The sequence below is a fragment of the Silurus aristotelis genome (assembly GCF_946808225.1).
Source record: "Silurus aristotelis genome assembly, chromosome: 4".
Classification (NCBI taxonomy): domain Eukaryota; kingdom Metazoa; phylum Chordata; class Actinopteri; order Siluriformes; family Siluridae; genus Silurus; species Silurus aristotelis.
Genome location: NC_139577.1, coordinates 22,160,361 through 22,444,639, shown reverse-complemented (window position 1 = coordinate 22,444,639; position 284,279 = coordinate 22,160,361). Strand labels below are relative to the sequence as shown.

Below are 284,279 nucleotides of genomic sequence, written 5' to 3'. Positions count from 1 at the left end.
GCAGATATATAGTACACACTCACAGTGCATATGCATAAAGACAATTTTTGCAGTTTGAGATCAAAGATTTTTTTGTACACATTTACATTAGTACTATTAGGTGTTATTTATACTAAAATAACACCTCTATCTCATAAAGACTACTACATATCCTGTACATATGCACACGTGCAAACACGGAAATGAAGGATGGCTTATAAACTGAGCTTTGTTTACATTTACATTTACATTTGCGGCATTTAGCAGACACCCTTATCCAGAGCGAAGTACAAAAGTGCTTTAATACATACTTACATGACTCCTCACAAAACCTGTAAATGGGAGTGTGTCTTTGTATTTGTGTGCAATATATTTTAGTTTATATGAGAATACATTGAAATACATTGCTGCCAAATTATTTATTTGGGACCCACTGTCCCACTCTAATGGATATTCTACTAACTTGACTAGTATTTTTATTCTCAGCTTTACTCTCTTTACACATCTTTTACTCTCCAAACTATGAGCAACTGCATATCGAAACTCAAACACAAATTTTGTCAATTATTAACTTTCTTGCTTTTTTTCATCTGTTTGTACTCCATCATGTTCACATGATGACACCATACTGAATCACATTTCTATGGAAAGAACATTTAAATGACCTTCTTACTGTTATATACTTCAATATCCCAATACCAACAATTGAAAAATACATTTCTTTTTCTGTTTAGAAATTTTCAGAAAGAAGAATGGTACAATATTTGGTATAATTAACATCAATTCTACAAATATATGAGTCAAGATAATTCATCATTGCTTTTTCCCATTTTAAGAGTTGAGAATAAAGTGTAGATTTAAATAATACGATGCATTACTGCAAGTCAGAAAAAAAACGCTGTCTAAGCGCTGCTCGTTCATTTTTACCCACATATTTAGCACTAGGACTTCAGAAGTTGCTTATATTGCTATTAAAAACACCAGTCATTCATAATTCCCCCAGGTTTTAGTTAAGAGCTCTAGATTGTAGATATGGATATTAAAGTCTTGAATCTACCACTGACAAAAAGCAATACTTTGTATTACATCGGTTCTAACATTTGAAATCATGTTGACAGGGTTTTTAATTATTGTCCCAGAATGACAAATACCAACATGGAACTGAAGAACACTAAAGAATCTCACTTTATATATAGTTACTGCACTGCATTGCCACATGCTGGATGCCTGTGTTCCCCTCTGAAATTATCGAATGACAAAGCCAATTATTTGTTTTTGTTATGTACTGAATTAATTTGGGTTTGAAAAAAAAAGCTTAATAGGAGACAACTGATAATAATTTAGACTTGAATGAATAATTAATCACTTTTCTATACTAGCTTCATGTGTGTATCCCTCTTAATTAGCTGCAAACGTATGATGATTATATACTGTAATGCATAGTACATTTCTAGCTTCTCTGTATGTCAGAGCACTATGGATCAGTGTTTACTATTTGCGGCTCTGTGGAGTCTCATGCGTCTATCTGGTTGGCCTTACTGATAATTGCCATTGCTGATAACTCATGGAAGGTTTAAAAGCATGCAGATCTAAACAACAGCTGCATAAACATTGGTCTTATAGCAAACAATTTCTTCTGTCTAGAAAGCCGGTAGATGTGTTAAGTAACTGAATCCATTGTGTATATGTGTATTCATTGTGCATGTTGTGTTTTATCAATTTTTTCACTCTTTGCTGGTGCCTGACAGGTTTATAATGCTGCACAATACAGTGGAGGTCAGGCCAAACAAACACATGTGATGAGTGAGCTCAGTAAGCCCTGGGAGTAGCTGCAGGGTTTGGCAAACAAGTGTGATCTCTGGTTTTATTTGTCATGTCCCTCTAATCTAACCACATATACTAAAATGAGATTGCATGCTTCTGTCTTAGTTTTTGAATGTGTGCATGTACTCCATTTTGCTACTTTTCAAAACAGATATTTATACCTTCACAGGGTTGTGACCTGGAATTGTCTCATTTAGTTTGTTTATTTTCCATTAGTTCCTATTTCCACCCCTCCTCCAACCCTCTACCCATCCACCACTCTCTTCCCTCAGAGTGTAGCCTTAATCTTTTACCATCTGTCCTGCAAAGATCTCTGAGGACCCCAGTAAACCCAGTTGGGTGCAGTTGAGCTATGTTTAGTGATGTGTGCTTATGTATTTGGGTACAGTATATTTGACAATGTGGGAATTTGCACTCCAGGGTTTGTGTGAATTAAGTTTTCTGGTGCCTCATATCTCTGCTGTGGTTACCTCCCTATAAGATTGTAAAGGGAATAGCAATGTTTTTCTACTGTATTATGATGGTAACAATATGCTTAATCTGGCTCAGCAATGTAGTGCTATGAACTGAGAATAATTAATTTGTACCTGTAAAACTGAATATGTTATACAATATTAAAATTATTTTGAAAAGAGTTGAAGAGTTCCACTAATGTATTGTATAGTGTATACAAAATGCTTTTAGCTTGATCTACAAAATTCTATGCTCAGATAATTTTTTAGATTGGAATTTTAGTATAACTTTAAAAATGTATGTGCCATTTAATTTAATCAGTATTTATTGAATAATGGCCTTCATCCATTTACATGTTCTTCTCCTCATGGTGGAGGCTGTGACAGCTAGCCTCCATGAGCATCAACACTGCTCCATATGCCATTACCAACACACAAATGATCAGCTGTCCCCTGAGTCTGCTCATCAGACTCATTTGCTTTCCTTTGAAATGTGATACACAATTTTAGCAGGTCAGCTTTGAACAACTAAAGTAACTGGGAAGTAAGCTTCATGCTATCTTTCTAAGGCTTTTAGCTCTACACTGAAATAGAACTGCTCTCTGGGGTGTTTTCAAAGACGGAGGGATGGAGGGAGCTTACACCTGTGCATTTTCAGCAAGATCAGCAAGCACAGACTTCAGCAAAATTTTACAGATTAGCTTTTGTGTCCTATATTGATGTTTAAAAACAACATTTATGTGCCTTCTATGCAGTCTGGGTAAAGGCCCTGTTGGTCAAAGGACAGTTATCTGCTTATATTATCTAAGATAAATATAATATCACTAATAAGCATCAGTTGGTCACTATTATGACAATATGGCAAATACATATTTTTAATCATTTGCATTTAAAATATTTTTTTTTCACTACACAAAACTGAGATGGGATTTACACCACATTTCCTGACCAATTAAAACATATTTACACTTGCTTATTAATCCAAGCAACCAATCATATTGTCACAGTGCAATGCAAACAACTGTGTAAAGACTGGTCAAGAGCTTTATTTTAAATGGGCAATAGTGCAAAAGAATAATGTAGAAAAGCAAAAATCATCCAGCGAGTGGCAGTTCTGTGGGTGGAAACATCCTGTTTATAAAAGGAGCCAGTTTGGACTAACAGGAAGGCTATGATAACTTAACTCTTACAACTATAGTGTGTCATAGAGAATAACATCTCAGAACACACAATATATCAAACCTTGAGGGAATACTGGCTGCAACAACAGAAGGCCATATATATATATATATATATATATATATATATATATATATAAAACACACATCACTCGAGTGTGTATAAATGTGTCTCTTGTGATTGCCTGCACTAAGTATATACCATCAGCAACGTTTTTGGCGAACTCCCCGAGAATCCAAGCCAACACGACACAACCTACTATTTAAGCGTGAGGATGACCTAAAATCTCAAAACTTTACTTCTGCGTTTACACACCCGATGAAACAAAATCAACTGATCAAATCCTCGGCTTGTCCCTGCAGTCTGTCCGAGCCCACACTGCTCTCGCTCGGAAGGCGCCATGTCTCCCCAAAATCAGCGCCGCGTTGCTCCATTCGGGACGAATGGAATGACAAGCAGCCGTGGACTCTACCACAGTGCGCTATTTGGGGGAGGATGGGAGAGTGCTCACATGCCGCTGCTGGCTTTTAAAGTGCTTAACGAAAACAACAACAAAACAGTCTTACTATTTAAAGACTACACGTGGAAATATGGTCTAAGATTCCATCCCGGTATTTCAGTCTATATTTTGTCTCCCTTTCCCCGTGGACTTGGCACATTCCGCTGAGCAGCTCCACATGTATCGTAACTTGTTACCTCTTCTCAGCTCACTGTGCCCTTCCTCACCCCTGGTGTGTTACTCTTCTGCGTAAAGAAGAAACGGCGGAGCGTTTGATCTTACTTGGGATTATTGAGGATAAATCACTGTTACGGGATTGTTTAGCCCGATGTTACAGGAAAGAGGGGTGAGTTTGAACACTGCTGAATGTCCTTGTATGTTTTATACTATTTGCTTCCATACTGCAGTATGTGTAATGGGGAAGAAGAAGAAGAAGAAGGAGGAGCAGGGGGGCAGCCTGAGCGACGCTGGAACAGTTGTTTCCCCACATCTGAACATTCAACGTGGCAATGTTTAGACTCCACTGCGTGGATTTTTATTAAATAGACTATTATTTTTGGCAGTGATGAACTCTTTAGATAGGTGAGTCTGAGCATCTTCATGATGCAGTAATAAACCCAAGGCCAACTCTGCGTTAACTCCAGTTGGGTTCGGAGCAGTAAACCGACACTTTCCATGCAAATATGGCCTTTTCGGGTTGGAAGACTTGGGAGCTTGTCGTAAAAGCGAGTGCACTGGTTTTCAGCATGCACTTGAAAATTACATTGTTTCTGCCTGTTTCTGAAAACCAGTCTTTCTTCTCTTAGAAACGTGAGACGCGCTGTGTGCTCTCTGTTCTCTACACCTGCGCGGCTCTTCTTCATCCACATCAAACTCTTTAAGTTATTTATACACTTCTCTTATAACTGGTTCCGATATTGACCTTTACATTGTTGATTTATTATTAGGTTAATTTATTGTTCAATCACAGTTTCACACATCATTCAGCTGAAGAGCTTTACATTGTTTTGTTTGATTGTGTATTTGTCCTTTGAAGATCAGACTCTAAATGACTTAGTACTACTATAATACTGGCACAAACCTAATTTCCCAGTGTTGCCATTATTTCTCATTCTGGGCTTTAGATCTAATCTCTGGCTTGAGTCTCGTCCTGTGCAGCCAAATGGCTTCAGGAATGTTCACCATTTCCTCCTGAAATCCCAACACTTAACAAACAGAAAATCTCAACCCTGCTCTCTAAAGGCCCTCATTGATTTCATCTTAGGCCTTCAATGTTTAAACTGCAAACACATCACCATTTACATGTGGGTGAGTTTCTAATGCCGTAAACGTTTTTTAAGCTTCTTGGTTGCCAGGGGCCAGATCTTGCAGCTGAGTAATCATCATATGTATTAGAATTAACCGTGACATCCTCATCATGTCAACATCCTTGATCTCCTTCCAAGCTGAGATGGTCCTGTTTAATAAAATTGTTGTCCTCACATTAACTCAGGATATCCTGAATTTAACTTTACACCAGCCAATAATTTTCCTGTAATTGATTTTTTTTTTTTCTTGTTTGTGATCAAACTGTGATTGAGTTAATGTTGATTGGGATTAAACTAGTATATTATATACATTTTTGTTGGTTTTGTGTACTGAGGTAGTCTAAGAGCACTGTGATCTTAGCAAAAGCATGTGGAGGATCTCTTGGTTTCAGGAAGTTTTTGAGTGTGTTGTCGTTTGAGGAAACTGGAGTAAAGAGTGTGTAATTTTTTGATTGAATGTGTTGACTAAGGAAGCAGTGTTATGTCTGCCATCGGAAAAATAGCATGAACCTTTGCTCAGTGGTTTAACCTTGACTTTACATTGGTGTTGGAGTGTAGTGCTCCCTGACTTGTCTGGGTGAGAAAGAAGGGGGTCTGTATGGATGTTAGGTTACAAGTAAACAGAAGTATGGATTCAGTTTGGTACAGTACATAGCGTTGTATATCATATGTATGTTTGTGTTCTTAATTGAATGTGCTGTAATTCTTTTGTGTGTGTGCATGCACCATGATCGCCACCTGTGTAAGAAACTATGCAGGAAGTGGGTCACTCTTCATCCCTTCTCCTGGTTTCCTTTTTTTTTTTTTTTTCTAGTTTCCATTTTTTTTAGCCACAGGATGTTTTTCTTTGTTGCACAGGCCTCCTTTTGTGTTTGAAAATTCTTTGTGTATGTGCGAGTATGTATGTGAGTATGTGTGCACATGCACACATTATGTGTATTATATGTTTAGTCATCATGTTTTATCCAACAAGGAATCTTAAGCCCAGCAGTGTTTAAAAGAAAACGCATGCAGATTTGGACCAATCAGGTGGCTTGTATGGGGTGAAGGGATTTAAACCAACACAGGCTGTGTTTAGCTTAAATAGGGCGTAACAAACTGTTTTGTTGCTGGTGTTTCAGAATGTGGCACTGTGGTGTGGTTCAAGATAATTTCCTAGATGTTGGAGCTCATAGGTAGACACAAGCAGGTTTAAATGTTTTCTAGTATATCTATCAAATCATTGTATATGTCCTAATGATTATATACCATAATTATATAATTATTTTCATCCTTAGAATGAGTTTTATCCATGTCTAACTGTGTAACAGGATTATCCTGTTTAACTGAATGGCAATCAATAGGAGCATGTATAGCACTACTTTTACATATTTGGCATTAGCAGCCTCAGCAGTAAGCACATAAACATCTTCATACATTGAACTTTGTAGTTAAAACTCTCTGATATTTAAAGTTCACTGATATTGTTTTTCAGGATCCATTTAATAAAAGAATCTCTCCAGCGCAGTGGCCAAATTGTGCTGTTTAAAACATGCAAAAAGAAATGAGCTTTTTCGTGCCACTGCCTACCCCATTAGCACAGTTTAATACTATGCCTGGTATAGTTCGCCTCTGTTTTCCAGTCACACACAGTCACCTGTGTCTAATTAAATCCTACAGTAGACGCTGGCTGTGGCGAGTCAAGTTTCACTTTGTGATTGGTTAAGAGAGTTGGTTTGGTTGGTGGGTTTAAGACTGGTGTTTCAGTTGCCTCATTTGTTATTGCTAATTGCATGTGTAGCATGTCTAAACTGAAAGCCAAACAGGAAATCTTATGATCGCTCAACAAAAAAAGGAAGGCATTGCTGTTACTGCTATCCTGTTATTCTTCTTTATGACTGGAGAAACAACTTTAAAGCATGTATGTATGTATGTATGGGAACAATTTAGACAGCTGTATTCTTATTATCAGCAAACCACTTTGCTTATTTCTAGTATATTCGTGGCATACCGTTCCATAATTCATGACAGAAGTCTAGTGGACAGGGTAAGGTTTAGTAAAATTACTAGAATAGTTGCTGTTTAACAGTAACTTGGGATTGGCAATATTATGATGTGTAATTCATGTAACAATAAACTATTCCACAATAGAAACAATGCGGGGTTTTTTTTAGAATATTGTGGCTCTTGTGACATGACCTCAGAGTAATGAGTAAGAGTTTGGATATTAAAGTCTGTTTTTATATAATTCTTTAAATATTCACCATTCAAAAAAATTTAGTTTTTGTAAATGCATTTGTGTATTAGGGTGTGATTTACCATTAACAAAAAATGTGCAGCTTGAAGCATCTTTTCGATCACTGAGAATTTAGGGTTGTATCTTTTTCTTATTGATAAGCTAAGTGCTATAGTGGGAATGGCCAAAGCTGTGTGTATACATTTGTGGAATTTTCGGGGGGGAAAAACACCTTGGCTGCTTGGGAAGGGAACCACAGGGTGTCATTTATGGTGTGTTCGTTTAAAAAAAAAAGCATGTTGGGACGTGTTGTTTCAACTTGCAAGTTATTTCCATTTTTCCTCCCTCCCTCTATCCCTCACCCTCTTTCTCTTTGCCGTCTACTCCACATGGTTGCCAGATGTCTTTGTATTAAGTCACATGCTCATACTTAGCTCCTTTATTGTTAGCAGAAGAGCAGAGAGAGCTGCAAATAAAATGTCCCAAATAGACTGTCTCATCTGTGGTACTCATTTCCATCTGTGTTCACTGTGGTTTGTTCTGTTCTGTAACTTATTCTAGTCTTGCATTTAAATGAGGATGTAAAGTTCTTTAGTAAATAAGCAAAATGTTAATGGTAATGACTGCATATTCAGCAATGAGGGTTTACGCAGTATGGCAGAAAGTAAATGTGTTTAATTTGTGGATTTCTTAGATATGGTTTTCAAATACATTTTTTTTTTCTATAATGTTTTTAATCCATACTAATACAACCTATGCACATTTTTATTTTATGTGCTAAACAGTGCTGTTTCAAGGTTTCAAGGTAACCTAACCCATTTCAAGGTAATTGTGTTCACATTACATGTAAATGTATTCAGTTTGTCCACTGATTTGACATTGGATACAAGGATAGAAACAGATATTATACCTTTACACTTTGTATTGTGCATTATAGGAAATAGCTTGTATTATAGTACAGAAATCTGGTGCGGTGGTTACGTTCCAAAACAACCCGCGATAAACGAAAAACTGCAATAAACAGACGCCACCCCAAAAACTGCTTTTTTTTTTTTATTTCAATTGTTTAAGCCGTAAATCATCCTCCCACACACACAAAACATTTGCAAGAATACAGTAATTATATTTTTATTAATAAAGGCCATTATTTCAACATAAAACTCCATAAAAACTATTCCCTATAATTGTTTTGGTCTATCGTGCTATCTGTGAGACACCGGGAAAATAAGCAAAACTAATTAGTTATGTGGCAAATGCAATTCCTTGATAAACCGGGGGCGTGAGATTCGAACTACGGTAAAGAGGGTGATTTAATATATAAGCTAAATGATTAAATAATGTTTCACATCATTAACTCAATCAAGTTCAGTTATTACTTTATTCTTGTCAAGGACATAGTGTTTCCAAAGCCTGTGAGCACTGGGCATGAGGTGACTGACCATACAGACTCCGTGAGATGCCTGGCCAAATTTCTAGCCTAATTTTATAAGGGATTTAGATACAAGACACCATGCACATCAGAGATGAATAGATTGCTGTTTAGGGGAAGGTCAGCAGGCAATAGTCAGAGAACATACTATGATTGTGACTTAAACCTGAGAAATACACCCACACCAGCAGCAGAATGAATATTAACAAACAAATGCTTCCTGAGTTCTGAGTATTGGCTAATACCAGCCTTATGCTGACTTCTTTACAGACACAAAGCCCCAGTCAGCAAGCAAGTTTTTGAATCAGCAAGCAATGTATTTGAAACATCATGGATATTGTATCAGCATTTTTAATGAAAATTCAGTAGATTAATGTGTCTGTAAATATAAGCCCAGATACTGAACAGTGATTGGTGCTTTGCTCAGCAGTTCTTTAAAAAGGTACATATTTCTCCTGCTGTCAAATAACTTCCAGTGCAAAAGTGTTTACTTGGTTAAAAATGTGTTTATTCTAAAGCTGAGGATCCAGTGATGGAGAATGTAAGTGATGTTAATTCGTCCACAAAAGCAGCTTAAGACAACAATTTTAAAGATGAGAACAGTGTGAAATTTTGCATATTTTTGTTGGAAACATTGAAATATTATTTTTTTAAGGAAGGGGGAAAAAAAAAAACACAATCTGGAATCAATAGCCTACAGGTTACTGGCCATAAGGATGTTCAAGATATTTCACCATTGTATTCTATGCAGACCAGCGAGTTTTTGTTTGAAAAACAAAAAAAAATTTTTTGTTGGTGGTGATTTAGAGAATGTGGAAAGGGGTTGCCAAAAAAAAAAAAAAAAGTTTTATTAGTAGTTCCAGCAAAATGATTAATAAAAATTTACCTGTTATTTCTAAAATGGGGAGGGCAATATTGAGAAAGCATATTTGTGGATATAGTCTAGAGAGGTTATAAAGGTCAACAGAACATAGCTTTCTTTATTTAGATACATGATCAGAATTAAAAACACAAAGACATGTGGCTACAAGTCATTTTGTGCATAATTATTAAACCGTAGGTTTGTTCTGGTTGATCGATTAAGACTTTAAAATCAGGTTAACACTTGGCATGCCAAAAGTAATAAAAAAAAGTACTATTTTCTAAAATTGTGTTTATTTTATTGTTTAGCATTATAAAACTTCTAGTTCTTATGTAATTAGGCCAAAAACTGGTGTAAACCTAGAACAAATCTCAAAGCTTAGGGGTTCTTAAAACCATCATTGGCTTTTGGTCCACACCCCTGAAACGTGAGTCAGTGCTGGAACCACTTGGGTTAAAGAGCAAAAAAGAAAAACACAGGATTAATGAGGCCAGTAGGAGATTGTAGTGAACCACAGGTTTATATATTGGTTGCATATCCAAATTTTGTCAGCTCTAGGCCTCTTTCTACTGCTCAAAGGAATGAAACCATTTTTGTACCAAATTTTAGGGTCAGGTTATTTATTTTGGTGCCTTTACATAGTAGGTATGTTCTGATAATGTAATAGCACAGTTGTTGTCATGGAAACATGCTTTGTCAAATATGCATCTGAGAAAAGTACTCGGCAAAATATTACACATTAGGGAATTTTATGTAAATTAGGTGCATGTTCAGATCAAATAAACAAGTTAATTCTTTTGACTATCAGTTGTTGAACAGTGGAATCTGACTCATATTGTTAAAGAAAGTTCATTTAAAAAGAGGAAAAAAAGAATATTAATATTCTCTATTACTGATACTCTGGTGCTGCTAATCAGATTAAATAAATCCATGATTGTAAAGCATCCAGTGAAATTTATCTACAACTGTGTTGTTGGCACAGCATCTTGATTTCCATGCCAGTTCTAGTGACAATCTTCAACAATCTGTGTTCGAGCCTCATCTGTGTGTGACTGACTGCACTGCTGCGTGTTCTGACCTGTAGGGTATTGTTGAGGTTGATGGCTATCAGAATGAAGGTATGGTGTTTTCAGATTGTGCAGACACAACAAGAGCAATATTATTAACTGTTTAGCCTGTTTACTCGGTCAATGCAAATACATAGCTGACTTTAAAATTGATTAAACACTGTACAGTGTTACAATGCTAATGCTTTTGTGCAGATAGTAAAGAAAGTTGTTTATTGCCTTTATTGCGCAGGCACAACAGATCTGATTGGTTTGAAATAAAACTAGCAAAGGATTTGAGTTGAAAGAAACAACTTTTATGTGTAAGCTAAGCAGATTTCTCAATAACACATCCCATTGCTAGAACATAACTGGAAGTTGAATAACTGTGAATTACTAAAATGCCTATTGAAGGAATATCAATAAAAAACTACAGATGCTTTACTGATTTGTCCAGCAGCATAAAAATGTTGCTGCTCAGTTTCCTTTGACAGCAGTATTTCATTAAACATTTATTATATTTTTCTATTTATTATATGATAAATATCTTGTTTATATAAGATGAAGGAACTTCGCTATTTCTTGAGCTCTATAGTGCTCAGTAAAGGGTTGATGTTCTTGTGTTCGAACAATGATCTGCAACACAATCAAATTATGCACTGTACATGAAGCTGCTAGCATAGCTATAGCAGTATGTAGCATTGCCACCTAACAGCTTTAGGTTCCCTGGTTTGATTTTGATCTTAGATTACTGTCAGTGTGGGGTTTTGCATGCTCTGTTTGTGTCCATGTGGGTCTGTGTTTTCTAGTCTTTCAAAACCTGCCAGGACATGGTTTACTTTGAAAATGTGCATATTGTGTTCAGGCTACACTTTGAGCAACCTATGTCTCATCCAGGGAGTGTTCATGCTTCACCAGAGTAGGTTCTGAAACCACAGAGCAAGATAAATCAGTTATTAGTCATATATAATGAGTTATCATAGTTATATTTTAAATTTTGTACTAATTTGATGAGTGAACTAAGAATCTCCAGATGATGTATTATATTTGTAAACAAAGAAATGTACGTGCTATGTGTTAAACTGTGCTAAAAGCATTAAGAATATGAAGTGCTGGTATGTGGCATAAACATCCTGGCTGGGGATTTGCTAACAAAGCAGGACGTGCTACAAAAGCTACAGTTCGCAATTAGCCATGTATTGCATTCAATGAACAGTGTTACTATCTGTACAAGTTGGCTGTACAATACTGCCCAAATAAGGCATATGGAATTATTTTATGTTTTAATGTAAGCTAGCACAGTCTTGAGAATCTCCAGCATGTTCTGCACATACAAATTCATGCAAAGGCACACATTGTTGGAATGAGAAGCAGATGTCGGGTTGGAATTCTCCTGACTGCAGCAGTTCTCTCTTTCATTCACTCTCTCTTGCTTTCTCTCTCACAGCTTTCACCACAGTGACTCTCTTCTCTGACATTTTTCTCAATTTTTTGTATTTTTTGTATTTTTTTAAAACTGTTAAATGCATCATAACCTCAATATTATTTAAAACTGAAACATAAATATTTTTATTGCAGGTTATTCACACCTACTTAGTACATCCTAGCCATGGCATTACACAGATGTCATGAACTTGTTAGAATATGTGTGTAATTTTCCTACTGAACCTACATGGTAAAAATGAAATGACTGTCCGTGTGTGTTCTGCCACGTTGTCAGAATGGCTGAAACGTAGGAAGTGACTCAGGCTCAGTCCATTTTAACATTGCTGCCCCTCTTTTTCTCTGTCTCACTTTTACTTTTTTTTTTTATGCAGTGTGATGTCTTTCTAGAAAGTCATCTGCAATCAATTGAATAACAAAGAATGTTGTTTTTAATGTGTATATAAATATGAAACTGTTGCTTGTTGTGCATGTCAGTGAGGTTGGTGTCTGGAAGGCAGATGTTCAGATTGTCCGTCGCAAGCAAAACATTCTTAGCTGATGAGATCAGGGCAGCGGGACAAAATGTGTGTGCCTGTGATTATTTGTAACAACCGTTTTTTGAATGCATTAAATGAAAGTCTCTTGTTTCTTTCTTTCGTTTTTCTCTTTTTCTAGGGCGTGGATGTGTTGTGAATCAACTGAGTCTGTGTGTGAGAGACAGAAAGACTGTATATGTGTGAATTTACTAAACCCAGTACAGTGAGAGTGTAAGCGTGAGGGCGCTCTTGGGGGCGGAGCTCCACAAAGGGGCAGTGTTTCCAGGAGGAAGCCAGACAAACATGAGCAAATTGACGTTTCACAACAACAAGACCATGCAGGATCGCCGTTGTGTGTGTGTGTTTCTCCCAAACGATGAAACACTCAACGTCATTGTCAGTGTAAGTTAATCACAATTCCAAAGCACTCACTCATACACTCATTTGCCACTTCCTGGCGTTCTTTCGGCTGGAATATTCCAGTATTCCCCATTTTCAGCCTTTATGATTAGATTTAGATGTGCTGAGGTTTGCATATGGATTTGAACTGAACAAGAGTCAGTGCTGTATAAATAACATTTCTTAATCATTTACAGCATGATAAATGATGTGCTAGTGGGTGATGTATGTAACTTTTTTTGTCATTATGCCAGTATATTTGCCGTGACTGCTTTTAGCTACTGATCACCCCGAGAGGCAGAATTAGTGTTTAAATGGCAAAAGAATTAAACAAAATAGTATCATTGCTGAAAGTGCAGTACTGCCACAAGCTCATAACGTCCTCTGTTGAAACAGCTATGAGCAGAACCAATGTCAAGGCATCAACAGAGATTGCAGCAATGGCAATAGAGGTGCATATTATTAGGATGAAACACAGACGGGGCAGGTCTCGGCACAAAGGACGGGTTTAGGAATTCACACTCACACCTCAGAATAAAAGCTCAAAGCACTTTCTTTTTTTCTTTATGCTTCAAAGTTTTTCTTTGATGTATGCTGCCACTTTTTGTTTTTGGGCATCATCTATGTTGACATCTGTTAAAAACTTACAAGATATGGGAGTGATGTTTATAAGCTTTAAAACAAGTTGTCTCCGATTCCCATCCTTAGTGAAATCTAAATATATATACACTCACTAATTGGCTAAAAAGGTGTATGTTTATCTTCTGTCAATCAGGTGAAGACTTTGTGTCAGGAATTGCTGGAGCAAGTGTGTGATCTTCTCCGTCTTAAAGATTGTCACCTATTCGGCCTCAGCGTTGTTCAGAGTAAGACACGTTCAGAGTATTCACATGTTCAGACAATGCTTTTTTTTATTTTTTATAATTCAATATTTTATGTCTTTTTACATATGATGTCTTCTTTTTCTACAGATAATGAGCACATCTATATGGAACTGGGACAGAAGCTGTCCAAATACTGCCCTAGGGAGTGGAAACGAGAAGCCAGCAGGGTAAAACTCACCCAACATACTTGCAAAAACACTTGTAAAAGGCATATAAATCCATATTAACTGATGCTTATCTATGCAAAATCACTTTAGGGTACTTCCAAAAAGGATCTTTAATTCTCAATAATGAGTGAAAGCTAAATCAAGTTAATGTATGTTTAACACAGGGAATTGATCAGTTTGGGCCTCCAATGATTGTGCACTTCAGAGCTCAGTACTATGTGGAGAATGGCAGACTTATCAGGTATATTTTTTGCATATGTTTTTAACATAATATTAATGTGTTTTATAATGTCGTTTTGTTGGTTTTTACCAATATTCATATTATTTACCAACATTTGTAATCTGTCTCGCTCAGTGATCGTATGGCAAGGTATTATTATTACTGGCATTTGAGGAAACAAGTGATGCAGTCCCAATGTGTCCAGCGGGAGGAGGCCTATTTCTTGCTAGCTGCATTTGCTCTTCAGGCTGACCTGGGAAATTACAAGCGAAACAAACACTTTAGCTCCTACTTCCAGCCCGAGTCGTACTTTCCTTCATGGGTAAATTTTAAAGCCTTTTTGTAACTAAATGTTAGGTCTGTTAGTACTGCAAGATTAAAAGTAAAATGACTTTTTACTCTTTGTATTCATCCATTTATCTCTCTCCTCTCCAGGTCATCACTAAAAGGGGGAGAGACTACATTCTCCGGCATATTCCGAATATGCATAAGGAACAGTTTGCTCTCACCGCATCAGAAGCTCAGCTGAAATACATCAAACAAGCAGCACTTCTGGATGATGTCACTGTCCACTACTACCGCCTTTATAAGGTCAGGGAGAAAGTGTTAATTTGTGCATGTCTGTAAGTGAGCTTGGCTATAACATCAGGAGTGAATTATCTCGCAGCTAACCTGCTGTAAAATACTCTTTCAGGATAAAAAGGAAGTGGAAGCATCTTTAACCCTTGGGCTTACTCTGCGTGGTATCCAGATCTTTCAGGTGTGTTTGTCTGTCTTGTGTTTATTATCTCTTTCACTGCTAAAATGTTATTGATCTCATTACTAGCCCTTAATGTTGGAAGCAGGCATCACCAAGTTGTGTTAATTTTCATCAGTGTTTTACACTATTTACAATAAGATATTTAGGAAGCCTCATTTAAATGCAAATAATGCAAATATCAAATGTTCAAATTGTGTATCTTTATAATAAAAGTTGTATATTAAACTGCATTATTCTCATTATTCCGCAGAATGTGGGCAGTGTCCGGCAGCTTCTATATGATTTTCCCTGGACCAATGTGGGCAAACTTGTATTTGTGGTCAGTAGTATTATAACAGCAGAACAATTCAAAAAGTGTCTTAATTGGACATGGTGTTAAATAAATAGTTTATTTAATTTATTAAACTTTATTTAGTGAGTTAATACTTACACTTCACATACATTGCTACATGGTCTGTACCTTACATAATTATAGAAAATCACATTTAAAAAATGGCTTTAAATAGGGTTTGACATTAATCCTGCATGATGGCCTGTGTCTAAGATTCTATTGATGTTCTTTCTCTCACTCTCTTGCGCTCAGGGGAAGAGGTTTGAGATCTTGCCCGACGGCTTGCCCTCTGCCAGAAAGCTCACCTACTACACTGGCTGTCCGCTGCGTTCCCGCCATCTCCTACAGTTGCTTAGCAACAGTCACCGCCTATACATGAACCTTCAGCCTGTGCTGAAGCAAGTCCGACGCCTGGAGGAGAACGAAGGTACTTCTGAGTTTGTGTACATATTAATGATTTGACGCCAATGAAAGCTTGAATATAAAAATACAGAAAGGACTGTGTGATCACGCCCAATGCAATACAGTGGTAGGAAACTAAAGTGAACAGTTTGAGTAAATAATATAAGTAACAAAACTGCAGAATCTATAACCATCAAAAATCTTTGTTTAGCACCAATTTATTTTGAATAGATTTAGAATGTTACACATTTAACATCAATTTCACTTTATTTTGTGTCTTTAGACTGTGTCTACATGTAGATTTTCAGCTCCTTTTCCCATATGAGTCTGTTTAGTTTAACATTACCGTGAATTAGTTTTCTTTGCCATTCTCCCTCCACACTGGTGAAAATCCTAGCTTTGAAGAAAGTTTTAAAAGTCTTGACTTATTTCAAGATTATTTTTATATCACTATAAATGCTGCTTTGCTTTATTATAATGTAACTATTAGTTAAATACAACTAAATTGCTCATATTATTCATAACTCGTAACAATAAGTAACTTAATTTTGTCTATTAAATTTCATGATCTTGAGAATATGCATGTTTTGTAGAGAAGAAGCAGTATCGGGAGTCATATATAAGTGATGCACTGGAGTTGGACATGGAACAGCTGGAGCAGCGATCTCGTGCTAGTGGAAGCAGCATGGGTAGTGTTTCACGGCAAAAACGATTCTCGCGTCACTCTACAACCAGCCACAGCAGCTCTCACACTTCAGGCATCGAAACCGACAGCTTTCGTACCCCAGCACACACACCGCACCGGCCACTTCGCTCACACTCCTCCTCCAACACCAGCCATGCCAGTACACGCACCTCTGGCATTGAGAGCAGTGGCAAGGAGCGAGGTCTGGATGATGATGGTATGAAACACGTGCGCCCACACACACACTTCATAATCTCTAGATATTTATTAGGCTGTTGTTTGTGTAACACCGAATATGTAAAGATGCAGCTGTGTAATCTGCATGGTTGATTTAGTATATACTGTTTGTTTACCATTTGTGTTTCTGCAGAGATTGAGATGTTGGTTGATGACCCTAAAGACTATGAAGAACTCACTGATTTAGCATTGGAGCTTAGTCAAGACCTCTGCATTCACATCACCGAGGACATGTTAACATCTGCCCAAAGCAATGGCTACTCAGGTACAAATATACACATGAGCAAGTTTTTACGTGATCCTTGTTTGGATTTTCATGTTGTGGTGAAAAGGAATACTGTTCATGATCAATATGTTAAGACTTTGTCATTACCGTAATTTCCGGACTATTAAGCGCACCCAAATATAAGCTGCACACACTGAATTTTACAAAGATTTTTATTTTGAACATAAATAATCCGCACCTGTCTATAAGCCGCAGGTGTCTACACTGAAACTAATGAACTTTACACAGGCTTTAATAAAATACAGTGTCTGTTACACGGCTTGTATCTAAACAGTAGCCTACCAAGAAAGTCATGGTTCACTGTCTTCCTTTCACAACAATTTCTCTCGGGAGTTTATCTTTTGGCATCGTTGTGCGTTTAAAAATCACCATCGGTGAATTTTTTTTCCCGATGCCGTGCAGCTCAGAACACAGGTGAAGTGCGTTTTTTTCATGCCCGGTTGTTTTTAGCGTGATGGATGATTCACATTTCCTATTGCCAGTCCGAGTGAGCGGCAGGGCAAACGTCAGAGGAACATCATCCATATTTATGATGTGGTGCAGCTTGATTCAGTGGGAGCGCGATTTAATATAAAGAGTTTCATTGGTTCACCTGAACCTGTTCGGCAATTTCATTGGTCTAATGTTATGGGGCCCAGTTTTTTGGTTTGAAGTTTGTAAAACCGGGAAAACCCCAGGCAAAAAATCCACAAATTAGCCGCTTCATTGTTTAAGCCGCGGGGTTCAAAGCGTGGGGAAAAAAGTAGCGGCTTATAGTCCGGAAAATACGGTATATATTATCCAAATTTGCAATTGTGATTACTGAAAAACACATTAAAATGAACAATAATTGCTAGTGGTGGAAATATAAATACACAAGAGTTCAACAAATAATGCAATGAATAATAGTCTTTCTTTTGACTTGTATTAAATAATAACAATGCTGCCGATGTGCACCCAGGCTTAGTTGTAAAGGAAGTAAGCTCATCAACATCCAGTTCATCTGAGACCGTTGTGAAGATGAAAGGCCAAAGCATTGAATCACTTCCTCAGGTCACACCCACATTCACACTCTGGCATAATTTTATCCTCTAACAAATGCAGAACGTATTATTCTTTTAAACTAGATTCTTATTTTTATGTGTATTTATTTTTTAGATGGTGTCTGGCAGGAAGTCTCAAAACTCCACGGACCGGCATAGCCAATCACTGGATGATATCCGTCTATTCCAAAGGAATTCCTTGGAGTGGGTAGAGCCCTGTCAGGACTCTGCCCACAGTTACACATTTGGTTGTGTGGAGGAACTTAGCAATGGTTACCAGGGAGTTATGGAACAGCGGGCTGGTATCTGTGATGAGCAACACCCTTTTCCCATCAAAAGAACCAACAAGTACTTCTCCCTGGACCTGACCACAGAGGAGGTGCCTGAATTTGTGGTGTAAGCAGGAAGGATAATCAAAACTAAGAAAAAGCTTAAAGACACGACTGAGGACCTTTATTTGTATGTGTATGCGTATGCGTGTAGGTGTGTGCTTATGTTAGTGTGTGTTTAAGGTTCATAAAGAAGCTGCTGAATTTGGGACAAGAAAAGAAAGGGAAACTGCTTCAGTCTGGTTTAGCTGCTCAGCTGCTGCGTGTCTGTGTGTCTGTCTGTGTGTCTGTCTGTGTGTCTGTCTGTGTGTCTGTCTGTGTGTCTGTCTGTGTGTCTGTGTGTGAGAGAGAGAGTGAGTAAGAGAATATATGTGTTTTTAAACATACAGTATGAGCTATTGACCAAAGATTAGCAGTCTTCAGTGTTCAATAAGCAACTGAACATACAAGCCAAATCATAATACTCAATGGACAGGCTTGGTACTAGTATTTGCATTACCAGGAAAAGTTTGGACACCCTAGAAGTTTGTTTTTTCAAAGTTTTGAAGACATTGTGATTACTGCTATTGGTTATAACTGGTTACAAGACCCATGTAAAAAGTAAGGTTAATGCCTGGTAAATTGTAGTTATTATATATATATATATATATATATATATATATATATATATATATATATATATATATATATATATATATATATATATATATATATATATATTTTTTTTTTTTTTTTTTTTATACTTCCCCAAACAAATACTTTTTCTTTAGAACATTTGAGAAACAACAAATATGTGCTCAGCTTAGCTAGAGAATTCTTGGTGATTTTTTAAACAATAAACCTGGTGATAAAAATACAGAGTGTAAATGATCTGGATACTGTTGAGAATCTAAAATGTTTAGAGTTTTTTTTGCCACTGCATATTTTCATACATGACAGGGGTAATGACTTTCTATTGTACAAAGAAACATATGATGATAACCCTTCTGTTAGGTGTGTCCAAACTTTTGACTGGTATTGTGTGCACTTGTGTGTAATCTGTGCTTTGTGGTGCCGGGCTGCTCTAATTGAACCGCCTGTGCCTTTGTTACACTATGCAAATATGAGACCCTGTCACTGGGATTCTCCAAAGTCTCTCATCTGTGCACCAAGTACATTTTTACCATCTATGCCAATTAAACAAGCAGAGATGGTTACTGTCTGGTTGGTCACAAAGCTTGAGCAGTTTCTTATATCCAACCAAACCAAGTTATGGTGAGTTGCACAAATGCAATCATAATTTGTCTTTATCCCTCTGCAGAATAATCAAATCACAGGGTTCTTGTGTTTTAAGCCAGGGAGGACAGTATAATGATGTCATATATATGTAGAATACTGGACCTCCAAATGAAGTCCTCCAAATACAAACATGGAGCACAAAGGTTGTTTTTGCAATAAACATAGTTTGGTGTTTACACTTGACCAGCTGTCAGACAAAGTAAAAAAAAAAAAAAAAAAAAAAAAAAAAAGGGAAAATGGCTAAAGCTGGAGTTTTAGCCACAGGTGTTATAGTGGGAAGGATCATTAAAAAAAAGCCAAATTGGGGTTTTCCAAGCCATTGCTACCCATGTAGAAACCCACCAATGAGATCTTTCCTGCTAATCTGTATTTACCATAAAGTCTCATACGCTTTATGTTTGTCTTTTTTTGCTAAGTGTTGGTGATGTTTCTTTAATTATTTTTTTTATTAACTGGAACTTTATTTTATACGTATTTTGTTAAACTGTTGTTGTCATTAAAGTGGGAGCCATGTCTTTTTGTTACGTTTTTTTGTTTGCCACATCATCAGTATTACTCTTGAATGGAGGTCAGTATTAGAAATCCCTGTTCTCCCACTTTAAACATTGTGCTTGTGTGTTTGTTTATTCTCAGTATGATCTCAGTAATCTATAATCAATAACAAATCAATAACTAATGAAGATTTTTATATAATTCAAATGAACCTGTGAGATATGAAATGATGATGTTAAAGCTGCATTGTGCTTCCCTTTTGTGTTCTTTCAGAGTTTTTCTGTTTTGGGGTTGTAGGCAGCACTTTTAAACTCTCTCATGCATATGGGTAGCTATTCGGGTCCATGTGCAGCTTTTTGCATTATATTGAAACATGGTGATTTCCCTCATATTTGCAATCACAGTAATACTTCACATTACTAAAAAGTAATTATACATGTCTCCCTCTCATGTCTCCCTCTTTGTATTTCTGACAACTAACAGTTGTTAACACCGCAATCAATATTGTAAATGTTTTGATAATATATATTGTCATTATTTAGTAATTAAAACTGCAGTTTACAAGTTAATGGCATATAAATGAGATGAAACACAACATCTCAAACTCAGTAGTGATTTACAAGCAAACATCAATGGACTGAAACAGGCCTACCAATAATGTCCTTTATTCTAAACCTTTTTTTAATTTGTCAGTCTGCAGTTATTAAAGTCCTTTCTATGAAAGGAAATGCCCTAAAAATATTATTTTTCATTTTGTAAACATTGTTAACTGTTTTTTTTTCCCCATAATGAAGTGTGGTGCGTGTCTTGCAGGTACTGATGTCCTCTAATGTATGCAATAAAAGGTACCTTTGCAGGAATATCGGTGTTCTTTTTATGTTGTGGGACTTTTTTTTGGCATGTTTGTCGATGAATGAGTGATGAATAATTTTCCCCCTGACCTCATATGTCTTTTTACAGAAACTATTTGATCTTGAAATAATTTATAATCACTCCAAATGGTTATTGATGGTTGGTTTAAAAAAATGCAGATTCCTTGTCAAATATCCTTGTTCCTTCTTATAATAATCATGAAAAAAGTTCAATAAATTACATTCACTATTGCCAACTCTGTTCTGAGAAAGATTAGATACATAAAATTGCTATATGACATCATAGATCAATCTGCTTATTGATTTATCCATTGTGACCTCTGGCATAACAATCATAAAGGGTGAAATAATATTTAATAGTGAATATAAATATATAGATAATGTAATCTAGGAGCTAGTTTTGCAAGAGTGCTGATATTTACTCTAAGACACTGTTTCCTACATTAAAGTTCCACCTGTTTTTTTAGAAAACTTTTCACCGAGCCAAATTTTCATCATGTTGTCTTTGAAATGTCAGTACTAATTATTAAATGCTTGTTAGGAGCACTTTTGTTTGACAGCAATATCACAGGCATTTTGGCTGTTGTGGTGAATATCAGCAAGGCTACAACTGCCACCCGATATTCCCTACAACAGTAGTCTTGCTTGTTTAATATTGCTTAAATATCTTAATAACACAGGATGGACCCTGCTGTTTTTTAAGCAATAAAACATTTGTTTTTTATATTAAATAATAATAATAATAAAATTAATAAATTCATGCCTACTAAAGAATTACAAAAAAACATTTTATTAATTAAAGCATAACATTAATGACATCATCCTTTAGAGTTTAAATATTAAATGTTGGAAATTTCCATTGGATATAAATGAATTAAACATTTGATTAAATGGATGCATTATTTAATGCACATTGTAAAAACGCACATATGTTTGAAGAAAGCATTGTGCATGGTTTTACAAAGTAGTACAGTTTTGTACTTTGATTTTCTGCTGGAACCATGAATATAGCATTAGGTTGTTTAATGGCACCATCAGTTACAGGATATTAAATGCAGTGTCTATAGTGCTGATTATAAATTAACAATTCTACATTAAAACATTTTTTATGTGAAATATATCAGTGTTGCTTCATGCTGTGTTAACATTAGCATTTGAGGTATTGAAGCATGAAGATGACAGGATCACACAGCTTAAAGGGAATCTCTTTATTGATATGTAAAAGTTTCACAGCTTCCAGTAGGTGATATACAATTAAAATCTCTCCCATTTCTGGTAAGTGTTATAGCATAATTCTTATCATTTTGATTGTGTAATTGGTAGCTTACTTTGATCCTGGTGTCCAGAGTTCAACATAGAAACTCGATCACTATCACTATATTTCATTTACACTTTTGAACAGAAGCAGTGATGTAAGATGTGGATTTATCACTGTCATGCAACTTGTTTATGGTTTACAGAAATCTCAATGTTTTACAGTGACAGACATTTCCTTGTGTATTAGACACAATAAATGGAATGGACTGATATATATATATATATATATAGCACCCTGGGAACTTCATTCAACAGACTGCTCTCAATTTCTGCTAGACAGATACAACCTGAAACAAAGAATCGGTACTTCTTCACTTTCTTGTTTACACTGAAATACATTTTTATCCTAGCTTAAGCCTCGTTGGAAATGTTAAACATTAAATATTGATTTTATTTAGACTGAAAATACTAAAATCACAAGGAGAGACAGAGTAGTAAGGTTGAACTGAAATTGCTATAGAATTTAAAATCATTCTATTTATTTTTCTTTTAAAAGTAGCTGCAGTGATCATCCTGGTCATCATGAAGGTTTGGATTGTGTGTGTGCTGCTGTGTGCTACCTTTACACTGAGGACTGTTACAGGTAAGCAGCAAGAAATACAACAAGCAGTGTAATAATTTTATGAATCATTGTGACTTGTGAAATGTTTGTAATGTGATTTTCATGTTTCTGAAGCTGCAGCAATTGAGACTGGACCTGAGGAGGAAGAGGTAGTTCAAGGTTAGTGACCACCAGCAGTAGTCTGGAATTTAAAGAAACTCTCTAATGCATTCTTACATACTTGGCTTATTATTATTATTATTATTATTATTATTATTATTATTGTTGTTGTTGTTGTTGTTGTTAAAAATATTGCCAAAATAGATACATTCCATGCTAATTCAGTGAAGAATATATATATATATATATATATATATATATATATATATATATATATATATATATATATATATATCAAATGAAATATAATCATTTTTGGCTGTAGTTTGCTGGTAATTTGGATAACTCCTCCGTAGAAACAACTGAATTGGCTGTTGAGTTGACTAATAATTTGTCAGCATATTTGTATACTGTTGTTGTTTTTTGTCTGTACTTATATTGATGTTGGGTGTCAATAAACAATATTAAGTAATACATTATCACTTGTGATTTCAGTTGAGGATAAAGAGGAAGCTCCCAAAGTCAATACTGCTGAAGGTAATTTTATTATACAAGACAATAAAGGGACTGATCAATTTAAAAAGTTTTTACAATAAATTCTAATAATTCTAATAACACAGAAATGAACATAAATGGAGTAAGCATAGAACAGAGATGTGCATTATTTTTACAGTTAAATCAGGCATCTGTCCACATGGATGGGTTAAACATGGATCACGCTGCTTTCGACTCATGAGATCAAGTCTGTCCTGGATCGGTGCTGAGGTAAATATCAAAATTTTAAGGCAAAAGACAGCAGAATAAAGAAAGAAAAAACATAGTTAAAAAAGTTAAGAAACTGTTTTCTTATGACAATCTCTAATCATATCTTGGGATAATTATGTCTGTAGGGACAGTGTGCAGCTGAACAGGCAAGACTGGCATCTGTACAAAGTCTTGGGGATCATAAATTCCTGCAGAGTTTGCTTGATATGGCTGGTCTGTCACAGGCTTGGATTGGTGCTTACAACTTCCAGGTTAATTCCAAATTAAAATTAAAATATAAAATATATATAAATTATACAAAAATAAATACAAATAATATATGAATAAAATGTAAAGCCAGTTTTGTTCCTGTGTTACTGATAGATATAGTCATTAGTAAGGTATGTGGTTGTGTATTTTATAGGGAACATGGCTGTGGGTTGACACAGCTCGCTTCTACTACAGTAACTGGTACTCACTGAGCAGTGTGGGCAGCTACCAATGTGCTCTCATGAACAGTAATGGTAATGCTTTCTTTCACATATACTCATATGTTTGATTCAGATATACTGTCTAATTCTCGCAAATGAAATGTAAATTTTTTATTTTCTCATTTGTTTCAGTTGGCTGGTCCAATACTATCTGTGAACGTGGATACCCTTACTTCTGTTCTATTGAGCTAAATACATGTTAAAGGACAGATGAATAACTGTCTATAATTTTAAAGCTGATATGGCAAAATAAATCCGTTTTCGGAACACTTGACTAATAAACACTTGATATCAATAAAATTTTTTACAAACAAACAAATGGTTGTGTTAATAAAAATGAGCTGGTATGGATTTGCTGCAAGTTAGAGCAATAAAGGATGCAGATGGAAGTGTGTGGATGAGTGAGGAGGATGTGTTAAGAGGGTGAAGGGAGTATTTAATGCTGATGAATGAAGAAAAAAAAAGAGAGAAGGATGGATGATTTGGAGATGGCGAAGCAGGAAGTGGATAGGATTAGTAAGGAGGAAGTGAGAGCAGCTATTAAGAGGATGAAGAGTGCAAAGTGGGTTGGCCCACATGACATACTAGTAGAAGCGTGAAGATGTTTACCAGAGATGACTGGAGTTTTAACAAAATTGTTTAACAAGATTCTAAATGGTGAGAGAATGCCTGAGGAATGAAGTTATGTGCTGGTACCGATTTTTAAGAATAAGGGAGATGTGCAGACCTGCAGTAACTACAGGGGAATAAAGTTGTTTAGCCACACCATGAAGTTGAGTTAAAAAAAAAAATTTTATTGAGAGAAAAAGAAGTAACATTTGCTCACTTGCAGACAAATGTTAGATATAAATGAATGAGCTGTGGTTTACAAAAAATATTCTTAATCCTCTAATTTACTGCTTAATTAATGAACTAAAATTAAAACAAAGTGTCAACATTGTTTGTAAAAAAAAAAAAAAAAAAAAAAAGCGATGATATTTTAGTGGTTGAAATGGGAATTTTGGGTTCAAATCAATAAAATATGGTTGTAGCGTCTTCTAGTGGACAAAACCTGTTAAAAAGGATATCAAATACATAACTGCTACATACAAACAGCAATCACCACCAAGAATTTTGGATTTTCTAACCGATTTTCTATGGGTGAAAGATCTGGACTGCAGGTTGGCCATTTCAGTACCCGGATCCTTCTTCTACACAGCCATGATGTTGTAATTGATGCAGTATGTGGTCTGGCCTTGTCCTGTTGGAAAATACAAGGTCTTTCCTAAAAGAGACGACGTCTGAATAGGAGCATATGTTGTTCTAGAACTTGGATATACCTTTCAGCATTAATGGTGCCTTTCCAGATGTGTAAGCTGCCCATGCCACACGCACTCATGCAACCACATACCATCAGAGATGCAGGCTTCTGAACTGAGCAATAATAACAACTTGGGTTGTCCTTATCCTCTTTAGTACGGATGACATGGCGTCCTTCAAACTTTGATTCGTCTGACCACAGAACAGTTTTCCACTTTGCCACAGTAAATGAGCCTTGGCCCAGAGAAAACGCCTGCGCTTCTGGATCATGTTTAGATATGGCTTTTGAGAGTGGACCTGAGGAGGAACAGGTACTTCACGGTTAGTAACCACCAGCAGTCAGTAGTCTTAGATTTAAAGAAACTCTCTAATGCATTCTTACATACTTGGCTTATTATTATTATTATTGTTGTTAAAATATTTGCCAAGATAGATTAATTCCATGCTAATTCAGTGAAGAATAAAATAATTTGTTTTAAAAATATTATAAAATATAATCATTTTTAGCTTTGGTTTGCTGGTAATTTGGAAAATTTCTCAGGGGAAACTACTGAATTGGCTGTTCAGGAGTTGATGAATGAATCGTCAGCATATTTGTATACTGTTGTTGTTTTTTGTCTGTACTTATAATGATGTGGGAGTCAATAAACAATATTAAGTAATACGTTATCACTTGTGATTTCAGTTGATGATAAAGAATAAGCTCCCAAAGTCAATACTGCTGAAGGTAATTTTATTATACAAGTCAGTTAAAGGGGCTGATCAATTTAAAAGGTTTTTACAATAAATGTATGTTCCTGTGTTACTGATAGATATAGTCATTAGTAAGGCATGTGGTTGTGTATTTTACAGGGAACATGGCTGTGGGTTGACACAGCTCGCTTCTACTACAGTAACTGGAACTCACTGAGCAATGTGGGCAGCTACCCATGTGCTCTCATGAACAGTAATGGTAATGTTTTCTTTCACATATACTCATATGTTTTATTCAGATATACTACAGATAGTCTAGTTTTCGCGAATCGTTTCGTTTCAGTTGGCTGGTCCAATACTATCTGTGAATGTGGATACCCTTACATCTGTTCTATTGAGCTAAATACATGTTTCAAGGACATAGATGAATAACTGTCTATAATTTTGAAGCTGATATGCCAAAATAAATCTGTTTTCAGAACACTTGACTAATAAAAACTGTTGATATCAATAAAAAACTTTAACAAACAAATGGTTGTGTTAATAAAAATGAGCTGGGATGGATTTGCTGCAAGTTAGAGCAATAAAGGATGCAGATGGAAGTGTGTTGATGAGTGAGGAGGATGTGTTGAGAGGGTGAAGGGAGTATTTTATGCTGATGAATGAAGAAAATAAGAGAGAGAAGGATGGATGATTTGGAGATGGCGAAGCAGGAAGTGGATAGGATTAGTAAGGAGGAAGTGAGAGCAGCTATTAAGAGGATGAAGAGTGCAAAGTCGGTTGGACCAGATGACATACCAGTAGAAGCGTGAAGATGTTTACCAGAGATGACTGGATTTTTAACAAAATTGTTTAACAAGATTCTGAAAGGTGAGAAGATGCCTGAGGAATGAAGGAATGAGCTGGTAACGATTTTTAAGAATAAGGGAGATGTGCAGACCTGCAGTAACTACAGGGGAATAAAGTTGTTCAGCCACACCATGAAGTTATGAGGTTTTATTTAGTTTTTCTGTTGGGAGAATAAGAAGTAACATTTGCTCACTTGTGTACCAAATGTTAGATATAAATGAATGAGCTGTGGTTTAACAAGAAAATATTCCTAATCTTTTAATTTACTGCTTATTTAATGAACTAAAATTACAACAGTGTCACAACAGCGTTTGTATAAAAAATTAAAAATAAAAATAAAAAAATGATAAGAAATTTTAGTGGTTGAAATGGGAATTTTGGGTTGAAATCAATAAAAATTTAGTTATAGCGTCATCTAGCGGACAAAACACTTTAAAACATATCAAATACATAGCTGTTGCATACAAACAGCTTAAACTTAGATTTAAACTTAGTTGATGTGAGATTAATACAAGGAAATAGTAATACAACTATATTTGTATGCTTTTGTTTCTTTTTTACAGAATTAAAATAAAAAATTACATCTGTCGTGAATGAAATAAAAATAAATCTATAAACTAAATCTGGAGACTAAGATGTTCATTGAAAACATTGTCATAGAGGTGGTGGTGATTTTGAAACTTAATAGATGAAATTAAAACAATTCTAAAGTTCTTTGTTCTACTTTCGGAAAATTCAATATTCACGTGTTAGACAGCAACCAGCGCTACCATCAACACCACAATAAAAGTGATATCTTTTGGAAAAAAATATTAATCAGTCCTTTAGTACAGTTCTTCTCACTTGTAGAAGCAATGCCCAATCTGTTATGGAGGCTTATGGTGGTTTGTGTGCAGTCTTGTATTATTGTATTTCTTTAATGCACAGTCTACATCCAGAATTTATGCTAATGTAGTTTTGTTAATTTGCCATTAGTGAAGTACACAGTCTGCATTAAAAACATTCATGAATGACTACATGTATTCTGTGAGCATTGCAGTTTATTCACAAAGGAACTAAATCTCCAGCTGGGCCAGTAGTGACAGTTATCAGGTGGTGTTTGTGTCTAGAAGGTGACACAAATTGATATGATTTTGAGCTAATATGTCAATTGTTTTTTTATGTATTTCCTGGTTAATCAATATTCAATAACCTGTTTTAGTAACATATCAGCTGTGTTACATTTCTAACAGTTTCTAATTATAGGTTAATTTTCAGCTGTGCCTATTTCCATCCTAAGTGCATCAAGTGAAATGTCTGTAGATTTAGACTAAAAATGATTCCACTGCGGAAATACAAGAGTCAATAACATTAGTGTTGAAAGTATTAGTATTTAAATTTATACGATATATTCCAGTCCATTTAATCAATTGTGTATAATACACAAGGAAATGTCAGTAACTCTAAAACATGTTCTTGCAATTTGTTTATGGTTTACAGAAATCTCAGTGATAAATCCACATCTTACATCACTGCTTCTGTTCAAAAGTGTGAATAAAAAATAGTAATAGTGATCGAGTTTCTATGCTGAACTCTGGACACCAGGATTAAAGTAAGCTACTAATTACACAATCTAAATGATAAGAATTATTTTATGCTATTGATGTCCTGTAACACTTACCAGAAATGGGAGAAATTTTAATTATAAATATTAGTTTATTTGGAAAAAGCATTGGTCTGTTGATGTACTGGATGTTTTGCGATGTACAAATAACAGAACTTGTACTGGGACCATAATGATTAAGTGAAGCTAATTAATGACAATATCACACAGCTATATCACACATCTCTTTATTGTTATGTAAAGGTTTCACAACTTTCAGTATTTGATTTACAATTAAAATCTCTTCCATTACAGGTAAGTGTTACAGCACATCAATAGCATAAACCAAATCGTATAATTTAGATTGTGTAATTGGTAGCTTACTTTAATCCTGGTGTCCAGAGTTCAACATAGAAACTCAATCACTATCTTATTATCTTTTTCACTTACTATCTTTCATTCACACTTTTGAACAGAAGCAGTGATGTAAGATATGGATTTATCACTGAGATTACTGTAAACCATAAACAAGTTGCATGACCATGTTTTACAGTGACAGACATTTCCTTGTGTATTAGACACAATTATTGGAATGGACTGGTATATATAGCACCCTGGGAACTTCATTCAACAGACTGCTCTCAATTTCTGCTAGACAGATACAACCTGAAACATAAGAATCGGTACTTTCTTGTTAACACTGAAATGCATTTTCATACTAGCTTAAGCTTCATTGGAAATGTTAAACAATAAACAATGAAGGTTTTATTTAAACTGAGAATACTAAGATCATAAGGAGAGACAGAGAATAATAAGATGGAACTGAAATTGCTTGATTTCATTCAAATTTTAAAGCATTATATTTATTTTTCTTTTAAAAGTAGCTGCAGTGATCATCCTCATCATCATGAAGGTTTGGATTGTGTGTGGGCTGCTGTGTGCTACCTTTACACTGAGGACTGTTACAGGTAAGCAGCAAGAAATACTAAATGCAGTGTGAGGATTTTATGAATCATTGTGACTTGTGTAATGTTTGTAATTTTTCACATTGTTTCTGAAGCTGCAGCAATTGGGACTGGACCTGAGGAGGAACAGGTACTTCAAGGTTAGTGACCACCAGCAGTGGTCTGAAATTTTAAGAAACTCTGTAAAGCATTCTTACATATTTGTCTATTTATTATTATTTTTTTTATTATTATTAGTAGTAGGAGTAGTGGTAGTATGTTGTTGATGTTGCACAATAGATTCATCTCATGCTAATGCACTGAAGAATACAATTTATTTTTGGCTGTCGTAGTTTTTAATTTGGAAAATTCCTCAGGAAAAACTACTGAATTGGCGGTTGATGAGTTGATTAATGAAGGTCAGTATAATGGGATCCTTTTTTTTTTTTTTTTTTGTCTGTACTTATATTGATGTTGGGTGTCAATAAATAATATTAAGTAATACATTATCACTTGTGATTTCAGTTGAGGATAAAGAGGAAGCTCCCAAAGTCAATACTGCTGAAGGTAATTTTATTATACATCAATATCTGATAAATGTAAAAGATTTTTACAATAAATTCTGAAAAAAACAATAGAAATGAACATAAATGGAGTAAGCATAGAACAGAGATGTGCATTATTTTCACAGTTAAATCAGGCATCTGTCCACATGGATGGGTCAAATATGGATCACGCTGCTTTCGAGTCATGAGATCAAGTCTGTCCTGGATCAGTGCTGAGGTAAATATCAAAATCTTAAGACAAAAGATGGCAGAAGAAAGAATCCTGTTTCAAGATGCACTGGATGCTAAGCAAAGAAAAAAACTATGATTGTTAAGAAAGTTAAAGTAAAAATTAATAATGAACTGTTTTCTTATGACAATCTCTAATCATATCTTGGGCTAATTATGTCTGTAGGGACAGTGTGCAGCTGAACAGGCAAGACTGGCATCTGTACAAAGTCTTGGGGATCATAAATTCCTGCAGAGTTTGCTTGATATGGCTGGTCTGTCACAGGCTTGGATTGGTGCTTACAACTTCCAGGTAACTTAATAATATATTACAGTAGACTCTGAATGTCATTTGAAATTAACTACAAAGTGTACACATCTGAATCTGTCTGATGATCCTTAAAGAAAAATATATAAATTAAAACAATATATTAATAAAATGTAAAGCCAGTTATGTTCCTGTGTTACTGATAGAAATGGTCATTAGTAAGGCATGTGGTTGTGTATTTTACAGGGAACATGGCTGTGGGTTGACACAGCTCGCTTCTACTACAGTAACTGGTACTCACTGAGCAGTGTGGGCAGCTACCAATGTGCTCTCATGAACAGTAATGGTAATGTTTTCTTTCACATATATGCTTTATCCTTTTTTATGCTTAAATGTCATACAAAGCATTTCACTGCACGTCATACTCTGTATGTATGTGTATGTGACATATTGAACTTAGTCTGATTTGATTTCTTATACTCATATGTTTGATTCAGATATATTGTCTAGTTCTTGCAAATCAAACGTTTTTTTCTAACTGTTTTATTTTCTCCTTTGTTTCAGTTGGCTGGTCCAATACTGTCTGTGGAAGTCGATACCCTTACATCTGTTGTATTGACCTAAATAAATGTTAAAGGACATGGCTGAATAATTTTTCATAATTTTGAAGCTGATATGGAAAAATAAATTGTCTGTTTTCAGAACACTTGAGTAATAAACACTGTTGATATAAATAAAAAAGTAACAAACAAACAAATGGTTGTGTTATTTAAATGCTCATCTTTTTTTTACGAATACTGTTAATGATCCTTGTATTTCCAAAGTGGAATAATTTTTAACCTGAATTTACAAACAGTTCATTTAAAGCTCATAGGATGTAAATAGGCACAGCTGGAAATGTGGCTATTGAATATTGATTAACCAGGCAATAAATCAAAAACAAGTGATATATTAGTTCAAAATCATTTCAATTTGAGTCACATTCTAGACCACGGGTCACCAAACTTTTTGAAACTGAAAGCTGCTTCTTGGGTACTGATAAATGTGAAGGGCTACCAGTTTGATGCACTCTTCTGAAATAACAAATTAGCTCAATTTACCTCTAATTATATGTTATTATTAATAATTAATGATATTCATCTATGTGAAGACACTGATCATGTTAATAATTTCTCACAACGATTATCAACAATGATTTAAGGTAGGATGAGAAAAGTAGGCAGGAGTACAAGGAGATGCGGCAGCAGGTAAAAAGGGATGTGGCGAAAGCCAAGGAAAAGGCATATGAGGAGCTGTATAAGAGGTTGGACACTAAGGAAGGAGAAAAGGATTTATACCGATTGGCCAGGCAGAGGGACCGAGCTGGGAAGGATGTACTGCAAGTTAGAGCAATAAAGGATGGAGAGGGAAATGTGTTGACTAATGAGGAGAGTGTGTTGAGAAGATGAGGGAGTTTTTTGAGCAGCTGATGAATGAGGAAAATCAGAGAGAGAGAAGGTTGGAGGATGTGGAGTTGGTGAAGCAGGATGTAGATAGGATTAGTAAGGAGGAAGTGAGAGCAGCGATTAAGAGGATGAAGAATGGAAAGTCGGTTGGACCAGATGACATACCGGTAGAAGCGTGGAGATGTTTAGGAGAGATGGCAGTGGAGTTTTTAACCAGATTGTTTAACAGGATTCTGGAAGGGGAGAGGATGCCTGAGGAATGGAGAAGGAGTGTGCTGGTACCGATCTTTAAGCATAAGGGAGATGTGCAGACCTGCAGTAACTACAGGGGAATTAAGTTGATCAGTCACACCATGAAGTTATGGGAAAGAGTAGTGGAAGCCAGGCTGAAAGAAGAGGTGACCATCTGTGAGCAACAGTATGGTTTCATGCCGTGGAAGAGCACCACAGATGCCTTATTTGCTTTGAGGATGTTGATGGAGAAGTATAGAGAAGGACAGAAGGAGCTGCATTGTGTATTTGTGGATTAAGAGAAAGCGTACGACAGGGTGCCGAGCGAGGAGTTGTGGTATTGTATGAGGAAGTCAGGTGTGTCAGAGAAGTATGTGAGGGTGGTGCAGGACATGTATGAGGACAGTGTGACGGCAGTGAAGTGTGCAGTAGGTACGACAGACTGGTTCAGTGTGAAGGTTGGACTGCATCAAGGATCGGCCCTGAGCCCTTTCCTGTTTGCAGTGGTGATGGACAGGTTGACAGACGAGGTCAGACAGGAGTCTCCCTGGACTATGATGTTTGCAGACGATATTGTGATTTGTGGTGAGAGTAGAGAGCAGGTTGAGAAGAGCCTGGAGAGGTGGAGATATGCGCTTGAGAGAAGGGGAATGAAAGTCAGTAGGAGTAAGACAGAGTACATGTGTGTGAATGAGAAGGAGGGCAGTGGAGTGATGCGGTTGCAGGGAGAAGAGGTGGAGAAGGTGGAGGAGTTCAGGTACCTGGGGGTCAACAGTGCAAAGTAATGGAGAGTGTGTTAGAGAAGTAAAGAAAAGAGTGCAGGCAGGGTGGAGTGGGTGGAGAAGAGTGACAGGAGTGATTTGTGATAGTAGGGTATCTGCAAGAATGAAAGGGAAAGTTTATAGGACTGTGGTGAGACCTGTGATGTTGTATGGATTAGAGACAGTGGCATTGAGTAAAAGACAGGAGGTGGAGCTGGAGGTAGCAGAGCTGAAGATGTTAAGGTTTTCGTTGGGAGTGACGATGATGGACAAGATTAGAAATGAGTTTATTAGAGGGACAGCACATGTAGGATGTTTTGGTGACAAGGTGAGGGAGGCAAGATTGAGATGGTTTGGACATGTGCAGAGAAGGGACATGAATTATACTGGTAGAAAAATGCTGAAGATGGAGCCACCAGGTGGGAGGAAAAGAGGAAGGCCAAGGAGGAGGTTCATGGATGTGGTGAGGGAAGACATGCAGGTAGTTGGTGTGAAAGAGGCAGATGTAGAGGACAGGGTGGTATGGAGATGGATGATCCGCTGTGGCGACCCCTAATGGGAGCACCCGAAAGAAGAAGAAGAAGAAGAAGAGAAGAAGATTTAAGGTAGGAAAAAGATAAATATCAATATGCAAAACTTTATTTCTATAACTCTCTGCAAGTATTTACATTCTCAAATAATTAATTTTACGTTTTCACTAGTCACTAACAATTTCTAACAAATCATGCAAATAAATGCGTTGCATCATGTTTGTACAGATTATCAATTACGAAACATACAAAAATAAACTTGGAGACCAGCTAGCTCTTATCTAATATGAAACATTTTTTAAAGTTTTTTTTTAAATATTGTTATTTTCAAATTCACACCAATGCAAGTGTGATTTAAAAAAGAATAGCAACAAAAAAATTAGATGCATCTCACTGGTAAGTGGCGCTATGGTGAGTTATTTTTAGAAAAGGCCCGCGGGCAACTCGTGGTCTTTGCGAGCGAACTGGTGCCCGTGGGCACCATGTTGGTGACCCCTGTTCTCGTGGTAAACATAACCACCAACTGATATTTGCTATACTTGACCAGCTTGAATGTTAGTATGTTTGTGAATGAAAATGAACGCTCACAAAACACATAACTTAATTCATGATGGTAGTGCTGACTGCTTTCTAAAATATGACTATTGAATCTTCTGCATACACTCAATTGAATGAAGGAAAAAACAAATAAACTAATAAATAAAGTGCAGAATCAGAATTGCTTGAAAATAGAAAATTATGTTTCATAAATCAACCACACCTGAATGACCATCATTGTTTTACAATGGACATCTTAGTCTCCAGATTTATGTTATATTTTTGTTTTTATTTATTTCATGACAGGTGGAAATTTTCATTTAAGTTCTCGAGTATTTAGGCTATGGCTAGTGTATTTAGGCTATGGCTCTGACAAACCCAATTAGTTCTTTTTTAATGGAGAAAAAGAATAAACATTTTTAATCATAAATTTTATGCTTTTGGTGGTGATTGCTGTCTGTGTCTAATTGTAAATTTGGCTCCATTTGTTTTAAAGCTTTTCTTCCACTAGATGACACAAACACTAAAATGTATTTATTTCAAGCCAAAATTCCTCTTTTAACTACCAGTCGACTAATTATTATACATAGGCACATTTCTTATGACCTGCAACTGCCTCAGTGTTGCTTCATGCTGTGAAAATTGCTGATTTTATCCTCTGCTTATCTATACCATTAACACTACCATTTTACTTACTGTACATATATGTGGGATCCTGTGGAAATGAGATCAATTTTAGACATCGTTCTCCCATGTTAGAGATCAGAAGTAATTGAACAGGTCTGCGTGAGATCAGGGTGGATTTCTACACAATGGTGGAAAGACATTTGTACCAATTGTGCATATTTTTAACTTTCTTTCTTTCTTTTTTTTGTGACTGAATTGTCTTGGCTTACAGTATTTATAGATTTATTTATTTTTGGTCTGATTTTCTCAACTGATTTATTTAATATTTTACTGTAGTTTTTGTTTTGGTCTGATCACTGTTTACTGGTTATACATGTTAAATTACTTTCTGGTATATACATGTGTGCTGCCAGAGTGCTCACACAGAGAATTTTGATAGCTCAGTTGGTAGAAGGGAGGACTTTAGATGTTTATGGAGAGAACTACTTTAACTGACTATTAAATAACAATTTAGGGCACTTAAATATTTTATGTTGAATTAGATATATAGATATTTGTTTATTTGATAAAAGGTTCTGGTAAATTGCGGCATTGAACCCAAAAAGATAAAGTGAAGCTCATTATTGAACGTATCACACAGCTTACAGGAATCTCTTTATTGTTTTGTAAAAGTTTCACAGCTTTCAGTAGGTGATCTACAAGTAAAATCCAGCCCATTTCTGGTAAGTGTTACAGCACATCAATAGCATAAACTAATTCCTATCATTTTGATTGTGTAATTAGCACGTTAATCTTGGTGTCCAGAGTTCACCATAGAAGCTCAATCACTATCATCATTTTTCATTCACACTCTTGAACAGAAGCAGTGATGTAATATGTGGATTTATAACTGAGATTTCTGTAAACCATAAACAAGATGCCTGACCATGTGTTACAGTGACTGACGTTTCCTTGTGTATGTTGATTAAATGGACTGAAATATATGGCAAATGACTGGTATTCATTGAATATATTAAAATACTAATACTTTTTAACACTAATATTAATGACTTTGTATTCTCGCAGCAGAATCATTTATAGTCTAAATCTACAGACATTTCACTTGACGCACTTAGGATGGAAGTGAAAACAGCTGGAAATGAACCTATAATTAGACACTGTTAGGCAATACATTAAAAACAATTGACATATTAGCTCAAAATCATGTCAATTTGTGTCACCTTCTAGACATAACCACCACCTGATAACTGCTGCTACTGGCCCAGCTTGAACGTTAGTATGATTGTTAATTGTCAACAGCTTATAGAATACATAACTTCATTCCTGAATATTTTTATTGCAGACTGTGTACCGTGCTGATTGTAAATAAACAAAACTACATTAGGAGAAATACTGAAAGTTGACTGTACATTAAAAATGACAAAAATAATACAAGACTGCACACAAGTGAAAGGGAAAGTCTGTAAGTAAGGTGTTTAGTCACTATGAGCCTCCCTAACAGATTGGGCATTGCTTCTACAAGTGACTGGATCTGTACTGAAGGGTTGATTACCATTCTTTTCAAAACATATAACTTTTGTGGTGATGATGTCAGTGCTGGCTGCTTTCTAACATGAATATTAAATCTTCTTCATACACTCCATTGAATGAATTATTACATTAATTAATTAATTAATTAAGTGCATGTTCAGAATTGCTTGAATTTTTTTCTGGATTAATTAGGTTTACAAATCAACACCACCTTAATGATCCTTAATGTTTTACATTGGACATCTTAGTCTTCAGATTTATTTTATATTTTAGTTTTTATTTATTTCATGATAGGTGGAAATTTTCATTTCGGTTCTTGAATTGAGTATATTTTAGTCTATGTTTTTGACAATCCCCGATTCGTCATTTTAATCGAGAAAAATTTACAAATTTTAAGTCATAACCTTCATGCTTTAGGTGGTGATTGCTGTCTGTGTCTAGCTGTAAATTTGGCTCCATTTGTTTTAATGCTTTTCTTTTTCACTATTTGACACAAACTCTATAAATCATTTAATTCAAGCCAAAATTCCCCTTTTAATGCCAGTTAACTAATTATTATAAATAGGCACATTTTTTATGTCCTGCAACTGCCTCAGTGTTGCTTTATGCTGTGAAAATTGCTGTTTTTATCTTCTGCTTATCTATACCATTAACAATAGCATTTTTCTGTCAATTTCTAGGGAATCTAGTGGAAATGAGATCCCTTTAAGACATCAATCTCCCATGTTGGGGAACAAAAGTAATTTGACACGTCTGCCTAAGAGATCAGGGTGGATTTCCACACAATAGTAAAAAAAAAAAAAAAACAGTTGTACAAAGTATGCATATTTTTATCCTCAACTTTATTTATTTATTTATTTATTTTGTGACTGAATTGTCTTAGCTTACAGTATTTATAGATTTATTTATTTTTTGGTCTGATTACATTTCTTTCAGAATTCTTAATGTGTGCTGCCACAGTGCTCACACAGAGCATTTTGGTAGCTCAGTAGGTAGTAAGGAGGACTGTAGATGTTTACGGAGAGAACTTTTTTAACTGTCCATTAAATAACATTTTAGAGCACCTACATGTGTTACGTTGAATTGAATACATAGATATTTGTTTATTTGATGAAAGCATTGGTGTATTGAGGTATTGATTCATAAAGATAAAGTGAAGCTCATTAAAGACAATATCACACAGCTTACAGGAATCTCTTTATTGATTCACACTTTTAAACAGAAGCAGTGATGTAAGATATGGATTTATCACTGAGATTACTGTAAACCATAAACCAGTTGCATGACCATGTTTTACAGTGACAGACATTTCCTTGTGTATTAGACACAATTATTGGAATGGACTGATATATATAGCACCCTGGGAACTTCATTCAACAGACTGCTCTCAATTTCTGCTAGACAGATACAACCTGAAACATAAGAATCGGTACTTCCTCACTTTCTTGTTAACACTGAAATGCATTTTCATACTAGCTTAAGCTTCATTGGAAATGTTAAACATTAAACAATGAAGGTTTTATTTCAACTGAGAATACTAAGATCATACAGGAGATCATAAGGAGACAGATCATAAGGAGAGACAGAGAATAGTAAGATGGAACTGAAATTGCTTGATTTCATTCAAATTTTAAACATTATATTTATTTTTCTTTTAAAAGTAGCTGCAGTGATCATCCTCATCATCATGAAGGTTTGGATTGTGTGTGTGCTGCTGTGTGCTACCTTTACACTGAGGACTGTTACAGGTAAGCAGCAAGAAATACTAAATGCAGTGTGAGGATTTTATGAATCATTGTGACTTGTGTAATTTTTGTAATTTTTTTTACGTTGTTTCTGAAGCTGCAGCAATTGAGACTGGACCTGAGAAGGAACAGGTACTTCAAGGTTAGTGACCACCAGCAGTAGTCTGGAATTTAAAGAAACTCTCTAAAGCATTCTTACATATTTGTCTATTTATTATTATTTGTATTATTATTATGATTAGTCATAGTAGTAGTAGTAGTAGTAGTAGTAGTAATAATAGTAGTAGTAGTAGTAGTAGTAGTAGTAGTAGTAGTATGTTGTTGTTGTTGCCTCAATAGTTTAATCTCATGCTAATGCACGGAAGAATAAAATTTATTTTTTGCTGTTGTTAGTTTTTAATTCCTCAGGAAAAACTACTGAATTGGCGGTTGATGAGTTGATTAATGAAGGTCAGTATAATGGTATACTTTTTTTTTTTTTTGTCTGTACTTATATTGATGTTGGGTGTCAATAAACAATATCAAGTAATACATTATCACTTGTGATTTCAGTTGAGGATAAAGAGGAAGCTCCCAAAGTCAATACTGCTGAAGGTAATTTTACTATACAAGTCAATTAAAGGGGCTGATCAATTTAAAACATTTTTACAATAAATTCTGAAAAAACAATAGAAATTAACATAAATAGAGTAAGCATAGAACAGAGATGTGCATTATTTTCACAGTTAAATCAGGCATCTGTCCACATGGATGGGTCAAATATGGATCACGCTGCTTTCGAGTCATGAGATCAAGTCTGTCCTGGATCAGTGCTGAGGTAAATATCAAAATCTTAAGACAAAAGATGGCAGAAGAAAGAAACCTGTTTAAAGATGCACTGGATGCTAAGCAAAAAAAAAAACTAAGATAGTTAAGAAATTTAAAGTTAAAATTAATAATGAACTGTTTTCTTATGACAATCTCTAATCATATCTTGGGCTAATTATGTCTGTAGGGACAGTGTGCAGCTGAACAGGCAAGACTGGCATCTGTACAAAGTCTTGGGGATCATAAATTCCTGCAGAGTTTGCTTGATATGGCTGGTCTGTCACAGGCTTGGATTGGTGCTTACAACTTCCAGGTAACTTAATAATATATTACAGTAGACTCTAAATGTCATTTTAAATTAACTACAAAGTGTACACATCTGAATCTGTCTGATGATCATTAAATATATATTTATATGATCGAAAAATATATAAATTAAAACTATATCTTAATAAAATTAAAAGCCAGTTATGTTCCTGTGTTACTGATAGAAATGGTCATTAGTAAGGCATGTGGTTGTGTATTTTACAGGGAACATGGCTGTGGGTTGACACAGCTCGCTTCTACTACAGTAACTGGTACTCACTGAGCAGTGTGGGCAGCTACCCATGTGCTCTCATGAACAGTAATGGTAATGCTTTCTTTCACATATATGCTTTATCCTTTTTTATGCTTAAATGTCGTACAAAGTATTTCACTGCACGCCGTACTCTGTATGTATGTGTATGTGACAAATAAAATTTGATTTGATTTCATATACTCATATGTTTGATTCATATTTATTGTCTAGTTCTTGCAAATCAAACGGTTTTTTCTAACTGTTTTATTTTCTCCTTTGTTTCAGTTGGCTGGTCCAATACTGTCTGTGGAAGTCGATACCCTTACATCTGTTCTATTGACCTAAATAAATGTTAATGGACATGGCTGAATAATTTTCCATAATCTTGAAGCTGATATGGAAAAATAAATTGTTTGTTTTCAGAACACTTGAGTAATAAACACTGTTGATATCAATAAAAAATGTAACAAACAAACAAACAGTTGTGTTATTTAAATGCTCATCTTTTTTTACGAATACTGTTAATGATCCTTGTATTTCCGAATTGGAATCATTTTTAACCTGAATTCACAAACAGTTCACTTAAAGCTCATAGGATGTAAATAGGCACAGCTGGAAATGTGCCTATAATTAGACACTGTTAGGAATCTAACAGGGCTGAAATTTTATTAAAACAGGCTATTGAATATTGATTAACCAGGCAATAAATAAAACAAGTGATATATTAGTTCAAAATCATTTCAATTTGAGTCACATTCCAGACCAGGGGTCACCAAACTTTTTGAAACTAAGAGCTGCTTCTTGGGTACTGATAAATGTGAAGGGCTACCAGTTTGATGCACTCTTCTGAAATAACAAATTAGCTCAATTTACCTCTAATTATATGTTATTATTAATAATTAATGATATTCATCTATGTGAAGACACTGATCATGTTAATAATTTCTCACAACACTTATCAACAATGATTTAAGGTAGGAAAAAGATAAATATCAATATGCAAAACGTTATAACTCTCTGCAAGTATTTACATTCTCAAATAATTAATTTTACAACTTTTTCACTATCCACTAACAATTTCTAACAAAATACTCTGATATCTGAACTCTGAAATAGTTGAATAGCTGAAATAGCCGCGGCGTACGACAGTCGTAAAACACGATTTGGTCATAAGTAGAGTTGGCTATATTTACAGTACTGTGAAATTATGCCGGAAGCTGGCGCACTGCCGCGGCTAGCGATTATGGTCGTAAATCGCATAGGTTGCAAGTCGACGACTACCTGTATATCGGTCCCATAACGTTACGTAGAGGCACTCCGTATCAACACAAACGGGCAGTCTCACCAACAGTTGATAAGACGAAATCACACTCCGTTAACACATTTCCTAATGCACAAACAAACGAAAACACTTTTACAATAAAAACAAACCAGTATAACGCGTTTAGCGGTTATTTAAATGTTTTTCAGCACGAGCGTTTCTGCTTCCGAACTCTCTCGAACGCGACTCGTCTCGATCTTTCTCTCATTTGATTGACTCATTAACCACCAATCACATTACAGTCTCATATGCATGGGTGGGTATAAAATAATAAACATCCAATCACAGAAAAGATATTAAAACTAGATAGTAACCAGCACATGTCTTCCAGGTGCATTTAAACCAAACTTTAGTGCATACACGGGGTTTCTTAACTCTTTTGCCGCCATTGACGAGTTAAAGGGATACACACTCATTTTCAGATCACATTAAAAAAATCTCTTTTAACACGACACAGTTTAATGGATAGTGTACTTAAACCTTATTATAAAACAAACCTTTTCAGCCACAAATATCTGAATAGGGCAGTTATTTTAAATAAGCTTTTAAATAAGTATGACTGTAGCTTTTATATGCACATATTTTTTTAACATACTGTTAATGATCCTTGTATTTCCGAAGTGGAATAATTTTTAACCTGAATTTACAAACAGTTCACTTAAAGCACAGAATTGCTTGGAAATAGAAAATTATGTTTCATAAATCAACACCACCTGAATGACCATCATTGTTTTACAATGGACATCTTAGTCTCCAGATTTGTTATATTTTTGTTTTTATTTATTTCATGACAGGTGGAAATTTTCATTTAAGTTCTCGAGTTGAGTGTATTTAGGCTATGGCTCTGACAAACCCAATTAGTTATTTTTTAATGGAGGAAAAGAATAAAAAAAATTTTAATCATAAACTTCATGCTTTAGGTGGTGATTGCTGTCTGTGTCTAGTTGTAAATTTGGCTCCATTTGTTTTAAAGCATTTCTTCCATTAGATGTCACAAACACCAAAATGTATTTAATTTAAGCCAAAATTCCTCTTTTAACTACCAGTCGACTAATTATTATACATAGGCACATTTCTTATGACCTGCAACTGCCTTAGTGTTGCTTCATGCTGTGAAAATTGCTGTTTTTATCTTCTGCATATCTATACCATTAACACTACCATTTTACTTACTGTACATATATGTGGGATCCTGTGGAAATTAGATCAAGTTTAGACATCGTTCTCCCATGTTAGAGAACAAAAGTAATTGAACAGGTCTGCCTGAGATCAGGGTGGATTTCTACACAATGGTGTAAAGACATTTGTACCAATTGTGCATATTTTTAACTTTCTTTCTTTCTTTCTTTCTTTCTTTCTTTCTTTCTTTCTTTCTTTCTTTCTTTCTTTCTTTCTTTCTTGTGACTGAATTGTCTTGGCTTACAGTATTTATAGATTTATTTATTTTGGTCTGATTATCTCAATTGAATTTTTTTATATTTTACTGTAGTTTTTGTTTTGGTCTGATCGATGTTTACTGGTTATACATGTTAAATTACTTTCTGGTATATACATGTGTGCTGCCAGAGTGCTCACACAGAGACCATTAAATAACAATTTAGGGCACTTGAATATTTTATGTAGAATTAAATATATAGATATTTGTTTATTTAAAAAAAGCATTGGTGTATTAAGACATTGAACCATAAAGATAAAGTGAAGCTCATTAATGACAATATCACACATCTTACAGGAATCTCTTTATTGTTATGTAAAAGTTTCACAGCTTTCAGTAGGTGATCTACAAGTAAAATCCAGCCCATTTCAGGTAAGTGTTACAGCACATCAATAGCATAAACTAATTCCTATCATTTTGATTGTGTAATTGGTATCTTATGTTAATCCTTTTGAACACTTTTGAACAGAAGCAGTGATGTAAGATGTGAATTTATCACTGAGATTTCTGTAAACCATAAACAAGTTGCATGACCATGTTTTACAGTGACTGACATTTCCTTGTGTATTAGACACAATTAATTAAATGGACTGGAATATATGGCATGTGACTTGTATATATGGAATATATTAAAATACAAATGCTTTTTAACACTAATATTAATGACTCTTTATTTCGCAGTGGAATTATTTTTAGCCTAAATCTACAGACATTTCACTTGATGCACTTAGGATAGAAGTAAGCACAGCTGGAAATTTGCCTATAATTAGACACTGTTAGGATTCCAGCACAGCTGATATGTTACCAACACAGGCTATTGAATATTGAAAAACCAGGCAATGAATCAAAAACATTTGACATATAAAAATCATGTTAATTTGTGTCACCTTCTAGACATAACCACCACCTTATAACTGCTGCTACTGGCCCAGCTTGAACGTTAGTATGATTGTTAATTGTCAACAGCAACTCTTATAGAATACATAACTTCATTCCTGAATATTTTTATTGCAGACTGTGTACCGTGCTGATTGTAAATGAACAAAACTACATTAGGAGAAATACTGAATGTTGACTGTACATTAAAAATGACAACAATAATACAAGACTGCACACAAGTGAAAAGGAAAGTCTGTAAGTAAGGTGTTTAGTCACTATGAGCCTCCCTAACAGATTGGGCATTGCTTCTACAAGTGACTGGATCTGTACTGAAGGGTTGATTACCATTCTTTTCAAAACATTTAACTTTTAAGTGTGATGCTGATGGTAGTGCTGCCTGCTGTCTAGCATGAATATTGAATTTTAAATTGGATAAATAACTAACTAAATAAATAAATAAATAAATAAATAAATAAATAAATAAATAAATAAATAAATAAATAAATAAAATAAAAAAATAAAGATCCAGAATTTTTTTCTGAATTAATTTAGTTTCAAAATCACCACCACCTTTATGACCCTCAATGTTTTGCAATGGAAATCTTATTTGTTTATTCCTTCATTCAATTAAGTGTATGAACAAGATTCAATATTCATATTTTAGAAACCAGCCAGCACTACTGTCATGAATGAAGTTATGTATTCTGTGATCGTTTATTTTCACTCACAAACATACTAACGTTTAAGCTGATCCAGTAGTAGCAGTTATTAGGTGGTGGTTATGTCTAGTACGTGACTCAAACTGACATGATTTTGAACTAATATGTCACTTGTTTTTGATTTATTGCCTGGTTAATCAATATTCAACAGCCTGTTTTAGTTACATTTTAACCCTGTTAGATTCCTAACAGTGTCTTCTTATAGGCACATTTCCAGCTGTGCCTATTTCCATCCTAAGAGCTTTAAGTAAACTGTTTGTAGATTTATGTTAAAAATGATTCCACTTCGGAAATACAAAATTCATTAATACTACTGTTAAAAAATATAAAAATAGTAAAATAGTATAAATGTAAAAATAGTATTTTAATAACACAACCATTTGTTTGTTTTTGTATTTTTTTATTGATATCGACAGTGTTCTGAAAAAATTTATTTAGCAATTTCTGCTTCAAAATGATGGACAATTATTCAGTTATGGCCTTTAGCATTTATTTAGGTCAATAGAACAGATGTAAGGGTATCCAATTTCACAGAAAGTATTGGACCAGCCAACTAAAACAAAGGAGAAAATTTTTTTTTAAAAACGTTTGATTTGAAAAAAATTAAACAGTATATCTGAATCAAACATATGAGTATATGTGAAAGAAAACATTACCGTTACTGTTCATGAAAGCACATGGGTAGTTGCCCACATTGCTCAGTGAGTACCAGTTACTGTAGTAGAAGCGAGCTGTGTCAACCCACAGCCATGTTCCCTATAAAATACACAACCACATGCCTTACTAATGACTATATATATCAGTAACACAAGAACATAACTGGCTTTAAGTTTTATATATATATATATATATATATATATATATATATATATATATATATATATATATATATATATATATATATATATATATAATTTTTTTTTTTTTTCCCAAGATCATCAGACAGATTCAGATGTGTACACTTTGTAGTTCATTTCAAATGGAATTCAGAGTCTACTGTAATATATTATTAAGTTACCTGGAAATTGTAAGCACCAATCCAAGCCTTTGACAGACCAGCCATATCAAGCAAACTCTGCAGGAATTTATGATCCCCAAGACTTTGTACAGATGCCAGTCTTGCCTGTTCAGCTGCACACTGTTCCTACAGACATAATTAGCCCAAGATATGCTTAGAGATTGTCATAAGAAAACAGTTCATTGTGATAGAAGCGTATCTGCAAGAGTGAAAGGAAAAGTTTATAGGATTGTGTTAAGATGGTTTAGAGACAGTGGTGCTGACTAAAGACAGGAGGTGGAGCTGGAGGTAGCAGAGCTTAAGATGTTGAGATTTTCATTGGGAGTGACGAGGATAGACAGGATTAGAAACAAGTTTATTAGAGAGACAGCGTATGTAGGACGTTTTAGGGACAAAGTGAGAAAGACCAGATTGAGATGGTTTGGACATGTGCAGAGGAGGGACATGGGGTATATCGGTAGCAGAATGCTAAGCATGGAGGCACCAGGAAGGAGGACATGCAGGTAGTTGGGTTGAAAGAGGCAGATGTAGAGGACAGACTAGTATAGAGACGGATGATCTGCTGTGGCGCCCCCTACTGGGAGAAGTTGAAATAAGAAGAAGACAAGAAAACTTTTTTACTTTATTTTTTTTTTATTTTATTAATTTTTACTTTAACATTTTTTTTTTCTTAACTAAGTTTTTTTATTTACTTAGCTTTCAGTGCATCTTTAAATAGGTTTCATTATTCTGCAATCTTTTGTCTTATTAGTTTGATATTTACCTCAGCACCGATCCAGGACAGACTTGTTCTAATGAGTCGAAAGCAGTGTGATCCATATTTGACCCATCCATGTGGACAGATGCCTGATTTAACTGTGAAAATAATGCACATCTCTGTTCTATGCTTACTCCATTTATGTTAATTTATTTTTGTTTATTAGAATTTATTTCAAAAACCTTTGAAATCGATCAGTCCCTTTAATTGATTTGTTAATAAAAATTACCTTTAGAAGTATTGACTTTGGGAGCTTCCTCTTTATCCTCAACTGAAATCACAAGTGATAATGTATTACTTAATATTGTTTATTGACACCCAACATCATTATAAGTACAGACAAAAAAACCCCACAAAAACAAAAGTATACCAATATACTGACCTTCATTAATTAACTCTTCAACAGCCAATTCAGTAGTTTCTCCTGAGGAGTTTACCAACGAATTGCGAACTAGCCACAGGCAAAAATTATATTTTATAATATTTTTTTAAATATATATTTTTTTCTTTATTGTATTATCATGAGATTAAACTATCTTGCCAACAATAACAACATTATTATAATAATAATAATAATAATAATAATAATAATAATAATAATAATAATAATAATAATAATAATAATAATAAATAGCCAATTATGTAAGAATGAATTAGAGAGTTTCTTTAAATTCCAGACTACTGCTGGTGGTCACTAACCTTGAAGTACCTGTTCCTTCTCAGGTCCAGTCTCAACTGCTGCAGCTTCAGAAACAACATGAAAAATCACATTACAAACATTACACAAGTCACAATGATTCATAAAATCCTCACACTGCATTTAGTATTTCTTGCTGCTTACCTGTAACAGTGCTCAGTGTAAAGGTAGCACACAGCAGCGCACACACAATCCAAACCTTCATGATGATGAGGATGATGACTGCAGCTACTTTTAAAAGAAAAATAAATAAAATTATTCTATATTTGATTGAAATCAAGCAATTCCAGTTCAGAGTTCATATTCTCTGTCTTTCCTTGTGATATTAATATTTTCAGTCTAAATAGAACCTTCATTATTTAATGTTTTACATTTTTAATAAGGCTTAAGCTAGGATTAAAATACATTTCAGTGTAAACAAGAAAGTGAGGAAGTACCGATTCTTATGTTTCAGGTTGTATCTGTCTAGCAGAAATTGAGAGCAGTCTGTTGAATGAAGTTCCCAGGGTGCTATATATACCAGTCCATTCCATTTATTGTGTATAATACACAAGGAAATGTCTGTCACTGTAAAACATGGTCATGCAACTTGTTTATGGTTTACAGAAATCTCAGTAATAAATCCATATCTTACATCACTGCTTCTGTTCAAAAGTGTAAATAAAATATAGTGATAGTGATCAAGTTTCCATATTGAACTCTGAACACCAGGATTAACGTAAGATACCAATTACACAATCTAAATGATAAGAATTAGTTTATGCTATTGATGTGCTGTAACACTTACCAAAAATGGGAGCGATTATAATTGTAAGTCACCTACTGGAAGCTGTGAAATTTTTACAAATCAATAATGAGATTTCTGTAAGCTGTGTAATATTGTCATTAATAGGCTTCACTTTATGGTTCAATACCTCAATACCCCAATGCTTTTTTCAACAAATATCTATGTGTTTAATTCAATGTAACATATCTAGGTGCCCTAAATTGTTATTTAAGAGAGAGAGAGAGAGAGAGAGAGAGAGAGAGAGAGAGAGAGAGAGAGAGAGAGAGAGAGAGAGAGAGAGAGAGAGAGAGAGAGAAAAGATATACATTTATTCATCCCACAGTGGGGAATGCCCTCTGGTACAGCAACAAAAAAAACAAATGTGCAAATATGAAACATAATACAGTATATCGTATATTCACAACACAATGCATAAATACAAAAGAAGAAAATAAACAAACACACTAACAAATAAATAAATAAATAAATAAATAAATAAATAAATAAATAAATAAATAAATAAATAAATAAATAAATAAATAAACAGTTAAAGTAGTTCTCTCCATAAACCTCTATAGTCCTCCCTTCTACCAACTGAGCTATCAAAATGCTCTGTGTAAGAATTCTGAAAGAAATGTAATCAGACCAAAAATAAATAAATCTATAAATACTGTAAGCCAAGACAATTCAGTCACAAAAAAAATTAAATAAACAAAGTTGAGGATAAAAATATGCATACTTTGTACAACATTTTATTTCGACCATTGTGTAGAAATCCACTGTGATCTCTCAGGAAGTCCTGTCCAATTACTTTTGTTCCCTAACATGGGAGAACAATGTCTTAAAGAGATCTCATTTCCACAGGTTTCCCCAAATATAAACAAAAAAATGCTAGTGTTAATGATAAAGATAAGCAGAAGATAAAAACACAGCATGAAGCAACACTGAGGCAGTTGAAGGTCATCAATAATAAACTTCATGCTTTAGGTGGTGATTGCTGTCTGTGTCTAGCTGTAAATTTGGCTCCATTTGTTTAAAAGCATTATTTTTTCACCAGATGACACAAACATTATAATTTATTAATTTCCAGCCAAAATCCCATTTTGTTTGCCAGTTGACTAATTATTATACATAGGCCCATTTCTTATGATCTGCAACTGCCTCAGTGTTGCTTCATGCTGTGAAAATTGCTGTTTTTATCTTCTGCTTATCTATACCATTAACACTAGCATTGTTCTGTCCATATTTGGGAATCATGTGGAAATGAGATCACTTTAAGACATGTCCCATGTTATTGAACAAAAGTAATTGGACAGGTCTGCCTGAGAGATCAGGGTGGATTTCCACACAATGGTCTTACAAAAATTTTACCAAGCATGCATATTTTAATCCTCAACATTATTTTTTTTATTGTTTTATTTTTACAGTATTTTTTGAGGTCTGATCACTGTTTACTGGTTATACATGTTAAATTACTTTCTAGTATATACAGAGTGCACTCACAGAGCATTATGATAGCTATTGGTAGAAGGGAGGACTATAGAGGTTTATGGAGAGAACTACTTTAACTGACTATTAAATAACAATCGATGGCACCTAAATATGCTACATTAAATAAAATACATAGATATTTGTTTATTTGAAAAAAGCATTGGTGTATTGAGGCATTGAACCAAAAAGACAATGTGAAGCTCATTAAAGACAATATCACACAGCTTACAGGAATCTCTTTTTTGTTATGTAAGTGTTTCTCAGCTTCCAGTAGGTGATTTACAATTAAAATCTCTCATATTTCAGGTAAGTGTTACAGGACATCAATAGCATAAACCAATTCTTATCATTTTGATTGTGTAAATAGTATCTTACTTTAATCCTGGTGTCCAGAGTTCAACATAGAAACTTGATCACTATCACTATCTTTCATTCACACTTTTGAACAGAAGCAGTGATGTAAGATATGGATTTATCACTGAGATTTCTGTAAACCATAAACAAGTTGCATGACCATGTTTTACAGTGACAGACATTCCCTTGTGTATTAGACACAATTAATGGAATGGACTGGTATATATAGCACCCTGGAAACTTCATTCAACAGACTGCTCTCAATTTCTGCTAGACAGATACAACCTGAAACATAAGAATCGGTACTTCCTCACTTTCTTGTTTAGACTGAAATGCATTTTCATTCTAGCTTAAGCCTCATTGGAAATTATGAATAATTAAGGTTCTATTTGGACTGGAAAATACTTATATCACAAGGAGAGACAGAATAGTGAGGTTGAACTGAAATTGCATGATTTCAATCATTCTATTTATTTTTCTTTTAAAAGTAGCTGCAGTGATCATCCTCATCATCATGAAGGTTTGGATTGTGTGTGTGCTGCTGTGTGCTACCTTTACACTGAGCACTGTTACAGGTAAGCAGCAAGAAATACTAAATGCAGTGTGAGGATTTTATGAATCATTGTGACTTGTGTAATGTTTGTAATGTGATTTTTCATGTTGTTTCTGAAGCTGCAGCAATTGAGACTGGACCTGAGAAGGAACAGGTACTTCAAGGTTAGTGACCACCAGCAGTAGTCTGGAATTAAAAAAAACTCTCTAATTCATTCTTACATATTTGGCTATTTTGTTTCCAACAACAACAATATTATTATTATTATTATTATTATTATTATTATTATTATTATTATTATTATTATTATTATTATTATTATTATTATTAATAATATGTTATTGTTGTTGTTGTTGTTGTTGTTGATGTTGTTGCAAGATAGTTTAATCTCATGCTAATACAATGAAGACTAAAATTAATTGTTTTATAAAATATTGTAAAAGATAATAATTTTTGGCTGTGGTTTGTTGGTAATTTGGACAATTCCTCAGGAGAAACTACTGAATTGGCTGTTGAGAAGTTGATTATTGAAGGTCAGTATATTGGTATACTTATTTTTTGTCTGTACTTATATTGATGTTGGGTGTCAATAAACAATATTAAGTAATACATTATCACTTGTGATTTCAGTTGAGGATAAAGAGGAAGCTCCCAAAGTCAATACTGCTGAAGGTAATTGTATTATACAAGTCAATTAAAGGGGCTGATCAATTTAAAATGGTTTGTAAAAAATTTTTTACAAACCAATAGAAATAATCAGAAATGGAGTAAGCATAGAACAGAGAATTACATTATTTTCACAGTTAAATCAGGCATCTGTCCACATGGATGGGTCAAATATGGATCACACTGCTTTCGAGTCATGAGATCAAGTCTGTCCTGGATCAGTGCTGAGGTAAATATCAAAATTTTAAGGCAAAATAAATGGCAGATTAAAGAAAACTGTTTAAAGATGCACTGGAAGCTAACTGAAGATAAAAAAAAAAGAAAGTTAGGAAAGTTAAACTAAAAATCAATAATGAACTGCTTTCTTATGACAATCTCTAATCATATCTTGGGCTAATTATGTCTTTAGAAACAGTGTGCAGCTGAACAGGCAAGACTGGCATCTGTACAAAGTCTTGGGGATCATAAATTCCTGCAGAGTTTGCTTGATATGGCTGCTCTGTCACAGGCTTGGATTGGTGCTTACAACTTCCAGGTAACTTAATAATATATTACAGTAGACTCTGAGTGTCATTTGAAATTAACTACAAGGTGTACACATCTGAATCTGTCAGATGATCCTAGAAAAAAATAAAAGAACTTAAAACAATATATTATTACAATTTAAAGCCACCTATGTTCTTGTTATTGATAGATATAGTCATTAGTAAGGCATGTGGTTGTGTATTTTATAGGGAACATGGCTGTGGGTTGACACAGCTCGCTTCTACTACAGTAACTGGTACTCACTGAGCAGTGTGGGCAGCTACCAATGTGCTCTCATGAACAGTAATGGTAATGCTTTCACATATACTCATATGTTTGATTTTGATATATTGTTTAGTTCTCACAAATTAAATGGTTTATTCTACATTTTTTTTTAATTTTCTCATTTGTTTCAGTTGGCTGGTCCAATACTATCTGTGAACGTGGATACCCTTTTATCTGCTCTATTGACCTAAATGCATGTTTAAGGACATGAATAATTGTCCATCATTTTGAATCTGATATAGCAAAAAGTGTTCTGTTTTCAGAACACTTTTGTAATGAACACTGTTATGATATCAATAAAAAAATAAACAGAAAACAAGTGTTTGTGTTATTAAAATACTAATACTTTTTAAAACTAATGTTATTGACTCTTATATTTCCACAGTGAAATCATTTTTAGCCTAAATCTACAGACATTTGACTTTAACCACTTAGGATGGAAATAGGCACAGCTGGAAAGTCCCTATAATTAGACAATGGTAGGAATCTAACATAGCTGTCACCAGCACCGGCTATTGAATATTGATTAACTAGGCAATAAATTAAAAACAATTATTAGTTATTAGGTATCTGTTATACATTAGTTCAAAATCATGTCAATTTGTGTCACCTTCTAGACACAACCACCACCTGATAACTGCCACAATTAGCCCAGCTGGAGATTTAGTACATTTGTAAATAAACAGCAATGCTCACAGAATACATGTAGTCATTCTTGAATATTTTTTAATGCAGACTGTGTACTGTGCTGATTGTAAATGAACAAAACTACATTAGAAGAAATTCTGGATGTTGACTTCACATTAAAAAAGACAACAATAATACAAGACTGCACACAAATGAAAGGGAAAGTCTGCTAGTAAGGTATCTGGCAACCATGAGCCTCCATAACAGATTGGGCTTTGCTTCTACAAGTGACTAGAACTGTACTAAAAGGCTGATTACTATTCTTTGGAGAAAAAAAAATAATTTATTATTATTATTATTTCACTGTGATGTTGATGGTAGTGCTGGTTGCTGTCTAACATGTGAATATTAAATCTTCTTTCATTCATAAAACAGAATAAAAAGAGTGCAGTTTCAGAATTGTATGAATTTTATGTTTCAATTTCAACACCACCTCTATGACGCTCAATGTTTTAAATGAACATGTTAGGGGTAGGAAATACTGAGGATGGAACCACTAGGAAGGGTGAAAAGAGGAAGGCCAAGGAGGAGGTTTATGGATGTGGTGAGGGAAGACATGCAGGATTGGTTGGTTGGTTTGAAAGAGGCAGATGCGGCCACAGCGGATCATCTGTCTCCATACCCCTAATGCAGGGGTCGGCAACCCGCGGCTCCGGAGCAGCATGCGGCTCTTTCATCCCTCTTCTGCGGCTCCCTGTGGCTTTGGAAAATAAATAATGAGTATTTAATTAAAATGTATTTTATTTTAGTTTGTTAGTTTTTAAAATGTAATTCTAAATTTGAAGATTTTGGTGATCTTGTAAAATCTAAATAAAACGTGTTAAAGTTTTTTGTCGCTCTTCATATGCGTCATAACCGCTAATGTGCGACACCCAACGGCACGCGACTTCTTAAACTTTGGTTGATGGCACACAGAAGAGGACGGCATTTTTGGTTTGCTGCCGGTGGATAATTTATGTTCGGCGTTCTTTTCATAAATACAAGAAGGACTCAAATAGACATTGAGTATTTTACTTGAAAGTAACCTTCAACCCAATGTCTTTTTTTTTAAGGAGTTCAACATTTTTTTGTTGCATGCAGAAATGTAATTTCATTCTCTCTGCAGTTCATTAATTTCATAAATGCAACACATTATGGTTTGATTATACATAGCATAAAGGCAAAAAAAAAACGTTACATGTAGTGTTATTTCAATTTAAATGTCAAAAGGGTTTTGTGGCTCCCAGTGTTTTCTGTGGGAAACAGGTCCAAATGGCTCTTTGTGTGGTGAAGGTTGCCGACCCCTGCCCTAATGGGAGCAGCCAAAATAATTAACTAACTCGGCCTTTAGGGGGCGATATTTCAAACATACACTCAATTTTTGATAGCATTTAATTGATCTTATGGTGAGTAACTTTGTCTTAAGGACCACTGCTGTCAATCAAACCTTTCATGAATTATTCTCAATTTGTTAAAAACCTACTTTAATAAGCTAGTTCTAGGTTTTTTGTCCGATTGAACCACACTAGGTGCAGAAATGTTCGCTGCCCAGTGCCTATCAATAATTATCAAAAAAGGTTTTGTTTTCACTGTTCAAAGGGTTGCCAAAACATTCGAAGTGGGTGGGTCCACTTTTATTCAAAAGGCTGTAACTCATGAATGGAATGAGATATCTTTACTCACATCGGTAGACAAGTGTATGAGTTGACTCTGTGGTAAAATTCAAAGATATACGGAGCTTTACCACGTGGTGGCGCTATAAGATTGAAAATCCACACAAACGGCTATAACTACAAACCGTTAGTCCGATCAACCTAAAACTTTTCACGCAGTGTCTCTGTCCCATGGTGCATGTTCCTAATGTCTTTTTTCTTATGACCTTTGGTGCCTCAGTTGCTTGAACTGCGTTAATCGCTTGAAATCGAAGAAAATGGTTGTAGATGAACAGAAATTAATTTGAGTAAATTCTCTATAGAAAAAATGGATGAATTCTACGCGTTTGTTAAGAAGCAAAAATAATAACATGCCTTAAAGTTTTTACAATTTACAATGTACAGATAACAGATGAACTGGAACGATGAAGATAGAGTGAAGCTCATTAATGAGAATATCACAAAGTTTACTGGAATCTCTTTATTGTTAAGGTATTGTGGCTTTCAGTAGGTTATCTGGCCCATTTCAGGTAAGTGTTGTAGCATATCAGTAGCACAAACTAATTCTTATCTTTTGGATTGGTTTACTATAATCGCTCTGTATCCTTGTGTACAGAGTTCAACAGAGACTCGGTCACAATTACATTCAAACTTTTGAACAAAGGCAGATTGGAGTACTCCTAGCACATTAATCTATTAATAGAATGACCTTAATAAGTTAAACTGATTGATATCTAATAAATTATCGTGAACCTAAAAAGTACTTTTCAACCAATCTTTGTTAAAAAAAAAAAAAAAAGCATAGCTTTGCCACTTGGTGGCGCTAAACAAGAAAAAAAGGAAAAACTGCTATAACTACGAAACCGTTTGTCCGATTGACCTGATACTTGGTATTTCGTTTCTCTGTCTAATATCCCAGTAGGGTTTCTGAGGACATTACTTCTTCTTCTTCTTCTTCTTCTTCTTCTTCTTCTTCTTCTTCTTGAATGAATAGAAATTCATTTGAGTAAAATCGCTATAGAAAATGGATGAATTCTACGCGTTTGTTTAGAAGCAAAAACAACAACTTGCCTTAAAGTATTAAAGCTTGAAAAGACAAAGCCGAGGAAGTGTAATCTTTGAAGTTCGAATAGTTTTTTGTTTTACCCATAAGTCCCATTTAAACAATTAAAGTTTTTATTACTTTATATAAAAGATGTTGTAGTACTTTATGTAGTCATTTTTGTTCATTAATCAATCAATCAAGCGGACCATCCACACACATCAACATGGTTTATGTAAACCCTAAAGCCATTTCTCCAGCCCTTCGATAGCTCAGTTGGTAGAGCGGAGGACTGTAGTGGTTCATGGAAATCCTTAGGTCGCTGGTTCGAATCCGGCTCGAAGGAGGCTGTTTCTTTTTAAATATATAAATAATAATATTTTATATAAACACAGGGTTGATGAAAGAGTCAACCCACTGCGGTATGTGCGCATTACTCTTGCAAAACCTACCTTGACTTTGGTGAACTTGGAAATGTTTTATTTATTATTTTTGAAAAAGAAAAAGGCTACACTTACAATAATCTTACATTTTTTTATCCATAGAAATGCATGCCTATCATGTAAAACAACAGCTACAGCGTGTAAAAAAAACCTGTTTTTATACTTTTAAACATGTAACGTAGCCTATGTGAACACGTGTGAGAAAAGCTCGTTAGAAACAAATTTGTTTATTATTATTATTATTATTATTATTATTATTAGTATTATTATTATTATTATTATTATTATTATATGATGCTTTGAAAACCTTCGGCTATATAAAATGTATTTAAAATATGTATTTAATAATAGAAGTCGAACCTGAGCTGCGGCAGTGAGAGCTGACTACAGTTTATCAGTCAAACGCATAAAGTTACTTATTACTAAAACTAACCACAGCGATCAGCAATAGAAATGTGTAGGATACAGTTTAAAAACAAAACTTTCCGCCCAACGTGGGGCTCGAACCCACGACCCTGAGATTAAGAGTCTCATGCTCTACCGACTGAGCTAGCCGGGCTTCGGTATTTTGTCATTGTACACATGTGCTCACTAGCATTAGTAGAAAACCGAATCAGTTTATGGATTCAAACTGATTCCACGATTCAGATGAATCAGTGAGGACTCGCATAGAATCCGCGCTTTTAAGTATCTTGGGTTTAATTTATCGAACAGGCAGGACGTTTCCTGAATAGCCCAGTCTGCTACTTGCCGCTACAGTTACTTCCTAACAACCTAGAACAACTGAATTGTGCAATTTACAATTTATATTTATTTTTTGTTGATTGTAGCAAGATAACCAAGGACATGAAGAGAATAATTCATGAATCCCGAGTCATATAAAGCAGTGGTCCCCAAACTTTTTTGCGCCACGGACCGGATTAATGTCAGATAATATTTTACATAAATATTTTATAAAGGATTCGCTCTTATCTAGTAATCCCCCTAAAGTAAATTTAAAGAACGTAAGCAGAAATAAGCCAAATTGAAACCATTAAATGGTCCGGTAAGTGGTTTCTGGAATATACGGTCAGTCTATGAAAAAAGGCTTTTTTTTCTGTAACTCAAACTACGTTTTATTTGGCCAGTTTTCGTAGTAAATGAAGGGCATCTATTTGGGGAACAAGGAGCGACTAGGAGGCCAGATTATTAGCAAAAACAGGGTTGCACATTTTAAATATAAATATAATAAACTAAAATAATACTGCACACATCACTCATGCACTTGTATTTATTATAAATAAGTCTCGACAGAACGCAAACAACTATCACAGATGCTTTATTTTTTATTATTTAATAACATAACTTCAAATTGTATTATTTACAACCACCCATCCCCCCCTCCCCTTCCCCTTCCCTTCCCTTCCCTTATTATATATACATTTCTCGTTGTTTTAAGCCTGCATTTATTCAAACCTCCTGCAGTGCAGAAAATGTAATAAAAAAAAAAAGCTAAATGTTACCCATTTCAAACAGGTCCCCAAATATGACTTAAGATTTCTGCTGTTCAGTTGTTAATGGGAAGTAGAAGCAGACTTGGTTCAGAGAACAGGACAATGTGCACACTCAGGGAACATTTAGGTTTTTTTTCACAAAAAAAGACAATGGCAAATGCAGTGAACATCTGTACATGTACAAAACGTACAGAACGACTGAGGAGTTCTATAACCTAGTACCATAAGGTGTGTAATATTTAATTTGCTTGGAATGAAAGGAAATTAAAAATGCAGGTAATAATACACTAAATATGTAATAAAAGCATGCAGAAAATAAGAAAATAACTACTGTAAATTAGGTCATAAAACACACCAGTCATACATACACACAAACGCATTAAAGCGCTAAATGCATGCATACAGTTGACACTTGTGCTCACAAATGCATGTTTTCACTCTTACAGAGACACAATTATGGCACACTCTTGAGTTAAAGACAGAAAGACATTAACAGGTCAGTTACTGACTGAACACACACATTGGAAAACAGACAAAGAGGACATGGAAGGCAGTGCAACACAGATTGGAACAACATACAAACAAAAATTCATCTTTTTCACTACTGAGGCCAGCAATTCTGTTGTGAATCTAGAGTAATAGCTAGAGCAGGGTATTTAGATTTTCGCCTATAAAACAGTACAGAGTCAAAAATATGTGGACACCTGACCATGAACTCAAAATGCCAAATAAAAAAAAACTTCAGGCATTAAAATATTCAGTGCCCCTAGGAAGGCGTTTCACTATTTAGCTAAATGACTGTATGGTGTGTGTCCTTTCAGCTATAAGAACATTAGGAAGGACAGGGCCTGTCAAGGCAATCAGCATTCCAATTTATTCCAAAGATGTTTAGTGGGGTTGAAATCAGAACACTGAAGTACACAGACCCTGCCAAACTATGACTTTGTGTGCACTGTGAATGGATTTCGTAATGCTACAGCATTCAAATACATTCTATACAGTAGTGTTTCCAACCTTGTGGCAACAGCTTGGGAAATGACCACATATGACTGTGCTGATCAGGTGTCCACAAATATTTGACTATATAATATTACTGTGTTGTATAACCATCAACTGTCATTTAACTTTCAAACTCTTGCTTGGCCTTCCATTCTTTCCTCATAACCTGTACAATATTAAACTCTTTGTATTAGGACTTTTAGAATACCAACACTAGTTAGTGTCATTTACTGTTATTTTGAACCTGTTGCATATACAGATTTGTCCTTTAACACTATCACTGAAAATCCAGGACCTTTTTATCTTAACCATCTCTTCAAAGAGGCACTATTATAATTATTTGATATGGAGAAATTAGGGCTACAAAAATACATGTAAACCTGGACTGAAAAGTACTTTAGGTTTTCTTTTAAACTTAAAACCAACAGAAAACGTTTAAGTCGCTTTTCAGTCCACACTAAGCATTCTCTTATTCTACAGAAGTTACACCGTAGGTGTTTACAACTTTGTGACAGGGTATTTCAATAGACTCAACGATCTGAGCCACACCCACACATCATCATCCACGGCTTACAAAAGTAATGCAATAAAAATGTATAGGAAATAAATGTAACATATGGAATGTTATTACATATGTAACAGAAATCATGATACAAGTTAAGCACTTGGGTCCCAGACTATAAAACTTAAACATTTCAAATGGTTGGAATGAGGAATGTTTTTAAAGAACAGAAAATGATTTGAGGACATAAGGCTTTCCTTTCATCTTCACACAAGCACACACAAACATGCACAAGCCTTCACTACAGCTCTATCAATATGGATACTTTATTTATTAACTTATGAGATTAAAGCTGCATTCTTTGGCCTTTCTTCTTCTCAATCTTCTGCTTGGACTCCCTACCACACATTTACTTTCCTCTCCATTACCTATTTTTCTATTCAGTATACCTTCTTTTACTTCTATAAACAACCTTTGCCATTTCCTTTCTTATAAAACTCTCTTTTTATAGCTTTCAGTGAACTCAATATTAATAAACAAATGAGAGCACTGGGATGATTTATTTAAAAAAAAAAAGAAAAGAAAAAACTCATCAGAATTGTAGGCTGATTTATCTTAAGTTGTAATCTAGCGTACCAGTGTAGATTTATTCATTGCTAGAGACTCAAAGCACTTAAACTTAGTCAAACCACAGCCTTCATTCATTTACGTATACCATTTTTTGGTCCACAACTGAGCAAATGTTGCTTCAGTTCTTTTCTTACCTCCCCTCATTCACTTATTAATTCCAGAACACACTCACATTTTAAATGCGTGTACACACACACACACACACACACACACACACACACACACACACACACACACACACACACACACACACACAAGTCCTTTATGCCTCAAAATCGAATTTTCCCAAAACAAAGTTTTCCAAACCCACAGAAAGCATAATTTTCCCGTTATCCCACACCCATTTTAAGTTCAATTCACACAGTTCTAGCCTTTGTTTGAATTCTATATCTCCTCCAATGCGCCTTCCTGTTCTTCATAGCTGCTGTCCATCCTCCTCGGTCATGCCTTGGGCCTTTAGCTCCTCCAACACATTGTCCAGGTAGCCAGGGTCAGGGTATCCATGGCCAGTAAGGTTGGATCCAAACTCGGTTTTATGGTGGATCTCATTCCAGATGACTGTATCTGACTCACCCGTGGTGCTAGACGTACCCACTGAGAAGATTAGTCTCCTGTCCCATGCTACTAATAAAAGTTTTAACACCTATGAATACAAACACATAACCTTAGTCATAATATACTTTTACAAAATGCAGAAGAGTCAAACTGCCGTTCTATAAATGGGAAATGTTTGGCTAAGTCACAAAAATCAAACAGTAAGGGTGTAGCGGTACACGTATTCGTGCCAAAAGTTTGTGGTAAATGGCTTTCGATTCGATTCGAGTTTACTCGGGAGCATATTAAGTGCTGGACCGCAAGTTTGTTATGTCTCCCCCTCACACTTTAAGCGCATTTATTTAAATTATTTTACACTTGAAAACATACACAACAATGCCAGGGGAATAAAAAAGAGACTAGAGTTAGCGTCCCTGGTGCTACTCACTTACTACCGGAAATAAGATATATAAATTGCAAGATACCTTTCTTCCTTTTTCACTATCTGGAAGATAGCAGTGGCGTGGAAATCCTCTTGCTGTGAAAGGTTTTCCTGGGTTTGAGTGCTCAGTGCCCTACAACAACAACAAAAAAACCAAAAATTGTAAGTGTAAACATATTACTCTTTTGTTTTAAAGCTTTTTTGTAGTCAAGCAGTACATGAATATGTTATATATGTTACCTGTATACCAGGTGGTATATTGTATATTAAACGAATAGTCTTGCAGTCAGGGTGCCCTGGGAGTGAGTGAGGAATGACATGGTACTCCATCTTCCCAGGTGGCTGGTTACCGGTCTTCACACCATAGATCGTCTTGCATGTGGGACACTGCAAGCTGCCATCTTTATTTCCATTGTTGTACATGGCTACCAGGCACTGCAGATGATACTGATGGCCGCACTGTGTCAGTCGACCCACTGACTCTGCATGGGACACAGCGCCCACCCCTGGGCCTTTGTAACCAGAGGGGCCAGCCAAAGGCTCCATACAGATTGTGCAGTCCTGAATCAGCAATATTATTTTATTAATGAAAAGTGTGTGCATATCTCTCTCTCTCTCTCTTACACACACACACATATATATATATATATATATATATATATATATATATATATATATATATATATATATATATATATATATATATATATATATACACACACACACACATACATACATACATACATACACACACACACACACACGCAAAAGTGAGTACACTTTAGATATACTTGGATATACTTTAGAGTAGTCAATGTGCAGCTTGTACAATAGTACAGATTTACTGTCCTCTAAAAGTAACCCAACATACAGCCATATTGTCAAAATAGCTGGCAACAAAAGTTAGTACACCGTAAGTGACCATGTCAAAACTGTGTCCAAAGTGTCAATATTTTGTGTGAGCACCACTGTTATCTAGCACTGCCTTAATCCTTTTGGGCATGGAATTCACCAAAGATGCACAGGTTGTTGCTGGAATCCTCTTCCACTCATGGACATCATGGAGCTCCTAGATGTTAGACGCATTGCGCTTCTCCATCTTCCACTTGAGGATGCCAGACAGGTGCTCAATAGGGTTCAGGTCTGGAGACATACTTGGCCACTCCATCACCTTTACCTTCAACTTCAGCAAGGCAGTTGTCATCTTGCCGATGTGTTTGCTTCAGAATGTCACAGTACATGGTGGAATCCCCTCGGTGAACTGCAGCTCTCCAGTACCAGTTGCACTCATGCAGCCACAGACCATGATGTTATCACCACCATTCCTGACTGTAGGCAAGCCACTATTTTCTTGGTGCCCCCCACCAGGGCGTTGCCACACATGGACACCATCTGAACCAAACATGTTTATCTTAGTCTCATCACACCACAGGACACGGTTCCAGTAATTCCTGCTCTTGGACATGTCTTCAGCATCCAAGCAAACCGACTTGTTGCAGTGCGCAGTGTATGGTATGAGCACTGACAACCACTGTCTGATTGCACAACCATAAAGATGTAGCAGCTATCATATGGTTTAGCTTGATGGCTGTATATGTTAGGTTTAAGATGGTTCTCACACTGGTTCTCTTTTAACAGATTCCTGTTATCTGTTCAGTGTCTACAGGGTCTTTACGATGTGAGGTATACAGGAAGTCTTTATCTGGGCTCAAACATCTCCAATCATTATGTCTTCTTAGCCAATCAGGAACAGTTTTAGCTTAGGTTTTTAGCTCAGGTCCCCTGCCACAGACTGCCTCAACTTTTATATATATATATATATATATATATATATATATATATATATATATATATATATATATATATATATATATATATATATACGCTATTTGTATCCTTCATATCAAGTCAAACCATAAGATCACATAACTCAGGTTTATAAGCAATATGTGGTTGTGATTTCAATAGTCATACATGCACCAACACCAGAGTACCAGAGTGTCATTTACCTCTTCTGGAGGATTTCTGACTTTCTGTAGGTACCTCTTCACTACCTCCTCTGGAGTCTTGCCTAAAAAAAATAGATGTTCAACATGGTTTTGAAAAATAATGTTGTGTACATTTTTTAAAAATGATGAGCTTCATCAAGTCTTAAACAAATAATATATAATATATTAATATGTATGTATGAACTTATTTGTGTGCGTTTTCTGAGCCATACATTTCCGAGCCTGTTTTTTTGTGGTTTTCCGGCAACAGTGTCCAAGACCAGGGATGGGTTTGATGTCACTTTTGCTGACAGGAGGAGGGTGTAGCACAAGTTTAGGAGGACGAGTCAAACACACAGGCAGGCCTGCTGCACTCATCAGAATACCTGTGATTCCTGGAAGGCATATACATACACAACTAGTGTAACAATAAATGCCAACACAAATGATGAATTCATGATAAAGCATCAAGGAAATGTGCAATTCACTTTGTGGAAATCTGTATTATTTTAATTATGTATGCAATGCTGCACAACAGAGGTCTAAATCTGTGCACCCACTGTGCAACCCACCTTACAAACGAGTTACGTTCCGGACGACCGTTCGTACAATGAATTTGTTCATAACTGTGTTCGTTATTGACTACACATATCTCCTAATGATGAGCTATGAATACTTTTAAATAAACAATAAAATATACTAAGACTCCGAACAAATTTCACTTTGGGGACAGGTTTGTTCATACAGTGGGGAGCATCGTTATTTAAAATATTTAGAATATGTTGCCCTGGATTACTAGAACCCAACAAACACTATATGATTACACAAGTATGTTATAATGATTGAAACAGCTTTGCTTACATGCAAGCACTGTTTAGAGTCATTTTAGTTAACTTTGGAGCTCAATTTCTGCAACAAGGTTTAGTATGCTTCAATCATTTTCAAGTCCCAAGTTTAGGTTTATTCAATTTCATAAAAAAATATCTTTATTTATTTTCAAGATATGATTTACCTGCAGTACATTTTGTTTATAAAATTGAACACATAGTTTTTTTTTTTTATATTTAGTTTTATGGTTAACAAATTTAAAATGTCTTTAAATCATAAGTTTGCAAAATTCAAATTTGGTTCAAATATTATCAGTACTAAATGAAATTGTGAAGCCTGTATTGTAAATAAAATGGCAGGGATGTACACTGATTCTTTTAAGCTTTTATTAAATTAATTTAACTTTCATCAGTTAGCATGTGCAGACATTTTCCTCTCATTTTTTTTTATATTTCTTTATGTTAAAATTTCAGTTGTAATTTTTACAGTCTCACCTGCTAAAGCTGGATGGATAGGACTGGAACCATTTAGGTTTTTCACTGGCACTGTTGGCACACTAAGAGCAACAGAAAAAAAAAAAACGTCAATTCTGAGATATATAGAAAACATCCAACCTTAACACAATCCAATTAGCTAATGTCCATGTAAACAAAGAAAGAGTAAAATCATGTCGGCAGAGTGCCAACATATACATTTGATGTTGCTCAAATTGTGGCTGTGGTAGCAGACAAGGCTTTCAAAAATGTAATTTAATATCAGAGCATTCCAGTTGTTGTCTGCTGATTTACTTAAATACTAAAACCTGCAAATAGTGAAAAATGTTCATAATGGTAACACTAACACCCACACACTAACAAAAAAATCTCTGACACTGATCGGATAGACATACTGATGTACTACTTATCGAGCTAAAACTGTTTTCATTAACAATTTCCATATGTAAAAGCACTGCACACCATACTGGTGTATAAGGTGTACCAAACGCAACCCAAATAAATAAAAAATACCATGTATATTTACAAATGACAAATAAAAGTTACAAACAATGTGTTTATTACATAGTAAAAGTAAACTCCTGTAATCCTTGTGGTTGTCTCCTGCTCTTCTACAGCCCTAATCCATTATGTTCTATAGGGTGACTGACCGGACAACACATGAGAGTAACATCTTCAACGAATTTAATGTACGTCACAAGCTAATGCAATGACAGCTCTTATAAACATTCTACTAGATCTAGAAACACACATCAACAAACAGAGATGGTGTAAAAGCCTATTATGTCTTAAACCTTCTCTTATACAGGAGGAGACTTGCATTACTTTTTTTTTAATACAGAGCTATTATATAAAGATTACAGAACAGAGTGAAGGGCAGAATGAGGGATCTAGATTTTGCTACTTTTCTACTTTGTTATTCTGTGAAATTACAAATGAATACTTGCTAGATGTTGAATTGCTTGCTTATGTGGTGTTGTGGTTATAATGACCCAAGCTGGCCTTTTTGTTAATCAGCAACAGCTTTACATTCTTGAGATAAATCATTGCTGCAATGAATTACAACGTGGACATGAATCTGGAAACATGTACAATTGTGTCCGGTTGTACATTTCCGATCTTTTCCTAAATAAAATGGATGTATTGATATGAGGGGAATGTTGGCAAATGGTTTTTACTAATACTAGTTTCTCACAAACAGTTAATATGTTCCAGCTGTAAAACTGAAACCAAAAATTATTTATCATTATCATCGAGATTTATTATCTATTATCTGCATATTAATTTAATCAAGTGTATTAGCAGTGTTTTAACTACATTTTGAATAACAGTACAGGTGACAGATAGGTACTGGGGGATGTTTAGCCACCTTTATTAACCTAAGCAACATCAGCTTAGTCCCAGCTGCCCCACTGATACACAGATGCAAACAAGCATGGACTCCTACTATCACATTCGCTGATTAAAGAGACATAACAAGAGACATTCTGGGTGCAGACAATACTGTGTAACTTAGGTGGGTAGAATAAAGGAGTCAATTTAAACAATGTTATAACATACAAGCTTGTCAAACAGGACAGCATTAACAGCAATTAGGAATAGCAATATATGATTAACAAGTACCATTGCTTGCTGTTAAGAAGTAAGTGGTTGCTGAACAACTTTTATAACAAAGACAGACTGGAAGGCGTTACTAAGGGGTAAATTTACTGCTACCCAGAGAAGAGACACTTTACAAATGTATATTTGGCTAGTGCTTAAACCATTAACAAAATCTTCCAAATCCCATCTCCCAGCACTACTCACACCTTCTCTGTTAATTACAAATAATTGAACCATTAGTTTAGCCCTAAATAAAGTTATAAGAAATGAGTTTTTACACATTTTTGCATAGCCATCTCTTATTATACATAAAAATACCTTTTAATAATCTGGCAGATGTGCTGTGAGAAATTGTTTAAAAAATATATTGTTATTATAGGCAAAATTACATTTAGATGCATGGTTTGAGATTAAGATTCAGTGTTAGTCAGTCTGTTTCTCAGAAAAAGTACCAGATGATAAATATAACCACCAGAGGTTAAGTGCTTTTTTTCTATGACTTTACATTTTATTTCAGACTATTTTTTAACATACAGCTCCACAAATAGAACATTGTTCATAACATCGAAAGCAGAAATCAAACAACGTTTTGCGGTTAGCTGGCATTCACAGTAAGAGTCAGAATGAATCAATTGCACTGTCACAAGGTTTCCCACAGAGGGGCAAACCCAGCCATATAACAACTGAATAAGAGCAACACAACTGTACTTAAAAAAAAAAAAAAAACAACCCTCACTCAATCACTCACTCTAACACTCAGACTCTCTCTCTCTCTCTCTCTCTCTCTCTCTCTCTCTCTCTCTCTCTCTCTCTCTCTCTCTCTCTCTCTCTCTCTCCCTCCCTCCCTCCCTCCCTCCCTCCCTCCAACACGGGGTTAGGCAGGTTCATGAAAGTATGCTACAACATGCAGTCATATGGATGAATTCTTCACCATTAACAAAATCTCCATTGAATAAATCACATAAAACTCCCCCTTTAAGTAAATTTGGTAAGATGTAGCATTTTTAGCCTTAGCCTGCGAGGGTCTAGTTAAGCCTTATTGTTTGGAGAGGCGGGGGAGGAGAGAGCACTTTAAAGACTCCAATGTTTCAGTATGCAAACACATCCTCAGAATCGGAATCCAAATAATTAAATTTTTTTACTGAAGAATTTCTGCCAAAATTTCTTGAAAGATTCAAGAAGAAAATTCTGTTCATGTTTAAAAATACTTTTTTTTTTTTTTTTTTCAGGCACAAAAAGAAAAGAAAATCAGGATTTTTCAACTTTCTTTGTATGAACCTATTGAATGATAATAAAACGATTGTGCTTTTTTTACATTAGCATTTGCTAGATAGTTTGCTCAGATCAGAAGAAACTATCCATGCATGATTCAGAAATTTAGTTCAAACAGCTTTGCTTAAGATTTGTAAAGTACTTCGAATTGAAAAGTAAAAAATAGTGATGGAAGCCAATTTAGGCACCTAAAATTCAATTATTCATGGCTTTTTACATGGCATGTGTGTCCACACTACCAACACATATCGGGTTCTATGTAACATTCCTTGTTGGCTTTGACCATTTTCTACCCCCGCAGATTCTATACAATCACAATTTAATGGCCTTCCATTAAAGCCAGGCAGTCTTGCATCTCTTTCCAAAATGTGTGTAACATGGCTGAAGCTTAAAAAAAACTTATAGCCCAGGATAGGCGTATATAGTACAATATAATAATGATTGCACTTTCATCCTACACAGACACATGCACACACTTGATGGAAGCATCATTGTGTTGCTAATGCTGACTAGGCTTTGCCATGCCAACAAAAAGTTACCATAGAAACCCTAGAGGAACAGACAATGATGGTGGGGGTAGGGGAAAAGACTGGGAAGTGGGTGGAGATGATAAGGAGAGACAGAAATGTGGGAGGTGTACAGACTGGGGGATGTTTAGTCCCCCTCCCAGACTCCCATGACAATCCTCTTTTCAGTGTTTTTTTTCCCTATCGTTTGCTTCATCTTCATTCCTTTACTGTTTAATTGCTCAGTTCTGTCCCCAGATGGTCATCAAGCAGCGAAATGCTGGATGATTTAGAGTGTGAGAAACACACTCCCCCATGCTGCACATCATGCAGCCTACAAACACTCCCCCAATACACAAACAATCAGAAATGTGTGATATATGCAATATATATATATATATATATATATATATATATATATATATATATATATATATATATATATATATATATATATATATATATATATATATTACATTACACACACACACACACACACACACACACACACACTCACACTGCACAAACACAGTTGCATGTGTAAAGACCAATAAGTTTCACCTGAACAACCTAGGAAATGAAAATGAGACAATGTGAAGATCTTGGTTCTCTAAATTCTAACCAGATATGTATATCAAAACATTTTCAACATGTTCATAAGTAATACAGTATGGCCACATAGGAAACATGGTGAGGTAGCCATGCAATCATACACCATGACTAAATATTGACAGACACTGTAACACTGTTTATTCACAAGCAGAACCACCACAAATCAGCTAATCATAATGAAAGAGCACTAAGAGCAAGGGTTAGATTTAAAATTATGCATGGAATTAAGGCAAACAATTTATTTTTTCTTTTATGGATAAGAACCTGTAGATCTAATCTACTATACCATTAGGAATTAGGTTGCCATTTTTAACACTGGGCGATATTATTGCAGCCTGGCAATCAGGACAGAAAAGTGGAGAAAGTGTGACCTAAATAGTAAACAAATGTGATACTTTTCTATCATAGTTTTGCAGTGTAACAAGATAATAGTAGCCATTTCTCACCCAGAGGCAATGAGTGCCCGAGACTGTGCCATGGCAATTCTTTGTAAAGCTGGCCTGCTGAGTCCTGCTAGACTGGCACGAGGGGGCAAAGGAGCAGCACAGGCTGTAGAACGCTGAGGTGGAACAGCTGTTGAGGTTGATGATGAGGATGAACATGACGTGTTGCTTGTAGCCACAGTGATAAGTGTTGCGGTTGGCACTGATGAAGAAGATGCTAGGGTGCAGCTTGGCATGGATAAAGATTGTTGATGGGATACTGGTGGAGGGGGCAAAGGTGGAAGGGGTGGGCGATTAGAGGACAGCGAAAGAGTGGCGGTGTTTGAGGTGAGCATGGACAAAGACTGAGCAAAAGCAGCAGCGTTTTTGCGATCTTGTGTGAGAGAGCGGTTCAAGGACAGTCCATGAGGCAGAGTTTGTGAGTATGAATTTGATATAGATGTGGTTGTAGAAGAGTATGGAAGTGTCCCTTGACTGGATTTAGGGTTGAGTGCTTTTGTGGGTGGCAATCTGCGTCCTAGGGTTTGTGATGCCAAGGCATTTGTTTTCACACTCAAGACAAGCATGCACTGTTGACAACCACATGGCTGTCCAGGAGGGGAAAGAGATGACATCGAAATCGTTCCACTAGGGTACAGTGGACCACCATTTCCACTTGAGCTAGATCCAGAAACTCCAACTCCCAAAAGTGCTCCAGTTGAACCTCCACTAGCCATACCTCTACCACCAGCTGCCCCTGCAGGCCCAATGCCCCAACCTTGTGAGGCTTTTGGCAATGGGCCAGAGACGAGTGGATAAGCCATGTCTGAGCGTCGCTTAATGCGGCGGTGCCTCTGCGTTTGCTGATTGATCTGAGTCATGCTTTGAAAGTCCACGAGGTAGCAGAAACCAAGCGGTGCCAGATCCAGCCATGGCTGTTGGCGATCCCGTGCTGCTTGCAGGGCAATACACACCTCCATATCATATGGTGTCCAAGAACCTGCATCATTTTCCCACTCCCACAGCCAGCCCTGACCTGGTGCTGAAGCGGGATCATAGAAACTTCTACGTACTGGCCTTAAAGTACCTGTAAGATGGAGAGAGACAGGTCAGATGGTATTAATTTTAATGTTCCGTAAACACTTACCGGTCAAACATTCATTGCATTGTTGTATTTTTAAAGTTATTACCACTGTCCAAAATCCTTATCTCTTAGTGAGTTTTTAACAAAGTATTAAATTATGAAATTATGAAAGACATACAGTCTTTACCCCAGGCAAGACTGTCAGTTTTAGTTAATAGTAAAAGGTAATTAAATGTTCTAGAACCAAAGGTAACATAAGTTAAATAACATACTATAAAAGAAAACATATAAAGTAGGACATTACTGTGAATAATTTACCTTTGCTCTTTATAAACATGATTCGATTCGATTCAATTTTAAGATACATTTTAGATGCATACACTGACATACAGCTTTTCAAAGGACAAACAAGGAAAACTTATCTATTTAATAGAAACATGTTATTATAGTGTTATAGTTTGAGGCATTTTCAAGCTTTTACACTAGAATAACTATTGCACCAATCCCGATAATTAATCTAATCTATTTAATAAATCAGACATGTTGTTACAGTTTAACTACTGAACTACAGAACAGCGTTTCTTTCCCAAAGAAGAAAAGATAAAAAACTGGTTTGGCTCCACAGTCATGCAAAATCCCAATAATTACTTGTAGGCAGTATGTACAATAGATCAAACTAGTTCTTGTTTCAATACTGGCATACCTAGAGTAAACACACTAAAATAGTTTCTATTCAACTAAGAGAATAGTAAGATTAGTGACCTACGGTGTAACAATAACAAACTTGATGTATTTGTTGGCTCGTGCTACTTGACCTGATATGCCAATAGAAGATTAAGGCATCAATAAGGTATGATTTTCCATGTTCATCTCATTACCTGCAGGTCTAGACCATAAATCACTCCCTCCCTGCCCCTTTTATGCCCTACTCTGCAGTGATCTTTGTGTTTGGTAAAATAACCTTGTTTTCTTTCATTAACAGATGAATGGAACAGTATTCCCTTGATCATCATGTTTTTCTCCTCCCCGCCTGTGAGTCAACAGCACTGGGAAAAGAATGAATGAAAGGGGCCTATAACAGCAGCTTGCTGTGATAGAAAATAAAGCTTTCACACCTGGCAGCTCCATCTTCAGCATTCTCCTACTGATATACCCTGTGTCCCTCCTCTGCACATGTCCAAACCATCTTAATCTCGCCTCCCTGACATTGTCTTCAAAACATCCTACATGCGCTGTCCCTCTAATAAACTCATCTCTAATCCTGTCCATCCTTGTCACTTCAATGAAAACCTCAACATATTTAACTCTGCTACCTCCAGCTCTGCCTTCTGTCTTTCACTCAATGCCACTGTCTCTAAACCCTACAACATCGCAGGTTTTACCACAGGCCTATAAATTTCATCTTTCACTCTTGAAGATACCCTTCTATCACAAATCACTCCTGCCACTCTTCTCCACCCACTCCACCCTGCCAACACGCTTTTCTTCACTTCTCTAACACTCTCTCCATTACATTGCACTGTTGACCCTAAGTAACGAAACTCCTCCAACTTCTCCTCTTAGTGTCCAACTTCTCATACAGCTCCTCGTATGCCTTTTCCTTGGCTTTCGCAACATCCCTCTTCACCTGCTGCCTCATCTCCTTGTACTCCTGCACACTTTTCTCATCACTCTGTCAATCCCAATTCTGTTTTGCCAACCTCTTTCTCCTTGTGATTTCCTGCACTTCCTCATTCCACCACCACGTCTCTTTGTCTTTCTTTCTATTTCCAGAGGTCACACCAAGTACCTTTCTAGCTGTCTCCCTTATCATTTCTGCAGTAGTTGCCCAATCATCCAGCATCTCTTCACCACCACCGAGGCCCTGTCTGACCTCTTCCCTGAATCTCAAACTAGTCTTCCTCCTTTAGTTTCCACCATCTTATTCTTCTTTCAGTCCTCACTCTCCTCCTATTCTTCTTCCTTACCTCCAAAATCATCCTACAGACCACCATCCGAAGCTGTCTAGTTACACTGTCCCCTGCCAACACCTTACAGTCTCCAATCTCCTTCAGTTCACCTGTGTGCACCTTCCTCCACTCTTATACGTCACAATGTGCTCCCCCTTCTTCTTAAAATAAGTATTAACCACTGTCATTTCCATCCTTTTTGCAAAATCTACCACCATCTGCCCTTCCACAATCCTCTCTTTAAGACCATACCTACCCATTACCTCCTCATCACCTCTGTTCCCTTCACCTACATGGCCATTAAAGTCTGCCCCAATCACTAATCTTCCATTCCTAGGTTCACCTTCTACCACATCATCTAACGAAAATTTTTCTTTCTCCTCCATCTCACAGCCCACTTGTGGAGCATAGGCACTGATGACATTTATCATCACCCCTTCAACGTCCAGCTTCACGTTCATCACCCTATCAGAAACTCTCTTCACCTCCACTACACTCTTACTGTACTCTTTCTTCACAATCACCCCTACATTTCTCTTTCTATCCACACCTTGATAGAACAGTTTAAACCCACCTCCAATTTTCCTGGCCTTACTCCCTTTCCACTTGGTCTCCTGAACACACAACATATCTACCTTTCTCGTCTCTATCATATTAGCTAACACTTTCCCTTTACCAGTCATAGTACCAACATTTGAAGTACCAAGTCTAACCTTCACTCTCCTCCACTTCTCCTTTTCCTGCTGTTTCTGTAGTAGTCTTCCTCCTCTCCTTCGTCCAACAGTACCAGTAAGCTGATTATAACTGAAAGCATTTTCTCTGCACGGCTATGGACTTAACTGGAACAAAATTCCTATGAATGTACATGTATAAAAAAGGAACTCTATTAAAAGTTGTGTTATTTATCCTTGGTGGACTGTCTGTGCATGTTTTATTGGTTCATTAAATATGTCACAAAAGAACAACAATATGGTAGCACTATAATACATGTCTATGGACACAAACTACATAAGTGGTTAATAAGTCCCTTTACACACTCACACTATTTCAATAAAAATTTTCTAAACAAAAATCTGAGCCCCCTGTTTTGCTATATTAAATATTTTAATTATGGTTCCAAAAATATATCCATATGCCCAAATGAAGTGGATGTACACAAATAATTTTCACAAAAGAATCAAACAATTAAAAAAAACAAACATTTAAAAGCATTAAGAGACTAATTAAAAATTAGTCACACACGTGTGTGTGTGTGTGTGTGTGTGTGTGTGTGTGTGTGTGTGTGTGTGTGTGTGTGTGTGTGTGTGCTTGTGTGTGTGGAGAAGGTCAGTGACTTAGTATATCATGTAGTGTGACATTAGGCTCATGATCCCAGGATCTCTAAGGCAAAACAAAGCCTGAAAGCAGGTGTACAGAGATGTCCATCTGTTCAATTGTGAAGAGCGCCTTGCATGTGTGACCTCCTGTCCCTTCATGCTACTTTTCACATGCTGAATATGTGAACCTTGTGCTTTATTGCACAAAATTGTGAATTGAGAAAAATTGTGGACACATAGAATCTTTTTTACCTTTTCTAATAGAAAAAAAGAAATATGAAAAAAGACTCATACTTATGATGAGCAAACAAACTAAACTTTTAAAGTTTGTCTACAATATAGCCCAAATTTTCCTTTGGCTAATAATTAATTGCCACAATAGAAATTCTTCAATTTACTTATATTAGTCCTATAAAAAATGAGTGATAATGTTTGCATTGTCAGTTTTTCAACTTTTTTAAAATTGACACAAAACAAAACATTGTGTACAAAAGTGATAGTGGAAGTGAGGGAAGTAAATAAGACAGCAGCTTCAAGGTTTAAGAGACTGTGAGGAGAAAAGTGAACAAAATTGATGTCACGGTTATAGCACATTTGACACAAAGTAGCATTGCATTATTTTTGCAAAAACACTAATCATTGAGAGGCTAAAAGATTACCAGCTAACAAACAGATAAAGCACCGATTATCACCATTATTACCAATGACAGTAATCCTATAAATAGCAAAGTATGTCATCTTGTGATTTCAGTTATTTGAAGTGTAGTAAATGTCTTTATTCTGATACTATTAGACAGTATAATAAAAAATAGAATGGAAGCATTTCTCCAAAATATTGTCCCAAATAAATAATACTGTGTCATGGGGAAAGAAAAAAAAATATTTTACAAGGAGTAGTGGAGTCTGTGGTGTCACCACTAATCTTAGTTAAATAAAACAGTCCAACATATCGTATAGCCTGTAATATACATTAGCATGCAAAAAAAGCAAAGAAATAAATATGAATCTTAAACATAGCAATTCTCAGTGTAATGAATTTAAATCATTGCACATTCCTCACTTTCTGATTTTCTCTGCTTTTTTTGTTGTTTCTATTTGACAATGACTTTGTGTGAAACAGTAAATGTCAAGGAAACAGCAAACAAAATTTCCTGACATAAAAAAACAGACATATAGGTTTTAGCAGAGAAAGACAGAGAGGAAATAAACAGGCTAACCCAGATCACAGACCACAATATGTTAGCAGAAAACCACATTCTAACTCTGTGCTCTCCTCAAAGCAATCACATGAAAGTGATTAGCAAAATGAAAACCTAAACCAACTTTGAGTGTGTCAGTGTGCATGCATTCATGCATGAATTTGCCTGTGTGCACGCATGATTAATCTCTGGCTTTTATTGAAAAACACACAGGGCCCAGGGCTGTTGAAACTCTATACAGCCTGTTGCGCAATCAGAAGGAGAAACTTAAAGCCCTTCTGTTTTCTTCTTCTGTTCCCATTTCCAAATTATTCCCCTTAAATCCCCCTACCCCCAGTCCATGCATAGCACTTCTCCCCCCTTCTGTGTCTTTGTCCTGCATTTTTCAACTTGAATGTGGCCCATCTCATAGACCAATGTTTGCAGGAGAAACTCTCGAATGAGCTTCAGCATTTTTGTGTGTGCATTTGATCCAGTTTAATTTTGTTGAAATTTGGCATGGACCTTGCTGGTTAAGACCAGCTGGGTTTTATGGAGGCTCTAGCACAGTTGGATCACATCTTTAACCCCTTTGCCAAAAAGAGTTGGAGAGCTATTGAGTTGGTTAGCTCTCTTTTAAAACGATTAGAGTATGTGTGCATACACTTATGTGTCTATGTGTGTTTCAGCAAATAAATGTTTAGGGTTTTCTTAAGCGTCCCATTTTTAATTGAATTGTAGAAAATGGGTTTGAATATCACCAACTCTTTTTATATAAACCAATCTCTCAAAATGTCCTCTATTCCCTAAGATTAATAACAGTAGTATGAAAAATATGGGTGGAAATTCTTATTAAACACTGGGTGACAAATGTAACTATTATCCGAATTTTTTATTGCCCACTTGAGCATCACTTATTGTTAAAATTAACAGATAAGGCATTTAATTCTCTTTGATATAAATGGTATTCTTGACATCTATTGCTTGTTTTCTGTGTATTTCTTTTGTACCTTAGAAAGCACATTACTAATTGTTAACAACCAAAAAAAACTTGAACAATGTGCTTGCACGTTATACCAATGGTAAAAACATTTGTTTAATTACCTATCTGTTAAAATACTTAACTGGCAAGATGCTTTGTAGATATTATAATAATAGAGAATATATTTTAGATCATTTCTTCCTATACAGACTAATCTCTGTCACCTCAAAGACTTAATAAGCCAGAAAAGTGTCTTCCCTGTCTAGATTGGGCCACTTCAGCAATTACACACAATGGTGTTCATTTGGAAATGATCAGGACCACACTACACTTTCTTTCAGCAGGGACAGGTAGCTCTCTCTTTTGTCTTTAAACAATGTTCTCCCCTGATCACATAATTAACGAGCTCACTATGGCTAATCTTTCTGTCTTAGTACATTTCTCCCCTCCTGTTTGCTCTACAGATTCTGTCCCACGCTCTCCTCTCACATCTGTTCCTCCTATTCAACAAAGGGAGTGGGTGATGGTGTCTTTTCTAACCACCCCTCACTCCTAAATGTTTGTAGCCCCCACCAACCCCCACTCAGAAGCTGACTTGTATTCCCTTTCTCTGCCTTCCAGCCTTTTCAAATTGTCCACAAGATCATGTCATGAAAAAAGAAAGCAATCAAATGGCATTGATGATTATGATGCTTCCAAATAAACAATCAAGGATTAAAATAATTTTCGCAATATTGTTTCATCTAGTCTTTCCACTACCCCTATTGTGACTCGTTTTTATTAAATCAGATTTCCCCACAGAGCAACAGCTGCAAAAGTATGACTCGTTCTAACAAAACAAAAATGTGACTTAAAGAAAAACAGCTGTTTTATGGTGTCACGTTTTCATTTCCGCTAACATAATGGATCAGACTTCGTCAACTGGTGAACTGTGGTTGGGGTAAGTAACCATCAAGTTTACTATATAGGAACCAGTTTGTCTTCTAAAGCAGATCCTTTGTTGTGGCTCATCCGGTCATATATTTATATAAATTATTTAGCTGAAAGCATCTCATCATTGCCATAGAATTGCTACAGGGAAAGAAACATTAGGTCAGAAGAGGGACATTTTTCACCCTTCACAGTAAGTTACCAAACTAACAAGTCAAGAAAAATGAAAGTTTTTATTTGTGTTTATTCTTAGCATGTAACATTCAATTCAGTTATGTTTCCACAGCCCATGCCTCTAGTCAACAGCTGTAACATGTGGAACTATTATGAAACAAAATATAAGCACTTGTTTATAGTCATAAACTAATACATAATGCTCAAGCAATTAAATAATAACTGTTGTTGGTTCTGTTTAAGCACTTTCGTATGTCACTGTACCAAATTCCAGTTTATAGCTGTTAAAAAACCACAGGTTCACTGCAACTTCTCTGTCAACTATCAACTTGTCACAGCTTACTGGAAAGGGTGTGAACTACAACTCGACTAAACTGTTGCAACACATGACTGCTCGCTTATGACAAAAGCAAACGACAAAAGCAGTGTCTGGCTGCGACCTGCACATCGCAGGTTACGACCACTTCGCAACACGAAAGTCTTGAGTGGATGAGTTGAGAAGTATGTCTAAAATACTTGATACAAAAAAAGTTATTTCTGCATTACTAAAAACTTTCATGGAGGTTTAACATGTTTTAAATGGTCGAATTGCCCCCGACGAATAAGGGAACACTGTCTTACCTGTGTCCTGCCTGAACTGATGCATTGACTGTAAGTCGACGATGTAGGGCGCGAGGCGGCTGTCGGCTTGGCCTAGCACGACGCTCCCTGCCCGGGATTCGCTTCGGATCACCGCCTCGATGTGATGAGAAACAGCAGGGCTGTAGGGCCTCCAGCGGCCGTGTTCGTTCAGCCATTCCCATACCACGGCGGCCGAGGCCAGCAACATTGTGTCCCTGAAATCACCAAATACACACAAAACACACACTTTTAATTTCAGGCCACAAACAGCTACACATTAGTCGAGACTCGACCGGCAAAGAGAACAAACCCTTTTATGTTAAGATCACAGAAATCACTGCAACACACTGTCTAAAAGGTCCCTTGTATACTATCAGAACAGCTTACAGAAAATAGTGTTAAACACACAATTCAACGTGACTGAATGTGTTCATTTACTTTGCTCACGGCACGTCAGGGAGAGAAAGAACAGCATCTGGGTAAAAATCTCCGTCTCATTTTCATGGCGGCAGCTCAGATTCCGTGGTGTCCGTATGAAGTAATTAAAACAGGCATCAGGCAAACCATTCATTCGAGTCATTCGGGTAGATCCCCATTTACACCGGCTAGGGTTTTCCGTCCGTCCATTCCTGTCGACGACTCGGTAGCGCAGTGGCTCGTATCTCGTGTGAGTGTGTTGACATGAAGCTCAGCCCACTCCGCGCCTCGCTGCTCCGAGCAGGAGGAAACCTCCAACGCTTTAACGTTACTCACACAGGAGCCTATAGACCACACCGAGTCCAAACATGTCACCAAACACCAACGGTTCTACACACATCTGCATACATCATACCCGCCTTCAGTCTCTTGCACACCTAGATGGTATTAGAATAACCGGTTTTGCAGGTCTTGGTAGATGTTTTCGAGAAACAAAGTCGCTGAAAATGGGACTTTGAGCATTTGCTTAAGAATAAAGAGAAGACTGATTTTAACCAACCATAACATAGTCACCATAATCTCCACATGAACAGTCTAAACGACGGAGGAAGTTATTATATGAGGGTGTATTTAAACTACAATTAATATAAACAGTTCGCACTTTGCATGAACAATTCTGCATTAAAACCCTGAACACTGAACCTTATCATTGAACAGTACACATTAATAATTATAAAACTATAACAAAATGACATTAGCTGCCACCAGATGAGGATGAGTTCCCTTTTGACTCTGGTTCCTCTCAAGGTTTCTTCCTCAAACCACCCTAGTGAGTTTCTCCATGCCACTGTTGCCAGTGGCTTGCTCATTAGGGATAAACCTTTAAGGTATTAACTCATAGGGACTAAACTTATAAATTCCTATTTTATAACCTCTTTATCCCCTGTAAAGCTGCTTTAAGACAATGTCCACACTAGAAATAATTCAATTCAATTCATTTTTATTTGTATAGCGCTTTTAACAATGAACATTGTCTCAAAGCAGCCTTACACAGATAATGTGGTGATTAAAAGTGAATATGTTCTTTATAAGTAAGTTTGTCCCTGATGAGCGAGCCGGTGGCAACTGTGGAAAGGAAAAACTCCCTGAGATGGCATAAGGAAGAAACCTTGAGAGGAACCAGACTCAAGAGGGAACCCATCCTCATCTGGGTTGCACCGAATGTCCATTTATAGCAGATATAATATGTTTCGGGGTACAGTGATGATGATCAGAAGCGAAAAGTAGTCCTTAGTTGATGTAGCAGACTGTTGACATTAACTACAGTCCAATCCATCCTTTAAAGCGCCTGTTCTTACTCCGGAATTACATGGAACCACCCAAGGCGTTGAAGAAATACGAAATACATTGATGTACGAAATACATTGAATTTAATTTAGGAGGTAATTCATACATGAAGAATATAAATTTTTTTCTTCAGTAACTACATGACTAACCTGTTCATAGTCCAGGTTGATCCCGAGCCTATCCATGGTGAAGCAGGAATACATGTTCCATGGGATGTGCAGAAAAATGCAGAATTTAGCAGTGCTTTTGCACATACTTTTGTGTGCACATAAATTTTGCAGTGCTTTTGCACATGTTTAAACAGTCATTCATAAATTGGGCCATCTGCGCACCGCCAATCCACCTACCAAGAAGACTGGATGCAACAAGCATAGCATAGAAATTGGACTACAATCAGTTAATATATTTATGCTAATTATACATATACATTTAGTGGTCATTTATGAAGCAAATCTTATGTACAGTAATGCTTTGTTGGCACAGTACAGACTGCATAATGCCACATTAGTCTGTCAACCTCCACCCTTTACAGCAATGTTAAGGGACAACCAAAGGACCAGGTACAGTGTGAATGGTGGACTATTTTGAGCAAAACAGTGTTACAGTCATGTCATTCCTGCATTTATTTCATTAACAAATTCTATAAATAAAATCATTTAGATACAGGCCAGCAGCTTTGGATTATGTTCAAATTATCCATCACAATAGTGGAAAATGTGATCTCAGTGACTTTATTTGTTTTATGATTGTTGGTGCCAAATAGACTAGTTTGAGTATTTTAGAATTGCTGATATCCTGCTTATCATTTATGATTAATATTAATTTGAACTTAATTAAAACTTTTTTTATTCTGGTTTATTTTTGTCTCTAAACTATATGAAGAATGGTCCAATAAATAAAATCCAGTGAGTGAAATTCTGCAACCTTGTTGATAAGAAAGGTCAGTGGAGAAAGATAGAAAAAAAAAAATGGAAATGAAACGTAACAAAAATGCTACAGTAACTCAGATAAACACAACTCAGAAACTAGGAAAGCTCGAATAGAAAAAAATATATATCTTGGCATGAACATCTAGGAATATTCGCACAAGCTCACAAAATCTGGGCATTTGAAAACCAGAAAATGAACCCATGGACTCAACCTGCCATAATGTGTGTATGTGTATATGCAATTGCGTTTTCCATATGTGGAGGCATAAATTGTGACATAATTTTCATACTACATACACATCTGTGAATTACTGTTTATAGTAAAAGCCATATATTTTGTTTATAGCACATATCCTTCTGTAAATTTCAGTTTATAGTAATAGCCATCAGTATAATATGTTCATAGTACATACACATCTGTAAATTACTCCTATAATACCATTTTATCTAATTGATGTAACTCATGTAAACACTGTATATCCTGCACTTGCTGCTATTGCACTTCTGGTTAGACCTAAACTGCATGTCGCTGCCTAGTACTTGTACATGTGTAATGACAATAAAGTTGAATCTAATCTAATCTAATCTAATCTAATCTAATCTAATCTAATCTAATCTAATAATCAAAAAGCAATTGCAAATATTCCATTACCGTTTTCGCTTTCGCGAGCGCACAGTGACTGTCAAAGTCCATTTGCAGCAGTATTTCCCGTGTCTTACGAGTTATGACCATGTCATATTTAAATGGCAATGTTAATTATTACCTGTGCTTTTTCACTTTCTTTGAGTCGCGTATGCAGCCTGAGAAAACACAAATGAAATCACAACTCCTTTTGCATTACATTTTTAAAGCCTTGCACGGTTTTCATTTGCATTTCCGATGCCTTGCACTGAAAGCTGTCAGTCTAGTGTCATGAGTGGGACTATATTATTAGGCGTGTTTGTATTGGGACGTGACGTCACTCACAGTCGACGGCCAAGAGTGGAAATCCTAGTAATAGACGATTTTGCGACAGTTTTTGAACAGTGTAGATTGTCGGTGAAATTGTGGAGGACATTATGATGCTAGCCCACAAGTTGTATAAGCAATTGACCCTTCGCAAAAAACCCGCCCTCCTTAGTTTCTGTTGCTATGTCCGACAAGACATGCCGCCATAACAAGAACGCCTGTCAGTCAATCTCTTTGCGAAGGGTCATTTGCTTATACATTTATAAAAAACACTGTGGCCACCTCTTAACGGAGCAGCCGAAAGAAGAAGAAGACTAAAGAGTTCAGTGTTCTCCAGTGGCCTTACCAGATCGGAATAGATTTAAACACATTTGGAATGGGAAATAATGGTAAATGTATAGCACAGTAAACACATTACACAGTAAATCTAAAGCGTACCGCAGTCACACTAGATATAAGAAAGGGAATATACCTACTGGCGTGTATTTGTGAGCTGGGTGAAAAACCATGGAACCATGGAAACTAATATGAACACAGAGACACCATGTAGCTGTGAGGTGGAACTGTGGAATCCAGTTAAGATAGTGATGACCAAAATAGTTTGAATTAATACAATGATAGGCTTTACTTAATTATTCTACACAAAATAGTCAATTAATGTTACATACGACCAAAAAATACTGTTGTATCTAAAAACTCCGGTAGATGGCGCCAGTGAACTACAACAGCCTATTTGTTGGCATGATTACAAAAAGGAAAAATGTTTTCGTTGACAAGATTTGTTAAATGGGTAAATTACACTATCGGCAAATCGTACATCGTGAAATACAGCTTAAGATGTACAATCAAACAAATGCGGTAAAATATCAAACGTTACTATCATTACAGAAAACTGCCATCGCGATGAGCACGGCTCCATAGCTCAGGGGTTAGAGCACTGGTCTTGTAAACCAGGGGTCGCGAGTTCAAATCTCGCTGGGGCCTGACAACAATTTTTTTTTTTACTTCATTATACATATTAGGTCACAAAGTTAGACGTAAAAAGGGATTCATATCTAAATATCCCAGATGATGTGCTTTTTAAGTAGTTCTTAGAGAAACACACCTGATGCAACATACTGTAGCCAATGCAAGAAATATTTATTTGAATTGTGTTTGCTGAAATTTGTATATTTTTCGCGAAAAAAATGACTGACTTTTGGATAATATCCAACATTATCACTGTATACTTAATTAAATATCGAAACATTGAATATGAATTTTTTTTTTCTTTTTTTTTCCGTCATCCAGGTATTAAAGCGGGACGGAATTATCTGTGTTCACCTAATGGCCAATCTCTTGGCCAATCAAACGTCGTATTTTCATTTTTGGTCAGCCAATCGCAGCTAGGGAGATTTTTTATTCTCAGATATTTGAACTGTAATCCGCGTTATGTATATTATGTGGAATAAAAATAAACATCAATAAAAAAAAAAAAAAAATAGCCTTTGTGTAAAAAACATTATCACTGTATGCTCAATCAAATGTCTAAGACTTAACCAGCGTGTCAGAGCCCGGATAGCTCAGTCGGTAGAGCATCAGACTTTTAATCTGAGGGTCCAGGGTTCAAGTCCCTGTTCGGGCGAAGTTTTTACCTATTACGTATAAAATTCTTTCAGATTAAGACAAACATATAACAGCTTTTTTATACGTATGCTTAAAGCTCTCATATAGTGATTTATATAAAGAAAAGAAGCAAAAAAAAAAAAAAAATCTTACGCCCAACGTGGGGCTCGAACCCACGACCCTGAGATTAAGAGTCTCATGCTCTACCGACTGAGCTAGCCGGGCATGTGGGATTATTTAAATGTTTAAATGTTTAAACTTCAATAATTGTGAAAATAACAGTCAGATGCAACAATTTTCGAATACTTATATATAAAACTATATTAAAAGAAAACATGTAAATGATTTATATTATTTAAATTTAAACATATTACGTACAACGCTAGTCAATGAATGAAAATCACTGTTGTGGTCTATGCCTAGTGTCTTCACGTTTTATTTTGGTATAATAATATCAATAATCATATCAATATTGAAAACCATTAAAAAGTTTATTTATTTTAACTAACGGACACATTTTTTACCATACTATCTAAATATAAATTAGCAGTTAGCTAACAAATTGCTTTGTGGTCGTTTCACCTCACTCCAGTCTAAACTAAATGATTTTATAGGCAATTTACTACACATTGTCATATAAATAACCTAAAATCACTGTGGATTATTGAGGTAACATCTTTTATTATTAATGTTAAGGTTATAAACTACATCAAACTTACAAACCTATAAACTTTAATTATTTCATTTCTAAGGTGCTCTGAATAAATAATTTATTATGGTAGTACACAAGTTCTGAGTAATGTTCTTGCAGTTCTTGGGAGCTCTGGGTGATGCTCACTAAGAATTCAAAGGAGGCCATCCACTGCATTATGTTTGACCTGAAATTCATTGGCTGACTGTGCAAGTCTAAATCCTGATCATAATTAGCTTGAGCCCCCTGGATTTCAGCATCATCAGAATTCAACATCAACATCAAACTGCAAATCACTGTGCATTCCCTCAAGGGACTGCGTTTGCTGAAGGGGCAAACTAAAATTCTCCAGACTATTAGAGCTTGTTCTCACCTCAGAGTTGTCTACATGACACTAATCCAATTTCTGCTGTTCTCTTTTCACTCTTTTCCAGAGTGTTGTATTTTTGTATACTTTGTTCGTAGACATTGTTAATCACTACTCTCACAAAAAACTGAATGCTACTGTGTTGATGGATCTCCAACTTCCTGATTGACAGACCACAAGCCGTATGGCTGGGCAAACACACCTCATCCACCCTTACCCTCAGCATTGGAGCTCCTCAGGGTTGTGTTTTGAGCCCCTGCTGCACTCACTGTACACACAAGGGTGTGTGGCCACTGCCAACTTCACCACCATCATCAAGTTTGCTAACAACACTGTTGTAGTGGGCTTCATCTCCAACAACAACGAGGGCCAGGAAGAGTGTGAAAGACCTCAGCCATCCCAACAATTAACTCTTTACTTTGATGCGTTCAGAAAAGCACTTCCGCTACTTGAAATCAAATACAGAGAGAATGAGGAGGAGCTTCTTCCCACAGGCCATTCAGGGTTTAAAGTAGGAGACTAGCAGCAACTAGTACCTGGACTTTTCGCTCCACCCCACTTGCTTATTATTCACATTAATAGTGAATACAAATATTGGATTTTTACTTGCATTACTTGCACCAGTGGAACTCGAACTAGACTGGACTGCACAGCGTCACTTTCACTTTTTACTTACATTTTGTACACAAGCACATAAACTGTATGAATGTGTGTGACAAATAAAATTTGAATTTGATTTGAAAGCTTAAAAGTTCTATTCAGACCTATATTTTGAAGTAGAACTGCACAGGTAAAGAAGAGATTTGAATCGCAGTTAAGCTGGTATTACAGGACATAAACATTTCATTAAAACTCAAAACATTTTATGATAACATTATGGAAATATTTAACAAATATAGCATTTATAATTAACATTCAGAAGTTTTAAGAACTTTTTATCTCAATGTTTTCAGGACATTCAAACACAATAACATTGTAATGACATTCTATGAATGTTGTTCTCATAACATTTTAATAACATTTTGTAAACATTCAGCAAATACAAATAACATCCAAAGAATGTTCCAAGAACATTGCTCTAAGAATTTTTTTCTGTCAGCATTAGGAAAACAGGCACCAATTACAAATAATGTCATAAGAATATTGTTTTAATAACATTTTCTATCAACATTAGAAGAACATTAATCAAGTATAAATAATGTCATAAGAATATTGTTTTAATAACGTTTTCTATCAACATTAAAAAACATTCATAGAGTATAAATAACGTCATAAGGGCGTTCCAAAAACATTGTTATAAGAACTTTTTACCAACATTAAGAGGACGTGTTTTAACAACTAATAAGTTTGAATGTTCCATTAGCATTGTTTTAAAAACGTCTTGTTTAACATTCAGACGTTAAGCTGGGAAAGTAGCATCTTGGAATATTGTGGGAAACACCAGTAATAAATAAATTGCAAATAGTGTATAGACAGCAATATATTACTTTTGACTGAAAAGTCAAAACCTCCTTGTAATTGATTAAAATGTAATAAAACTCTCAAAAAGACATATAAGGCACTATAAGCAGGAACATAATAAATTCTGGCAACTGTTATTTCATAATTATAAATAATAAATAGTTTATTTTGTAGCTGAGCTATATCAGACAATGCAAGCACAGGAAAAGAGTAGGAAATAAATACATTAAAAAAAAGGTTATCATTAAGGTTATCATTAAATACTTTAAGCACAGTTTTAATTTACCAGAATTGATTTTAATTTAATAATTTAGCAATATGTCCAAATAATTTACGATTTAATCACAAAGAATTTTACACTAACTTATTTCCTGCAGGTTATCATATGTACAATAAAAAACACCAGAACCATTACTAGAAGTCCAACAGCCAAAACTGCTGCAAATACTCGGTATGAGTTGGATCTTGTTTCAGCAGTTGGATGAAGAGTTGAGGCTGTGGAAATTAAAATGAGGTAGTTACTAATTCTTTGATTTACAACTTGCAATAGGGGTTTTTATAATCAACATATGTTTAATAAATGATTAGTTGTTGTTGTGGCTCAGCTTAGTGAAGGATATTTCTGATGTAGTTCTTGGTGTTCCAAAAGTGTTTCTATAGTAGAACATTTTTTTACCACTAAAAATGTTACATCCATTAGCATGGCTTGCTGAAGGTACACCATCTTCATTGGCCTAGTTAAGCCTAGCATAAGCTCTTCATATGATAGTTTTAAATTTGTGTACACTGAATGTAATGAATAGATGATAGTTATATAATTCACTATTTTATAAGATGTTACCTTTTTTATTGCTAGAGACGCATTCATCTTTGTCTTCTGAAAAGATACACAGATGACACAAAAATTAAATATTAACAGCATACAGACTATTGCAAATTTCTAAAGTTATATTACCATATATATGCACTCCGTCTTCAAACTCCATGCGTTTTCCTTCTACAATTCCGCAGTAATATGAGCCAAGATCGCTGTTCAAGACACTGGAAATTTTCAGTCCAAAAAACTTGTCTATCATACAACCTTCATAATGAGTAGTGTTGTAATTCATAACTTCTGTTAATCCGCCATTATTTTTTAGGCGTGCCACCAATACAATCCTAGGTTTTTCCTCATTGTTCACTTTTAGCCAGAAAATTTCATGATGCAAAGAAATATTACACTTCAAGATGACTGGTTTTCCAAGTTGAACTTCTTGTCGTTCTATTGCTCCCATAGCCTTAAATGGCAAGGCAAGGGCCACTGGTGAAAGAAAAATATCATTTATTATTTAAGATATAAAAAAATATCATTTAATATAAATAAAGCCTCTAAATGTTTTTAACGTATTAAAGCCTACCTGTTATTGCCAATACCCAAGACAAACGCATTGTCTTTGTCCGTGGTCATCCCTTGTTTCATTTCTGAGAAATGTGTAGTGCTTCTTACGAACGGAAATGTTTTCCTCTACCCTCCCCCTCAGGTTGTTTTTTGTTACATGTTTTGTATTGTTTTATTATCTCTTATGCTCTGAGAACCACTTGTACGTTTACGAATATTGCTTTTTATCTGAGTAATTACATTTTATTGGTGCCTGACTTCAGCTTAGAAAAATCAAAACAGCTAGTGGCTTTCTAATATGAAGTCACATCAGTTTCCTTACTGTATCAAGTTGTTAAAAATATTTATGCTAATTAGTTAAAGATTTAGATTTTTCGCAATAGCAGTGGCAGTTCCAAGAAGAGACGAGACAATACATTTTTTCTGGCTCACATGAAAGCACAGTTAAATACTAAGCGACTCACTCTGATTGTGATTACATAGACATTACTTTCATATCTTTTGTTCTTTAACGGAAGTTAAACACCGCATCATTCTCACCTTCATGTTTCCAACTACACAGGAAACGAATATATAACTTAACTAGGTTATACAGTCACACACAAACACATATACACACACACACACACACACACATATATACACATACATACATTTTAAAATAATATACTGCTTATGTACTATGTTAATTAATCAGTCCATGCAGTGCAACTAAATAAAGGATGGGCATTTCTTACCTTAAATTGAAGAAAAACTAAAACTTGGAATAAAGAAAATAACAAAGAAACCTTAAAAATGGATTTGGAACATTTATTTGGAACCAGTCTTCATTAGTTTCTCAATGGGAGGGAGTAAATAAAAATTTTGAACTTTACTCATTCATTCTCCCACATCAGTGCCCTATAAACACAGCAATTTGTCAACATTTTGCCAGTAAACATTTAAAACACCATGTGCAGCAAAGAAGGTATACAGCTACGAAAACACAGAACTAGTTTACAAAATCTCAGGGCAAAATTTACATCACATAAAAGTATTTCACATGAGGAGTAAACTCTCATCTACAGGTTATGCTTGCTTAGATTCACAAAGTTGAAGATCATAAACAAGAACATATTAGAGAAGAACAGAGAGCAGCTGTCAATCCAACATTTCAATTGGCTTTGAAGCAATTTTAAATCATTAACAAAGTTCTGTTATGTAATATAATAAAGACAAATGAATTCACATAAAATAACAAACACAGTATTGAAAAAAATAAGATGTTCTCCATTTTTCACTTGCCTTTAGCTCAATAGGCAGATCACATACACTTAGGATTGAAAACAGGATGATTCAACAGCTGAATTTCAGAAATACTGATCACTTGCTGCTTAATATTTTAAAACACAAGCATGTATTACTTTCAATTAATAGAGGATGTCAAATAAATTAGGATGATCAGTTACAGCTTAAAATATATAATATTTAAACCGTTCACCCAAATAAGTGTACACAGTAAAAACATGTTACAAGATGCTTTCCCAAGTACCACAAAATTAATCAAAAATCATCTCCTCTAATCTCAAATGCAGTTCATGTGAACACCATTGACTGTACAATCATGTTTAATATCGCTAACTTTACAGCTGAAATTAGAACTGGTCTTAAATATGCATCACCCAATAAAGTCTTTTGTGTTTTCATTTTATTGCTCACATTGTGAGATTTTCCCACAAAAAGCCTTTAGGCGCAATGCACATTTTAGCAAGTATAGATGTAAGAAAAACAAAAAGATTCTGACTACCAAAACAACTTCAATGTGGTGCAGCCAACCAGATACATCTACAGCCTGTATTCTTACAGTTAATCAATGCCAGATGTTTTTACATATAGTGGAAAAGTACAGATTATGTAATACACAGAACAGTTCCAGAATTTTGTGCAGCTATTCAAGATGTCTTAAGACCTGACTAATTTGCTATTTGCTTTGCATACAATCTGATTTAGTATGCCAGAATCCCTAACCTAATTTAATCTTATGTATGCATTTTATTTTAAATAATTGCTGCTTTACATACATTAGGATGCTGGACCAAATGTTCTCAATGCATTATTTATCTGTTTACAGAAATGAATAAAACACAAAACATATGTAGTGACTTTCCTAAAAAAGTACTGGAAAGATTTCCAGCACCGGAGCATGTGGTAACTTTTATGCAGTACTGTGTCAGTAGAATAATGCATCTCATAATACTGAGGACAGGTGGGTATGGAGATGGATGATCCGCTGTGGGGTCCCCTAATGGGAAAAGCCGGAAGAAGAAGAAGAAGAAGAAGAAGAAGAAGAAGAGAACACTGTTTATTTAGAATCCACTTCTGCAAAAGCACAGAATGTAAAATCAGTAACTCTAGCAACATCCAAGTCCCAAGCCATATGCCAATTGTATATTTTACATTAAATATCACCACACATAGTTTAAGAATGCCTGTGTCTCCATTTTCTTCACATTTGCCATCCATCTAAGAGATAAAGCTTTCAGCTGGCTCCCATGTGTTCTTCCATTTTGCTCCACTGAAAAACAGAAATCCATAGATTAGGCTAATTAATTAATAGCTTTGTAGAAATATATTTTATGCAACATAATACTAGGTAAATCAAGGCAACTAACAAATTATACAGCGGTATAGAACATTTTCATAAATCAGCTTACCATAATGAACAAGGCATCCACTTTATCCTGACTTCATCTCGCCCCTTTTTAATAATTAAGAAATAATAATAATTGAAAATGGCATAAAAAAAATGGCAACAAGAAAACAAGCCCATATTAATAAAAAAAAGAAAAGAAAAAAAAAGAAAAGGTTTTCTATTTTCATAACAATGTGAAACTCCTATGTATGTGTGTTTAATGATCAACAATATTACATTTCAGGTTTAATATTTAAACTATCCAAAATCAGTGCCAGGATTTGAAGTTGCGCAATATAGATTTTAGGATTAAATTATCTCAATTTTTTTTTTTTTTTAGTGCAACCCACCTTTGTATTTCTCCATCTAAGAATTTTCTCAACAGGAAACACGCCATTGTAAATGTCATGATTGCAATCTGGGGGGTGGAACAAAAATCATACTGAGAACTTTCTAACCATTCAAATTTGCAGAATCACTAAATAGCCATGAAGAATTTCTTATAAATGATCCACTAATCGGTTTAAACTCCAGAATGTTTACCTGAAATTTTCCTTTTGCGTGAAAGTGAATTTAATCCTTTTGTTAAGTCTTCACTTGCACTAGATGAACCATCTTCACATTCCACACTGTCAACTCTACATGCAATCAATGACTTTGGCGGGGTCCACTTTTCTGCTGGCGGCATTTTGCTAGAGGCAGTTGGAAAAACGGAATTGTCTGTCCCGTCATCTGACTGCCTCACGCCTTCACTTGATTCAGTCCCAGAACTGGAAGCATGGCATTCCATGAGAAATTCTTTATAGATATTAGATACTGATTTTTTATCTAAAATGGGTGCATTAATGGTTGGGCCTGCAGATTGTTTATTAAAGCTTCCTGTAGATGATGCGGGTTCCACAGCTGAGGACTCCAACTCCAAGTTCTCAAACGACTCCACAGAGCTCCTGTTATTTTGATCATCTAGCAGCAAGGAGCTTTTAGGAAATAGTGCAGCTTTCAACTGAGCCTCTGAAATCCTCTCTAAGCGAACCTCCACCTTAGCCTTTAGTTCTTTGGGTACTGTAAATGAATGGGAGGGGCTAGGGATGTCCTGTTGAACGACACCAGGAACATGACCATGAGCATGGATTCGCTTGTGTATGTTCCAGCCACAACGAGTAGCAAACATGTGATCACAGAGGTAGCATTTATATGGGAATGGGTTCTCCAATGTAGGAGGTACATGCTGATTGTGAATAGCGAGTCTCTTCAGACAGGTGAATGTCTGTCCACACCTGCTGCACCTATGCTTCTTGGGGCACTTGTGGGTCTCAAATTCTATTATTTCCTGAAACACTGTTCCACAGTCTTTGCAGGTATACCCACATGAGGTCACTGGTGAATTCTTTTTTGGCTCATTTCGCTGCTGTGTGCATTGGCCTGAAGTGCAACACACACAAGGTTTCTGGTTGCCTAGGAGGTGCCGGTCACGGAGCGTGTGTGTTACACTGCTGCTTTGTGTGGCAGCGATTTTCTTTGACATGTATTTTTTTTTAGATTCCACTGTCCTCTTTCTTATTGATCTTTTCCTCACAGTTGTGGTTGTGCTAGTTGGTGGTGGCTGGGGGCTGACAACTGCAAGAGCTTGAATCTCAGAGGTCGCAAGCATTTCGGTCTCTGCGCCAGATGTTTGATGTTCTGAGACTATACTAGCAGGAGACAGACCACATATTTTATTTCTTCCTTGTAACTGAGTCACTTGGGGCTCAGTGACAGATGTTTCTGTAAGTAAATAAATAAATAAAAAAAAGGAAGAATAAAACACCAACGCTATTAAAGTAGTCAGATATACAGTGCATCCGGAAAGTATTCACAGCGCTTCCCTTTTCCCCACATTTTGTTATGTTACAGCCTTATTCCCAAATGGAATAAATTAATTATTTTCCTTAAAATTCTACAAACAGTACCCCATGATGGCAACGTGAAAGAAGTTTGTTTGAAATTTTTTCAAATGTATAAAAAAAAAAAAATTGTTTTAATTAAATCTAAATAATTTCACAGCTTTCATCATGACACTCAAAACTGAGCTCAGGTGCATCCCGTTTCCACTGATCATCCTTGGAGTCCACCTGTGGTAAATTCATTTGATTGGAAATGACTTGCAAAGGCACACACCTGTCTATATAAAGTCCCACAGTTAACAGTGCGTGTCGAAGCACAAACCAAGCCATGAAGTCTAAAGAATTGTCTGTAGACCTACGAGACAGGATTGTATCAAGGCACAGATCTGGGGAAGGGTGCAGAAAAATGCAACACTGAAGGTCACAATGTGCACAGTGGCCTTAATCATCTATAAAAATTCAAGAACTTTGGAACCACCAGGACTCTTCCTAGAGCGGGCCACCCAACCAAACTGAGTGATCACGGAGGTGACCAAGAACCGGTTGGTCACACTGATAGACGTTTTGCTGTAAAGAAAGGAGAACTTTCCAGAAGAACAACCATCTTGGCTGCACTCCACCAATCAGGCCTGTATGGTTGAGTGGCCAGACAGAAGCCACTCCTCAGTAAAAGGCACATGACAGTATGCCTGGTGTTTGCCAAAAGGACCCTAAGGAACTCTCAGAACATGAGATCAAATATTGAATTCTTTGGCCTGAATTTCAAGTGTCATGTCTGGAGGAAACCAGGCATTGCTCATCACCTGGCCAATACCATCCCTACAGTAAAGCAAGGTGGTGGCAGCATGATGCTATGCGGGATGTTTTTCAGCGGCAGGAACTGGGAGACTAGTTAGGATTTAGGGAAAGTTGAAGGCGGCAATGTACAGAGACATCCTTTATGAAAGCCTGCTCCAGAGGGCTCTGGACCTGTTCATCTTCCAACACGACAACTACCCTAAGCACACAACCTGTGAATGTTCTTCTGGCTGTCTGGCCCAGCCAGAGCCCAGACTTAAACCTGATTGAACATCTCTGGAAAGATCTGAAAATAGCTGTGCCTTGACGCTCCCCATCGAAACCAATGGAACTTAAGAGGTTCTGCAAAGAAGAATGGGAGAAACTACCCAAAAATAGGTGCGTCAAGCTTGTAGCACAAAACTCAAAAAGACTTGAGGCTGTAATTGGTGCCAAATGTGCTTCAACAAAGTATTGAGTAAAGGCTGTGAATACTCATGTACATGCAAGGTTTTCATTTTTACAAAATTTGCAAAAATTTTAAACTTCTTTCACAGTGTCATTATGGGGTATTGTTTGTAGAACTTTGAGGAAAAAATATGATTTGAATCCATTTTGGAATAAGTCTGTATATAATGTGGAAAAAGTGAAGCGCTGTGAATACTTTCTGGATCCACTGTATGTATACATGCTGTTATGGTACTGGGATGGACAGCTAGATTCTGTGGCCATTTAAGTATTTTTTGTGTAGATTTGGACACCTGTATTGGATCACTATATTGCCAATTTTTTTTTTTCTTTATTGCAGGTCCCAATAATTATGAGGTCATAACTAAAACAGTGTGACTAATGACTAAAGCAGTAAGTCTAATTTGTTATCAAATAAGCACACAGTACACTTATCCATTATTCAAAGTGCACACTGCACAGGTTTTACTTATTTTTATATGTTTTGACTAAGTAAATGGAAATGTTACAGACATATTGGATAATTAATTGTGTAATACCTACAGTAGGTACAGAAAACAAACATTTATATACAACGAGAGAGATATGCATAGTGATATATGGCCACAATAAAAAAGGACTATTATTTAAAATGTGTATGTACAAAAAGAAAAAAAATTCACATCAGTTTAAGGAACAGTCTGATGTACAAAGCTTTATACATATCATATTGTACAGTCTAGCAAGTTATTTGAATGTTTACCAGGTGCTGTCATTTCAGGAGTTACAGGAACTGAAATGCTCTCCTGCCTGGTGTCCATTTCCTCAGCGGCAGCATCTTCCAGCATTTGAATTTCAAACTAAAAGATTAACAGAGATTTTCAAACATATACTCTATCAGAAGCAAATTGGACATGGTTAAAACCATATTAAAACTGCAACTTAAAGTCCAGATTTTAGTCATTGAAAAAATATAACAATTTCAAACAAATACAAATACATACCCCTTTCTATCTGCTAGTGTAGTAAAAAAAAAAAAAAAAAATACGTAAGCAATGCCAGTTTGCATAAAAAGTAACATCTACTTTTTATGAACTTTGGCTTTAGCATTTTACCACTAATGAAACAGCACAGCAATTTGTGCTGCTTCATTTATGGTAAAATGCAAAACTATAAGTACATTCAGACTTGATATTTTACTTTTGATGCAAAATGGCATTGATTACTTACTGTTGTTTACCTACACAAAATGAGCACATTACTTATTACACTGCAATTAATATCTCTCAAATTTTCTCAAGAAAATCTCAGCCAGTCATGAGAGGTCTAACGACAAACAAGCTTGCTATTCAAAAATGTCCCAAGTCATTCAAAGCATGGAAGCATTTTATTTTAAATGTAATACAGAAGACTGTGACCTGCAAGTTTTGCAAAGCGGAGTTTGTGTGGCATGGAAGTACCTTGTATGCACATTTAATTTATGCATATATCATTTAATTATCATACTAAACCAATATTAAATTGGTTATATATTCTGGATGCTTACATCTTCAAAACTGAACAAAATGTCTTTATTTTTAAACATAAATTATCACAACAATATTTATTTTAATTTTATATTGAATATTTTAAGCATGGTTGTCAACTTGCCAACTGCAATTATCGTTCAAAACAATACAAATATTGATTTACACAAATTGGGAGAGTGGTGGCTCACTGGTTATGGTGCTGGGTTACTGATCGGGAGGTCGGGGGTTCAAGCCCCTGCCACTCTTGGGCCCTTAAACAAGGCCCTTAACCGTCTGTGCTCTAGTGGCGCCATATCATGGCTGACCCCGTGCTCTGACCCCAGCTTCAGAGCAAGCTGGGATATGGGAAGAACAAATTTCACAGTGCTGTAATGTATACGTGACAAATTAAGGCTATTCTTCTTGCATAACCAAATGCTGTTTTTGTTTTGATTTTGAAAAAAAAAAAAAAAAAAAACCTGCATGAGAGAATTTGTTCAAAGAAGAAACTATAATAAACTATTACAAACAACAAACTATAAGCTTTAAAATATCAAAATGAAAGACATTTATATAAATACCTTTCAAACCATCAAAATATAAATATAATACAACATAGTTTTGATAATTTTTGTTCAGTTGTGAAGATGTAAGCATCCAGAATATATAACGAAAAAATTAAATAAAATAAAAAACAATCATTGGATTAATCGATTATCAATCTAATCATATGAATCAAGGTGACAACAAAAAAAAAAAAGAAGACCCCACTCCTGCATAGTTTAATAACTATAACCCCCATAGATTTAATTCAACATGTAGTGCTGTAGCATATATTGAAAAAACTTACCCTGCATTCTGTACTTTCAGGAATCACATGGCTCTGCTGGGACAACTCCACTTCATCCTCTTCAATTTTTAACGTCACTTGTGTCTTTTTATTTCTGAAAAGGGGCACCTCTGACTGCATTTCTCTCTGTTCCATCTCCTGCTTGAGGTCATCAATTTCCCTCCAGCTACGAAAGATCTCCATTCTCGTCTCTAACATGACATCAGTAAAAACTTTCACAATCTCTGATGTTGTCTTTATCATGAGTGCCTCAACAATAGTCTGAAATTTGGCAGATATGGGGTCCTCCACCTCCATGATGCTTTGATGCAATCTTCCTGTAGGGGAATAGAAAACACACACAGACATATATATACACACACATCAAGTCAAGTCAGAAGCTTTTATTATCATTTCAACCATATACAGCTGACGCAGTACACAGTGAAATGAGACAACGTTCCTCCAGAACCCTGGTGCTACATTAAACAACATAACGCTACATAACTGATCAACTTTAATCCCCTGTAGTTACTGCAGGTCTGCACATCTCCCTTATTCTTAAAAAACACTACCAGTTCACTCCTTCTCCATTCCTCAGGCATCCTCACACCTTCCAAAATCTTGTTGAACAACCTGTTTAAAAACTCCACTGCCATCTCTCCTAAACATCTTCATGCTTCTACTGGTATGTCATCTGGTCCAACCGACCTTCCAGTCTTCATCCTCTTAATCGCTGCTCTCACTTCCTCCTTACTGATCCTATACATTTCCTGCTTCACAATTTCCACATCATCCAACCTTCACTCTAATTTTCCTCATTCATCAGCTGCTCAAAAAAAATATTCCCTTCATCTTCTTAACACACTCTGCTCACTAGTCAACACATTTCCACCTCCATCCTTTATTACTCTAACTTGCAGCACATCCTTCCCAAATCTGTCCATCTTCCTGACCAAACAGTACAAATTCTTTTCTCCTTCCTTAATGTCCAACTTCTCTTACAGATCCTTATATGCCTTTTCCTTGGCTTTTGCCACATCCCTCTTCACCTGCTGCCACATCTCCTTGTACTCCTGCCTACTTTTCTCATCACTCTGTCAATCCCAATTCTGTTTTGCCAACCTTGTTCTCCTTCAGATGCCACCATCTTATTATTCTTTCAGTCCTCACTCTCCTCCTCTTCTTCTTCACCTGCAAAACCATCCTACAGACCACCATTCAATGCTGTCTAGCTACACTGTCCCCTGCCAACACCTTACAGTCTCCAATCTCCTTCAGGTTGCATCTCCTACATAGAACATAGTCCACCTGTGTGCACCGTCCTCCACTCTTATACGTCACCCTATGATCCTCCTTCTTCTTAAAATAAGTGTTCACCACTGCCATTTCCATCATTTTAGCAAAATCTACCACCATCTGCCCTTCCACATTCCTCTCCTTAAGGCCATACCTACCCATCACCTCCTCATCACCTCTGTTCCCTTCACCTACATGCTATTAAAGTCTGCCCCAATCACCAATCTTTCATTGCTAGGTACCCCTTCTTCCACTTCATCTAACTCACTTCAGAATTTTTCCTTCTCCTCCATCTCACAACCCACTTGTGGAGGATAAGCACTGATGACATTTATCATCACCCCTTCAACATCCAGCTTCACATTCATCACTCTGTCAGAAACTCTTCACCTCCACAACACACTTACTTAGCCATTTCTCTTTCCATCCACACTATAATAGGACAGATAGCTACAGGCCTAATATATATAGAAGATAATTAAACAATAGCAACAAGGGGTTTAATTGTACGAATACAACACAAAACGTTCCATATCGGTGACAATGCTGAGAATGGGAATTATCCACCATTCAATCATTTATTAAAAAAAAAAAAAAAAAAAAAAAAAACCATCTAACCAATGTTAGTCTCTTTGCTCTAATGAGGAGAGAAGCTCGTGGCACCTTGTGCACAGCGGCCACAGCCAGCAGCTGTTTGTTTGGGTTGTTTCAGTGGCACAGAAAGTTGTTGCTCACTTTAAGTGACTAAACGACGAGTCATTGTGTTTTTCGACACGATTTACATGTTAGCTGTCTGAATCCAGTCCTTCTTCCGAAATATGTACCGGAGTACATTTTAAATACAGCGACTGGCGGTAAAACAAATGCTTCTTTAACCAGGAAAAAACAGACAGCATGTAGCATCCACTGTTACCTTCCTGACAGAAAAGTCCTATTTTTTCACACACAGAAACACAAAAATGTAGTAAATAACTCACCCAAAAAATACAGAAATAAACTGCAAATGTCGTTTAACGAACGACCTTTCCGTAATTTTTTTTTGGCCCGCTAAACAATTTTTTAAGCGTATTGTGGGCAACTCTTGAAGGATCCGGATAGAAACACACACTACATACTCCGTTCCGTATAAAGAAAGTTGCAGTCGAACAGAGAAAAAGAGCCGTTAAAAACAAATTCGTATCTCCCATTAGGGGTCGCCACAGCGGATCATCCGTCTCCATACTACATCTGCCCACTACAGTACCTGCATGTCTTCCCTCACCACATCCATGAACATCCTCATTGGTCTTCATCTTTTTCTCCTTCCTCTTGGCTCCATCCTCAGCATTAAAAAAAAAGTTCAAAAGTACTTTCTACTAACAAAGACTTTGTGATGTTACCATAATATCACTTTATAAATAAAACCATTATCAAATGAAAACATAATGCAGCACAACAGTAGATCTAATATATGTGGAAGTTAGAAACAGTTAGTTATATGTATATATGTGGAAGTTAGAAACAATGCCACTGAAAGTTATTAAATGTACATATAATAGGTCACAATCGATATACATTTAGCAATTAATTTCCCCTACATTTATATTCTAAACTTTTACTGTGCCACCAAATTCAAAAATAAGATTAATTTACCTTAAAGTAAAATCAAACTTCCTGCTAGAGCTGTCTATGTTGGTCATGATGGGTCATTCTGCATCAGGAGGTCAATCGGATGCCCTAGTGTTAGTACTAAACCTAGTGCTGAACTAAGATTTAAACGGCATGAAAAGATAGCAAAAGTCGATGATGAACCAGTGTAGCTTGCATCTGGCTGCTTTAAATGTAGTTCCTATCAGGATGCTTTTTAGTGAATTATCTTAAGCTTACTTAGTATGAGCAAGGAAGTCAGCTAACATGTAAATATTAGTGGTTATGAAAACATGAATAATCACATATTTAGCTGGCATATCTTGGATATGCTTTTAATATAATTGTTCATGATTACACTGACATCAATAAATGTAGCCTTTGGTGAAACTATAAGCATTGAATTTTAAATCCATAAAGTCCATCTTGAGACATGTACCCAAAATCAGTGCTATTATCTATTAATTAACATTTAGGTTTTCAGTAATCCCATTTGTTTTGCAAATCTTTTACACTCACTATGGCAGAATTTCAAATGACAATTGTAAGTAATCATGTATAATAAATACAATGAAATGTTGGATTTAAATAAAGAGAAAGTCTAAAGTCTAAAACTAGAGTCTTAAAGGACTATATTGCACTTTTTAGGCTTGGAAGAACATTCATTTATTAAGAACATCTCATCAACTTTGTTTTATTGATTGATTTAAATTCAGTTAAGCATAATAGTCTTTAGTGTTAAACCCATCAAGTCATTCCTATATTCATATTTGCATTTATGACATTTAGCAGAATCTTTTATCCAGTGTTGATAACATCAAACAAGTTTACAGTGTTAGTCTTTAAGTCCCCATACAAGCTCAATGATTCTGGTTTGACCGAACAAGGGTACCATCAGTATAAAACTTGTGAAAACTAATAAAGGACATCTGACATTTGTAACCTTTCAATAGAAAATATAATAAGATATTCAAGTTTAGTCTAGCCTGTGATTTTTGTCCCTTTTCCTTTAATTTCTTACAGTTTTATTTAATTTAGCAATTATTACAAACAGCACAATGCTTTGAAATTATTTTGCAAAAGCCTGTACTTTTATCAAAATCCTTAGTTCATCTCTCAAATGTTACATGTTACATGTTGTTCACAAACAAGATTGTCAAAATGCTTAGTCACGTTTTCGGTATGATGGCGCATGGTTACAGTATTTCTTGATATGAACTACAGTTTGGATTACATTTAGCACAAGGCTGCATTTCTTCCATATGGCACCTACGTATTTCAACAGCACAAATGTATTCATTTGATTGCATATTTGATTTATATTGATTGCAAGAGACAGGAGTTACATCGGGACAGGAGTTACACTTTTACTGTACTGTAATAATGTCATGTTCTGGTTGTTCACCCATTTTCAGAAATTGTAATTCTATGTTTTACTCTTTCCCTAATTGAAAGTTCAAAAGATTCACATATGACCTGTTTTAGAAAACATGTCGATTCCACACTCCCCTTCATTAGTGAAATTCAAGATTCATCTAAAAAAATAAAATCTGGTCACATTTACACAAAAAAAAAAAATTTTAGATGACAGATTATGATTACTGGTTTAACCATTTTCCATTCAATGACTTGTGCAATCAACTGCTGGTACAGTGGTGAACAACAGGGTCATGGGTGGCTAAGGCTCAATCATGCATGTGGGAAACGATACAAGCCGAGCTACTGTAGCTCAAATGGTTGAAGTTAATGCTGTTAATGCTCAACCAGTCAGGACTGTTTTGGCAGCAAAAGGAGAACACAGTATTAGGCAGGTGGTCATAATGTTAAGTCTGATCGGTGACAAAGTTATGCCTGGTTGGTGCATGTATACACTTTATAAACCGATTGCTAAAATATTGGAATTTTTAAATCATAAAAGGTTTGCATTTGGTTCCATTTTCTAGTTGTTCTCTATCAAGTTTAAAAGATGATAGTTGAAGGTATATTTTCTCTAATGCAATTGGAATATCAGTTTATTTGAACCTCAACCTATAAAACACTTCTTTATAAAATTAATTTTATAATATATATGAAAATTAAATAACTGATATATTATATATTGGCAACATATTGTTACTTGTAATGCAGTGCTCATTAATCTGGAGCATGATATGGCTGATTAATGACTTACAACTTATTCTTTCATCAAATGCAGTCATCCTCAATTATTTCTGAATGTGTTTTATGTTTTAAAAAAAATGTCTTGCACCAATAACATGTAACAGCTAAGTGTAATGCATATTCTTGTTAAAAAAAAACCACCAATCCCACCATGTAGTCATGGTAACCTAGACTCTATCCTTATTCCTTTAGTTATTTAGTTATATAATTTTTTTTTTTTTTTTTTTTTTTTTTTAAGTATTGACACATTTAGAGCACTTTAATGAGATAAAAACTAGAAAAGAAATATGTCAATTCAACTCGTGCTTTACAAAATTTTATTTGTTTTATTTTTTATCTATTTCAAGCAACAGCAATAGAAAGCATATAACAATAAATTGTACAGAAATTATTTTGATAGCAATAGGCTTAGACAGTATACTTCTCCTCCCCTTGCCGTTGAGATTTATGATAGTGTGTGTAATTTTTGTAGAGCTCACTAAACACTTCCTTAACACCCATTTGCAATGTCCTGTTCAAGAACTTTATATCTTGCTCCACACACTGGTCCAGAATGCAGTAGATGCCTTCTGTCAGGTGCACCTTGATTTCTGGTCGAAGTGTCACCTTCACAATTCAAGCAAAAAAGAAAGAACTTAAGTACTGTTGCACACAGGGAAGCATTAAGCAAACTTCTAATTATGTATGTGATCCACTTAATTTCTCATTAGTAGATGCTATTTTCTTTATTTTGTTGTCAGTGGTATGCCAAGTCAGCCAAAGGTATAACGCAAAGGATATTTTGGAACAATATTTTAAAACAGGGTTTTCCACAACCATCATCAAAACCACAACTGAGAAAATATGTTTGGCATGTTTCATACAGCATTGAGAATTTTCTAAAACTATATTTTAAAAACGCATCTAAAACTTTAGTTTTTCTATTTTTTTTTTCACCTGGATACCAAAAGTGTGACAACCGGTTGACTAAAATCATGCATATAAAAGAAAACCAAAATTTAGCCAAACATTATGCCAGAAAGCCTTTGGGAGTTTGGGAGATTTCAAGGACTTTTACTCTCTAATAGATATTTAAATTGTCCATTAAACTGTACACGCTACCAACATAGACTGCTCCTACACAGTAGTAATTAATTAATAATATTAACAATATAATAATAATAAATTAATAATATTTTATTTCTGAACTAATTGCTAAAATAAAACAACTGTTTAATGTCTATGAGCCAAAGATTTTACCTTTTGAAGTTCAGTGACATACTGTGCCACAATGAAAGAGTTCAAGACAGTGAAACCCTCTGCTGCGGTGCCAATATGGCTATACATCCGCTCCACTAGCATGGCACACTTTAAAAGCTTCTCAAAATCCTTTCCTGCAATTAAGGAAAACAAAAACATGTTACATAATCCTAAATAAAAGGAAGACATTTCTCAGAAAATGTAAAATTTTATAGCTGAAATAGATAATGCACAGAGGTTTAAGCTAAAAATATCTGGAAATCTAAATATCAAAAATATTTAACCAGGTATACATGAAGCATTTATTTTAAAGCATTATCACACCTAATACACTGCATTGTAGAGCAGATGCTCTTTTGCTGTTGTATAGTGTTTATATCTATCCTTTAGAATTTAGTCTAAAAATTTATTTTTACACCTTTTTGAAGCTGTAGTGCATTTACTTCTGAATGCAAATTTATACTGCTTTATTTTAAAATGTGCTTTGTCTTTGTTAGCCAGTTATAAGGAGGTACTACATTGTAATGTAAAATACAATTAAACAAAGAAAATGTATCTCTTACATTTTAGTGAAAATACTACACTGACAGCATGCTGAGGTTTAGGAGTTAGTAAAGTGCTTTAAATAAAGGCTAGACATGCCCCACCTTTCTCATTCTCCCCTTTTTGCCTGCCCTCACGCATGATGGATGCCACAAGACGATAAAAACAGTTCAGGAACACTGGAGAAGCTTTCAGCATCACCTATACACAAGGAGAGACATAATTTAAAAACTAGGTAGATTTTTTTAGTTGACCAAGTTTTAGTTTTGGTTGTGAGAGCACCATTTATTAAAACTTATTTAAATGAAAGGGACGTATTCCTGTAAAAACAACTGGTACCATAGCAGCTAAATTTACCTTAGGATAGCATAGGATGATTGCATACAAGGCTTCATGGATTACATGGAAAGCTGAATAGTAATCCTCTATGCACTGGTTTTCCAAAGGCACAAACTCAAGTGCTCCAAGCACCAAGATGACATGGTGTGGGTCAGAGATGTGAGGTTCTCCTTGGCGGAGCAACATAATTAGAGTCTCTACCACTGGTACAGTTAGTATACCAGTTAGAGAAGGCACTTGACCAGAGGCTCTCACCACAAACTGAAACAAAAATGTAAAAAAAAAAAGAAAAAGAAAAAAAGATGGTTAATACAATCTTAACATCCTTATTTTTACAGTATGTGAACTATTAAAAACCAATCAACACACAGCTGTTAATTATCAAATGTAAGACTCAGAAAAGTTTGGGGGGGGGGGGGACGACGACACACTGATGTTTTAGTTTATTACATATATGAAGTAAATATGAATTAAATGGTGCCATTTTAAGGCATAATGATTTACTTTAACCAAACAAATGCCCTTGCAAAATATTTTAGACTAGGGACACCTATGCCTAACCCTGTCTTCAGGCACAGTGCACCCAGGTTTATTCATGCTATGCAAACTGAATGCTAATTCACAGTTTAAGCAGCACCTAATTCTAAACGTTATACTTTTGCTAATAAGTGCAGCATTATTCTGTTTAGTCATATTTGAATCTTCTGAAAAATGTGTCCTTTATATACAATAAATTATACTTGTCTTTTTGACCATAAGACTATACTTAACAAAAATGAATACAATAAAATTGACAAAGTTTTCTAAATAAAACTACTCTACACAATAAAATAAATATTATTTTAGTGTTTCCGGTTTTCATACAGATTTTTCATTCAGATTTTGTCACATAAATTTAAGCTCGTGCAGTACCTCAGTAAAATTGTTTCAGGTCAGTAAGACCGGTGTTTTGCAATATTATTGAGTGATTATTTAATCAAAATAAAAAATTGTATGTCTCTAAAAATACTTACAACAAGAGAAGACATGATATGAGGAACAGTACGCCAGAACTTCTCTGAGGAAGTCTCTGAGAGAGAACAGCTGGCCAGCAGCCTTATTAGAGTCACAGCTGCAAACGCATCCTGTCAAAGTACAGATTTTGAATATAGCTCATAGTAAAAGGTCACTGTATTGTATCGCACTGTTGGGTCTTATTTTGAAATACCAAGTTTTCAATATCAACTCACTTTGTGGTAGCCTCCTTCAATCTGGGTTGCAACAAGTCCACCCCGGATCATGAGAAAAAGTGAATGAAGTTGCACTTCTAAAGAGTTGACCATCAGTTTATTAAGCAGATTACTAAGTGGGACCTCCAATTCTTTTACTTCTGATATAGAAAGCCATGTACCTATTGGACATGATTTAAAGGATAAAAAATAAGTGACGTGTTCAAAAAAGTCAAGATAAAGGCTTGACTTTATGTAACAAGACAATTTATACTGAATGCTTACCTGATAATAGCTTATGAACACACTGTAGAATCTTAACATGGAGACAGTCAAGATCAGATTCACAAGTTTTTTCTGCAGCCATGTAAAATGCTGACAGATAATGGACAGATGAAATGAGAAACTCCATGGGTTGTGGTGCAGAGTATAATTTTTCCACAATCTGCTGACAAAAGCTATTGTACAGTGTCATGTTGGATAACTTGTGCTGTCGTTCACAATCACCAATATCCTGGTTCTGATGAGAAACCTTTGCCAGCTCACTCTTGATCATCACAGTCACCACATCAATAGAGAATGACAGTTGAAGTCCACTCTCTGCCTTTCCCAACATCAAAGTCTGAGTGGCAGGCCCCATTACAGAGATGATCTTCCCCAACAACTGAGTTAGAACCTCATCTAGCTGAGGACTTTTCCCAAGCATAGACATCATTTCATTACAAAGTGTGCTCAATGTTGCTAAGTGAAGCTGAAATAAATACAGCGCTTCATCACAAACCCCAGAGATCACAGATGACGCTCCAACAGAATTAGTTCCATCAATCATAAAAGTGGTAAACTTGTCCAGATTGAGCCGCACACTGCTTTTCCGCTCCAATATAACACTAGTTATTCTGTGAATGAAAGCTTGGACTGACTGGAGAAAAGAAAACCAAGCTGAGCTTTCAACACTTCGAAAGAGATTCTTATCAAAGCGAGAGAAAAGCAAGGTCATTGTCGCCTCCAATAGTGTACTTCCATGTACAGCCTTGAGGATTGTATGACAATTTTTCCCCACCAAAAGTGAATCCATGAGGCCATATATCTCTTTCAAAAGGTTGACTGGCACTGACAGTGCCCTATTTTCATTATGCTGCACACAATGCGTCATGAAAAACAAACCCATAAAAAGTCCTAAATAATCTTCAGAAGATATTGCATATGGATTTAGGACCTTTGTTATCCTCACAAACTGCAAAAGGGTGTCTACTTGTGTTTCAGATATGGGGATAGAAGCACCAGTTTTAGCACAGTCCATAATTTCTTGTGCTATGGCTTTCAGTCTGTTAAAAGAGGATGAGATCTCTGCTACGCATCCTTCTTCGCCTTCAGGTGCAACACCAATTTCTGTGCAGGACTTTAAAAATGAAGGACAAAACGATTGTACATAAGAAACACTAGTCAGTCCAAAAAGCGTGTTTGTTATAGAAGTCACCACTGCCGAGTACAAGTTGGGCAACTCACAAAGAACAGTGCTTTCAAGCAATTGTGTTGAAATCTGTAGGAATGACAAGTCATTCTGCTCCATATTTCTTGTTGAGTGACCCTGGAGCAGGGACTTCAGAATAGTGTCTGCAATGTGGGCTGTTACCTCCTGTGGGAGGTATGGGGAAATTAAAGGCAGGTTGGTGGTTACCAAAAACCACAAGGCCACTGGATAGGTGTCACTATTAACACTGCAAAACTGACGGTCCCATGTTTGGTTGGTATACAGGTTTACTGAAAGTTCTTGACTATTTACAACAATCTGAGCCATGTCAAAAAGCACATCTTGTGTGTCCATGTGCAGATTACCTGAATGTGTATTGAGCAAGTGTCTCTTCATTCTGTGGAGAGCAAGATGCTTTTGAAGAAACCTGCTCAATGGACTAGTAACTTCACCTCCAGATTCTGTAAGTGCCACAACTTTCTGTACTGTATCATAGGTAGGACTGACATCACCAGTTGAACCAGCTGGAGAGGTGTATTTACTGCACTGAATTTGATAGAGGGTGTCTGCCTCCTCCCAAGTGTAAATGAGGAGAAAACTTGCTTCTTGTATCTTTTCTACCCAAAGGCTGTCTGCAATCAAAACTCCCTCGAGACGTTGCAGAAAAGCCCTAACAAACCTAAGCATCTCTTCCATTAGAGTTTGGGTTTGTCTGACTACAGGCAAAGGAGTGCCCTCATCTAGTGCCTTAAGACTAAAGACCACTGCATGCATGAGAACACACAGAGAAAACATCTTTAGTGCAGACTCCCTTCTTCCCTCTTGGACACAAGGAAACTCTTTTTGCATCTTCTCCAGAATACGTCTGCAGATTTCAAGATTCTGGCTAGGAGGGTTGTCTAAGAGACACTGACTCAAGCAATTCTGCAAAGCCTCAGGCAACAAATCCTGCCTCAGTTCATCAGCTGCTGGTCGACAGATTATGACCAGAAGTTCTTCAATGAGTTTTGGCATCTGGCGTAGCTTTGCATAGGTCTGAAGAACTGCACAGACAAGCGCCTCTCGAGCTTTCTTCACCCGTATTTCCATGTTGTCTGCATCCACCCAGACCGAGGAGACAAACTCATCAAGATCTGGCTCAAGAATTTGGTGGTTTAATGCCAGCAGTATTTTCAGGCAGCGATACCAGGCTGGAATGCCTGTCTGAGCATTATTAAATAAAAGCTGACATACTTTTCTGAAGAAATGTAACTGCACCTCTCCATGATGTATTTTATCTGCAGCTACATTATAGATATCTCCAGCCAAACACGAGTTCAAGATGTTCTCTACAGCAAGGAGAGTAAAGCTCCAGTTTGCCTCATTATATGTCTCTTTAATGTTCGGGTCCTCTGTAAAGCCCAAGGCAATAAGAAACTTTGTCATTAAGTGAAAGCAAACCAGCTTGTTGTCACCTCCTTTGCAAAATGCATCTAAAGCAAATTTGAAGAGCAGTGGCAGAGAACTGGCTTGAACACCATAAAAGAAAGTGTCTTCATTTGCATCATGTCCATTGACAAGATTTGACAGAATTGTTGCAGCAGGGCAAAGTAAAGCTTTGCCTGTAAATCCCTTTCTTCTACCTGATCCTTGTTCTGGTGGGAGAACTTCTTCTTTGTAGTACTGCAGGTGTTCGTGGTAGAAAAGAGCAGATTGAAGAATCAAATCTATTTTACTGCGGATCTCCTTGCTCAAGTGTTGCCGGACCCTGGTATCATCCTTCTCTGTCCACGTTCTAGATGTTATTAAGTGTCTTAGCATGCAGAGGGGCTGAAGAAGGTGCTCTGTCACCTGTACAAAAACTCTCTTCGGGTTTCCTTGCTGCCTTTGCACAGTCAAATAGGTGCTGAGTACAAGAAGTAGAACCTCAAACACCTTTACTATAGGAGGATCTGTAGATTCCTCTTGCTGGAGTTTAAAAAAGGCCAAGCGACTGGTCCTAACAACAAGCTCCACCAGCAGTTCATATTTGGCAGTGTATGCCACAGCGAGGACAGGAAACGTCAAGATCCCTTCACAGCAACTCAAAATAGTGGATAGTTTGACAGACAGAGTGCCTGAGGTGCTTTCCAGAATCCTTTCATTGATTATCTATAAAAAAAAAGAAAACAAATAATACAAAAAAAATGCAATAATTGTTTATACATGTATGCAGTTATATTTAATGTTTCATTTTCAGTATCCACCTAAGGAATCTATTTTTTTAAATGTTTTTTTTTTATAATAATATTTTACAACCCAATAATTCACAGACATAAGACAAACTGGCAGTTTAAAAAAACTATTCATAATTTAAAGAAAATATGTAAGTGAGCAGTATTTATAAATAAATAAAAATTTAACCTGAATTTGGTCTGTATTGTGCATTAAATACCTGTGGAACTGCTGGTGGTATGTTAATGGTCTTTCCAGTTTTCAGGGTATTACAAAGATTTTTACTATGAAGAATTTCTTTTAGGAAGGTCCATAAGCCCTCCACAACTTCCTGTGGAACCTCTACTTTCTTGCCATAATAACCAGAAAGGGCACGAGCCACCCAGTCAAATAAAAGCTAAAAGGAGAAAACCATGAAACAAAAATAACAGAAACTGGATAAAGCATAAAATTACATTGAAAGATCTGTGCTCTGAAAATTTTATATAATTTGTGAATACTAAATTGCTAATTAACGTACTTAATTAATGTGACATTTACAACAAATAGTCCACATTTAAAAACCATTCTACATAATACTGTGTTGTTATTAAAAGTAAATTAATAATGCAGATAATAAAAATGAGTAAAATAAATGTGTGCCCAAAATAGACATTGCTAAATGTGACACTAATTAAATCCATATCTCGAAGCTTGACAAAGAAAATGAATATATTCACCTGTTCCTTATTTGGGAGAATGCACTGACTGGATACCCATGCAAATCGAGCCAGCTTCAGCTTTTCTGGCCATGGTGTGAGGTGGCTTGACAGCTTTTGTTGGATGCCAGAGTAAATGGCAGTCATTTTTTAATTGAATCTAACATAATAATAAACAAAGAGGGGAAAAACAAATAAAAATTAATAAGAACATTTATTAATGTATTAGTGTTGTTAAATTTGTAGTTTTATTGTCTTTTCTATTTTTTTTTCTTTTAAAGAATGTTAAAACTTGTTTGTCTGAATTAATTGTATATGTTTATAATGTTGACCTGTTGAAAACATTTTTGGATCATAATGGGGATTATAGATTAAAGTGCCAGTTTGCCTAATTAAATGTCTCTGATGTTCACATCCTCTGTAAATTTGTCATAAAATGAAAGCAAACCAGCTTGTTGTCTCCTCCTTTACAAAATGCATCTAAAGCCAATTTGAAAAGTAGTGAAAGAGAGCTGGATTGAACACCATAAAAGAAAAAGTTTTTATTTGCATCAAGTTCTTGGACAAGATTTGACAAAATTGTTGGAGCAAGACAAAGTAGATGTATTTCTTCTATCTTAAACTTCTTTTTTGTAGTACTGCAGGTGCTCTTGCTAGAAAATTGCAGATTGAAGAATTAAATCTATTTTACTGCGGATCGGTATAGTCATTAAACTGGAATAAAATTGACCTAAAAGAAGACTCCTGGGCCTTTCACAAGTATGAATAAATGTAGACAAAATAAAATTTAACTGTTAAAAGACTGACATGAACTAAAAGTGTAATAAAAAGAAAAGAAAAGGGGGAAAAAAAGAAAGAAAAAAAGCTACAACAGTGGCCTTTTTAATGTTGGTTTATTCGAGACGCAGGTTTTCCCCCACGCTTGTTACTTTAATAATCGAATACTTTGATCTCTTATTAAATACTATTTTTGTCCGCGTTTATACAGAAAATATAGGACACCCTTCATACAAAAAAATAATAAAATTCAAGCTTTTTAAACTATTCTTCGTTAATATCCCGAATACTTACAGTCACATCACACACGTGTTCCAGTTTAAGTTGCAACACCAAACCCTGCACTTCCACTAGACAGTAGTAATCGACTGACAATTACTAGTTGCATCTAATGGTTCAACCTAATAGTTCAACTAGTGCATTCAAATGTAACTGTAATTTCTGTGATGTTTCTACTGTAGTCTTTCGAGTAAATAAAGATCTCAACCCTGGTCTGCCTTTAATTAATTTACATATTTAACGTTTGAAATAAATAATACTGTACCATTTAATAAATGGTTTGTTTTTCACTCGGAACCTTTTTTTGTATTGTATAAGAAAAAGTGCCCTTGTTTATGCTGTTCACTCCTAGAGGTCGAAGAAACATATTTGGAGAAGACATACTTTCTCATATATTATATTATTAATGTATGGCATCTGCGCGCAAATCGGCGAATCGGTCATCCTTGAACATGTCTAAGAAGATTTTTTTTCACCAAAACCGGAAGTACTTAAATTTATACCAATAGCATTTCCGTCGTATTTTTTGCCCAAGCAATACAAACATCTTTTCTATCTGATCACCGCATGCTTTATCTCTGTTGCTGTGCTGGACTACGAATTTCATTTTCTTGCCAAAATCAAAATACAGCGAATTTACAATCTGATCTGGTGATAAAAAGACTGCATTGAAGTCTGCTTTTTAAATGATCTTCTTTAGCTTGCATTGATATACTATATAGTCATGGTCTCATATACTACCCTCGCAGATGTGTGTTCAACATAACTGGTGACAAAACTGACCTTAAAATATTATTTCTTCCTTTTTTTAACAATAATTTAAGCATAAAAAATATTTTTTATGCTTTTATACAATTCTCTGACAATTCACTGCACTACTGGAAGCAGTGTGTCATGGTCTCTTTTTTGTTTGGGTTTTTTTGTTATTTAAATAATAATCGTACCCTTTTTCTCATTGTGCTTTTTCATAATTTAACCTAGCCATTATATTCTTTTACATCTTGTTGCCCCTATTTAAAGAAAATCTTTTGTGAATATGGTCATCATAGGTTGGCAGTCTATGTGTGGTTTGTTCCAGGAAATAAACAGAACCTTAAATCTAACTATTATTTATTTTGTTGCTGGAATTCGTAAAAACTGAAACGTTATTCCAAAACACCTGTGTATTTGTTTCGTCCATATTTACAAATTACTAACAATTAATAATATCATGGGAAATAAAATGTTATTATAGCGCACGCTCCAAATCCTAGAAAATGTCAATAATTCAGCTTTTCTCTCATATACCGTTTTATACTCATGTTACCAAGTTTTGGTTTTTTTCTGATCTCTCCACGTTATTTTCTCAGCGTAGGATCATTTTTTTCTATCCGTCCTGATACTATAAAAACATACATATAACATTAGATAGCCAAACGTTTGGACACATGCTTTTGTCATTGTGTTTTCAGCGGAAATAAGGTCACCACGCAAAGGCAGCTTCCGGCAGGAAAACCCCCGGAAGTTAGGAAGGTCGCTGGCGGAATCACGCTCGTGTACTGAACTGTATATGAGATACATATTCCTCCTGTGTGCACTTACTCTAGAGGAGCGCTGTGTGGAGCGGTCATAACCTGTGTAGGGAAACCCGTCTACACCGGGTTTATGTAATTAACAGCTTTTATCAGCGGCAACTTTTTTTCTTGATTATATGTCTATTCTTTTAATTATATGCATTTGTTTATTTATTGGTGTCGGTGTCGTTTTTTTGCCAGTAAACACATGACGGAACAAGGACGCTACCGGAAAGGACACGTAGGACACATCAGTGTGGGACAGGTTTTGGTGACATTTGGGAGTGCCGATAACCTGTCTGGGTGTGAAAGGAGATAACGAGGGAAAAGGCAGTGTGTAGCTGCCAAACACAGATAATGTTTAGTAGCCGTTAGAAACTGTGCGTCGCCTGGCTCATGATAGGCTTTTCTTCTCTGAAGATGCCAGGTGCCGAAGCGGTGCCTTGTGAATTAGGTCACAACTACCAAAAGATATGTGTGTACTTGTTAGCGTAGGAAACCCGGACTACAATAATGTTTCTGCACTCTTTTGAATGTGCTTTGATGATGACCGACACTGAGTGAAGTGGACCAAATCTAAATCTTCAGTTCAGCTTACTTCCTCTAAATGTCTGCAGTAACAATGTTGCAGGTGTCGAGATTCGCTACCAGGAAACTGTTACAGCAGTGGAACTTCAACTGCAAACGTCCTGTAAGACTTTACCAGCTATCTGGTCTGACCTCCATGAGATCTCAGAGAAAATCTGTCTGTAAAACTGTACTTGAAGGATCCCTTTTTTCTCACGTCCGACTGGGAGAAACTTTAGGTCCGCATTGTGTTTGGACACACTTCAGGGCCTCCCCTTCATTTACTTTTTACAGCACGTCCACAAACTCCAAGGAGCAAGTAGCAGAGCATGCGGGAACTGAAGTCAAGACAAACGACAAACCAAAAAAGATATCCACAGATGACTTCAAGAAGTTATTAGAGCTCGCTTATCCAGAGCGCCGGAGGCTTACAGGTAAAATCACACACCCCAATTACAAGTGCGGCAGATAAAATCCTTTTAACTCTGACCTCAAACATTTTTGTTAAAATATTTTTTGCTATATAGGGTACTGTTTAAGACGTTGCATAAGAGGCAATCTGCTCCACTTAGAGCTTAGAGTTGTCCAAGAGGAATAAACTGAGTGTGATCCTTTGTGGAATGTTCTAAAGAGCTTAATGTAAGGAATAAAGCATCACCAATCTTAATGTACCAAAACTAATGGCCAACACGAAATCAACCTCAACTGACATACCCATAAAAGTAATATACGGACAAAAAGTTCAAAACAACACTCAAATGCTGTTTGTTTATCTCTCTTCTATGTATCCTTTTTTATTTTTCCTTTTGTCAATTGTAGTTTAAAAACAATTATACACCAATAATTGGTTTGCATGCAATGAAATAACATTTTTAAGCTATAGGGAAGAATGCACATGAGCTACGTTTAATGCCTGTTCATTTAGTGATTTTAAATATGAACTATCAAAGTATAATTACTGTACAATTAACAAAACTTGTGCCCAACCCTGTTTCAAAACCAGTTGGATAAATATATGAGAGTAATTGTATTAAAAGGTTGAGCTGTAGGGAGGAATGCAAAATACTTTCATTTTAAGAATTAAAATCACCCTACATGATCAGAAGTACATGACTCTATCCAAACCCTGGGTTGCAGGTCCCCTCCAAATGTTTTGAAACATCATAGCCAAAAAAGATCAAAAAAAGCAAATTGTTTAAACAATTAATATTCTATGGGAAACAAATAAGCTATTTTGAAGCTGAGAAAAGAGAGGAGATTAATTAAAGCTTTTGCAATAGCATACAAATTTGTACTATAATGTGAGGCAATTTATTTTGCACCAACAAAATATTTCTACAAAATTAAATTTCGCCTTTACATTTACACACATGGCACATTTTCATAAAACTCTTGAGTCACCATTGTTCAGTTGCTGGTTTGTGGTGTCATTTGATGTGTAAATTATTCCAGCATTACCCACAAAAGCATTACAGAGACCTTCCAGTGATGTGAAAAAGTTTTCAGTTTGTCCCTTCCTGATTTCTTATTTTTGCATGTTTGTCACACTTTAATGTTTCAGATCATCAAGCTAATTTAAATATATGTAAAAGATAACAGAAGTAAACACTTCAGTTAATTGAAAGTTTTTATTATTGATGGAAAACAAAATACAAAACTACATGGCCCTGTGTGAAATATATAATAATAACTGGTTGGGCCACCCTTAGCAGCAATAACTGCAATCAAGGGTTTGCAAAAACATTGTCCTGCTGCAGAACCCAAGTTCGCTTCAGATTGAGGTCAGAAACAGATGGCCGAACATTCTCATTCAGGATTTTTTGGTAAACACCAGAATTCATGGTTTCATTTATCACAGCAAGCCTTCCAGGTCCTGAAGCCACACTACCACCACCATATTTTTACTGTTGGTATGATGTTCTTTTTCTGAAATGTGGTGTTACTTTTACGCCAGATGTAATGGTACACACACCTTCGAAAAATTTCAACTTTTGTCTCGTTTGTCCACAAAGTATTTTCTCAAAAGTCTTGGGGCTCATCAAGATGTTTTCTGGCAAAACTGAGACGAGCCTTTATGTTCTTATTGCTCAGCAGCGGTTTTTATCTTGAAACTCTGCCATTAGCATTTTTTCCCCAGTCTCTTTCTCATGGTGGAGTCATGAACACTGACCTTAACTGAGACAATTGAGGCCTGCAGTTTTTTGGATGTTGTTGTGGGGTCTTTTGTGACCTCTTTGATGAGTCGTTGCTTGGGGTAATTTTGGTCGGCCGGCCAGTCCTGGAAAGGTTCTCCACGGTTCCATGTTTTTGCCATTTGTGAATAATGGTTCTGACTGTGGTTCACTGGAGTCCCAAAACTTTAGAAATGGCTTTATAACCTTCTCCAGACTGATGGATCTCAATTACTTTCTTTCTCATTTGTTTCTGAATTTCTTTGGATCTCGGCATGATGTCTAGCTACTTCTACTTCGCTTTGTCAGGCAGGTCCTATTTAAGAGATTTCTTGAATGCGAACTGGTGTGGCAGTAATCAGGCCTGGGTGTGGCTAGAGAAATTGAACTCAGGTGTGATAAACCACAGTTTTAGCAAACACTTTTTCACACATGGCCATGTAGTTTTGGATTTTGTTTTCCCTGAATAATAAAAACCTTTATTTAAAAACTGCATGTTGTGTTCACTTGTGTTATATTTTACTAATATTTTAATTAGTTTGATGATTTTTGTGCGACAAACATGCAAGAAATAAGAAATCATGAAGGGGCAAACCCTTTTTCACACCACTGTATATGCACTGTATATTCTATAGTTTTTACTGTCAATCAGTAATAAGTCTCATAAAATTTGTAAACAAAATGATTGAACAGAATCTGGTGTCAGTCATGGCATATCTTTTGAAAACATAAATTGTCTATATCAATATTGTATTGTAAATATTACTTGCATAAATTAATTGTCAGCTGAATATATATGTATTAATTTATTCACCTGTGTGCTGACTATTGTTCTTTTGTGCTATTGTCTAAAATTTTTTATAGCTGCTATGAGCTTCTTGATTGTCTCCAGTGCTGTCACCATGTCTGCTCCATTTTTCCTGGGTAAAGTGATCGACACTGTGTACACAAACTCATCTGCAGACTTTAGTGCCTCCCTGACCTCCCTGTGCATCATGCTGGCAGGGGTTTTCCTGTGTGGTGGTGCTGCCAATGCTGCACGTGTATACCTTATTCAGGTCTCAGGTGAGCTCTAGACATAAACCACAATACATATAATAAGCCACTGGAATAATAATTGTGTAGTCCTGCTTTGCTTGTCTATTGCTGTTGCAGTATATTAGCAATAGATCTTATACTGGAGGTTGTATGAATTAAGTAAAGTTTTACAGATTATTGATTCACTGACTGACTTGAACATGCTCTTGTTTGTCGGTTTTTGCAGGGGAGCAGATTGTGAGAAACTTACGTGCATCCCTTTTTTCCTCGATTTTGAGGCAGGAGGTGGGATTCTTTGATAAGACTCGCACTGGTGAGCTCATCAATCGCCTTTCATCAGACACTGGACGAGTTGGAAGTGTGCTCACGGACAACATGTCTGATGGTCTACGGGCAGTTGCTCAGGCTGGAGCTGGAGTTAGCATGATGGTGAGCAACAGACTAAAAATAATAGATACTGTGACTGAAAACATAGCACTCAATAATGTGGACTTGACTATTTAGATTTACAATGTTTGTCTATGGTAATAAGTAATGTTTGAATGAGAACCATAAATATTAACTCATATCAACTCAAATATCATATATTTGAGTTGATACCCCAAGCTTTTTTTTTTGTCAGAGAGAATATTTCTTTTCACTCTTGCTTGAGAAGAATTGCTCTTTGTTTGTTCTGACATGGCCACATACATGTATGTGCAATATTAGTTTCATAACAATTTCAGCACTGTGTAAATGCATTATAAATTTAAACTCTGCTATTTTATGATTGTACTGTAGCAGTATTTTCCCTGAATGTTAAGGTACTGGAGGTACTGGTAAACTCTGCTAGACTGGATTGGGAATACTTTGTCAGCTCCTTGAATATTCAAACATTACTTTCTTTCTCTTTAGTTCTATGTGTCACCCAGTCTTGCCACCTTTGTTCTAATGATTGTACCTCCTATGGCGGGCCTGGCAGTCATCTATGGAAGATACGTGCGCTCCATATCTAAACAAACACAGGATGCGCTGGCACAGGCTACACAGGTCAGAACAAGCTCTTTATGCCTGTTTCATTTATTTGCTATAGAAATGATACTGCTATCACATGACTGATTGGGGGTCTTTTTTAGAAAGGATCAGTTCCTGATGAGATTTTAACCATGTCTGCCACATGGTTATTTACACTTGTATTCAAATGTGTCTGTGGTTAGCTGAAATTTATTGTTATATTATGGATAATATGCAAACAATAATTATAAAGTCGTTATTAAACAACTTTGTGTTTCTGTTTCTTGTTTTATAAGCAAATAATGTATCCACCTGATTTTTTTTTATTTAATATACATATACTGTTTATTTATCACTTTATCTCTGTGCATTTTTTTGTACATGGTATAGCTGGCAGAAGAGAGGATCAGTAATTTACGGACAGTTAGAGCATTTGGTAAAGAGCTGACAGAAGTGCAGGCCTACTCAGAAAAGGTGGATGATGTTTTCAAACTGGCTAAGAGGGAAGCAGTTCTTACTTCTGGGTTCTATGGAGTGGTATGTCTTGTTCAAACATGTTTACAAATGTTTTACTTGTACATCCTGGGCAGTTATATTATATAAATCACAGTGTTTAACCAGTGTTTACTTTTTATGTGTGTGTAGACTGGCCTGAGTGGTAACATGATTATCCTGAGTGTGCTGTATAAAGGTGGGCTACTGATGGGTGGTGAGCACATGACAGTTGGAGAGCTCTCCGCCTTTCTTATGTATGCCTTTTGGGTGGGCATTAGCATTGCTGGTGAGGAGAATTTCCTCTGCATAAGCAAACACCACACATCAGTCATATGCCTTAATACTTTACACAATAACTGACAAGACTTAATCGGTTTATGTAGCATTCCTAACATGAATTCTTTATGTACTGTTAATTGCAAGGCCTGAGCTCATTCTATTCAGAGCTAATGAAGGGGTTTGGAGCTGGCACACGTGTGTGGGAACTGATGGAGCGGAAACCAGAATTTCCTCTCAATGGTAAATATCGCCAAACTACATATACTGGGTTCTTACTAAAATCTTAGTGGTCATCACATTAATACTTGTCAAGCAATGTGTTGATCAGTGAATTTTCAATCTGACTATTTGTCCTACTCCTCTCCCAGAGGGACTTGTACTGAGACCAGAGCAACTGAAGGGAGCTCTCGAGTTCCATAATGTGTCATTTGCTTACCCAACAAGGAAGGATGTCCCTATCTTCCGGAACTTAAATCTGTCTTTGCCAGCTGGTTCAGTGATCGCAGTTGTGGGGTCAAGTGGCTCTGGAAAATCTACACTTGTGTCCCTTTTGCTTCGACTGTATGATCCAGACTCAGGTGAGCCCTAAGATCTGTGGGTGCCTCCACTTTTCATTTAAACACAGAATCAGGACTTTGGACTAACAATTATTCTGTAAAAATTTTTTTACCATGAGTTAGGTATGGTAACTGTTGATGGCCATGACATCCGGAATTTGAATGCCTATTGGCTGCGGAGTCATATTGGAACTGTAAGCCAGGTAAGCAGCAGGTTTCATTATGACACGGTATAACTGTTCTAATTATGTAAAAAAAAATTTTTATAATGATCACAGAATTCCCTAAGGTATTTTTTTGTGTAGGAGCCAGTCCTCTTCTCATGCTCAATTGCTGAGAACATTGCCTATGGAGCAATAGATCCCAGTCAGGTCACATCAGAGGACATTGTTCGAGCTGCACAGATTGCTAATGCTCATGACTTCATTAATGGATTCCCCAAAGGCTTTGACACTGTTGTTGGAGAGAAAGGAGTACTACTGTCAGGTACTAAAATATCTTATTTTAACTCTTGTGTTGTAATTTTAAATATGTTTTTCTGATGCATTCTCTATCATGAATGTGATAGTATTTCAAACTTAGTGTCACTAATGAATTCATTGGATAAACAGGTGGACAGAAACAAAGAATTGCTATTGCAAGGGCCTTGCTTAAGGTAATTAATTATTCTTTCCTCCAGCATATTCCATAAGATATTTAAAGTTTAAATCGCTAAACTCATTATTAATGTCAAAAATATATTTCTTTTCTGATAGAACCCCAAAATACTGTTACTTGACGAAGCCACAAGGTAAGATGTTAATTTGTTTAACGGCAATAGTATAAATATTTTGCATTATGTCACTAGCAATGTAGGAATAACATATAAGTTAGTTTATTCAGGCTGCTGTGGTCATTTTTGGTTAGGTTAGGTTAGGCTGACCTGTCAAGTGCTTCTGTTTACATTGAGACGAGTTTTTGCACACAGTTCTGTCTGTGATATTAGAACACTCACTATGCTGTAGCTTGGTTACAATAAGTTTGGTTGCAGTGTAGCATGTTTCACTTCTAATGTAGATTATGTAATTCTTATGCTAGAAAACAAAGAATTCACTCTTTATTCTCTCAAGTGTGTATGTATGCTGTAAACATTAGTATATCTCAAAGGACTTTACTGATACTTTTCATACATTACATATGTTCAAATTTCCATTTTATAATTTCATTATCTCCTCTTACGCTCCTGAAATCCAAAGTGCTCTGGATGCAGAGAATGAGTTCCTGGTGCAAGAGGCTCTGGAGCGGTTGATGCAGGAACGTACAGTGCTTGTCATTGCTCACCGACTCTCCACCATCCAGAATGCAGATGCTGTAGCTGTGTTGGACCAGCAACACATAGTAGAGTGTGGTCGTCATGCCCAACTTCTTACCATCCAAAATGGTCTCTTCCGCAAGCTCATGGAGAAACAAGCCTTTTTAAATGCTGACCAGAAATTGGCTCTTGCCAAATAGAAGAAGACTTCAGAGGAAAGTACTAATTAAAATGAAAGTGTGTGTAAACTGATATGCTGTGTCAAAAGAAGCCGTAGTTGATAAAAATTGTATTTGAGTGCCTATTTGCAATTTGAACAACCAGTCAAAGGATTTTGTATAGGAAGATTCTCTTTATTTTGAATATTAATGAATACATTTACCTTCATGATCTAACTATTTATTTATGTAGTTATTACAAAACGTGTTTAACAAATCCAGACAATTTTATATATGAAATTTGTAGCATTCATGATTAAGCTGTACACACTTCTCAACCAGTTTCCTAGGTTTGGAGGTGTTTCTAACTGCTTCCAAACAGGCTGAACAATTGTTGCCTGCTTCTTCTACATTCTAAACAGGAATTACTTGTGGAAAGTAGATGGAAGTACATTTTTATTCCAAATTTTTAAATATTCATTTTGAAACAGATTTCAACTTCAAGGTTTTTTAAGCATAATATACTTGCTTTCTATCCTAATTTGTTAATTTACCAATCTCCTCCATCTCAGTCCTAAACTTCAAGACATTGAAAAATGTGTATTCAAATGAGTGTGTACAAACCTTTGACTGGAAGTATGTGTTTACTCGTTTATATCAACACCAATATAGGTACAAATGTGTAACAAACACAAAGGACTACTTATGTAAGTCACTGCCACTTTACATGCAGTATAACTGGACGTTGTGATATTTTTAGAAACATTGATGGGTTTTTGTGATATTTGTTTAACAGAGCAATCTAATATTATATACCCTTTCATAGAGTAGTAATGTTCCTTGTAAAACTGTCAGGACCATAACCATTCTAATCATACAGTAATGTGTCTTTCCATGCCCTCTTTGTATTTATTATTTTATTACATTGTTATTGTGGATTCAGTTTTACTGTTGTATTGAAATCTTTGACAATGTTTGCCTAAACTGTGCTATTTCAGGTTATGAAAAATCAGCTGGTTAGTACTGGATCAAAGACCTGTACATTGCTTAAGTATGTGGAAAAACAATCAGCTGCTATACAGGGCGTATAGAAGAACTTTTGTTTGAAGTCATTCTTCAAACTGCTGACCTTCCAAAGGACCACCAAAGACAAAAATAACCTGAGATATGAATCTGCAAACATACACCATTATAGAAATAAGTCCGCAATCAAATATATGTTTTGTATGTATGGTGAACAGAATATATCTTTTAAAAACTGTGGATATATAATGTGAGGTTTGATATAATTATGAAAATTCTTTATATAAATAAACTACTGAGTGAATGTATTACAGTGTCAAGGAAAACTTATTTAACAACCTGAACATAACTGAGGGTCAAAAAGCATGCGGTACCAAAAGAGGGCACTGCTGGCCTGACATTTTAGATGCACCTCCTCTGCAGACTGCAACCACCTTTTTATGCACAGTTATAAATAAAGCAAAGGTTATGATTTACATAAAATGACTTACTCGTTACTGAAAACACATTTGAATATTTTATTGTGTTTATTTCATAGCAAATGTATAGTTTAATTCATTGTATTTAATTCATTGCATTTAATGCAACATCTTCCAAGTACTGTATATGGTTCCAGTGCATGTCCAGGACAGATTAAGTCCCAAGCACTTATACTCTAAAAAGTCAAGATTCTTTTCAGACTTCTCTCCAGTTTAGTAAAGTCAATAAGCAGCTTAGCTCCCTTGGTGATAAGGAGCCTGTATGAGTTGCTCTGACGATCTGGCCCTGATTAGCATGTATTCTTTACTCTAAACATAAATCGGATTGCTAAACCAGCAATGCCATCTTATTTATTCAGAGAACAGGACTTTAAATTTCATTTAATTAATACACTACAATGTGATCTCTTTAAGAAAGGAAAAACTTTATGTATTATGTATGATGGTGTGCAGCTACAACTTTTATAAGTATACTATTGTTATACTAGGCTAGTGTCAAAGCTGATATGTAATAATAATTTGATCATTCATGATAACTACAGCATGATAAAAGCCTGTAGTTACAATTGTGGTCAGCGCCGATGAGTCTACAGAAATCAGTGGTAAAACATCTATAGGTGCAATACATACTATAGTCACCTACACACACACACACATACATACATACATACATACATACATACATAAATGAATGAATACGTATGAATGTGATCATTTTAAAATGTGTTCATTTTATTAGTTTAAATTTGTATAGATCCCCAAAGTCTTGAAGTACCCTCTGCACATGTATATTTCTGTCCCTGTTTGTTAATACAAGAAAATGTTTTAATCACAGAAGATTTTAATCCCGAATTTGTTACATCGATCATATAAACGGCGCTGTTTACATCGGCTCAGCTCTTGTCAAAGCAATATAATTACTACATTTCAGATCTCAGATTAAAGCCTATTCATAACCATTATGTTAAATAAAAGTGCTGATTGCTTACCATAATGTTAACATTATGCTGCAGTCATTGAATTGATAAATCGCTTCAATAATAACCTTCTGATCCTAATGGCTTGCGCCTACCGTAAAACAGATTTCGGTGCACCTTATCCATGGTGAAACAATAAGTTTACACAATTCTACCACTCTGTAAGAAACCCTTCTGCCACGGCTGAACTCCACTACATAATCAGAAAGGACAGACTACTCTTACTGGTCGCAGGCATGCCAGCGTAGTAGAATGCACCATGTGCGAATGAAAACACACACTCCCCATATACGGCTTGAGCGCCGTGGCTTCACATCAGGACTATCACCTTATTAGGACAGCCGTGCACACTTCCAACTGGGAGTCCCTTTCGCCCACCGCCCAAGAACCTAATATGGCCAAAGATTGGGAAAAAGTCCAATAGAGCATATGGACCATGTTCAATGGGCGGGAAATGAAGGTGATCGGGTATAAAAGTTTGCCCAGGCCGCCGGACACCCTGTAGCTGGAACCAGCAGAGGTTTCATTCTGCACTGAGCTTCATCTGAGAAGGGCACCACCTAAGGTAAGGAGCGCTGACCACCATAGCTCTCCAAAGCCATCGTGCAACAAGGGCACATAGAAAATGTTTTTCCTTTTTTTTTTTTTTTTTTTTTTTTTTTTTTACGTTTTTCTATTTATGTTAATGAAATTAACCTAATTGCATAAATGCTAGTTTCTCTAAATAATGCAGAGCAAAAAAAATTTTTTTAAAGAGAGATCAAATTAAATTGCTCCAAAGAAAAACAAACCAGAATAATAATTTGGATCAAATAATGACGTTTACATCGAATGTTTATGACAATAAAATATTTATATGTTAACTCTTTTCTGTTTCTAAAACTGGTTATTTAACAAAGGCCAAATGGTTTTGAAGCAGCTCATTTAAAAATGAAATTCATCTCTTACCTACCACAGTGTGAAATTGTATACAAAATGTATAACATTCGGAAGAATTACATTATTACCGTGTTATAAACTTCATCAGCGTGATGGAAATAAGTGTATATTTAAATGGTTAAAAGTATAGTATTAATCGTTTTCCTTATTGTTTCGTTTTCGTTGCCTATTTTTTTGTGCTGCGTGTATTATGAAGCTCCCGCTTATTGATATCTAAACATGCTTTTATACAGAACCTGCCAAGATGTGTGATGATGAGGAGACTACCGCCTTGGTGTGCGACAACGGTTCCGGCCTGGTGAAGGCTGGCTTCGCCGGTGATGACGCTCCCAGGGCTGTGTTCCCCTCCATCGTTGGTCGCCCCCGTCATCAGGTATGACTCTATAACTCTGAGACATTTTCAGTGGTGAATAAATATTTAATATTTCAATATCAAATGTCAAATGTATCAATATTAAATATATCAAATGTACCTTTCTTCTCTATTAGGGTGTCATGGTGGGTATGGGTCAGAAGGACTCCTATGTAGGTGATGAAGCTCAGAGCAAGAGGGGTATCCTCACTCTGAAGTATCCCATTGAGCATGGCATCATTACCAACTGGGACGATATGGAGAAGATCTGGCACCACACCTTCTACAACGAGCTCCGCGTTGCCCCTGAGGAGCACCCCACTCTGCTCACTGAGGCTCCCCTGAACCCCAAGGCTAACCGTGAGAAGATGACCCAGATCATGTTTGAGACCTTCAACGTCCCTGCCATGTATGTGGCTATCCAGGCTGTGCTGTCTCTGTACGCTTCTGGCCGTACCACTGGTGAGTGCATCTAAACAAAGTTGTACGTTTTTCGTGAAGTCTACATACCACCAAATATATTATTATGCACAGAAAAAAAGCAACTTGTGAGGCACTGACTTGACTTTTTGCTGTGGTTTAGGTATTGTGCTGGATTCTGGTGATGGTGTCACCCACAATGTCCCCATCTATGAGGGTTATGCTCTGCCCCATGCCATCATGCGTCTGGATCTGGCTGGTCGCGATCTGACTGACTACCTCATGAAGATCCTGACTGAGCGTGGCTACTCTTTCGTCACAACCGGTACATTTTCTTTTTCTTTTCTGATGGTTTGTCCTCAGGGTTTGTCTTATTCAGGTTAATCTTTAAACCATTTTGGTAACTGTTTTTTTATTTTGACTCACACAATTCTCCATCACAGCTGAGCGTGAGATTGTGCGTGACATCAAGGAGAAGCTGTGCTATGTTGCTCTGGACTTCGAGAATGAGATGGCCACCGCTGCTTCCTCCTCCTCCCTGGAGAAGAGCTATGAGTTGCCTGATGGTCAGGTTATCACCATTGGTAACGAGCGTTTCCGTTGCCCAGAAACCCTCTTCCAGCCTTCCTTCATTGGTGAGTCATTAAAACCCTCTCTTTGCAACAAAGTGTATGTCTCCAACATATGTAACTGTATGTCATTATCTTATATTCATCTTTATTTTTATCTGAAAAGGTATGGAATCTGCTGGCATCCATGAGACTGCCTACAACAGCATCATGAAGTGTGACATTGACATCAGGAAGGACCTGTATGCCAACAATGTCCTGTCTGGTGGTACCACCATGTACCCTGGTATTGCTGACCGTATGCAGAAGGAGATCACTGCTCTGGCCCCCAGCACAATGAAGATCAAGGTAATGGAGAAATGCCTTTTCTTTCATATATCTTCATGCTACACCTATGATGTTTTCGATCCTTTCTAAAATACATTCCTCTTTCTTTTATTCTAGATCATTGCCCCACCTGAGCGTAAGTACTCAGTATGGATCGGTGGCTCTATCTTGGCTTCCCTGTCCACCTTCCAGCAGATGTGGATCACCAAGCAGGAATACGATGAGGCAGGACCCAGCATTGTCCACCGCAAATGCTTCTAAATTCAAAATCATTGTTATCATCTGTGTCTACTCGCCATAAACCGAGCAGCAGTGGAGCACTCCGTTGGCAAGGGACAGATTTAATGTTACAAGTATTTTGTAACCCAGTGTTACACAATGGATATACTTCAGTGAAGATTAAGCAACACCAGGATGATTGACATGCTATGTCATACAGCATAATGTGAAATGTACATACATTTTAATTTATTAAAGTCCATTCTTTGGTATCATTTTGGTTTTCAGTATTTTGTGTCTATTTGCATACCACAAGCCTTTGCTGTGAGTTGTCCTTTGGCTAAATCTCATTATAATAATAATAATTTCAGCACACATTCTTCTACATCAAGGAGATTAAACTCATGATGGATATATATCCAGTAGTACCAAATAATCTATAATTGTATCCACATTAGACTTTCCACACCTGTTCACTACAACAAGTTAAACTAGCATTTAAATGGTCCAAGAAAGCACTTAGAGCGGTCACTAAGGTCATTTCCATTTCTGACACACTCAACCCACTGTGTGGATATACTTGAGGTGAGTGAAAGCTGATACACCAGCTATCTTAACTATGTCTGGCTTGTTTTCATCTTTGAGCCATAGCTGATATTTGACCCTTGCCAGTCATTTGCAGCCTTCTTATAGGCCTATATGAATATGAGACATGTTTAAATTTATTCCTAAGGCTCAGACAGATTAATTCTGTGTTTAATAATGTAGTGCAATTTATGCTATTTTAGATTCCTTATTTAGAAGAGGCACAGAGATCCAGTCGTGCTGTCCATGGGCATTGCATACTCTAGCCATTCACTTGAAACATCAGTCTCATAAACCTCTATATTTATAATGACAAAATCGATGAAATTATTACTGCTGGAAATTTGAGTTTCATATAACCAACCATACTAGATTCCAAAACATAGGTCAATTTGGTCAAACTGTAGATCAGAGGTACTATAACCTTCTAATAAGGGCAAAGTTCAGCTAAACTTAAAGTACAATAAGAAACAATCCAGTGTATTGTTCAATAGAGCTTTGTGCCTTTTTCTCTCATGACCATATAAATATCACCACTGGCCAACTTGAACCCTATGGGCACTAGTTTGGGCATCTCTGCTGTGCTCTGCAAGCTCAGTCTGTGTTTTGACTTCATGCATCAGATCAGATCAGACTATTTATTATAGGGATATTACGGCTCATTGATATCCAATTTTATATATTTTTTTTCTATTATATAGTACACATTGTTTTTTTTTTTTTTTTTATCTATAGGAGACAGTGTGCCTGCATGTTGAAATCGACCCCCCAGTCTGATCCCCACCTGTTGCTCCGGCGGCGGGTTCGAGCAGTGGGCGGGGCTAAAATCAAATCAGCAGCACAACAACAGGGAAGGGTCGCGTTTTCCAGACCAGCTGCCGCCTTGTTCCCGGTGTGCAACCTGAAACCGTAAGTAAGAACCCAGATACTCTTTCGTACCCAGATTTGGATCTAACTGACATTGCACGACGATAGGATTTTAACCATCAGCATTCCATTTAGAAATATCATGGCGGATGGTTGTTCGTCATGCAAAGATTGTTCAGAGATACGCGTCATATAAACTGAAAAGGAAGTCGATGCGGACAGTTACAAAAACAAAACAGTCTAGGCGTGTTATTCACGTTGTACACAATGTAAACATGGCGGTGGACCTGACTGTTTACACTCGTGTATTTACTAAATCAAAGGCTACAGACACACATGACGCATAATGTTGCAGCACATATTTGACAAGATTATCTCGCATTGCGTTTATATTTGTCAATAAGATTTTATTTTTTAAATAGATCATATTGCTATTTGTGCTATATTAAATAACATGAATATTCGGAGGGGCGTGAAAGCTCTGACACAAGCAGCTGATCTGCGAATGGTTTCCTCGTATGAAAGGGCTCTTCCTCAATACGTGTTTTGATTTAAATGTCGGGCGGGAGAGGAAGATCAGGTCTCCTGCATGTGCTGGTGAAATGAGTTAAACATGAGTTTCCGACCTCACAGTTGCACACCAAGTTCTCTAAGAGCTTCAAGGCCTTTGAAAACTAAGTCATTTTGCTGAATCTTACTTTTTCCCCTTATAGCCGAGAAAAGGGAGGATCCATAAGTGATAGTTAGTAGGTTATATTAGCTTTTTTTTCTTAGCAATCACTTTTTGGGCACATCGCTTCTTATTTTATTGTCTATCACTATTTCTACATATATATATATATATATATATATATATATATATATATATATATATATATATATATATATATATATATACATACATGCACTTGGTTACATTGTCCTTTGTAAGGCACTAAAAAACATTAGGCAAGCTGCAGTATGCTTATTGCATGCAAGTATATCATGATTACAGCTTTGCAATAGGAAATGCAACTATTTTTGCAAAGAATATTATTTGAGTGATGCAGATAACAAATAACTGCAACTCGTTTTTTTTTCCCAATTTGATAAGCCACACTTTATTCTATATAATTTAAGTAAATGTTCATTTTCTTACCAGGAATATGGTGACCAAACGGATTAGGTCAGAATACATGAAAAAGTTTAAGGATCCCAAATGGGAAACGTACGCGAAGTGTTATGAGGATTTGGTGAGCTACAGACTGTCGAGGAGAATGTTAGAGCAAACACACAACCCGTGGTTTTGGGACGAATGTGAAAGTGACGCAGAGTCCAGCGGCCAATGTACACCTCAGGAGAGGACCAGAGACTACAGACTACAGAGATCGGAAAAGACACCCACAGCAAAGGAGGCAGCAGAGACAGCAGTGCACGAAGTGCATGCACCTGAAGATGAGAGAGAACCTGATACGAGCCACATAAGAGGTAGGATTTTGTTTAAACCTGACCGTTTTAAAGCCCACTAAGTTATTGACATCCATAATTTATTAATAGCAGGAAATGTGTTCATAGGTTGAATTAGAATGTCATTATACATGGTTCACATTTTCAGGCCTTTATCAGACCTGTACACAGTATCAGACGGGTATATCCTACTTAATGTTTAGGCTGCTTGTGGAATATAAATAAGTATCCCACCTTAAATAATTTTGCTTATGTTTTAATCCCCAAAAACCTAAAGATCAACTGACAACTTTTTTTTTTAACAGAACAAGCAACAGAAGATACCAAACCTCAGGAAAAGGACAATGAAAAAGACCCAGCACCCTCCCCTGTTGTCCTGGTTGTCCCACCAGAAAAGTATCTCTGTGTTCCGAGCAATACAAAAAGCAAACCAAAGCATTTGTACAAACCGACCCGAACCGAAGCCAAGCATCATGTCACCAAAGACAAAGAAAGCAGACATCCTTTTGCTATGTATGGCTCAGGAGAGAAACAGGCAGATATGGCCTCAAAAAGAACACACAACGTTGGTCCAGCTGCATCAACCAAGGAGGTGAGCTGCTCTTCAGCTGCATGTTATTTCTGTAAACTAACTGGTAGAAACCTTGCATTACTGAAGAACATTTTAAAAAGTGATTGAACTGTTTCAGTGGTATAAAAGACTGAAGGCAAGTTTGTTTATAAATCATCTTTCTTCTGTGCTTAGATTCATGAGTCTGCACTGCGTGCAAAGACCAGACGAGAGGCTGAGAAACAGATGAAGAGAATGGACAAGCGAAGAGCGAAATCAGCTAATTTGGAAAAGCTGAACAAACGCAAGCTTGTCCCTGATTACAACCCTTGGATGACCGAGTACATGCGCTGCTTTTCTGCCAGGTCACAGTGAATCTCTAACACTGTCAGCGTTCTTATCAGTTTCAGCTAGAGAGGTGCATCCAGCATATCCTGTCTTCCAAAATGGATTGCTATGATGATAAATCAAATGTCAAAACGACATTTTATTTTTATTTTACCTGACCAGATTTTTGTAGACTGACATTAGTTACTAGTGTTTTAACATATATGTAAAACACCACATCATTCTGACAGAGATTGTCAACATTAAAATATATCTTAAATATGTTGAAACTCAAATCTGACCAGTCAAGTGCAGTAATGCAAAACAGAGACTTTCTGTTAAGGTACAAAATTATGCTAGTTTTAGCATTGTTTAATTCATTGTAAGTTGCATTGTAATGACAGTGCAGACAAAATTTTTAGACTAAAGGTTTTTTTTTTTTTTTTTTTTTTTTACTTTCTAAGGAATATGTGTTGATTTAAATGTTTTATATTTGCCACTTTGCACGCTTTGGAAGTTAACACTCAACCTATTCCATAGTTTTATTTACAACATAGATGTAAAATTCATTGAGGACATTAATAACACTTATTTTGAAATGTCTGGTTCAGTAAAAGACTTTAAAAATATCCCTCATTCCAGTTTTACTGTATTCTGACGTGTCATAATGTCCCCAGCACTTTTACAAAATTTCTCAAAATCTACAGTGTGCAAAGTTACATGTGTAATATCTTTTTTCAGGGAAGGTTTGTAGACAATTGTTATGTCCTTGAATTAAGTGTGTAGTGCTGTGGTCTACCTCGCATGTGGTTCATAAATAATGTATAAATAAGAAGCGGGGTTCATTAGAAACATGATGCTAAAATATTGACGCCATGAATTGCAGGTATTACATACCAGGGTTTTGTGAAGACTTTTGAAATGAGAATTAAACAACATTTTCTGGTTCTGCAAAATATTGTGCCCAGTGGTGCACCACTATATTTCCAATTTTACTGTACAATTATAATTTAACATTCTAGGAATTTATCGTTCTTTTAACAATTGTTATGGACCTCTAGTGATAAGGCATTTTTCTGTATTGTACTAGTGATTTGTTCAGTACTGACTTAATTAGTAAAGTTAATGAAGCCATAATGTTGCTTCTGAGACAGAGAAGCACAAAGATCTACCAGTTATTGTTTGTGTAGAAAGCTGTAGAATCAATTCTGAACGGTGCATAGATGGGACTCGTTGCTTGTGGTTTGGGCTGTATGTGAATGTTTAGTAGTGTATTTGAGCAGTGACCGTAATTAGATTTGGAGTCACTCAGGGCAGACTCATTGGGAGTTTTTTTTCCTCTCAGCTTTAGTGTTCATGTGATTGTTACTTGATAAGGTTAGAGTTATTGTGAGTGTTGCTTAAGTCCAACACACTGTGTTTCTCAAATGTATTAATAAAGTGTTTAGTTTTATTACAATGTTATATGTATTTTTGTATTACTATTACAGATATGTCATCCAAAATAAATGTACAACATGGAAGTACACATGGGGGAACTTATTTTAAAAATAATTTAATATTAGTATTGTAGTCTGATAGGAGTTTATTGGTGTGAGCCAGTTGATGTTTCTAAGTAAGGCTGGACCATACAACAATCATATCTTGCATCACAATAAATGTTATAATATAGCAAAATGTCTGAATGCTGGCTCATCTTTGCTTCCATCTGCTCCATTTACAGATGCATTAAATACAAAAATAAACACAAAAAATCAAGGTAAATATTTAATACATGATGATTTTCTTTCACCTCCAATAAGTGACTTTTCTGAAACACAATGCAAATATCTTGCATGGGCCATGAAGCATGTGCTCCATTAATGGTAAACTGTAAACACGTTCAGCAGTGTTTGCTTACAATGTTGAAATCTGACAATTCCCCACCCCTTGTTTTCAGTAACAGCTAGGTTAAGAATACATGAAATGTAGGACTAAACACATTTTCCAAAAGCGTATGAATAAAGTTGAATGCAGATACATAGCAATTACATTGAAAATGTGATACTAGGTTTAATAACACTTGGCATGAGTTAGTCAAACATTTTCAAACAGGACAACAGCATTTAAGTTTGCTGTGCAAAGTAACACTATGAAACAGTGACTGCAACATGTTTCATTGTTTTATATTTTAATTACTATATATGAATAGAAGATAGGTCTGTGCCTCAATATGTGCTATAATCTGACATTCCAGGTTTTAAAGTAACATCTGATATATCTTGTGTGTTTGTGTATATAATATATATATATATATATATATATATATATATATATATATATATATATATATATATATATATATATATATTTATTACACACAAATATAAAATGTGTGCAAAAATAAAATAAAAGCAAAACAATGGAATTAAAGAACAGTACATAGCTTTCCAAAGAAAGCAATTACATTCATACAACATGGCATTTGTTTGTCATCTGCAGAAAAAATTTTAATAAATGTTTTCAGCGGATATAACCTAATGACACTCCTGAGCTGATAAAACCTAATCTTTCAAGTTATGGAAATGCAATCCATAAACATGCTTCAAAATAATGATTTAACTTCCTCTTTACACAAGACCTAAATATTTGATTGGGAGTAGGACAGGAAACAGAGGGTTAAGTGGGTCAAGCTTAGTGCAGAACGTTCAGCAAGGGCATAGATTCATCATCCTCAGCTGGTGTCTTTGTCTCGGCCCGAATTGTCCTAGAGCACAGCGGTGTCCCAACATCTTAGACTTGTCTGAACCGAAGTGAAGGGAAGGAGAGGGAAGAGTTTCTCCACTGTTTTGGGTCTGTCGTCCTCTTCCCAAAATAGTCTTTATAAAATGTTTTCTGTAGAGAAAGAAGGGAAGCCTTGAAAATAAGTAAGGTATAAAACACAGCATAGCATGCAGTCTAAGAAAAATAATCAAGTGTTTATTAATTACTGATTGAACCGTCTCACTTTTAATCAGTTTGTTTGTACATTTAATAATGTGGAGTATCACGACCCTTTAGAGATGTTAACACTTATAAAAGCAATATAGAGTCATCACCAGGCCACTCTTATTTTTCATTGTTAATTAGGTTTCTCCTTTTGTAGATACCTTGGATCCTGCTCCACCTTGGATCTCTATTTCTGGTTAGCATTCCAAAGAAGCCAAATAAGGTGTTTAAGATGCTTAGGGTCTGGGAAGGACACAGAGTGTCTGGAGTTAAATATAACCGATAGCCTGCACTGTTCTGTATTTGTGTGTGAGTGCAGACTAACTGATAAGTGCTAGGGGTGGGGAATAAAGGTTTAGGCACTTGTTCTTACTCTAGTTGGGAAAGACGACAAGCCTGGGTGTGTATCTGTAATTGTGCAAGGGGGAGGCTGGAGAAGGATATGCTTAGACTGGCTCAGCATCGCTGTGTCATCGTCACTCGGGCATGCTGAAGCAAACCTGATCAGGGCTCAGGGGGCATTAATGACGAAAATAGCCCCCTATATTAAAAGTGGACTCCGCCTTCCAAGAGCTTACTAAATACAGAACAGACGCTGCTGAGCTGCTACCACCGACATCCTTTTACAGACAAGAGTGAGGGGACAGGAAAATTTTACAGGACAGGCCATTATAATAGGCAAAAAAGTGTTAAACTCCAATCAAGGGGCAGCTAGAATTTTAGACAATTAAAATTTTGACTATTTTAACATATTGAGAATTCCCACACTCTTGAAACCCTTTAAAAAACACAAAACAAAAAGACCCAAAAGCCTAAATAAAATAAATGCCTCTCAATAAAACCTCTTTGTGATGTCTTAATTATACATACAATAATTATTACATAATTATTATAACATTCATATAATATAAAATTAATCAGCAACCACTGATTGAAATTAATAACAAAAATTGTTACATACACAAAATGCAAATGGAGTTAAATCATGGCACAAGCAAGACATCTACAAAAACCAAATCTGACATATATAAATGTGGCCTATTCTATCACCTCCGAATTCTCTAGGAAGTCTTGCTATTTTTAGCATGCGTAGCATTTTTAGAGCTGCAATCCCTCCCCAGTGCATCTGTTCGAATGCCAGTGCAAAGGTGACAGAGTTTGTCTCAGATGCCTGGGTTCAAAATACCAGAGGTACACATAGGAACTTGGCAAATATTTTCCTTATTCAGCCCTATTTATAAAGCCCCAATTAAACTAAAGAAATTACAAAGGGGTGTGTTTTGGTTGTTCACATATTTGAAAGCAATCATTGCAAAGGTACAGTTTTGTCTCACCTGGTTGTTTTCCTCTAACAACTACACTCCTGCACGCTCTCAGCCTGAGCTCGTCTCGGAGAACGTAGCTGTCGTAGTGCTGCATCACCATACTGAATGCCTGAACCCATCCTCTCTGGATCCAGCTCACCTGAACAGCATGACAAAATCCTATTAGAAACAAATCTCCTAAATTGCCTAACAATGTTACAAGTTGAATTCTGTGCTTTTACCTGATTCTATTTTGTTGAGGATTTTCCGTGCACACTGGACAAAGGCCTCTTCCACGTTTTCCCCAGTTAAAGCACTGGTCTCTAAAAACATGAGCTCTAGAGTACACAAATATATAAGTATTATTTTATTAATTAAATACTGAAAGTAAAACTCTAGTAGTCTGAACTGATATTGGTTTTAAATACTTTAGTAGGCTCTTTTTCCATTAAGGTTTCTTAATGAGGTGGTGTGAGTGGGGCACCCTTAACTGAAATAAGAGCATGGTAGTCCCTGGGATGTATTTACAATCCTGCAGTGGCCCCTTGTGGAGCATAGTTCTGGTTACAGACTGTGCCATCACTTTTTAAAAAACCTATACAATTGGCCCAAAAGAATACTTCTTATTAATATGGTACTGGGCTTAATATTTTGAAAATCTAAATAAAAACTGCTAAAATAAAATATTATTTAAAATTGAATTTACTAATTAGTATTGAATATTTTTGTTTTCAATGAATCTAAAAAGGGAGTACTGATTAAATCTTGTGATTTTAGAAAGCTTCTGTGTACATATTAAAGGTTTTTATATTTCAAGCAGGCAGACACACCATTTTCCTGAGCAAAGCGAGACGCCTCCAGAAAGGTGACCTCCCGATCAGCATCCAAGTCCTTTTTATTGCCACACAGTATTATAACAATGTTCTGACTGGCTAACATCCTGGCATCTGTCAGCCAGTTGGTCAGAGCATTATATGTCTCCCGACTGATGTAAGAATGAGCAAAATATCAGAAAAGAATGAAATAATTATTTGCATATCATTATTTTTTAAAGACTCCATACAGGCAACAAGTACACTTTACACAAAAGCAAGGTTTAAAGAGAATAAAATATGACAGATGGTATGTTATAGAAAACTAAAAGTTATAACAATAGCCTTAATAAAAGCATAAAATAAACCCCATATGCATAATTGCACATATTTGTAACTTCCACACATTTGAACGAAACAGATAATTTTCAAGCCATTAATTCAGGTATTAATCCTTACGTTACACATAAAATAGTATGTCTGAAATGTTTACACAGAAGATCTGAGTTCGTTTTCTTTTATAACTATGCTAATACTCTACTACTAATACATACTAATGCTCTCTAAACTGGAAAAGATTTATTTCATATAACAGTATGTTTTTTTTTTTTATTAACTTTTTTTTTTTTTTTTAATTAATCAAGTTTTAAATATGTGGAATAATGCAATTTTTGGCCAATATAGAAACAATGCTATATCACAGCCAGTGCATTAACACAAGCCTGTAACTTTGCCATGCATTGCAGAACTATTCTGTTATAGAAAATTATTCTTAATAAACAAATATGACCATTTAACAGTACTGTGGGGAAATGTGCTATCTGCAAGTTAGAAAGCATAGAAGCCCAAATAGTGGTGGTTGAATATGTATTAGCTCTGAAAAACTGACTTTTATCTGCAACAGCTTGGCTTACAAGGCCTGCTACTGTTAACCTACCTAGTGATGTCATAGACAAGGAGAGCCCCTGCCGCCCCTCTGTAATAGCTTCTTGTTACAGATCTAAGGAGACAGAATTACATGATATATATAGAATATAAGAGCCATTGTACAAACCAATGTATTCAGCTAATGGGAAATACCAAAATTCATGATTTTTTATGATTATTATTTTATACTACTTATTTATTTTATATCATGGTAAAAGTTGTGGTGAATCCAGAGTTTATGCAAGCAACAGAGTGTGGCATAATTTAGCGTGGATGGCACTTAGTATATCATTGGGCACCATTCTCACACACACACACACACACACACACACACACACACACACACACACACACACAGGCAACTCACTGTTCCCCCTGCTCTCCTTCAATATTTCAGCACTAAGATGAGGGTTAAATGCATTTTTATTTAATTTTGCAAACTGTGTGGCCATTTTAGGCAAACTAATCTTTGGGAGGAAGATGATGTTGAATAAATAGTGCAGGCATTTGAACAACTTTTATATTAAATCATAAATTCATAAAAATGTACAAGCTTTCTAAATTCCCAAAAAGGTATTGAGCTGCACTGAAAGAGAAAGCACCAGCACAATCATAAATATCACATTGTGAAAAAAGAATTTAATGCAAAACAGCATTACAGACATGTATGATTAAAAGAGTAACTGAGCTTTAAACATACCTAAATCGTTCCTGTCCGGCTGTGTCCCAAATCTGGAGTTTGACAAATTTGTTGACCACATTGATGATCTTAGAGCCAAACTCCACCCCAATTGTATGATTTGAGTCATCTTTGACTGAAGAAGCAAAAATGAATAAATAAAATACATATTCCTGTTACGTTATGACTAATGACGAATGTGTGCTGTTATTGAAATCAGACATACAATTATTCTCTATGAACTGGTGAAGGAGACATGATTTTCCAGTTCCCGCATTCCCGATAACAAGGAACTTGAACAGGAAATCTGCAGAGAAAACAAACAGTATTATTTATTTATTTAAAATCTCCTTATCACTGCTTGATTTGATCAGTTCATTTGTGTCCATGCTCTGAAAGGCTGCAATCCATAATGAAGTTTATTACCTGTTTTAATACTACGCTTTCTGGGACAAAAAATTAGGAAATCAGCTATTGTTTAGTGCACAAGTTTGCATAATTTTGTGGACATAAACGATTATCTAATTTATATAATGATAATAAAGAATAATTTATATCTACAAAACATTTCCCCATCAATAGCAGAGTCAAATATCACTTGAAAACTTTACTTCTATATTACAGCCCCTAATAACTTTTCTATTCTTAGACCAGCTTGTGTATCCTGCCAATTAGTAAATTAGTAATAATCACCATTGAATCTTGGTTTATCTTTAAATCTGGTCTTTTCATTACGCCTTTAATATTACACTGCCCCCTGGGGGCGGGGCGGAGGTAGTTTATAGGTTAATACACTGGACTTGGCTCTGAGGGTTGTGAATTCAAATCCCAGCGACAGTAAGCTGCCACTTCAGATCTCCTGAACCAGGCCTTTAAACCCATCCCTGCTCAGTTTGTATGAATGAGATAAATATACATTTCTCTGGGTACAGGCGTCTAGAAAATGCCGTAAATGTCTGCATTTCTGGAATCTAAAACATGGGTGCATTTGTCTTTTTTCCCCACCACAGGAAATGCATAGCTAATAATACTGACTTGACATTGAATGATGGCACACACAAACACGACTCAGCTGTGCAGTGTTGTTCACCTCAGGACCTCGACATTTTCCTACAACAGCTGCCAATTAAGCACAACTCTGTGACGCACAATAGCTAGGCGTTGTGTGCTGTCGAACAGTGTTCAAAATGTATGCGATTGCGCAATACAGGAGGCTGGGTGTAGCATCGCAGAGATTAAAGCCAGCTAGCGGATCAGATGTAGCGGCTTCCTCCGGGCTTCACTGCGCCGTGTTGTTTTAGCAGCCAAGAATCTTAAGAGAAGCGTTTCTGTGCTAATTAGTTAATCAGTCGCTTCTCTGTCGTTCCATTTAGCAGAATCAGTGCAATGCTAGTCAGACTTAATCCCAGCGGGCGGAGCTGCTAGTGGACAGCGAAATTAGCCTGCGAGCCGTTATTACTGCGATGCATCACATCAGGACACCTGCAAAATCAATGCAGCACAACCTGCAGGACTCAGCCTGAACACTGGTGCACGAATAATAAACATTCCCTACCGTATGTTTCAGACATGGCAGGTGTCTATTTCAGATAGCTATTTTTTTCTCAGCGGGGTTGAGGAGGATATTAAATAAAGGGGAAATCCCTCAGCGGGATCCGCGCATCCTGCTAGAATTCACAGGCCACACACTTCCGCTTCCGGTTTCCAACGTAAAAGCTTGGGAGAGTGTCGCATGGAGTTAGGGGAAATTGCAAAACAAATTGATAATTCTTATTTCTGATAAACCACACAGTATTTTAAAGTAGACACATTAAAAGCTGTTTTTTAATAATCCAAATGCTGCTCTGCACCAGCTTGTTTTATTAAAAAATCGAGTGTCTACTATTCAGTCTGGTTTAGTCTAGGGTAAAACATATTTCAGGCAGGTCTGTGAATCTTAATGTTTTCATGTTGATGTCTTATGTGAAATCCACTAGTTTGATTGGTCGAGGCTTCCTCTACATCAAGGGTCGGTACAGGGCCGCACATAAAGAATAAAAACTGTTATTATTTATTTTATTTTCATTTAATGACTTACATATTTAAATGATCACTTTCGCCTTTGCCAATTTCAAGCATTTGCTTCAGTCGCATCTTTTTATTCATTCATTCATTCATTCATTCATTCATTCATTCATTTTCTCCCGCTTATCCGTAATTCGGGTCGCGGGGGCAGCAGTCTAAGCAGGCCCCCGCCTTCGACTGCTGCCCAATCCTCACAGCACCGTCCCTTACGGTCCCTCCTGCAGGTGGTGAGCCCACGGGAAGGCGGCCCCACGTCACTCCGACGTCACGGACCTTGATATTTTCCTCGTAAGGGACCCCCGGAGCATCTTTTTATATGTATCGATAAATAAAGCTAAAATTATTTATTGTGGTGAGTTGAATATGAATAAATAGGAATAACACGTACTGTGTGTATCACTCCACTGGTCCTTTACCTACTTCCTAATCCGAAATGGTTAATATAAGTTTTCTTTTAATGAACAGAGTATAACTTTTCCCCCAGTGTTTGCCCAGTGATCAAATCATTTTGTCTTGAATAGCGGACAGGATGAATTAATTTCCAACACCGGATTAAAATGAAACAGAGCATTTAACCAAATTATGTCCGCTGTGTAATTTAATTGATGTTAACCTTATTGAGTAAAAGACAGGAGGTAGCAAAGCTGAAGATGTTGAGGTTTATATTGGGAGTGAGGAGAATGGACAGGGTTAGAAATTAGTTTATTACAGCGACAGCGCATGTAGGATGTTTTGGAGACAAGGTGAGATTGAGATGGTTTGGACATGTGCAGAGGAGGGACATTGGTTATATCTATAGGAGAATGCTGAGGATGAAGCCACCAGGAAGGAGGAAAAGAGAAGGTGGTGAAGGAAGACATGCAGGTAGTTGGGTTAAAAGAGGCAGATGTAGAGGACGGGGGATATTAAGACAGATGATCCGTTGTGGCGACCCCTAACGGGAGAAGCCGAAAGAAGAATCAGAAGAAGAAGAAGAACCTTGTTTTTAGGAAGCTGTTCTACTGAAGCAATATCGCACTGGCATGATCACGATTATACTGAATATCGATTTGACTGTGACTCACCACTGTAGCGAATTACAGTCACGCCACTGTCCACTATAAATGCACTTTTTGCCAGCACTATATTGGCTAATGTGTTTCATTTTCGGGTTTCCTGGTGTAAATTTCAGTTTTTTTTGCTACTTTAAATACACATCACCGGTAACAATCATTAATTATTAGAAGTACTTATTGGTTAGTAACCATTCGAATCAAACAAACAAATCTATATCCATAAAAAGTCAATAATGTCTGATAAAAAATATATTGTCAGAAGTGGGATTCGAACCCACGCCTCCAGGGGAGACTGCGACCTGAACGCAGCGCCTTAGACCGCTCGGCCATCCTGACATATTGTAAGTGGTACGATAATTACATAGTATGATTGCTTACTCAAGCGCAATAACTTTTATATAATAACATTTTCGGAGTAGACATTTTCTGATTCCACGTGTCACTAAAGATAAAGATTACACGGTGTGGCATTTTCTCTGCCTAATTTAGGTGTACCTTGTGTCCAAATAAAACTGCAACCACAGCTGTGCTCTCCATCTGACTACTGAACACAGCTGGCATCATTCGTTTATTTATATGTATGTATGTATTTATTTATTTATTTATTTATTTATTTATTTATTTATTCATTTATTGTTATAATTATTAAATTATTTTAGTTAGTTTATAGATTAGATACACCACATCTTCACTTCTATCCACGTCTCATTAAAAGGTAATTCAATTATACATATTTTATATGTATTGCTCACCACAAGATGGCGATAGTCATGTTTTAATGAAATTCACATACAGGAGAGCATTTTACGCTCGAGTGTATAATTTTGCTAACTTACATTTATTAAAAACTCAAAATTCTATGACATGTACATTCACTGAACACTTTTAAGTGATGCTGGTACACATACATATTCATGCAATTATTAGCATGATCAGCTGATCATGTGGCAACAGTGCTATAACCAGATAGCTAAGATAACCATTCCACGTACAGGTAGTCGTCGACTTAAGTAGAGGTCGTAAGTAGAGCAGATTAAGTAGAGTAGAGTAAGTAGAGGTCATAAGTAGTAGTAGGCTATATGTACAGTACTGTAAAATGTTGTTATAAAAATCTTTAAGTAGTATTTTATCATAATTTTCTTTCATTATTGTTATACTGTATATATCATCATTTTCTTTGTTCATTTTATGCTATTTGTATCATCTCTACACCATTTTGTTTCTTACTGTCGTACGCCGCGAGCACCGCGGCTAGCGATTGTGGTCGTAAAGTTGAATGGTCGTAAGTCGACGACTACCTGTACTTGTGTTGAGCAGAAAAACATCTCAACTTTCAGAGAAAATGTCAGGAAAGAGAAATTCACATGAAAATGTACCTGGAAACCTACAGAATTTATGTGATGCAAAATCTCAAAGGATTGTTTTCAACATTTTGTGGAATCCATTCCGAGAAGAATTGATACTGTTTAGAGAGCAAACGATGGCCCTTCCCAGTATTAGTATTGGGTTCAGTGTTCAGTGTGTGTGGGATCACTGAAGAATCACACATCCCTTGTTTAATTAATTGGTATATGAATTTGGTTCAATTAACAAAGTGGATGCAGAATAATTAATTGTAGCCTAGGATATATTTTTACTTTAAATAAATTGTAGCTGTATTGTATCTTCAAAAGCATGGGTTTGAGGTAAGGGCTCTGTTCAGGCCACTCAGGGTCTTGCAAATTTGGTAAGTCCTGTCTATAAGGACCCTGCTTTGTGCACAGGAACACTGTCATGCTGTAACATGATTGGGTACCATAGTTCCAGTGAATAAATAAAAGAAATATGCATAATTCTACAATATACATGGACATTACAGGCAAGACTGTATTAAAACGTTAGGACAACACTTGATTAAATGAAGATCCACATATGGGTATGAACATACATTTTTTTTCTTATTTTTAACATATTTTGCTATGTCGCTTTATTTTAATAGTGCAGCATATAAATAGCTGTCATGTGGTCATGCATTAGTTGATAAAATTCCATATATAGAGGTTTGAGCAGTTTCTATATATCCTCTCTTTTGTTTTGACATTTCCTGTTTTGTTGAAATCCTTCCTGACTGGAAAATATGAGAAAGTAAGGACGAGTAATGGTTCAAAAACCCTTTATCAAATAAATTCTCAACAGTTAGCATGTACTGTCTACTATATTGGAATGGATGTACTGGGCATCTGTAGCTGATGTTGTAGCTGAGCTGATGTTGTCTTGAAGCATTTACCTTAACAGTGCCTTAAGGACAGAGATTGCATCAGCTGATCCTCATCTCAGATTACTGCCTGTGAGGAGTTTCACATGTTCACCCCATGTTTGTGTAGGTTTTTGAGTTCTCTGTATTTTACCCCAATGTCTAAAACATGCATGTACAGTAGTTAGTTGGTCACCCTAGGTGTAAATTAGTGTGTTAATATGTATGATTGGTCAACTATGGACTGGCTTCCTCCTGCCTCTGGTTGGAACAATGACAAAATGGTTCCTGACTAATGCTCTCTGATTAATTTCAAATTCAAGGGACATATATTGTATTATTACACCTCCAGGTATTGGTCAAGCCTTTGAATGCCAGTTTAATTATTCTTGCACTCAATATTACTGCAACATTTTACTAAGGAATAAATAAATTAAAATGTATTGTGACATAGTTGTCTTTTACTTATAACTCGTTTGCTGTATTGTAATGTGCTCCTTGAACAAGTTAATGCTAAAGCAAATAGATGCAGTGCATAATGCATACTAGAGAAAAAAAATCCTCTGTCATTATGAAACTGCTGTGTGAACCCGGGGGGGGATTTAGGCCTCACCGGGGATCTTCACTATCACTGCAGTACAATAGTAGCCAGGAAGCAGAGAAACTAACTGTCCTTGAAATCTAAAAATGTCATCACATTCTCAAGGCAGGATGTTATTCTGAAATGTGGGAGTCCTTTTTTTATTACAGCTGAAACTAGTGACCAGAGGTACTTGCATCTGTTCCAGGTTAAGGCCACTGGGGAAGAGTACACCCAACTGGACTGAAAAACATGCCCGGCATGTTGTGATAAGAGTTCAGTTATACTATTTTTGGTGTCCTCACACACTTACAGACTGACACACTTTCAGCTTAATTTGTACAGAAATATACAATCAGTAATTGGAAACAATATTTGTTTTTTTATTGATGTATTATGTGAAGCTATACATTTGAATGTTGTAATGTTAAATAGGATGTTTTGTGCAACCTGAATTTTAATGAAGCAGTCTTGAATTAACGAGAGTCCTTTCGGCAGGTGGTTTGAATTTGTAATCTTAGTGCAAGTCATAAAATAACTTCTTATGCAAGTTACAGGAGAATAACACCAGCCTTTCCACTATGCCATAAGGCTCTAAACAACATGTGGTTTGTTAGTTTAAAGAGGCCTTGGGAGGCTGTACATTAACAGTGCAGGCTTTCACTGGGCTGGCCCTGTGCAGACAGTATTAGTGCCACAGTGACTTGCTCATTTCCAAACCCGAAAGTTCTCTTTAGACTTGTTTATCCTATAGGCACCTTCCTCTGTGCTGGCCCAGGTTGAGTCAAAGCTTAACTCCTAGACTTACAGACATTAACAGCAAACACTCTGAATACTGTCATTGTGCTGAAGTCAGGAAAGGCTGGAGCTAAGAGCTGGGAAATCATTCTGAAGAGGATAGAGAGAAGCATACAGTGTGTAAAAATGTTGTACACTAACTAAGCAAATAGAACTTAATGTGTGTCTCTCTTGTGTTTGTTTGAATTATTCTGCTGAAAATGTCAATACCTAAATTATATAAAATCATTTGGTCGATTTCTCCAGCCATTATATTATTTCCAGTTTGTATTATAACATGGTATTTTAGTGTCAGGCAACATAGGCTATTGTTTTTCTAACAACCACTTATGCTCAGGTGGACACGTTTCGTGTCATGCAACACAAGTTGTACAACTAAATGGCCAAAGATCACAGAGATGTGTACAGTCAGTGAAAGTCCTTTACAACACACACACATATACACAAGCACAAACTCATGCATATACACTTTGAGGCAATTCAATTAGACTTACTTACTATATTTTACTGCTGCACTTTGTTACTGACTATAGCTTGGTTATGGATTTGCAGAATTTATCAACCTTCCTGTACTCAAAACACCTACACGACTAACACATGTTGATCACAACCACGTCAGTATTACTGCTGTGCTTAAATTACAGCACAAGCCACATGCTGTCTGGTCAGTTGTTTTCTTTTTGATGGTTCCCTCACAGTGTTGGACAGGGTGGGGGTAGGGGGGTTCTTGTTTCTTTTTTATGATATTTACATAATTATATTTTGTAAATAGGCAAAAATAGGCTAATATATTCAAATTGATTTATATAAATACTATAATTACATAGTAAGACATAAAACAATATTTTAGACAAGATATTCTTATTTAATTTAATTCAATTCAACATTGTGTGTGTGTGTGTGTGTGTGTATGTGTGTGTGTGTGTGTGTGTGTGTGTGTGTGTGTGTGTTTGAGTGGTTACGTGAGCAAGTAAGTTAATGCAGATATAAATGTTTTATTGACATTTATATCTAATCTTTGGTCGTAACGTGTACAGTTTAAGAGTATCAATGTGGCTCAGTAATGCAGGTCTACTTAGTAAAGTGACCTGTACCTCTGTTATGTTAGGTTGTAGTCAATAAACCATGAGTCAGACTTCACTCACTTATATTTGGTTCATGTTGCATAATCCTCTGATGTCAGAAGCCTTAAATTATTGGTTGCATTTATATTTTATTGACGCAGGAGGATGAAGTGAGCGTGCCAGTTGTATGTGAAGATCCCTGAAATAAGATTGTTTGCTTTAATAAGAGAGAGAAGCCCTTAATGTGTGTCTAAAATGTAAAGCTGAAAGCCTTCTTTGAGGAAGTGTCGCCTCCTTAGTCCTTCATGGTGCACAGAGTTCACCATTGTTCCCTCCCCATCACTATTGGAAACAGACAGCCGGGAAGGCAGCGGGCAGAGCAACAGGAGTGAGAGAGAGGGGAGTTGAAGAGAGGAGAACAGAGGGGGTGGGACTTGGCTCTTTTTTATCACTCCAATGTTCACTAAACAGACACAAAAGAAGAGCCATTGCACGTCTGCTGTGGGTCACTGCGAGAACTATCAAGAATGAGAACTCCAAAACTCCAATACTGATAATCATCAAAAACTTAACTGTAAAGACAAGCAGCACCCACTAACTAACACTCAGTGGGCATTGGTCAATTATTGGGTCATTTTGTTACATTTATGTATATTTTCATAAATTTGTAAAATGTGGGTAACTAGGTCCAACATGGTGTTATTTCTTAGAGCAACAAAAAATGCATTGAATTGCAATAAAACAATTAGGATTGTATACTTCCAAGAACAGGCAGACGATTTCTAAATATATATATAAAAAACTAACAGACATGAATCTAAACATTCTCTGGGATAGCATTAGGCATGCCATCTCAATCTAAATTTCCACCCTACCTCACAGTTTCTCTTCATTGTGCATCTTTTAAATGTGGTGATTCTAGCTGTGCCTGTCATTTCAAGGGGAAAAAACTTCATGATAAAGGGATTCTATGACAATATGCACAAGCTGAATACACATCTCTGTGGTATTCAAGTGGCTGTGGATTGAATGCTAATGAGGTGAGTGCAGCTGTCACAGGGCAGCTTAGCAAGTCAATTGCATCAATGATGACCCCAGTGTGCCTTCATTAGAACCTTTTACTGATGGCAACTCTGTGCAGTGAAACGGGTTTATAGGCAGTTCTCCAATAAAAGGCACGTTCACCTTAACCAGCACACTAGGTCTCATGCTGGCCAATTTCTATTATTAGCCCAAATTAAATATTTTGAAATAACAAAAATCTCTTACAAAATCAAATTATCAAATGACATTAGTCTGTTTGAATATAATTTAATTAATTAGCACTGCACAGCATTTGGTTGTTATTTGTGTATGTTGACATATTGTCTGGCTGCTGATCAAAACATTACATAATAGGGTTCTCTAAAGATTATTTGCCTCAGTAAAATTTCTAACTGGAACACAGATTTAGTCTCTTAAGTCTAAAAGAAAATCGTATGTGAGCAAATCCTTAATATCCTGTTTACATTTACAAGGTTTGAAAGCTCTTTTTGTTGCCTGCTGGAAAAAGTGCTAGACAAGCCATGTTGTTTTGTCAGTGCAGACTGACCATAGTCATTTTAGTGCCTAAAAGCTGTGTGGTTAAATGTGTGTGCCTGTTTGGTGCACACATAACAGTGTAACATCTCAAATTCTACAATATAGTCAAAGAAATGCATGGAGATTAGTTAATATTAATACATTTTATACCAAATATTAGTAACGACCCGTGGATGAATAGATGGTTTATTAGTTAATATTAATACATTGCATACCAAATATTAGTAACTACCCGTGCATGATTAGATGGTTTATTGACTACACACCAATGATCCTGCTGATTTCACTTGCACTGCCTCGTTTTCATTTCATACACAGCTGGCCCAGCACAGACTGCTCTATTATCAGTGTAGATAACAGCAGCTACTCTTTTTCCATCACAAAAATATGCTGTATAAATACCGGATCTGGGCATGACCATACAAATGGAACATAACTGTAAAAAAGTACATGGGACCAATAGGATAAGAAGAGCCTTGTGGAAAGTAGCTGTTGGGTTCAAATTCCATTGCATGTAGGTTGTGATAAGAACATGGCCCTGTCTTTGGGGATTAGTATTTTTTAAACAAAAGTAAAGGTGTAAACAGGAGGCCTTTTTGAAGGAATTCTGGTAAACATTGAGCTTGTTCCTGGTGTGGATTAATTATATGTAACTCCAAGAATGCACTAATGGTTCCAGACTCTCATTTTTTACACTCATTTTTAGTTAACGACACATAAGAGTTTAAATGATACAGATTTTGTAGCTTAGCAGCAAAAAATCTATTTTTACAAACTCACCTAATTATGGTTTTAGGAGCCTTCTGCAGCCTTCTTGATTATCACATGATAAAATGATTCCCCACACCCAAAAGACAAACAAACCAACCGTATATCAGCAGATGCTACAGAATTCCAGCCTGCAGAGGAGGAGCTGTGGTGCACTCGTGCCCTAACACTGACCAGAGCCTACATTTCATCATCATGACATCACACAACTCAGACGAGTAGTTACTTCAGAGAGATACAGGCAGATAACAGGGAAAGAGATCTACTTTAGAAACCATACTATACAGAATATGAGGGTTAATTCAGTTTTACTGAGTTATGTCAAAAGAATTTACACTGTTTACAATTATAGAAGATTGCAAAAGAGTTAAACTTGTATTACATGATGGAAGAGGCTGATATGAAAATAGCACAAACATATTTAAAACTAATGGTTGACCTTAAAAACAATGCAGCTTTAGGTGGAGGGCAGTCATAATCTGTAACAGAACAATCTGTACCAAAACATTTCGTTATAAATACATGTTCCGTTACATCCTTAATATATATAAAATATTTCAAAATAAAATATGAAATATGTATATGTATATACTGTATAAATATTTTTTTACAAATTGTAATTTTTAAATATTTTGATTTATTCTATTTAATTTTTATAAAATATTATAAAATATATATTTTTTTATATCATTTAACTAAGCAGGCATTATATTACATTATATACAAAAATTTTATGTTTTGCATTTCTTTCCCCTAACCGTAGCGAAATTTTACCGAACCGTGAAAAATGTATGCAGGCCAAGGTTCGGTTAAATTTTGGTACGGTCTCTCTTTCTTTTGCTCTCTCTCTCTCTCTCTCTCTCTCTCTCTCTCTCTCTCTCTCTCTCTCTTTCTCTCTCTCTCTCGCTCTCTCTCTCTCTCTCTCTCTCTCTCTCTCTCTCTCTCTCCAGACAGACACGCAGACAGACAGACAGACAGACAGACAGACAGACAGACAGACAGACAGACAGACAGATAGATAGATAGATAGATAGATAGATAGATAGATAGATAGATAGATAGATAGACAGATATTTAACACTAAACAAAACACTAAAAATATATACACTAAATGCTTTTAAACTTTTAACTATGAGTCCCTACTGCAGTAACCATGTTTTTTTCTACAGAGAAAAACATATTAAACATATTTAAAGGTCATAAAGAGCATCAACTAATCCATCCTACAAATGTGTGTCAGGATATTCTTGTGAAGGAGTGTGAGTCACCATTCCCAGAAAAACACTTGCTGCTTTCACATTGTGTTAGAAGAGAAAAGATGAAGACAAGACAGAGTGTGTGGAGGCGTGACAGAGTCCTGGAACTGAGCCAAGCATGAGCTGGTTGAGAGCAGAAGTTTACCAAATTTCACCAGAACAAAAGTAACCAAATCAAACATTCACAAGGGGGAAAAAGGAGACATGACACTTGTTTACACAACTGGATTATTTGTTATCAATTCTTCAATCTTAATAAAAATGTATCTTTATCAAACAACTATAAAATTTGAGTCTGTTTTATACAACTGTAGTCCCTCACAGACATCTGATAACCTTGCTTTTAAAGGTTTTTCTTCAAAGAGAAGCAAAGAGATTTTTGGTCATACCTACAGCAGAATTGAGCCCAAGTGCATGTGACATGTTGCAGTAAGCGAGGGATCATTTTTTAAACTAAGATCTGTTGTCTTTAGTTTAACAATGACCAAAACAGAAACAGAAGCTCGGGGTCAGCAGAGATGGACAGCCTCAACAAAAGACTTGCACTGAACAATGCAACAAACTGGAGGTAGATTTGCAAACAGCTGTGTGTTTGGAACCTTGGCAAATGGTGTGTTTAATGCTTCCTCTGCCTATTTGGAGAAATGCCTGATCCTGGATTCACCCACTCACAATATTGCTGTCTCTGTTAGCCATATTTACACTGATTTTAGAAACTTACTAATTTATAACTTGTACATAAGAGATGAACAGTGCTCCTCACAGAGCTCAGGCCAGGACGAAAAAGAATTTCCCACCAAATTATAGGTTATGTTTTAAATTTCTCATCAGATCACGGATTATCCATTTTTGTTACATTGTGCATTTTTTCTGTGTATTAAGTTCATTATTACAGTTATAAATAATTATTCTCTTATCAGACACTTTTTTCTCAATAATTTTAACATTATTATCATATTACCAGGAAATCTGGAAAACCCCCATTCTGAAGACATTTCTGTGCCAGTAAAAGAATAAGCTTTACGGAACGGACTAATACAAACTACTGAAGAAAGTTCTTCCAAACTTGTTAGCTAAATATTTCCTTAGACAAATTTTCATAATATATTTACAGTTACACACATTTTATTAATATATGTGGAGCGCATGCCCTACAGGTCTCCTTAAATAAGTGGTTGCGAAACAAATGTATATTGTAACAGGAACATTAATGTTACTCGGTTATTTGAATTATAGCCATAATACTGTCAGAGATGCTGTTAGAGATTTTTTTCCACCAATCAGATTTAAGAACATAGTTGTGGCACAAACAGAATATATATAACAATATAATTAAAACGCTTTAAAGATATCATAAAGGCTGTGATGCCTTGTGTTTTTGATTTATTTGCTTGGTTATTATCCACCAGAATTCTTATGCACTTGCTCATTTCCATTCCTGTTGCTGATTATCACTGCACACACACTGCTTGCCTGTAGTTAGTATAAGACCTTATCTACTTATCTATCCTATATGAAGTTCACAACGGCTATACAGTGTAAATGTTTTACACAGTGGATTTTCTTACAACTAAACCTTTGGACACAGCATGCAGTGCTATTTACAGTGTTTAGAAATCAGTAAACAGAGTGCTAATAATTCTGTTAAAGCATAATTTGTTCCAGACACGCTTACAGATGTGGATAGCTGTCTCTGCAGTAGTGTCCAGGCGGCATTTGGATTAGAGTTAAGCATAATGCACACAATGTTCTTCTTCTCATCGCTACATACTGCGGAAAACTGCAGATATTTTTTACACTTCATAAAAATGTGAATAATTAAAAAAGTGAATGCTTTAAAGAAAAAAAAAAAGCTATGACATTCCTGGACCCAATTAAGTTGATTGTGGTTAAAAGTGCAGGTATTCATGATGAAGGTTCCACAGATGGGCTTCACAGCCCTTTATATACACAGCACTTTATATACAAAAGGAAAAAAAAATTATAATAAACTGTGTATATGTGTGTGTTCAAAAATACATTTGTAAAAATGTACTTAAAAATGTTTGACTACTGGTTGGTTTATATTCAAATCTTAATAACTGCAGTATATCACACTAATTTAGAGCAATAACATAAAATAATCTTAATTTTATTGAATGAGAAAGAAAGAAAGAAAGAAAGAAAGAAAGAAAGAAAGAAAGAAAGAAAGAAAGAAAGAAAGAAAGAAAGGTGCTTTATACTTGTCACATGTACTTTACAGCACAGTGAAATTCTTTCTTATTTACTTATCCAATAAAGTGTAAATTGTCTATTTAAATTATATGTTAACAAGAATTTAGCTGGTTCTACTGTGACATTACATATCATAATAAACATTGAATAATAATAAATTATGATATATTATTTATTTCCATGAACATGTCCAGTTAGCTTAGTAATAATCACTGTTAGCTAAGTAACAATTCAATATTTGTAAATATTCAAACTGATAGATATCCCATAAACGTTTAGTTATAGCTAATGCATAATCAACATAAACAACAAGTCATTAATTGACTATAGATAGGCCATGAATATTTTGTATTTTTATTTAAAAAATGATAACAATCTATATACACTTCTTTGCTCATCTCATGTTTTACTGGATCACGACCTGGTCCTGAGTATAACTTTATCTACTGTAAAAAGTCATAGTTCACAGTGTTGCATGCCATTTGACAATAAAAGGACCCAGCAAAAGCTATAAGATAGCATTCAACCCTCAACACTTTTAACAGCACCTTTATTTCCAGTTTTATGTTTTCATTGTGGCTTCTTACTCACAGAAACAGATACAGTATTCAGTTTTTCACATTCATAAAGGCAATAACTCCATCTCTCCACTTTCACTTACATTCTTTTGGATGGTAGACATGAGGAGCTTTTTTTTTTTTGCTATATAAATCCAACCTCTAGAGACATCAGTTTTGGTTCATTGCTGATAGAAGCATTTTGTGAAGGGCAGGGTTACTGATACTCTGGTGTCTACCAATGCTTATCTTGTGAAACTTTAACCTCTCTATTCAGTGCCACTACATTTTCACTTGCTCATGTCCTGTTTCAGCAGGTGATTTTTCCAGTTCATCCTACGTGTAGCTGATAAATTATTTACCCCAGAAAAAGCTCTAGAGTTTACAACAACTGGGTAAATGCTGAACAATAAATGATGCTAATGCTTCATGACTGTAGTGTTTATCATGACTTTAGATTGAGATGTCTCAAGAGGAGACAAGGCAAAAAGTTATATTAATGTTCATAATCAACTATGGCATTGTTATTTTTAATAACTGTAATTGCCAATGTTATTGTCAATTTATATTTGATTTATTTGTTTTTAAAAAAAAAAAAAAAAATATATATATATATATATATATATATATATATATATATATATATATATATATATATATATATATATATATATATATATTTATATATAATATATATATATATATATATATATATATATATATATATATATATATATATATATATATATATATATATATTTATATATATGTGTATATATACAATTAATTAAACATACCATATGTTCTTCTGTGATGTAACATTTGTTTAAGTGTAATAGCAGGTAAATAATATAATCTGATAGGGCCACTTGTTATACACTTATTAAAAAAAACCTGTATAATACAGCTTTATGAATTTTTATGATTTCATGCCTAATTACTTGATTACTGTATGGAATTTATGAAGAACTGATCATTTCTTTTAATAAACATAAAACACATTGAACATACATGAAAATAAAAACACTACATATAAGTATACAGATTTGTTAATAGATTCTGTGATATATTGATCTGTAATTTCATGGGAAACTCTGTATTAAACATTATCCCTCATTCTGCACCTTAGCAGATAAACAGGCAATGTCTAGTGAAAAAAACAAAGCAAACATTGTTTTTTTCTAATTCGAACACTCCTGGCAGGAGTGAAATGCAGTATATCCACAAATTTTAAATGGCCTTTAATACTCACTCACTGACCATGACCTCATGGTAAGTTTTAAAAGGAAGCTCTGGATTAAGTCATAAAGTAAACAAGACTTTTTTTGTTCAGCTGTTTTTGAAATGGGCTGTCCTTCAACCTTACAGATCACTGAAAACAAACTGATATCAAACTACTGATGTGCACCAGAATATCTATTTTGTTTTGACAGACAGGGGATTAACACATTAGCAATCTTTGACTGAAACACACTTTGGCAACGTGCCAACAAGAAATCGTATTCCAATATTCCAGCTGGAGGACAGCTGTTCGTCCAGGTATAAAAAGGATTTAGGAACTTATGTGGTAAAAGAAGGACAGAAGAGAAATATTGGTGGACTTCTGTCCTCTATCTGAGACCACCCAAGTAGGCTTTTTTTTATTTCACAGTGTAGATCGAGTAGTCTGCATTCTAAAAATTTAGGGAACATTGTATTTAACGTTGTCTAGTGATCTGCTGCATAATAAAACACCAATGACGATTTAACCGCACCTACAATGATGCTTTTAATTCAATGGTATATTGCTTCTTCTTGATGTTTGTTATTCAAAACAAAGCAAAAACTAGGCACAGGCCACTCATTTTAAGGGTCAACTTTGCATTTCCACTGTAAAAGATGGATAAGTATAGTTAATCTTTGTAGAATGATTTACTGTTTCACTCATACACTTCTCCATAATGTCCTATCGCAATTCAATATAATTTTAATTTGTATTCATAAATTACTCCAGCAACCCCTAAAGCCACAGTTTTGTCTTTTAGTCCATACTTAAAAGTTCAGAGTGAATATCCCTCCTTTCCATCTATGCCAGACAGCAGTATTTCCTCCACCATGACTCAGAGAGTGTCCTCATCTTATTGGGTGTGCGTTTCATTAACCTCTGCTGGTGACTGTCTGTATTCTGAATGCTGGCTAGTATCGCTGCATCAAACACTTCCTTCAGGTTCTTCTGTGTAAGTGCTGAGCACTCCATATAAGACACAGCCCGCACCTCCTCAGCACACATGCAGGCTTCTTGTGGTTCCACTGGCCGCTCTCTGTACTTTGCCAGCTGTATGAGAATGTTGACATCCTGCCGGAGGTCTGCCTGGGTGCCAACTAACAGGATGGGAGTGCGTGGACAGTGTCGTCGAATCTCAGGAACCCACTTCTCCCTGACGTTCTGGAACGAAGATGGTGTGACAACGCTGAAGCACAACAGGAAGACGTCAGCGTTGGTGTAGCACAGAGGGCGCAGTTTATCAAACTCATCCTGAATGGGAAATAAATAGTCTATTTAGTCCATTAAATCTATCAGTGGATAGTCTTGATTATCAGAAGTAGAAAATGTGTTCTTTTTCTATGTTTTTGTTTAATTCAATGTTTACACTTGTATTATAGTGATCTGTATTTACACTCTATTCTCACAGTTTACAAAATTGATACATCAAGACATCTAGTTTACTTCACCTTAAAACCACCCTAAATAAATAAAACCTGGAATTTTCATCTCATTTTACTTCACACTCCAGAGCAGAACATATTTATAGAAATGAACAACTAGAGAGTGGTCATTAACTGGGGAGATTTAATACATTAATTCCAGTTCTTAATTCAACGAGTGAATCTCTGAAAATCTGAATTCCCCATATGAAATAACCTTTTTTTTTTTTGGAAGGCATAAAAACACAAAGTTTTGCAAGCATAATAAAACTTTAAACATATTTTTTCTTTAACATCAGCATTCTTATCTATTGCGTGACTTTTATTTTTTCAAGACTAAACGTAGCAGGGGAAAACTTCTCTTGACTTGACTCTTGACCCATATATCTTGTTGGTGATATATGTTGGTGATCTCAACCAGCATTGAAGATGAAGTCTAACAAAATACTGTTGTCCATTAACACAGCTCTCTACCACTTTTACTTTTCCTCATAAAATTTTAGAGTGGAACTAGTGCATATACCAAAAGTTATTTCCTTTAAGCTCAGTTAACTGGAAACTTCTCACCACAAGGGAAATCCCTTAATGATTCATACCAGTTAAGCATTTTATAAAAGTTAGTTATAAAAATTAACTACTGTGGTTGCAGTGACTAATAAAAATGACATTTCTCCAGAGTGCTTGCAGATGTAAGCATAAATTGAATTTACCTGTTTAATTGAAAAATAAAAGCACATGACAGTGTACTGTGTTTGTGTGCATCGGGAAATCTTTATAATCTTTATGAAAATCTTTATATTTGCTACTTTTATTCGTCATGATGCATTTTATCATTGTCATTTATATATTAAAATATATTGCATTTCACAGTGTCACCTTGTTTCTTTTCTGAAATAATAAAATATAATAAATTCATTATTAATAATAAAAAAATTTTATTATCCCACTTCCACTTGCTTGTCCCCTGAGCCCAAAATAAATTCAAAATCGATTTTTCTATATCAAGACAGCAGTGCTGCTTCATGTTCTTTTGGCACACTTCCCTGCACACTCTTTCCCCAGCCGGCTTGGCTCCTTAAAAACACACTGGTCTCACGTTTCCACTGACTAGCCCCAGCTGTGCCTCAACTGAAAGTAGGCCTCCTTTTTCCCCGGATCACGAACCATTTATCACAATTACAGAGCTTCCTATTTGCAGTCCCCTAGAGCTGGTTCTTCCCTCATACACTGCTATATACAGTATTTCACTGATACAACATTATTTCTGTCATTCCCTCAGGAGGAAGCTATAAGTCCACATTGGCGAACTTTACCCAAACTCTGTATTATGAATAAGAATGAAAATCTGAGCAATTCAGTAATCATTACTCATTTGGCTTTATTCTACTTACGCTCAGTCATGACCAATTATAAACATGACCGATGGTCTATCACTTCCTCTACATATTCACAGAATAAACAACTACTTTAGTAGTGTACAGAAACGAAATGAGAGCTAAAGTCAAAACTCTTACATAAACAATGTGTCATATGTTTACACCATGACAGGATCCAGGGGCTACATAGACAGAAGCTGCTTGTCCTTAAAGTGCATGTGTGACCTGATATGATCAAAACCATGCTGCACTGACCTGGCCTGCCGTGTCACACAGCTGGAGTTTCATGGGCTTGCCATCAACAGCAACCACCGCTGCAGAGAAAAACACATCCAAATCAGAGATGACCACGTGCATGTTGGGACTTCCTTTCTCTCACTTACATTAGTATGGAGAACAGACTTGGATAATGACAATGAAGTAAGAGACCCATTATTGAGTTTATGGGTCACATAGATGTTCTATCTAAATGACCTAACCTCAGGGTTGATTCTCTAAACAGGCCATTAGAATTTTGCAGAAAACTATGTCTTTCTGGACTTTGATTTGTACACAGCAAGATTTTTTTATATTTTTTTTATACTAGTATATTTTTTTTATACATAGTATACTCTAGGGTATACTATGTTTCTTCTTTTATATAAAGGCATACAGCTATTATTTTAATGCAGTCATTGGCAGTCATCACATCATGAAGTTTCCTGTAGATGTTCCTACCATTGATAAGTATAGTAACTTTTATCAGTTGGTGACGCAACTAGCATTCCACTTTTGACAACAAATCCGAAGACGGCTCTTGTGTGCTCTAGGGTATACACTCCCAATGATAGTCACTGCTCCATATCTGCATTAAGTTAAAACCTTTGCAACTTTCTCACATTACTGAACGTGTGTCTACATCTAGTCACTTAAAGTCACCTTCGCTTAATTAATGGAGGTCACCAGCTTTCAATGAATAAGAATGGCCTCTGTTTGCTTTGTCGCTGTGAGTCACTGCTTGTGCAGACGTAGCTTGGAAGCTACAGCATGAAAAGTTGTAGACACTTGAGTTTTTTGTGGCAACATTTTGGTGAAGAACAACAAAAAGGTTTAATGGGGTCCACATACTTTTAGACACATAGTTCAAATTATAAAAATGACCCAACGGTGACATAATGTTTTTATCTTCGTAAGTTCTTGCATTTTAATTTGACTTAATAAGTTGATTAATACATGTATTGAATTATTAGATATTTATTTTTCAGCTAATATTATCAATCTTCCTTAAGTTACAACAGGGCCATTAAGGTACAATTAATTTTTAAGTTTTAATGACAGGTACTTTTGTTCTCTGAGGTTCTTGATGAAATATTCTTCGTGAATCTGTTCAGTTTTTATTTAATTTGATTTTTTTTCGTTTGTTTGCAGAAATATTCAAGATCTTTTCCATATTATCTCAGTTAGGGGCAATTCAATAAACTGTCCTGTCGAACACTTCATAAATATCAGAGCATTAATTTCATGTTCTTTATGCTTCATTTACCTGAAAAGTTATCAAAAGCTGTAGGGACATACTCCGTGGGGTAGCCGTTGGTGGTGTAACTGATGATCAGACTTGTTTTACCAACCGCTCCGTCTCCAACCAGCACGCACTTCACCCTGCGCTCCGGTGCCGAACCCCAGCGGCTCCGTTTGGTCACATCTTTACTACGGAATCTGCGCGGTGGTACCGGTGGCACTGACGAGCCTGACACGGGTTTATACTCCCCAACACCGTGCGGAGGCATCGCGCTGCACTCTTAGGCTAATCCTGATTTCTCCAGTCCGTGTGTGTGTTCATGCTTAGCTGCATTCTGTGATGAGAAATCTCCTCCGTGTCCGTCAAAGCCAAAGTGATATCCATGTGCAAAAAATAAAAATAAAAATAAAGTAATTTTGGACACGAATAAAAGCGAGAAAGGTGTGTATGGCACAAATACAAACTTTGATTTAGTTTTGGACCGACGATGATGAGGGTCCAATCCTCTCCTCGACCAAGTGATCCAGCCCTATCGCTTTAATCCAACAGGATGACATCATAGAGCGCGCACACACGTTTCAAACACACGCGCGCACACACACACACACACGCGCGCAAATATCTGAAGATGACGTACACTTTCTTTACGCTTTTTTAGCACAAAAGCACTTTACTCTATTTGAATGGCAGAGATTTGTTTTAACTAAGTTCCTTTTGTTACAACACTTCATCTTAGCCAAACACCGAGATCATGAGATAGTGACAACGAAAACACTTTTTTTCTGAGGTCAGTATTCAATAGACTACACGCTTAAGATTTTTCATATACGGAAAAAAAACCCAGCCGGATCGTGCCATCTAGTGGACATGTGATGTTATTGGTTGACAAGTCAAAAGTCAAGTCAAGAGGCTTTTATTGTCATTTCTACTATACACAGTGGTACATTGTACACAGTAAAAACAGACAACGTTCCTCCAGAACCCTGGTCCTACACTGAACAACATAGAGCTACAACACACAACATTCTTCTTCTTCTTCTTCTTTCGGCTTCTCTCATTAGGGGTTACTTTGCTCCGTTGACCCCAGGTACCTAAACTCCTCCACCTTCTCCACCTCTTCTCCCTGTACATGTACTCTGTCTTACTCCTACTGACTTTCATTCCCCATTTTCTCCAGCACATACCTCCACCTTTCCAGGGTCTTCTCAACCTGCTCCCTACTCTCACCACAAATAACAATATCAAGCTACAACACACAACATAAAGCTACACAACATAAAGCTGTTGTAAACCTATATTGAGCACAATATGTCTTTGAGCTTGCATAACATTTTGATTTGTGGTGTGAAGTTTATCAGAATGTGTGTAACAACAAAACAATTCCAACCTAACTAGTCTAGTTGGATCGTAGTTAAACTAGCACCTATTGATTTGTTTACCTTAAATTTAAGTGATGTCATAAAGTTTTTCTGTGACTGTACTGAATAAGTCCTGAACAGTGTTCAGTAAGGGAAATCTCCTATGCAGCTTAAAGGCTAATTTAAAAGACACATAATATATGGATATAGATGTTGTATGTATCTTATGGCTACAATTAGCAAATGAAATCAAACATTCTTGGCCCTGAGAGTTTGATAAATTGTGCATAATTACATGTGTATTTAACTGTGCGATAAATGCATTAGGGTGAAGTTTATACATGAAATGGAGCTCTCAGAAATGTATCCTAAGTTGTGGACAGCTCTGAGATTGTCTTACTCATCCACTGACGGTAGCTGAAGCAGAGAGGAGCTTTTCAAAGCTAAAATTAACAAATGGGGGTGAACCCTGGGGCAGTCATTTAAGCTAGAACAGCTTTTGCCGGTTGGTGGTATCTACTTATAACAAACACACTTCAGGATCACTTCAACAGCAAGCAGAACATTTTGAGAGGAATAAATAATGTAAGAAACTCCTGACTTTCTGACTCCTGACTGAACTCAGTAGTATTCCAGCGTTTTACATATGTTACTATTATGCATGTGATTTGATTGGTGTAACAGCTACAACTCCGTCAGCCAATATGATTTTCACTACTGTAACAGAACTCTGTTACAGAATCAGAATACAGAATACAGAAATGTAACATAATCAAAACTTCATTAAGTGCATATGGACTGGTAGGGTTGTTGCTACCTGCAGTATTAGTTTATTATTATTATTATTATTATTATTATTATTATTATTATTATTATTATTATATAGGTTTGTGGAGTTGGAGTATATTTTCAGTTTCGCAGGATTATTAAGTTTTGGGAAAAGTTATGACTCGGTCGTGTCTTCTCTGCAATAAAGCTTGTTGTAAACTGAAACGACAGAAACCTACCTAAGTCAAAATATTTACATTTACAGTCTGTAATATAGATTCAATATACAATTTATAATCAGTTTATATAAGCAAGTATTAGACTCGATGTAAATCAACAGCATATAACTAGTCTAAACTACAGTATGAATATACCACTCACAACTAGTTCATTGATATATGAATATTAATATAAGATATGATTTTTTTTATAATGATGCTCGTCATTAGACAGTACACATTGCGCCTTTGCAGTCCTTTGCACCAAAATCTGTTCTATTTTATCAAGTAAACAGTAAGGATAAATCATTTATGAGTATCTCCGTTGTTATAAATAACTTCAGTATAAGAGCTGAATTTACCTTAAATTGCTCCAGTTGGGAGCGCAGCGCGGCCGCTTTTCACAACGTCTTTTGTTTCACCCGAACTTTATTACGGACACACACAGGAAAGTACATTGCGATGAAGAGTTATGTGAGGTTGTAGGTGGAACATGGCTCACATGTCTGAAAACCGTACCGATTTAGAAAGAGAAACCGGGGTTGTGTTGGGCTTTTTAGAGGAGTCAGAACCTTGGCAGCTCGCTAGTGCTCAGTTTCCCAGCAAAGTCGGAGGAAGACCAGCCTGGTTGAGTCAGCTGAATTTACCAGCCGGCGATGAGCTCGTGTGTGAGAAATGCCAGCTTCCGACAGTTTTTCTTCTACAAGTTTATGCCCCTATAGTTGGACAAGATCGGAGTTTTCACAGGACACTGTATGTATTCTGCTGCAGGACACCTGAGTGCTACACGGCAAACGACAACCGGTGTTTTAAAGGTAATGCTCTTTTGAAAGACTGGATCTCGGCGCGGTTCCTAAACATAGTGCCAGTTAACAATGCTGAGCAAAACCACAGAACAACAAAGGGCATGTTTCCTTAACTGAACAAAAATCTCACACTAATGCATTGTTGCCATGTTTAGATTTCTGACAGCTGGCTCTTTTTTTTTGTCTAGCTATGACTAAAGTTGTTTAAATCTCTATATATACACACTATACTACACTATACTATATCATACTATATATAATATCTCCATCTAAAAAATAAAATGCAATAAGTTTGCGGCATCATTCTAAACAAGAGATGTTCACCTTAGATATAGTGCACCATGCTAAACATTAGAAGAGAGAAAAAAGGGGACCATTGGAAAGACTTTTGGAAAAATGAGGAACATCTTCATGTCTCTCATTAGAGGTCATTGAACAAGTTCATTAGCTAAGCAGATGACAGGAGTGTTTTCACTTTAAGTTATTTGAAAAACATTAAATCATAAACGCGAGGAACTATGGCAACTTTAATTTTAATATAATGTTTGGTACTAAGTCTGTACTAAACATACTGTTCTGAGAATCTGCAGACCTAACCCAACACTTTAACATGTTAGATTTATTTAATTATGTACAGTAATAATAGCGAGCTGGATAACATCTTGTTCCCAAAGTTTTCTCTTACAGTAATTTTTAATGACTGTACTTTTTTTGTTTTTTAACACCATAAAATTCAAGATAGAATTTGTGACAATTCAGGATTATAAGATTTAGGTACAAAACCCCATTGACAAAGATATAGGTAAGTCTGAAAATAATGAATTTAAATGAAATGAAATAATGAATTGTCATTTCCATTAGAACTTGCCAACACCCTGGTTTTGCTTCATAGACCCCTTTTGTAAATCAATGCTAAAGAGTGTTTATATTTTCAAATGCTATTCAGAGTTTCAATCATATTGTGAGTTTTTGTAGGAGGTCATAAAATTAATTTTTTTCCCCTTTAGTGTACAGAAGCCAGTTACCTAGGAAAAATGATTTTTATCCATATGACCCTCCCCCTGATGAAGAGCCAGCCACCAGTGCAGATGAGTGTAAACTAGAATCAGGAGTGAAACTCTGCAGGCTGTGTGGCTGCGCTGGACACAAATCGTGTTCTCGGTGCCACGCAGTCACATACTGCAGCAAAGAGCATCAGACTATAGATTGGAAACAACGCCACAAGAAAGAATGCAGTAGTGAATGTGAGTGTTGAAAGATCACATCACATAAATTTAAGCTTGTATTCATTTTATACAAAGACAACAATTATAATTAACCTTGTTCTTTTCCTTTCTCATATTTTTGACCAGCTTCCGCCTTTTCTGATGCTGTAAGTTTGTTTTTGTTTCCTGAGTGGGAGTTGGTAACAGAACCTGAAGAACACCCTTTAAAGGATGAGCCTCCTGATGCAAACATATCAGCGCAGGCAAATATTGCATCTTCAGGTAAATTACAAAGAATTCGCAAAACCTGTATCATTTAGAGATTTAGGTGCAGCAGTGATCTCCTTTTACAGATTTGGAGGAGAGCGAGTTAGAGTCCATGGCCCTCCATGAATCACAAGACAGTAAAGTGTTTCAGAAATTCAAGGAGCACATCGCTGCAGCGCCACATCAGGTAAGTGGTAGTTAAGAATCTATAAGCAAGCTAATAAGCAATACGTTAGGTAATGAAGAGATCTGCACCAAAAACTCTTGAACAGTAAAAACTTTCTGTATGTAAAATGCACAACTATATACACTTTTTTTGGGTTCCTATATTTTAATGCTATACTTTTCTTTACATTCAATTCTATTCAATGTGTGACAAACAACCTTAAAGTTTGAACCTCTCTCACAGAGGGCACAACTGGTATTTGGTTTCTTTATTATTATAATATTTATTTACTGCCAGGAACCATCATTTGTGCAAAAAAAAATCTGGTGTTATATTCCCCTTGCCAAAAAGGTTTTGCGATATTGCAAAGAAGGATCTCCACTTTGGTTGTCATCTGAACACGTGTCCAACAAAGACGACATTCCAAAATGCCCATGCGGCACCAACAGAATCTTTGAATTTCAGGTAACTGGAAATAGTAACTTTAGCGTAACAGTGTTTTACAGCTCAGGAAGCAAGTATGCAATTTTAATATGTAATAAACTAAGCTAAAATATGTTCATTTCAGATCATGCCTCAGTTGCTTAATCACCTAAAGGTGGACAGAACAGATGCCAGCATTGACTGGGGGACACTAGCCATCTACACATGTGCTGCCAGCTGTGATCAGGGCAAAAACTATTCAGCAGAATTCATTTGGAAACAAGACATCCCAGAAGACCGTGCAGTTTAACTAGTACATGATAACTACCTGTTATGGCAACATTTCTTGTCATGTTTTTCCACATTATGTCCACAAAAAATAATTAAATAAAACCTCCATAGAATTAAGTGTCTCAAGGTGTGAAAGTCTCACTAAATTAATGACAAGAGTAAGAGTAGAGAAATGTTTTATTTGGGTGCAGTGGTCAACCCAACTAAAAGAAACAGTGTGGATATAAAGTATTTGTGCTTATTCCAAAGCAAATCACTGATGCACAAACACCCCCCCCCCCCCCCAAATAAAAAAAAAAAGTGCTTGACAAGAGGCTGAATGTAACCCATATAATGAATATATAAATCAAGCTACACCAAATCACATTTCAGGCTCTTTGCCATTCTTAAACATTTACAAACAGACAAAGGTCTACAGTGACGTGTGCTGAAGAAAAGTGCACTTGGTTAGCAATAAAACAAAACTCTTGGTTACCAACATGCACCATGCACTTGGAGAGCCAACACGAGCATGGGTGCAAACAGCATTATATTCATTATACGGGTTAGGTGGAAGACTTAACATTTCAGTGAATTACCATGAAAACACAAACGGTTCCTAATACATGGCACAGCTACTTTAACCAAAATATGCCAGGCCCAGTCAAACAGAATCTAATTTTCAACCGATATTTGCATCTTGCAACAAATTGCTTCAGCTGGGGCAAATGCATTTTCACTGATCTGGACACATTGACGCTGTGATACTTGTAATACTTTAATTCCTGACCAATATCTTCAACACTTTTCCTTCAGAATCCACCAGTTCTCTGAAATGACCTTCAATAGAACCTGCCTGCTCACAGTAGGAATGTGTGACCCAAAAAAAAAACCAAACAAACAAACAAACTATTAAAATGTTATGGTAAAACTGGACTGTGGCAGCCACAATCCAGCAGAATAAAAATGAAAAATAAAAAGATAAAAAGTTATTTCCATTCACTATCCGTGAATAAAACATTATTTACACAATTAAACAAAATTAAGAGAACGGATGTCGCAGTAAAATCGGTTCCCTCAAACAAGTACAATAAGAAGGTGCAGGTCAAAAGGATTATGTAGTCTTTCTGAATCCTTTTAAGATAGGATATATATTTTCAAATGCTTCATAAATTTCACCCCTCACTTTTGCACCTAAGAAAGAGAAACATTGTTAATAACTGAGCCTAGTATTCCAAACTGTAATTTGTTTTATTTTATATACATATGTAAAAAGAACTTACCCGTGAGTACAACTTTGCCTGAAACGAATATTAAAAGCACAATTCTGGGTTTAATCATTCTGTAGATTAAACCAGGGAATAACTCTGGCTCATAACTAAAAAAGAAACATTTTGCAAAATGTCAGTCACAAACAGAAATATGGGCACAAATCAAGTACACTTTATTTTGACAATGGGGAAGAAGAAGAAAAAAAAAAAAAAAAAAAACAGACCTGCTGAACTGCTGATGGGTGAGAACCAGACCCTCGAGTCGGATTGGAAACTTGACGTCACAACTTCCAACCATGTTCTGAATCTTGAAGTCTAGAAATTTGGCAGGAAAACCCAGTTTCTGCACTACTCTCGCATATTTCCTGGCAGCCAGACGAGACTGCTCCTCGCTGGAGAGGGACACAAGGCACACATTACCTACTGTAGTTTGTTCTAGTTGTCCACTGTCAGGTTTAAGAATATTGAAAGGTGTAAGAATTTAATTAGGAGTAAGAGGACAAAAACGGCTTTAGCCTTTTTTTTTGGTTGGTTGTGTGTGTGTGCGCATGAATGTAATGTTACAATCATGCAAACCCCCTGTAAAACCTGGTTTGAGAAAAAAGTGTCACTAAGCACTGAAACATTCAATAGTAAGGGTTACAATACCACATTATTGGGATAGTTGTTAAGGGTCCCTCTGGTGGTCATGGAGCACACGGCATAGCTTATGTATGGAAGTCTCTGCGTTAGAACAACGTGCTTATTTTACCTGCGAGACTCCGTTTTTTGTTTTAGCACAGAAAAATCTTAATGCTTCAGCATACTGGGCAGTTGCATACTTTCCATTTTGTGAAACACGTAGATGCGATGGCCAGATGCACAACTTTTAATCATATAGTTTACGTTTATACAGTATTATTCAATCATATTGGTTTGATTCAATTCTGGGTACTTCCATCATTGATTGCTTCTTGCATAACAACCGTATAACATTTGATACAAGGAACTCATTTCCAGCATCAGAAACTAAAATGTGTAGAACAAAATCTCTTTTACCTCTTAGCTCCTGTGCAGACCATCTTGCCTGAACTGAAAATCAGAGCAGTTGTTCTGGGTTCTCGTATTCTCATGATGACGGCTGCAAAACGCTGAAAGTAATAACCACTTGTTAAATGTAAGGAAGAACAGAGCAACATTTCAAATAAAATCAGCAATTACTAAATATCCTGTAAAATTATTTAATTTTGTACAATAATTTAAGTCATATTTAAGTCAATTACTGTACAGCATCTTTTCTTAACTTGTAATTAGACAAACTCAAATGTGAGAAATTTTCACTCCTTCAGCACTAATTGATTCCAAATGCACATGGAGTTAACAACTATTTACAGTGTGCAATCTTAATTCCAAACTACAACAATAAAGGGTGCGGAATAAGCAAGACAATTAAATATTGCAATTACATTCTTATGATTGAGACATCTCTCAATACACCGATTATACTAACATGACGTGTATTGTTGTATGCGAAATTCTTGTCTATAATTACCTAGTAAATGATGTAGAAAAAGAAGTGTTATAAGAAGTGCATTATGTCAATCAGTTTGTGAGACAAACTGCCTTTTTTGACAGAAAGTAAAAAGGGGATATGAGTGGGGAGAAAGCGCTTGTAAGATGCAAGAGCATAATACCTTTGGGTTATATTCAGCATTCCTGGCTCGTAGTGCGATTGTCTTCAGGTCAAGTTTGCATCCCAAGTTCACAGTTGAGACAATATTTCTTTAGAAGAAGAAGAAAAAAAAACAACGATCATTACCAAGACCAGATACAACACAAACACACTATAAGCACTATAATGCTCATTAGTATACTCACTGTAGTTGAGGGACAATGCCAGAGCTTTCTGAAGCAGGTGTGGCAGGAGTGATGGGGGTCATAGGTGTGAGAGGGGTTGTGTAGAGAGGGGTGTTTCCTGGCAGTGCTGTGGTAGTGGAAACAGCTTGTGAGTGATAAAGCTGAGGAGTCTGGCCAGATGTTCCAACTATCCCACTTTGCTGTTGAGATGCTGCCGCCTGCTGCTGCTGTTGTTGCTGCTGTTGCTGCCTTTGCTGCTCCTCTAAAATTGATAAGCTGTTGGTGTTCTGTACTGGCTGTGGTGTAAGCCCTGACCCATAAGGCATCATAGGGCTAAAGATGGGGATACCAGGCGTCATGGCCCCCTACAAACAAAAAGAACCAAATGCTTTTCATCTCAAACTAATAAAACATGATAAGTTAGTATGAATCACAATTCTTGGAGAAAAAATTTATTATATGCACATTTCTTTAACTGGTACCAAAGTGTAATTTTAAATGTATTATTAGCATCTGTTTAAGCATTCTGTTTACCTGAGGCGACGCAAGGCTTTGTGGGAATGAAGGCAAGCTGTTGTTTTGCTCCATGTTGTCCAGTTATGAAGCAAACAGCAGAAAGATGTTTTCAGCACAGGATGGACCAAAGACTGAGTTCAGATGTCCAAAGTCATTCACTGGCTCAGACCTTCACAATACCAGCACATTTATGAATACTGTAAATCAGTTCCAGCTAAAAAAATTATTTGAAAAGTTCAAAAACTGTTATAAGCTCAATAACCTGAAACATGTAAAAACACCATAAGACTACATGCAAAGATGTAGTCCGAATGTTGTGCAGAGTTACAGAAGAGGAAACAACTTTAGTAGATCAGTGTCAGGATGGACTATTTTCCAACCCAATCTACTGACATTTTTAATGGGGTGAATATATACTACATGAAATCTCAAAACTAATCTTCAGAAAGAGCACAAACTGTCAGGCTAGCATCAAGCCAGTGTTTCAGGTAACATGCCAATAGCCGTTAGGGTTGACTCAGATTCTGGTACAGAGCAGCAAACCAATAACCCCAAACTAACAGTCATCTTATTGAAAAACGAGTGTGAATGGGGGGAAAAAAAAAGAAGAAAGAATGATGCCTTTTTAAAGACCAACCCACTACAGCCTGAGAGAATAGTAGTACATATGTGCCATCAAATGCAGGGACACCTAAACTACCATGCCCCAGTGTGGGAAAGAGGACCAGTGGTGTGTCTTAGCTTCTAAAATAAACTTCTCATTCCCTTTTCAACTAAATACAATAACCAACATTCTTTCCCAGAGAACGTAGTACCGCATTAAACTCCCATGCATAAAATATCACCCTGACTCTGGTGCTCACGATAAAACGTGATCTTTGAAATCTCGACCGAAAGGAGAAAAATCTCGCTGGGGTTCAAATAAACATTGAACGTCTAGAAACAAAAATAAAAGACAGGAATGTAGATAAAGTGCATAGTTTAAATTATTTGATCGACTATAAACATGTGCAATACACAAAAAAACACTGTTCGCTCAATACAAAGAAATAAAAGCTGATCCACTACAGAAACTGACCAAACCTGCAAAATAAGCAACAGGCAAATTATACTCGATGTGTATTAAATGAAGCAGTAGTTAGCTGAAAACAGAGATGATCGGCTGCGTGTTGTGCTCTTCTGGTTTTAATTACAATAAAAGCAATGACCCGGTAGAAAATAAAATAAACCCGTTTTTATCCAGCAACCGGTTCAACACCGTGAAACACAAAGCAATGGGGAATAAGACAAATCACCGGTTTTAAACAAACCTGGCTGCCGTTAGCGCAAAAAAAAAGCCTGCTTCGCTAATGCTAGCCTGTCAACGCTAGTATCACTCAGACATATATACAGAAACCTGGTCAGAAATATGTCAAAGCGGAACCATAATCCGAACACATACAACACAATAAAACACTTTCAATACACACGCATAACGAGTTCAAGTTAGCAATCTAAGATTACCTCGGCTCAGTCTGGGCGCAAAAATCATGAGCCCCTTTACAACCACTTCCGCCTGCGCGCTAAACTACTTCCGGCGTTTTAATACTCCCCCCATCCCAAGATGCCGCGCGCGCAACGAGTACACTACATTTCCGGCGAAACGTAAACAATCCGCCATCGTGTAGTGCCTGTAGTTTGTGGTGAGTCCAGAAGGCAAGGCAGCTCTATCTTATAATAAAATAGTTATATTATGTTTTAATATAATGCTCATATGTTTATATAGTTTTTTATTTTTAAATTGTCTGTTTTAATTAATCTATCATATATTATGGTATTAGATTATATAATTAATAATACTTAATAATCATGAGCAAATCATATTATACCGTGTACAGGTGTACCTTTTTTTGTGCAAGATTTGCTTGATAATTAGCAACACGTTCATGGTTAAACGCTTATAAATATTTAGCTATTGTATAACTGTTATAAAATATATTTGCATCTTCTAGTTACAGAGTTGATTGTTAAACACAACCAGCAATATATATATATATATATATATATATATATATATATATATATATATATATATATATATATATATATATATATAATATTAATATTATTATTATTATTATTATTATTATTATTAGTTGCGGTCCAAACTAAATATTTTTTAGAAAATTGACTGCAATTGTGCATGTTTTCCCTTCTCTCCAGATGTGTAATGTTGAACGTTTTCAAATGAAAACAAACTTTAGTTTTTCATAAACTTTGAATCTGGAACAACCAAAGTTTAATATTATAAACAAATGAAAAATTAAATTTGAAATAAAACACACAGCAGTGGTATTCGTTTCTTATTATGTGTCTATTATGTGTTGTTATTATTACCTTTTTTCACAGGCCAACAACAAAACAACCAAAAATAATAATAATTTCCTTTGATTTAAAAAGCAATCTTTCAACTATTAACAGTCCATGCCTTGGAGTAGAAATAGTGCATAAAGACAACATTCATTCAAGCTCAGTAGCTACACTCTGATTTACTCTGATGCACATTGGTTAAAAATAGATATCTGGCATCTCTTCTTAGATGCAAGTGTCTTCTTAGATGCAATGTCTGGGTTTAGGCTCTGAGTTGAGGAAATCCTCAGGATTGAGTGAAGGCGTATATCAGTGAGACTCCTGAAAACAGTTTCTCACAGAGATATGTGCTGGTGAACATAGAGAGTATTAGAGCAGCTTGGACACAGAGTTGGAGCAGTGTGTCGGAGAGGAAACATTGAAACTGTGCAGCACACACAGAGTCGTACTTTGACTCGAGCGTGTCTCTACACTGGAGTTCAATTAGTTCCATTTGGAGGTTGGTTGGTGCGCTTTCCAAGTCAACCACAAACGGATTACTGAGCAGTTCAAATCTGCATTTTAGGGCTTCAAAGTCGGCTAAATTTTTAGCGGCCTCGACTGACGTGCCCCCGACCCCCCCCCCCCCAACTAACAAAGCATTCTGGGATTTGTAGTATTAGCGGTGTATGCGCTATATACTGGCGGGCCAGCTCTAATACACATTTGATACGATCTCACGGGCAAAATATAATTACACCGGATTTGGATTTGGCCTGAGTTTGACACGCCTGCTCTACAATTTTTTTAGCTGTTGCTGCAGAAAGCGTGTTGGGCTTTGTAATGTCCAGCCTAGTCTAGTTCTGATACGTAGCTGCTGGACCTCCAGGGGGCCCTAGGAGTACAGGCTCGACAATGTTTACATATCTTTATCACTCCTCAAATGGAACAACTATCCTGGAATGCAGAGAGACTCTGGCAAGGTGATACTATTCCACACAGAAATGAGAAATTAGTCATGTGATCAAAGGAGGATCGAGTGGCAATGGATTTACTACAAACCAGAACGACCAGGGTAATGGTAGATGAAGTGAATCGCTATGCAACTTCCCTTTTAAGGAAAGCTAATATGCCACAACTCTGTACCACTAAGGACTCCGTTATGCCTAACTTAAGAAGCATAGAGAGGCGGTTGGCGAAGGATCCCGCAAAGGCAGTTGCATTTGTTAATGTGTTTTTGGATTTGTTGTTATGTTTTTGGATTTGTTAATTTGTTTTTGGGTTTTGTTAATGTGTTTTGCACTTCTCGACCACCGTAGATATACCCTGCCAATGAATCCATAGGACGACGTGGATGGAGACAAAGTCAAGTTCTCACTGATCATTTCTGGTAAAGCTTCATGAGAAACTACTTACCTAATCTCCAACTAAGACATAAATGGCATGCAGAGACCAAAACCCTTGCAGTTGGGCCTGTTGTTATGATTGTTGATCCCCCGTTACCACGAGCCCTTTGGTTGATCGGGAGAGTGTTAAGGACATTCCCTGAAGCAGATGGACAAGCAAGGTCTGCAGAGGTCAACGTTAAAGGTCGATTATACACACGGCCAGTTACCCATTTCATTAATCTACCAGAGATAGCAGATGAGGATGACACCAAGATCAAACCGACAGACTTTTAACTAAGATTTAGGAGCAAACAATGCTATGCATATTTGGGGGTGGCAGTGTAAGAAAAGATTCCTATTCAGTTGTATTTCCACATTTCACCACCGAGCAGCAGTCGTCATTGACCAGTGGCCATCCGACATTGTGCAACCTGTCACTCAGCACTGATTATTCAGCAGTGGCCTTTCAGCATGCATTCAGCATCAGCAACCTACCGAACAGCAACTAACAGAAGATAGCAAGAATCACCTCATATACGATCTAGCCTACCGTGTTTTTACTGACACGCTGGGGCAAATACAATCCCCTGATCAGCGCACACCAGATAGTAAAAATCCCTATATGGTCCTTCGAGCTAGAGAGGAAAACTTACTAACATTCGGTCTTTCGAGCTGGATAGGAAAAACTTGCTTATCTGTCAACTGTCACCAGTGCTGAGTGACAGGTTGCACGATGTCGAATGGCCACTGGTCAATTTTATACTCTTGATGGAGGATGGTGCACTGTAATGTCAATGGTAGCTTGTCATTGCTTGGTAAACTGTATGTCTGCCTCTAGTGGTGAAGCGTGGAAATACATCTGAATAGAAATCCCTTCTTACACTAATGCATAGCATATTTGGGGGCGTAGCTGTTGCTAAAGAAATTGCAACAGCTTAAAAAAGTCCAGACTTTTTTATATTTACATTATACACCTATAATATACCTTCCGTTCTCTTGGCTCAGGTGTTTACAGGTCACTCAGCCAATACTGGAAATAGCTGTACCTGGTTATACAGACCCAGAGGCAGCATAAGGTATTCAGCATGGCTGCTGTGGGCACTTGGTCCTTCTCCCTCCCTGCTGTAGAAAGGATGCAGTGCATGATTCTAGCTGGACAACATTCCACCGATGTTGTTGAGAATGCAATTGCAGGTAAAAAAAAAAAAAAAAAAAAAAAAAAAGGCAAATATATGCTTTAACTATAGTATCAGAACACAGATAAGTCCCAGTCCATTACCTTTAATTGGGAAAATGTGTGGAGTTAATCACTGAATGTTACAAATGTTGTCATAGCCAGTGAGGTTTACTGTGTATAACTGCAGAAAATTGACCATGTATTTTGGTACAGTATGATATTATTATTTTTCAGATGTGGAAAATGACGTGCAGACAGGCTGTTATATAGTGGGAAGAGGAGGCTTCCCAAATAACAAGGGAATAGTAGAATGTGATGCAGCAATAATGGAAGGTTTACCTGGGAGATTTGGGGCAGTAGCTGCATTGCGTGGGTAAAGAGACACAGTGAATCATATTTCAGACTCTGATGGCTTTATGTACATCTGAATATATATTATGTTTTTTATATTTTGGCCATTTTTTGTGTAGGGAGATTTTTGATTACTATTTAAAAATAATGTTCATGATCCTGAACTGTACAACTAATCATATCATATGTGGCATATGTTGTTGTCAGGTTAGGGCAGCCATGTCGGGTGGCACGCCAAGTAATGGAAAGAAGTCCTCACAGCTTATTAGTTGGTGAAGGAGCTGAAGCTTTTGCACGGGAGAAAGGTTTTATCATTGAGCCCAATAACAACATGCTCTCAGACCATACAGCTACTGCGTATCAGGTACACACACACACACACACACACACACACACACACACACACACACCCACACAATGGCAGTTATTACGTCATTGGATCTCTAGGGGCTGAGGATATTAACATTTAACAGTGCAACTTTATTTTGTCTTTTTGTTTTTTATTTGATGTGAACCTTAAGGAATTTCTTAAAAGTGGGAAACAAGTAAGAGGCCATGATACTATAGGTAAGTATAAACCTTTTTATCTTATTGTGCTTCAGTCAGTGATGAAGTCAGCAAGGCAGAAATTGTTCAGCTAATTTTAGTTTAGTCTAACAGACATCTGAATTCTACCTATAAATATTTTGGTGATGTTTTTTCACAGAAGAAAGCTAGTTATATGCAATATTTTGAGGACTCTGTTATGATGTCTTGTAGATATGCTTCTTGTCTGTTAATCTCTGTTAATTATTGTAATTCCATTTCATCCTGCTCTATTCAGTTGCATTTTTCCTACAATACAGCACATTAAAAACCTGCCTTATTTGACAGTATTTTATTTATGCTGAATCTTCTTCCAGAGCAATTTTTTACTTTAGGCATAAAGGAATCTCTAATTTAATTATCATTAAAATTTACTTTTGAGACAGAAAAGAGTAAGTATGTCTTGTATTTCTTTTCAGGTCTCATTGCTTTGGATCTTACAGGAAATATAACTGTGGGTAAGAATAATTTGCTTAAAATTTGTCATTTATTTTTTTTAAGCCAAGTCAAGTCAAGTTTATTTCTATAGCGCTTTTCACAAGAGACATTGTATCAAAGCAGCTTTACGGAATTTAAGAGCTAAGGTGAACAGGGGCGACTGTGGCAAGGAAAAACTCCCTTAGATGTAATGAGGAAGAAACCTTGAGAGGAACCAGACTCAAAAGGGAAACCCATCCTCATTTGGGTGACATCAAGACATCAATCATTTGGGTTTGATTATAAATCTTTAAACAATACAGCACACTGGAAAGTAAAAACTAACATGAGCACTGGAATGTAAGATTAGGAGTAATGTCCTTTCTACAGTCTTATATAGTCATTTGAGATCATCATAGATCCAACACCAACTTCTCCATGCCAGAGCCTTTAAACACTCAAAGAGGTCCAATGTCCAAACTCCACATGAATCGAAATGGTGCTGGTACGTCTCTAGATGGTTCGGGATGTTTGCAGGGTCGGCATCTACTTCTTTAAAGGACGAGACTGGAGCTGGAAAAACCTCAGGATGCCTCGGGATGGGTAGAGAAAGAGAAGCAGTGGAGAGGAATTAGTGTAGCTGCTGTCCATAATATTAACAAGCACAAGTTGATAATGTGCATGTGATCAAATGTACTGGAGCACAAGGTTATGATATGTGATGTGTGTTATGTGTAGGCCTTGCTAAAAAGATACGTTTTTAATCTGCACTTAAACTGGGAGAGTGTTTCTAAGCGCCGAACACTGTCAGGAAGACTATTCCAAAGCTTAGGAGCTAAATGTGAGAATGCTCTACCACCTTTAGTGGACTTTGCTATTTTAGGAACTACTAGAAGTCCAGAGTTTTAAGATCTCAAAGAGCGTGACAGATTGTAGTTTGTTAGAAGACTGGAAAGATAAATGGGAGCTAAACCATTTAGTGTTTTGTTTGTAAGTAGCAGGAATTTGTAGTCCATTCGAAACAGGTAGCCAGTGTAGGGATGATAAGATTGGGGTTATATGGTCATATTTTCTCGACCTTGTGAGAACTCTGGCTGCTGCATTCTGAACTAACTGTAGCTTGTTTATTAATGATGCAGGACATCCACCTAGTAATTCATTACAATAGTCCAGTCTAGAGGTCATAAACGCATGGATGAGCTTCTCTGCATCAGATATAGACAACATGTTTCTTAGCTTAGCAATATTTCTAAGATGGAAGAAGGCTGTTTTTGTAACATGGTTGATATGATTTTTGAAAGACAAGTCGCTGTTTTAAATAACTGTTGAACTAGTAGTTACAGAACATCCTTCTAAATGCAGGTTGAAATGCTGGAGCTCCTGTGTACTGGTTTTTGGGCCAATGAGCAAAATCTCTGTCTTATCAAAATTTTATAAAATTTTATGGGTCATCCAATCTTTTAATTCTTTGGCACACTCAGTTATCCAACCCAATTGAGCTGTATTATCTGGTTTCGATGAGATATATAGTTGGGAGAGTATCAAAGGCATAACAGTGGAAGCTAATCCCATGCCTTCTAATAATATTTCCTAAGGGAAGCATGTTGTGAAAAGCAGGGGTCCTAGAACTGAACCTTGTGGCACCCCATAATTTACTTGCATTAACCTGAATAGCTCTCCTTTTGAATCCTCAAAATGGTAATGATCAGACAGGTAGTATTTAAACCAACCTTTAAACAAACCTTAATGCCTGTCCCTAAATACTGATGTCATTTTGATGTAAGTGATCTAGAAGAAGATCTATAGTTTCTAAAGAAACACTAAGATCTAGTCTAACAGAGAGACTATTTAAGCGAGAATCTTCATTTTCTGGAAAACCCACTATTTGCTATTATTTGTAAATATTTGGGTAAAAGAATAAAAACGGAGACAGAGAAGCAGAGAGAATGAGTTTTTTTGTTTTTTATTGCTAATAGTAATCATTTAATTAAACTTTTATTAAGAGAAAATATGAAATGCATGAAACGAATCCTTGTTTCTGACCCAGTCAATTTCTAAAGAAGTAAAAGATGCCATGATGCAAATTTGAGTTTTTCGTCTTAGTTTAAGCTGATGAAACACATCCAGTAACTACACAGGATGATACAGGGGTCATTTTCTAATCCAAACTAGATTTGAGAATCAGCTGTATTATCTTTCTTATCAATTTATTTAACTATCTGTTTAGTGAATGATGAAGAGTGTCCCAATTAAATATTCTGGACAGTATGTTTTTCACTGTGGACAAAAAGGAATGAGATCATTATTATCTATGCATAATATACTAATGGGGTTTTAATCAACTGTTAAGGTGTTTCTACATCAGGAAAACCCTTCAAGGCTCCAGGGCGAGTGGGAGACTCTCCACTTCCTGGTTGTGGCCTTTATGCTGACCACACAGTAAGGTTTTCAACCCCCATTGCAGCAAAAATATTATAGTGCATTTATATAGTGCCTAATTTATTTTTATGGCAGAAGGTGGTTCCAGCAATCAAGAGCAAACTAGTTAAACATCAACTTGTATCAGTGATGTCTATATCGGATAAGATAATAAAAGAACAAATTAATGTAATTAAATTAGAATTTGGGGAAGTTTGACTTCTATTATTTTCATATTTTAGGTGGGTGCTGCAGCAGGTTGGTGCTCTGTTATTATTATTTAGCAGTTCCACCTATTATACTGTATAACTGAAACTAGTGAAAGTAATATATGACTAATAAATATATATTTATAATATATATATTTTTTTCTTTGTTCTAACCCAGTGTCAGGTGATGGAGATAAAATCATGTGCTACTGTCCTAGCTTTCAGATTGTACACTTGATGAGACAGGTATGTTATGAATACTTCAAAATTACATTTAATTAAATAATAAAGAATATTAATTTACACTGTTATGTTCATGTTAAAAAAAGGAACAACAAGTAAGAAATCTAAACATGTTCAATACTGTGTAAATGTTAGAGCCTACATCTTTTGTCTTACAAGCCTATTTCATGACTGCTGCATCCTTGTATCAGTAGAAAAAATTATTATTTAAGAGGTTTGTGTGAAAAACTGTAGCAAGTTTTCCAATATGCATGGAACAACAGAACAACCAGCTAAGCTTTTGAATACTACACCAGAGTACCAATGAATGCAGTTTTAAATACAAAGAGTAAAAATGCATTATGTTAATTTGTACTGATCATCATGACAAACTTTAGGTGTAACTTTTGCACAGTACTGTATCTTGGTTGTAAGATATTGTTTAAAGCTTCCTGGTTTGTGAAATCATAACTATGGTATTATGGTAGTGTTTGCAGGTCATTTTTTTCAAATACACTGCACCCTTTTTTATGTTAAAGTTATGTTAAAGTTGTTTAAGTTATGATTAATTTTCACCAGTAATATTCTGATTTGAATATAGTTTCTAAGATGTAGAGCAGCTGGCATGGGTTAACCTACAGTTTGTTTCTTGTCCTTGCTTTATAGGGGTTGTCACCAAAGGAAGCCTGTTGTTCTGTCCTTGCTGATATAAAGAAAAGGACAGGAGAAGACAAATGCTTTGAGATTGGGCTTATTGCCTTAAATTTGAAGGTAAATTAATTTTACCAATGAATTTTTTTCTTACCACAGTCAGTTTGGTTAATTATTTGGACACATTTTCCGTTTAAGGGGAATGGTTCACAAGTATTTATGTTTAAATACATACACAGAGCACATAATTATGTACACATAAGCACATACCTGCACATACCAGCCGTTTGTGGCTATATTACTATATATACTATTTACTAAAGACCCTGAAGGAAAACATATATTGCATATTTTCTTAGTTTTGCATGCCAACTTACAGTAGCATCTCTGAGGTGATATGTAATTGCTAAACAACAGCCTTGTTCTTTCAGGGAGAAGTTGGTGCTGCTTCCTCAGTGGAATTCCCATATACCTTCTGGAACCAGGGAATGGATTCCGTGGAAAAGCACGTCCTTTCTTATTAAAGTTCCTTTTCTGTCTTAACATAAACTTTCAAATAAGCAAATTCAATGTAATGGAATCTTTATACATAATTGCATAAAAGCATGGATTTCACTCTATAATAAAGAATAATTTATGAATATAATTTGGTATTGTATTATTGTCATTTTGTTTTTATGTAATGTTTGTGGGCTGTAATTAGAGGTGATCACTCATCAATAATAAATATATGATTCTTTTATCATTTTAATTTAAATGATTTTATTTTTATACTATATACTAAAGGAATAACCTGACTCAGGATTTCTTCTTACACACACACACACAGTATTGATCAGTGATTCATATTTACACCAGTCTATGCCACGTTTCACTAATGACGTAATTTTTACCTCTTATGATAGAGGGCAGGATTGCAGTAGTACCGAGTGAGACGGCCTAACAACTATGAACTCATTACCGCTGATTTGCAGTGATGGGAATTGTAGTTTTTAGGTTTGCCATTTTTAAACCGAATGTGTTACTCTTTTCAAATCCTAGAACTACTACTTCCGGGAACCTGTGCCAACGGCCTGTGACGCAGTGTGTTTGAAGAGCCGCTATTTCCTGGTTGAACAGTCAGCCATTTTGGGTTTCAAACGAGGAGCCTCTGGTCTGAGAGAGCAGCTAGCCGAGATAGTTACTTTTTTTTAATAATCAGTAGAGATTTGTTGTTTCTACATCATTTAACCCAAACGAGGTGTTATTCCAGAAGAGGAGTTAATTTCACAATATCACCTCCACGATGAATCCTGAATAGTAAGTGGAATATTTACAGAAATAGCCTGCTAGCTCTTTACCCAGCTAGCGTTAGCAAATTTTTCAACAGTGATCAGGTTTGACAGCTAGCCAGGTTAACTATTTATCAGTTCTGTCAGCAGAGGAGACTTGCTGGTCTGTGTCACAATGAAAGATTTCAGATTCAGATTTTTTTTTGTCGTTATGTAATTGCTTCTGTCTCCGAGGACGTTTATGAGTAGTTTTCGATAATAACTAGCAGTCGATCATTGACCGTTTGGGTTGACTAGCGGTTTAACCCCCAGTGTCGTCTGATGGCGAACTGTTGATTTGTCCTCTCGTTATAGTTACATTTTGATGTCGGGTTATAAATGTATCAAGCGAACTGTCACATTCACAAGATAACAATGTAGCTCAGGGCTTATAATTTAGTTAAATGGCTAATGCTGTCAAGGTGTTGTTGAGGAAATCAATTACTTCGTTCTATATGGCGATACTTTAATGAACTATAAAGCACGTGGGAATGACTGGAATCACAAAAACATCCAGAGTTATGACTTTTCTCTCACCACACTTTCACTAAATTCCTTAATTAATTTCTGTAATCAACGGTTTCACACTCCAGCTGAATATAGCTGGATAAATTTTTTTTCTCCTTATAACTGAATAAATTGATTGAGTAAAAGCAAACATTTTACAGGACTCTGTACAGGATTTAGGATATTGGTTATTTACAACTAAACAGTTCAACAGGGTTTCCTGTTTGGTCTAAAATGTTTATTGAAGATTGACATGCAGATTTCACTCATGACTGTTTGCAGCTCATACATTTCTCTGTATTTTTATTATCATATAAACCTGGCAGATCAAGCAGTTGGGTCAGTTGTACACAAACCCTAATTGATCCTTCTTTTTGTCTTGATTGATGTATAGTATAGCAGTAAGTAGAAACTGTTGCAGACCAAGTATTTGTGTTCACATTGTGTATTTATTGGTTTGCAGAATAAAGGGGAAAAAAACCTGTCAAAATCTAGTAATGGTTTGCCCACATCTTTATTTAAGCATACACTAATGCTTAAATAAACAGAAATGAGAAGTAGAAGATGCTGTGGGTGTGTTGGTTGTTTGCCATAGGCCACAAATCAGACTTTTAGTGCTTCATACTATTTTTTTATTCTTGTAGACACTGTGCTGCAGTGACTATTGTCACAGCTTTGCTTAGATATTTTTCTGAGTTTGTGAATCTATCTGTCTTTCATCAGTCTCAATTCAGAAAATAAGTGTAGGTTTGAAAAAGGAAGCCACCCTTCCTCTACTCAGCTGTGTGTTAGTCATGTGCCGGTCACATGGCAGATGACGCGGCTTTATGTGAAATGCTGAACAACTGGAAAGGCACTTGCCTTCAGGATGTGTTCATTACAATATACATTGTACTGCTATCTAGTAATATCCTTCAAAGAACGGATTTATTGCTGTAGCATTTGTTTCTGCTGGCATCATCCTTTTGATTCTTATTTTGAGAGGTTTTATTTTATTTATTCTTGTGAAGAGGCAGGTCCCATGTAAGCCTCTTCTAAGTTCATTTTGTTTTTTATAAAATATTGTATTTTTTATTTTATTTTATTTTTTTTGCATTTAGAGTGTAGGGATGCATCAAATTACAATGTTAATATTTCTTATAAGCAGACATTATGCCAGCCAATACTGTGTTTATGATAACTGTACATAAGGTGCACTGTTTATAGGACTTTAAATTTGTATTAAACAGAAAATACTAATTGATTATCTTATTTGAGAATTTGTCATACAGTATAGCAGAGCAGGAAGTGCTTTTTAGTAATGAATTTTTTTGTGTGCAAATTTACTGCATTTTGATTAACATATTTCAAAATGAGCTCTATTTTGTCAATCATTTTCTTGAAGCGAGATAGTAGTACACCTTCTGATGCTTTAAAAAAATATTTATGAAAAAGTATATTTTGAGGAAAATTGCCATTTTGTTCTGGATGTTTGTGTAGAACACAGCAGCAGTTATTTTCAGCCTAATGAGGAGTGTGTGACTCAAATTTATTGCAATGAGATCGGGCAAGAATGTACAAGGCCATTCAGCCTACCATGTTTCATAAACCTCTCTGTGCTATTCTAAATACAAAACTGTTTATAACCAAATATACAAACCCGCCACCTGAGAGCAGGGTTTTGGAGGACATCTACATAGGGGTGTGCAGCAGCACATACTAGATATTCTGCTGAGTGCACAAATCAGTAACTTATTATTTTCATGAAATACTTTCCATCTTCAGAGTTGGTAAGTGGTATTTATAATAAGGAATAAAATGGCCAACTTTTAAGGTACCAATAATCATTATGGTTGGATTTGTATGTAAATTACATACACTATCAGAAGTAAATTAGGCCACATCAGGGTATCGGGTTTGTGTACAGGAAGCATAGTTCTGTTGTTGTTTTCATTTATCATTTCAGTTAAAGGAAGTGTTATTAAGTACTTGATTAAACTTTTCCTAGATTTTGTAAGAGCAATGGAACCTTTTTTGATACCTTGCACAGAAACGGAGCATTCTGTGTCTGCTGCTCATCATACAGCTGCAGCTGCATCTGTCTCTGTTGTCTCATGAATACAAAACAGAGTGGAAGTGTTCTACATCAAACACAATAATGCAGATCCTTACTCTAAATCTTAACATGTGGTCCAGCCAATTATCTTTGCCGCCTCAATCAGCTGGAAATGGAAACACTATGAAGTGTTTAGAAGCTTGGGCACGGCAAGCTAAATTCCCCCTCTGTGGAATCCTTAATCAGCTTACTCAAGTTTCCCTTGCATCAAGCTCTTTGTCAAGTTGTATAAGTCACTGTACACTACACTGTCAAATAATGTTGTGCACTTATGTCATGCTTCTGTGTTTTTCTAAAGAGTCAGAAGTTTAGGGGTTACATATCTCTCTGGATTTCTTTGGCAAACCTGGGCAGTCATTATTTCATGGTTAAATGTACTTGTTCAGTTCATACTAGAGAAGTGGTTCCTAGTCTCTATTGATCTGTTTTTTACAGTTCATGCCTTTAATACAAAATTTCCTGTATGAGCTAATCCAGGTCAGATCAGGAAATGCACAGAGACCAGCTTCTGGTCAAGGAAGCCAGAATCTAAAAATTATTTGTTGCAGTGTAATGGTGGTTAATGTGAATAGATTGTGGGCAGCTTTTTTGTGAGTTATTGTTGACTAAATAATGGATCATTACATCCTATTTTGTACTATACTAAACACTGTTAAATCTAATGCTTGGAAATGATACTGCATAATAATTTTAACTCGCATTATAGTAGGAGGAATTTAAACCCCACCCATTAAGGCTAAATACTAAGCCCTTTATTTACCAAGTATCTGTACTTATGGTCTTTTTTCTAAACTGTACTGAAATACTGGACTTGCAGGACTGAAGTTATTGGCTTGGTTAGATCCCAAGCCAGACATTCATCTCACAATAACAATATGTTAATCATTTTAAATATTTGCGTTTGTAATGTTGTTACTGTAAAAGTAATCATTACACCTTTAAGATATTGGGTATAAGATATTAAACCCCTGACGTGGCCATACAGCGCATACAGCGTGCTACAGTTTGCTTAATTGACAACCACCAGTGTAACCGACAAGGAATCTCAAACACAGGCATGTAAATCAAGCCTCCTTATAGCAATATAAGGGCCACACCCAGACAGTTGTCTGATATGTTATAAACAGTCAGTTCAGCTGGTGGTCAGACAGTGTGTTTCTTTCCACCTTTGTTTTTATCATATATATTTTAATAGGTTAAAAATACAAATATTTTGAATATTTCCTAACCTTGTATTCTTGTGTATGTTAGGTACACTTACAAAGTCTGTTACACTACCTTATCACATTCTTCCAAAGAACAAATAATGTGAAGTAATTGACTGCATTTTGTAACTACATCTCATGTAGCTTGACTGCATCAAAATCGCTCAGTGCCTGTGTCTAATGTTTTTTTGTGTGGGTTTTTTTGCTCTCAACAGTGATTATTTATTCAAGCTGCTCTTGATTGGGGACTCCGGTGTTGGAAAGTCTTGTCTTCTCCTTCGATTTGCAGTAAGTGCTTATATTCATTTCGGTTGTAAAGCAGAAGTGATATGTCTGTGTGTGAAGCTCAGCTGAGTTTGAACAATGTGAGGTGATGCTGACATTACAGGCTTTATTTTTCAGTTCTAGTATTTGCTAAGATCTCCCTCAGATATTGGGGATTGTAGTTGACTTATGACCCATTAATACTCAAACTGAGCACATTTTTAAAACCAGCAATGGCACAATGCATTTTTTTTGCCTCATGAACCATATTTTGGAATATGAAGCTGTTGCTTCTGCACTTTATGCATTTCTTTTGCTATCTTTGCAATTTTAAAAGTTAGTGGTGCTATTTTAGCAGCAGCTGACACATTGCTGATGTTGGGTGATAATGACAGCTACATAAACATGTGAGTGTAACTTATGAAGGGCGAAAAAACATACATTACAAAACCTAATCAGATGCCTTGCTTTGTGAACAAAGTGTTTTTGTTTTCACACTGAAGACCAAGCTCCCATCTTCAGAAAAAGCAAAAAGATTTAATTGTATTTCCTAATCAACATTATATTTTGTGTAATCTTTGTTTTTGTGTTTTTTTCTTCAGGATGACACATACACAGAAAGCTACATTAGCACAATTGGTGTGGACTTCAAAATAAGAACTATAGAATTAGATGGAAAGACCATCAAACTTCAAATTGTAAGTCTCCTTCAGATCTCATTAATATTATATGATTTTTTTTATTATTATTTATTTGTTTTACATGCTGAGGTAGACAACACTAATACAACTTATGATATCCATATAGTTTATATATTTTATATTTTGCACTGGTCTCGGATGTCCTTGATCATTTCTGCAGTCTATATATGTTGAACACAGTCTTTTAAGAGGTCTGTTTTCGTCTGTGTTCATTGTGCATTTTTTAATCAACTCTTTACAGTGGGACACAGCAGGGCAGGAGAGATTTCGCACAATCACGTCGAGCTACTACAGAGGAGCACACGGCATTATTGTAGTCTACGATGTTACAGACCAGGTCAGACTGCCAGATACTATAGTTGTTTTCTAAAGCTACTTCTTGTTTTTGATAAGACTGAAAGCTGATACCAGGTGGCCTCTTTATAATGCTGATCTTTCCTTTTTCCTCTAAGGAGTCCTTCAATAATGTTAAACAGTGGCTACAGGAGATAGATCGCTATGCCAGTGAAAATGTAAACAAGTTATTGGTGGGCAACAAGTGTGACTTGACAACGAAAAAAGTGGTGGACTACACAACGGCAAAGGTTTTTTTCTCCCCCCACCCTTTTTTTCTTTTTTAAGAAATAAAACTAATAACAGGATGTAACTTGTCTGACATAATCACAATATTAAATGTAACCTTAAACTAGTCAAGCTGATGGTTCTTTCAAGCTGGGGAAAAAAAAGAAAGTGTGTGTGTATGTGTATGTGTGTATATATATATATATAATGTGCAACCTCGATACTCGAAGGGGTTATGCCAAGGTTTTGACTCTTTGTACTGTAAACTCAATAAAAATTGTGAATTACTTGTCATAAATGTTTTATTTACTACTTTAAATGAATACCATATTCAGTCGCGAGTATCGAGGTTCTACTGTACACTTATGTTTAGTTTTATTTTTCAGATAAAACGTCCTAATTTGGCTAAAGTATTTTTTTTTTTTAGCTCAAGTTTTTTGTATTGTACTATATAGGAACTAAAACATTTCCTTCTTTTCCCAGGAATTTGCTGACTCCCTTGGAATCCCTTTTCTGGAAACTAGTGCTAAGAATGCCACCAATGTGGAACAGGCCTTCATGACCATGGCTGCTGAGATCAAGAAGCGAATGGGACCTGGAGCAACAGCCGGGGGCTCGGAGAAGTCCAATGTGAAGATCCAGAGCACTCCAGTGAAGCCTGCAGCTGGGGGCTGCTGCTGAGGGCACCATGCTCCTTTACCAAAAAGTCCCAGAATCCCAAACAACAAGGCCCAACAATACCAGAGAAACAGAACTAGACCACTTATTTCCACAGAGACAAGGGTGAGATGAAGACAGGAAACAACTTAAGTTGTCTAAATTGTACTGTATGTAGCCTCACTACCAACAAAACCATAGATGAATCGACAACCATCCCGGGTCCCTCCCTTTTAAACAGGTTAACATGTCAGATATTTGGTAAAGGTCTGGGGCTGCATTGAAACACCCCTACAACCACTCCTTCCCCCCACCGAAAATAAAAAATAAAAACAGCCCCAGACTGATTTAATTTTCACACAAATGTGTGTCTGTGTGCAGGTTTCTAAGGAATATTGTGTGTATTTCTCACTGCATTTCACGGCATTCCTCTTGCAGGTTTAGTGTGGTCAAAATACAATTACTCCCTTTTTTCCTTTTCCTTTTGGTTTCCTATATTTCCTGTGTTGATTATTTCACTGTAATATCAGCATGTGTAGGTTTTTGTCCCCATATATGGTCATTTGCCAATCTGCATTTTAAACAACTGCACAACAGTGGCTGTCCAATGTCAAAAAAAAAAGATTTAGTGAAATATATGTACATATACATTATGTATATATATGTAAGATCGACTTGCCAGTTCTGTAGAAATGAAGACATTATCTAAGTAGTTTTACTTTTAAAATCTTTTGTATTTACTTTGTGGCTGCAGACTTGTACTTTTGTTGCGCTACATGTAACATTTAACAAACAAGTAAAAAATAATAAATATTGTACCACCACACTGTACAATAACACATATGTTTGCCATTCTTGATAGAACATGTAGAGACCATGTATGTGTTTTGATTATTTATTCAGCTTTCATTTGGGGGAAAGAAAAATCCTGTTCCTAATGTAATTCAAAACCAATTTCAAGTTAGCCGTTACCTGTGGAATATCTTGCACATGGCCACCTGCATATAAAACACTATGTTCTCATTTTTCATAATAAAGACAACTGAAGTCCGGCTTAAACAAGCGTGTTAATAGATGCCATATAGTTTGTGTTGCCCAATGACCAAGTATACATCGAATGCTATGCATTATATGTTGCATACCTGCATGTTCCATTATCCATGTTTCCTTATATCTAAATAATATCTAAAGAACTGTTTTGCAGTTATTAATGTCTAATGTAAGAACAGACTACTTTAAGAGCAGAATGTATTCTCTTTTGAAACTCCTCAAAGTTAATTGTATTCAATAGCAATTATTAAAATTGAAACAGCATTTAAATCCTTATATTGCCAAGTGAACATTGGAAATAATTAAGCTTTTGTCAGGTGTGTCATATCTTTTTTAGATATGCTATATTTAAAAGTAAAAGATAAAAATATTATTTTCTCAATAGAACACATGACAGAAAAATAATGGTTGTGCAAAGTTTATTATTCTTTGTGATAGAAAAACTGCAACTAAGACTAATTTTTATTAATCCAAAAACTACTTTCTTTACTTGAACATGGGGTGTCTGAAAATCTTTACAAGATCTTTACTGCGGTCTCTTTACAATGAGATGTAAAACTATACATAACATTAAAAAAGGCACACACTGTGCAGCCTGGACAACAGTGTGCTCTCAGCCGAGGCAGAAACTAAAGCTGCAGGCCTGCTATTGAGGAGGCCTCTTATTAAAACTTAATGAATAGCCCTTATAACCTGAGATCCTGCTGTGTACCAGGACAGAAGAGCACTTAACTGTTACATAAAGTAAAATAATACTATAATGACATACACTGACTTTTTGTAACATAAGAATATATACAGTACATGTAACTGAACATATATGAATCAGATGATGTGCAAAAACAAAGTGCGTCTGTGGTAACAGTTGACATACAATACAATTATTCTTTAAAATATAACAACAGTGCTTCAAAGTAAATGTTTTAAAGGGTAACACACAAAACATGACCATAAATGTAATTATGGCAGAACCTTTTTTTTACACAACTCATGCAGTAGCACCTGCACATAAAAGTCCTGAAAGACACAGGCACATTGAATTCTACTGATCCTGACTGCTGAATGATGTCTCTTCTGTTGGAAAAATGAGAATCAATGTTTTTAGGACAATACACTTACGTGCAAAACATTTAAACAATTTGAGCTCAGCATTGCTTACCTGTGTTATTCCACGAGTTTGGATCGGTTAGACAGTCCATGGTGGATAGGATCGAGGAGAAGAGGTGCTCTGAATGACTCTCCAAAGCATGAGACTGCCTCTCTATTAATGTCAGTGTATCCTTCAGAACTGAATACCAATAAGAGTGAGAGAATATAAAACAAAATTATTCTGTAAACATTAATTAGTTGATGCACTTTAATAACTGTTGGTTTTTATATGTATACATGTACAGTATACGATTACTACATATTGGTGATGACAATGCAATGGAACAAAAACAGTACTGCATTTATCTCAATCATGCATGGTCTTTTTCTCCAGCTGGACTGCTGTCACACATGACTGTGATATTGGGTTACACTGCACTATTTGTTTACAACCGCAGTGCTCTAACTGGATGGCACGCACACAGGAAAAATGAGCCACTGTTTTTGCAAAGTAAAGAAGAACGTGCTTTAACAGCACTTCGATCCTTCTGAAGGATCATTACACAATACAGCTGTTCTTTTTAACGGATTAAAGGAAAAACCAATGACAAACATTTTGAGGAATTGTGACGTAGCAGCATGCTTTCCGTTTGAGAACATTCAGGACATCTATCGGTCACTGTGACCACCAGAGGGAGCTATTAACTGACATGAATACTTGTTTGTTACAGCATTTGACCTGTAGAGCTTATTGCATACCAGAAGCGAAAGGAAGAAGTTTTGTCACCCAATATATTACATCAAAGTGAGATTCTCTTGTTCACATATAGCATCTTGTTAGGAAGCTGGGGTCACAGCACAGGGTCTGGCATAATACAGCACATCACAAGGGCCATGCTCAAGGGCCAAAAACTGGTAGCTTAACGAATGGTGTCATGAGACATAATGGTCATGCGATCTAGACCATTATATGATTTTTACTTGTGATTGTTATTAAATAAATAAAACATTGCACGAGTATAACAATAATTTAATTATTTAGTAATTAAAATTTGGTACTTGAACAAATTCAGTAAAAAAATTATAGAAACGTGTAATCACAATGCTTATTAAATTTAATTAACAAAATGGACATAAAATGTGTAATTACACATCTAATTGTTCTCAATACATGCAAGTAAAAAAATAATAGAAATTCACTATCACTATAGTCACTATCAGACACTCACAGGGAGATGTTGAGTTTATGCAGCTCAAAAGTAATTCTCCAGTCTGGAGGACAGATGTTGTAAGTGGTTTGTGGGCTTGGACTTCCTCCTGAAAACTCTGGAAATAATAATTGATTTATTAACTGATTTGTTGAAAAAAAAAAAAATCTTGGAAATGTTTGCAAGGAATCAGACTATGCATACATCCAGTTATCCTATATTATTTTCATAGTACTGACCTTATAGTCAGCTAGAGAGGCTTTAACACTGTCAATATTCCCTGAAGGAGGTGAAAGCATGTCCATCCTTTCCACCACCTTGTGCAACCACTGAATCAGTTTTTCTAAATTTGAGCAAAAACTCTGAGAAAAAACAACAGAAGTCACATTAGAGTTCATGTCACGGGCAGTTAATTAATTCCAATAGACAGTTGGAATATCCTCTGGGGGGCAATATCTCAATTTTCAACTCACTTGTAAGTTCTGCAACAGGGACTCTTGTGTCCTTTCCACACTTTCATCAATCTCTGTCTTTCTTTTAAACTCATACAAAGTCATTTCTCTTAGCTGATCCACAGTGGCTTCCATGTCCCCCAGATTATCTCTGGTTACCTGCACTCTAGTATCCAGTCTTTTCTTCTGCTCTATAAGAAGAACCTTTTTAGCAGACTGTTGCAAATAAGAGTCCTCATCTGCCTTTCCCGCTTGCATTAAAGATCTAAAAGACACACTCTGCTGCTCCAGAACCTCCTGGTTGGTGGTGACTGGCTGGTTTATTTGTGCTGTGATGTCTTTTAGTTTCTGAGTAAGGTCCTGAATCTCATGTAGCTGTTCGGGCAACTGGAGAAACTCCTCATCCCACTCGCCAAGTGACCTCAAACTGGGTAAGACGCTTGTGGACCTGATAAATGTTGGAGTAGACCTGGATGTGGAAAAGACGTCAAATTTCTTATAGTGAGAGTTGCATTTTCCTTCACATTCCAGACTTTCCAATGATAAACCCACCTGCTCTAATGAATTCAGGCTTCTAGACACTCTAATGTCTGATGGCTTGGACTGTGCCAGCTTCATCAGATTTTGACATTGAAATCCAAATGGTTGACTAGAAGCTGGACCAGATCTACCCTGCCTCATTCCTGAAACAGGCTTGTCCAAAAAAGAAAGACTAAAAGAGTTAAGAAAACTATCAACTTCAATGCCAGAGTCTTGTAAAGGTTGATCAGTTTGCAACTTGTGTTCATTTGAACTCCAGTTAAAAGTCATGTTGGGCCTTAGAGGATATGTATAATCCAGGAGGGTCTGATACTCCTTGTCAGGGTCCCAGCTGGGAGACTTGCGGTCTGGAGAAGGTGGTAAGGTACTGGGGATAGCGCAATCCCAGTAAGTGGATTGATACTGGGACATTTGTTTAGGTGCCGATGAATAGCTTTTGTTTCTCAGTGAAAAGTCAGCATTAAGCAGAGAATTTATCTCTTGCTTGGATGCTCTTGTGTTTGATCTTTGGAAGGTACGAGCTTGAGCAGTGTATGAAAGAGGCAAAATCCTCTGTGTGGAAGTCCACATAGGACTTATTGGTATTGTAAGGTTCAAATCATCTAATGGGGAGCTAGAAAGGCTCCTGTTTTCAACTTTGCTTGCTGAAGGACCAGGGCTATAATTAGGTTCCTCATGAGAAGAGCATAGCCTGAGATCTGACAAATTCAAGGAAGCACAAAGGTCTTCTCTGGATGCTGAAAGAGAAGTAGTAATGACCTTTGGAACATTTGTACTATCCAACATGTTAGAATCCAAGCGTTCATCTTGCATTTGACAATTTGCTTGGAAATTGCTCATGTGAACCTATGAAATAAAAAAAAATGTTTTAATATTTAAAACAATCAAAGAATCATTAACAGAAACACAATATAATAGTGTGTGCATGAATTAGAATAATGTAAAAGTTCATAAAGTAGTCACAAAATCTGCAACTATTAGAACATTGAGATCAACTCACCCTTTCAGAGTGCTCATGTGTGAGAGGATTCTTCAGGATTGAAGTGTGGTGCTCTGTTGAGATCAGTGGCTTTCGGGCAGTATACAAGCTCCTGCCTGTCATGTACCTAGAAGTAGGTGCCATGGTAACAGTTTTTTTGCTAGCACCACTTTCTCTGTCAAAGTTTCTACAGTCCGGGCCATGCATTGACCTTGATCGGTTACTGGCTCCTTGTGTGAGATGTCGAGTGTAGGCACTGCGAATAAATGCTGGGATCCTGCTTTTACGCCTCCCATAGTTACTCTGCTCCATCTGATACAAGGTGTCTGATAAATCAATTCCCAGAGCCCTAGGAACACACTGAATTCTTGATATGCCCCATTTGATCTCTCTAAGAAAGATGAACTGCCAAAGGAAGGTGAACAAAAGTGAGAAGTCACTATCAGATCAGCATTCATGAAGTATCATTATGTAAAAGGTTATAGTAAACTAAAATTTAGCAGGACATTGCATGTGAAAAGTAAAACGAGCTTTGTTAAATGTAATGATGCGTTTGCTACTTGATATGGCTCAACAAACTCATAAAGAGGACATGCTCAGGCTTGCCTGTTATTCAAGATTAAATGTGCTCAATGAACACTGCCACAAAATACAGAGAATGTTCCAGGAAACAAGAGAGAAAGTCAACAAATATAAATGAACTCATATAAAAAAAAAAACAATACATTTCACAATCAAATGTAAATATCCCCTATACTTAATATTATAAAATTACTATATGCATATATCTACCTCCATCAAATCCAACTTCAGTGCATTTGATAGTGAAATTAATTTTACTTCTGTAGAAGATGTAAATGCTGGTGGAAGGTAACTCTTGCCATTTTTCTGCTTGTTTGGCTCAGTCATTTCATGTACTTCTGGTTTCCATGGTGAAAGACAGGATCACTTCTCTAAAAAGCTGTTCCCATGATGAGTGCAACACTAGGAGTAATGTTCTTTGATTTAAAATCTCAGTGTTTTCAAGATTAGGCTGCCAAAAGACAATGGAAAACTGGCATATGACCATTTTACAATCAAGCCTTCTGGTAATCAGTCTATTGTAAAATCATGTGTCAAATATATTGCAGTGGTCTTACAGCGAGTACACTGTGTGTAATGGTCTCCTATACCACCTAGCTTTGTGTTCAGTGTTCCTGGTAAATAAAATCAGAGGTTGACCGATATGGATTTTTCTCTGGGCGATATTTAAAAAGCAGGGCATATGTGATGCCGTTTATTTTGGACGATTTTGTTTTTTCCTCTTATCTCATAAAATCGAATAGTTAATAAATAAGACATGATACAGAAAATTGCTTAAAAGTAAGTTTTATTGAACAAGCCTCCTCAATTGGCACACGTGTTACCAGGTTTTGGCGGCGACAAACTCTAAATAAATATTTTGCTGGGCGAATTAGCACACGAGAAAAACAATTAAACACGCTTTTTGTCATTCTTGCGCTTGTCCTTGAAATTTGGCATACATAATCAAAAACAAAAAGCTCACGAATATGTACGTTAGTAATTGCGCAGGTGCTTTATATAGTCACAGTTGTAGTTTTTCCGGTTCCCCTTTTGGGACGCGGAATACAGACTACTGCCACCTGCTGGTACGGGAAAGTTCTTTTCTCATGCAAGCGCAGAACGTTATCTCACGATTTGGTGTGTCAGATGCGCCTGCTTAATAATCGGCCTAATTTGCAGCACAATCAGCCAGTGGTGATTAATTCAAACATGCCAAAACATCGATCAATCGGTCGACCTCTAGACTGATGAAATGGTTTGAAAAGATGTATGAATAAATTAATTAATTAAGACTTTGGTAAAGCTTAACAGGTATCTCAAAGAGTGAAATTCTGATGTGGCTAATGTATTCAATGTTTGAAGGCATGGCATTGTATTGACAGTGGTAATTTAAATGTAAATGCATGCTTGTAAATTGTTATAACTCATGATTGCATTGTGGGATGTCTCTGTAGCCTATACATACCTACTACAAGCTCAGCAATAAGACGTCCTACGTGTTTGGACACCACCATGGCAACTAGAGACTGAGAGAGCATTGAACCAAAATGCCAATCCTCAGTGCTCTGTTAGCCCTTACAATGTTTGTGCTGTCCCAATTCAACAATTGTGCAGTGCATAAAGCAGTGCATGATAACCTAATGGTTTGGGAACTAACCAATCAAAGAATCAAAATGAATTTGCCCAGTGACTCTCAACATCTGACTGTTCTGTCCAGACCCACCAGTTGAACAGGACAGTGTGAAGACTTTTATATGGTTATTCTATCACATTCCCTATTTAGAAGTGAAACAAGCTTTTAAAAGGCACAGCAGAGGAAAGCAGCAGGCAAAACGTTTTCTTGGACTAGTAATAGCTCTCGAACTAGAATGAAACTGAAAGGTATTTTCATTGTTGGCATTAAAGGACAAATGACTGAATGTTTAACTCAGGAACATCTGTACGTTTTACACATAACCAAAAAATAGCCAGTCATTGATCAGCAGCAGCGACAAACTATCGAGTAACTGCCGCCGATGAGGGACAACTACAGTATATACCGCGTCCATTTATATGACTAGATGTTACACCGCTTCTGCACAAAGACAATATCCGATGTTAGTAGGCAGCCATCTTATGCAGGCTAAGAACAGTGTAAATACCTCTTTTTTCCCCCAGATGTGACGCAGAAGGTTTTAAAAGGTTTAGTGTATATGAAATTCTCGGACGTTTAGCAGTAAAAAAAAAAAAAATACAGTGCAGTCCGGTATTAAAGCAGTTCCTATTAAAGACTAGCGGAAAAGCGGAAGAGCTCGAGAGAGCCAGCCAATAGCAACACCAGCCTCCCTAACAGACCGACCATAGCGGAGGTACACTGAGCTTCCTCTTTTCTGCTTTTTAGGGGGGTAAGCCCGTAGTGCAAAATCTCCTATTATCTTTGTCCTTTGTCATGCAGGGTGCAGATATGGAATTAGTTAATAATAATAATAATAATAATAATAATAATAATAATAATAATAATAGTCAATGCAGTGAGAACACCGAGGAAGTCTGAATAAAAATCAACATTAAAAAAATCAATTTTGAAAATCTTGAAAGGCATTTTTACTCAAAATCCTATAAACTGATACTGCACGGGCTATAATGTACACTAAGCTACTGAATTTTCTCTATCAGTAATGTGGTCACTAACCTTATTTTGCACCTTTAAAATTTAACTGTGAAAATTTTCTAGATTACCTTCCAAGAAACTTATAATTTACTTTTAGTGCTACGCTTTAAATGCACAATACATGCACCTTTTTAGAGATAAATAGTTAAGTTTTAACTAATTAAGTTACACATTGGGTTAGGGTTAGGGTCTTGAACAAATCCAGCTTCAGTGTATTTGATTATGACCTGCCGAATAGTGGGATTTGCATATATTTCATTTTGGGACACAAACACTTTTGCAACACTAGAAAAGAAAGTCTTTGCTCTTGATTTAATGAAAAAAAAAAAAAGAAGCTGAGAGAAATCAGTAGTAGTAGTTACAGAGTTCACAGTTTTAAAATTAAATGATGTATTATTGTTTGTACCAGTAATATCTTGAAAACACATTAACACATACAGTGGTATTAACTTGTCAAACCAGCCAACAACACATTTTACCAATTTGGCAGCCAATGCTTTCAGCATTTAGATAAATATGTTTAACAAATTTTGTATAAAAGTAACAAAATTACAAGAAATTATGTAAAATCACGAGTTTACCTAGCAGTTGTAATTCTCACTCACCATATCCATAATTCAATGGCTATTTAAAGTTGATTAGGCATTCACATTAAGCCGAAAATCAACACAAAAATATAAACAAATAAACATACATGCCATTTTGTCTGTCAGTGGTCTAATAAATGTTTTAAGTGAAGTTTAACACCTGAACATAAGGAAAACTTTACCAAGAATGACCTTTACACATATAACACTGGGTGTCGCTACAGCATCTTATATCTATAGTAGCCTTTCTGCTATCCATGAGAAATTGGACATACATCCCCAGAAGTATGACAAATGACGATTTACTTTATATTATGCCTGTTAATGGCAAAACCAAGTGAAATCAAGCACCAGAAGATATATTCTAATAGTCATTTTGCAATGCAGTCCACAGCAAATCTCAGTGTCCCTAGACCATGAATCAACTGAGCTGTGATAAGACATTATGCCATCAGGGAAACAAATATTTACAGCACGTTTTCGTATCCATCTTCAAAATGGTTAATGTTTCATAGGTGGAAAAAAGATACAGCAAATAAATAGAGCTAGTGAGAGAGGTCAATCTGTAAATTATTCTCTTCTCTCATCTTAAACAACTCTTAAAAAAGGGAATAGTCTCCCTTTCAGCCTTGTAGAAATGGAATTGTTGTCCCAAAGGAGAGATTAATTCATCGTTTTGGCACAATAAAAATGGTACGAATGTAACCACACTGATCTCACCCAATCTATTATGCTAATACCACAAAGAAATTTTACAGTATGTTTCACAACTTGTAGATGGGGGAGATACTGCACGTATTCCCATATTTCAGAGAGGAGTAAGCTTAAGAGTTTGGAAATGCTTTGAAATTAAAAACTGCTTTCAGTGGTTAGAAGACAGTAAGTTTAGCACACAGACTCCACACCATCCTTTTCATCAGCAGGGTTATGTGAGCAGTTATCGCCCACTTTTTGGTGTGTGACGAGAGGCGATGTTTCCTCCTCAGCCTGAATGTTAGCCACGGCTTCCACTTTAACCTCCTTCAGTTCTTCCTCTTCCTGCTGGTTGCCTAAATGTTTTTGCTTTTTCATCTCCTGTTCATTTATATGGTGCAAGATCCCAGCACCCAGAGCATCACCTTCCACATTTACCACAGTGGTGGTTCGGTCTCTGAAAAAAGAAAATGCGCGCGCACACACACACACACACACACACACACACACACACACACACACACACACACACACACACACACACACGTACACGCCATACCAAAGTATAAATAACATGCTACAAAATCCTCAAGCATGTGTTACAACACACATGATATGTAAAGGGAGTAAGACAACACAGACAAGAATCACATGCAATTCATAGTCTGTGGATGTAATATGTGTATATTACAACTGTATGTCCAAATATGGCATATGACCATTGATGTATTTTATTTAAAACAATTGAACTAAATTATTTGCAGTAGAGAACATGAGGTTGATGTAATACAGGATTTCTTACACAATCCAGTCCACAGCCAGCATTAGTGACAGATCATTGGTAGGCAGGCCAATGGCTTCCAAAATAATTGCAATGGTGATGATTCCCCCCGCTGGAATGCCTGCCGCTCCAACACTGGATGCTGTAGCTGTTACACTGCAAAAAATTAAATAAATAAATAAAATACACTTTTACTTTCATTCTCTCATTACAGGGGCAGTGGTTAAGGTGATCAATATGTTCATATCTTTGGACAACCACAGAGCTTCTGTTGTGCCCTTAACCCTCAGCGGTAAGGCTGTATTCGTTTTTAATTAAACAAATTAAAAAAAACGTTCTTTTCGGCTTCTCCCGTTAGGGGTCGCCACAGCGGATCCTCCGCACGTTTGATTTGGCACATGTTTTACGCTGGATGCCCTTCCTAACGCAACCCTCCCCAATTTATCCGGGCTTGGGACCGGCACTAAGAGTGGCTGGGGATGGTTCCCTGACCGGGAATCGAACCCGGGTCGCAGCGGTGGGAGCGCTGCATCTTAACCACTAGACCACCAGGGGACTTTTAATTAAACAAATTAATAAATATAAAAGTAAGCCAATAAGTTAACAAAACTGACTAGCAAGAGTGGTTCCTGTGCTGGTAAAATTACACCACTCTTTATAGTACTGGCTTGCCATTAGACTAAGCGTGCATGGGTTTTTTTTACTCCTGGAACAGGAATGCAGCCTAGAACACATAGTCTTTTTCTATTTATATGCCTGTTTAATCTGCAGGAACTATGCCTTCAGTAATGCACTCACAGAATAGTGAAGATCTGACCCGCATTAAGATCGACATTGTTGAGTTGAGCAATGAATACAGCAGCAATGCACTGGAAGATAGCGGCTCCATCCATGTTTACAGTAGCTCCAATTGGCAGGATAAAACGACTGATCCTTTTGTCCACACCATTGTTCTCCTCAACACATTTAATCATAGAGGGCAGTGTTGCTGAGCTGAGAAAGCAGAAAAAAAGAGGTCAAACTGAAAACAGATATAAGCAGTGCAATAGAATTAAAGCAAATGATCACATAAACTTGTAAAGTTATCTATTACTTAATAATTAGAGTTAGGTTCAATTTAGATACAACAATAATAATAATACATATAACACTATTGGCCAGAGCCTATATTTTTAATCAAACGAAGCCAAAACAAAAGAGCGTTTTAGTAATTAGAATTTAAACACTACACAGACTGCAACATGCAAAATGGGAATTACCTGGAACAGGTGGCAAAGGCTGTAGTAAAAGGTGTTATCAGGCCAGAGAGGAAACTGAAGGGGTTTTTGCGAGTGATCCCAAAGTAGATAAGAGGTAAGACAATGCCTCCATGAATAATATGACCCAGGATTGAGGCAAAGATGTATTTTCCTAAACTGGTGACAAGCAGAACCACATCCTCCATCTCCACAATCTTACTGCCTACCAGGAACATAATGCCAACTGGTACATACCTGTAAAGCACATCGTAATGCTAAATGTAACATGGTAGCTTCACAGGGCATGTTACAGCATCTGAAATTATTTGCAGTGTTTTTACTGAGGTCATTATATCATATAGCATATCCCACTGTAAAATATTTAAGTGCCTGCTTACTAGAGAGTTTTATGGACAAAGTGTGTCCATGACCCATACGTTTGCACAATGACTTTCAACCCAAAACAGTGCTGAGCAAACTTCCAGGAATTAATGATAAAAGAGACCTTGGGCCTTTTTGCTTTTTGCTGTAAATGATCTGTATTAAAACTATAATGAAAATATTTCTTCATACCACACAAAATGTTTAAAGGTAATTATCTAAATAACAAAGTAAATATAAGGTAAGGTAATGACTTGAAGTACAGAAATAAAATCAATGCAGGCTGCATTCATCTACTGTTGACTAATTGGTCTTTAAGCAGAGGATTTCACTCACCACATGATCCAAGATACCAGTACCATAGTTGCTTCATTGAAGGCATTAAAGAAACGTATGAGCTCCTCCCCTTCAGCTCCCAGCTTTCTCAAGGCCACCCCGAACACCATGGCAAACAGAACCAGACCGAGAATGTTCATCCCATCTGCTTCTGTTCCCACTGGCACCTGCAAATAATCACCATATGATTCAGATATCAGCCTTGTTCAAGGTGCAAGTGTTTCACAAACACCACTGTGAGATAAACTGGCAACAAAAAAATTAAAAAGTGTTTTTATTTTACATGTTTATTAAAGTAATATACTTTATATATATATATAATATAAATTTTTTTAAGATGATCAAAAAGCATTTCTGAAAGTGATATCAATGTCCTTTATTTCACTCTGCTTCATTACTTTTCCTTATTTCCCTTAATAAGGTTAAAGTTCTTTTTTTTCTAAACTTTTTATTGCTTTCCTTGATAGTATCTTTTTGTTTGATTAGTAGTCATGTCCTTAAATGTGATGTTTTTATAACCTTCCCTAGAACAGTGAACTTTGATGTTTTCTGTTTATAATTAACAATTTTAGTTAATTGTTGTCTCTTCCCCATGTTTAAATATTATATAGGTGTTATTTGGTTGTTTTTAGAAAATGATTAAATCTGTCAATATCTACCATGGTTTTACAATGGATGAGCTGAGCTTTGGTGCATGCAAAAAAACAGAACAACCAGCTGTTTAAGTGTTTCAATAGCTGAAGAGATTGTCAGGAGTGTATGTAACAATGCAGCATAGAACAAACAGCACATGTTTTCAGAGCTGCCAAATAGCCAGCACAACCATGGCCCAGATTCTCAGCAAATCCAATCTGGCCCTATACCAAAAACCTAAAAAAAGTCAACTATTTGACATTCAGTGAAGTTTAAAATCAAGGTCTTCTAAAGCAGCATCTCAAATGGAGCACTGTGCAGTCTTGAAAAGGCCTGTATTGGGTCTACCATAGCTACTGTATTTTTCGGACTATAAGCCGCCACTTTTTTCCTACTTTAGCTTTTTTATGTTAAAAATAAAAATATTCTTAAAATTCAGTGGGTGTGGCTTATATATGGGTGCACTTTATAGTCCGGAAATCACGGTATATAAAACTAAATAATAATATCAAATCAAATCTGAATAAAAAAAAAAACCATTCGGGCAGTTTTATAAGCGTTTCGTGTATGATTTGTGTTTTGTTTAATTGCATGATACATTTAATAAATAATAATTTAGTGGAAATAAATGCAGAACTTGTTTAGCATTATTCATTTGTTTCTATGTGTAGCAAGACTCAGTGATAATGTCTAGCAACATAATCATAATTTTTCAGTTGTCTTACAACAAAAATTAAAAGAGATCAGAGGAATCAGAATGTGTTGGTGAAACAAATTCAGTAGTATGTCAGTTGATATGACATAAAGTAAAATGGTTACCTTTTGATAGAGTATAGTCCCATTTGTGGTGTTTCCCACTGCAATCATCTTGTAGTCTGTAGCATACTACAAGACAAAAAGATATATTAATAGTGATTCACTATTACTAGTTAATAGATAAACATGGCTTTATTTTCCATAACTTTCAATTTCAACTCATTGACATTTCAGTGAGCTGTAATGGGTGGACATCCCCATGAATCAGTTCTCAAAAGAAGTATACAAAATCAGCATTTAAAGCACAGCTGAAGAAAACCTGCCAACTGGCATACTCATGGACAATGACTATTCAGAGGCTCCTCTAAATCAGAAACTTTGCTTGGTCTCCTAGACTTGTGTACTCTCTTATTTAATATACACTGCTCGGTTTACATTTACTTATCACAGTGTAACATAAAGTGTTTTAAACTTCAGGGATATTAATCTATCCTTTTAGGAAGCATAAAGGACCAATCTCACATGCTTTGGTGCAAATGAAAGTGACAGGTGCACTGGAAAAGCAACAGCAAGGCAACCCCCAAAGAGGGAATAGTATTGCAGGTGGTTAAAAACAGACAATCCTTCCCGACAGATTTGTCTCTAGTTTTGTGTTTTGTTAGGGTCCATGTCACTACTTTCCTGCAACCCAATCAGGTTGCACAGGTCGTCCAGCTCCTCCAGGGTGGCATATCCGCAATCAGAAATAATCATGCTTTTTTTAAACATTCCATGGTGGACAATAATAGGTCTCTCTAACATGAATGTTACACCAATATGAATAATTAATATTTGCATTTGAAATACATTTATTTAAAATTTACCACAGCAAAGAAGGTGGTAGTTTTTACTTGTTGCATCTCACTTGCAACCTTATAATGGCTACTGGAATAGTCATAGTTATATTTTCTTAATTTATTCTGAGGTGCAACTGATCTTGTACTATTTGTGTGATTATTTATTAGTTGACTCAGGCCTGAGTCAGTGAGGGAACATTGCACACTCAGCTGTGCACGTTCCCCACTGTGCATGGTGACATTATCTTCCACCCCTTACACAACCCTGTGACCCATTCTCCGCTTTCAGGCAGAGTCACACCAGCCTGTGCAGCCACCCATGTACTACATCCTAGTAAAGCACTGCCAGGTTGCCAGGCATCAGGGAATGGAATACGCCTGCTATGGCAACGACTGGGAAGCTTTTAATGGTAAGAGAAAGCATAAGAGATTTTTATTGGGTAAAGAGAAAAAGGAGCACACCAGGCAGAGACTCTGTTCATTAAGCATTAAAGGGCTGTTAATATAGAGGAAGTGAGGTTTGAAAGTGGCCATAAATACCAAGGTGGTGCTGGTGGTACAAGGGTATGGATTTTGTTTATATTGAGTTAAACTATCAAAATTAAAGAGAGAGATACTCACTGAGCGAAAAGCAGCAGCTACCAGATTAGATGGAAACAGATTTCTGTGAAGGGAAAAAAAAAATTGTTTTTGCATTCAATGACAAAAAGCTCTACTGTCTCTCCTCTGAATTATCACTGGGCAGCATTGATAATAGAACTCAAAGGCTCACTGAATATTATATAATTGGGCTGTCATGCTATGTTTAGTAAATACAATTTCTCTTTTAAGCTTACTAATAAGGAGAGACAAATAAAGCATTTTTTTTTCAGCAAATTTTTTATAAACTTATTTGCTAAACAAAATAGACCAAAGAAAATACACAGCTTTTTTTTTTTATTTATTTATTAAATTAATAATAAAGGTATTTACATGCTCTATCTGGTCATGACATATGACAAGTAATGCCATCGTTTTTTCCCACACATGGACTAAGACCCAGAGTATCCCACAAGTTTGTTTAGCAAGCTGTGTGTTTACTTTTCCCTTCCACCCAGTGCTTGAAATGTTGTTCTTAGGCATGAAATGTCACAAAAAGCAAGCAAGCATTTATTTTTTTTGCAAGCAACCACTGTCTCTCTTTTACTTTTGCATTAATCTGTGAAAAGCAAAAGCAATAAAAATCCATTAAATTTTCTCACTCTCTTTTTCTTGTGAACCCTCTTAAAATCATAACCTAGAAATACATTTCTGCAACATATAGTTGCACAGCAAAGTGCTACAAAGCAACACTTTTCATTTGATGCTCCTTTGAAATGCTTTATTAAAATGGAACGGACTAACCTTCATTTTGTCAGAGTACCCAGTTCCCTTAACTATTTTTATGACTACCAAATAATTATTCAGCATAGATTGTTACTGTTTAGCATTTCCAAAAAATATGTCATATTTGGATGCAACCAATGAGGTGCACATAATTCCCAACACAGCTTCAACCTTAAGGCATTCAACACCTATGCACAAGACTATTGCATAAAGGAGAAGTTTCCAGAGTGCTAGGGTGCAGTCTGGCATTGAGTGAGGTGACTGAAAGTGACAGTAGATCTGCTAAGGGAGTTCACATCACTATTGAAAACCATGGACTTACTGTCTAACGACAAGTATAAAATTCCCTTGGTACTGGGAAACCAATTCTGGGGACATATGTCACATCCCAAACTATTTTACCACTGTCCAGACTGGTGTATAAGCCAGATGAGTTACTCTAATTGAGGCTTACTTTTTGACTGGACTCTATGCAAAGCAAAGAGAGGTGCTCAACCAATGTGACACTGTCTGTGCAAACTATTGCACATTTTTGTGGACCCTTCACTTACATGAAAATACATTTCCTTCCATGTTGTCCAGCCACACTCTGTTACATCTCTTCTGATAAACCCCTAGCTGATTCATGCCTAAATCATAGAAAGAATCTTGTGCCAATGAATTTCATGACCTGCATTTGGAGCTTTATACTAAGATCACTGTAAGGCTAAGCTTTGCAATCAATGTGAGGGAGGGTTTGCTAAAGTATATGGTCTGCCTTTTGGTGTGGGCTAAATGTCAAGCAGATATTCTGATTCTAGCCATAATGGAAGACAAGGCCAATGGCCCATGGCTCCAAATGCATTAAGGGAATATACTAATAGCAATAAACAAAAGACATAACATACCATGTATACTATTTGAATGTATTACAACTTAGTTTGTCATACTCTTTTTTTTAATCAGTGGTGTAGCCAGGGGTTTGGATTAAATCGATTCACCCCAAGTGTTCAAGCATTGTACTTTGAATATAAAGGTTAATGGAAACAGTCAATAGGATAAGGAATATAGTGTTTGCAAAACCTAAAAACAGAAAAATGTGACCTTTCACAGGGCTGTAGCAGGACAAAAAACATACCAGGTTTAGACATAACAGTATCAACGGGGTACTGGTAATAGAGAGTATGAATAGAGAAAATAATAAATCTGAAATGCTGACACAAAGATACCATCAAGCAGTGCTGAAGGTACAGGGTGGATATCTGGTCTGACTCCTCACTGAAATATTTTCCAGTTACACTTATTCAGATGGATATACGATATTAATAATGATACTTTTATGAACTTTATTTCATAACAGTTGCATTGTGCTGTAATAACATATATTACTAGTTGGTGGCTGCTATGGTGGGAAACAGAATTCATCAGAATGGTGCATTTTCCATTTTTGTTTTAAAACCGGATTCTGAAGTACCAGGGATTTCGAGGTGGAAATGTGTTGAGAAGAGACAATAATTGCACGTCTTGCACGACTTGGTGATATGTGCTGGAGTTTCCTCTTGCCCTACCAGCTTATTTTCATCATGACCATGTTTAACTGTCATACGGGTATTTTATGTCAACGTTATTAATATATCTGCTTATGACTCCGCGTCCACGCCCCCGTCGAGCCTCCCAAAAGATTTGCTGACTACGTCATTGCTACCAAAGTCTGAAATGTATCTGGGAATGTATAACAAAATTTTATTTTATTTTATTTTTTTTATTATACAATTGCTTTATTATTAGGATTTTGTAATATACTTGAATAATTCTGAAAACATTACGGAACTCGTGTATATATATATATATATATATATATATATATATATATATATATATATATATATATATATATATACTTATATCATAAGTTTTGTGCGTTCAGTAGTCCAAATCAGTACCTTGCTAGATCCAAGAACGAGTCTGCGGTCTCCTTGTTGTTGCTGACGCTCTCCAGCGACAGGCTGTTGGTGTTGAGAGCTCCAGCGCCAACCCCGGGCTTGATGAGGAAAGCCAGGGCAACGCCAATGGACGAGGCTATGAGCGTGGTGATCAGAAAGTAGGACACGGCGATCCCACCGAGTTTTCCCAGAGAGCGAGTGTCCAGGCTGGCAGCGCCCGAGATTAGGCTGCACACCACGAGAGGCAGAATGATCATCTTCAGCATCCTGAGCAGCATCTCACCGGGAAACGCGAAGTAAGTCATCTGCGCTCGTGTCAGGTTCATTTTGCGGACCATCACGCCGAGCCCGACCCCGACAAGGACTCCTGAAACCGTCAGAATCACTACGAGATTCCTACGTAAAAAGGACTTAAACTTCTCCTGGAAATTTCTCTTCTCTAGTTTTACCGAGTCGACCGGAATAACGGTCTCGGACACAGCATGTCCGTTTATCTCACTTTTCTTCTCAATCATGATTAAAAGCGATTACAAACTGCTTTCTAAGTAAAAGAGTAGAGACTGAAAAGCTGTCTGTGTCAATCAGTATTCTCGAGAGAACAGACGGGAAAAAAATCTGCGCCTCTTCTAACACCGAAGAGAAGCGTGCGCGCACACTGTGGCTACAAGCGCTAGAAAGACTGTAATACCGGCGCGACTTGCATGTGCGCCAATGGGCAGACGATCACTACGCATGCGCACTAACCTTTACACTTGAAATGATGCAACTTTAGGTTGTGTTGCTGTCCAATAAAGCTTTTTTTTCCACTGCATTGTTAATTGTGTGTGGAAAATGACACTTACATTGGAATGTTATTCTTTAACATTGTCTTGGTTTATTAATTCACAATAATCTAGAAGCAAAACTGGTATACATTCAGACCAAAATTAGGATAGTTCAAGTTTATTTCTATAGCGCTTTTTTTTTACAATGGACATTGTCTTAAAGCAGCTTTACATAACTTAAGAATTAAAGTGAATTATGTTTATTTATCCCCAATGAGCAAGACTGGGGAAAGAAAAAACTCTGTAGATGTTATGAGAAGGAAACCTTGAGAGGAACCAAACTAAAGATAATGGTTATAATTCAATTATAGTGTGAGGAATAATTTCAGACCCTATTCATGACATTGTATCTGCATTGCCACACATCCAGGCTGGCTGAATGAAGTCCTTAATTATTTTGCCACTGCTGTACCAGATCATGGGCTTTAGTAATTTGTGCTTTTTTTTTTTTTTTTTTTTTTTTTTTTTTTTTTTTAATCTGTCACAATGTTTAAATGAATTGATACAAAATCATTTATTCCAATAAAACTAAATCATTAAAGCAACTTAAAGGGACTCCAAGTTAACCTTGAATATTTAAGAGCTCTCTAAATATCTAATAAGCTTTGCTATACTCCAACAGTAGAAGGGACCCAGATGGAAGCAAAAAAATATTTTTCAGGTGAGTAATTATATTGTATGTATAAAAAGTATTATAAAACAACTTTCGAAATTACAATAAAAGCCTAAATAATGTATGTACAGTGGGGAAAATAATTATTTGACACTGTGCTGATTTTGTGAGTTTACCCCCTTACAAAGAAATTAACAGTCTAGAATTTTTATGGTAGGTTTATTTGAACAGAAAAAGAAAAATATGTTTAAAAAAATCCAGAAAAAAACATTAAAGAAAGGTTATAAATTAATTAGTATTTGATCGATTGAAATAAACATTTCATCCCATACCAACCAGCAAGAAATCTGACCCCTACAGACCCAAATTAGTCAAGTCAAGAGGCTTTAATAGTCATTTCTACTATACCCAGTGGTACACAGTACACAGCAAAAACAAGACAACGTTTCTCCAGAACCCTGGTGCTACAGTAAACAACATCGAGCTACAACACAACACAAAGCTACATAAAGTGCATCGAGTGCAACCTAGTGCAAACAATGCCGATGAAAAACAGTACAGACTGACAGACAACACAAGACAATACACATAACACAAGATAGCGCCGACCAGTAAACCTACTGTATACTCTGAATATACAGTACTGTGCAAAGAGAACTATAAAAACTATAAGCAAGAGTATATATACAAACAAACACAATGCAGTGCAAAAAACAGCATGTAAACAGTGTAATAGGGTTAAGTATAAATAATAATAAACAAATGATGGTGGAATGGATTGAGATGAGTATTGAGTGTGTGTTAAGTTAGGTTGTACAGTTCGGTAACACACAGCTGAGTTAGAGTGTGTGTGTGTGTGTGTGTGTGTGTGTGTGTGTGTGTGTGTGTGTGTGTGTGTGTGTGTGTGTGTGTGTGTGTGTGTGTGTGTGTGTGTGTGTCTGTATGTGTGAGTTCCATTTTAGTTCTGTGTATTGAGAAGCCTGATGGCTTGCAGGAAAAAGCTGTTACACAGTCTGGATGTGACGGCCCGAATGCTTCGGAACCGCTTTCCTGATCCTGATTCCTGATGCAGCGTGTGGTGTAAATGTCCATGATAGAGGGGAGAGAGACTCCAATGATCTTCTAAGCTGTCCTCACTATCCTCTGTAGGGTCTTGCGATCCAAAACAGTGCGGTTCCCAAACCAGGCAGTGATGCAGCTGCTCAGGATGCTCTCAGTGGTTCCTCTGTAGAACATGGTCAGGATCAGGGGAGGGAGATGGGCTTTCCTCAGCCTTCTCAGGGAGTAGAGACACTGCTGGGCTTTCTTGGTGATGGAGCTGGTGTTGAGTGACCAGGTGAGGTTATCCGCTGGATGAACACCAATGAATTTAGTGCTCTTGACGATCTCCACTGAGGATCCATTGATGATCAGTTGAGAATGGCTGCTCTGTGCTCTCCTAAAGTCCACAACCATCTCTTTGGTTGTTATGCTGAAAGACCCATCCACGACCTATCTACAGTGTTTTGGCTAAGGCCAGGCAGTTCTCACCCAAAATTCTTTAGTTCTCTTAGCAGAGAAACATCCCCAAAGCAGAATGTTTCCTCCTCCATGTTTGACAGAGGGGATGGCATCCTTACACCAACACACCTCCTCCTCTTCACTTAACAGTTGGAACCACACATTCAGGAACCATCCATTTTACATCCAGTAAAGACACAGTAGTTAGAAGCAAAAATCTTGAACTTAAAATTTGAGAAACATTTATGTGTGCTTTTATCTGAGGTGCTGTAAATGATCTGTTTCTGGGCTAGTAATTCTAGTAAACTTAGCCTCTGCATCAGTGGTAGCTCTTCCTTTCCTGGGAAAGTCCTTATAAGAGCCTGTGTCATTATAGCGTTTGATGGTTCTGACAACTGCATTTGTGGAAACATTTAAAGTGACTGACCTTTATTTTTTACCTAAATTCTCTTTACCTAAACGAGTGTTTCTTGCCATAATATGGATTTGTATAGTCGTATTCGTTAACTGGTAGCATTAATAGGGCTTTTGACTCTGTGCTTGTACTTTCTTTCTGCACAGAACAAATGATGGTCTAAAGCACGGGCAAAAAATGTCATATATTGTGGATGATTTAACTGTTGTTTTTGTTTGCTACATAATGCCATACGTGTTCTATCATAGGTTGGACATCCTCAATATTAATGTACAATATTGAAATTAAAAGAAAAATTTAAGAAAAAAACACTGAAGGAGAAGGTGTGTCCATAGTTTTGTCTGGTACTGTATTTATATTAAGATTTATTGTCATGTCATGAATAAAACTGTGAAAAAAAACATTAGTTGGTCTTCATACTGATGCTCAGATATACAAAAATAGTCAGTAAATCAAAACAAAATGCCTTATTATAATGTGCGACATGGAATGCAAACCAAACATGCACTTCAAACATTGTTTTACAACAACTGTATTAAAAAAGAACCCTTTGGGATATTAATATTAATACATGTATTATTTATGCATTGTCTCTTAACAGCTACAGGGTTTTTAGTTGGATTTCAAGCTCAGGGTGCTCTCAAACTCTCTGTGCACTTTTTCCTGTGTCTATGTGGGTTTCCTCTGGGTTTTCTGGTTTCCTACCACTGACCAAAAACAAAGCAGTATAATCAATGTGTGAGCTTTGTGGGCACAGTGTGCAGGGAGCTTTCCCTCCACCCCATCATCTTTCAGGGTTCATGAGAAAGGCTCTCGGCTCACCAGGGTCCTGACCCGGATAAATCAAGTATTGAAACGGAGTGATATTCAATTTGGTTCAATTCATTTTTATTTGTATAGTGCTTTTAAAAATAGAAAGTGTCTCTAAGCAGCTCTACAGAAATTTTATTCATTTTATTCTATATGTTAGTGCCTATAAGTTTATTGCCCATAAGTTTATCCCTAATGAGCATGCCAGTGGCAGCAGTGGCAAGCAAAAACTCCCTGAGATCATAAGAGGAAGAAACATGAAAGGAACCAGATTTAGAAGGGCTGGTACCAGTCAATGTCCATTGAGTATAGTTTTATAATTGTTGAAGTGTACTGTTTAATGAACTGTTCACTAATAGGCTCTAGAATAAGAAAAAACTACAAAAAAAATGAGAGAGAGAGAGAGAGAGAGAGAGAGAGAGAGAGAGAGAGAGAGAGAGAGAGAGAGAGAGAGAGAGAGAGAGAGAGAATTTCTCTTTATTCATTTTGTGTGGGTGGATCCAGCCGAAATAGAAAAATGTCGCAACGTGTGCACTAACATTTTCTTTCAACTAGATGGCACAATAGGGCCTAATTTTCTGACTTTACTTCAGTTTAAACCCACTTCACTGAAATGTACAGTCAGGAATTGTTTAGCAGCAGCATGCTACTAAACTCTTGTATTTTATGTCAAAATATTAGCATACAATTCAGAATGCTAAGAGACTGGACAGATAAACTGTCATTCAGTGGTTGTTCAGTGTACAGGTCACTTTTGTTCATGCTCACATGTCTAAAAGAGTGATTAATAATTTTTTAGCAATTTTTCTGGGTCATTTGAAAAGCATGAAATCACATACATTATGACTGATGCTATATATGTGACTCACTTGTTGTTGAGCACCTTGACATAAATTATACTAGTCCACAGAACTCTCTTAGAAAAAACACATTTAAATGTGGAGAGTGCTGTCTAAGTGCTCAAATGGACTTAAATCTGGTAATTGTGAAAAACATACCATGAAATGACAATTTCTATTCTCAACTAAATATTTAGTAATCCCATACACCCTTATATCATGTGTATAAAGGTGTATCAGTTAGAAAAACGTTGTATTGTTTTACATTGACCCTGCCCTCTTAAGAAACAGGTAAACATATCGAAATGGGAAAATATATCTTACTGTATAACAGGTCCTGGTGATTCTCAGATCCAGAGCATTTAGTACTTACTCTTGAGTTAACTTGGGCCCATATTGTGAAAACCTTACCACTGCACATTCTTACATACACAATATGAGCAAAGGTTTGTAAACATTTGACTACCACAGGCATGTCTAATTTGTAACCTCCCTTTCCAGATTAGATTATTTATTAAATCTTCGGGGAATGGTTTTCACCAGATTTTGAAGTGTGGATGTGGGGATTTGCAAATTCCCCCATTCACTAGGGCTGATATTAGAGCCTAGTGCAAATCACACTTATACAGTACACCAACCTTTGTAAACTAGGTGTATATAGACTTTGCTTCACACACAGGGATAATGTTATGCTAAAAAAAGTTTGGGCCACATAATTTTAGTTAAGGGAAATTGTAATACAACAGTACACAAAGTCATTTTATTTAATTGTGTGATTTAACTTTGTTATACATATGTTTAACCATATAGTGTACTTTCAAATAGGGCCAAATCCTCTTTTTTGTTTGTTTCATTTCAGCTGTAACATTCACTTTATGGATTATATCAGTTATATCCTTTGCATGCTAAGCATAATAAATAATTAAATATATTTCTCTTAGAAATATAAAAATATAAAAATATTAAAAATCTTTAGAGAGAGAGAGCACAAGTGAGAGAGAGAGAGAGAGAGAGAGAGAGAGAGAGAGAGAGAGAGAGAGAGAGAAAGAGAGAAAGAGAGAGAGAGAGAGAGAGAGAGAGAGAGAGAGAGAGAGAGAGAGAGAGAGAAAGAGAGAGAGAGTGAGTGAGAGAGAGAGAGAGAGAGAGAGAGAGAGAGAGAGAGAGAGAGAGAGAGCGAGAGAAAGAGAGAGAGAGAGAGGGAGAGAGAGAGAGAGAGAAAGAGAGAGTGCGAGAGAGAGAGAGAGAGAGAGAGAGAGAGAGAGAGAGAGAGAGAGAGAGAGAGAGAGAGAGAGAGAGACTCATAAGCAGATAATCACTACTCAGACAGGACAGCAAATATTACTTTAACAATTCGCATGGCCCAAGATTAATAATTATTTTTACCAACCACCAATTTCATATTTATTCAAACTCTTAGGATGGCTGGTTCTTCACAGGTTATTACTATAGTTAACTATAAGTTCATATGCTTAAAAGGTTAGACTTAAAAACTTAGAATCCTGTTTGAAAGGAAACCCCCTGTTGTGCACAAAAACGTTAAAAGTTTCCAAAAAAGGAGGCAAACAGAAAGGCAGTGCTGTATAGCGGATTTCCTCAAACTGTATCCCATGTTGTCTATATGTTAAAAAAAAAAAAAAAAATATATATATATATATATATATATATATATATTGCCCGGGCATACCATTATGACATTATTACATTATGACTGGAGAGTGAATAAAACACTGATTATCTCTTCAGCATGCACCTGTTAGTGGTGGGATACATTAGGCAGCAATTTAACTATTTGTCCTCAAATTTTATGTATTAGAAGCAGGAGAAAGTTTGACAAGGGCCAAATTGTGATTGCTAGACAACCTTTTCAGAGCATTTCCAAATTTGCAGGTCTTGTTGGGTGTTCCCGGTCTGCAGTGGTCAGTATAAGTGCTCTAATTGAGTCAAGTCTTACTGGGGGGGTCCTCAGTTGTTGTGTAATCCATATATGTTTTACTAAAATAATCCTGGAGACCCCCTCTAAGTCTATTTTTTACTTGTCATGGGGGGTCCCTAATGCCTTATGGGGGTCCCGGAACTCCCCAGCCCATTCTCAATTCGAGCACTGGGCAATATCTATCCAAGGTGGTCCAAGGAATAAACACTGATAAACAGGCAAAAGGGTCATGGGCAGCCAAGACTAATGCTGTTAATGCTCAACGGTACCAAAATAATATTCAATTCAATTCAATTCATTTTTATTTGTATAGCGCTTTTAACAATGAACATTGTTTCAAAGCAGCTTTACACAGATAATGTGGTGATTAAAAGTAAATATGTTCTTTGTAAGTAAGTTTGTCCCTGATGAGCAACTGTGGAAAGGAAAAACTCCATGAAATGGCATAAGGAAGAAACCTTGCGAGAAACCAGACTCAAGAGGGAACCCATCCTCATCTGGGTTGCACCGAATGTCCATTTGAAGCAGATATACAATGTTGCGGGGTACAGTGATGATGATCAGAAGCAAACTGTAGTCCTGAGTCAGTGTAGGAGACTGTTGACATTAACTACAATCCAATCCATCCTCAAAGCACCCGTTCTTACTCCGGAATTTCATGGAACCACCCAATATTGGGCGGGTGGTCATATTGTTATGCCTAATCTGTGCCCCTACATACATATACATTATATATATATATATATATATATATATATATATATATATATATATATATATATATATATATATATATATATATATATATATATATATATATGTGTGTGTGTGTGTGTGTGTGTGTGTGTGTGTGTGTGTGTGTGTGTGTGTGTGTGTGTGTGTGTGTGTATATGCGTGTGAGGGCGATGAGTAAGTAGCTACACTGCACTTGAAAAACAAGAGCACAAGTACCATTGCTTACTGCAACATACGGTGTATATGAAGAATGCATTTCAGTGAAAGTTATGATCTGGTCATAGAAAACCAACAAAATTTAACCCTTCTCTTTAACCCGCGCGGCTGCACGCCGCCTCGCCATGCAGTCCTGTTGGCGGATTTACACACAGTGGGCGGGGAGAAAAGGCGTGATTCAACCCTCGAGTCACTGCTCGATCTGTCAGTCATTTCAGATGTTCTGCAATTCCAGCTGAGACATGCGGTTACAAAATCTTTAACCTGCTTCATACGAGTGGACAGGCGAGACCCCAGGCGCTAACATGATCTGACGGATTACATGCAGAAAGTGCCATGGTAAATCAAGTAGCCGCTAGCGATCGATAATACGGTGCAATAGTTTACTTCAGAGCAGTCGCTGCATGAGTTGCTAAAGCGGAACGGACAGATCATTTAACAGCGGGTAAGTGACACAGCAACACTACTACTAATACTACTACTAATGTTAGCAAAGTGGCTTGCTTTGGCTTGAAGTCCCCCTTAAAGTGGTTCAGAGGGCATGGGCACACACGCGCGTGCGCCTTCTCACAACCTTCGCGTTCAAGCTGAAGCTCCTCTGGTGTGTTCAGTGACCGTGGAGCACGTGACGTGTCCGCGCGCTCGGTACGGTAGGACGCGCGTGGCCACGGTACAGTTACGTAACGTGACAGATGATAAGAGCTGCTGCAGTGACCTCTGATGACTGACAGTAACCCCCCCCCCCCCCCCCCCCCATGCTGAATTCAACAAATAATACAAAATTTCCCGACCTTAACTCCAGCACAGGTCCTCATCTATAGACCCGAAATTCACCCTGTCCTGTACATTTGAGTGTTTTCCCTGCTATAACACACCCTGGTCACTCCTGGTCAGGAAGGGCTGCTATGTATTGGAGAAGGGCTGCTACTGTTTACTTGGGTCAAGTTTATCGAAGCAGGAAAAAAAACACTGATTTTTGTAGGACCAACATGTTTTATGTTTTTGCAGACCATGATGCATCTGAGCAAAGAGGAACAAAATCCAAATAATGTATTTAATAGGAATTTGTGTATTAATAAATAGTGGGCATATTTAGCGTCAAGCTTTTGCATTGCTGTTTTTCTTTTCTTCTGTGATGCTGGATCTAAGAGACACCCTGTTTGATAGAAAATAATTTTGACTCTTCCTTTAACTGGCAGAACCGAAACCTGCTTACTCAGAACCTAATCATAATGAAAGACTATGTGTAGGTGTTGGCTACCAGAAAAATAATCTAGTGAGAAGTTCATTGCTTTCTTGCTTTTAACTTTAACTTGCATCTCAATAAATATCATTAAAAAATGAAATTTGTATTATATATAAATATCATTAAAAAGTAGATTTATTTGATTTATTCGATACAAAAAGTGATTTTATAAATTCATCACACACAGACTGATATATTTCAACTGTTTATTTATTTTAATTTGGATGATTTTGGCTCACATTTAAAAGAAACCCACCAATTCTCCAAAAATTTGAATACTTCATAAGACCAATCAAAAATAAATTTTTAGTGAATGGTTGGCCTTCTGGAAAGTATGTTCATTTACTGTCTATTTACTCAATACTTGGTAGGGGCTTCTTTTGCTTTAATTGCTGCCTCATTTCGGCGTGGCATGGAGGTGATCAGTCTGTGGCACTGCTGAGGTGGTATGGAAGCCCTGGTTTCTTTGACAGTGGCCTTCAGCTCATTTTCCTCTTGACAATAACCCATAGATTCTCTATTAGGGTTCAGGTCTGGTGAGTTTGCTGGCCAGTCAAGCACACCAACACCATGGTCATTTAAACAACTTTTCGTGCTTTTGTCAGTGTGGGCAGGTGCCAAATCCTGCTGGCAAATGAATTCAGCATCTCCATAAAGCTGGTCAGCAGAGGGAAGCATGAAGTGCTCTAAAACGTCCTGGTAGATGGCTGTGCTGACCTTGAACTTCATAAAACACAGTGGACCACTACCAGCAGATGACATGACTCCCCAAACCTGACTGTGCAAACTTTACACTGGACCTCAAGCAACTTGTATTCTGTTCACTCTCCTTCCAGACTCTGGGACCTTAATTTTCAAATAACATTCTTTCGGCTTCTCCGATTAGGGGTCGCCACAGCGGATCCTCCCGTGTTTGATTTGGCCCATGTTTTTACGCTGGATGCCCTTCCTAATGCAACCCTCCCCATTTATCCGGGCTTGGGACCGGCACTAAGAGTGGCTGGGGTTGGTTCCCTGACTGGGGATTGAACCCGGGCCGCAGCGGTGAGAGCGCCGCATCCTAACCACTAGACCACTAGGGGACCCACCTTGGTTTCCAAATGAAATGCAAAATTTTTTTTCCTTTTATCTGAAAAGACAACTTTGGCCCACTGAGCAACAGTCCAGTTCTTTTTGTCCTTTGCCCAGGTAAGACACAGCTGATGTTGTCTCTGGTTCAGAAGTGGCTTGACACAAGGAATGCGTCAGTTGTAGCCTATGGATACGTCTGTGTGTGTCGGTTTTTGAAACACTGACTCCAGCTACAGTCCACTCTTTGTGAATCTCCCCCAAATTCTTGAATGGGCTTCGTTTCTACCCCATTTTTTTGATTCCATTTAACTTTCCATTAATGTACTTGGATACAGCACTCTGTGAACAGCCAACTTCTTAAGCCATGACCTTTTGTGTCTTACCCTCCATGTGCAGGGTGTCAATGATCATCTTCTGGACAACTGTCAAGTCAGCAGTCTTCCCCCATGATTGTGTAGCCTGAACCAGACTGAGACACCATTTAAAGGCTCAGGAAACCTTTGCAGGTGTTTGGATTTAATTAGCTGATAAGAGTGTGACACCACAAGTCTCCAATATGAAACCTTTTCAAAATATTCACATTTTCTGAGATACTGAAATTTGGGTTTTTTTATTAGCTATAAGCCATAATCATCCAAATTAAAATAAATAAACAGTTGAAACATATCAGTATGTGTGTGATGAGTCTTTATATATTATAATATACGAGTTTCACTTTTTGTATTGAATTACTAAAGTATATCAACTTTTGGGGTTAGGGTTAGGGTACTGATTTTTTTAGATGCACCTGTATATATATATATATATATATATATATATATATATATATATATATATATATATATATATATATATATATATATATATATATATATATAGCAAGAGAGCAATGAACTTCTCACTAGATTATTTTCCTGGTACACCTACACATAGCACGATAGACCAAAAAGCATTATTTTTTAATCGTGGCTTTTGGAACGTAACCACCGCGATAAAGGGTGTATATATAATTTACATATACAGTATGTGTAAATTGTGAACAAGAACAGAATGAAATGATTTGGGGTGGGGCCATGTCTCTCACGGTGTAGCATTCGCTTTTCTTTTAACAACACTTAGTATACATCTTGAACATTAGGAGACCAGTTGCTGGCATCTTGGTAATGTTGTCCCATTTGTGTTTGATTCTATGTGCTAAATAGCCCTGGGTCTTTTTTGCCATATTTTTTGTTATATAATTTTTAAACTCACTTTGAACCGGATAAGACTAAAGTGTTTCTGGATCATGTTCACATATGGCTTCTTTATTGCATGGTAAAACTTCAACCTGCATTTGGATGACATAGTGAACTGTGTTCAAAGACAATGATTTCTGTGTCTATGAGGTGATTTCCAGTACAGAATCATGCCTGTTTTTATGCAGTGCCGCCTGATCATCTAGTATTTATTTTCACCCTTGTCCATACAGAGTTTTCCCCAGATTCTCTTAATCTTTTCATGATATTATGTACTGTGTAGATAATTAGATATCATGTTGATTTCATGAGACTTCACTATTATGAACTTGTTTTACAATTTGTCTATGCATTTTTTGCAGATTGTTGAACCTCTGCCCATATTTACTTCTGAGTGACTCCTTCTCTAAGATACTCTTTAATACCCTTTTGCCAATTAACCTAATAATTTGTTTAATGTTCTTCATCAGATTTAAAATTACCTTAGTTTTGAGTTTTTACTCAGTTTCAACATTTGAAATGTTTTCTATGTTGTACAGTGAATAAAATATGGGTTTATGAGATATAGCATATCATTACATTCTATTTTTTTTTTTACATTTTAAACAGAATTATAAAATTTTTCCAATTGTATATAAGAAATATTTTGTACTCTCACGTGTGTCTCTGCAGTGATTTAGTCAGGTGATTTAGTTGGGTTCTCTGGAGTGTAAATGCAGTTTAAAATGTTCACAGTAGGTGCTTGTCAACAATATTTATCAGGTCTTAATTCTAAGTCACTCTGGATAAAAGATAAGACATGTATCACCAAATTCTTTGGTCAAAGGTTCCATCCTAGGAATTGAGTGCAGCAGGTCTGTAGTTAATTATTATTTATTGACTGCTCTTTCATTTTGATTTTAAAAGTTTTCTGTATGTTTTATAGAGAAATATATGAAAATTGTGTGATCACACATTCATGCGCACACACACCAACAGACACACAAACAGACAAAATACACATATTTATTATTTAAACAAAATTAAAACAAATCAAGACAGTGTTAATTGTGTCTTGGCTGGACTCCTATACTGCATGTGTTCATTCATCCACTGACTAGTGCTAACATGTAGCTCCTTTAAATTTAGGTATTATAATAATATACATTCCATAACACATAAATTACTATTTAATAATATGATCTAAATAATTATTTTCTATTCAAACATTTACAAAATCAAAAACCATGTGCCACTTATGGCATACTAATATAATTGTTTATGTTCTTTTTTCGGTTGCTCCCATTAGGGGTCGCCATAACGGATCATCCGTCTCTATACTACTCTGTCCTTTACATCTGCCTCTTTCAAACCAACTACCTGCATGTCTTCCTTCACCACATCCATGAACCTCCTTTTTGGCCTTCCTCTTTTCCACCCTCTGACCTTCTCTTTACTTTTCCATCAACATTCTCAAAGCAAATGTTGCATCTGTGGTGTTCTTTCTCGGCATAAAACTATACTGTTGCTCACAGATGGTCACCTCTTCTCTCAGCCTGGCTTCCACTACTCTTTCCCATAACTTCCTGCTGTGACTGATCAACTTAATTCCCCTGTAGTTACTGCAACTCTGCACATGTCCCTTATTCTAAAAGATCGGTACCAGCACACTCCTTCTCCATTCTTTAGGTATCTTCTCACTTTCAAAAATGTTGTTAAACAATCTTGATAAAAACTCCACGGCCATCTCTCCTAAACATCTCCACGCTTCTACCGGTATGTCATCTGGTCCAACCGACTTTCCACTCTTCATCCTCTTAATCGCTGCTCTCACTTCCTCCTTACTAATCCTATCTACATCCTGCTTCACCATCTTCACACCATCCGACCTTCCATCCATCCATATCCAACTCTCTCTCTCTCTCTCTCTCTCTCTCTCTCTCTCTCTCTCTCTCTCTCTCTCTCTCTCTCTCTCTCTCTCTCATTTTCCTCATTCATCAGCTGCACAAAAAAACTCCCCCCATCTTCTCAACACACTCTCCTCACTAGTCAACACATTTCCATCTCCATCCTTTATTTCTCTAACTTGCAGCACATCCTTCCCAGCTCGGTCCCTCTGCCTGGCCAATTGGTACAAATGCTTTTCTCCTTCCTTAGACTGATATAATTGTATATACCTTATCATAATTGTTCCAAAGGCTGTACTCACAAATTCAATTCAGAGAAATATTTGTGTCTTCTGCTCATGAATATCCTTATTGGCAGAATCCTTTTTTTATAATAATAATCTTTCTTTCGGCTTCTCCCATTAGGGGTCGCCACAGCGGTTCAGCAGTATAAGTGATCCGCATGTTCGATTTGGCACATGTTTTTATGGTGGATGCCCTTCCTCATGCAACCCTCCCCATTTATCCAGGCTTGGGACCGGCACTAAGAGTGCACTGGCTTGTGCAACCCTAATGGCTGTTTTATTTTTTTATTTTTTTATAATAATAATAAAAATTATTATTATTATTATTATTATTATTATTATTTTTGATAAAACCGGGTTATACCTGCTACAATGGCTTAGGATGATGTTTTTGAGATGTAAACAGCACTCATTGGAATTTCCACCATCTGCGCTTGCACTTGCTGTAATTGTGTCAAGTAGTTGTGGTCTGGTTTTGTCTGTACTAGAATAGAGGAGAGCATCTGAATTATCTGATAATCCAGATTAGAGTGTTGCTTGGGATGACTGAGTTTGAGCTCAGACTGGTTGTAGTCACCTCACAACCTAGTGCTACTCACAGGCTGTGTAACATTAGCTCTTTGGCTCTTACTTCCATTTGATTTATTGGTTTAATATATATTAGTGATTGGACAAAAATGTGCTGTGTAGGTATTATGTTAGCCTGTGCATATTTTGTTAACCCTTTGAACACCCAGAGCTTGTTGCACCAGGTTTATTTCTTAGTCTTTAAACAACATATATTTCCTATTAGTTTGACTGTTGCTAGTTTTTAATAATAGTTCTGACTTATACGCTTTAAGGCAAATAAACGGGTAATTAGCCAAGACTTTAAGAGGCTAATGTTTTTGCTTGTCTTTTTGTAAATTCATCCCAGGACCTGAAAATGTGACCTGCATTGTAGTATGACTCATAGGAAATATATTCTCCGTGTTTTATTCTGTAAAAACAATGCTGCATTTTATAGATCAGGTTCTGTTGCTGCATGTATGTCATTTGTGTTGTGTAAAAGATTATTGTCATTCAGTCATTCAATGCATAATGTGTCTTACTGTAGCAGCTGAACAACATATATATTGGGACACTTTAAAGACAATATAAAGTATACTCCTGTAGGTAGTGCAGATAGTATTATTGAATTTACAAAAAAGGTAAGGATATTAGATAACAACTTGAACACTTTGTCATGTTCCTCAAACCATTCCTAAACATTCCTGCAGAGACCATTGCTTTAAGGAACACTTTTGTCATGACAGTGTGTACTTGGTCTGCAGAATTATCTAGGTAGTTGGTATGTATCAAAATAACAACCATATGAATGCCAGAAATGAATCATAACATTGTTTGGCGAATCACATTGCCTCTCCTGACTTGCATTTCTCCTACAGTGTATCCTGTTACCATCTCTTCCCCAGGTACTTGAAGCAATTGCACCCAGCCAGACACATACCCAGCCATCTTCTTTTATTGGTTAATGGTCTACCTCTTGATTATCAAATGCCAATTAGAGGCACTTTTGGAAATTGACAGGGCTCAGCATGGGCACTCAGACTGATATATGGTGGTGCAGTCCCATACACAGCCAGCTGCCATTGAGTGTGTGTTCTGACCATCTTATCAGAGTCATCATGAACCTTTTTAACAATTTGTGCTATAGTAGCTCTTCTGAGTGATTGGACCAAATTTGGCTGATTAGATACCAGCATTAATGTGCAGGTGTACAGGTGGTTCTGAGAGAGAGAGAGAGAGAGAGAGAGAGAGAGAGAGAGATTAGTGTCTACGTAAAGTTAATGTATTATAATGTGGAAAAAATGTAGTCTTTAAGGAGGTTTTAAAGCTTCTGTTGTAATTATGGTCCATTTATGTACCCTAAATAATTTCAAAAGACACTTTTTATTTTTAGATAAAATATAAATTTTAAAGGTACAGAGTATTTAGAGAGAGTGCACCGTCCCAGGTGTAAGTGACAGGGAAAGTAACTTTTAAACAATAATGTTTCAGAAGTGCTGATAACAGATCAGTGTTTAAGTAAAGCGCCAAGCCAAACTCCAGAGGTGCATATATCAAATGTCTCTGCTACACACACACACACACACACACACACACACACACACACACACACACACACACACACACACACACACACACACACACGAGAGGCCTTTCCTTCTGCAGCATTAATATTTCATCATCCACCTTTAATGGAGGAGGATGATGGGGTGAGCCACAATAGCCGTAAGACAAGCAATGCTCAGGCTGAACAAAGCATGCTAAGCTTTGACAAAACATTACACTTAACTTCTCACATTCTTTACGCACCATTCACAACGAAGTGTACTCTAGTTTATGTGGATGTATACTCCATGTTCTGCTAGAGTAGGCACATATTTTAATTTAACATTCTTCTTTATATCATTCATTACTCCATGCAATGACAAACATGTATATATTTGAATCTCTTTCATATCTGTTTGTGAATGCATGTTGGAAATTTCTTGACACAGTTAAAGGAAAAAACATTTTTGTTCCATCCTTGAGCTGTAAGATTAAAGTAGTTGGTTAGTTAGATATTGTAATTACTGTATTTCTGTGTAATATTTAGTAGGTTAAGTTAATTGTGATTGGTCTTAGGGTTAATACATTTTTCATAACAGTTGTTCTGACTGGTAAAATTGCCTCATCAGAGTAACTGTAAATCCATATTAATAAGTACATTTTGATAAAAACTCAAACAGGTATTTGTATGGTAGACAACCACATAACCTTAGTCTAATAATAGATAGCTTTATGTGGTTAATTAACCAAGAAAAACTTGTAGCTGTTGATTTGGTGAAGTTTAAACATTTCTTTGTGGAAGGAGACTCCACACCAAGTTGTCAGACTGGCAAAGGCCCAAAAAAAGTGAAAGTGAAAGTGTGTGTAGGTGTGTGTTTATACGTGTTTCCATGTTGCTGGGGACATACAGTAGCATAAGCAATCAAATATGTTGTTGCGCTTGTTTGGTGTTAAATAGTAAAAATGCTCACTGTATGGGACGGTTTGACAAGTCCCCTCTAATTCATATGTAAGCAGTTTTATTATTTATTTTTCGCTAAATATGAAACAGATATTAAATATAAATAATTTATAGTAAGCGCAAGGAATTCCACCAATGGTTTTGTGCGTTTACCCGTTATAGTTCAGCCAAATTAGATTTACTGTACTATTTGCTACAACGATGAATGGTACTGTTGATCAAATAAGCATACTGTAAAATATGTTACAGTAATATGTGTGTCATTACATAAGTTAGAGTACTACTGATATGATTATGACATAACAACAGTTAAAACCTACAATTTATTTATTCCCTTTATACTAGTACAAACAAATAACTTTCAAAGAGATAGTGATTGAAAATCTTATGCGTTTATTTAGGAGTAATTGTTATATACCCGATTAACAGGTAATAATAACATTCCTCTAGATCTCATATCCTACTTTTGTGTCCAATGTTGAACACTAAGTAAGTAGCTTGTTAGGTAGCAGGATTTTGCTTTTCATGTCTGCATGGCTCCATGTTTCCTGCCTCACTCTTGCTTTATTGTGTTCCAAAATGTAAAACTAGACAGTAGGGGAATTCTGATGACTAAGCACCCAGACACTTTCTGCCGTTAATGTGCATTTGATGTTACATGACTAGAGCAGGAAGCAGTTTTGCCATAGTTTGATTTTTTATGATAAGTTTCTGTTAACACTGCAGATTGAAAGTCTACAATTGCATCCATATACAATACAGACATTGCATTGTGTAACTATATTTATTTGTAATTTGTGTTTGTATGTTATTGGCTAAAATGCTTTAATCAGAGTGAGTGGTTTCCTTTTGCATGGGCAGCAGAAGTTTAGATGACCCTTCTCCTGTGTTATTGTGCTGTAAATTGTACGTGCTGAATAATGGATAAGCAGAAGCAGTGGGTGTGTGTCTCAGGTAAGCAGGATCAGCGGCCTGATCTCACACGCCAGACTCCAGCCTGGGTCACAGGTCTCTCTCTCTCTAGCCCTTACTCGCTCAGCAAACTGTTGGACACTGATACCATTAGTGGCTGATGGTCACCCTGGTGGTATATTTGACTTAGGTCATTGCTGATTAAATAGGTTGAAACAACAGAAGATTGGGTTCTCTGATTGGCTGTTTAACTTTAAAAGTCAGTAAAGCGTTTGTATTTGCTATATAATACACTGCATATTACCACAGAAAATTCAATGTCAAACTACAGGGTGCCCCAAAAATCCTTATACAAGGGTGGAAATACCTATTTAATAACTTTGCTGGTTGTGCCTTTATCAGTGGATGTTCTAAGATGTTCATTCTAGGTTTACCTGTTGTTTTAAAACTGTTTGACAATAGGTAATGTTTTATATGTATGTCATGTTTCCTGTTAGTCCAACACAGAATTGTGACAACTTTTCAAAACATTTAGGAATAACCTCAATACATTCGTCTTTCAATACATTCTTCTTTGGTTAGATTCTGGGACACACTGTAGTGTACACTATGTGTCAGTGTACAGTAGGTGTACTAGTTGGGAGAGAATTCTTACATTTTGGATAGAACTTTTACTTTCAGAAAGAAATCTGTGAATCTGTGTGGTTAGGTAAATACCAGATATTAGTCATTGTCTCTGCAGTGTGCTTGAGTATAACATTTTACCAGTGGAACAGGAAAAATCATGAGTTGGCCTGGGTTGGCATTAATTCTTTGACATCTGCTTATGTCATGCTTATTATTTTGACTAGTGAATCACTTGTAGGAATTGTGCACTTGAATATATAATCAGCTGCTATGGCGATAGGAAACGTGTATAGTACATGATAAAATACAAAAAACCTAAACAGGTTGCTAGTGAAACTAATTTCTTTACAAGCATATTTGTATTATTACAGTGAAAGGCCTATTTTGATTCCCAATTCTACTTGTAAATGTATCTAAATAAAGAAAGATCTTTCCTGTTAATAACTATTTACCTCATATAATATATGGTCAGTCTGATATCTGTGACTGTGTCCACACTACAATGATAATTAGCAGAGGGTTGGCAGCTGCATCTCCATTTCCCAGCATTCCCTGTTTTTTAGCAGCTGAGCCCAGGATTGTAGTAAGAGACACATAGCTAGTGCTGGTTTGGTGCCTTGTATCATAAATGTGTGCCAGGCCTGGTGAACAGAGGCTGCAGTCAGGCGACAAGCAGCAGGAATAAAGGGCACATTCTCTCATGACTGGCCTTCTTCTCCAAGCCCCTCATTATGTGGATGGAGTGGAGTTGAGTCCGCTCCACCCTTATTATAAAACTCCCCATTATCACACCGTGCTATGCAGACTCCTAGACTCTTGCCTGCATCACTGTGTTTTTCTAAAAAAGCCAAATGAAATCTCTTTGTCTTGACACCTGAAGAGTGTGTTTATTTCACTATTTTTTCTCGTATGTTTATTACTCTTGACCTGATCTTTCAAACACCACCAATGACTTAGTGTTTTCTCAGTGTTGATTTTATGACATTCAAATATGACATGTTAACACTCTAGCATGTGCATAGGCACATCAGTTTGGCTCAGCAATGACTCCCTCTATGGAAATGTGTGCTATTATTAGTTCACGTGAAGCCCAATGTGACATAACATGGCATAAAGCACTCCAGCTGTCTCAGTAAGGGGTGTGGCGTTCACACACCTCTGATATGCCAAACAGATGCTTGATTTCTAATCCAACCTGACCACCACTATAATGAGTGAGCGACAGAATGGCTGGATGAAAATAAGAGTGAGCAGGAGGCACCATGTGCCAGATGAGCTCCACGCCTCCAGCTTGCCACCAGTGCTAGTAAGTATACTGCCAAGATTGTGGCTGGCAGAGGCGAGACATATCAGATCAGCTGAAAAGCTTCGTGCTTCCCTATTGTCTGCTGGCAGTAATGAACATGAGCGCAGAGCAGTTATGTGATGGAGATATTGTCTTTCTATCTCATTCTACTAAACAGCTAGGAAATCAAAGTGCATGAGACAGAAAAGAGCTGCTGGGAGTCACAGCCACAGATGCTGTGAGAACAGAGCTCTCTGATGGCCAGCTGCTCCTTGTGCTGTCTCTCATACATTTACTATGATTCTCCATTTCTCTTTCTGAGTCTCCTCTCTTTTTCTTTTATTTTGTATTCCCCCCTTCTATCTCTATCTGCCACCTATTGACTGATTCTTTCTCTCTCTCTCTCTCTCTCTCTCTCTCTCTCTCTCTCTCTCTCTCTCTCTCTCTCTCTCTCTCTCTCTCTCTCTTTTTTTTTTTTTTCACTCTTTCCCTCCCTCCTTCTGTCAGGCTTACAGGCTCAGTTGTCTTTTTTGCCTGACTGTGCACACCAAACATTATTAGTTTATTTCAGCTCAGTTATGCAATTGGTTGCATATAAAAATCTATGATTATTAGTATCTGTATAAATCTGTATAAATCTGTACAAATAACATTGCTGTACCTGTAGTTTTAGCAGAATTTAGCAACCACTTCTTGTCCTCTCGGATACAGACATCTAACCATGTATTATTTTTTTTTGCAAGCTGTCCAAACTGGAAGCTCTGTCTATATCCTCGAGGTCAAAGAAAATAAGGACACTTCTAAAGCAGTCAATTCAGACAGATAATGTTATACTTGATTGTCTGTTTCATTGTTGTAGTTTATTTATAGCAGCAAGCAGCACTTTACATAACTGTTACTGCACAATATATTTTTTGCCATGTGAATGTGGACAAAAGACTTGGCTTTTGAGTACAAGGGTGGTGGGGGTGGGACCAGGTTTAAAGTGTTAGGGGACAGGGTTGGGGTGTGTATGTGTGTGTAAATGTGGGTGCTGGGGCAGGGGGAATGGTTCATAGAGTGTAGGAGGGAGGGGACAGAGGAGGGGATGTGCTTTTGTTTTGTTCTCGGTTGCTGAGCAATAGGGACTAAAGCATTAGGAACAGCTGGGAGGGCTGAAGCCTTTTCTTTCCCTTTGCCGGAGAAGCCCTGAAGGCAACAAGCAGATCGTGCACTTCGAAAGAGGGAGTGAGAGGAGGGTGGGGGTGGATGGATATAGAGAGAGAGAGAGAGAGAAAGAGAGAGAGAGAAAGAGAGAGAGAGAGAGAGAGAGAGAGAGAGTTGGAGAGGGCGGAAGGCTTTCTGACAGCACACTGGGAAAGAGAAAAGTGAGACAGACAGAGAGAGAGAGAGAGAGAGAGAGAGAGAGAGAGAGAGTTGGAGAGGGAAACAGTGGCTGGCCAGTGGACACAGATCAGAGGAGAAACCTTTTTTTTTCTAAATATCTGGTGTGCAGCAGGGAGAGGCTTGGGCCAGTTAAGCAGAAAGCAGATTATCATGGGGAAAAAAGAAATGTTTGTGCCGTGTCTTTGTAAGCTGAATTACTGAATACGATACAGAGTTTCAACAGAGGAATAAAGAGGAGGTGAGGAGGGAGGGAGAAGCTGGATAAGTGCCTGAAAAGGACAAAACAGGTGCAATTAGGGAGGGACTGTATATTAATGTTAGGTTTAGATGGTAATGATATGTCTTAAAACATGGTTATTTTATTTTCTCCAATCAAAAAATAAATAAAAAAACAGCTTGGGCACACTTGTACGCTAATCTGGGTTCAGAACCTTTATCAGTTTAAAACATTTCCAGAATAATCTTTATCTCAAGCATTAACAGTATAATTTATGTACAAATACAAAGAGAAAACACACAGTGAATGGGAACATGTCATTTTAACGATATTAAATAATGTAATAAAATATACATTTATAAACAGCCAACAAGCACTCAATACCACTGGGAACTCTTTCAAGATTGTTGGAAAACCCTTCCAGGTTACTACCTCATGAGGCTTACTAAGAGAATGCCAAGAGTGTGCAAAGCTCTCCTTGAAGCAAAATGTTGCTACTTGGAAGAATCCAAAATATTAAACATTTTCTGTGTTATTCAACAAGTTTTTGTTTACATAACAAACTACATAATTTTATATCTACATAATTGTATATCATTTCATAATTCATTTCATAGTTTGGATGTTAGTGTTAATGTCTTTAGCGTTAATGGTAAAAATAATACAAAATAAAGAAAAACATTGACTGAAAAAGTGAGTTCAAACTTTTGACTGGTATTGTACAACCAATCTATTACTAATATCTTACATATTTTATTATATTACATAATGCAATACATTTGCTTTTTTTGGTATTTTTTTAGTATGATTTTTTAACTATTTATTTGTATGATACAGCTGTAAATAAGTATTTGAACACCTGAGAAAGTCAATGTTAATATTTGGTACAGTAGCCTTTGTTTGCAATTACAGAGGTCAAAGGTTTCCTGTAGTTTTTCACCAGGTTTGCACACACTGCAGGAGGGATTTTGGCCCACTCCTCCACACAGATCTTCTCTAGATCAGTCAGGTTTCTGGCGCTGAGCAACACGGAGTTTGAGCTTCCTCCAAAGATTCTCTGTTGGGTTTAGGTCTGGAGACTGGCTAGGCCATGCCAGAACCTTGATATGCTTCTTACAGAGCCACTCCTTGGTTATCCTGGCTGTGTGCTTCGGGTCATTGTCATGTTGGAAGACCCAGCATCTTCAATGCTCTAACTGAGGGAAGGAGGTTGTTCCCCAAAATCTCGCAATACATGGCCCCGGTCATCCTCTCCTTAATACAGTGCAGTCGCCCTGTCCCATGTGCAGAAAAACACCCCCAAAGCATGATGCTACCACCCCCATGCTTCACAGTAGGGATGGTGTTCTTGGGATGGTACTCATTATTCTTCTTCCTCCAAACACGTTTAGTGGAATTATGACCCAAAAGTTCTCTTTTGGTCTCATCTGACCACATGACTTTCTCCCATGACTCCTCTGGATCATCCAAATGGTCATTGGCAAACTTAAGACGTGCCTGGACATGTGCAGGTTTAAGCAGGGGAACCTTCCGTGACATGCATGATTTCAAACCATGACGTCTTAGTGTATTACCAACAGTAACCTTGGAAACGGTGGTCCCAGCTCTTTTCAGGTCATTGACCAGCTCCGCCCGTGTAGTTCTGGGCTCATTTCTCACCTTCCTTAGGATCATTGGGACCCCACGAGGTGAGATCTTGCATGGAGCCCCAGTCCAAGGGAGATTGACAGTCATGTTTAGCTTCTTCCATTTTCTAATGATTGCTCCAACAGTGGACCTTTTTTCACCAAGCTGCTTGGCAATTTCCCCGTAGCCCTTTCCAGCCTTGTGGAAGTGTACAATTTTGTCTCTAGTGTTTTTGGACAGCTCTTTGGTCTTGGCCATGTTAGTAGTTGGATTCTTACTGATTGTATGGGGTGGACAGGTGTCTTTATGCAGCTAACGACCTCAAACAGGTGCATCTAATTTAGGATAATAAATGTAGTGGAGGTGGACATTTTAAAGGCAGACTAACAGGTCTTTGAGCGTCAGAATTCTAGCTGATAGACAGGTGTTCAAATACTTATTTGCAGCTGTATCATACAAATAAATAGTTTAAAAATCATATATTGTGATTTCTGATTTTTCTTTTTTTTAGATTATGTCTCTCATAGTGGACATGCACCTACGATGACAATTTGAGACCCCTCCATGATTTCTAAGTGGGAGAACTTGCAAAATAGCAGGGTGTTCAAATACTTATTTTCCTCACCGTGTGTATATATATATATATATATATATATATATGTATATATATATATATATATATATATATATATATATATATATATATATATATATATATATATATATATATATATATATAATAATTATGCTGATTGTGTGCAGTAAAATACATGCCTTTATTATGTGCATCCTGAAGTTGTGTTGAAATTTTGCCTTAACTGCACTTGTAATGTGCAAGAAAAAAAAGTGATATTAATAATTTAAGTGTGAAATACACATGCATTACATTTTTACAATAATACATGCAGAGACAGTGCTGACAAAGGGTATGCTATAAACTTTACTTTGGATTTCTGTTTTGCACTGCAGTGTGTCTGTCTGAAATAATTACTGATGGGGATGTCTACACGTTGTATTTTCACAGAATGTATTTATATGCTGTTAATCCTTCTATAATATTTAAGGATGCTGTGTTGACTTGCAGCTCAGTAGAATTTAGTGAGGAGATTCCAGGGTGCGAGAGTGTAGCATTCTGCTGTTTTAATCTGCATGTTGTAGTAGCTGCTGGTTACAGATGCATCAAACTTTATGTATGCTCAAGACATAGATGTCTCCTTTATCTGAATAAGTGTCCAGCAATTGTGCCACACAGAAGCAACATGAAACTTTGTAAAGGCTAAATCACTCCAGTACTGAGAATCAGCGTTTGTGTTTGAGATTTTGGATCGGCATCGACAAATGCTAGGTGTATGAAAACAATACACTCTGGATGGGACATCAGTTCATCACAGGGTTCTATTCACACACACACACACACACACACACACACACACACACACACACACACACACACACACACACACACACATTTACATAAAGACCCATGCAGCGTGCTTGGTGTGCAAGATCCTGTTGAAACTTTGGAGAAGCATTGTCCCTTTTTCACAACATGCTTCTAATCTCATCATAATACTTGTATTGCAATTTGTTAAAAATAATTCATCAAAGGCAATTTATGTCTAATTGCTTATTTAAAGAGTACGTAGCTGGAAGGCTTATTACAGCTCTCTAATGCTGAACATTTTGCATAGCAGTATTTATTCAGTTTTCAGAATTATAAAATATCTACGATCTTGGCACATATTACAGATTTTAAAATCACATAAAATGAAATGTGACATACTCTTATTGTCTTTATTGGCTTTACTAAAAAAATGTCTAAAAGTGAAAACATCTGTTGTAGGGTTTTACATCACACATTCAGTGGGCCATTCTTGGTGGACAATGTTGAGACCTTTTTTCTGGAACAACTCACTTAACATAGTGACACAATTAGAACAATTAAACAACAAAATCCTGCAGTATTTTTTCTGTTTTCTTGCTTTATGCAGACTTTTTTCTGAAGATGTTTGCATTGGATACTGAACCTGAATAAATATCTAATAAATAATTAAATAAATACAACTGTCAATCATTTGGATCAAGGATTAAATGATCTTTACAATGTTTAATAAAGTGACAATTGCAAAAAAGTCAATGAGTCTGATGAGACTAGCGATAGAATTCAGGTGGCTAAGAGCAGACTAGTGAATAATCACACTACCTATAAAAACCCTCGTCTTAGGTTAGGCACCACTGTGCACTTCTACAAATGACTAATATACATAAATATTTTATCTGTATGACTGTGTGTCCTGTCAAATTTCTCAAAAAATAAGATATATCCCAGTGGAGCTCAGGAAAAAAAAGGCAATTTTCAAGGCAATGGGCAATGTCCAAGCTATGGAATGTTTATTGAATTAGTCAGCTCAAGAGAAGACCGTGTTCTGATAGAAGAGCGTTTGCCATCAGCAAAAACTGCATAACTAGTTGCTGTGCTTTCCAAATGTAGGCTTGGTACTGTGTGATTTTTCTATGAATAGGCCTTTTGGAATGTATCACACTCACCAAGCTGGTTTTGTCTAACAAGGGCAGCAGTAAAGGTTTTGCTCATAGTGGGTTGTATTGGTTCACATGTACTAATAAAATTTCGATACCTTTACTGAAAGTGCACCTACACAATAATAACATAATACTTTTAAATAATAATGATTTTTTTATTTGCACTGCCATGATACCACTGTTTATTGTAGTTGTTTGTACAGTACACATTAAAACACACACACACACACACACACACACACACACACACACACACACAGTATATTAGTATTGTGATAAATCAAATTATAATTATAAGAATTATTTTCTTGGGGGGAAGTAAAGCTCAGTGGATAAGATGTTGGACTTTTGTTTGGAAGGTCATGGGCTCAAATTCCACAAACAAGCTGCTACTGCTGAGCCCCTAAGCAAAGCCCTTAACCTTCAATTGCTCAGATGTGTAACTTAAAGGTGTATGCCAAATTGCATTAAATGTAACATTTTTCACTAATCAACGTTTCTTGATGCAACTGCTATTCCCAGTGTCAAGAAACAGATCAAAAGACAGTATTTTTCATCAAAAAATTTCATTTTTCCTCCTTTTTCATATTTAATAATTGTTAAACAAAAAAAAAAGTTGATCGCATATTAAAAAAAAACATTAAATTAGAATGACATGCATACACACACACACACACACACACACACACACACACACACACACACACACACACACACACATATATATATATATATATATATATATATATATATATATATATATATATATATATATATATGTATATGTATGTGTGTGTGTGTGTGTGTGTGTGTGTGTGTGTGTGTGTGTGTATAGTCAACCTTGTAAGCAACATCTGCTTACACATTACAGTATTATACTGTACAATAGACTGTACTGTAAATGTTTCTTTAAACATTTGTCATTCTGCATGAAGAACATTCATAACTGCTGAATCAACTCTTAATAAGATCCTCCTTTTTCCTACAGGACTCCACTGGAGCTAACCCAAGTCAAATCTTTTTGTCTTCTTTAATGCTGGACCTACCCACTTTTGTTGAATTTTTTGTCTTCTTAAAAAGTTTGTTTTTAATCATTGTGTCTGAAGCTCTCTTTTCTTAAATGGCTCTCCAGCTCCAACCAAGAGAGGCAAAATGAAAAGGAAAAATGGGGTGATGAATGGAGGCCTGTCACATATGGAGCCCACTTCCAAAACCACAGCCATTACTATATTGGTTTCTTTCCAGCAATGGCTGGTGTGTATTTGTGTCCATGCACATGTTCATGTGTTTTAGTGTGTATTGTGTAGTATTGTATAGTGTGTGTGTTTGTCTGTGTGGAGAAGGGTATTAAAATCTGGTGTCATGTCAATATTGTTCTGTACGCTCTCTATGACAACAGAATAAACCATTGGTGTAGACACCGAGTTGGGATTCTTTTCTTTTACTGTATTTTGATAGTATGCTTTTTTTTAGCTTAAACACAATCCACACTATCTTACTGGTGAGCTTCTCTACTAGTGCAATTTTGCTGGCATCATGGTGGTTAATATACGTGAATTATCACAGTCACATTTTAGATAAAAAAAGTTTTATAGTTTTTACTTAATATTGTGATACCTGCTGTATTTTTTTTCTTGATTCTATGCAGCAGTGTGGCCACAACAAGAGCAGCTGCCATCCTAAAATAACACTTGCCCAATAATTATACCTTAGCAAGTGAGAAAAAACTTAAATATATAGTTTCTGCAGTATATCCTTCAATAAGATTTCAAGAACTGTAATCTAAAACTATTAAACATATTTCTAGACAATTTTACTAATTTTAAGATTGGGCAGTCTTGATCTTTTGTCTTGTCAGTCGTGAATTTAACTGGATATTTTCATTAGCTTTACAAAAAAGGCAATTTGGTCAGTCAAATGTTAACAGTCTTAAACTGTTTGTTGTAGTTTTTTCTAGAACCTTTAAAGGGCCCTCTGTGGTGCAGACTGGTTCCCGTAAAATTTGATGTAATCTAACCAATTTGGACTATAGTGCAAGTAAAAGCCAATATGTTAATGTTGTTTTGTGAAGATTAATTTAAAACCAGCAAATTAAAAAGTACACTCCCTTCCAAGTAAAAATGCCATTGTCTACATTAGAATACTAAAAGTTAGACAGCTGAAAGAGGCCAGGCTGTTATAAATGGAGGGAGGGACTGTAGGGCTGTTGGATTGGGCAAATAGATTGTTTGATCCAAGAGAAGGTTTTGCATGGATTTTGCCCTACATCATGCTTTCCTGGCAGCTCGGAATGTAGGATCTCTCAGACGCACACGGTGGCAAGTAATAAATAAATTAACACTGAATTGGAATCGCATTTCAGACCTGCTTTAACTCTACTCTGCTTTAACTCTACCCTACTCCACTTCACCTCCCCGAGTTACTGCTTGAAACACACAGCTGTTTATTGATAGGCCGTTATTAATTATGATGTTAAAATGAGAGAGCGCACTCAGGCACCCCCTGCTGAGGTTTGGCTGCATGGCTAATGAGCCAAATTAGATAATGAGGGGGGCCGAGGCGTACCGTGTACCCTCCACAGGATGATGAGGGGGAGAGAAGTGGAGCAGAGAGAGGGTAGCAGAGAGGGGAAGTGTGAAACTGAGGGGAGACATGGTAGGAGGGAGGGTTTGGCTGGCACCATGGCTCTCTGTGGCTTTTACACCAAGACCCTGAAGAGGCCTGTAATTAAGAGCACTGTAATCAAACAACCTTTTTGTCTTTATGTACATGAATGTGTGAAATGGCAAACTGGAGTGCTAGAGTTGCTCCTCTCTCTTTTTCTCTCTTATTTTACATAGCAGTACACACAGTTTTAAATAAATCACTTGTTCATTCACGTACGGTGGTATAATAAATCCTAATGACATCCAGGATTTCTTTTTCTAAATAATATTTTTTCTAAATATAGAAGTTGACATTAGCAAGTTTGAATTATGTTATTTTGGGATTCCAACTGTTGCTCATAATTTAACAGTGACTCACGCAGCCCACACTATTCGTGCAGTGTTCAGTGTACAGGCAGTTTTGTGGGAAGGTTGTATTAATGTATCGTAAGTGATTAAACAGCTTTGTAGTGTGTAATATAATGTGTAAGAGAATGAGATATAGTTTAGATAGAGAGGGCTATAGTTTGTAGTTTTGTAAGTGAACAAAGGAGATGTTGTGGATGCCGCCCAAAAGCCAGCATTTCTCATTCCTGCCCTGACTGCTCACTGAGCCATTTCCTGTTTTGACCTGAAATCTTTATTTAGATCCACCCCTCTGCTCACCACTCTCCTCCTCACTCATGACACAGAGAGATGGGCAGAAAAACTCAGCTTCACACCAGCTCAAATCCCTTTCAAAACAAGTCTTTGGCAGGGACTTATTGTTGACACTTCTAGTGTTTGCATCAGGCTAAATTTCAAGATAAATTTACATATTGTAGCAAAGTGACGCTACTCAGAACCTCATTTCTATCATCAGGCAGTGTTTTTTTAACTGAGGTTGCTGACTAACTGTAACCAGTTAGCTCCTGTGTATGCTAATTTACATCTGACCATTCTGGAAAATTTGAAAGCGCTTTGACAACCTCAGCAACAGATAGTAGAGTGAAGCTGGTGTCAAACTGTGTGCACTATGTGCAACTTTTCTGAATAAACTAAATGAACAAGCAACTGATTAAGAATGTTGATTTGGTATGGTAGGGTGCAACGATATGCCAAACAGCTGAAATAATTTGAATGAGTGTTTTCCCATTAAAATGATTTGACTGCTCAATTTGACCATGTCCCTGGAATTTAAACAGAGGACATTTAGTAGGTTTGAGGCTAGTTAAAAGGAAAAAGAAGCAAATCATTGTCTCTGATTTGCAAGCTATGACTTGTTGTAGCACTCCTGAACTCTTTATTTTTGATTTTGTGAACTGGGAACCTTAAATGCTTTCCTCATTCATAAAAACTTTTTAAATGTATTTTTGATATGCATTGTCTATAGAAAGTGGACAACCCCTGTGAAACTTTTACATTTTGTCACATTACACCCTGGAAAATAAAGTAAATTAAGGTAAACTTTTTTGTACTGTGTTGTCAAATTGAAAATAACGTTTTAAAACATTTTAGAGGATTATTATTCAATGAAGTAGTGAAATGCCTGGTTTGGTAAAGTGATCAGCCCGTTTGAGTATTACACTATTATAAACTTGCTCAGGTGCAACCAATAAATTTGCAGGCTGATTGCCCCACCTGACATCACTTCTAGTATTTAGATTTTTTCAGAATAAAACCAGCTGTTTCTTAGAGATTTCAGTGTTAGTTGTGCATGGTACTGCAAAAAAATTTACCATGGTTGGGAAAGTGCTTTCAAATGGCCTCCGCAGTAAAGTTGTAGAAAGGCACATGGTAGGAAAATGCTACAAAAAGATTATGTAGGCTTTAGCTATCACTCTGAGTGAACACCTGGAAGGCTCTGAGGTGCTCTGGTCTAATGAGACTAAAATGTAAAATTTTGGACTGAATTTCAAGCAAAATTTTTTGGCAAAAAGCAAGCATATAACAAAGTAAAGCATAGTGGTGACAAAGTAAAGCATAGTGGTGACACTATGTAAAGCTTTAAGTAAAGCATAGTGGTGACAGCATTATGTGGGGGTGTTTCTCTTCAGGAGAGTTTTGGAGATTGTTCAGTTTTTTTAAGTGAAAATGGATGAGGAATTTTCTTGAGGAAAACCTCAGTCCCTCTACTTGACTGCTGAAGATGGGCAGGTCATTCACCTTCCAAAATGGCAATGATCTTAAACATACCGCCAAAAGAACAACAATTGCTTTAGGATAGGAAGGTGAATTTCCTAGAGTGGACAAGTTAAAGCACTGTCATAAATCTGATTGGTGGATGTGATAGAAAGCAGTTCATTGCCATTTGGCAACTTTGACAATTACTCAAGGAAGAATGTGCAAATATTCTCCAATGCAGGTGTGCAAAGCTAGTACAGATATACACAGGAACATTCATGGCTGTAACTAAAGTAGGGCTGCAGCTAACAATTATTTTGATAATCGATGAATCGGATGTTTAACCCCAACCAGACAAAAAATATATTTTTTAAATTAGATGTGTAGTTACTAAAAAGTGCACAGGGGATTTCTCCTTCGCAACAAATTCACTCATGCTGAGTTGTTTCTTTCTGTACGAAAAAAAACCCAATAACAAAATAATCCAGCATATAAATATGCAAGGTGAAGCAATTTGTGTAAATCAACATTAAATACAGTAAAAGAACATAGAGCTACATCACACAACATAGAGCTACATAACTGAACACAAAGCTAAGGACTAAAGTAAATGTCTTCACCACAAAAGAAGATAAATAAATTAAAAAGACGGTGCAGACAGACAACACAAGTCAGTGTGGGACAGATACACAAAACACAAAATAGCACCGACCAGTAAACCTACTGTATATGTTATACAGTATAATGTGCAAAAGAGAACTGTATACAAGAGTGCATTTGTAAACATATACACAGTGTCATACAAAACAGCAGTAGCAGTAGTCGAGTGGTGCAAAACAGCATGTAAACAGTATAATATGACTAAATATAAATATAATATGGGTGGTGGAATGGATTGAGATGAGTAATGATTGTGTGTTGAGTTCAGGTTGTACAGTTCAGTAACACACAGTGTGTGTTTTTTGTGTTCAGTTCTGTGTGTGGAGGAACCTGATGGCTTGAGGGAAAAAAAACTGTTTCATAGTCTGGATTTGAGCACCTGAATGCTTTGGAACCTCTTTCCTGATGGTAGGAGAGTGTGTGTGAGTGGTGTTTGGGGTCGTCGACAATGCTGTTGGCTTTGCGGGTGCAGCGTGTGGTGTAAATTTTTGTTTAAAAAAATGCACAGATATTTTATACACTTTACAAGATATAAGCACCTAGAATAAGCACTATAGAATATTAACTTTGTGTAATAATAAAATTATAATGCATAAATTAAATATAGAAACATTGGAAAAAGCATTTGAATGTAGTAAAGCCATAATTAATCACTTTTGAAAACAGAAGTTAACTGTTTTAGCCTAGAGATACGGAGAAACGCAGCAAGCTAACAGGCTTGATTGAAAAAAAAAAAGAAAAAATATGCATTGGTGTACAACGACAACAGTGACTTACAAGGTAATAGATTAATGTTTGTTCGCACTGTTTTAATTAAATCCAACAGTATGTCGGGAGCAAGGTGATTGCGTGACTTGATGCTCCTGAGTCACGACAGAACAGATCCAGTACGACTGTCCCGAAGTTGGCAAACAAACATTTTACACAATAGCACTTCATTTAACTATACCATTTTCACATGATGAGGATTATAGAGTTTTTGCTCACCGTGCTGATATTCCGTCTTGATCCGTGACATCAGTGTTCTTTTTTTTCACGTGCTCTTGCATCACTGTGGTACTTCCTTGCCACACAAACTCCGCTTTGTATAGCTTCCAGGTAGAGTTTTCTTTGTTGCGTTTAATATAAAATGTTCCCATGCCTTGCATTTAATATAAAATGTTCCCAGCCTTGCGTTTAATTTAAAATGCTCCCATGCCTTGGATGACTTGGGACGCACACTTTTTCCTGTTGCCAGTTGACCTGCACTGTGTTATCTTGCCATCATGCTAACCTGTAACTTGAGCAGCCCAACTAATTGATAACGGCATTAGTTGACAACAAATTTAATTATCGATTATTAGCAATTTCAAATCAAATCAAACTCTAATTTTTTTTGTCACATACATACAGAGTACGACATGCAGTGAAATGCTTTTTACGACGGTCCAGCATTCAAGCATAAAAGGAAATGGAATATAAAGGGAATGGAATGAGGAAAAATAAACCAAGAAAAAAAGAAGGTACATAAATAAAAAGTAAAAACTATATAAAATATAAAATATATGAAGATATATGTGTTTTATCAATTAGTTGTTGCAGCCCTAAATTAAAGCGAAAGGTGTCTCTATGAAGTATTAATTTGGGGGACTAATGACTTTTGCAACACATTTTTCTATTTTTCCTAGATTTTTTTTTATTTAGTAATTTTTATTTATTGTTACCTTTTTCTTTTAATAATAATTTTTTTTTGGAATAGGTTTTTATTTCAGGCTGTACGAAATATAAAGTAACTATCTCAAAGGGATATGATCATTTTCTTTAGACATTGTTTATTTATTTATTTATTGGCAAAAATCTGTCTGACAGATATGCTCTGTTGTGCTAACCAAACAACACTGGAACTCAGCAGTTATCTTTATGGCCTTGTAGGATAAGAACATAGTTCACTTGCAATAAAAATGTTTTTAATAGATGTTTTTATAAAATAAAATGTTAATAAATACTGAACCTAATGTACATTTACACAATATGACCGAGGGTATGTAGACACCTGACTTTGCCATCCATTTGTGGGCATTTTCCAAGCTGTTGTCACAAAGTTGGAAGCTTACAATTGTATAGAATGTCTTGAAATGCTGTAAAGTTACAATTTCCCTTTATTAAAAATAAGAGGCCCAAATATGACAATGTCTTGTCCACAAAGCAAGGTCTCTAAAAACATGGTTTACCAAGGTTGGAGTGAAAGAACTCCAGTAGCCTGCACAGGGCCCTTACTTCAGTCCCACTGTAAACCTAAGGGGTTTCCTGGAATGCTGACCTGGCATGCTGTCTGTGCCTCAGGTATTTGTGCCTGACATTAGTGCCTGACCTCACCAATGCTCTTATGGCTGAAGGAGCAAGTCCCCACAGCCATGTTTCAAAATTTAGCAGAAAGGCTTCCCAGAAGAATGGAGGTTATTGTAACAGAAAAGGGGCAGTTAACCCTAAATATGATGCTACACATATGAGCATGAGCATCCTGTGCTGGGTTGCCAGATTCTTTTTGGACATGAGGGGCTTTTACCTAGCCATACTTTTCAGTCTTCCTTACTTCTCAAAATGTTTGAAGAAAGCAATATACCCCTTTCCAGATTGATAAACAGCAACAATTGTTTTACTGAGATCTTGTATGATGTAATTTCCTCTTGCCGTTATTTAGTCAAGTCAAGTCAAGTTTATTTCTATAGCGCTTTTCACAACTGACATTGTCTCAAAACAGCTTTACAGAAATCAACAGTCAAGGTGAACGGTGTGCATTTATCCCTGATGAGCAGCCATGGTGACTGTGGCTAGGAAAAACTCCCTTAGATTTAATGAGGAAGAAACCTTGAGAGGAACCAGACTCAAAAGGGGAACCCATCCTCATTTGGGTGACATCAAGAGTTTGATCATAAATCTAAACCACCAAAATCCACCATGGTGCACACATCCGGCAATTAAAACCGTCCGTGTGGAAACATAGCAAAAGTTCTGTTTAGAACACACTAAGTGCTCTAGGACAGGTCAGGCATACCCCTCATCCACTCAATCATACACACACCTACACACCAACCAAACTTATTTACATTTATTACTTCCTATTAAGACTGCTGAGCAGTTGAGTTTTAAGAGTCTCTTTCATGGGTCCAGCAATGGCTTTCATGCCATCAAGAAATTCTTTCAACTACTTGAATAACCACATAGTCCACACTGAAAAGGCCATCCTACCTTCAGGACTAGCCATTATGGATGCACAAGCCAGTGCACGCTTAGTGCCGGTCCCAAGCCTGGGTAAATGGTGAGGGTTGCGTTAGGAAGGGCATCCAGCGTAAAAACATGTGCCAAATCAAATATGCGGATCACAAATGAGAATTTCATACCGGATCGGTCGAGGCCCGGGTTAACAATGACCGCCACAGGTATCGTTAGCCGACAGGGTACCGGTGGCAGGTAGTTGGTGTGAAAGAGGCAGATGTAGAGGACAGGGTGGTATGGAGACGGATGATTCGCTGTGGCGACCCCTAATGGGAGCAGCCAAAAGAAGAAGAAGGAGAATTTAAGGTACATATAGAACAGATAAATATCCATGATTAGTTTGCGATTAATCCAGAGTTAACTTATGACAATCATGCGATTATTCGTGATTAAATATTTCAATCGATTGAGAGCCCTAATATATTTATCAAAAAACATTAATTTTATTCTATTTGTAATTGCAAATTGCAATACCTTGACCTTGAATAGGTATCCAGTTCTTTAAAAAGTAAGCTAATCAGGCCTCTAAGTAACACTCTAACAGTGGAGCACAACATTACCCAATAGCAGATATCTGTAAACTCATTTTTTCAGAACAGGGCTGATTGGGATTTTTCCCAAATGTGCATAAATTTCAAAAGGATGCAGATGCTTTACATGTCTAAACACTAAAAATTAGATGTGTGTTTCTAGTCTACCCCAATGACAAGCCACTGTTAATCTGTTTTCTAAGCTCTACTGCAAGGTGAGCTAGAAGAGTCCTGGTATCCCATCCATGCATTTTTTGGATATAACAGTTTGTATCTACAACAGTTTTAGAGAAAATAAGTTTCTGAATGACTGAAATGAATGAATGATTTTGATCATGGCATGAGACTGATTTTGAGTGATTGATAAAAAGGTTAAAAAATACTGCATCAGAATTTTTTTTTTTTTTTATTGAAAACCATCCTGTATATTATGCAATTTTGTGGATACAAAATGCTAAAAGCCTAAAAAAAAATATGCACATCAATCTGACATTCTGATTTGATCTATAATTCTTTTTTTACTGTATACATAAATATTTCTCTCACCTGATTGTGGTTCACTGTTTAAAAAAAACTAAAATGTTTCTGTGTCTTGTCCTTTTTACTGTCTATTCTTTAAGAACAGTATCAGCTTTGTCTCCAGGTTTTCAAGACTGGAAATTTACTTGCTTTGGGAATTTAGCGTGTCTATGTCAGTTAAGAGAGCTAGACAAACTGATGCATTTCTGCTTCTGGTTCTATTGCTGAAAACCAAATTGAAGACAGATCATAGTTAGAGAGATTGGGGTAGGTGGTTATTAGAAATAACAAACAGTAAAGTAGTGAATCTTGAACTGAAAGTAAAGTTACTAAAGGTTAATAAAGGTTAGTTGAAAATCTTAAACCTTAAAAGTATGATTTGAAAACATTTCAGGGACTGTTTTTGGAGACAAAAAAGAGAGGAAAATAAAAGGAGAGAACACATTGAAATGAAATTGAACTGAACTGAATTAAATGGATTAATAAATAAAAAGAAAAATGGGGTGTGTATGGGTGTGCTATGGGGGGACTGGGTGGAAGCCCATTGCCCACGCAGGGCTGTGCTGTATCGGATAGAGGCGGAGTGTTCGGATGCGCCATGCGTGCGTGTGTGTGTGTGTGTGTGTGTGTGCGCGCGCGCGTGTGTGTGTGTGTGTGTGTGTGTGTGTGTCCGACCAGCAGTGAGCGCAGCAGTCTCACTCTACGTCACACCTCTCCGACAGCTACTGTGGTGAGCGCTGAGCTGCTGTTCCACTGCCGTCCGTAAAACTGGCTGCCGATGTTTTTTTTTTTTTCTTCTTCTCTTCTCTCCCCCTGCTGTCTTTTACCACTAGATCTACTGACCGACCGCTAACCATTTTTTGTTTGTGTCCTCCGGCGTGTGAGATTGTGTGATATCTCCTATCGGACCTGAGCTTCGTCGCTGTCCGTCGCTCCGTTTGGAAGTAGCGCTGTCGACATTTAAGCGATCTTTTCCCCCATGCTTCATGTTAAAGCGCCACTCGACCTGGCCGTGGTGAGTATCGTTCGCTCCGAGATCTGACACGAACCGCAAGTGAAATACTGTAACTCGTCTGGCACACAGACTTACCGCTTTACACACTGCTCTATCGCAGGGTTCACACACACAGCCTGCGTGCCACCGAGAGAAAGCCGATCATAATGTATTCGGGTATTGTTGTCTGGTCCTTGTCGTGTCTCTTCTCCCTGCGTAAAGTTCAGCAGTTCGACTTTTCTCCTCACAGTACTCAGAAGGTCCACCACGGCGATGAGCTTTAAACTATCTCTACACCAATCGGATTGTTTCCTACTGAGTTTTGTTAGGGTTTTTTTTAGTTACTTTACACATCGACGTATCATTGACTACGAGTGTGCGATATGGACAAAAATATTATATCGCAATCTCGGAAGACATTTTGACGATACACGATATATCATATTTAGTTTTAAAAAAAACAGTAGACATATAGCTGCATATATAATTGTATTATTATTATTATTATTATTAATAAATTTATTATTATTATTATTATTAAATTTATTATTATTATTATTATTAATAAATCTCTAGTCATCTGTAAGGCAAAAGTGGTTAAAATGACTGACAATACGTATCATATATCAGACAGAGTGCACCTGTATTGTTCAGAAACTTATCATAATATTGACCATTTCATTTAAATGATCTATATAATCGGTATGGGGTTAACTGTATATCTAAGGAAAAGTTGATAGTACCTTTTTTTTTTTTACATTTTAGGGTGGACTGTTACTTTCAACATTGCACTTCACATTTGCTGCTTTAGACTCACCTTTTTATCACACTCTCATCCCACACACAAACGGCTTTAAATATAATGACATTTGTTTTCCTACCTTAAAGAGATATATCAAAGTTGGGGAAGCATGCTAGGCTAACGGAGAGTGAATATAGCTGTGGTATTTGACTGAGAGTGCCATTTGGCAGGTGACTGGAAAAGAAAATAGCCAGTGACCCGCTTCAACTGTTAGCTAGAGCTTAAATTTAGAATGCATGCATGAAAAGGCCTAGGGCTGAAACACGGTGTTTGGAGAAGAGTTGAGCTTCTGTTCTGTTTTCTGCATTGTCTGTTTACTGCAAGAATGGTGATTTATGGTCTGCTGTGTAAGTAAAGAGTGTTCTTCGGCTTTTCTTGTATATGGTTTTGGTCTCTTAGCTTCTTATCTTAAGATTTCCGAACAGAAAATGAGCAAAATTTCTGCACTCTACAGCACTCCTGTGAGTCTCCTTGCCAGACACAGGCAGTGTCCAAAGGACACTTACAAGCACACATGTTCTCTCTCTCTCTCTCTCTCTCTCTCTCTCTCTCTCTCTCTCTCTCTCTCTCAATCACTAATACACACACACACACACACACACACACAGAGTAAATTCAGTAGAGATCAAGGTCCAATCTGCATGTGAATGTTCACTTTGGAATAGATTATTTCCACTACGCTTATTCATGTCCAACTTTTTATCTTCCTTTTACGCTGCACTGCTGTTCAGTAGCACTATAGTACAATGTCGTAGTGTTTCACAATGTCTCGGAATATCTCCTTATGTAGCATTAGAGTGTAGTTATGTGCAGCTTGTGCATGTTTAGCAGTGTTTATTGTGTATTTGTGTATGTACATAGTAAAACCCATGCATTCTAATGTAGGATGGACCAGGCATGATTTACCAAGGCTAATTGGCATGCAGCAAGGTCATTTAAGTTAATGCAGAAGATGTGGGCAGCTTTTACATCTTGACTTGCTGGATTCAGTTAGTGTGGTGCAATATGCAGCATTCCCAAACTTAACATATCCATGCAACGTTAGTCCATTGTGTGGATATAAGTGCTTCTTTTGTGCTGTTTGTAGGCCCTCAAAATCAAATCATACTGCAGAGCTCTCATTAAACTCCTTGGCATTTCTTTAGCAAAGAAACAGGAAGGACAAACATGTCCAAGAAAGGGCTTGTATTAACCCAAAATTCTTAAAATGTTTCAGTAATTTGTTAGGCTTTCCCAGAAGTAGTCTTAACCTAGTAATAACCTGTTTCAAAATCTTTACGAAGTATCATTAAAATCCAGTGCACTACAGTAAGAAACTTTGCAAATGAAGTCAAAGTGGGTTTTGGTCTTTTTTTAGCCAGTTATCATTATTGCTGCTAGTTTGGTTGTATTTTTTCCTGAACCAGAGTGTAAGCGTGTGTCTTACACCCCCACACGCACATCAAGCCTTTGGCCCCTCTCGTCAAACCGGTTTGAAAAGCGGTTTGAAAAGCGTTCTTCTCTCTGCCAGCATTTAACTCTCCAAAGTGAAGACAAGAGTTCAGGGAATTTAAACTCAGTTTACTTTTGAACTACTTTCAGTTTTGATGCATTGTCGTAGCACAGTACGCGACGCCGTTTATGAAACAGAATGTAGAACTCTGAAGACATTTGAAACACGGTCAATGCAAGATTTTATTTATTAGCCTCACTGTTTTATGTATTTGTCAGAAAGTATTTTTAAAAACATGTGCAAATCGTGTAAAAAAGTGCACCCGTAATGTGCATTAGTGTTCTACAGAGTGATGTGTGGTACGTGGATTTTTTTTTTTCCTGCATGGTGGGGGCTGTTCAGCGAGTTCTCTAGTTGCTGATGACGTAAAGCTGCGCTGCAGTCTGCACGCTGCTGTCTCACTGCACATGTGCCTGCCTGCTTCCTATGTCCAGCGTATCCTGCCTATTCCTTGCATATCCTCGAATAATGCAACATCAATTTGGAACTAAAAAGATATATTGAATAAAGCACACAGCATTTAATGACAACACGATGTCAGTTAGAAAATGAGTCACTTTAACCCACCTTTCTTTAGTTTGCTTGTCTTCAAAGTTAATTCTCAGTACAGAGTTAATATCGTCTTCTCAGTGCTGTTTTCTGTAATCTCTAACCACAGAATCTGTAGCGTATATATCAGATTTCTGTTACACTTTCCCGACAGTAAATGCAGGTGTAGTATTTATGTATGATTGGGCTAAAAAGCAAGCACTTGGTGTTCACTCTGAGATGTTTTAACAGCACAAATCACTATTCCTCTAAATAGTAGCCGAATATGTAAACTGACAAATGATTTAGATATTTATCTACTAATTGGTTGTGAATGTACCATAGACTTCCATTTACGGGTGTGTTTTCTGAAATAGGCTATCTATGTTTTTAAGGACAGGAAAATATCTAAATTATTGATACTATTGAACTATCCCATAAATCAAGATCGGGTTAAAATCTGCCACTCACTGCTTTGAATAAAGGATCTCTCAGCACAGGACTTGTTAAAAAAGGATGACATGCTTACAAACACAAAGAAAAGTGTCTCTCCAGCACCTGATTTTGTTAATTTATTCTGTTATTGGCACAATGAGATAATTGGCAATTGTAGTAGCACAATTCCCTTTATTTGACAACTTGATTATAGTTCTGAGGTACACTAGTGTATTTCATGCATGATTCCAAACTGCTGTGAAGTGAATGCTTGATTGTAAACGTGACGTTTGGCCTGCTTCTTTCTGTATTGCTGTGTTCTTTCTCTCTCTCTCTCTCTCTCTCTCTCTCTCTCTCTCTCTCTCTTTCTCTCTCTCTCTCTCTCTCTCTCTCTCTCTCTCTCTCCTGCTCGTGCTCAGTATTGAGCCTTCGTCAGGAGATCCCACACAAATGACACCCCGTCTTTGTGCCGTCAAGTGCCGTGACAAAGCGCGCCGAGTAAGTACCAAGGCCAGGCGGAGAGGAGGATGAACATGTATTATGCGCCTGTAATGATACTGTAAGATGACACCAGAGAGTGTGCGCCTTCTCCCTCATTCTTTATCGCTGTCATTCTCCCTCCAGCTCTCTCACATTTGACAGTAATGTGTGTGTGTTATTACATGCAATTGCTGTTCAACTGTCCAGGCTGTGTGTGTGTGTGTGTGTGTGTGTGTGTGTGTGTGTGTGTGTGTGTGTGTGTGTGTGTGTTGTACCCTGACCCGGCATCCTCATGGTTCTGTAATGGAGCTTTGCAGAAGAATTGCAAGCTACACATGTACATACGCATGCATGTTGATGTGTGTGCGTGTGTGAATCCGTCCCCTCAGGACCTGAAATAGCAAAGCACCGAGGTGAGGGGGGAGGGGAAGTCAGGAGCACAGGCATGGAAACGTGCAGATCCTGTTACAGGATCATAATATCACTGATGATTCAGCGCACGCTCGCTAGCGCACCCATTCACTTGCTCCTGCACCCCTTTGCTTTGCACTCTCACACTCTCTCTCATTCATTCGTTCTGTAGACCATTCATCTGCACATGCATGAGTATACTCACTCGTTCACTCATTCCCTTCATCCACAGTGAGTTGTTCCCTGCTTGTTCACTAACGCATTCATATTTGGTCATGTGTTCTATTTTGGAGGAAGTGCATACACAGGTCAAAGATATATACAAAGATAAAATGCATAAAATATTGAGCTGGATATTTTTGGAAGAGTCAGGTCATTAGATTTTTGCAAATGGAATGGAAGGAGAAGCTAAGGACACTGAAGCAGTGAGATCTCTCCTTATGAGCATGCTTTAATCTTAGAGAAGAGCTTTCCTAACATTTTATCCATGTACACTTCACATAAAATGTCTCTTGGGTGCTGCTTAGTATATACATTTTTTAGCCAGCCTAGCAGCACTGCAGTGTTTCTAGCCTCTGCTCTGACAGCTCTGTGTTCTTCTGTCCAAAGGCCCCAGTCTTGCTTTTACACTAATTCTGGACTTATCCGGTGCTCTGTTTCACATGCTTAGCTACTGCCAGGAGTGGTATCCAGGAAGTGAGCTGCAGCTGAGCCATGCTTTTAAAGCTACGCTGTAAAACCAAGTCATCTTCGAATATTTTACAACACGTTTAAAGAAGGAAGAAACAAATGCTCTTTTAAGTAACGTCTTTTCAGTCCAAAAGTTCAGTGTAGAAGCCGTATGTAAACAGGGTAATATCCGTGTGCCGGTGCAGCAGTGATGGAGAGGCCGTTTGCTGTGTGTTTCTCAGTTTCTGTGTGTGCAAGAGAACAGAGTGTGCTGAGTGAGGTGGGAACATGGCGCTCCTTATTCACTCTCCCTTTCTTTCTATGTACCTTCTCCTCCTCCTTGTCACTCTTTTACTCCTAAGTTGCAGGTCAGAGGTAATAGGTAGCAAATTTTTTATTTTTTTATTTTATTTATTTTTTTACACCAAATCAGAACAAACTTTCCCTCCCCAAATCCACATCTTAACCACTACAATACAACCTACTAAACTTCTATTTGCTACCATTCTGCTCTAGCCTGGGCTCTTCTCCTCTACTCTCTCAGTGACCTTTCACCCCAGACATGGAGGGAAGAGGATGGAGGAGGAGAAAAAGAAGAAGAGGAATGCACAGGGTGGAGTAGTAATTGTGTTTCAGTGCTGTACATATCTGTCTCCACTCCTCAGAGTGAGTCACAGGGACCTGTTCAGCAGCCCTGACACTTTTTTCCCTCACCAGTTCTCTGAAAGGGATTTTGATTTGTGTCTTCTTTCCAGTTCAGAACTTGTCATGGTTTTATTTATTCTTTGTTTTCTCCTGCCATTAATGTATCCAGCCATCACAAATTCCACAATAATGTCTTTCTCTATTCCCAACAAACACCAACCGTAAAGGAAAAGGGCAGTAAATCAGAAGAAAACCACTAACTCAAGAATCGTTCCTTCCCTGTTTCCACTGACATGCCAGCAGCTGCCCAGACAGTTGAAATGGCTAAATGATTATATATTTTTAGTCTAAGTTTTTTGTCTAGTCTTATTTGAAATATTTCAAAATTTTTTCATCTAAATATCACAGACTTTAAACTCGAATGGTAATGACTTTTGATCCTTAATCTCTCAGCGCCGTTGTCCTGAATCTATTAAAACTTTTTAATCAACAGAAGCTAAAAAACTCAAGGGATGTAGCCTTTTTCCTTATTTTATGCTTAAAAGTACTTTTACTTTATTCGTTTCTGAGTAGTCTGCGCTGTGTCGGTGAGCATTGGAATTTACACAGCGACAGGAGACAGAAATTGTACTGCTCTCCAACACACATTTTTCTGTTTCAGTTGCTTTGCTTCAGAAGCAGTGCACCAACAGAAAATGTTTCTTTTGTTTTTTTCTTTAAGTTCCCTGCTCCCCACCTCCTTCTCTCTCTCCCTTCTCTTCCTCCCACCCTTCTCTCTCTCTCTCTCTCTCTTTGTCATCTCTCTGGGCGGATTCCCAGCTGACCGTGTTTGTCATGGTAACAGGCAGCGAGGCAACAGGCCCAGCCACTTGCACTTCCTGACTGAGTGGAAATGCCTGACAGAGGTGCGCCTGCGCGCTGTTTGCTTGTGTGTGTGTGTGTGTGTGTGTGTGTGTGTGTGTGTGTGTGTGTGTGTGTGTGTGTGTGTGTGTGTGAGCACACAGACAGGGCCAGGGTGCACGAAGCTGTCAGCCTGGATTAGGTTCAAGCACACTGCAATGCTGCCTACTGCTACTGGGCTTCACTTTATGGTAATGAGAAGAGGCCTCTGGAACAGGCTTCTTTCTCTCTTTCTCACTCTTTTTTCCCCCCTCATGTTCTCTGTCTCTGTCTTTTGCTCTCTGTTTCTCTCTTTCCTCCACTGGTTTAAGTTCTGCTTCTTGCTCTCGTTCACACACTTTCTCCCCTTATCTTTGTGCTGGTGCTCATGGTTGCGTTCTTGCTTGCACCCTTTATTAGATGTGTTTACACTGACAAAAATTATATGATGTTAAATATGAAGACTACCTTATTGTGCACCTCTATAGCAGTTACTTTATACCATTACATTGATTGTATTTGGACTAAAACACTTTCTTGTCAGTAAGCAATATTTTCAGTCCAGTATGTAAGATTGCAGCTTCGAGATATTACATGCATGCTTTTAGTTCGATAGGGACCCTATATGGCCAAGAATGTTGCTTGAACACTTATGGCACAAGCACCTGGACCATTCTTGATATATGTTTTAATTATATTCACAAAAATTCTTATCTACTTTGCAAGCACAATTAGGCTTGCAGGTTACGTGGTAAGTGCTAGTCACACAGTTCGCAATGCAGGTATCCACATATTCAAAACGTGGAAAGCCTGTATACTAAAAAGCCTAAAGAAATTACAGCATAAAACTATCTGCGTATTAAAAATGCCAGCATTACCGCACAGTGTTACCACGTGACTTGGTAGCCTGATTGTGTTTGCAGAGAAAAAGAGAAGTTTCCTGAACCTGGTAAGTCTAATCAAATGTCGGTGCTTTTGATGCTACACAGAAAATGCGTACAAGCTTTTTTCTGTGAGGTTGCAATACCTCCACATATTTTTTCTTTTTTATATTTAATAAAATGTAAAGTCATTGCATATTCACTTAGTGATCTAAAAAAGGAAACAACAAAACAATACTGCACATCAAAGCGTATTTTTGGGGGTATTTTTATTTTATGTTTGGTTATTCTCAGACATTTATCCCCTTCTTATTAAATAGTTAGCACAAGTTACTAAACTAAGCTAAGTGGTAAAGCATCAAGCTGAATTCCACAGGCAGGTTGTTCTGAATACTCCATTTTTGAGGACTTCTAAATAAACTGAACAAAACCTTTGTAAGCATTTGTATTGTAAACACAGTTTAATTGTATAGCTGTTTGATTATTCATAAAACATACAAAACTGTCATTTTGCTATATTTTATGTTTTAACCCAATATGATAATATTAACGTGTCCAACCCCTCTCGCTCAGTCCCTCTTTCATTTGCTATTCCCTCACTGTTGTACCGCTCCCTGTCTGATTCTTGCTACTCTCTCCATAGATCTGTACAGTAACAACATGGCAGCCTCTGAGATGGGCTGTAAATCTGGTGTATATTGTACTGGTACCATAGCTGAGAGCTATGTTTCCTTACACGAGGAATAAGAGCAGCTTCATCGCTGCCCCTTTTCTTTCGCCCAGTTCTGCCTTTTCCGCTTCCCCCCTCTCTTGTGCACTCTAGAGTAACACACAACACTGCTTTTTTTTTATATGACACACTCACACAACAAGCTCTAACTGAAAGTCTGACACACACTTGCCTCCCTCTCTTAGCAGCAAGTCTCAGGAAGCAGTAGTCAGAACAGGATTCCAGTCCGGTTTCTGTGCACTGCTCCTCTCTTTTAAAGTGTAAATAGTTCTGTATGGTGATTAATAATTTGAGTGAATCATGGCAGTTTGAGAAGTTTGGTTTTGCATAAAAGTCCTTTCCCCATGTTGTGTTACCTTATCTGTTTGGCACAGTTGTAACGTGAGTCGCTGTGTGCTCTTTCTTCTCTGCGGCCACCGTACAGATATTGTAGACTCTCACCCCAGTGGAGGCTCAGAATGCTAATATGATGACAGCTTGCGGGCCAATGTCATGGCAACAAAGCTACAATCTGGTAACAGAAATGGTCTTTTCTTTTTAACCCAAGTCTACCTGTTGATGCTCAAGCCAAATGCTGTTTGGGTTGGGTGTCTGTTTCATTGGTCGTGCATTTTGTCTTAACATACCATGTAGATGTTCATGATGTTTATTGCCTTTATTTATGGTTACTTTAGTTTATGTGCCTAACAAGTTTTAACATACCATCTCACTGACTAAAACACCATGTGTTTCCTTCCAAAGGAGCGTTTTATTTATTTGTATTTTACTGTTTTGTATTTTATTGTTGCCTTTATGAGTTGCCTTTTTTTGTGGATTTATCTTGTTCGGTTTGATAAATCATGTCATTGTTTTCATTTAGCATCCTTATTCTGGATGAGAAAACATCTAACACATTTTATACATGGTGTTAGATTTTCCTTTGCTCAAACCTTAATGAACTTTGTATTAAGACATGGTTTATACTTTTTGTAAAGATTTGGCCATCAGCAAAAAAAGAACTAAGAAATCAAGAGAGTTTTTGACTTTGATCTAATCTTCTTTCATTTTCTCCTTCTCTCTGGTCCAGATATATGTTGGGTAAAGGAGCAAAGCGGAAGCTAGATGAGGATGATGAGGGAGTGGAAGGCAAAACGGTGGCGATGGCCGATGGCCTTTCTAAAGTTTCCTACACGCTGCAGAGGCAGACCATCTTCAACATCTCACTGATGAAGCTGTACAATCAGCGAGCGCTGGCTGAGCCAAGCCTGGAGAAGCGCGTGCTTATTAACAATATGTTGCGGCGCATTCAGGATGAGCTAAAGCAGGAGGGCAGCCTTCGGCCACTCTTCTTTCCTCCTTCGCCTCCTCCAGACCACCCAATGGACGAGGGATTTCGGGAAGCGCAGCCTGCTTTTGGTGTACTCTCTGTGGTGGCTCCCCCTCCTGTGCTATCCCAGCAGCCCCCAGCCCCACCTCCGTCCCCGGCTCCTGCCAGCCCCACGCCACTGGATGCATGCCTTACTCCGGCTTCTTTGCTGGAAGAGGACAGCGCTGTGTTTTGCACTTCTCCCACTTCACTCCATCATTCTCCATCTAGACTCCGCCCCCCCATGGCCACTGACAGCTTCTCCTCAGCCCTGGATGAAATCGAGGAGCTATGTCCAACATCCATCGCGGCAGGGTCTATCACTACCTCCTCGCTCACCGTGCCCCTTCCCATGCCCCTCCAGCCCTCCAGTCAGCCCACCACAGTATCAGACTCCAAAAACGGCACCAAATCCTGCAGCTCAAAGCCAGAGGGACAGAGTCCACAAGCTGTAGAGCGGTCAAATACAGGTACAGCAGGTACAGCAGCTACTGAGCCCAGAGGGATGGACTCTCTCCCTACAAGTGGCTTGGACATGAGCACTTTGCCATCCTCCTCTTCTGCCTCAGGCTTTCTCACGGATCTGGCCCTGGACGATATTCTATTTGCAGACATTGACACCTCCATGTATGATTTTGACCCATGCACCTCGGCAGCAGGGGCCTCCCCATCCAAACTATCACCTGTGGTGACGGCCGATGACCTCATCAAGACTTTAACCCCCAACCAGCCTTTCAAAATGGACCTCACTGAGCTGGACCACATAATGGAGGTGCTTGTAGGATCGTGACGACGTTTGGCTGGAAATGCAAAAATAAATCAATTTAAGATACAAATTTAAAAAATGCAAAGACTTTGTGGTTGTTTTGTACAGTTTTTTATTTTTAAGGCTAGACAATTGTTATAATGAGTGGTGATGTCACCCAGTACTACGTTTCAACACTGTGCATGCACTGTGCTCGCCTTTCCAAATCGATACATGAAGGAACACACTTGGCTTCTGTCAGATTCAAGTGCCTTCATCCAAAATGACCACTTGGTAAATTCCTGTTGTTGTTTTTTTTTTTTTTTTTTTTTACTATTGTCTGTATTTAATTTCTCCAATAAGCAGAGAAGGCGTAGCAGCTCTTTTCCCCTCCTCAGTGTACAGGTGCAAGAATGTGCTAACCAAGTCTATTTTCATATAACTCTCATTTTCATAAAGCACAACAAATTTTAAATAGGAACTTGGTTTCTGTGCTTCTTTAGTGTTATTGATCATATAATAATATTATAGAGAAATATTTAAGTGAATTTGCTTTATATTTAATCTTGTGAAATTATTTTTACTCTTTAGTATGAAATGGACATGCTTCACCCTGACTGATGTGTTTATATATGAGCTTGGTATGAGATGTACCTCAAAACAAATTTCAGATGATCTGCAACGGCAATTTGGTTCAGGCAATACATGCAAACTGTGCATTTCTTCTAGAGAAATAAGGAGCTCTCTTCCTCATCAGAAGGAAAAACAGTCTAAGCTAAGTCCCTTTATGCGAAGCAAATGCTCATAAACGCCACCTTTTTTATTTTTCAGGTTTCCAAATATTTTTTACATTTGTTATTTTTTTAAGTGTAATTTCCTGTAAAGAAAAAAAAAAAAGACACTAACTTATAGTAAGGGCCTGTATGTGCCTGATAATGCAACTTCATGCATTTTTATAATTTATGTAATAAGCAGCCTCAAATTATTAGTGATAAAAAAAATTATCAATAGCAAATGCTAAATATTTCCTACTTTTTACATGCTGCTTGTTTTATGAGCATTTTCTTCACCCTCTCTTTGCCAGTGGTACTTTATTAATATTGCATGCAGGAATGCATCATAATTGTACAAAAGCAAGCTGTAGAATTTTAGGCAAGTGGATTTTCGTTGACTTTATGCATACCTTACGTTGGGTGAGTTTTGCCCATAGTCACTATATCCCACCTTGGCTCCTTGTTGTCTCTCTTGATGTTTTTGGACCAGTAGAAATGGTCAGAACCACTGGGACATAAACATTAAAGATTTTGAATTTAAAGCACGAGACGTGATGCGTGGCCACTTTTATGGTTTAAATTAACTAAAGAAAATGTTCTCATTTATAGTTTTGAGTTAATTACCAGTCTTGATTCCATGATAGAAATGCCATGAAAGTCAGCATATGCATTTAGCTGTAAAACCCACTACAAACCCCTTAATGCAATCAAACTGTAAGGATGTACTGGAATTAGGCTTTGTATTTTCATTTCATGTCTGATTAATCACATTGTACATGTGCAAAGGGACCATTTCTCATATCAGCTGCTTAGTATTATAGACCGGTTTACTGGAGAGTGCAGTTAATCACTGATGACTTCGTAACAAATATCATTTCCCATCACAGATTTCAAGGGGCGTCTTGGCCCCTGAGCATAGATTCACACGAGCATTATCAGACAGTGAACTTTAGTACTGGTTCTTTACTATTGTGACCATTTAAGATATGGGATTTTAAAACATTTTTTTACAGAGAAGCCAACTATGGGAGTATGGATCACATTCAAAGTGCTCAAGAGATTATATAAGAATTTGAAAAGATGACGATTAAGAGTAGTATGAAGCCAAGCAGGCGATACTATTCATTTAAAATTATAATTACTGATTATTTTAAGTAGTTTGATTTGGAGTGATTTTTGTTTTTAAATTATTTATTTTTCATTTCCTGTGTAAATATATTTATTTTGATGTGAATCTACCATCTGGATTGTAATGTGTATAGAATTTATGGTAGGAATGTACTCTGCTTATAGGAATGTATTATACAATGAATTGGGTTGGAAGCCATATTTTTTCTGTTTTGAAATTTTTTTTTATTTTTGTTTCCTATATTCTAATTTTGGGGTGCTATTTGTGGCAGTGTTTAGGTCTACACTCCCTACCCCTGTTTAAATATGAGTATTTAATGCCTATGTACTTCATAGTGTGCAAGGGAAAAACAATTGTGAAGCAATATTTTATCCTCTTAAAATGTTTGAAGTTCAGACTCCAAAGTTTTTTTTTTTTTTTTTAGGAAAGTCTATCTATAACCCTCAATGCCAAAACCTATGAAGAGCAGAAATGAGTGTTTTGTGATGCCAGTTACTGTTAGTATGACATGGTGTCTCCCTGACTAAAACCCAGACCACCTGTTTGGGGGAATTTATAACAAGTTCAGTGGTTTTCGAAAGACCACCAGGCGCTGATAGAGGGGTGTGTGTGTGTGTGTGTGTGTGTGTGTGTGTGTGTGTGTGTGTGTGTGTGTGTGTGTGTGTGTGTGTGTGTGTGTGTGTGTGTGAGTGTGTGTGTGTGTGTGTGTGTGAGAGTGTGAGTGTGAGTGTGAGTGTGTTGTGGGGGTCTCTTTTCTGCTCAGTAAGAGAGGCTGTATTTTTCACAGACCTTGGGAGCTGTGCCTTTTCTATGCAATTATAAACATATTCATTTTGAGGAAAACCCACCCACCAACTGATGATCACTGTATTTAACACCAAGGTGTGGACTGTAGAATATATATAAAATATGGACAGGTGTCTATGAATTTGAAACAGTCTTACTTTTGTAGTTTTATATCATACAATAAACTATTCGAATTAAAAATATTTTTTATTTGTGTCAAGTTCCTTGCATTCCTTACATTTACAAAATTCACTTGAGACATTAATCACGTAAAAATAACTGATGATTTTCTAGTACAATGTAATTGACGGATTATATGATTTTGTCAATGTATTCATCACTTTCTCTTCTCTGTATCTCAAAATTCATACAACAAATTTCTGCATCAACAGTTGCCACCATTTTGTAACTGTGACTCATGAGCTGTTACTGTGAGCCTATTTCCAGCATTGGGGCCACACAGCTGCAGAGAGCAGAGCCACTTTTAGTTCATAGTGCATGCATGTCTCATTTGTGTGCATGAAGCAGGAGAAAGGGGAAGCCAGGCAGGAGCATGGCCGACTCATCTAGTCAGGACAGTGAGGATGTTTTTCCCCTTATTTAGAGCACTGTCTTTATGTGAAGAAGTGAGTCACCCATGCAGAACAACAAAGCCACCACACAGTAATTCACCACACTGTACAACATTTTACCCTGTACAACATTTAGTTTGTAGCAGTGGATAGTTAGTTAGGAATTTAGTTTGAATTTCATTTTGCCATTGTTTTGACTATTGGCCTTGTAATAGTTGTACTAAACAGATTGAGTATACAAGTATTTTACAGATGCAAACATCTTGTGTTATATTTACTCATTTTAGTGATATTTTTCAAGAACATTATGTACATGGTAGCTTATATTATGTTCCTATATAAGGATTTAATGCAGCATTGTGCATTAGCTTGAACTTCTGTCAAAACAACAAACTTTATCTGTATACCACAAGTTTGTCATAGTTAAACTATTAAATTCATATTGTGAAAAATGTAATAGGTTAAAATATGTCAGTTGGATATCAATGTCAAATAATTTTTGTTATTTTTTTTTTTTATTTGCATTGAATCAATGTTTAATCATCTCACCCTTAGGGTGTTTTCACACATCCATTTCACACAAGCCTTATTTTCATAGGCCCAAGATGTCTCAAACTGATGACTCAGCAGAAAATTAACTTCAACTTTTCTAAAGTGACCCACATGCAGGTATCCAGAGGTCAACTAAGTATGACTTGCTTGTGTTTAATTTTATGGTTAACTTCATTTGTGGATGCTAAGAATGAGTGTTATCATTAAAGTGTTATCATGCTTCATGTTTAGACAGGAACCCCTGGGGTTGCTGTAAAGACATAACTCCAGTTTTGTAAAAAATACTCAAATGGTTGTCCATGTAGTCAAGTTAGCAGTGTTAGTTGGCTAATAATGATAATTAGGCTAATATTGGAACTATATGCTATTGTAGTATGCTAATTGGTTTAATAATAATAATGTAGAAGTGACAAGAATAAATCTTTTGTTGTATTTATTAGGAACACCTGTAAAACTACTTATCCGTACAATTAATACAGTTTATTACAGTCGAACCCACTTATCTCGACCTCGGTTAACTCGCCAACTCTATTAAGTCGACGTTTTTGAAGTAGAACCGCCAAATTCTCGCTTTGTCTTAGCATTTTTAATCGGTTATGTCGATTTCTTATGTCGCCAAACCCTAATATCTCGAGCACAAAGGGGGGCACATTTTCCACTTATCGGCGGCTGTCAAACCTCGGCATTCCCCGAAGCACCCTGCTTCTTCTCCTGCACGGAGCTCCTCGCAGTCATGCTGATCACACACACACCTGACTCTCATTTACGCACTCATCCCATCTCCTATTTAAGCCCCTCACCTCCACACACTGGCGGTTCGTTATTGTTTGTGCATGATCGTATGTGTTGGTTCATGGCGATCTGTGTAATCGCATATACGTATCCCGCGTATACGTAACCCTTCTTTTTACTGCTTTGCTACAAGTATTGGTGGATTATCTCCTGAGTATTCTCAATAAACTTTGTTTGCGTTTACTTCGGCTTCCTCCTCCTTATCCGCATTACAGGTTATCTCGATCCACATGACCAATCAAACAAATCGCGGTAACGCTGTTGTGTAAAAAAACTCCAAAAACACGTGCATGTACATTCTCATTTAATAACGCACATCATGTACATAAAGAAATTTCAAGCACGTTAATATATTGCCACCATATTGGTTTTCGTTTATCTCGATCATCGGTTATCTCGTCGCTTTTTGGCGTCCCCTAGGCCGGCGACATGACCCGGTTCCACTGTATATAATCAGCCAAACTTGTAGCAGCAATGCGCTGTAGAACAGCTTCACGTCAAACATAGAATGGGGGAAATGTGAGCTCCGTGATTTTTACTATTTGCAATGGTGCACCAAACAAAAAACATTTATTGAGCATTAGTTCTGCAGATGCAAACATCATGGAAAAATATCTACAGAGACTGAATGAAACAATTGTGTCAACAGGGACCAGAAAATCTTAAAAGAAATGGTTTCAACATCTAGGGGAATCCATGCCAAAAAGATCTGAGCTGTTTTGGGAGCAAATTACACTATGCAGTGGCAGTATAGTGTTCCTAGAAATGTGTTTAGTGAGAGTATGTCATATATGAATGTATTTTCTCTATGCCAACCTGTGTATGAGTATGAGTATGGTTTGACAGTGTCTTTCTGATATTTAATTTCCATTTTGATAAGTATATTCAACATAAAACGTGATGACCAATTGGGTGATGTGCAATATTGTTAGAGCAACCAAAGTTTATTAACATCAATTAAAAAACTTCCATGGCATATTTCTATTTCTTGGTTTGTTCTTTCAGATTGTAGATAAGCCTAGCAAAAATTGTCAATTGATAACTGGACTTTTTTTGTCCAGTGAGTAAGGCCCCCTGTCAGACACTATGTCTTTAAAGATGTCAAAACTCTGCTTTCAACAGAGTTCAAGGCCATTGGAAAGGCAGGCAGGGGAGTAAGTCTTAGGGGTTGGGATAATCTGTCCATAACCACTAGAATATTTGTCATGCTTTAGGAGAAGAGGAAATCTGTAACAAAATCAAGTATACAACCAAGTATATAATTTGACTACATGTCCATTAGTCTCCTGTACCTGTGTCTTTCTTTAAGTAAACAATAGTTTCTCGATATAGATCTGAATGTTAGAAGAGCGCTGTAGTAAATACATTTCTAAATTGGAGAGTACAATTACCATATGGTCAAACAAGTATTGTTTTGCCCTTTTTTTTATAACACAGACATATAGGCATTGTCTGAGCTCAAGTTACTGATATATTTCTGGCAAAACCTTGATTTCTGTTTCAGGTTCAAAATGGCTGAGCTTATACACCTGTATTTGAGGCTGATGGTTCAATCTATACCTCACAAATCGCCTCTCTCTCTCTCTCTCTCTCTCTCTCTCTCTCTCTCTCTCTCTCTCTCTCTCTCTCTCTCTTTCAATCTTTCCCCCTCTCTTGGAAGCTCAGCATCATGAGTAATGCTGACAGAAATGCTAAAGGAAATCTTTTTCCTCCATTTTTATCAGAGAATAAGGCAGAAAGTATACGGTTATGGTTAGTGTTTGGGTTATACTGTAATAAATGTCTGTATCTCTTCTTCTTTTCTTCTTCACGAGTAGTCTTGTCTGCAGCACATTATAAATAGGGAACTTAAGCAGTGAAATTGTTAGTTGATTATTCCATAAATATGACTGGTGTGACAGGATAAGTCAGCATTAGAACCAGCAGTCATAGATGCAGAGACAAACTGCCTAAGCAGCTGCATTTATAATTGGATTCTACTCAGCTCACAGAGGGCATCTACAGCCTTTCTTGTTTCTGTGAAAGTAACGGGGTGGTGGTGGTGGTGGGTGGGGGCTGGCGGGGGGCACTGCAGTAGGCTTGCACTCTGCTCTGCTCTGCTCTCCTTCCCTCCTTCCCTCCCTCCCTCCACCTCTCCCTGTCAGGTTGGCTTTGTGCGGCTATCTGAATGATCCTGTTCCGCTCGGCCTGAGGAGGGAATGAAGCCACGCCTGTTCTCCGCCAACCACAAGCCCGGCTCAGCACACGCACGCACGCACGCACGCGCGCGCACACACACACACACACACACACACACGCGCGCGTGTTTATATAATACCTATGTCAGCACATCATTGCCCCCACTGGCTGGAATGTAGATTGCATTGTGTGGAGGCCCCCACATCTCTCTACACTCCACCCTGTAAGGAAAATTCTTAAGTATTGATACATTACTGCATTGTTGTCAATTTCTGTGCATTAGGAACAAAACGTACAAATCCCTGCAAAATAAAGCATAAGTCAGCATTAGAACCAGCAGTCATAGATGCAGAGACAAACTGCCTAAGCAGCTGCATTTATAATTGGATTCTACTCAGCTCACAGAGGGCATCTACAGCCTTGATGTGCACATGCCTACCTGTGAAATAAATGCCTGCAGGGAAATGGTAAAGCTTCAAGAATGTGGAGAACAAAGTATGTTCAGGAGTCTGTTTTGTCACTCCATGTCTACTGCCTAGATAAATAACAATTTGCTCATATAAAATCAGATATATTACCAAAATCATCTGTCATCACAGTAGAAGTAAAAAAAAATTAAACAACATAGCTTTATATTTTAAAACAGCAGGCTTAACCCTTTCTCTAGAATGAAAGGTTTTACAATGCACGAATTGTGAGACAAATTGCGAGTTCTACAGAACTATACTAGAGATAAACACCATTCTTCCAAAAAAATATTTACTTGGTTGTTTTTGATGATTTGTGGTGGAGATACCATTTAAAATGTCAGCAAAAATCAGTTGCTGTGAAGGCTATAGCAGATGATTTCCACCACTTGTATACTTGAATAAGCTGAGACCTCATACCCTGTGGATGCGGCAAAATTATATATATATATATATATATATATATATATATATATATATATATATATATATATATATATAAAGACACTCTCATCAGAATAGAAATATGTGATCATCAAATAAATGGGATCAGTCAGAATATCTTCGTATTGATTTTCAATAACCCTGCACTCAGTTGGGAGAAACTAACTAGAACTAATTCTGCAATAAATGCCCCCTAACAAATAATATCCACTTTCCCTTTCATTTCTGTGCATATGAGTGCCAAAGTTCTCAAAAGTTAATGATAATGAAGAACAGAATGGAGATAGCAGCAACCAGCTGAGATAAGGGTAAATATAAACAATTTGTCTTGAGGCTATGAGAAATTAATCTATATATTATTGCACTGGTCTAATGTGTCAGTAATGACTTCAGTGACATATCTTACGTAATTTCATGAATACCATATTGAAAAGTCGCATTTGCTTATAAGTAATAACAGATAGGTGTTAATGCCAGTTCATTTATCCACACTAATAAAGTACTAATACTATTTAGTTAGCACTTTTATTCTATATAAAAATAAATCTTAAAAGAGAGAGCAATAGCTATCAGATGATCCTATATAATTGTTTATTTTTTGCATTCACATTCAGGTTACAGTATGTGAGTAAATGCATGTGATTGCATGTGTGTGTGAACAGGTTCATGTGATTTCCAGTGTACAAATGTTGAAGGGAAAGACCTAGAGTGAAGAGGCAGAACAGGAAGCAAAAGGCAGACCACACACAGCTGCAGCATGGAAGCAGTGGGTGTGAGGAAGTGTGTGGGAGTGTGACATTAAAAAATAGACAAACAAGGGACAGATAGAAATAAAGAAACAGAGTAGTATATTAGAAGTTTTTAAAATGTATGCTTGAATGTTTTGAATTTAATGACAAAACATGAGATCTGAGAGTCTATTTCATTCTGTATTACACAGTATCAGATCAGATGGCATGCATTCCCTGGTTTTATATACCCTGAAAAATTCTGTATAATTTTAAATGTATTAAAACACAGATATTTATTATTTTATTATTTTAGGAAACACAAAACCCCGTTTTTTATGTTTTTTAGTTTTTACCAGAACTATGCTGACTGTTGATGGTTGGTGTCAGTTAAAAGGCTGTATGCTGCAAGCAGGAGAAAGAGGTGCATAGAAAGAATGAGGTGTTCAGCAGGCCCAGGTGCACCCAGTTGGGTTGCTGTATCCAGTGTGAAGCTCTTCTGTAGGCCTTTCCGCATAAGAAAGTGAGAAGAATGGAGCAGTAGGAGAGGAGCACTATGCTATTGCAGCATTAACCTAATTACAGTCACTCTGCTCTAAATAAACACTTATTAAATTTGCATGCTCAAATACGCTTATGAACGGACAGGGTCAGAATGTGAAGTACTTTACACCTTCACTTAAGAAACACCAAGAATTCTCCCAGTTCTCATAAAATGTATAGATGTATTTATGCTAAAACCAGGTAAGTTAAATTGTATAGTATCAGTAGGATAGTGATCTGTTTTTGAACTACATGAATATGGCAGAAAACCTAAAGAGAGAAAACTCAATCTTTGTGCTTAAATATACAAAATAAAATATAATCTATTAAGAGGAATCATTAATACAATTACCAAAGATGATTAAAAGCTAATATGACTTTAAACATTGCGTTTATGTGGCCAAATTATTATATTACTAATGATCTAATGATAGAAAGATGGCCTAACTGATTAGATCGATCGTTTGTTACACAAGCCTGCCCCCTACTGTCTGAAATATTTACTTACAACAATTTATTTTCGGGTGCCAACCATACTATATTACATACACACAAATTCCTGTATACATATTAAATATATACACAAATTCATTAAATACTAATAATCATCTCTCTGTATATAACAGCATAATATGCTCTCAGTTTTAATTTAATATGTATGTTCTCTCTGGGAGAAGCCTAATTCATTTGTGTGTTTTTACAACATGGAAGAAGAAATCCTGTTTTCTGTCTTGAACTCATCTGTAATGCAATAAGCAGCCAGTAATTTCTATTTCGCTCATTCTATTTTCCTTTACTTAACTTTATTCTAATTTCTTTGGCCCCAGTTTTACATGGCCAGGATCCTGTGTATTTATTTGGACTTTGTAATAATCTGTCTGGTGTATTGATCTGATTGAGCAACACAGTCACACGGCATTTCGTGATATAGTCCCGAACTTTAATCTATTGATTCGTGTTCATGAACACGAATCTTTCTCTTTTTCCGTGTCACTTAGCACGACTGCCTCCGTCTGGCTCCGTCTCCATAGCAACGGAGGCAGAGGATCATGAGTAATGCTGACAGAAATGCTAAAGGAAATCTTTTTCCTCCATTTTTATCAGAGAATAAGGCAGAAAGTATACGGTTATGGTTAGTGTTCTGGTTATACTGTAATAAATGTCTGTATTTCTAATTAACGCAGTCTCCTTAATTAAATAGGAGAATATAATTACTGTATTTTGACTGGAAGGAACCACTGACGATGGTTTATAATAGCGAGTATCTTAAAAGACAATACAGCGTCTGTGGTATCCACTTACAGAAAGAAAACTTTGGCGGAGACACAAAAAATGTTTCCTATTGAAAATACATTACAAAGAAAGTCGTCCTCACTGACACGAAAAAATATAAAATTCGTGTCTATGAACACAAATCAATAGATTACATTGCATGACTATATCACAAAATGTCTTGTACTAATTTTAGTCTATACTAATCTCGAGTCTTAAACACCTTAAAGTTTAGCAAAGCTTTGGACTAATCTGCAAGTGCAAACTAAATTTGAGAGTTGCTATTACATGTTGAACTAGTTTTAATCTGTTTGTTGTCAATTCTTTTACACGAATATTCTTGAATACACATATGTAAAATTTTATACACTTTTCTCCTTACACTGATCTGCAGCAACTGGAAATGCAGCCCCTTGTGTAAGACATTATTCATTCATTTAATGATTCCTTTATCTTCAGTAAGCATTTCATCTTGCATAGAGGTTAGGCAGGTCTGGAATCCATTCCAGCAAAACAGACTGAAGTCAGGAGAATTTACCACTGATGGGACAGCCGTCCATTTCCAAGCACCATGCACATCAAGTCAAGTCAAGTCAAGAAGCTTCTATTGTCATTTCAATCATATATAGCTGACGCAGTACACAGTAAAATGAAACAACGTCCCTCCAGAACCCTGGTGTTACATAAAACAACATAACACTAAATAACAGAAAGCACAGAGCTGAGGACTAGTAAGTGTCCTCGCCACATAAAGTGCATCTTGTGCAACCTGCTGCAAACAGTGCAAGACAGACAGTGCAGGACAACACAAGACAGTAAAAAAACAGTGTAAGTAAACAAACCTAACCAGTAAACCTACTGTATATTACACAGTGCACTGTGTAAGAGAAAACTGAGTACTGAGTACAGGAGTGTACCTTGTAATTTAACAAAATGTAAACAAAAAGGTTAGTGCAAAAAAGCAATAGCAGCAGTCAAAAAGATTGTCAAAACAGCGTGTAAACAGTTTGTAGTAATGCGGTGATATAATATGAGTGGTGCTGAAGACATGGATGTGTGAAGTGAGTACGATTGTCTGTTGAGTCCGGGTTGTACAGATCAGTGGGTGGTTTAAATGTCTGTGATAGAGGGGAGAGAGACTCTGATCTTCTCAGTTGTCCTCACTATTCTCTGTAGGGTCTTGCGATCCGAGACGGTGCAGTTTCCAAACCAGGCAGTGATGCAGCTGCTCAAGATGCTCTCAATTGTCCCTCTGTAGAACGTGGTCAAGATGGAGGGGAGGGAGATGGGCTTTCCTCAGCCATCTCAATAAGAGGAGACACTGCTGGGCTTTCTTGGTGATGGATCTGGTGTTGAGTGACCAAGTAAAGTTTTCCAGATGAACACCAAGGAATTTGGTGCTCTTGACCATCTTCCTTGAGGATCCATCAATGATCATTGGAGAACGGTCATTCTGTGTTTTCCTAAAGTCAACAATCATCTCTTTCGTTTTGTCAACGTTCAGAGACAGGTTGTTCGGTCCACAACAGACTGTTAACCGTTGCACCTCCTCTCTGCATGCTGACTCATCGTTCTTGCTGATGAGACCCACCACGGTCGTGTCATCGGTAAATTTGATGATGTGATTCGAGCTGTGCATAGCTACACAGTCGGAAGTCAGCAGAGTGAACAGCAGTGGACTGAGCACACAGCCCTGAGGTGCCCCAGTGCTCATTGTGGTGGTGCTGGAGATGCTGTTTTCGATCCAGACTGACTGAGGTCTCCCAATCAGGAAGTCCAGGATCCAGTTACACATACACATACACACTCATTCACACCCAGGCACAATTTTTCTGCTTTCTGCATATTTTTAGGCAGTTGGAGAAAACTGGAGCACTCAAGAGTAACTCCACATGAACATAAGAACAAGCAAAACTCCACATAGACAGCCATCCTCTGGATCAAAGCATGGACTGTGAGGCAAAAAAGCTAAGAGTTTATTTATAAGGATAAATATGATCATCTATGGTTGTTGTTTGCACTACTGCAATAAAAAGGTCATGATACACAAATCCTATAGCAAAGCACATGGGATTAGGCTGTATAGGATGTAAATAGGAGTCCTTGAATTATCTTTCTTTCTCTCTTCTGTAAATATATGGGACTAGATTTCATTGATTATGTTTTGATTAAGAGTAGATTCATGACAGGTTTAAAACAAACAAAAAGTAGCATGGTTGGGGATTGTTTTGTAACACTTCATTAAGTAATTTTAAATCAAGTTAATTTAAATCAGTAAAATGTTCTTGACTACTTCATGAACTGGGAGAGCCTATTTGGGAAATTGCACAGAGAGCTTGGAATCCTTTACAGATTATTCCCATACATTAAACTAAACAGTGATTTACTCAGTAGTGGTCCTGACTGCTATTTTGATAAAAGCCGCACCTCCTATTTAGTACAGTGTGTTGCAGGACTATGTGATTTGGGACGTAGCCAAGATTGGATGTAGACATTGGATTAAGCTCCTTCCCAGCTCTCACACACGTCAGCATAATTTCCCACAGCGGTGTGTGGACTGAGACTGAAGCTTTTGTGTCTTGTCTCTCGTTATGCGTCTCACAGCAGATGAGTCGGCGCTCCGCTGAACGTGTGGCTTCTATAAGACTCAGCAGAGGGCAAGGCGCGCGCCCCTGTCAGATTCCTGCGCTACTATAAGCATCCTATGGTCTTCTGCACAAGATGGCGGAGCCGAGCACGGAAAAGGACGCGTTAGTGAGTATACCGACGCATATTAAAACCTTACTGCGTTGCTTTACACTGGAAATGCATGACCATTACACGATTGTCTCATACTGTTTACAGCATGATTACAAGCTGGGAACCCGGTTAACACTAACCGCCCTTTATACAACATACAGTGTCAGTGTAGGGTTCATTACAGTACCGAGGATATTTAATAGGGGCTAATTGATTATTTAGGGCGATGTGCATTAAATTCCTCAGCGCCGCAGCAGACAAGATATGCACCAGATACTGATATTGCAATTATGTCTATAGCCATGTTTATTAATGCTAGAATATGTGATCTAAATATGTAAAGTGTGTGCATTTTTGCATTGTTCTTATTAACATAAACTTAGTATAAATTGAAGCGCATATGATTTTTGCATGCATTTTTCTTAAAACCAAACCTGTTCTCTTTTCTATCTTGATAAAACGGAAGGCAACCGAAGATGATCATCTTAACAATTCGTTAGGAGACGCCGGCTTGATCTCCCCTGACAAAGAGGATATCTCACGAATCCTGGTGGAGTAGATTCATATATCTTAGTAAAAGATAAAAGCCATGTAATAGGCTACTGCTCATGCCTACACCGGTCTTTAACTAATCCCCTTTTATTTTAATCTCACAGACAGTGCCGTTCAAAGGCCGGATCAGAGGAGGGATGAGGCCTGGTAAGAAAATCATAATCATGGGCATCGTGGATGCAGAGCCAGACAGGTAGTGATAATGATATGATCTGCATGCTTTCTATTTGCTTGTAAAAAATGTGTATGATAAAAATAGATTTAGCCTTTTTGTTCAGAAAGTGCCTTGTCTCTAAAGCCTTGCCATGAGTGAAATCTTCGGTTTATTCGCACCTTGCAGCTGGTGGGATTGCTTTTGGTCAACATTATTAGGGCCACAATTTATGATTTTCCAGTTAATTTGTCAATTAGGCATACACGCAAGTCTCCATACAATAATAATAACAACCACTAATAAATATATTTTTTGTAAACACTCATGGAGTCAGTTGTCTTCCACTCATGAACTTGTGTTAATACATCTCACAGCTCATGCTTTCATGCCATTGTTCGTGAGTTCAGTTTGTGAAACACATTTATGTAAAGGCATTCTTAAAGGCTATCCAGCTAAAAAAAAAAAAAAAAACATTTATGGAAGACATTTTGATAAATATTAATTTTCCCCTATATATGGAGACTTGGGACGCCTTGAATATAATTTCTCCTCATGGCAACATTGGCCTTTGCACATACTGATACTGAATTACAGCCTACAGTTTCAGCTGACTATTCACTGACATTTTATTATGCATCTATTTTCCAAATTTAGAATTATTACAGAGGGTATTTTGATTTGATAGATTGTTGTTTAAATAATAATAGATTGGGCATTATCCATTCAAAAAGTGTTTTAACATATTATAATATGAAATATCAATGTCATATTTAGTTTGAATTGTGGTGCCTGCGCATGGGCATGTTCGAGACATTGTGGATTAATGGCATGTCTGTAAGCATGCCAATGGGTATTTACTTACTCTGATAGAGAGAGCAGCAGTTAGCAGTTTTATAGGAGTTAGACCTTGAGGGTGTGTCAGTGAAAGTCACCCTGTGCAAATATATATTTTTTGGATTGCTTCATTCTATAGACAATTGTTCTAATTTCTCCATATTAAATGGTTGTTTTTATGTTTAGTTTTGATGTCAGTCTTACCTGTAGCTGCAACAAAAAAAAAGGTGAGGAGGAGGTCCCTGATGTAGCCCTAAAACTTAGTGCCCGATTTGCTGAAAGGCAGTTCCTGAGGAATGCAAGGGTTTCTGGGAATTGGAGTGAAGAGGAGGCAACCATTCCATATTTCCCTTTTATCCAGGATCAGCCGTTTAGGGTAAGTCTTCAAACAGTTGTGTGTCTATAGGCATTACAAGACATATATTAAAATGTGGAAATATATTAAAGTAAAAAATCATTATTAGCAGTTGAGTGTCTCAGATGTCTGGATGTTTGGTTTAAAGAGCTAGTAGTCTATATAATGTGCAATGTTTGACATTGCACATATATTAATAAAATAAATATAAATAAATAACAGACATCAAGTTAATATAAAAAATCATTTGAAACTAAAACCTTTATGTTTACTATCATAACAGTGTCTCAGCAACTAGCTTTGTGTGGCCAAAAAACAATCTATTAAACTTTGCATCACAGCATTGCCACTTTCCAAAACCAAGCAATTTTATCTGTCACATATTCAAAGAGCCAGAAAAGATTAATCAATTTAATGTTAAAGTTGTGGCCAGGAATGTAAATTTAGCCTTAATTCTGTTGAGTTTTACCATCTACTACCAATGGCTTCAGAAGCTAAAAAAGTCCAAAATGTAGTTTGTGTTACTGTACATGGCAGTAAGCTGTACAACAGATGGATGCAAAGAAAGATTTGATAATGAGGTTTGTAAAAGGGACTGGAGGAAATGGGTCACTCTACTTCCAGATCAATCAGTGATCCAGTACAAAGCTGAGATAAGTATGCAAAACTGAACAAATACTTCCTTCCAGCATACTGAACATACAGTGTGCTATTGAGTGACTTTTGCTTTCAACTTCTCCTGTAGATCCACTCTTTCTCTCTTTCTGATTTTTAATCCTATCCATGCAGATTGAGATCCATTGTGAACACCAGCGCTTTAGGATCTTTGTTGATGGACACCAGCTGTTTGACTTTTATCACAAAGTAAAGTCATTGCTGGCCATTGATATGATCAGGATAGATGGAAGCCTGCACATCACCAAGCTAGGTTAATCCAGCACACCAGCATGTTCCAGAAAGGACTTGTGACAGGTGACCAAACCCACTTTTGTCTGGTAATATTTTTAAAGGTCAGAGAGGTACTGCTCCATCAAACACATCATGACTACCTACATTCCTTCAGTCTGTTCTTTTGTTTTGTTTTTTGCCCATATTCCATTTTGTAGCTGCACACTATTATTTGTTGAGATGTAACTTGTGAATCTTTGCAGTATCAGCTATGTGTCTCTTTAGGCGTATAAAACTAAATAAGCCTAATGGTGCTGACTGATTAAGGGACCTTATGTGTTAATGCTCTATAAGGTACTGCTTGTTCCAATGGTGTTGGAAGGCTTTCAAACGCTAAGAATTTCATGTATTACATAACTCAGTAATTTTGGTTTTAATAACGGGCAACAATGATTATAGATGCTTTTATGAATGAGAATATTAATAACTGCTTTTTATTGCTACCATTCCATTTTATGAGATAAATATCTTGCACTGACTTAATGTAGAATGTAGTACATTGTGGAATAGTTACATGTTTTATTACAATGATTGGAAATGATGGCAGAAGTTATTGGTTTACAAAAAGCCATTGCCAATCTTAATGAGCAACTTATGCCCTCCTAAACAAAAATCCTACTACAGGATTTTTAGTCAGATATCCCTTTATGGCTTTTTATCCATTTGTAGAATATTGCACATTTATCTTTAAAAACCCATTCATCCAATGTTTACAACCTCTTTTATGGAGCTTAGTGATAATGATAATAATGATTGTAGTTGAATACATTTTCCTTGGAATGTAACATGATCCATGCTGATAAATTTGCTAAAAGAGAGAAAGAAGAGGATAAAGAAGGCTCAGTTATAATTTATTTTGACTAAAATATGTTGTTCAAAACCCTCCTGTTATTCCTTACAAAGCTACTTTCTGGACTGTATGGCCAAATAATGGTCTTCTCTATTGTCTCTATATTTCTCTGTATTTAAGATGTCTTTGTGATTTCTTGTCTCTTCCTAAATTTTTTTGTACAATGTTGGTTTTCCCCTATATGGAAGATCATATGCTCACAGAACTGTTTCCTTATCACCTGCACAAGAAAATTATGGTGGTTATTATTAGCAACATTTGTGACTCATTAATTATAGCTTTTATATAATCCTGAGCACTCTGAGTTTCATGTCTTGCAATGCAGATGTGCAAAAGGACAGTATTCATGTCTCTTTCCACGTCTGTGTGAGTATAAAGTCTTTCTGCACTTGAATTGGAATTCTCTTTAACTAGGCTTTGTATTGTCGTTATTTAAATGGCTACAGGAATGTGAAATACCCACATGACTTGAGTAAAAGATGAAATTATAAAGGTCTTACTTAACATTCTTAAAACTGATTGCCACCCCAAACTATATGAATTTCAACAGGAGAGAACAGAAAATGCATCGGCCTCTGAGCTCTCAAATGATATGTTACATGATATGGCCATTATTCAACGCCACTTATATTGATTATATCCACTTGGAACATAGTATTTTTTGGTTCATTCGCAGGTTTTGCCCTGCAGGTGCTTAAGACTACATATTAAATCAAAGATGCTGTTTTAAAAACAAATGTAGCATTTGCTTAATTGTTACTCTGACTTTGTTTTAGTCACCATTAGGACAATATTTTGCAGAGCTACCAGTTGTTTAGCAATATAAAAAATATAGATATTGTTTAGGCTACACTTTTGAATTTCCATTTAATAGCCATTTAAATATCGCTCTTCCAGAAGCAGATTCTGATATAAAGATTGACATGTTGTCTCTTTGATTTGGAAACTGCCTCTCTAACAGAATAATAATGTTTTCTGTTGTTTTAACTTGTTTCCCGGAGTGTCTTTATGTACTGGGGTCTGGTTACTCAGGCATATTTATTGTTTCCACTGACAGTACAGATGAATTTTAAGATGCTTAAAGTGTGGTGTCTTAGATAATTATTTTATACATTTCATAATTAAATCATGGTAGCAAATTTGATAACATTTTTATTTGGTTATGAGTCCAATGCAGGGGATTCTATTAAAGATAAAATACATCTAAAACATATGTGGAACAACCAATATTTTTTAAATCAAGACAGTATCCAACACCATGCGCCTAAAATGTATTGTGGCTGCAATTGTTATTTATGTTGTGAGTATCCATCTGGTCCTGTTTATTTTGCTGCTTGTACAACGCTTAGAGCAAAGGGGAGGGAGCAAGCTGACCTGACATGTATTCATGTTTTCACTGTAACTGACCTTTCCCCATTCATCAAAACTGAATCTAATACTAAAGGCTCCTTATGATCCTGATTAGTCTCTAGGATCTACAGATGGATAGAGCAAAATGCTTAATGTTCAGTTGTTTTTCATAGACCATATTCAAATGGATTTTAATTGGATGACAGTCATTTGCTGTACATGATTATGTTTACAACTTTAGGTGTATGTTATTTTGATCAGGGCTTGTTTTCTATGTAATGTCATTAAAAAGTGACTGTGAGATATTGAATCTAACTTTTCCTATATTAAGCCATTATACTTCTAATCCCATGTCTTTCATTAACATTGCATAGCATGATATGTATGTTTTTTGTTTATCTAAAAAGTTGTAGTTTGGCATTTCACTACTGTGATAATGAGTCTAATGTACCGGTTATTCGATTTGGGGATTATTTCATATGTATTTACTCAGTGGCCAATTTCATTGTTGGGTCAGTCATGCTTACTGTTGTTGTAAATTCAACTGAAAGGGTTAATCGTATATATCTGGATTGCATACATTGGCTCCTTTCTGTTTCTGTAGTTGCATTTTAATTTAAACATGTGCCTATGGAACAATGGCTTTGGCATTTGGATTCCAACTTTTCACCAAAATCTTTCAATAATTGACTTTTTAACACTTTCCAAACTGAGCTTAGAATGTCTGAAGCATTTCTCTGTAATGATAGAGTTTTTATAATGTATGAGCTGGCTATTGTTAGAATGTCAAACAAAACACCTAACTAACTAAGCAATATACATTTGCCCTTTTCTGATATTCACTACAAAATAAACATTTTAGTGACTGAAATACTGCATTGTTTCGTCTATTTATGATTCTTAATAAAGCAGGTACCACTGTTGGGGTTAAAGCACTGTATTAGGGGCACTGTAGCAGCATGAGTGTGTCTGCTTCAGTACTCCAGGGTTTCTGCTTTAGTACTCCAGGTTTATTGAGTGGAATTTCATCTTACCTTTGAATTCTCTAGTTTCTTCACACTTTGATAGATGTATTCAGTTATTCCACTTTCTTAACAGTTATTTTCTTTGGAAAACTGCTTTAAGGCTGTCCTTTATTTCTTTAAATATGGTAAGTTTGTTAATTTCTAATTATGCAACTGTGTATCTGATCTGCCAGACAAGTCGCCACACCACAGACATTTCAAATAAGAGATTTATACCATTTAGCAAGCCCTCAAATTTCGTTTTAAAGCTGGTTACACACTCTCACTCTGAGCACTTGGTTGAAAATCTGCTTTTCAGCTTAGCATTTGTTAAACAACAGTGTCTTTGTTTAGTCTTTGTAAAGCAACATTGTTTACTCTGGTTGTACGGCTGTTGTTCATTGTGTTTCTATGCAGATACTGTTTTAGCAAAGTGCTTTGTCACACCTCACACAGTGACTGAGTTTTACCATCAAGCTGATTTGTGATGAAAATGTTTTTTTTTTTATGATTCATCCTTGAAATGCAGCTTTAAACAAGTGGTTAAAAGTGCTTGTTCATGGAAGAGGACTAGATTATGCAAATAAATATTTTTCTATATCCCAATGTTGAATGTAATTTAACTTGTTCTTGCTAATAAGATAACCATTTTTTTTTTAGCACTAATGAATTGTCTCAAATAACATTTTCCCTAATTAGTACATGTAATAGTCTTCATACTGGAAAATGACAAGAGACACATAAAAAAAGGTTTTTAACAAAAAACGTTTTAGTTTTTCCTGTTTTTTTTTTCCATTACAGAAACTATTAAAATTACAACAATAAACTATATATATAAATATCTGGTTTTTTTTAAAAAATTTATTTATTTATTTTATTTTTTCAAATTAACTTGTGGGCCTCTTTCGTATGACGGCGTATCAGGGCCACTATGGGATAAAAAAATAAATAAATAAATAAAAAAAAAGAGGAGGGGCAGGGAATTTCCGAGTTTTAACCTGAAACATTTTGAGTTTAAAACTCGGAAATTCCCTGCCCCTCCCCCTCAATTTTATTTTATTTTATTCCATGGTGGCCCTAATACGCAGTCCTAAAAATTTCATTAACCACGTAAAATAAATATTTTAATTGCCTATTATTTTGCAAATATATATTTTACAATGTTCTATGAAACAGTACTTATTTTTAATTCAGGTTGACATCTGACTGCACGCTCCAGTACACACCATAAAAGGATGACAGCATTTTTGGTTTGCTGCAGGTGGATAAATTAAGTTTGGCTTTTTATTTCATAAATACGAGGAAGACTCAAAAAGACATTGAGTATTTTATTTATGTTTTTGTTGCATGCAGAAATAACATTTTGTTTTCTATGTAGCAGTTCATTAATTTTATAATTGTAACACACTATAGCTTTTCTATGCATAGCATAATGGTAAAAAAAAACCATATATATATATATATATATATATATATATATATATATATATATATATATATATATATATATATATAGTGAGACACGTGGCTTTCAACTCAGTACTTTTCTGTATTGCTCCAGGACTGATTTCATGTATTTATATATGAAAAAAAGGTTAAATAGAGGACATTTTATTCAAAGCACTTCAGTGTCTGTAACTGAAAATCTTTTTGAGCATTATCAACTCTGGATGATGAATGATAAAGCCCAAAGATACCTCAATTGTTTATGTAGTACAGTGTTGTCAGGAACTGCTAAGATTTTAATCAGCTGAGAGACCCAAAATGTTGTGTCTGGTAACAGGTTAATGGCTTTAGCGACATTTTTGGTCTGATGGTCCACCAGATTCTGTGGTTACAAAAAGACTAAAATCTCAACTGACCGAACTTGAGTCGTCATCTCCTTCCCCTTATCCGTTCTTAAGAAGTTTCAGAAAAGCTGCAACAACTTCGGCCAATCAAGCGTGAAACAGTAGTTTGGCGGGATTTATGACATCTCACATGGCAGTGGAAAGCAAACGGCAAATTACGTCGATACCAATAATGGCGATGTAAATGTATTTATCATAATTGCCTACGAAAACGCTTATTAAGAACTGCCTTATGTATTTCGTTTTCATAATAAAATAACACAATACCTACTTTAGTTTTATATTTAGTATTTTTTATAGGTTACCTTTATAAGAATTAATGTTTATAAGTACTTTTAAATGTTGCTTCATGTTTTAACATGGAAATTATTAATAACAACTATTTAATCATATTTCTGTTTAACCTCCTAAGACCTGAGCTTTGGTTTGGCTTGCATTTTAGATTTCTTCCAGTTATTTGGGGTTAGGAAGAACCAATAATTATAATTAACCATATATTTTCTTTGAACATGAAGCTCTTCTTGGAAAAAAATGATGTCACTTATGTGGACACTCGGTCTGTATCTACAGAAAACAATAAAGACACCATTGTGCACAATGTCCACGTATGTGGACACCCAGGTCGTAGGAGGTTAAAGAGATTGTATGTTATTTGCAAATGTAATAAAAAGGGACTAACACTTAAGGTTACCCTTGATATGAGAAAAAATGTTTACCTTCATTTCAACACCTTATATCATCATAGATCCAACACCAACTACTCCATGCCAGAGCCTTTAAATATTGAAAGAGGTCCAATGTCCAAACTCCAAATGGAACTGGTACGTCGCTAGATGGTTCAGGGTGATTTGAAGGTCCATTATCTTCATGAGGTCAGACACAGTTGAAGCTGCCACAATCTTGGGATGCCTCAGGTTGGGTAGAGAAGCAGTGGAGAGGAATTAGCGTAGCTGCTGTTCATAATATTAACAAGCATAAGTTGATAATGTGTGTTTGATCAGATGTACTGGAGTACAAGATTATGATATGTAATATGTGTTATGTGTAGGCCTTGCTAAAAAGATACATCTTTAATCTGTGCTTAAACTGTGAGAGTGTGTCTAAACCCTGAACACTGTCGGGAAGACTATTCCAAAGTTCAGGAGCTAAATATGAGAATGCTCTACCACCTTTAGTGGATAGATTTGAGATCTCAAAGACCATGATGGATTATAGCGTTTTAGAAGACTGGATAAATACATGGGAGCTAAACCATTTAGGGCTTTGTAGGTAAGTAGCAATAGTTTGTAGTCGATTTGAAACTTAAAAGGTAGCCAGTGTAGGGATAATCAGATTGGGGTTATATGGTCATATTTTCTTGACCCTGTGAGAACTCTGGCTGCTGCATTCTGAACTAACTGTAGCTTGTTTATTAATGATGCAGGACATCCACCTAGTAATGCATTACAATAGTCCAGTCTGGAGGTCATGAATGCATGGATGAGCTTCTCAGATATTCACAGATATTATTTTTTTTTAACATGACGGACTTATCTGCTTATAATGCGTCTTTTTTTTTTTTTTTTTTTTTTTTTTTTTTTTTTTTTTTTTTTTTAACAGCTGTGGATACCTCCTAGAACCACATGAAGCATTACAGGTGAGGCTTTTTTTATAGAGGAGCTGGGCAATTAAATGTGTCTGCCGCAATTTTAAAGAGACAGCACTTCCTTCGTGCACCAGTTGCTGATGCCTTAGTGAGACAGCTGCAGTCCTCTGTTGATACACCTTTAGACATCAGCAGACACCACCTCTCAGGAGTTCAGAGGGGCAATTGTAAGTTGTGCAAAAAAACAGAACCATCAGCACTTACATCGCTTGTGGTAGACTCACACGTTTAAAGATTAACAAGTAATATGCCACAAGGTGTGCTGGTCAAACTGAATGCACACACACACACACACACACACACAAAATAAATAAAATAAAATAAAAAATAAAATAAATGTTTTTAAATCTACTTTAGTTTCCCATTTCCATCCTCTTGTACCATTGATCTTTTTTGTTGTTGTGCTTTAAATAAATTATGTTCATAAATCTGATGTGGAGTAGATTTTTACAGAAATTTTTTTTATATATGTATATTTATATGTATCATTGAAAGATTTTAAGTTCATTTCAACTGACTTAACTATAAAGAAGCACAAGCGTTTCATACATAGGCTTATTTCATGGTCTAATAGCACCACCTAGTTGTCAACAGTAAAACCATTTTTTTTACCATTTTCTTCCCAACAGGGGGCACCAACAACATTAAACATGTATTATTATATGTTATCATTCCCGTGCAATTAAAAAAATGTCGTTACAATTAGATTTAATAAGGAGAAAACAGCCACAAATTATAAAGGTGGGAGAATATTTTTTAACCTGATACTGCAAAAAACAAACAAACAATGCATCAAATTCAGTTTTGTAACTAATCTTTGACACATCCAAGACATGATAAAAGGTAAAAAAAATAAATTAGTTATAATCCGGTCCACAATCAATTTTTATATTAAAATGTATTAAAAACAAATATTTAGCAGTCAGAACTGAGGTTGATTAACAGATTTATGCCAACAAAAGTAGAAAAAAAATGTATCTGATATATTTTGACAGCAGTTTCCCATACGATAAAAAAGATATTTTGAAATGTTTTTCAAAACAAAAAACTTGTCTTTTTTACTTGTATTGTTTTTATTATAATTATTATTATTACGTTAAATATATATTTTAAATAGTGGATACTTTGATCTCTATCCTCGTTCTCCTGTAAGGTTGGACATGTATTTTTTTTACCCTAAAATATTTAAATATGTTTTGGTTTAAATAAAATCTATTTTCGATTTCAAAAATATATTTAACTGAGCATCACGGCATACAACATATATTTAAAATATATTTTTACCAAAAAAAAAAAAAATAATAATAAATATATATATATATATATATATATATATATATATATATATATATATATATATATATATATATATATATATATATATATATTTTTTTTTTTTTACCGTATGGGTTAATTTAGTGGATTAAAAAAAAAAATATGAACAATAGCGATTTTCCCCACGCTGACGGAATTTTAAAAATCGTGGTTCTCAGTGCCATCTTCATTCAAAGAGTTAAAGCTGGAATTACGAGAAATAAAGTCGGAATTGTGGGAGAAAAGTCAGAATTAGGTAATTTCTTTGTGTGGCGAACTTTTTTTTATGTGGCAGAATTCAGGCTTCCATAATATTCTGATTTATAATTAAACAGAACCATTTTGTTTTAGATTTTATGCATATGATATAATCTGTCAGCATGTCGGTTTTAGAATACTATCCGCAAAGCCATTAAACTAAGCAGTCGTTTCCATCTTTTTTTTTTTTTTGTGGTACACAGCCAAGTCAACATGTAATTCAGTTGTGGGCGGTCAGGGCCAGCAAAGCCTTCTCTGCTGGCCTAAACACGATCAGAAGCACTGACCTACATTTACAACCTAAATTCTAATATTTGTTCCATAAAATTTTATTAATTTATTCCCAACAGTTTTTTCAATAGTAAACACATAAGCTTACCAATGGGATCAATTTATTATCAACCAAAAAACTATCAATACAGGAGAAAGAATAAAAGACAGCAGCTAAAACCCCCACCCAGAATTAGTTGGCTATATAGATATATCTATGAATATAGATCAGGAAGTAAAAACAATATTTTCTTGAAAAAAGCCTAATCATCCCAATTGGAACCATATATATTAGCCAAAATCAAGTAGACAACATTAATCTGTCCTTTAAGAATAATGAAACACCCATTAGGATCCAAGATGATCCCAGAGACAAAAAAAGGGGAAGGTCTTTAGGTTACGTATAGAACATGTCAACAAAGCTTTGGGAATGCTTCTGCATTGTCCATGCTCTGAATCATGTGTGTAATCTGTCCAATGGAAAGCGTGGCATGACCAGCGGGGTGACATCACGACCAGGAAACTATAAAAAGCACCTGGAGTGAAGCCGGCATCAGCTTCTGTAAGGAGAAGGATGCACTGCAGAGACGCCAGCAGTGTGGCAAGGAGATGCAGTGTCTCGTTCCCTCAGGGAACTAGGGTTACATGGAACCTAGAGACGTTCTCTTTTAGGAACTCGAGCTGCATCAACAATGCTTTAGGAACGAGTGTCCAATACCGCCAGACTAACAAGTCCCTGCCTAGTGTGTGTGGGCACAGCTAGGTCGAAGGACGGAGAGGCCAGGGGTGTCACTGAGGTCAAGGTTATAGAACCTGGTGAAGGTCAGTGGGGTGGACCAGCCTGCATCCTTGCAGATAAAGGGACACTCCAAAGGACCAACCCTTAGAGATTGCCACACTCCGGGTCGAGTGTGCTTTGACCCCAAACAGAGCGGGAAGATGCGATAGCTTTGACAATCTACCTGCAATGTCTGCTTGTTCGCAGGGTGGCCGTAGCAGACAAGCAGTTGTTCCAACTTCCTCCATGTACTCGTCCTGTGGACATAGCCGGTTCAGCTTCTCCTGGTCTGGGGCCTAAAAGGAAGGTAGATGGAATGCCTGGAGCCTAACAGGTTGTGGGACGACCGAGGGCACCTTGGGGATGTAACCTGTTCTGGAGTACAAGAAGGCACTGGCCATGCCTAGACTGGCCAGACCGGAACCTCTGAGCTGTGCCCCCCTGACATTTACTGGCTGGAGCCTTCCTGGTCGTGACGTCATTCCGCCTGTGACGTTACACTTTCCATTGGACAGATTACACACGTGATTTAGAGCGTGTACAATGCAAAAGTGTTTCGAAAGCGTTGATACAGCTCGAGTTCCTGAAAGGGAACTGATTTAGGGATGAGCATGGATACACCACAAGACTTGTTTTGGAAACTAAAGTGGTAAAGCTGACCTTCCCAAACCTTTCTAAATCTTAGATGATCTGCAGGCCCAAAGTGAATTTCCTAAATAAAGGCTATGCTAGTATTCAAATATTTCAAATAATTAAGAACTTTATTTTGCTTGACCAGGGAATTCAGTCCCTTCACGTTTCAACTGGTAAATTTCAGTACAGCACGAGGTGCCACATTGTTATTTATTGGGCACATGAATAGCAAATATAAACCTGATCAAGCTTCTGAGATGTCCCCCAACATACACAGCCCCAACACTTTTAGCTTTTAAGGATGTAAAATGCCCACTAATAAATGAATAAAAACCCACAAAAGAGAGAGAGAGGAAATGTTTTTTTTTTTAAATATAAAATAAAAATAATAAAGCCTCAACCTGACCCTTACACCAGCTGACAATGAGCACAGCATCTGGCATCGCTTTACCATCACAGTAGGCAAGTTTCCTAGTACTCTCATAAATGATACGTAACCTCAGTGGTTTTCTGACCTTATGTGTCAGAAAACCACCAGCCACACCGCCCTTCTGCACTAAGCATACTTGCTCAGCCTCTCCTTCCTACTAATCACCCACACCTGTCTCCAATCTATACTCCCCTTTATAAGCCCCCCCTTGGACTTCCTATGCTCTGTACCCTTCCCGTTTTCCGGTGTTTGCTTCTCTGGTATATAAATAAAGCTTAATGGACTTTATTCCAGTTTCCAACTCTTGATCCGTGCATGACATTATGTGTATATCACAAGTTACAGACAGACTTAGACTGCAAAACCATACTAATGTAAAATCTGAGTACCAACTATTTGGGGAAAAGAAAAAATGCAAAAAAACCCAAAAACTAATAATAAAAAAAAAAGAATATACACAGTAGCACTAGGTTTACAAAATTGCAAACTATAAATATACGTTTTGTGATTAAAACCAGGTTTTTTTGTTTTTTTTTGCAGTAAGCATGTTTATAAATAAATCAAAACAACATTCATTTGTGAATATTTACAGTGCCTTTCAAAAGTTTGGAAACAGACTTTTATTGTTTTGTAAAGACAACTACTGCTACTGCTGTATTGAGATTTACTTTGACTAAACAAATATATAAATGTACAGATGTTTGTTTATTTTGAATTTAAAATCCTCTGTTAGCATCAGTAACAGTCTTACACACTTGACATCTGAAGGTTTAATCCATCTGAGAGCAGTTTAGTAGAATTTAAGTTCGACTGTTTGCTCTCTAAATAATACTTTGCTTGTATGTATGTTTTGGGTCATTGCCTTGTTGTATAGAGAAGTATGGTGATTTCAATTAGCTGTGGCCCAGATGGAATTGCATGGTGCTGAAGTATGGAATGGTAGCAATGTTGATTCAGTATTCCTTTTTCCCAAAATAAGTTTCCAACCTCTTAAACAACCTTAACTCATTAAGCCTCTACTTTTATGTATTTTTTATTTTTTCTACGGAACATAAAAGTTGAGTGTCTTGCACACCACACGTGGCTTGCTTACTAAATATACTTCACAAAGCTGGCATTTAGGAAAGGTTCAGGTTTTTACATCAAATATGTACATAAGTGTAAATATAGAGCAAACTAAAATAACAGACTTCATGAGCACATAGAAATAGACAAAAATGTTCACAAGTGAAAGCTGGAGGTGGAAACTGTATATAGCATCTGGACAGTGATGAATGTTGTTTTTTAATATGTTGCATTCAAAATCTAATGGTCAGTTTGATAGACACGTCTACCATATATTCTAGTCCAGTGGTTGATAAAACATATATAACCAGTGACCTAACTGTTAAATAAACTTTGCAAACATCCTCAATACAGATATATTTTATGAAGATAATTAAAATATTGTTTATATTATTAACCCAGCCTTAAGGGTTGCACAAGCCAGTGTACTCTTAGTGCCGGTCCCAAGCAAAGCCCGGATAAATGGGGAGGGTTGCATTAGGAAGGGCATCAAGAATAAAAGGTGCCAAATTAAATATGTAGATCACAAACCAGAATTCCATACTGGATCGGTCGAGGCCCGTGCAACCACCAACCAACACAGGTATTGTTAGCCAACATGGTTCCATTGAAAATTGGGCTACTGTTGGCCAAAGAAGGAGAAGGAGAGGGGGAAGACATCTACAGTGACAGCAGGAAAAAGAGAAGTGTAGGAGAGAGAAGGTTAGAGTGAGCAATTTAAATGTTGGTACTATAACTGGTAAAGGGAGAGAGGTCGCTGATATAATGGAGAGGAGAACGGTAGATATTTTGTGTGTTCAAGAGACCAAGTGAAAGTAGAGTAAGGATTGGAGATTGGTTTAGACTGTTCTACTATTTTGTGAATGGAAAGAATAATGGTGTAGGTGTGATACTGAAAGAAGAGAAAAGTAAGAGTGTAGTGGAGGTGAAAAGAGTTTCTGATAGGTTGATGAACCTGAAACTGGAAGTTGAAGGAGTGATGATAAATGTCATCATTGTTCACGCTCTGCAAGTGGGTTGTGAGATGGAGGAGAAGGAAAAATTCTGGAAATTAGTTACATGAAGTGGTAGATGGTAAAATATATCAGTCTGTGTGAATCTATATAATACACAAGTTTTATTTTTTGTATTGAATTACTAAATTAAATCAACTTGATATTCTGATAATATAAAATGATATTAAAATTTAAGATGCACCTGTAAGTGAGGGTGGTGCGGTGCGGTGCATGTATTGCATTGTGACAGCAGAGAAATGTGCAGTAGAAATGACAGAATGGTTTAAGGTGGAGGTGGGAATGCATCAAGGATCGGCTCTGAGCCCTTTCCTGTTTGCAGTGGTGATGGACAGGTTGATGGACGAGGTCAGACAGGAGTCTCCATGGACTATTATGCTTGCGGATGATATTGTGATTTGTGGTGAGAGTAGTGAGCAGGTTAAGTAGAGCCTGGAGAGGTGGAGGTACGCACTGGAGAGAAGGGGAATGAAAGTCAGCAGGAGTAAGACAGAGTACATGTGTGTGAATGAGAGGGAGGGCAGTGGAAGGGTGCCCTTGCAGGGAAAAGAAGTGGTGAAGGTGGATGAGTTCAGGTACCTGGGGTCAACTGTGCAAAGTAATGGAGAGTGTGTTAGAGAAGTGAAGAAAAGAGTGCAGGCTGGGTGGAGTGGGTGGAGAACAATGGCAGAAGTGATTTGTAATAGAAGGGTATCTGCAAGAGCGAAAGGGAAAGTTTATAGGACTGTGGTGAGACCTGCTATGTCAAGTCAAGTCAAGTCAAGTTTATTTTTATAGCGCTTTTCACAACAGACATTGTCTCAAAGCAGCTTTACAGAAATCAACAGTTAAGGTGAATGGTGTGTATTTATTCCTGTAGCAAGGAAAAACTCCCATAGATGTTATGAAATGAAACCTTGAGAGGTGCCAGACTCAAAAGGGGAACCCATCCCCAGTTGGGTGACATCAAGAGAGTGATCATAGTCTTTAAGCAATACAGTTTGGAGAGTGAGAACTAACATGAGCACTGGAGTGTAAGATTATAAGTAATGTTCTTTCTACAGTCTTATACAGTCATTGTGGTTATAAAACTAGGAGCTACTGAGCAAATCATAAAATAGAACATTTTAAAACTCCACACATGAAGTGGGATCCAATATATTGTTAAAAATATAAATAAATAATTTGTGGTGCATGACCAAATACTTCTGCTTTCTACATTTATTAGATTATAATCTGTTGTCCTCAATCCGCATCAAACTTTATTCTGAGGGTCTTCTGGATCGATCATTCAAAGTGACTAAGAAAACTTGCAACTGTGACATCATCCGGAGACTTTACAACATGAACTACGTTAGAGCTGGCTCCGACCTTCTCTACTTCCACTACTCCCTCTTCCTCCTCTACTTACAGCTCCACATGGGTGGGTCAGCTCCAAATGTGTGGGACTTGAGCTTCAAGCAGGCTGTACAAACATCCTAGGCCTTTTGATTTATTTATTTAATGTGTTGTACATGACAGGAAGATACAGCTGGGGGCAGTAGTGTTGTAATTCATTAGTGAGGAAGATGAGCTGAAAACTTTTTTAAGTAAACGAGGAGAGAATTGGCAATTAAGTCTATCACTTTAAGACCTGAAGTACAGACATTCATCCTAGTGCTTCCTGTGTACCCACCAGGTTATGCTGGGAAGGGCCAATGAGGTGAGATCCAAGGAATCTATTCTGAAGCACTCCATCCAGGATTTTGCAGTCTGTTGTGCATGCAGTCCAAATATTCCAATGAGTTATAATATTTTACTTTTAATTGTACATAGACAAAGCATGCCACTATTCTTTATATACTCTTAAGAAATGTTACAAATGTTTCGCTGATGACTCTGCCATCATCGGCTCGATCACGTGTGTTGTGCCAACGGAGCTGCCTCCAGATAAATGTGGATTTAAGTAGGCACAAACAAACTTCACTATCACTTGTAAACATTTAGGGAAAGGACATTGTGAGAGTGGACTCTTACAAATACCTGGGTGTTCAACTGAACAGCAAACTGAACTGGACAGATAATGCTGAGGCAATTTACAAGAAAGGACAGAGCAGACTCTTTTTGCTAAAGAGACTAAGGTCTTTTGGAGTGCAGGGAGAGCTACTGAAGACATTTTTCGACTCTGTGTTGGCCTCAGCCATCTTCTATGGTGTGGTCTGCTGGTGCAGCAGCATCTCTACTGCGGACAGAAAGAGACTGGATGAGCTGATCAGTAAGGCCAAGCTCTGTCCTGGGGATTCCCCTGGAAACTGTACAGCAGGTGGTAGGATGGTAACTAAACTATCATTATTGCTGAAGAAAGACTATCACCTTCTGTATGAACCAGTTTTATCTATTAACAGCTCCCTCAGTGACAGACTGTTACATCCTAAAAGTCTGCAGGAGCGATACAGAAGGTCTTTTCTCCCTGCTGCTATTCGACTGTACAATCAGAGCTGCTCCCAGTGAACTAGTCACTATGATACACACTGTTTTTGTGTTTTTAACTGTGTAATAATAACAATAACAAAGTTTTGTGCAATAACTGTGCATTAACACTCATTTAAACCGTGCAATATTACCTATGTGGAATATGTTTTAAAGCATAACTACTTTATTGGCAATTTTCTTATTTTGTATTTATACACTGTGATGTATATACTTTTATTATGTCTCTACTTTTTAGATATTTGCACATTTCTTTTCTTTGCTGCTGTAACACAGAAATGTCCCCCACTGTGGGATGAATAAAAGTATATCTTATCTTATCTCTTATCTTATGTTTGCATAAGTGTCTTGTAAATTATTTGCTAATTTTACTGAAAATAAAATCAGTTACCCACCCTCAGATTTCATAATTGTATTAAATTTTGTAACATATTAGGAAGAATGTTTTTCTGTTACCATTCACTTTCATTAAAAAAAAATTAATAAATATATGTAAGAGAGAAAATATGCAATAAAGGTGTATGGGGACTACATTTATTTTTATGACGTGCAATAAAATTGCTGTTTAAAATAGCGTTTGACATACACAATGACAAAGACGAAATAAGTCAAAATTCATTCATTCATTCATTGCGCTTGGGGATTTTCTATTTGTGAAGTCCAACCTACTTGCGGCGGAAGTCCCGCCCACTTGGAGGTCTCCAGACTGCAGCGACACATACTTGTGGTGGAAAAGAACTTGAGAGGAAAATGGCAATGTTTAGCAGATCAGCCGCTTCACTTCTAAAACCAGTTCACTTTTTGCCTTCAGCACTTGCAGTTGTTCGGCAATGCAGCTCAGGTAAAACAAACGATAACAAGAAATGTCCTAAATTTGCTTTTGTTCCTTGTTCAATGTCACACTAAGCAGACTGTACAGGACGGAGCTAGACATGCTAACAACACGCAGCTGTGTGTCACATTCAGAAACAGGCAGTTCGGCTGATGGTTGGCGTTTCGCGACATTGCTTGTATACAGTGCACAATTTTATTACTACTGAGGATCTGTTTTAATTGATATTATATCGTTTGATCACGTGGGTTAGCTAGCTAACGCCACTCAACTAGCCTGCTTGTCTTAGTCTTGAGGCGAAACGGTGAAGATATCTCACTTGCATGTTTCTCAGGCGCTATGTGGTCTAACCAGAGGACACTAAGAATAAAGTCTGATGCGGATAGAGGACAACAGATTATAATCTAATGATTGTGTAAAGCAGAAATATTTGCTCATGCACCACAAATGATATATTTATATATTTATTGGAAACATACGTTTGCTTAAGCACAACTCAGTCTCAGTTTATTTCTATAGCGTTTTTCACAACATTGTCTCAAAGCAGCTTTACAGAGTTTAAGAGTTAAGGTGAATGATGTGTATGTATCCCTGATGAGCAGCCATGGCGACTGTGGCAAGGAAAACCTCCCTTAGATGTTATGAGGAAGAAACCTTGAGAGGAACCAGACTCAAAAGGGAACCCATTCTCATTTGGGTGACATCAAGATTATGTGTAATTATAGTCTTTAAAACAAAACAGAACACTGAAGAGAGAACTAACATAAGAACTTGAGTGTAAGATTTTGAGTAATGTTCTTTCTACAGTCTTTACACTCTACTAATAAAATACCCGAACCTGACTTCTCCATTTCAGCTGTAGGTATCCTTTAATGCACAATAGTTGCTAACTTCTTACCATGTTGCTCGATTAACGTGTTCTACAAGTGAAAATTTCAAGAATAGAAAGCATGTAGTTTTGTATTCATTTTCCCTGTGTCACCATGGGTTTCCTCTGGGTTCTCTGATTTAAAACCACATCCCACAAAGCATAATGGTAGGTGGATGCTATACTACCACTAAGCATGAATATGTGTTCATGCCACTCCATGGTGTATTCCTGCCTGGTGTTGCTGGGATAGGCATTGAATCCACCACAACCCTAAACAGGATAAAGTGTTTACTAAATATGAGATGAATGCAGAATATTTTAATTCTTCTTCTTTCGGCTGCTCCCATTAGGGGTCGCCACAGCGGATCATCCATCTCCATACTGTCCTATACATCTGCCTCTTTAAATCCTCCATAAAATATGTCTGTATTGAGGATGTCTGTAAAGATTACTTTACAGTTAATGTCACTGGTTATATATATTTTGAGAAACACTGTAATAGAAGTTATGGTGAACGTGTCTAGCAAACTGACCTTTAGATTTCGGATGCAACATGTTGAAAACCAACATTTATCACTGTCCAGATGCTATATACAGTTTCCACTTCCAGCTTTCACTTGTGAACATTTTTGTCCATTTTTATTCCCTCATGAAATCTGTTATTCTAGTTTGCTCTATATTTACACTTATGTACATTTTCTATGTAGAAACCTGAACTTTTCCTAAATGCCAGCTTTGCAAAGTATAGTTAGTAAGCAAGCCACAACCAGCAATTATGTTTCTGTAGAAAAGAAAAAGCTAATTATTATTATTTTTAAATGTCTCTCCTGGCTGAAAGTCTTACTTAATTATGAAATCATTTTTGTCATCTTTTTTTTTTTTATAGGTGGACAGTACCAGTATATACTGGTTGACAAAAAAGGTGAAAAGAAGAATGTTGGTTTTATACAGTTAAACAGACCAAAGGCCTTGAATGCTCTCTGTGATGGCCTAATGCTTGAGGTAGGGAAGGCCTTGGACATCTTTGAACAGGACACTGAGGTTGGTGCCGTAGTCATCACAGGCAGTGACAAAGCTTTTGCAGGTAGGCAACATGAGATTAGTTATATTATCTGAACATTTTCAATTTACTGGAACAGTCATGGGTTATACAGTGCCTGGAAAAATCTGGAAACACCTAATCTTTTATCGTTTTTGAGACACATTCATGTTCATTTTGTTTATGTGGACAGATGAGTCCAAATTGGACATTTTTGGCTCTAACAGAAGAACTTGTGTAAGATAGAGAACATTTAGGATGTTAGCAGACTGCTTCACACCCACATTCAAACAACAAGGTAGAAGCCTAATGAATTGGAGTTTTTCTAAAGGTTGGAACCTTATTCTGGGTGAAAGATATACTGAACCAACATTGCCACCATTCCATACTTCAGCACCATGCAATTCCATTTGGACTGCAGCTAATTGGAATCAACTCAACCATACAACAAGACAGTGACCCAAAGCATACATCCAAACTCTGTAAGCATTATTTAGAGAGCAAACAGTCAGTGGGAGTGTCAGCTATCATGGAATGGCCTGTCCAGTCATCAAGTTCAAATCCTATTGAATTGCTCTCAAATAGATTAACCATCCAGAAGCCAAGAGTTTCTTAAGATGTTATTAATGCTAATGTAGGAGTTTTAATTAAAAATAAACGTAATCTGTACATTTATATATTTGTTTAGTCAAAGTAATCTTTCATATCGATAAATTGCTTAGTTTGTTGCATATAAGCAGTAGTGACATGCACGTGTCTCTTCAAAACAAGGTTTAGTTGTTTACAAACTTTTGACAGGCACTGTAAATATTTACAATCGAATGTTTTTGTTTAGCGGGTGCTGACATCAAAGAGATGCAGAACAAAACATTTCAGGAATGCATCCTTGGCAACTTTTTGGCACACTGGAACAAAGTATCAACGGTTAGGAAGCCAGTCATAGCTGCTGTAAATGGATTTGCTGTAAGTAAAGAAACATTTTTGACATTTTCTTTCTGCTTGAAGAACATTTTTGGTAAAGCCAAAATCCACCTATTGAACAGTCATCTCCTTGTAGCTCGGAGGAGGCTGCGAGTTGGCCATGATGTGTGACATAATCTATGCTGGAGAAAAAGCACAGTTTGGACAGCCTGAAATTTTGTTAGGAACCATTCCAGGTAACAATGTTTAAGTTTACAATACTACTATTGTGATTGTACAGCCATGGTTGTAAGTAGGCGATCATGTAAATGTGCTATAATGTTTTTATATATAGGTGCTGGTGGTACCCAGAGGCTCACTCGGGCTGTGGGAAAGTCACTGGCCATGGAGATGGTCCTTACAGGAGACCGGATCTCAGCGCAGGAGGCCAAACAATCTGGTGTGTGCTAATATGTATATATTGTTATTTTGTGATGTTTATATTGTTTGTAGTATGTTAGTATTTTTTAGGTTAAATGTTACTGTAATTTTATATAGTTTATTTTAGATTTTTTATATCGTTTCACCACTACAGGTCTGGTAAGCAAAGTGTTTCCTGTGGACCAGCTGGTATCTGAAGCAGTCAAATGTGGAGAGAAAATTGCAAGTAATTCTAAGCTGATCTCAGCCCTGGCAAAGGAAGCTGTCAATGCAGGTAATGTAATTTATAACTGGATTATTTCCCTTATTTATATAAATAAATAAGGTACAATTAATCATCAAAGATTAACACAAAGTTAATTAAACTACAGGGATATTATTGTTCACAGAGATCCACTGTCTGATTTAAGTGTTCCCTTAATTTCTTTGGCATGTGACATCTGAATTTAAAAAACTTTAAAAATCATCTAATATATACTGGTTTGATCTTCTGGTTTAAAATGTAGTTGATGGTTCCCTGGCTTTCTTTGTGGAGTGATTACATGTTTCCTTATCTAAGACGTCTGGCTTTTAGATGGATAATATTTTGTGTGTTCTGGGGCATTCTTAACATTGTTATCTAACAGATATGATTTACTTTCAGCTTTTGAACTCACCCTGACTGAAGGCAATCGGTTTGAGAAGAGATTGTTCCATGCCACTTTTGCTACAGTAAGTTGTAGGGCAATGCAAATGAAAGATTATTGTTGTGAGTGAAAAATATAATGATTTGATTTATTGTTTGTTCAACAGGAGGACAGAAAAGAGGGCATGACGGCATTTGTTGAGAAGAGGAAAGCTGATTTCCAGGACAAGTAAAAGATCAGATTAGAAGTGTGTTTTGTTTTTTAAATACACTAATATTTCTTTGTGATCCAGTGCTGTTACTGAATGACTGTGCGATAGGCGTCAAAACTACAGAACATCTGTGGTTTGACAGAAGAAATTAACATTTCTAAATTAATACTTTTGCTTAATTATTAGGACCTTTTTTTTTTAATTGAGGTAAAGAATAAATTGAATACATCTTGCAGGAGGAAAATTGTCTTAGTCTGTACTAGAATAATGAAAAAAGATCAAATTCATGAAATTGTTGGGAAATGTGCGTCAGGATGTATTTACCTTTTTGCACACCAGATGGCGACAACACTATACAGGTATGTAGAAGTATAGCTCGTTTCTTTTTTTTTTTTCTTCAAGAAACCTGACGAAGAGAGAGAAAATTGAAGTTTGCAGATATATAGATAGATATCTATTCCTAGCTTGTTCATTCACCACACTTCATTTCTTTTCAAATATATTTTGAGGGGTTTTTTGTTTGTTTTTTGTTTTTTTTTGTTTAATGAGCATTTAATTTGTCCTGTAGTTGGGGCCTGCAGACCTCTCTTTTTTACAGTGAAATATTATTTCACTGTAAAAGTTGTGGTGTTAATTAGAAAACGTATAATAAAAATAATAATTAGATGGAAACATTTAGTACATAAATGTTTACCGTTTTTCTGCAAATAACCATAAAACTGCGTATAAAGTAATAGAGATAATTCAAAATGTCACAGCAAAAGTGTCTCTGTTTGTTTGCTTCTCTATTAAATATATATACATTTTTTGTAATTTTCTTGATTTACTAGAAAACTTTTGTATTTATTTTTGCCCACTTGGACTAATGGAAACAACTATTTAAATTAAGCGTATAAGAGTAACTAATCAAATTATAGATACTTGAACGCACGCAACTCATTGATGTTTTATACATGTTTATGATCGTTTGCAATTATTAATGAACGTTTTTAAAAAAATAATTATGCAAGATTTCCATTGAGGCTTCCGTATAAATGAATTCAAGTAAATTACAAAGGTGCAGGAATCATTAATTCAGGACTCAGTATCCGTAGCACTTTTACGCGTGGTTCTTGCATTGCATTTATATACTTGCATTTCTAATAGCGTTTTTGTTGTACTGTTTCCACATCCAACCTGTGGGTCACAAAAGGAGCAGGGCAAATTTAATTATGACCTGACCCTTTTATTTTCACAATATCACACCGCTTTCTCACTCTTAGGATCTCGGGGTTTTTTTTCTTCACACGGTGACTTTCCATATACTCTCAAAAGTCCATAGCCTAATTGATTTTAATTTGCATTCAATATTCCATTCGAGTCGACTTTCTTCTTTGCGCATGGAACAAAACTTTTGAAAGAGGCGAAGAAAAAAAAGTTTCTTCACATCGAAACGGCACAAAGGTCTCCAGAAAAGCGAGCAAAGCAGCAGTTGCGCTTTGAAGTCTGTCCCCTGCTAACGAAAGGTCAAAATAATAAATGTAGACCCAATTGAGGCGCTCTGCCCAAACAAAAGAGGCAAAACGTTACATTTTGGCAGAGGCGAACCCCTCATAGCGTGATAAACTCATTAAAAAAGCAGAACCAAAGAGAGAGCAGCGTGGTGCCGCGCTTCAAGAAAAGCGCTTTCAGACTGATCAGACGCTCTTGGCTCCGGATGGTTTCTCCTCCTTACATCAGTCTCTGTCTTTACTTCGCCTCCGCACTTCCATCACACTGAACAGACAGCTTCGCCAGAAATATGTGCGTTGGTTTTATTGTTCAAATATTCCTAGTAACTTGTCTTTTCTAAACTTATGTCTTTTCTAAAGAAATGTAGATTTACAGTGTGGGTTTTTTTTTCTCACTTTTTAAACGTTAGCAGGTTAAAAAAATCATAATACAAAATGCATTTCAGTTTAGTTTATAACCCCATGTCCATTTTAATGGCTGGGATTTCACATTAGAAAAATAAATATAACACATTTTTGATTATTATAATGATCATTTTCGGTAATCACTTGCCTATCAAATGTCTATTCATATGTGTATATTTAATCTCTGGACTGTCACTTTAACTGTGGACTTGCACAGGACAGTGCACTTTATACCACACACCATACCGCACATGGTCACTTTAAGGACAATCACATCAACCACCTTCAATTTTTATTTTTACTGTCATAAGCATCCTGTATGTACACTTTTTTTCTCATATATATCTTTATATATTTTATATAGTTTATACACTTTATTTATCTGCCTTCTTTTTTTCTTGGTTTATTTTTTCTTTACATCCTATTTACTGCATGTCGTACTCTATGAATGTGTGTGACAAATAAAATTTGATTTTTTATATATATATATATATATATATATATATATATATATATATATATATATATATATATATATATATATATATATATAGGCATCTAGTAATATATGTAACCACACGTTTTCAGCAATCGTCTATACTAGTAAGGCTATGAAATTATGAAAAATACATATGTTAATGGCAAAATGAGCGGCCTTATGCTTTGTAGAGTGTCATACTCCAATGTTGAACTCCAGTTCAGAAATGTTGTTTTGTAACTGTTACTTTATATGATTTTTATATTTATTTATATTTATATTTTTATGATCATTAGCAAATGTTTTTGGTAGCTTTTATAACAAAAATAAATAAATCAGAAGACGTCTAAAGTAAAGTATCCGTCCCAAACCGCACTGCTGCTTAGTGCTCTCTGTCTTACCGTGTTAGGACGAAGCGCGTGCCGTGAACGCGCACGCACCCACGTGACCGCGCGTGATCACGTGACATCCGCTTTCACTTTTCTGTAACTCCGCTGTCACCTGCTCTGAAAATAATGGTGCTGAAAGGAATACCGTCGATACTTACGCCTGAATTGCTGTATGCTCTGGCAAAAATGGGGCATGGGGATGAACTGGGTAAGAGCCACATAATCGCAAGGTTTGTGTTCAGATTAATGTCGGCTCCACAGGACAGAGATCTGCTACATACTGATACATTGAAATGGTTTCCTGTTCACAGTAAATTAATTTGGATTCACTAATATGACCCGGTACTGCGAAATTCGAAAACAAAATTTGAGTCCACGATTTGTGACGTAACGTCGAGCTTTCTCAATATGGCAGAACACATTAAAGTTTAGTAAAGTGTATTGCTAGTCACAGAGACAATACAAAGACAATACTCACACATCCAAGAGAATGAGGTTATTAAAGACCTCCACACTGATTTCATTGTTATTATTATCATGTAGTGCAATGAGCACTTTTGTCACAGGAATCTGCAGATATGATGGGCACAAACTCGCCAAAACTGGATAGACTAGTAAAATAGCAGTTTTGAGTTTCTTGGTTGAGAGGAGTGGAACATGATGAGGTCTTTGGCTGCTGTAGACCATGTACCCTAAGGTTTGATGTTTCTGATTCACAGTGGCAAATGAAGACACTTTTTTATTATTATTTTCCCTTTATAGTTCTTGCAGATGCAAATTTTCCTGTCTCCTCTGTTTGTAAATGTGGTCCAATCGAGATACGAGCTGATGGTAAGTATTGCTTCAAGTTGTAAATAATAAGACATCATAGAAGTGCATCTTGAAATCACTCAAGTATTTTTTATGGATTATTTGTTCAGGTTTGCGTATCCCAGATTTATTGGAAGCGATATTGAAGCTGTTTCCACTTGATTCCTATGTTGAACGTCCGGTGGGTCATGGAATTTATTGCACATCTTTTTCTATTCAAGTATAAATATTACATTATATGACATACATTTTTGTATTAACTTAGAACACACATTGTAAGAGCTTTGTTTTATGCTATATATAACTTTTGAAAGCTAAAGCAGAAGGTAAGAAAACTGTACCAGTACAGCTCACACTGATTAATTTCTTTCCTTTCAGGCAGCTGTAATGGATCTAGTGGAAAATGACAGACAGCGGGGTCTTGAAGTGCCAGTGTGGTTCTGCTACTCTGAACTTCTGAAACAAGCAGGATCACATGTAGGTTGCTGTGATCTTCCCTGTCTAGAACAGGATTGTTTTAACAATTAAACTTTACTCAGCGAACAATCCAATATTTAATTTTTTTACAATTTTTGCTATTCATAAGTTGCAAAGTGGACTTTGTTAATTTAGGCGGTGTGATAATTTAGTTTATTTTGCACATTGGGTAGCGTTGGCACCTCACAGACCTAAGTTTCAGTTACTGCCAGTGTGGAGTTTCAGATGTTTTCCTCATGGCCTTGTGGGTGTTCTCTGAGTTCTTTGTTTCTTCCCACCTTACCGGAATATGCTGTGAGTTAGATTGTCTTTGTTAAATTGTCACTAATTGTGACTGACTGTGCGAATGTGTTTCTGCATGGTGCAGGATTAAATGTATATGGTCTAAAAACAATTAATGAAAGAATAAACTTGTATTAGATACATCATGCATATAATTGCTAATGCTTGAATAATTATGCAGACTTTATTGTTATTTTGATTATTATTCACTGTTAATTATATTTAAAATGTATATTTATTTGTTTTTGTAGGGGTATTTGGATGCACTTGAAAGGTTCTCTTTCTATGATCGTGCTAAGAAAGCTTTTGCTGTTGTAGCAACAGGGTACAGTATAATTCTAAGCCACCATTAATCTACAGGGTCATGTTTAATTCTACATTAGTATTATAAATCTTTCTTATCTTTCCAACAGGGAGACTGCTCTGTACGGAAACCTCATTATCAAGAAAGGAGTCATTCATCCTGAAGAGCTATGCTGAAGAATGCTGAAATATTCTTGTGATCACACAAGTTACCTATTGACCTTTTTAAAAAACACTTCAACAAGTTGGATTTGGAGAACTGCCTAGCTGTTATAACTTATTTTTGCAAAATATTCATTACACTGCAGGAAATCTGAAGACTTAGAACTTGTAAGTTGGAATAGATGTTGCTTTTGACTTTCTAGAAAACCCTGGCTGATTCTACAGGTATTAGTTGGATCGAAGACATTAAGACTTAAAGCCAGTATTGTTCAGGGAGTTTTTTTTTTTTTACTTTATTATAAATCTTTGTAGTCTCTTTTGAAGTAATTAAAATCTTGCTTTATAATATATAATTATAATAAAATAAAAAAATAAAAAACTGCATGTAATGCTTCTTTTTTTTAAATTTCTATAATAAAGTCTTTTTTTAAATAAACAACATAAGTTTGCTTATAATACATTTTCTTTTATTAAATTTTTTGCCATTTCTTTCCAGAGCACTGCAGATTTAAGACAATTTACAATCCAAGCCTACTGCTCAACAGGTTTAGAGGCCGTACTCCACGTCCTACTAGTAGATCTGTGAATAAAACCTGCTGATCTTCTGTCATCAGAGCTTTAACTGCTATGTGCATGGCTTTGTTTTAAGCTATTATGAATTTAAAAACTCATATAATTTAATTCACTCTGAGCATGATTTCATTTATTTAATTGCAATATTCTTGTTTAATTGTGGAAGAGGTGATCTCTGTCCTCTTCAGGTTCTGTATATACCTCAGGAAGATCCTCTATGACTGAAACCTGAAACACTTGGCCTATAAAATCTCCATGATGCAAGCCATCTTTGTCTTCTTCTGGGCTCATATAGACACTTTCTTTATGTAGTTCCATCACTTCTGCCTGGTCAAGGAGTGTTATCTCAGGCTGGACAACTTGCTCTTTGAGATCATCGTGGCTCACTATTCCCTGTATGTTATGGTAAACAGCATCCAGGTCCTTCTCAGCTTCTTGATAGAGCTGCCCCTGCTTGTTTGCAGCCAAGTGCTCAACCTCTTCAGGCTTATCGTGTTTCTGCTGGCGATACTGCTTCATAGCTTTCCTTAAGGCCATATAGGGATCAATGTCAACCTCTTTGAGATCCTGCTTTTCTACCGGTTCAACTTCCTTAAGTCCCAACGTGAACTTGGACTCATTTAAATCATGAGACCTAGCATTGTAAAACAAAATATCAGATAATGGTATTGTGCTTAATCAAAGTCTAAAGTTTATTGTTTTGTTATATTTATTACATTATTTTAAAATGATATGCAGAGGGAAAACATGGATAACCTTGTATCTTGAGCTGCTGGATACATTTCCTTTCCCTGCAATTGAAAAAAAAAAATCATTATGTAAATGATCATTATGTTGGAATAGTAGCAAGTTTAATACTGCTGGGAGGCTTGTCTTATTCACACAGAAAAAGCATACAGATTTATGTTTTTGCAAGTCAGAATGATCAATTTATTCTCTAATTCCAACCAATTCACTAAAACCATGGTTATTTTTCCATTAAATTCAGACATATTTCTAATTATATTTTTAAATAATGCATGTTAGATCAAAGAAAATCTGTTTGATGATTGTTCAACTAATATAGCATGATTTTATGCCCAGTGGTTTACAGACACAGATGCAATCAATTATTTAGTTGTAGGTTTTTATAATTTGGTTGTAATGTTGCATTCTGTGGTTACATACAAAACATCTCAATTATTTTGAAAGCTCTGTCTGAGTCTGCCATGTAACTCCCTTGATATACCTTTTCTAGTTTTTTTTGGAAAAAAAATCTATTTGACTGGCAGGTAGTCTTGGAGAATACTTATTTATTATTTAGTAAGATAAATGTACTGTAATAAAATTTCTATACATAATACTGTCTTTACAAGCGAAAAGGTGAAAAGACACTTCTTTAAATATACATACCCATGATTTATAGGGGCTTGCTTTGGTGCCATACAGCAACACTGATAAGCAGAGTAGAATAGCGTACCTTTTTGTATGATGGAAAAGTGTAAGATTAGTGAATTAATTTTTATCTTTTTAAACAATAAAACATAAATATTATGATATAAAAGGAAAGACTTTATATGTCCTTACCTCAACATTGTTGCTTCTGATGTTTAATAGCAAAGTGTGTAAAGAAATGAATTACCACATGACCATGGTGCATATCAGAATTGTCATAAAAAGTGTAAAGGTCTTTGGTAAAGCACACATTTTTAGACTTTGAACCCTAAATGTTAATTGTATTAATCAGCTATTTTACATACACATATATATATATAAACACACAAACGCAAAATTACGTTACTTTACTTGCATGTGTATGAGCAAAACCAAACAAAATCTTTTTTTTTTTTTTTTTTTTTTTAATGTCCCAAAGTCTTTTCACATGAACAGAAAACAAAAGCTAAGAAACAACTTGAACAGATTTAGGCAAACTAAACTGTTGATAGCTTTATTGTGATACTATGAATGATGTCAAATAAATAGTCAGACCTTACCAATCACAATTACAATGAAAATAGTTTTTAAAAAATGTAAACATACATA

At 36.5% G+C, this 284,279-nt stretch overlaps 25 protein-coding genes and 3 long non-coding RNA genes across 59 annotated transcripts; 15 read left to right on the top strand and 13 right to left on the bottom strand.

The window, feature by feature from the left end:
* The first annotated feature begins 4,138 nt into the window (after positions 1-4,138).
* Positions 4,139-18,698, top strand: frmd6 (FERM domain containing 6). The gene is made up of 14 exons (XM_083538275.1): positions 4,139-4,279; positions 12,893-13,155; positions 13,928-14,018; positions 14,124-14,203; positions 14,368-14,444; positions 14,559-14,745; positions 14,859-15,014; positions 15,118-15,183; positions 15,434-15,502; positions 15,767-15,941; positions 16,510-16,818; positions 16,972-17,103; positions 18,065-18,156; positions 18,262-18,698. The coding sequence occupies exons 2-14, from the start codon at positions 13,057-13,059 to the stop codon at positions 18,544-18,546; spliced, it is 1,818 nt and encodes a 605-aa protein (XP_083394401.1). The 5' UTR covers positions 4,139-4,279; positions 12,893-13,056; the 3' UTR covers positions 18,547-18,698.
* A 4,137-nt stretch (positions 18,699-22,835) lies between these two features.
* Positions 22,836-34,226, top strand: LOC310725426 (ladderlectin-like). 4 transcript variants are annotated; one of them, XM_083540362.1, is made up of 9 exons: positions 22,836-23,017; positions 23,111-23,155; positions 30,051-30,116; positions 30,223-30,264; positions 30,389-30,480; positions 30,658-30,783; positions 30,985-31,084; positions 31,303-31,939; positions 33,781-34,226. In XM_083540362.1, the coding sequence occupies exons 1-8, from the start codon at positions 22,957-22,959 to the stop codon at positions 31,371-31,373; spliced, it is 603 nt and encodes a 200-aa protein (XP_083396488.1). In that variant the 5' UTR covers positions 22,836-22,956; the 3' UTR covers positions 31,374-31,939; positions 33,781-34,226. The 4 variants fall into 4 exon arrangements, with proteins under 4 accessions (XP_083396488.1, XP_083396491.1, XP_083396489.1 ...); XM_083540365.1 differs by lacking the exons at positions 30,051-30,116; positions 30,223-30,264; positions 30,389-30,480; ... (2 more) ...; positions 31,303-31,939; positions 33,781-34,226 and adding exons at positions 23,591-23,632; positions 23,769-23,860; positions 23,986-24,111; positions 24,264-24,363; positions 24,463-24,636 and having other exon boundaries at positions 22,838-23,017; XM_083540363.1 differs by lacking the exons at positions 22,836-23,017; positions 23,111-23,155; positions 30,051-30,116; positions 33,781-34,226 and adding exons at positions 28,651-29,436; positions 29,635-29,721; positions 29,814-29,858 and having other exon boundaries at positions 30,985-31,612.
* LOC310725436 lies at positions 26,476-26,854 on the top strand. Its single transcript, XR_014533360.1, has 2 exons — positions 26,476-26,581; positions 26,666-26,854. It is a non-coding gene; the product is annotated as an uncharacterized lncRNA (long non-coding RNA).
* Positions 34,227-37,425: 3,199 nt separating the features above from the next.
* On the top strand, positions 37,426-40,456 carry LOC310725629 (rheacalcin-1-like). 4 transcript variants are annotated; one of them, XM_083540623.1, is made up of 9 exons: positions 37,426-37,828; positions 38,061-38,147; positions 38,242-38,286; positions 38,553-38,594; positions 38,697-38,738; positions 38,870-38,961; positions 39,139-39,264; positions 39,483-39,582; positions 39,796-40,456. In XM_083540623.1, the coding sequence occupies exons 2-9, from the start codon at positions 38,087-38,089 to the stop codon at positions 39,864-39,866; spliced, it is 579 nt and encodes a 192-aa protein (XP_083396749.1). In that variant the 5' UTR covers positions 37,426-37,828; positions 38,061-38,086; the 3' UTR covers positions 39,867-40,456. The 4 variants fall into 4 exon arrangements, with proteins under 4 accessions (XP_083396749.1, XP_083396748.1, XP_083396747.1 ...); XM_083540622.1 differs by having other exon boundaries at positions 38,064-38,147; positions 39,483-40,456; XM_083540621.1 differs by having other exon boundaries at positions 39,483-40,456.
* Positions 40,457-44,267: 3,811 nt separating this feature from the next.
* LOC310725003 (ladderlectin-like) lies at positions 44,268-47,053 on the bottom strand. Its single transcript, XM_083539543.1, has 8 exons — positions 46,774-47,053; positions 46,481-46,567; positions 46,339-46,383; positions 45,869-45,910; positions 45,646-45,737; positions 44,883-45,008; positions 44,521-44,620; positions 44,268-44,417 (listed from the first exon to the last, which is right to left on the bottom strand). The coding sequence occupies exons 2-8, from the start codon at positions 46,539-46,541 to the stop codon at positions 44,347-44,349; spliced, it is 537 nt and encodes a 178-aa protein (XP_083395669.1). The 5' UTR covers positions 46,542-46,567; positions 46,774-47,053; the 3' UTR covers positions 44,268-44,346.
* A 2,099-nt stretch (positions 47,054-49,152) lies between these two features.
* Positions 49,153-51,187, top strand: LOC310724765 (ladderlectin-like; the record flags this gene model as incomplete). Its single annotated transcript, XM_083539040.1, has 8 exons — positions 49,153-49,249; positions 49,436-49,522; positions 49,620-49,664; positions 50,131-50,172; positions 50,304-50,395; positions 50,576-50,701; positions 50,901-51,000; positions 51,108-51,187. The coding sequence occupies exons 2-8, from the start codon at positions 49,462-49,464 to the stop codon at positions 51,185-51,187; spliced, it is 546 nt and encodes a 181-aa protein (XP_083395166.1). The 5' UTR covers positions 49,153-49,249; positions 49,436-49,461.
* Positions 51,188-56,081: 4,894 nt separating this feature from the next.
* Positions 56,082-77,312, bottom strand: dtx4b (deltex 4, E3 ubiquitin ligase b). Of its 2 annotated transcripts, none has more exons than XM_083538242.1 (9): positions 77,251-77,312; positions 75,338-75,552; positions 67,128-68,190; positions 62,690-62,751; positions 61,601-61,762; positions 61,389-61,450; positions 59,620-59,940; positions 59,423-59,512; positions 56,082-59,046 (listed from the first exon to the last, which is right to left on the bottom strand). In XM_083538242.1, exons 1-9 carry the CDS (start codon positions 77,256-77,258, stop codon positions 58,819-58,821), a joined length of 2,211 nt encoding a protein of 736 aa, XP_083394368.1. In that variant the 5' UTR covers positions 77,259-77,312; the 3' UTR covers positions 56,082-58,818. The 2 variants fall into 2 exon arrangements, with proteins under 2 accessions (XP_083394368.1, XP_083394369.1); XM_083538243.1 differs by lacking the exon at positions 77,251-77,312 and adding an exon at positions 75,776-76,191.
* Positions 77,313-83,206: 5,894 nt separating this feature from the next.
* Positions 83,207-84,718, bottom strand: LOC310725647 (uncharacterized protein). Its single transcript, XM_083540644.1, has 4 exons — positions 84,501-84,718; positions 84,059-84,403; positions 83,945-83,980; positions 83,207-83,598 (listed from the first exon to the last, which is right to left on the bottom strand). The coding sequence occupies exons 1-4, from the start codon at positions 84,529-84,531 to the stop codon at positions 83,468-83,470; spliced, it is 543 nt and encodes a 180-aa protein (XP_083396770.1). The 5' UTR covers positions 84,532-84,718; the 3' UTR covers positions 83,207-83,467.
* Positions 84,719-85,279: 561 nt separating this feature from the next.
* On the bottom strand, positions 85,280-92,914 carry LOC310725084 (uncharacterized protein; the record flags this gene model as incomplete). The annotated part of the gene is made up of 6 exons (XM_083539699.1): positions 85,280-87,035; positions 87,175-87,218; positions 87,503-87,570; positions 87,696-88,916; positions 91,023-91,119; positions 92,618-92,914. The coding sequence occupies 6 exons, from the start codon at positions 92,912-92,914 to the stop codon at positions 86,984-86,986; spliced, it is 1,779 nt and encodes a 592-aa protein (XP_083395825.1). The 3' UTR covers positions 85,280-86,983.
* A 5,083-nt stretch (positions 92,915-97,997) lies between these two features.
* urb2 (URB2 ribosome biogenesis homolog) lies at positions 97,998-106,554 on the bottom strand. The gene is made up of 10 exons (XM_083539645.1): positions 106,444-106,554; positions 105,394-105,532; positions 104,895-105,071; positions 101,296-104,611; positions 101,032-101,192; positions 100,816-100,926; positions 99,821-100,063; positions 99,568-99,664; positions 98,921-99,054; positions 97,998-98,287 (listed from the first exon to the last, which is right to left on the bottom strand). The coding sequence occupies exons 2-10, from the start codon at positions 105,517-105,519 to the stop codon at positions 98,090-98,092; spliced, it is 4,563 nt and encodes a 1,520-aa protein (XP_083395771.1). The 5' UTR covers positions 105,520-105,532; positions 106,444-106,554; the 3' UTR covers positions 97,998-98,089.
* A 1,361-nt stretch (positions 106,555-107,915) lies between these two features.
* On the top strand, positions 107,916-116,861 carry abcb10 (ATP-binding cassette, sub-family B (MDR/TAP), member 10). Of its 2 annotated transcripts, XM_083539751.1 has the most exons (14): positions 107,916-108,074; positions 108,183-108,982; positions 111,584-111,784; positions 111,984-112,186; positions 112,652-112,786; positions 113,141-113,287; positions 113,396-113,531; positions 113,669-113,764; positions 113,893-114,102; positions 114,205-114,284; positions 114,387-114,567; positions 114,693-114,736; positions 114,837-114,871; positions 115,317-116,861. In XM_083539751.1, the coding sequence occupies exons 2-14, from the start codon at positions 108,589-108,591 to the stop codon at positions 115,570-115,572; spliced, it is 2,118 nt and encodes a 705-aa protein (XP_083395877.1). In that variant the 5' UTR covers positions 107,916-108,074; positions 108,183-108,588; the 3' UTR covers positions 115,573-116,861. The 2 variants fall into 2 exon arrangements, with proteins under 2 accessions (XP_083395877.1, XP_083395876.1); XM_083539750.1 differs by having other exon boundaries at positions 107,953-108,982.
* Positions 116,862-117,743: 882 nt separating this feature from the next.
* Positions 117,744-118,092, bottom strand: LOC310725421. Its single transcript, XR_014533356.1, has 2 exons — positions 118,022-118,092; positions 117,744-117,832 (listed from the first exon to the last, which is right to left on the bottom strand). It is a non-coding gene; the product is annotated as an uncharacterized lncRNA (long non-coding RNA).
* A 319-nt stretch (positions 118,093-118,411) lies between these two features.
* Positions 118,412-121,110, top strand: acta1b (actin alpha 1, skeletal muscle b). Its single transcript, XM_083540358.1, has 7 exons — positions 118,412-118,574; positions 119,182-119,321; positions 119,438-119,762; positions 119,884-120,045; positions 120,164-120,355; positions 120,456-120,637; positions 120,734-121,110. The coding sequence occupies exons 2-7, from the start codon at positions 119,193-119,195 to the stop codon at positions 120,875-120,877; spliced, it is 1,134 nt and encodes a 377-aa protein (XP_083396484.1). The 5' UTR covers positions 118,412-118,574; positions 119,182-119,192; the 3' UTR covers positions 120,878-121,110.
* Positions 121,111-122,199: 1,089 nt separating this feature from the next.
* Positions 122,200-126,285, top strand: ccsapb (centriole, cilia and spindle-associated protein b). Its single transcript, XM_083539698.1, has 4 exons — positions 122,200-122,329; positions 123,429-123,754; positions 124,039-124,325; positions 124,479-126,285. Exons 2-4 carry the CDS (start codon positions 123,433-123,435, stop codon positions 124,656-124,658), a joined length of 789 nt encoding a protein of 262 aa, XP_083395824.1. The 5' UTR covers positions 122,200-122,329; positions 123,429-123,432; the 3' UTR covers positions 124,659-126,285.
* A 2,626-nt stretch (positions 126,286-128,911) lies between these two features.
* On the bottom strand, positions 128,912-132,994 carry rab4a (RAB4a, member RAS oncogene family). The gene is made up of 7 exons (XM_083538992.1): positions 132,855-132,994; positions 131,526-131,606; positions 131,321-131,435; positions 130,631-130,693; positions 129,712-129,866; positions 129,124-129,219; positions 128,912-129,041 (listed from the first exon to the last, which is right to left on the bottom strand). Exons 1-7 carry the CDS (start codon positions 132,868-132,870, stop codon positions 128,926-128,928), a joined length of 642 nt encoding a protein of 213 aa, XP_083395118.1. The 5' UTR covers positions 132,871-132,994; the 3' UTR covers positions 128,912-128,925.
* A 13,433-nt stretch (positions 132,995-146,427) lies between these two features.
* rhoua (ras homolog family member Ua) lies at positions 146,428-151,612 on the bottom strand. Its single transcript, XM_083539568.1, has 3 exons — positions 151,053-151,612; positions 149,786-149,844; positions 146,428-147,984 (listed from the first exon to the last, which is right to left on the bottom strand). Exons 1-3 carry the CDS (start codon positions 151,294-151,296, stop codon positions 147,535-147,537), a joined length of 753 nt encoding a protein of 250 aa, XP_083395694.1. The 5' UTR covers positions 151,297-151,612; the 3' UTR covers positions 146,428-147,534.
* Positions 151,613-153,774: 2,162 nt separating this feature from the next.
* pdcd2 (programmed cell death 2) lies at positions 153,775-156,805 on the top strand. The gene is made up of 6 exons (XM_083538245.1): positions 153,775-154,187; positions 155,186-155,422; positions 155,531-155,665; positions 155,737-155,837; positions 156,168-156,281; positions 156,385-156,805. The coding sequence occupies exons 1-6, from the start codon at positions 153,866-153,868 to the stop codon at positions 156,547-156,549; spliced, it is 1,074 nt and encodes a 357-aa protein (XP_083394371.1). The 5' UTR covers positions 153,775-153,865; the 3' UTR covers positions 156,550-156,805.
* Positions 156,690-161,730, bottom strand: tbp (TATA box binding protein). 2 transcript variants are annotated; one of them, XM_083538267.1, is made up of 8 exons: positions 161,636-161,730; positions 160,151-160,301; positions 159,638-159,981; positions 159,454-159,541; positions 158,819-158,910; positions 158,005-158,172; positions 157,793-157,887; positions 156,690-157,703 (listed from the first exon to the last, which is right to left on the bottom strand). In XM_083538267.1, the coding sequence occupies exons 2-8, from the start codon at positions 160,202-160,204 to the stop codon at positions 157,624-157,626; spliced, it is 921 nt and encodes a 306-aa protein (XP_083394393.1). In that variant the 5' UTR covers positions 160,205-160,301; positions 161,636-161,730; the 3' UTR covers positions 156,690-157,623. The 2 variants fall into 2 exon arrangements, with proteins under 2 accessions (XP_083394393.1, XP_083394394.1); XM_083538268.1 differs by having other exon boundaries at positions 160,151-160,346; positions 161,636-161,691.
* A 5-nt stretch (positions 161,731-161,735) lies between these two features.
* LOC310724369 (N(4)-(Beta-N-acetylglucosaminyl)-L-asparaginase) lies at positions 161,736-170,524 on the top strand. 3 transcript variants are annotated; one of them, XM_083538269.1, is made up of 11 exons: positions 161,736-161,814; positions 164,854-165,042; positions 165,260-165,398; positions 165,584-165,740; positions 165,898-165,943; positions 166,381-166,419; positions 168,729-168,817; positions 169,039-169,054; positions 169,184-169,251; positions 169,894-169,998; positions 170,310-170,524. In XM_083538269.1, the coding sequence occupies exons 2-11, from the start codon at positions 164,934-164,936 to the stop codon at positions 170,400-170,402; spliced, it is 861 nt and encodes a 286-aa protein (XP_083394395.1). In that variant the 5' UTR covers positions 161,736-161,814; positions 164,854-164,933; the 3' UTR covers positions 170,403-170,524. The 3 variants fall into 3 exon arrangements, with proteins under 3 accessions (XP_083394395.1, XP_083394396.1, XP_083394397.1); XM_083538270.1 differs by having other exon boundaries at positions 161,743-161,827; XM_083538271.1 differs by lacking the exon at positions 161,736-161,814 and adding an exon at positions 163,571-163,850.
* LOC310724372 lies at positions 166,465-263,598 on the bottom strand. The gene is made up of 2 exons (XR_014533052.1): positions 263,488-263,598; positions 166,465-167,468 (listed from the first exon to the last, which is right to left on the bottom strand). It is a non-coding gene; the product is annotated as an uncharacterized lncRNA (long non-coding RNA).
* On the top strand, positions 170,971-178,015 carry rab1ab (RAB1A, member RAS oncogene family b). Its single transcript, XM_083538272.1, has 6 exons — positions 170,971-171,177; positions 175,211-175,283; positions 175,862-175,957; positions 176,202-176,297; positions 176,413-176,544; positions 177,005-178,015. The coding sequence occupies exons 1-6, from the start codon at positions 171,164-171,166 to the stop codon at positions 177,200-177,202; spliced, it is 609 nt and encodes a 202-aa protein (XP_083394398.1). The 5' UTR covers positions 170,971-171,163; the 3' UTR covers positions 177,203-178,015.
* On the bottom strand, positions 178,631-185,422 carry cep68 (centrosomal protein 68). Of its 3 annotated transcripts, none has more exons than XM_083538240.1 (7): positions 184,526-185,422; positions 182,518-182,901; positions 180,999-182,363; positions 180,765-180,887; positions 180,547-180,643; positions 179,388-179,516; positions 178,631-179,302 (listed from the first exon to the last, which is right to left on the bottom strand). In XM_083538240.1, the coding sequence occupies exons 2-7, from the start codon at positions 182,806-182,808 to the stop codon at positions 179,271-179,273; spliced, it is 2,037 nt and encodes a 678-aa protein (XP_083394366.1). In that variant the 5' UTR covers positions 182,809-182,901; positions 184,526-185,422; the 3' UTR covers positions 178,631-179,270. The 3 variants fall into 3 exon arrangements, with proteins under 3 accessions (XP_083394366.1, XP_083394365.1, XP_083394364.1); XM_083538239.1 differs by having other exon boundaries at positions 185,202-185,422; XM_083538238.1 differs by lacking the exon at positions 184,526-185,422 and adding an exon at positions 183,289-184,496.
* On the bottom strand, positions 186,007-195,991 carry slc1a4 (solute carrier family 1 member 4). Its single transcript, XM_083538244.1, has 8 exons — positions 195,239-195,991; positions 192,573-192,615; positions 191,179-191,244; positions 189,727-189,893; positions 189,031-189,264; positions 188,570-188,764; positions 187,793-187,927; positions 186,007-187,447 (listed from the first exon to the last, which is right to left on the bottom strand). Exons 1-8 carry the CDS (start codon positions 195,751-195,753, stop codon positions 187,183-187,185), a joined length of 1,620 nt encoding a protein of 539 aa, XP_083394370.1. The 5' UTR covers positions 195,754-195,991; the 3' UTR covers positions 186,007-187,182.
* Positions 203,289-244,130, top strand: sertad2b (SERTA domain containing 2b). Of its 18 annotated transcripts, none has more exons than XM_083538250.1 (5): positions 230,735-231,221; positions 234,877-234,955; positions 236,562-236,683; positions 239,577-239,666; positions 240,219-244,130. In XM_083538250.1, the coding sequence occupies exon 5, from the start codon at positions 240,223-240,225 to the stop codon at positions 241,285-241,287; it is 1,065 nt and encodes a 354-aa protein (XP_083394376.1). In that variant the 5' UTR covers positions 230,735-231,221; positions 234,877-234,955; positions 236,562-236,683; positions 239,577-239,666; positions 240,219-240,222; the 3' UTR covers positions 241,288-244,130. The 18 variants fall into 18 exon arrangements, with proteins under 18 accessions (XP_083394379.1, XP_083394386.1, XP_083394381.1 ...); XM_083538262.1 differs by lacking the exon at positions 234,877-234,955 and adding an exon at positions 237,384-237,753 and having other exon boundaries at positions 230,736-231,221; XM_083538259.1 differs by having other exon boundaries at positions 230,736-231,221; positions 236,562-237,753.
* lgalslb (lectin, galactoside-binding-like b) lies at positions 253,760-264,056 on the top strand. 2 transcript variants are annotated; one of them, XM_083538274.1, is made up of 6 exons: positions 253,923-254,232; positions 254,684-254,767; positions 254,874-254,962; positions 255,944-256,133; positions 256,902-257,084; positions 263,714-264,056. In XM_083538274.1, the coding sequence occupies exons 1-5, from the start codon at positions 254,200-254,202 to the stop codon at positions 257,043-257,045; spliced, it is 540 nt and encodes a 179-aa protein (XP_083394400.1). In that variant the 5' UTR covers positions 253,923-254,199; the 3' UTR covers positions 257,046-257,084; positions 263,714-264,056. The 2 variants fall into 2 exon arrangements, with proteins under 2 accessions (XP_083394399.1, XP_083394400.1); XM_083538273.1 differs by lacking the exon at positions 263,714-264,056 and having other exon boundaries at positions 253,760-254,232; positions 256,902-260,131.
* An 8,584-nt stretch (positions 264,057-272,640) lies between these two features.
* On the top strand, positions 272,641-277,701 carry echs1 (enoyl CoA hydratase, short chain, 1, mitochondrial). The gene is made up of 8 exons (XM_083540630.1): positions 272,641-272,809; positions 274,558-274,755; positions 275,546-275,673; positions 275,768-275,867; positions 275,966-276,070; positions 276,206-276,325; positions 276,695-276,762; positions 276,844-277,701. Exons 1-8 carry the CDS (start codon positions 272,719-272,721, stop codon positions 276,907-276,909), a joined length of 876 nt encoding a protein of 291 aa, XP_083396756.1. The 5' UTR covers positions 272,641-272,718; the 3' UTR covers positions 276,910-277,701.
* Positions 277,702-279,701: 2,000 nt separating this feature from the next.
* Positions 279,702-282,140, top strand: fuom (fucose mutarotase). The gene is made up of 6 exons (XM_083540629.1): positions 279,702-279,858; positions 280,413-280,481; positions 280,571-280,641; positions 280,839-280,937; positions 281,471-281,544; positions 281,633-282,140. The coding sequence occupies exons 1-6, from the start codon at positions 279,777-279,779 to the stop codon at positions 281,697-281,699; spliced, it is 462 nt and encodes a 153-aa protein (XP_083396755.1). The 5' UTR covers positions 279,702-279,776; the 3' UTR covers positions 281,700-282,140.
* On the bottom strand, positions 282,130-283,909 carry LOC310725635 (uncharacterized protein). Its single transcript, XM_083540628.1, has 4 exons — positions 283,824-283,909; positions 283,650-283,716; positions 283,014-283,048; positions 282,130-282,891 (listed from the first exon to the last, which is right to left on the bottom strand). The coding sequence occupies exons 1-4, from the start codon at positions 283,829-283,831 to the stop codon at positions 282,411-282,413; spliced, it is 591 nt and encodes a 196-aa protein (XP_083396754.1). The 5' UTR covers positions 283,832-283,909; the 3' UTR covers positions 282,130-282,410.
* Between the last annotated feature and the right edge of the window lie 370 nt (positions 283,910-284,279).

What these genes read in the sequence shown, in the direction of transcription:
- frmd6 (XM_083538275.1), top strand. Translation starts at nt 13,057, where the DNA reads ATGAGCAAATTGACGTTTCACAACAACAAGACCATGCAGGATCGCCGT. An exon ending in ACTACTACCGCCTTTATAAG is followed by an intron (nt 15,015 to 15,117) that starts GTCAGGGAGAAA and finishes ATACTCTTTCAG; the next exon opens with GATAAAAAGGAAGTGGAAGC. An exon ending in GCATTGAATCACTTCCTCAG is followed by an intron (nt 18,157 to 18,261) that starts GTCACACCCACA and finishes TTTATTTTTTAG; the next exon opens with ATGGTGTCTGGCAGGAAGTC.
- LOC310725426 (XM_083540362.1), top strand. Translation starts at nt 22,957, where the DNA reads ATGAAGGTTTGGATTGTGTGTGTGCTGCTGTGTGCTACCTTTACACTG. An exon ending in TGATGAGTTGATTAATGAAG is followed by an intron (nt 30,117 to 30,222) that starts GTCAGTATAATG and finishes TTGTGATTTCAG; the next exon opens with TTGAGGATAAAGAGGAAGCT. An exon ending in TTGGTGCTTACAACTTCCAG is followed by an intron (nt 30,784 to 30,984) that starts GTAACTTAATAA and finishes TGTATTTTACAG; the next exon opens with GGAACATGGCTGTGGGTTGA.
- LOC310725629 (XM_083540622.1), top strand. Translation starts at nt 38,087, where the DNA reads ATGAAGGTTTGGATTGTGTGTGTGCTGCTGTGTGCTACCTTTACACTG. An exon ending in CAAAGTCAATACTGCTGAAG is followed by an intron (nt 38,739 to 38,869) that starts GTAATTTTACTA and finishes TTATTTTCACAG; the next exon opens with TTAAATCAGGCATCTGTCCA. An exon ending in TTGGTGCTTACAACTTCCAG is followed by an intron (nt 39,265 to 39,482) that starts GTAACTTAATAA and finishes TGTATTTTACAG; the next exon opens with GGAACATGGCTGTGGGTTGA.
- LOC310725003 (XM_083539543.1), bottom strand. Translation starts at nt 46,541, where the DNA reads ATGAAGGTTTGGATTGTGTGTGCGCTGCTGTGTGCTACCTTTACACTG. An exon ending in TACACTGAGCACTGTTACAG is followed by an intron (nt 46,384 to 46,480) that starts GTAAGCAGCAAG and finishes TTGTTTCTGAAG; the next exon opens with CTGCAGCAGTTGAGACTGGA. An exon ending in CAAAGTCAATACTTCTAAAG is followed by an intron (nt 45,738 to 45,868) that starts GTAATTTTTATT and finishes TTATTTTCACAG; the next exon opens with TTAAATCAGGCATCTGTCCA.
- dtx4b (XM_083538242.1), bottom strand. An exon ending in TCAGTTCAGGCAGGACACAG is followed by an intron (nt 68,191 to 75,337) that starts GTAAGACAGTGT and finishes TCCATCTTACAG; the next exon opens with GTACTTTAAGGCCAGTACGT. An exon ending in CGGGCACTCATTGCCTCTGG is followed by an intron (nt 62,752 to 67,127) that starts GTGAGAAATGGC and finishes TGTTGCTCTTAG; the next exon opens with TGTGCCAACAGTGCCAGTGA.
- LOC310725647 (XM_083540644.1), bottom strand. Translation starts at nt 84,531, where the DNA reads ATGCGTTTGTCTTGGGTATTGGCAATAACAG. An exon ending in TTGGGTATTGGCAATAACAG is followed by an intron (nt 84,404 to 84,500) that starts GTAGGCTTTAAT and finishes TTCTTTCACCAG; the next exon opens with TGGCCCTTGCCTTGCCATTT. An exon ending in AGACGGAGTGCATATATATG is followed by an intron (nt 83,981 to 84,058) that starts GTAATATAACTT and finishes GTATCTTTTCAG; the next exon opens with AAGACAAAGATGAATGCGTC.
- urb2 (XM_083539645.1), bottom strand. Translation starts at nt 105,519, where the DNA reads ATGACTGCCATTTACTCTGGCATCCAACAAAAGCTGTCAAGCCACCTC. An exon ending in TACCACCAGCAGTTCCACAG is followed by an intron (nt 104,612 to 104,894) that starts GTATTTAATGCA and finishes TTTTTTTTATAG; the next exon opens with ATAATCAATGAAAGGATTCT. An exon ending in TGTTCATAAGCTATTATCAG is followed by an intron (nt 101,193 to 101,295) that starts GTAAGCATTCAG and finishes CATGTCCAATAG; the next exon opens with GTACATGGCTTTCTATATCA.
- abcb10 (XM_083539751.1), top strand. Translation starts at nt 108,589, where the DNA reads ATGTCTGCAGTAACAATGTTGCAGGTGTCGAGATTCGCTACCAGGAAA. An exon ending in GAGCTGGAGTTAGCATGATG is followed by an intron (nt 112,187 to 112,651) that starts GTGAGCAACAGA and finishes CTTTCTCTTTAG; the next exon opens with TTCTATGTGTCACCCAGTCT. An exon ending in GAAAGGAGTACTACTGTCAG is followed by an intron (nt 114,568 to 114,692) that starts GTACTAAAATAT and finishes TTGGATAAACAG; the next exon opens with GTGGACAGAAACAAAGAATT.
- acta1b (XM_083540358.1), top strand. Translation starts at nt 119,193, where the DNA reads ATGTGTGATGATGAGGAGACTACCGCCTTGGTGTGCGACAACGGTTCC. An exon ending in TTGGTCGCCCCCGTCATCAG is followed by an intron (nt 119,322 to 119,437) that starts GTATGACTCTAT and finishes CTTCTCTATTAG; the next exon opens with GGTGTCATGGTGGGTATGGG. An exon ending in CTTCCAGCCTTCCTTCATTG is followed by an intron (nt 120,356 to 120,455) that starts GTGAGTCATTAA and finishes TTATCTGAAAAG; the next exon opens with GTATGGAATCTGCTGGCATC.
- ccsapb (XM_083539698.1), top strand. Translation starts at nt 123,433, where the DNA reads ATGGTGACCAAACGGATTAGGTCAGAATACATGAAAAAGTTTAAGGAT. An exon ending in TGATACGAGCCACATAAGAG is followed by an intron (nt 123,755 to 124,038) that starts GTAGGATTTTGT and finishes TTTTTTTAACAG; the next exon opens with AACAAGCAACAGAAGATACC. An exon ending in CAGCTGCATCAACCAAGGAG is followed by an intron (nt 124,326 to 124,478) that starts GTGAGCTGCTCT and finishes TTCTGTGCTTAG; the next exon opens with ATTCATGAGTCTGCACTGCG.
- rab4a (XM_083538992.1), bottom strand. An exon ending in CCAGTTCATAGAGAATAATT is followed by an intron (nt 131,436 to 131,525) that starts GTATGTCTGATT and finishes TTGCTTCTTCAG; the next exon opens with TCAAAGATGACTCAAATCAT. An exon ending in CCTCAACAAAATAGAATCAG is followed by an intron (nt 129,042 to 129,123) that starts GTAAAAGCACAG and finishes CATGCTGTTCAG; the next exon opens with GTGAGCTGGATCCAGAGAGG.
- rhoua (XM_083539568.1), bottom strand. Translation starts at nt 151,296, where the DNA reads ATGCCTCCGCACGGTGTTGGGGAGTATAAACCCGTGTCAGGCTCGTCA. An exon ending in AGCTTTTGATAACTTTTCAG is followed by an intron (nt 149,845 to 151,052) that starts GTAAATGAAGCA and finishes TTTTCTCTGCAG; the next exon opens with CGGTGGTTGCTGTTGATGGC. An exon ending in TGTGTGACACGGCAGGCCAG is followed by an intron (nt 147,985 to 149,785) that starts GTCAGTGCAGCA and finishes TTTCCCATTCAG; the next exon opens with GATGAGTTTGATAAACTGCG.
- pdcd2 (XM_083538245.1), top strand. Translation starts at nt 153,866, where the DNA reads ATGGCTCACATGTCTGAAAACCGTACCGATTTAGAAAGAGAAACCGGG. An exon ending in CGACAACCGGTGTTTTAAAG is followed by an intron (nt 154,188 to 155,185) that starts GTAATGCTCTTT and finishes TTTCCCCTTTAG; the next exon opens with TGTACAGAAGCCAGTTACCT. An exon ending in GAAAGAATGCAGTAGTGAAT is followed by an intron (nt 155,423 to 155,530) that starts GTGAGTGTTGAA and finishes ATTTTTGACCAG; the next exon opens with CTTCCGCCTTTTCTGATGCT.
- tbp (XM_083538267.1), bottom strand. Translation starts at nt 160,204, where the DNA reads ATGGAGCAAAACAACAGCTTGCCTTCATTCCCACAAAGCCTTGCGTCG. An exon ending in ATGCTGAATATAACCCAAAG is followed by an intron (nt 158,911 to 159,453) that starts GTATTATGCTCT and finishes TATTACTTTCAG; the next exon opens with CGTTTTGCAGCCGTCATCAT. An exon ending in ACCCATCAGCAGTTCAGCAG is followed by an intron (nt 157,888 to 158,004) that starts GTCTGTTTTTTT and finishes TTTCTTTTTTAG; the next exon opens with TTATGAGCCAGAGTTATTCC.
- LOC310724369 (XM_083538269.1), top strand. Translation starts at nt 164,934, where the DNA reads ATGGCTGCTGTGGGCACTTGGTCCTTCTCCCTCCCTGCTGTAGAAAGG. An exon ending in TGTTGAGAATGCAATTGCAG is followed by an intron (nt 165,043 to 165,259) that starts GTAAAAAAAAAA and finishes ATTATTTTTCAG; the next exon opens with ATGTGGAAAATGACGTGCAG. An exon ending in TTGTACACTTGATGAGACAG is followed by an intron (nt 169,252 to 169,893) that starts GTATGTTATGAA and finishes CTTGCTTTATAG; the next exon opens with GGGTTGTCACCAAAGGAAGC.
- rab1ab (XM_083538272.1), top strand. An exon ending in AGACCATCAAACTTCAAATT is followed by an intron (nt 175,958 to 176,201) that starts GTAAGTCTCCTT and finishes AACTCTTTACAG; the next exon opens with TGGGACACAGCAGGGCAGGA. An exon ending in TGGACTACACAACGGCAAAG is followed by an intron (nt 176,545 to 177,004) that starts GTTTTTTTCTCC and finishes TTCTTTTCCCAG; the next exon opens with GAATTTGCTGACTCCCTTGG.
- cep68 (XM_083538238.1), bottom strand. Translation starts at nt 183,405, where the DNA reads ATGACTGAGCCAAACAAGCAGAAAAATGGCAAGAGTTACCTTCCACCA. An exon ending in TGAAGTTGGATTTGATGGAG is followed by an intron (nt 182,902 to 183,288) that starts GTAGATATATGC and finishes TTCCTTTGGCAG; the next exon opens with TTCATCTTTCTTAGAGAGAT. An exon ending in AAACTCGTGGAATAACACAG is followed by an intron (nt 179,303 to 179,387) that starts GTAAGCAATGCT and finishes TTTTTCCAACAG; the next exon opens with AAGAGACATCATTCAGCAGT.
- slc1a4 (XM_083538244.1), bottom strand. Translation starts at nt 195,753, where the DNA reads ATGATTGAGAAGAAAAGTGAGATAAACGGACATGCTGTGTCCGAGACC. An exon ending in CTGGTATCTTGGATCATGTG is followed by an intron (nt 189,265 to 189,726) that starts GTGAGTGAAATC and finishes TGTGCTTTACAG; the next exon opens with GTATGTACCAGTTGGCATTA. An exon ending in GCCTTTGCCACCTGTTCCAG is followed by an intron (nt 188,765 to 189,030) that starts GTAATTCCCATT and finishes CTGCTTTCTCAG; the next exon opens with CTCAGCAACACTGCCCTCTA.
- sertad2b (XM_083538253.1), top strand. Translation starts at nt 240,223, where the DNA reads ATGTTGGGTAAAGGAGCAAAGCGGAAGCTAGATGAGGATGATGAGGGA.
- lgalslb (XM_083538274.1), top strand. Translation starts at nt 254,200, where the DNA reads ATGGCGGAGCCGAGCACGGAAAAGGACGCGTTA. An exon ending in AGGATATCTCACGAATCCTG is followed by an intron (nt 254,768 to 254,873) that starts GTGGAGTAGATT and finishes TTAATCTCACAG; the next exon opens with ACAGTGCCGTTCAAAGGCCG. An exon ending in GTGGATGCAGAGCCAGACAG is followed by an intron (nt 254,963 to 255,943) that starts GTAGTGATAATG and finishes TTTTATGTTTAG; the next exon opens with TTTTGATGTCAGTCTTACCT.
- echs1 (XM_083540630.1), top strand. Translation starts at nt 272,719, where the DNA reads ATGGCAATGTTTAGCAGATCAGCCGCTTCACTTCTAAAACCAGTTCAC. An exon ending in CTGCTGTAAATGGATTTGCT is followed by an intron (nt 275,674 to 275,767) that starts GTAAGTAAAGAA and finishes ATCTCCTTGTAG; the next exon opens with CTCGGAGGAGGCTGCGAGTT. An exon ending in TTTGTTAGGAACCATTCCAG is followed by an intron (nt 275,868 to 275,965) that starts GTAACAATGTTT and finishes TTTTATATATAG; the next exon opens with GTGCTGGTGGTACCCAGAGG.
- fuom (XM_083540629.1), top strand. Translation starts at nt 279,777, where the DNA reads ATGGTGCTGAAAGGAATACCGTCGATACTTACGCCTGAATTGCTGTAT. An exon ending in AATCGAGATACGAGCTGATG is followed by an intron (nt 280,482 to 280,570) that starts GTAAGTATTGCT and finishes TTATTTGTTCAG; the next exon opens with GTTTGCGTATCCCAGATTTA. An exon ending in TGAAACAAGCAGGATCACAT is followed by an intron (nt 280,938 to 281,470) that starts GTAGGTTGCTGT and finishes TTGTTTTTGTAG; the next exon opens with GGGTATTTGGATGCACTTGA.
- LOC310725635 (XM_083540628.1), bottom strand. An exon ending in CAAGCCCCTATAAATCATGG is followed by an intron (nt 283,049 to 283,649) that starts GTATGTATATTT and finishes TTTCAATTGCAG; the next exon opens with GGAAAGGAAATGTATCCAGC. An exon ending in CCAGCAGCTCAAGATACAAG is followed by an intron (nt 282,892 to 283,013) that starts GTTATCCATGTT and finishes TTACAATGCTAG; the next exon opens with GTCTCATGATTTAAATGAGT.